Raw genomic sequence first — 226,810 nt, 5'->3', positions numbered from 1 at the left:
AGTAAGTCAGTGATTGGGGCAGCCGGTGTCTCCGTGCTCAGTTGGAAAGCCCTGGGTCTGGCTGGAACGGACTGAGTTTTGAGTTGATCCAAGGGCATCGGCGGGGGTCTGGCCTGACTCAGATGTGGCTAAGTTGAGGAACTGAAATCAAGGGCGGCGTCTCGGTTTTCCGACACGCTCCGGGCGACCCACTTCCTCGGCTAGTACTTGGGTTCTGGGCCTCTCAGCATCCCGGTGAGTCCCTCGGTCCCCTGTCCTTCCTCCTGCTTGCTCTCTTCCTCCTGCTCCTGCTCCTCCTCTTGCTCTTCTTGCTCTTCCTCCGCCGCGTGCTCCTGGCTCTCCTCCTTGTGCTCCTGGCTCTCCTCCTTGTGCTCCTGGGCCTCCTCCTGCTTGCGTTCCTGCCCTTGCTCCTGCTTGCGCTCCTGAGCTTCCTCCTGCTTGCGCTCCTGCCCTTGCTCCTGCTTGTGCTCCTGGGCCTCCTCCTGCTTGCGCTCCTGGCCTTGCTCCTGCTTGTGCTCCTGCTCTCGCCTCAGGCCTCCCTGGGACAGGAGGGACCGGACCAGCCCTTCCATGTTGCTGTTGATCCGCTCGGACCAGGACCGGAAGGACTGTTTCTCCGTGACTGGAACAGGGGCTGAGGAGGACGGAGGAAGAGAAGGGAGGGGGTGACACCGTCAGGCTTCTGGCCCTGATGGCTTTATTCGCCGAGGGAGGGACGGGGACACACACACACACACACACACACACACACACACACACACACACTGCTAGAAAAGCAGCTTCAATCCCACCATTCATACGGGCAAGTATGGGGGAAACACAAAGACAGTACCCAGATCACTATTACTCTGAGGTTAGGGAGGGGGCAGGACGTGACCCCCCCCTTGCCACCTCTCTCCGAACCTCCCTTCCCTATGTCCCACACCCCAGCCTTTGTCCCTCTCACATAGGAGAGAGCAAGTAGGGAAGAACAAATCTCAAGAGCTGCAGGGGGAGGAGGGGGGGACAGGCTGGAGTGATAACACAGCGGGGAGGGCGTTTGCCTTGCACGCGGCTGACCTGGGTTCGATCCCCGACATCCCATAGGGTTCCCTGAGCACCACCAGGAAGAATTCCTGATGCAGAGCCAGGAGTAGTCATCCCTGGGCACCGCCAGGTATGGCCCAAAAGCAAACCATAAAAACAAAGAGGTGGCCAGGGGTCCTTTTTCAAGTGAACAAGAGGAGCGGGGACTCATGAAAGTCCCAGAGGAACTTTTGATTGGGGAGCTGCATCAGGGAGCTTGGGGAACTGCATCTGGGAGCTTTGGGGAACTGCATCTGGGAGCTTTGGGGAACTGCATCTGGGAGCTTGGGGAACTGCATCTGGGAGATGGGGGAGGGACTCAGGGCCGAACCTTGGGTCAGGTCAGAGGGGATGAGGGACTGGTCCCTAACTTGGGCTTGGAGAAGGCCGGCTCCCCACTTCAGCTGGGCCTTGAAAAACATTGTTCCATTCCACATGCTCTTGAGCTCCAAAGTTCCTGAGATGAAAAGGATCAAATCCCCTCCAGGACCACTGTTCCTGCAGGCCCGACACTCTCCCCACGGCTGCCCGCGGGCCCCGGGGCTCCTCTCCCGACCCCCTCCATCCCTGACATGTGCAGAACAGGCTCAGGTGCCCTAGTGGAGATGGGGGTGAGTGTGGGGGTTAGTGTCGGGGTGGAGACGAGTGTGAGGAGTGTGTATGGGTGTGGGGGTGAGTGTGTGTGGGGGTGCCCAATTTGGAGGGGGTCAGCCTGACAGCAGCCTCTCGAGACCCGGCCCCCAGTAGGAGGAACGTGACTCAGTGCCATGTCCTACTCCAAGGAGCACTTGGCCTCCCTGGGAGCACGGCGGGTGGGGTGTGGGCCCTTGGCTCTTGTTTCCGCTGGAGTCCATGTTACCCCGTCCAGTCTCGGGCAGCTGAAGGCCCAGCTGTGGACCCCTTCATGAGGAGAGGCGACCCTCCCAGCTCCACACCTTTCCCGCCCCCCCCTCCACGGCTGCCGAAGTCTCGGCTCTGGGGCCGAGGAATGGGTTGCGGGTGGGCATCCCTGTGGGGGCGGGGCGGGGTTACCTGTGGCGTGGGAAGAAGCAGCCGGTGAGGTGACTTCCATTGCCGGGGCTTCAAAAGAAATTTCTTTGAGAGCGTTCGGCGAGAAGACCGAGATGGACTGGGTGCATTGCACCCTCTGCAAGCAGAGGAGAGTGGAAATCCCATCCCCAGGGGGCCAACTTCTCCTATCCTCCCGCCTCCCTCAGGCCCTGGACAGGGATGAAGGCCACCAGTGGAATATTCTGGACTGACACAGCACTTCCCTGCCAGTAAAGACTCTACTTGTCTGGAAACCCGGCCCTTTTTTTTTTCTTTCCTTTTTGGGTCACACCCAGCGATGCACAGGGGTTACTCCTGGCTCTGTACTCAGGAGTTACTCCTGGCGGTGCTCAGGGGACCATATAAAATGCTGGGAATCGAACCCGGGTCGGCCGCGTGCAAGGCAAACGCCCTACCCACTGTGCTATCTCTCCAGCCCTGGAAACCCAGCCTTATCCCCTGTTTGGACTTGGAAGGAAATCGAGCGGAAGCCTCTATCTGTTCAAGTCATTCTCCCCAACTTGGCCCCGGAGGCAGGATCGTTTGGACACCTCCAATGGGCCCAGTGAGCCTGTGTCTGTGTAGACTGTGGGTCCACGAGGGTCACATGGCTGTGAGGGAGGAGGCCTAAGTCTGGCCATTCTGGAAGCTTCTCCCATCTCTGCTGTCACCTGTTCTCCCTCAGCCCTGGGGCATCACTCTTTTTCCCGGGGCCTCACCTTGGCGTAGTAGACATGATTGGAGCAACGATACTGACAGAACTGGCAGAAGGACTCGAACCAGGAGGCGTAGGGAAGGTCAGAGCAGATTGGGCCTGGGAGAGGGGAGAAAAGGAGGCATGCCGAGAAGTTGAGGGAAGGAAGACTCGTCAAGATGGACTCAGGGCAAGGGCCACCCAACACCTGCCACCAATCTCGGAGGTTCAGGGCAGAGCCACTGTCCATCTCTCACCATTGGGCACCAAGCCGTGATTTTCATACTGGTCCAGCTGAATGATGCTGGGGTCCTGGCAGCCGTGGGTGGCTCGGATGCGACAGAGTGTCTCTGCCTTCCAGGTAGGGGTCATGAGGGCGAAGAAGCGTTCATACTCCATGTCAGACAGAGGGCTGCCTGGAATTTCGGAGTCCCTGGCAGGGGCCTGAGGCAGGAACAGCGCTGGCGGGGAGCGGGGAGCAATTCAGTGAATCCACAGGGTCCCCATCTGCCTTCCCAGGGTAACCCAGAGAGCCCCCCCACTCCATCCATGAGGAACTCGGGGTGTGCTGTGACCAGTGGTATCTCCCCGGGGCAGGGAGGGGGAATTCCAAGATCAGAGGCCAAGCAGGGTGAAGGGCAGCGGAGTGGGAGCAGATCTGGGGAGGGAGGGAGCATAGTGACCTGTGGGGGAGAAGTTTCTGGAAAACTCAAAGGAGGTTGGAGGAGTTTCGGGGCACGAAGCTGCTTGGGAACAAAGGGGTAGGACAGAATGAGGCGAGAGGCGAGAGAAGGGCAGAATGGGCAGAACACAGGACCCGGAAAGCCAGAAAGGGGGCCCAGATGTGGACGGTCCCTGAGGCCGGGCTCCTGTGACTGCTCTCCGAAGCATCCCTTGAGATAAACCCATATGTTTGTGCTGATAGACTGAGGCCCGCGTATCTGGAAGAGTAAGCTTGGTAGAGCAGGACAGGCAAAGTGACCAGAATCGGGCTCTCCCAACGATTCCTGACGCTTCACAGCAGAGACTACGAGGCGTGAAGGACTGTCAGGGTCCCCAGCACACGGGGCTGTGAGCGCCCTGACCCCCTTTCTCGTATTTCGGCCGTTTTCTTCATCCTCCCCAGCACCTCTGCCCTTCACCTGGGTGGGAGCTGCCAGGAAGCCTTGAGGGTGTCGTGGGAATCCACTCACCCGCCAGGAATGAGAGGAGGACGCCGGTAGCCCGGGTCCTCATGGTCTCAGGGGAGTTCTGACGTTTTCCCCGCCGACCTAAACGGCCTCAACGGGCCAAGCCCCAGCGAGCGGGGTGGTGGCTCGGGCTAGCGGGCAGGGGTGCAGCCAGGTGTGGGGGGCACGTCACAAAGGCCGGGGGCGGGGCATGGGGCCCGAGGGGCGGGGCCTCGCGGTGGGTGGGACTTAGGGTCAGGGCGGGGCTTAGTGCCAGGGGCGGGGCCTCGTGGAGGCGGGGCGGGGCCCCAGAAACTGCCGTGGGCTCCCCACCTGTCACAGCCAACCCAGCTCTCGGGGCACCCCCAGGCCGCCACCACGCGGGTCCCTGCCTCCCGTGGAGAGGCCCCTGTGAGCCTCACATGGACACCTCTCCTGCCCAAGAGGACCCCACCCACTCCCCACCCACCCAAGGGGCCACCTGCCTGTCCCTGTTTGACAGGTGAGGAAATTTCTAGGGCATCTGGGCAGGATGGGCTGCAGGGCCTCGGGGCAGGCTCTGGGCAGGCATGTGGTGTTCTGGGCCCCAAAGGTGCCAGCGGGCAGGAAGGTCCCGGGCTCAGACCCCCTCAGCCACAGGAAGTGATTTGCACGTGGGTGGGCTCTGGGGGAGAAAGCCCGAGAAGTCCAGCTGCTCTCTGGCAGGCCGGGGAGGGGAGGAAGCAAGTGCGTGTTTCTGGGCAAGACAGGGGATGCTCACGGGGTCCGACCCGGAACCCCTGGACTGAGACACCCTGAAGTCCGGGTACCCCACCCCCCCGGATTTGAGGAGTGGGGTGCAGAGAGCGCGCTCTGGCTCCACGTCTCCTCTCACCCTGAGGATCCCCCCCCCCGCCCCTCTCCGTACTGAGTCTTCACAATAAACACACCAGCCCACACGGACAGCTTTTATTCACCCCTGCAATTACCCACGTGAGCCCCGGCATCCCGCTCACAAGGCCGGAACTCTGCGCTACCCTGCGCCCCTGAATACAAAGTAATAGGTGTCCGTTTTGGGGGGGAGAGGGGGATGGGGGGGCAGATAGGAGGAACGCCTGTTCCTTCCTCCCCCTCCCCCACATCCCCGTGCCCGCGCAGTTGCCCATGAGTGATGCCGTGTAGGGGATGCTGCCGTGGGTGACTGCCCCTCCCGGCGGTGCTGAGCCCATTTGGGTCTCCAGGTTCTCCTCCCTGCCAAGGAGAAAAGTAGCATTTGTGCTTTTCGGGGCCAGCTGGTGTTTCTTTGCTTCCTGCATCCCCCCCCCCCACTGCCTAACCTCTTCCTTCAGGCAGGATTGGGGGGAGCAGGGCGCGCCCTGGGCCCCCTCCCCCACTCCTGGATTCCCTCCTTCCATTTCCTCTTCGCCTCCTCCTTGGCCGTTGTTCCCATCTTCGCCATCTGGCCTGGCACTGTGCCCGAGCAGCTCCAGTGATGGGGTGGGGTGGGGGGGGACAGGCAGATGGGGTGGGGGGAGCAGAGCAGGGGCCTGCAGCTCTGAGGCTCAGCCCGAGCCATTCTCAGGGACGCTGAGAGAGACGGGAGGCTGGGGGGACACTCGGGCTCTGGATTCAGGGGAGCCAGGATCCCGACACCACGACACCACCGCCAGCCGCTTTCCGAGATTTCTTGAGGCCTTGACCCCGGTTCAAATCCCAACACTACAGATGAGTCCCTGAGCACCTCCAGTGTGGCCAGAGCCTGAGCATAGCGTCACAGTTGTGACTCCAAAGCAAAAACAAAACCCGGGGCAGAACAATAGCAGAGCAGGTAGGGTGCTTGCCTTGCATACAGTGGCCCAGCTTATATCCCCAGCACTGCAAATGGTCCCCTGAGCCTCCCACAAGTGATCCCTGATCACAGAACCAGGAGTAAACCTTGAACACAGCCGGGTATAACCCCCAAATCAAATATCAAATATACGTATATTTATGGCTACACCCATATACATATATGTGTGTGTGTGTGTGTGTGTGTGTGTGTGTGTGTGTGTGTTGAGTCTTTATTGATACCAGGTGGGCTGTCCTCTGCTGGACCAGAGCAGCAGCCACAGAGCAGAAGGGCTGAAGACCCTCACTCTGGTGCTCCAAGCACTTTCATAAGCACTTGCAAAATTCCAGTCTCTCTCCCTCTGATTCACTTCACTCAGCATGATACTCTCCAGATCCATACCCACAGCATCAAATTGTGTAATTTTATCTTATGGCCAAGTAATATTCCATTGTGTACATGTCCCGTAGTTTCTGTATACTATTGGGGAGTCTTAAGAAAAAAAACAGAGTCATTTGAAAGAGATTTGGAGTTATTGATTCCTGTCAGAGAAGTGGTGAGTGAGGGAGAAGGTAGGGGAGAGAGAGAGAGAGAGAGAGGGAGGGAGAGAGAGAGCTATTGCCCTGTTTAACCCGCTTTGATCTCCTTGGGAAAGTGCCTGGGAGTGCTCAGGACAGGGGAAGTTTGCCATGAGCACCTGCACGGCATGAGCACCTCACATCCCACCAGTTCTACGAGTCAGTCTTCAAGCTACATCTGAGGTCCACTTCATCGGCACATGCTTGAACTGGTCCCTGCTGCCTGAGTTCTCAGGGAACCGTGGCCCCAAGCTGGCTCCATAATCGGGGGTCTGCAGCAAGGGAAATACAAAAGAAAAATAAAATGACACCCATAGAGCTTTTTAATTGGCCCCATGTAAGAATGAAAGTAGTTGCTTAAGGATAATTATCCAGGATCTTCGAATGACTACTCTCAAGAGTAGTTGAGAGGAGTTGGCAGGATCTAGGGGCTTGGGGATGTGACTCAGTGACACAGCACATGCCTGGCATATATGAGATCCTAGGGTTCCCTCCCAGTACCACCCCCCAAAATGGGTACCACATTTTTCAAGAGCTAAAATGTGGGATAACCAGGTAGCTTGACAGATGAACAGATAACCAATGTATGGATAACCATTGGATAGCCAAAATATATACCATGGAATATATTCATGGTATACAGAGACATGAATACAGAGACACTGGGAAAACTGAAAGGAGGGGATGTGTCTAACAGTGGCCTGCAACCTGGCCTGTATCCCAACGAACTGGAGGGGGCCAACAGAGAGGATCCTGGGAACTGACTGTCGCAATTGGCAGAAACTGGAGAGAGACGAGAGTGGAAGAATCAAACCATTAATTAGGCTAATCACAACAACATATAAGCAATTCCAATTTGTTTTAAAAACTTGGGACAGGGGCTGGAATGATAGCACAGCGGGCAGGGTGTTTGCCTTGCATGCGGCCAACCCAGGCTCAATTCCCAGCATCCCATAGGGTCCCCTGAGCACCGCCAGGAGTAACTCCTGAGTGCATGAGTCAGGAGTAACCCCTGAGCATTGCCGGGTGTGACTCAAAAAGCAAAATAAATAAATAAATAAATAAATAACACATAAAAACTTGGGACAGAGGCCAGAGCAATAATACAGTGCGTGCCTTGCACATGGCCAGCCCCAGTTTGATCCCCAGTATCCCATTTGGTTCCCCAAGGGACCACCAGGAGTGATCCCTGAGCACAGAGCCAGGAATATAAACCCTGAGCACAGCTGGGTGTGGTCCAAAGGGGGAAAAAAACACTTAGGAGGGGCTGGGGTCAAGATTGTTGGCTGAGACAGCACCTAGGCTGTCCCATGGCAACACCTATACCAAGGATGGGAGTGAATGCAGAGTTCCTATCTGAGTTCCAGAAGAGAAAAATCAATGGATTTCGGGAACCAGAGAGATAGGATAGCGGGAGTATGCTTGCCTTACACACAGCCAACCTGGGTTCCATCCCTGATCCCTCTTGCGCAGAGCCAGGAGTAAGCCCTGAGCACCACTGGGTGTGGCTAAAAAAAATCATGCCCCATCTCTTTCCCCCCCTCCCAAAAAAAAAGAAGAAAAATAAAATAGATTTGGGCACTGGCCCCCATCCGGGCAGCAGGGCTCCAAGTTATGATTACAGGCCAAAAGACACACAGGGTTTGCGTGAAGAAGTCCAGTGGCTTGGTCTGGACCTCTGGGAGGCCTGAAGACAGACCCCAGTAGCAGGCTTCTAAGGTTCTAGAAATGAAGTGGTGTTGAGCTGGGTGCCCAGACTCTCCCCATGGCCACTGTAGGGGGTAGCAAAAGACTGGAGCTGGGTAGAGACCGTGCCAGCATAGAGACCTCTGGCCAACAACAATCTGCCTGGGAACTGTCATTCCTAAGGCAAGCCCCATGCGTCCCAGGACAGCGACAGCAAGATATCTGTTGAGGGATGATACCTAGTTAGTCAAGCCAACAGGAAGGGTCATACCCAGACCCCTGTGTGAACAAACAAACAGATCGGGTCTTTTTTTTTTAAATATTTTTTTTATTAATGAATTACCGTGAGGTACAGTTACAGACTTACAAACTTTTGTGCTTGCGTTTCAGTCATACGATGATTGAGTACCCATCCCTCCACCAGTGCCCATTCTTCACCACCAATGATCCCAGTATCCCTCCCACCATCCGCACCTGTTGCCCCCACCCCACCCTGCCTCTGTGGCAGGCACATTCCCTTTTGCACTCTCTCTCCCTTTGGGTGTTTGTGATTTGCAATAGAAGTATCAAGTGGCCATCATGTTCAGTCTATAGTCTACTCTCAGCAAGCATCTCCCATCCCAAGTGGCCCTCCTAGCACCCTTTACTTGGTGGTCCCTTCTCTGTCAGAGCTGCCTTTTCCCCTGGCATGTGAGGCTGGCTTCCAAGCCATGGAGCAATCATCCTGGTGCTTTATCTCTACGATTCTTGGGTGTTAGTCTCCCATTCTGTTACTTTAGCATTGTAGCACTGTCTTCCTGTTGTTCATCGATTTGCTCGAGCAGGGTCCAGTAGCATCTCAACAAATTGTGAGACTTGTTACTGTTTTTGGCATATCGAATACGTCATGGGTAGCCTGCCAGGCTTTGCCATGTGGGCAAGATACTCTTGGTAGCTTTCTGGGCTCTCCAAGAGGTGTGGAGGAATCGAACCCAAGTCAACCATGTGCAAGGCAAATGCCTTATCCGCTGTGCTATAGCTCCAGACTTCTGTTACTTTATATTCCACAAATGAGTGCAATCTTTCTATGTCTTTCCCTCTCTTTCTGACTCATCTCACTTAACATGATACTTTCCATATTGATCCACCTATATGCAAATTTCATGACTTCATCTTTTCTAACAGCTGCATAGTAGTCCATTGTCTAGATATACCAAACTTTCCTTAACCAGTCATCTGTTCTCGGGCACTCAGGTTTTTTCCAGCTTCTGGCTATTGTAAACAGTACTGCAATGAACATACAAGTGCAGAGGTCGTTTCTACTATACTTTTTACATCTCCCAGAAGTGGTATTGCCGGGTCAAATGGGAGCTCAATTTCTAGTTTGTTTGTTTTTTTGCTTTTTTGGGGTCATACCCAGCTATGCACAGGGGTTACTCCTGGTTCATGCACTCAGGTATTACTCCTGGCGGTGCTCGGGGGACCATATGGGATGCTGGGAATCGAACCCGGGTCGGCCGCATGCAAGGCAAATGCCCTACCCCCTATGCTATCGCTCCAGCCCCTCAATTTCTAGTTTTTTTGACAAGAGTCCGTACTGTTTTCCAAAAGGGCTGAACCACTTGGCTTTCCCACCAGCAGCGAAGGAAAGTCCGTTTCTCCCCACATCCATGCCAATGCTGGTTGGTCTTTTGGATGTGGGCCAGTCTCCAAACAGATCGGGTCTTGGAAGGCAACAGGCAAAATGCCCATCACCCAGATATGGGGTATAAAAAGGACCAGATAGTCCAGGGCCAGGCACTAGTGAGATCGAGCCTGTAACTCCCAATAGAGTGCTCAGGAATCTGGGGGTACTTCTTTTTCTTTTCCTTTTTTCAGTTCTATAGATAGAGCCTGGAGTCTCACACAAACAGGGCAGGTGTTCCACCATGGAGTGACACCCCCAACCAGGGGCTTTCTCATCCGAAGCCCACTTCCCCAAAGTTGAACACATTTGGTTTTTCTTTTTCTTTTTTCGGGGGGGCACACCCTGCGATGCATAGGACTTACTCCTGAGTCTGTGCTCAGGAGTCACTCCTGCCGCTCAGGGGCCCACATGGGATTCCCGGGGATCCAACCTGTGTTGGCTACGCGCAAGGAAAGCGTCTTGTCACTCCAGCCCCTGATGGAACAAATCTGGTTCCCAGCTGTTCTCAGACACACACAAGTTCAAAAATTCTCTGCCCACCTCTGCTTATATCCTTTGTTTTTTATTTTTTTTTTGGGGGGGGGGGGCGTCGTCACACCTGGTGATGCACAGGGGTTATTCCTGGCTCTGCACTCAGGAGTTACTCCTGGTGCTGCTCAGGGGACCACATGGGATGCTGGGAATCCAACCGGGCTGGCCGCATTCAAGGCAAACGCCCTTCCTGCTGTGCTATCACTCCAGCCCCTGCTTATATCCTTTGAAACACATAAAACGGTTCACCTTGCTTCCAGGAATCCAGTACAGCAGGAAGCCCAGCAGGCCTGTACAAACTTAACACAGGCCTGCCACAAGATAGCGGTCACTGTACCCCGCATCATCCTTCAGGCTTGCTCATAGATAGAACTCAGCCTACAGAGACACACATCAGCTGTTTCATCCGGTACCAGCAAAGCCCACTCAAACTTCGGGTCACGGGTATGTCCGAACCACAACAGCTTCACACTACAGTCCACTGCAGACGAGTCCTGGCAAACCCCGCTGGAGCTGTGAAGACTCACTGAACATCTGATTGGATAGATGTGTCTAGCTTCTGCTTAGGCTGGGTGGACCTCGACTCCATATTTGCTGCAGCAACTGGGAATTCTGGAACAGCACTCAGGCCCCTCCATTTTTTGCGGCAGGGAGAGGTTGTACCTGGCATGGTCAGGGCTTGATTCTGGCTCTACGCTCAAGGATTACTCCTGGAGGGGCAGTATGTGTTTCTGGGGACCAAACCCAAGTTAGACACACCTGCAAGGCAAGCACCCTACTATCTCTCCAGCCCCCCCCCATTTAATATTTCTTCTTCTTTTCTTTTTTTTTTTTACTTTTTGGGTCACACCCGGTGATGCTCAGGGGTTCCTCCTGACTTTGCACTCAGGAATTACTCCTAGCGGTGCTCAGGGGACCATATGGGACGCTGGGAATCAAACCCGGGTTGGCTGCGTGCAAGGCAAACGTCCTACCCGCTGTGCTATCACTACAGCCCCAAATTCAGTATTTCTTGTAGAGTTGGTTTAGAAGCAATAAATGTCTGTAGTTGTTGTTTCAAAATGTCTTTATAACTTTGTATCGAGTAATAACCTTGTAGGATAAAGGATTCTTAGTTGGAGGTTGCTTTCATTCAAGACTTTGGGTACATTACAGACCATTCTCTCTGGTTTATAGGGTTTCTTTTGAGAAATTTGATGTGAGTCTTAGAGGAGAGTTTAAAAAAACACTTTTTTTTTAATTAAAAAAAAGTTTTAATTAAAAAAAAATTTAAAACCCCTTTTAAAAAATTTTTGTATTTTTTGCTTTTTGGGTCACACCCGGCGATGCACAGGGGTTACTCCTGGCTCTGAACTCAGGAGTTACTCGAGTTACTCCTAGCGGTGCTCAGGGGACCATATGGGATGCTGGGAATCGAACACGGGTCAGCCGTGTCCAAGGCAAACACCCTACCCGCTGTGCTATCACTCCAGCCACTAAAACCCCTTTTGTTTTTTTTTAAAAAATTCTTTTTAGCTTTTTGGGTCACATATGGCAATGCTCTGGAGTTACTACTGGCCCTGCACTCGGAAATTACTCCTTGTGGTGCTTGGGGGATCATATGAGATGCTGGGATCGAACCCAGGTAGGTTGTGTGCAAGACAAACGCCCTAACCGCTGTACTATCACTCTAACTTCCTCAAAATCTTTATATATCAACCTTTGCTCTTCTCTTGCAACTTTTAGGAGTCTTTTTCTCTCCTTGTTTCTTGCCATTTTAATCACATTATGTCTTGGTGTTCTCCTGTTTGGGTTTATGTTCTTTGTAACTCTTTGGGCTTTCTGAATTAGGCCTGTCTTCACAGATTGGGAAAATGCTCCACTATTATTTTTCCTACCATCAACTCCTCTGCTTTCGTTCCTCTTCTTCTGGAACTCCTATGGCGCAGAAAATGTTGTTCTTAATCCAATCCAATAGATCTCTAATATCACGATCATGATCATCCTGTTGTTCGTCGATTGCCTCAAGCAGGTACCAGTAACGTCTCCTTCACCCTAGCCCTGAAATTTTAAAAAGTGCCATATTCAAGGCTCTTTCAGGGTTAGGAGAATGAGACCCATCATTGTTACTGGTATTTGGCATATTGGGTACGCCACGTGGAGTTTGCCAGACTCTGCCGTGTGGGCAGGTTACATTCGGTAGCCTGCCAGGTTGTCCAAAGTAAGAATGAGATAATAAGATGTCTGAGAGCTGGGTTTTATAGTCTCTGGGTCTTGTCTGTTGATGGGATTACACGGTGCCATGGGGCAGTTGGTGGGTGTGACCCCTGCCTACTGGAAGATGGAGGATCTGGGTGGAGGATGCTCAGCCCCGATCTGAGCAGGCTTGGAGATCTCAGCCCCGGGACCCGCATGCCTTTGTTCCTATGCCGGTACCTTCTTGCGTGTGGAGAGTGGTCTCAGCATGGTTATGGCTGGTTCTGGAGGTATTCGGCTGCCAGGGCTCTGCTCAGGGCGGGGAGGAAAATTCAACCCTCCCCCCTCCAAGCGGCCCTGACGAGGATAGCCAGGCGGGGGGCCAGGAAATTCTCTAATATATTCTTCATTTTTGAAAACTTTCCCTCCCCTCATTCTTCTTTCTTTTTTTTCTTTTTGGGTCACACCCAGCGATGCTTTGGGGTTACTCCTGGCTCTGCATTCAGGAATTACTCCTGGCAGTGCTCGGGGGACCATATGGGATGCCGGGGATTGAACCTGGGTCAGTTGCGTGCAGGCAGATGCCCTACCTGCTGTACTATAACTCCGGCCCCTCCCCTCATTCTTTATTGATACTCTTTTTTTCCCCACTCTGTGGGGCACTGACTCAAGTTTTGGCGTTCTTCTATTCTGTTTCTAAGTCCACTAAGTTTTTTCTGAACTTAGCTATTGGGCTCTCTGGCACATTTCTTTCTACTTGCAGCTTTCCAGACTTTCTTTTAGGGGAGGGGCACACCCTGCAGTGCTCAGGTGCTACTGCTGGCATGGTGTTCAGGGATCACTCTCAGCTGTGTGTGTCCAGGGGCCCATGCAATGCTGGGACTTGAACCTGGGTGTTATGCAAGCAAACCATGTACTCAAGCCCATTAAGTCGTCTCTCAGGCCTTTTGTCATACTTTGACATGTTCTGCAACTTATTCATGCTATCGTCCACGGATTGCTTCATTTTATTGAGCGTCCATTGGATTGTTGCTTTGAAGTTGTCCTTGGGACATTTAGAAAGTCCTGGTGTGGGGCTGGAGCCATAACACAGCGGGTAGGGTGTTTGCCTTGCATGCAGCCAACCTGGGTTCGATTCCCAGCACCCCATATGGTCCCCAGAGCACCGTCAGAAGTAACTCCTGAGTGCAGAGTCAGGAGTAACCCCTGTGCGTCGCTGGTGTGACCCAAAAAGAAAAAAAAAATGGAAAGAAAAAAAGTTCTGGTGTATTTGAAGACCTGCATAGGCCTTTGTCCCGTTCATGAATGTGGATGAATTCCTTTGTTTTTTCCTTCACGTCTGAGCTAGGAGTCTGGCCTAAACAATGACAACGGATCGTGTGATCCATTCTCACATGATCCAGTGGTGTTTGTGACTCTGAGTTTATGTGTGCCTGACCTGTACTGTTCTGACAGAGGTACTTGTTCTAAGCTTACAGCAGCTTTCCAGCCACTGTTTAAGTGTGGAGATTGTTCGGTGATTGCTGGGTGGCTGGAGACCAAATTCATGGAGGGTCCAGGGAAAGTCTTGCTCGGTACTTGTTCCCCTTCGAGTCCCACCAAGTGCTCATTCGAGATCCACTTGATCGGTGCTGAAGCAATAGTCCAGTGGGGAGGGCGTTTGCCTTGCACACGGCTGACCCGGGTTTGATTCCCAGCATCCCATATGGTCCCCTGAGCACCACCAGGAGTAGTTCCCGAGTGTAGAGCCAGGAATAACCCCTGAGCATCGCTGGTTGTGACCCCCAAAAAGCAAAAAATTAAATTAAAAAGATCCACTTGAGGGAGCTGGAGTGATAGCACAGCGGGTAGGGCATTTGCCTTGCACGCAGCCAACCCGAGTTCAATTCCCAGCATCCCATATGGTGCCCTGAGCACCACCAGGAGTAACTCCTGAGTCCAGGAGTCAGGAGTAACCCCTATGCGTCACCGGGTGTGACCCAAAAAGAAAAAAAAAGATCCACTTGATCTGCTCATTCTGAAAATTTAAGTCCTGTCAACCTGAGTTTCAGAGGGAGCTAAGGATCCTAGGCTGGGATGGGATTGAACTCGTTCCTGTCCAACGAGAAACAGGAGCGGGACCTCTATTCAGAATTCAGGATGTCGCTAATGTCATTTGTGGAGAAGTTAGAAGCTGAGCAGGAGAGGAGGAGATTTAAGTGCTTGATGAATCACCACCAGTCCCACCCGGGCCCTTGTCAAAGTGGACCTGACTCCGACTGATCCGCACAGCCTGCGACCGAGTCCCTGGCCCCTGATGTTGGGGAGCCACAGATCTCACTGAGGGAGAGTTCTGCTGTTTGAAGGTGTAAGAAAGGAAAGTTAGGGGCTAGAGGAAGGGTTAACAGGCCAGAGCGCATGCTCTGCGTGTGGCGGCCAAGATTCAAGGCTGGGCACTGCTGGTCCCCTGAGCACTGCTGGAAGGGACTCAAGAGCGGCAAGCTGGGAGTATCCGTGAGCGCCCCTATGTGTAAAAAATACACATAAGAAAGGAAGGAAGGAAGGAAAGAAGGAAGGAAGGAAGGAAGGAAGGAAGGAAGGAAGGGAGGGAGGGAGGAAGGAGAGAAAAATAAAAAGTAGAGAATAAGAGAAAGAAGAAAGAAGGAAGAAAGAAGAGAGAAAGAGAGGAAGGAAGGAGAGAAAAAGAAAGAAAGAAATAAAAGGGAAGAAATAGAAAAAGAAAGAGGAAAGAGAAAAGAAGGAAGGAAGGAAGGAAGACGGAAAGAAAGAGAAAAAGAGGGGCTGGAGCAATAGCACAGCGGGTAGGGCGTTTTCCTTACACGCGGCCAACCCGGGTTCAATTCCCAGCATCCCATATGGTCCCCTGGGCACTGCCATGAGTAATTCCTGAGCACAGATCCAGGAGTAACTCCCGTGTATTGCCGGGTGTGACCCAAAAAGCAAAAAACAAAAGAGAGAGAAAGAAAGAAAGAAGGAGGAAAGAAGAAGGAAGGAAGGAGGAAGAGAAGAAAAGAAGGGAGGAAGGAAGAAGGAAAGAAACAAAAAGAGAAAGAAGGAAGGAGGAAAGAGAGGAAGGAAGAAAGGCATGGAGGGAGGAAGGAAAGAAGGAGGGAGGGAAGAAGGGAGAGAGGAAGGGAGGGAGGGAGGAGGGAAGGGAGGAGGGAAGGAGGGAAGAAGGGAGAGAGGAAGGGAGGGAGGGAGGAGGGAAGGGAGGAGGGAAGGAGGGAAGGGAGGAGGGAAGGAGGGAAGAAGGGAGAGAGGAAGGGAGGGAGGGAGGAGGGAAGGGAGGAGGGAAGGAGGGAAGAAGGGAGAGAGGAAGGGAGGGAGGGAGGAGGGAAGGGAGGAGGGAAGGAGGGAAGAAGGGAGAGAGGAAGGGAGGGAGGGAGGAGGGAAGGAGGGAAGAAGGGAGAGAGGAAGGGAGGGAGGGAGGAGGGAACGGAGGAGGGAAGGAGTGAAGAAGGGAGAGAGGAAAGGAGGGAGGGAGGGAGGAGGGAAGGGAGGAGGGAAGGAGGGAAGGAAGGAAGGAAGGAAGGAAGGAAGGAAGGAAGGAAGGAAGGAGGGAGGGAGGGAAGGAGGGAGGGAAGGAAGGGACACAACAAGGCAAGTAGCAAAGCCAGGACCTGGAGCAGGCAGCGGGCGGTCAAGACCGGGCGTCTCTGGCTTTCCCGCCGCCCTGCTCTATAACGCTGTTCTGCACAGACTGAGGCTGGGGAGAGGTTTGAGGCTGGGCAGACAAGCACCCCTGAGTCTCGGGGCTGGAGTGACAGTTCAGCGGCTAAGGTGCTTGCCTTGTACACAGCCAACCGGGGTCCCACTGCCTGCACCACATGTGGTCCCCTGAGCCCCACTAGGAATGATCCCTGTGCACAGTCAAGAGTAAACCCTGGGAGGGGCTGGAGCGATAGCACAGCAGGTTGGGCATTGCCTTCCATGCGGCCGACCAGGGTTCGATTCCCAGCATCCCATATGGTCCCCTGAGCACCGCCTGGAGTAATTCCTGAGTGCAGAGCCAGGAGGAACCCCTGAGCATCGCCGGGTGTGACCCTACCCAAACGAAACACCAAAAACCCTGCATATGGTGGTCCTTAAGGGGTGCTGGCTGCAGGGCTCCCCCTCAATGCGCTGGTGGTCTGGGTGTTCCTGCATGTGCCTGTGATGAGGGTGGACGGGTGCAGCTGGCTTCCCTATTACAGCGACACCCCCCCCCCCCCCGCCCTTCCCGGACTTCCTGAGTCAGGTGCTGGGCCATCTTCTGGGTGACCCACGTGGTCACTGCATTTCCCTCTCGTGGGCAGTTGTGCTTCGGCCACATCCGCTCCCTCCGCCTTGCCAGGGCGCCGGCATGTCATGTACAGGCTGGCTGGCCTATGGGCGTGGTGTGGAAATGCCGCAGCTGAGGAGGAAGTGGGGGCTTCTGGGTTTTGTTTTTTGCTTTTTGAGTCACACCCCGCGATGCACAGGGGTTCCTCCTGGCTCTGCATTCAGGAATCACTCCTGGCGGTGCTCGGGCGACCCTATGGGATCCTGGGAATCGAACCCGGGTTGGCCGCGTGCAAGGCCAACGCCCTCCCTGCTGTGGTATCGCTCCAGCCCCGAAGTGAGGGCTTCTGGGATAATCTACTGATGCAGGTAACAAAATTGCCCATCGGAAGAAGCACTGGTTTCTATCCAAACCCGAGCCAAGCCAAGCCAATCTGGTTTATAACAATGCAGATAAGCAGGGGTAAGGTGGGAGGGCAGGTTAGGGCGGCAAGAAATGATTGATCTGGCCGTGCCACCTTAATTAAACAGATGGTCCTCCCAAAGTCACCGTTCAGTTAAAAATTTAACTCCAGGGGCTGGAGCGATAGCACAGTGGGTAGGGCGTTTGCCTTGCATGCAGCCGACCTGGGTTCTATCCCCAGCGCCCCCTATGGTCCCCTGAGCACCGCCAGGAGTGATTCCTGAGTGCATGAGCCAGGAGTAACCCCTGAGCATTGCCGGGTGAGATGCAAAAAAAAAAAAAAAAAATTTAACTCCAGTTGTATCATCTAATTTAAAATTTTAGAATTCCTGAGGCAGTTTCAGCTCTCAGTAGCTAAAGAGTGGGGTGCCCGGGGCAGTGAAGTGTGCCCCCCAGAAATCACCAGCTCCTTCATGGAGGGACCTTAAAAGTCCTACCAACCCCACCCACTAAAGTAGCTCCTGGTGGGCGCGCAGTGGGACCTGATTCCTCCACGATCACTGCCTCAGCCTTGGGACAAGGGAGGTTATGCCGGCTGGAAAGAGAGTCAGACCCAAGTCGGGGAGGGGGAGAGAGCACACGACTTCAGGCACTTGCCCTGCACAGCCACAGCTGCCCTCATTCCATCCCCAGGACCACATTGGACCAACCAACTCGGGAGTGATCCCTTAGCCCTGCAGAGGGTCCCCCAAGCACCGAGCCTAAAGCAAGCCCGGAGCACAACTGGATGTGGAGAAAAAGAAAAAAAAAGGGGGGGGTAGAGCAATAGTATACAATAAGCACTTGTCTTACATGTGGCCAACCTGGGTTTGAACCCCAGCACCCCATATGGTCCCTGAACCAGGAGTGATCCCTGAGTGTAGAGCCAGAAGTAAGTCCTGAGCACCACAGGGTGTGGCCCAAAAACCTAAAAAAAAAAGAAAAGAAACATTAAAAAAGCAGTCCCCCAAGAGAAAGAAATTCATACCCCAAAAGACGCCACAGATGGGGCTGGAGCAATAGCACAGCGGGGAGGGCGTTTGCCTTGCACGCGGCCAACCCGGGTTCGATTCCCAGCATCCCATATGATTCGCTGAGCACCGCCAGGGGTAATTCCTGAGCGCAGAGCCAGGAGGAACCCCTGTGCATTGCCGGGTGTGACCCAAAAAGCAAAAAAAAAAAAAACAACCCACTACGCTACAGGTACCCCACAGTGGAGTCCCTAAAACGAAGCCAAGGACGGGACAGGAGCAGCAGCACAGCGGGGAGGGCATTTATTTGCTTTGCACGCGGCCAACCCGGGTTTGATCCCTGATATCCCATATGGTTCCCCGAGCACCGCCAGGAGTAATTCCTGAGTGCAGAGCCAGGCATAACCTGGTGCATCACTGGGAGTGGCCCGGCCAAAAACCAAACAATAAATAAGTGAAACAAAAGAACTACACACCCCACCTTGGGAAGTGTTGTGCTCAGAGTAGAGAGTGCAGGGGATGTTTTTGCTAAACTGATTATGGAGGTTCCCCCCCTCCCCCATGCCTCAGGTGAGCTGTGAACTGAGAACTTTGTCTTTTTTTTTTTTTTTTGCTTTTTGGGTCACACTCAGCGATGCACAGGGGTTACTCCTGGCTCTGCACTCAGGAATTATTCCTGGCAATGCTTGGAGGACCATATGGGATGCTGGGAATCGAACCCGGGTCAGCTGCATGCAAGGCAAACGCCCTCCCCGCAGTGCTATGGCTCCAGACCCGGGAGTCAGAACTTTTGAACCTAGAGGGGGATCCTTCTTCCTCTGCATCATATGAAGGTGTCATTTCAGGACATCGCTGATGTCCCCACACTTGGATTCTGGTTTTGTTTTATTTTTGCAGGAACACTCCTTTGAAGAGTCCCTTCAAACAACTCTTTGATTTTCTATGGCTTTTCATCTCTCTAAATGGATTCCCCCCCACCCCCAAGGGTTGGAGGCAGGGTTGGGCCACAAACCAGGGTTGGTGACCCTGCCAAGAGGACAAGAGGACACAAAATGGATAAAATGCCCTTGAGGGAGCTGGAAGGTGGAGTGGGAGTGCTTTCCTGGATCTAACTGATGACTCCTCCCCCGTGCCAGTAGGGCCTCCCCTGCCCTGCATGGAGGCTTGGGGCAAGAATGTGTTGGATACTAAAGTGTATGACTTGTTACATTTATTCCATGTACTGGTTTTATTGAGATACCTTGCTTTACAATAGCACCATCTTGGCTTGGAGCAATAGTACAGCGTGTAGGGCGTTTGCTTTGCACATGGCCGACCCAGGTTCAATCCCCAACATCCCATAAGGTCCCCTGAGCACCACCAGGAGTAATTCCTGAGTGCAAAGCCAGGAGTAACCCCTGTGCATTACTGGGTGTGACCCAAAAAACAAACAAACAAACAAACAAAAAATAGCACCATAGACAGCTTTAGACACACAATGTCTTTGCCCCCTTGGCAGCACCAGTGTCAATATCCATCCCTCCACCACTCACCCCTAGGTACACACACACACACACACACACACACACACACACACACCCCTCTTATCCCCTCACCCCTGCCACCATCACCTTCTAACTTTTTCAGCACCACCCTCTCCAGTTCCATCCAATTCGGCAGGATTTCCTCTATTTTTTTAAAATTTATTTTTATTTATTTTTTTGGGTCACACCTGGCAATGCACAGGGGTTATTTCCTGGCTCTGCACTCAGAAATTTCTCCTGTTGGTGCTTGGGGGACCCTAGGGGATGCCTGGGATTGAACATGGGTTGGCTGCTTATAAGACAAACACCCTCCCCACTCTACTATCTCTCCGACCCTCCTCTTTTCTTATAACTAAGTATTATTCCATGGTACATATAGGCCAGTTTCTTTTCTTTCTCTGGGGAGGCACATCCAGTACTGCTCAGGGTTTACTCCTGGCCCTGCACTCAAGAATTACTCCTGGCAGTGCTCAAGGGCCCATTTGGGATGCAGGGGATTGAACCTGGGTTGGCCACATGCAAGGCATGTGTTCTCCCCACTGTACTATGACTGTAGCCCTAAACCACAGTTTCTTTATCCACTCATCAGTTGTTGGATATTTGAGTTGTTTGGCCTTTATAAATAGTATTGCAATGAACAAAGGAGCACAAATAGCCTTTCAAATTAATCTTCTGTGCTCTTGGGGTTGATTACAAGAAGGGGATCATCAGATTATATAGACTTTTTTTTTCTTTCTGGGTCACACCTGGAAATGCACAGGGGTTCCTCCTGGCTCTGCACTCAGGATTCACTCCTGGCGGTGCTCTGGGGACCATATGGGATGCTGGGAATCGAACCCAGGTCGGCTGCATGCAAGGCAAATGCCCTACCCGCTGTGCTATCTCTCCAGCTCCTATATAGACGTTTTATTTATTTTTTTGCTTTTTGGGTCACACCCAGCGATGCTCAGGGGTTACTCCTGGCTCATGGACTCAGGAATTGCTCCTGGCGGTGCTCAGGGGACCATATGGGATGCTGGGAATCGAACCCAGGTCGGCTGCATGCAAGGCAAATGCCCTACCCGCTGTGCTATCTCTCCAGCCCCTATATAGACGTTTTATTTATTTATTTATTTTTTTGCTTTTTGGAGTCACACCCAGCGATGATCAGGGGTTACTCCTGACTCATGGACTCAGGAATTGCTCCTGGCGGTGCTCAGGGGACCATATGGGGTGCTGGGAATCGAACCTGTGTCGGTCATGTTGGCTGCGTGCAAGGCAAACGACCTACCCGCTGTGCTATCGCTCCAGCCCCTAGACGTTTTATTTAAAGTATTTTTTTGTTTTATTTTGTATGAGGCCGGTGCTCAGGGATTACTCTTGGCTCTGCACTCAGGGATCATTCCTCGCAATCTTGGGGGACCATATGGGATGCCAGGGATCAAATCCGGGTCAGCCATGTGCAAGGCAAATGCACTTCCTGCTATGCTATCCCTCTGGCCCCTGTACTTTTAAAATTTTTTTTTTTTTGAGCAGTCTCCATGCTGTTTGCGCTAGAGGCTGAACCAGATGATGACATTTTCACCACTGATCATGGTAGTTGGTACCTGCTGTACTGTCTCTCGGGTCCCATCTTTTTCTTTTTTCTCTGCCAATGACTTAAAATCACTGAACACTTTGTTATATTTAGTCGTAACACTCAGCATGGGGTGGGGAAGGGACAAGGCACAACATTCTCCTCTAAGATGCTGGTCCTTGCCACCTTTCTAGGTCATTCATCTATTTTCCCTTTTTAAATTTTTCCCGTTCTCTGTCCTAATATCTCTCTTCTTTTTTTCTCTCCCTCTCTGCTTGCTTTGTTCAAAATAACAAGAAAATTCTTGCTGCTAAGTCGCGGTTCTCAAGCATTTTCTTTCTTTTTATATTATTTTTTTTTTAAATGAGGGGCTGGAAAAATAGTACAGAGGTAAAATGATTGTCTTCACTAGCTGACCTTGGTCTGACACATCCAGTATCCCAGACGGTCCTCTGTCAGGAGTAATTCCTGAGGGCAGAGCCAGGAGTAACCCCTGAGCATCACCGGGTATGGCCCCCAAACAAAAACACAATCTGAAACAAAACCCCAAAACGGTTGAACCAGAGAGATAGTCCAGAGCAAACCACTTGCCTTGCATGTATCATTTCCGGTTTGATTCCTGGCACCACAGCCGGTCCCCACGAGGCACTGCCATAAATGACCCCTGAGCACAGAGCCAGGAATAACCCCTGAGCACCACAGGGTGTGATCCACCCCCCTCCAAAAAGTGTCTAGGCCATGGGTTGCTCCCCATCACTGCACCCTCTCTTCTCTGTCCCATTCTCTGGGATATGCATGTGTTTCCCACGGGCAATATACAAAAGGAAGTTAGGGCCAGAAACATAATAGAAGGTTTCGGGCACATGCTTTGCATCCCCCTGACCCTGGTTTGAATCCAGACACTCCCTAGGATCTCCTGAACACTGCCTGGGGTGCTCGTAAGCACAGAACCAGAAATAGTCATTGAGGGAGCTGGAGTGATAGCACAGCGGGTAGGGCATTTGCCTTGCACGCGGCCGACCCAGGTTCGATTCCCAGCATCCCATTTGGTCCCCTGAGCACGGCCAGGAGTGATTCCTGAGTGCAGAGCCAGGAGTAACCCCTGTGCATCGCGGGGCGTGAACCAAAAAGCAAAAAAAAAAAAAAAAAAAAAGAAATAGTCACTGAGCATCATTGGATGTGACCCTAACCCCTCCCCACCCACACACACGTACAAATCCAAAAAAAAATCAAGTTAAAACATTTTGAGAATTCCAAAACTTTTGCTAAAATTTGGGGGGGTTTTGATATTTCTTCCTTCATAATAGACAACCAGTATTTATTTATTTATTTATTTATTTATTCATTTGGGTTTAGGGCCATACTGAGTGTCTTACTCCTGTCTCTGTGCTCAGGGATCACTCCTCCCAACGTGGTCCAGGCACCCTGTGGGGTGGCAGGGATACAGACTAGGTCCACTGTGTGCAAAACAAGCATCCTAGCCCGTTGTTCTCTCTCTCCATCCCCAAACTCGGGTTTCAATTCCAAACGCAAGCATCCCTTTCATTAGCTGCCACAACCACGATGTCATCATCCTTTAGGAGGAAACTTCTGGAAAAGTCCAGTGGACACTTGTTGGGCAGGGAGAGTGAGAAGGACAAATCACAGTCTCGTGTGAAAAATCTTTGGCTCTGGGGGGGCTTCCTCCAAGGATGGGCTCCCTGCGTCACTCTTCGGGCCACAGCTGTGGTAAAGTGCTGAGAACTTCCCAGGGGCTTGTCTCACCGCCTTGCACCCAGGGTGGTGCTCAACCTTCTCACGCTGCTGAGGTCCTGGGGGCTGGGGCCGGAGGGGTCGGGCCGTGCGTGCGTGTGTGTGTGTGTGTGTGTGTGTGTGTGTGTGTGTGCGCGCGCGCGCGCAGAGCCCATGGGACAGGCTTTGGCTTTGGGGGTGGCAGAAGTCACACCCACACTCCGTGGAGGTGGGGTTGCCCTGGGAGAGAAAAGGGAAGCAGAAGAGTTTCCAGGGTGGGGGTGTCTGTGAGCACCGGAACCCGCTGTTCTTAGCAAGCTGGGGGCGAGGAGGAAGGGAAGGGGCGTGTCTGGGCCACCCGGGGGTCCCTGCCCTGTTTCCCAGAATCCGGGGCTGGGGTGGGGCTGAAGCAGCGGCTCCCCACGTCCTGAGGCCCTGACCTTGTAGGGGGCGCGGGTGCCTTTGTGTGCGCTTAATGCGTTTCTGCTCCCGTGTGTGTCTGTATTACGCTTCCCCCCACCCTCAAGATTTACAGGCATAAACTGACCCCTAGTGGCCAGTGCTCAGAACTGAACTTGCGCTAGTCCTCTGTCCTTAGGCTGCAGGTTGGCCCTCCAACTTCTGGAACTTACCTGTTTCTTCATCTTCATTCTATTTAGTTATTTATTGAGCATCAACTGGCAATGCTCAGGGCTTCCCACTGGCTCTGCACTCAGAGATCATTCCTAGCCGGCTCAGGGGACCATGGGTGGGGTCAGGAATTGAAGCCTTATGAGGGAGCAAACCCAGGTAGGTCACATTGGAGGGGAGCACTTTCCCTGAGGTACCATTATTCTGGTACTAGGGTCATGTCACTTTTTTTTTTTGCTTTTTGGGTCACACCCGGTGATGCACAGGAGTTACTTCTGGTTCATGCACTCAGGAATTACTCCTGACAGTGCTCGGGGGATCATATGGGATGCTGGGAATCGAACCTAGGTCAGCTGCGTGCAAGGCAAATGCCCTACCCACTGTGCTATTGCTCCAGCCTGGGTCATGTCACTTTTTAAAAACTTGTTTTAGGGACTGGAACGATAGAATAGCGGGTAGGGCATTTGCTTTGCACGCAACCAATCCACATTCGATTCCCAGCATCCCATAGGGTCCTAGAGCACCGCCAGGAGTAATTCCTGAGTGCAGAGCCAGGAGTCACCCCTTTGCATCACCGGGTGTGACCCAAAAAGCTAAGAAAAAAACCCCTTGGTTTAAGAGGCCTGGAGCAATAGTACAATGGATATAGTACTTTGCCGCTATCCTGGGTTCAGTCCCCAGCACCCCATATGGTCTTCTGAGCACTGCCAGGAGTTATCCCAATGTGCAAAGCCAGGAGTGAGCCCTGAGTAATTCCAGTAGTGGCCGCCCCCAAAATTTTGTTTTAAAATAAACTTTTATGATTTATGATAATTAATTGATTTGTATATTTTTTATTCTTCTAAAATGTTTATTTTATATTTTATATACCTGTATGTTTAAGAATACATACAGGTATATATGTGTGTATATATATATGCAGATGTGTATGTGTATCACTGGGGTCCCATAAAACTTCAGATGAAAGGATCACAAGTGGAAAACATTTAAAAATAATATTAAAAAAAAAACACTCCTCTAAAGGTCTGAGGGTTGGGGCTGGAGCAATAGCACAGCAGGTAGGGTGTTTGCCTTGCACGCAGCCAACCCAGGTTCGATTCCCAGCATCCCATGTGGTCCCCTGAGCACTGTCAGGGGTAATTCCTGAGTGGAGAGCCAGGAGTAACCCCTGTGTATCGCCAGGTGTGACCCAAAAAGCCAAAAATAAATAAATACATAAAGGTCTGAGGTTCAGCGTCTGCTCCTTCTTATTTCCTCTTTGGAGTTCTAGTCAGTTCAGTTTGAATGAGACAAAGTTCTGGGACCTTGGAATGAGCTGCTTGGTGCTCCCAGTTGGAAGGGCACTGGTGCTCCCAGCTGGAAGGGCATTGGTGCTCCCAACTGGAAGGGCATGCACCGTGAACAGCATCTGAAGATTTATTTGTGGGCTGAAGAGATAGAAGGTATTAAGGAACTTGTTTTGCACTTTCAAAAAAAAAATGGGCCACATCTGGCTCTGCTCGGGGCTTCCTCCTGGCTCTGTGCTTAGGGATCACTCCTGGCAGGTTCAGGGACCATTTGTGGTTCCGGGGATGGAACGTGGGTCAGCACTACCAGGAGTAATTCCTGAGTGCAGAGCCAGGAGGAAGCCCTGAGCATCACCAGGTTTGGCCCAAAAACATAAACAAGAAAACAGAGAACCTGAGTCATTGTGTGCAAGACAAGCACTTTACCTGCTGTACTATCTCTCCTGCCCTTGCTTGGCACTCATGCCAAACCTGGTTTGATGTAGCACTGCATTTGGTCCCCCATCCCATGCTACCACCTCCAAGAGTGACCCCTGCACCATTGGGTATGGCCCCAAAACCAAAACCAGCATCAACAACAAAATGTACTTGCATTGGGGCTGGAGCAATAGGGTGCTTTGTGCAGAGCCCACACTGGGTTGATTCCTGGAACCCCATACCGTCCTGGGAGTCATCCTAGAACTTAGAGCCACGAGTAATCCCTGAGCACCACTGGATGTGACCCCAAAACAAACCAAAACAACCACACACACACACACACACACACACACACACTCTGAGCTTCCCAGATAGTCCCCTGAGACCTGCCAGAAATGATCCCTGAGCACAGTCAGGAGTAAGCCCTGCGGTGCTGGAGCGATAGTATAAGAGGCAGGATGTTTCCCTTGCACGTGGCCCACCTGGGCTCAATCCCCAACACTCTCTATGGTCCCCTGACCCTGCCAGGAGTAATCCCTGAGTGCAGAGTCAGAATTTACCCCTGAGCATTGCTGGGTGTGTCCCAATCCCTCCGCCCTGCCCCCAGAAAAAGAAGTAAGCTCTGAGCACAACTAGGTGCGCCCCCCCCAAAAAAAATCCTTCAAAATCCTAGTTTGTATAGTTTATTGTTTTTCATTCCCCTTCCTCTGGTGAAAGGAAGTGCTCGCCCAAGAGCTGTGGGATGATGGAGAGGAGCCTGGTCCTGAAGCAGGTAACTGTCCAATGGGACCAGTCAACACTGATACCTTGAAGCCATCACGGGAAATGCAAGAATGGAGCACAAGACACTGGTGTGGGCAGGGAAGCTCCTGGAGTGTTTGACCTACTGACATACTCTGTGGTGGGGTAGTGACAGGAAGAGAGGCGCTTGGAGGAGGTGGGAGGGCTGGTGGGGGGACTCTTAGGCTAGCCCAGGGGACGCGTGACCGGTGCTGTGGAGGCAGAGCCCTGGGGGGTCCAGGCTGAAATCTCGGGTGAGCTGGTGTCAGCTCTGCTGGGCGGTTTGCCCAAGTCAGAGCCCCACGGTGGGCTCCAGTCTCAGGCCGAGAGGGAAGGAGAACTGGAGGGCAGGATGTAGGCAGAGGAGCACCGAGATTCACAGTTCCAGGCCGGGGAAGTTACTGAGCCGGAAGCTCTGCCATTCTCACAGGCGTCCCCAGTTCCCAAATGGGCAGGGGTGGGGACAGAACAGGAAATCCTGAGCCCCGAAATCCAGGTTCCCCCATCCGAGGGTTAGAAAAATCTAAAGGCAGACCAGAGTCATAGTACAGCAGGGAGGGCATTTGCCTTGCAGGTAACTGACACGGGTTTGATTCCCAGCATCTCATATGATCCCCCCAGCACTGCCAGGAGTGATTCCTAAGTGCAGAGCTGGGAATGATCCCTGAGCCTCACCGGGTGTGATCCAGAAAGCAAAAAAATGAAAGAGAGCTGGAATGAGAGTACAGCAATAGGGCATTTGCCTTGATGAGCTGACCCAGGTTTGATCCCCAGCATCTGATATGGTCCCTGGTGCACCGCCAGGAGTAATTCCTAAGTGTAGAGCCAGGAGGAACCCCTGAGCATCGATGGGTGTGGCCCATAAAGAAAAATAAAGAAAAAGAGAGGAAAGAAAGAAAGAAAGAAAGAAAGAAAGAAAGAAAGAAAGAAATCTAAAGAAGAGACAAAAGATATATAGCCAATAAGGCATTTATTTGCCTAACATGCTGCCAACCTGGGTTCGCTCCCCGGCAATCCATATGGTCCCCCAAGCATCACCAAGGAGTTATTCCTAAATGAAGAGCCATGAACATTGATAGGGTCTAAAAAATATTCTCTGAGGCCAGGGATGAAGCTCAGTAAATGCAGCACCTGCCTTGCTTGTGTGAAGCCCTCAGTTTGATCACTGGCACTGCAAAAAAAAAAGATGAATTAATTAAATAAGCAAAATATATTCTCTGCTGCGATTTCATTTCGGGTTCAGTGATAGTCTCTGTATGCTGTGATTTCATTTTACATTTGCTGTCCATGAAACTGTAGAATTCGTTCAAACATCCTCTTAGCGATGACATGAACTCCCCAAACGGGGCTGGCCGTGATCCCCATTTTAGAAAAAAGCGCCTTGGGGAAACAGATCTCTAGGCCCCACAAGCAGGAAGTGGCAGCGTCTCTGCGTGGCTGACAGACTCCAATTCTGCCCCCTCACCTCACTGCCCGTCCACTGGGACCCTTTCCTATCCTGCCCTCCTTACCTGGGTCCCTCTCTTTACTGCCTCTCAGTCCCTGAAGCCCTCTGCCACCTTCTCTCCTTTTCTTCCTCCGGTGCCTAACTGCTCACCACACCACCCCCTGCCACATTTGCCTCTGAATCAGCTGGGATGAGCCAGAGCGCTCAAACTGGGCTCCCGCTGGGCTCCAGGGATGGGGGTCCCTAAAACGCACCTCCTGAAAGACTGGTGGGTCACCCACAGGCACAGAGACTAAGGTTGATGGGACTCCCCTGCTCCACTTGGGAGTTATGCAACTCTCCAAGGCATCATTCTGGACACACACACACACACACACACACACACACACACACGAAGAGGTGACCTGCCCTGGGGTTTTGAGTTTGAATCTCCTCTGCCCGATGGTCCCCCCGCCAATTTTTGACAGAAGTAGGGGCCAGGAAGGGAGTTAATGTTCACTGGCCTCAAGTCAAAGAAATTCAGGAGAACGAGGCAAAGAAATTCAGCAGTTAGGGATGCCAGGCAGAGAAGATTCTGAAGCACTCTGAAGGAAATGCCAGCAGGGAGGGCCGCTCAGAAGCTGGGAGACACAGGGAGGGGTCTCCGGTCCCACCAGGCCTTCTGCCCTTTCTTCCGGGAGACCCTGGAAGCTGGTAGATGTCACCCTGCTGTCCTTTCCAGAGGCGGTAACAGAGAACTTTCTCCCAGAGGGATTGGGGGATGCCAACGGCTCTCAGAACTTTGGAATGAAAGACCTGGGTACTGATTTCCACTGTCGCTTCTCTGCAATGTGACTTGTTCAGGTCACCCCTCTGAGCCTCTGTTCCTACTTTAGGAAAGGGGCATCCCAGTAGTTCCTTTGGGGGTCAGCTGAGGGCCCTTGAGAGCACCTTGGAAAGGCAGCTAAAGGCCCTCTTCAGTGGGATCATCTGTTCCCCAAGCCTCCAGGGGACAGATGCCACAGACCAAGTGCATTTGAGATGCCCAGTGGGTGGTAATTCTGGACCAGAGCAAGGGCTCCAGGGAACAGAAGGGTGACTGCAGGCAGAGGATGGATCAAGACTATGGGGAGCAAGTCAGGCTGGGCACGTTCGCAGGCCCCAGGTCCAGCAGACAGAGGCAGGGCAGCCGCTGGCCCGTGGCCCCAGGGGACACTGTCTCCCGACCGTGCCCGCTGCTGCTGCTGCTGCCCAGGACACAGAGACAGCACAGGGTGGGCAGGAGCCTGGAGGCAGAGGACAGGGGCCTGGAGGAAGCGGCCAGCGAGGACGCTGGGGGGCCAGGGTGGGGCTGGAGAGGGGCCCAGGCCAGCAGGGCGGGGGGGCGGCCCAGGGGCGGGGCGCGGCGCGGGAGGGGGCCAGGAGGGAGCCTGGCGCTGACACAGCCTGGATGCGTGTGCAGGGCTGGGCTTTGGCCCACAGGTCAGGCGGCTGGCAGTATTATGGGATGCAGAGGCCTTAGGAGACAGGGAGACTATTATGGGCTGCCACAGCCTTGGGAGACCGGGGAGTATTATGGGCTGCTCAGGCCCGGCTCCAAGTGGAGGCGGGAGGAAGGGGTGCTGGGCGGGAAGGGGGGCGGTGGTGGGAGGGAGTATTATGGGCTGGAGGCCTCCTGCGACCAGAGGCAAGACTATTATGGGCTGGCAGGGCCTTTGGTGGCCAGAGGGGGGAGCAGCGGGGGATGGCACCGGCTGCATGTGACTGGGGGGGCCCACTTGGGGGGGTGGCGGTGGGGGTGGGGCGCTTATTATGGGATAGCTCTTTGTACCTACTGCGGGGACGGCTTCTCGGCACATATTATGGGATGGCGCGTGTGGGAGGGGGGCTGGGGCTGGGGGATTATTATGGGATGCTGCTGGGGGGGAGGGGGCGGCCAGCAGCTCTCCCCAGCCCCCCAGCCCGCATCTCTGCTCCTCTTCCCTGACCGCTGCCCGGGTCCCCCAGAGCCGGGGACAAGCCCTGAGACCCACCCGAGGGCACACGCTGGGCGCCCGGGCCCCTCCTAGGCAGGTCCCCTACCCAGCAGCCACCTGGGGGCTCCGGGGGACAGGTGGTCCCCGGGTCCCGCAGAGGGTCCCCGGGCCCAGAGCCGGGTGGTGTGGGCCCGAGGGCCCCGCCTTCCACCTGCCGGGCGTCCTGGGGCCCAGTCCCCGGAGATGGCCACTCTCCTCCGGGTCCTGCCCCACGCTGGGGCCCTCTGGCGCCTCCATTTCCTCCGGCTCCCCCACGGCCTCACCCAGGGAAATGGGCGGCCGGCTATTATGGGATGTCTGCTCAGGCAGCTCTGCAGGGAGGGGGCGGTCACCGCGGAATGTCTCCTGTGGGTGGCTATTATGGGATGGCCTCCATCCTGGAGGGGGTGGGGGCCAAGGAGGAGACTTAGTATTATGGGCTGTGCCCTGCCCAGCTGGGTGGGGCTGTCCTGGCTAGGTGAAGCTCTCCCCAGGAGGCAAGATGGGGCAGGGAGGGAAGGAGCTGGGGACAGGGGGGCCCTGAGCCAGCCAGATCCTGACCCTGGACATCCGGGTCCTTCCGGAGCTTGGGAACATGGGCCCGTTGGGCTGACATGGAGCATGTCTGGGGGCTGTGTGCAGTGTCCTGGGAGGACCCTTGCAGGCTGTCACACCCACCCACATGGTCTGGGTGGCCTGGCCTGTCCCCTCCACAACCCAGCCCTGCAGGACAGGGGTGGTGAGGCCTCAGGGCGCATCCCTGGGGCTATCCCCCATGTCTGTTCTTGGGAGCACACGGGTCCCTTCCACCTTCTCTGAGCAGATCCTGGGGCTGATTCTGCCCGGATATGGAGACAGCAGATATGGCCTCTCACCCCAGGTACTGTCCAGAGCCTCTGCTGAAAACGCCACAGACACCCCAAGCTGACTGTTATTCTCTGTTCTCCTGCACCGTGGGATGGAAATCGAACTCTCAGCTTGCTGGAGAGGCGGTCCCCTGGGGGCATTAATCAGGAGATTATCCCACCCTGATCTCTGGGGGCCAATCATGCTAGTGGTTTACTTATTATTTATCTGGGAGGGGAGCATGGGGCCAGGGTAGTGATGGGGAGCAGGGAAGCCCCAAGATCACAAAAGCCACACAGGCATACATGCCACACATACACCTCGGCCCTCTTAAGAAGCTCCGAGAAGCTTCTCGTTGGGTTGGTAGCAGGGAGAGCGGGAAGTGAGGGGGTTTTAGGCAATTGGCGGGGCCAAGAAGATAGGGATGGGGACAGAGGGATATGGTGGACACAAGGCCTCGGGTGTGATGGCAGCAGGGTGCTGTGACCACCAACGTGTCCATCTCTTTCTGTCCTGAGTCCTGGAGTCACGCTTTAGGAGCAGAAAAGTGCAAACAGCTGGTGGAGTTATCCCAGGAAGGTGTTTTAAAGGCTTGGAGGCAGGCCTGGTCCCTAGCAATTGGGAGCGAGAGGGGGGGCATCATGGGTAGCTGGCGACTGTCTGTAACAGAAGCCCCCCTAGAAAGAGGGAGATTTCATGATGGCACTGAGTCTGCTCAGCACCAAGAGACAAGCCCAAGGTTCTCCGTAGTCCTCAGTAGAAACATACATACGTACACATGTATCTCGGACCTCTTAAGGAGAGCCAAGAATGGAACCTTCAGGGTTGGAGCAATAGCACAGAGGGTAGGGCATTTGCCTTGCATGCGGCCGAACCGGGTTCAATTCCCAGCATCCTATATGGTTCGCTGAGCACCGCCAGGAAGCAGCAGGTGGCAGAGCAGATCCAGTGAGAGAGGTTAGTAGCAGGAAGAATAGAGTTTAGGTCTGGAGCCATAGCACAGCAGAGAGGGCATTTGCCTTGCATGCGGCAGACCCGGGTTCGATTCCCCAGCATCCCATAGGGTCCCCTAGGCACCGCCAGGAATGATTCCTGAGTGCAGAGCCAGGAGTAACCCTTGAGTAACCCTTGAGCATCGCCAGGTGTTCCCCAAAAAACAGAAAAAAAAAAAGAATGGGTGGTAGCAGGGAGAGGGGGAAGCGTTTGGACACATCAGTGGGCCCAAATTTTCCTATATAAGAATTTTGTGCAGAAAACCTTGCAGCCCTGCTGAGTACGGATGTGGCCTGCTTGGTTTCCACGGACCTGGCACAAGAATATTCCAGTTCGTACGTAGGCTGGGTCGGTTGGCGAGTCTCTCTGTGTCTCTGGTGCTCTGCCTGGAAGCAAACGCTTGCCTAGTTTCTGGAGTAAGCTCCCGCCTCACTTAGCTCATTTCTCCAGATTTCTCTGATTCTCCCGACCTGTGTGATTCCCCCCCACCCCCACCCCCCATAGGGGAAGAGTCAGTTGTCTAACTGAGCCCTGACTTGGGGGGGGAGGGGGAAGTGAATTGAGAGGTGGATGCATTGATGGAGAGTTCTATCTGCTTAGTTCTAGCCAGGAGGAAGTGAGGAACTTCACCCCTAAGAGGAAGTTCCGGTTTCTCTGGGGGTCAGAGAGAGAAACCGGTGTCAAATGTTCAGACTCAGGAGCTCTGAGGGTCAAATGGTTTTGAAGCCTGGTGGTTCCAACTTTCTTTTTCTTTTTTTGCTTTTTGGGTCACACCCGGCAAGGCACAGGGGTTACTCTTGGCTCTGCACTCAGGAATTACTCCTGGTGGTGCTCGGGGTACCATATGGGATGCTGGGAATCGAACCCGGGTCGGCCGCGTGCTAGGCAAACATCCTACCTGCTGCGCTATCACTCCAACCACGGTTCTGACTTTCTAGGCCTGGGTCCTGGGGTGCTAAGGGGGGCTGCTTTGCAGTTCCATTGAAGAAGGGATGTTGGCTGTACACAGGTGGAAGAAGATGGTGAAGAATAAACCAAGAAGGGTTTTTTGTGGGGCAGAGAATGAGGCCTTTAAAAGACTTTGATGAGGGTAGGTGGAAGTTAGGAACTTTTAGGATCTAAAATGAGAAGTGACTGAAATCACAGGGTCATTGAGAGTAAGGTAAGCAGCACCTGGTGTTCAAGACTGAGTTAACAATTCTAGCATGTTGATGAGTTTCTCAGGAAGAAAATGCATGAGGACCTTACAGGATTTTAGTATCAGAGAGACTGGATAATGTTTATTGCTTTCTGATCATGGTTACTTTAGCATGTAGGGGGCAGGTAGAAGAATACCTTGACCATCCGGAAATATGGTAGCACTGTAGCACTGTCCTCCCGTTGTTCATCGATTTGCTCGAGTGGGCCTAGTAACGTCTCCATTGTGAGACTTGTTACTGTGTTTGGCATATTGAATACTTCACAGGTAGCTTGCCAGGCTTTGCCGTGCGGGTGAGATACTCTTCTGAAATACTTTGCAACCTCTAAGAGGACCAACCAGAACTCTACTATAGGATATGATTTCTCCTGAAACCAGAGGGATTTGCTGTATTCTCTGCTACAGGAATAACTATTGCCCTAGGTAGTCCTCTCTCGCCCCAGACACTCTGTCTCATTTCTTTGGTTATGTAGATTTCTTGAAAGTCCTTGCAGTTCCCATGGTGCTCAGCTCTATGCCTGGCTAGGTACTCTTGTGGCCTCTGTTGAATGTAGTGAGTAGAGGGATGCTCAGTTTAGATCATGAGTGAATGTCCATTCAGGGCCTGCTTCCTGTCCTGGAGAGATGGGCTGGGCTGGGCTGGGAAAAGAACCGAGGAGAAAGTCCTTAGGCTAGACTTTATCTTGATTTTTGGGATGCCCTGGAGTGAAGCAAAGTTTACATAAATGGCTTATGTAGCCAACGTGGTATTTGGTCTTGCTCTAGGCAAGAGCTGGACAGAATTGGTCTGGAGACTATCTGGATTTTAGTGGGACACGATGGGGCCCTGGACTGATTCTGTTTCTGAGAGTCTGGAAAAGATGGGGTGAGGGAAGCTAGGGTCGGTCTCCAAGACATCATCCTCATGCTAGGATGATGGTTGGCCCAGAAAAGAAAGGGGGAAGGCGTGTGCGGGTTGGGGCAGGGACAGGACTGTGTGGAGAGCTGGCTTTACCCTGGTTGCTCTGGGTGTCAGAATAGATTGACAGCTCTGGAGATGGAGGAGGGATGATCTGAATATTATGGGATGCCTGCTGGAAAGGTAGAGGGGCGGCGTAGGCATTATGGGATGTGGCCCTGGGTTGCTCAGGAGTATTATGGGATGCCTGGTTGACCATGGCTCCTTACAGCTATTATGGGATGTCAGGGCGTGGACAGGTGGGGCGTAAAATTATGGGATATCTTTCCGCTGCTAGAGAAAAGGAGATTAGATGTCCATCTGTGGGGTGACAGAAGAGCGGCTGATCATTATGGGATAGTTTTTCAACCGGGGAGGAGTGCTTATTATGGGCTGTGGAGTGAGGATGCATGTGTGTGTGTGTGTGTGTCTGTGTGTGTGTGTGTGTGTGTGTGTGAAGGCTGGGGGTGCTGGAGTAAGGATCCTAGACCCTAGACTGCAGAGGCTGAGGGCAGCTCCTGGGGTTAGTTATTATGGGATGTCAGTGTAGAAAGTGGGAGACTGATTATTACGGGATGTGTGTGGGAGGAGGCCGAAGTGTCCGTTGTTGTAGTGTGTGTGTGTGTGTGGGGGGGGGTTGAGTTTCTGACTATTATGGGATGTCAAAGTGGGGGTGGCTGAGGGTGGATATTATGGGATGCCTGTGGGGGATGGGGGTGAGTATTATGGGCTGTGAGGCTGAAGTGCAGGGAGGGGTGCTTATTATGGGATGGCCATGGGAGGGAGAGGTGAGGACTTATTATGGGATGTCAGCATTAAGGCCAAGAGTGAAGAAGTTGGCAGAGGATAGCTATTATGGGATGTCTGGGGGAAGGGTGAGTTGCGAAAGGTCTGCAGTAGGATGAGATGTCAACTGGCCTGGCATCTTCGAGTGTGGAGTCCGTGTGTGCGTTGGGTGTGTGTGTGTGTGTGTAAGGGGGGGGGGTGTCCGTGCGTATTATGGGATGGCCAGGAGGTGGGCGGTTGCCCGGGTGACGCGCGCGCGCTCGGAGGGGGCGTGGCCAGTGGTTGCCGGAGCGACGAGGGGGCGGGGGTTGCCCGGGAGACCTGGGAGGAGGGTGGCGGGAGCGGAGGGGGGGGTTGGAGTCGGTGGAGGTTATTATGGGCTGTCCGCGGGGGGCGGGGCCTGTGCGGTGGGATTTCCCGGCCGGTGTTTCGGGCCCTTTAAGAGGCGACGCCGGAGCCGGAGCCATTTTCCCCCCTTCGGCCGCGGCGAGGAGGAGCCGGAGCGGGAGTGACACCGGGCCGGAGCCAGCGCGACCCGCGGCGGCTCTGGGGTGAGGAGGGCGCGGGGTCGGCGGGGGGACCCCTGCCCGCGGCCGCCCCGCGCCCGCGGCCCGCCCCCTGCCCGCCGGGCCGGCCCTGCCCGCCGCCCTGCCCCGCGCCCACCGGGCCGCGGCGCCCACAATGCCCGGCGCGCCGGGGCCCCCCGGGACACGTGGGCCGGCGCCGGACCCCCGGGCGCCCGCGCCTCCACGCCCCCTCGGGCCCCGGTGACCTTGCGGCCCCGGCCCCCGGGGTGTGTGAGTGTGTGTGTGTGTGTGTGTGTGTGTGTGTGTGTGTGTGTGTGAGTGTGTGTGTGTGAGGGGGGTCCGAGCGGGCCGGGCCGCGGCTTCCGGGCGGGCGGGCGGGCGGGCGGCCCCCCGGAGCGCGCAGCGAAGTTGGGCCCGGGCGGTGGGGGAGGGGGCGGCGCGGCGCTGACCCTGCCCCCTCCCCCGCGCAGCGACTCGGGCCAGCGCCGAGGGCCCCGGGCCTGCGGCCGGAGCAGCTGGGCCGATTCCCGGGCCGGCAGCGGAAGGGGATGGCGTCGGGCCTGGGCTCCCCGTCGCCCTGCTCGGCGGGCAGCGAGGAGGAGGACATGGAGGCACTTTTGAACAACAGCCTGCCCCCGCCCCACCCAGGTGAGCGCCGGGGGTCTCGGGGGTCCCGGGGGCGAGCGGGCGGGCGAGCGCGCGGCGCGGGCCGGCTCCGGGGACGCTCCCGGCACGGGGGGCGCGCGGCCCCTCGTGCGGGTCCGGGGAGGGACGGCGCGGGGCGGGGGAGGTGCGGGACCCCCCCTCCTCCCCCTCCCCCTGCGGACCGTCCGGGGTCGCGGGGCTGCAGCGCGGGAGGAGACGGGGGTGATGGGGTTGGGGGGCGCCGAGCCTGCTCTGCGTCCCGGGAGACCCGGTCGCCCGCCGGGGCTCTCCGTCTGGGCAGGGTCCCCTCCTCCCCCCACCCCCCCACCCGGGGTGGCCGCCGGCGGGCTGGAGAGGAAGAAGCGAGCGAAGGGAGCGAGTGCGGGTGACCGGGATTATTTTTAGCCGCTGAGCAGTTACCGGTTTTCGGGGCTGTTTGAACTGTGTGAAGTTTGAATTGGCGCTCCGGCTCCGGCGGCGGCGGCGGCGGAGCGGCGAGCGGGCGGGGAGCTGGGAGCGCTCGGCGCTGGGGAGCCCCCCGGGGTGGGCTGGACGGGGAGGAGGGCGACCGAAGGGAGGTGACCCCCCTGGGCGCCTCTCCGTCCCCGCAGGCTGGACTTCAGCCTCCTTCCCCCCCCCCCCAGACTGGAGCCTGGGACTCGGTGGCGTGCAGTGTTGGTGGAGGGCGTTGGGGGTTGCACGGCTTGGTGGTTTTTTTGGGGGGGGTGGTTTGAACCCCGGTGGCCAGAAGCACCCTCCTTGCTTTGAGGAGGGTGGCTGTCACTCCTCCGGCTGGTGATGGATGTCCCGAGTGGCTGTCTCTCTCTCGCCCTCCCGTCCCCCTGGCTAAGTCACCTACTTTGCTTCCTTGACCTTCTGGGAGCTGCTTCGCCCCCGCCCCCCACTGCCCTTTCTTCCTTCTCTCCGCTTCTGTTTGGCTTTTCACTCCCAGGCCGGGGAATTGCACCTCCTTCCCTGCTCCGGCAGCAAGTTGCGGTGGGCTGGGGGTGGGGGAGGTGGCTCTCTCTGCTCAGGGCACTTGATGCCTCGGACCTGGACCGCATCTCCCCCACCGGAGAGGAGCGGGGGTCCCCTTAGCCGCTGTGTCTTTCGCGGCGGGGTTGAAACTTAGCCCTGAGTCTTGCTCCCGTGGGTCTGCATGTCTGTGCGGTTCCCTGAGGTGGCGCGGGTGGCAGGGAGGGTTAAGGTGACCCTGGCCTTGGAGGGGCCTGGGAAGTGGTTTCGGGGCTGGCCCCCTTGCTGGGTTGGAGCCTCTGGGCACCCAGGGTGAACTCTGCCCTGAGCTGTAGCATGACCCAGTTTTTCCACTTGCCACACCCCGTTCCTGCCCCTTTCCCAAATCTTTCTCTCCGTCAGTTTTGCCTCCTGCCCTGTCAGCACAGTCTCTGCCTGAGAAGTTGGGGGGGGGTCCCCGTTGCCCCCATGGCATTGGCTGGGTCTTCACTCCAGCTTTCAAGGAGATGAATGAGAAGGAAGAGCTGAGAGGGTTTTTTTTGGGGGGGTGGGGTGGGGGTGGGGATGACTGGAGGATTGTGGGGGAGAAGCTTTGAAGTGACTAGTTTTTTTTTGGCGGGGGCAGTTCCAGACTGGTGTCCCCTTCCCCAGGGAACGGGAGGGCCTTACCCCAGCCGGGCCTGATCCGGGCTGAGTGGCAAGGGGTGGGGGGTGGCCGAGGGCGCTTTGTCCAGCCCAGTGGCTCATGTTGCCGGGGGATCTGCTCAGGAAGGGCGGAGCCAGAGGGTTTGAGGGCTTGCCGCTGGGGTCTGGTGTTGAGCGTGTGGGCCAGTCCCGGAAGCCCGGTGGCCAGCACGGTGGAGGTGCCGCTGCTTCCCTTGGTGGGGATGGCACTCCCGGGGCAGGCTCCCAGGCCCCCTCTCGGGGCTGGAGTGGGAGTGAGACGGGGAGGGGTGTCGGGGTCCACCAGGTGCATCTTCGGGGAGCATGCCGCGTGCTCTGCACTGCACCCCTGTCGGGTCTCTTCACTCCTCTGATGCCTGAGAAAATCGCGAGGAGCGCGGGGTAACCCAGTCCCTCCTGCAGTATCGCCCTTCACCTGGGTCTTAGGTTTCCCTGCCAGACTGGGGCTGTGGGGCTGGGGACAGCTGTGTCCTCCTGGGCTTGGGGGTGGGGGGGCTCGGGACCCTGTCGGGGTTGGGGAGCGCCCCGGGCGCGCCGGCTTGGCTGCCTTTGCTCCGCCGCTCGCTCACCTCGCTCCGCCCGGCGCCCCCCTCCCCTGCCACTTCCTGTCTGTCCTATGTTGGCAGCTGGGTGCCCTGGGCCGGTTCTGCGGTCAGGAGCCATTTTCCCTCTCCTCCCTCCGTGGGTGAAGATCCCTCCTTCTCTCCCTTCTCCACTCCCCCCTCCCAGGGCGGGGGTGGCTGGAGGGAGGGAGGAGGAAGCTGGGGCGCTGGTGTGACTGTCTGTGACAAAGGGAGCTGCCTCCTGCCCCCCCTTCCCACCTATCCCTGCCCCGAGCTCCCAGGGTTACCCCAGGCTTTGTGTGTGCTCCCAGCCAGGGGGGAGGTGGAGCCATATGGAAGGAGGATGGGGGGGGTGGTGACAGCTGGGCTGATTCGGGCCCCTGGGGAGAGCAGGCGACTGACCCTGGAGGAGCCTGGGAGGAAGCAGAGCTGGAGGCCGGGAAACCCTGGTGGGGGGTGGGGGCGAGACCCCCGGGAGGCTTGGAGCAGCGCTGAGATGAGCCCGAGGGGCTTGTGAAGGGGGTGTGGTACCCCAGAACCGAGAGAGGCCGTTTGGGCCGGCTGCCTCCGGGTGGACCTCAGCCTCACATCCCGGGCCTGGCCTGATGTCTCTCGTCGGGGTACGGTCCCTCGCCACTGTCGGGCGGGCCCCCGCGAGGGCCGAGGGCCAGGAGCCAGGGGTCTGGACAGCTGCCCGCGGGGGGCCTATTTCGGGGATGTACAGCTCGCTCTTTGTCTGGGTTTGGTCCGGGGTATCGGCTTCCTTCCGCACAGAGTAGAGCAGTTCTCTTCAGTGGAATCTGGGACAAGAGGTGGTGGGGTGGGGTGGGGGGAGATAAAGTTCGAAGTTTCTGGATCCGCCGCTAACCACTCGCTCTTGATCTTTTTTCCCCGGCCCCCTCCCCCCCTGTGCCAACTGTCCGTAGAAAACGAAGAGGACGCCGAAGAGGATTTGTCGGAAGCAGAGACTCCCAAGCTCAAGAAGAAGAAGAAGCCCAAGAAACCTCGGGACCCGAAGATCCCCAAGAGCAAGCGCCAAAAGAAGGAGGTGAGTGGGCGCCCCGGGCGCGGGAGGGGCGGGGGCGTGGCCCAGGTCCGCATGGCACGAGCGAGCCGCATGCGTGTCTGTCTCCCTCTCCCCCTCCCCGCTCCAGCGTGTGCTCTTGTGCCGGCAGCTGGGGGACAGCTCTGGGGAGGGGCCCGAGTTTGTGGAGGAGGAGGAGGAGGTGGTTCTGCGCTCAGACAGTGAGGGCAGCGACTACACCCCCGGCAAGAAGAAGAAGAAGAAGCTCGGACCCAAGAAGGAGAAGAAGAGCAAGTCCAAGCGGAAGGAGGAGGAGGAGGAGGACGATGACGACGATGACTCCAAGGTGCCTGTCCCCGCAGCCCTGCTGCCCTCGCGCCCCCTAGTCCCGGGACGGGGTCAGAAGGGAGCCTGGGTGCAGCCCCCGACCTCGGCCGGCTGGGCGGAGCTGACCGGGCTCTGGCCCGTGCTCTTGGCAGGAGCCTAAGTCGTCGGCGCAGCTCCTGGAAGACTGGGGCATGGAGGACATCGACCACATGTTCTCCGAGGAGGATTACCGCACCCTCACCAACTACAAGGCCTTCAGCCAGTTTGTCCGGTAAACAAACGGGGGCCCGGGGAGGGGAGCCCAGCTGCCGCCTTGCCTTGGCTGCCTGTGCCGCAGGGTCGTGCAGGCCTGGAACTGACGCCTCTTCCCTGCTCTTGTCCGGTCCTCCCCCAGGCCCCTCATTGCTGCCAAAAACCCCAAGATCGCGGTCTCCAAGATGATGATGGTTCTGGGCGCGAAGTGGCGGGAGTTCAGTACCAACAATCCCTTCAAGGGCAGTTCGGGGGCGTCCGTGGCCGCAGCGGCCGCGGCCGCGGTGGCCGTGGTGGAGAGCATGGTGACGGCCACGGAAGTCGTGCCCCCTCCGCCCCCCGTGGAGGTGCCTATCCGCAAGGCCAAGACCAAGGAGGGCAAAGGTGACGAGGGGGGCAGGGTCGGGTGGGTGGGGGAGGCGGTGCCTGCCCTCCGGAAGACGGGAAGTGGCGCGGGGGGGCTGGCGGGAGGCATCTTTGGGGTCATGGCTTTTGCCCTGTGGGGTTCCCTCCCCTGTTCCGGGGTTCACCTTGCTCTCCTGGTTTTAGGACCCAATGCCCGGAGGAAGCCCAAGGGCAGCCCCCGTGTTCCAGACGCGAAGAAGCCGAAGCCCAAGAAAGTTGCGCCGCTGAAGATCAAACTGGGTGGCTTTGGCTCCAAGCGAAAGCGATCCTCGGTGAGCGCCCTACAGGGCCCTTTGGTGGGGCTGGGGGTGGGGGGGCGCGCCGCCTCAAGGGAGGAAGGAGAGGTGACCTTGGGGTCAGGCAGATGAGATGGTGGGGACCGGTGTTGGTGGGGCTTCCTGGGGACTGGTTCTAGGTAGTCCGAGTCCAGGAGGGGTCTCCTCCTTGCTGTCCCTCCCCCCCGTGGTGTGACCCTCCCGCCTCATCCCTCGCCAGAGCGAGGACGATGACTTAGACGTGGAGTCGGACTTCGACGACGCCAGCATCAACAGCTACTCGGTCTCCGACGGTTCCACCAGCCGCAGCAGCCGCAGCCGCAAGAAGCTCCGGACCACGAAGAAGAAGAAGAAAGGTGTGTTTCTCCACCGCGGCTCGCGGGGGGATGGGACAGGGCGGGGTAGGGGCATCTCCCCATGGAGATCACGGGTGGGTGGTGTCAGTTTTAAGGGGTGGGGGGAGGTGGTCTTGTTCGAATAACTGGGCTCTCCCTCTTCCTTGCCCAGGCGAGGAGGAGGTGACTGCTGTGGATGGTTATGAGACAGACCACCAGGACTATTGCGAGGTGTGCCAGCAAGGCGGGGAGATCATCCTGTGTGACACCTGTCCGCGCGCGTACCACATGGTCTGCCTGGACCCCGACATGGAGAAGGCCCCCGAGGGCAAGTGGAGCTGTCCGCACTGCGTGAGTACCCGGCCACGGCGCCGGCGGGCACCCCACGGGGGATGGGGGGTGGGGGATGGATACCCCATGGGGAACGGGCAGGCGGGCATCCCAGAGGGGGGTGGGGGGATGGGCACCCCGCGGGGAACAGGGCGGGCGGGCACCCCCCGGGGGCGGGGCGGGCCTAACCGGGCTCTCTCTGCACACGCAGGAGAAGGAAGGCATCCAGTGGGAGGCCAAGGAGGACAACTCGGAGGGCGAGGAGGCCCTGGAGGAGGGGGCCGGCGACCCCGAGGAGGAGGACGACCACCACATGGAGTTCTGCCGCGTGTGCAAGGACGGCGGCGAGCTGCTGTGCTGCGACACCTGCCCCTCGTCCTACCACATCCACTGCCTCAACCCGCCGCTGCCCGAGATCCCCAACGGCGAGTGGCTCTGCCCGCGCTGCACGGTGAGCGCCCCACCGGCGGGACCCGCTGTCCCTCGCCCGGCGTCTGGGTGCCTGCGGCCCGAGACGGGCTTGGCGTGGAGACACCAGTCAGCCCTTTGGGCCCCCGCGGCGTGCTGGGGAGTGAGGTGGCTGACGAGGACCCGCTCCTGTGACCTGAGCCCTGCTCAAGCGAGTTCTGGGCTTCCCTGTGCCCATGTTTGGGGGTTTTGCAGACTGAGATGGGGTCCCAGATGCGTGGGGTGGCCGGGGGCGGAGGGAGCGGCCTGTGAGCCGCCTTTGAAGGGCTCCGCAGGGAGAACCTCCCGGTCTGGGCAGGTTGGGGCCGTGGACCAGAGCAGCTGGCGGGAACGTGTTGCGTCATCTCTTCCGCTCAGTGTCCAGCTCTGAAGGGCAAAGTCCAGAAGATCCTCATCTGGAAGTGGGGTCAGCCACCGTCTCCCACCCCAGTGCCTCGGCCTCCAGACGCTGACCCCAACACCCCTTCCCCCAAGCCCTTGGAGGGACGACCGGAGCGACAGTTCTTTGTGAAGTGGCAGGGCATGTCCTACTGGCACTGCTCCTGGGTGTCGGAGCTGCAGGTGAACCGGGGGCCCAGGAAGGGGGGGTGGGGGGCAGGGGGCGCGAACAGAGCCTCGGAGCACCGTCGTGGCTCGCCGCCGCCCAGGGCCTGACACGCCCTCCCGCCCGCAGCTGGAGCTGCACTGTCAGGTGATGTTCCGGAACTATCAGCGGAAGAACGACATGGATGAGCCGCCTTCTGGGGACTTCGGGGGTGACGAGGAGAAGAGTCGGAAGCGCAAGAACAAGGACCCTAAGTTTGCAGAGATGGAGGAACGCTTCTATCGCTACGGGATTAAACCCGAGTGGATGATGATCCACCGGATTCTCAACCACAGGTACCGTGGGCCTGGGCCGCGTCTGGGGAGCCACCTGCCCGGGGCTGGGCGCAGTATTGCCCTGAAACTCCCTGGGCTCTGAGCCTGCAAGCAGTGGTGTGGAGGGGAGTTTTTTGTTTGTTTGTTTTATTTGTTTTGCTTTTTGAATTACACCCAGTGATGCACAGGGGTTACTCGGCTTTGAACTCAGGAATCATTCCTGGAGGGGCTCGGGGGACCATACGGGATGCCGGGGATCAAACCGGGGTCGGCGGCGTGCATGGCAAACACCCTCCTAGCTAGTCTTATTGCTCCGGCCCTGGAGGGGAGTTTTGGTTCCGATATGGCAAGAGCGGCCGCCTTGGAGCCCTGCCAGCGAGCGGCGCTGACTCTGGGGGGCAGGAGGGCGGCCTTCCGGCTCTGACCATTGTCTCGCCCTGCCTGGCCTTGCAGTGTGGACAAGAAAGGCCACGTCCACTACTTGATCAAGTGGCGGGACCTGCCCTATGACCAGGCGTCCTGGGAGAGTGAGGATGTGGAGATCCAGGACTACGACCTGTTCAAGCAGAGCTACTGGAACCACAGGTGAGGGCTGCAAGGCGGCCGCTGCTTGACTTCGTTTGATTATTACCAATTTTTTAAATAAATTTTGGATGACACCAAATAGTGCTCCCTGGAGTGTTCAGGGGACCCTGCGGTGCCCTTTTGAGCTCGTCTGGGCTCTGCAGTGGCTTCTTAGGGAGAAGGACCCGGGACAGCTGTGCCATGTGTCTGTCTTCCTTAGGGAGCTGATGAGGGGCGAGGAAGGACGTCCCGGCAAGAAGCTGAAGAAGGTGAAGCTGAGGAAGTTGGAGAGGCCGCCCGAGACGCCCACAGTCGATGTGAGTGGGACCCTGGTCTGGTGTGGCGCTGAGGCCCCTGACAGCGAAGGCTTCCCTGTACTTGCTACCCGGCATCCGCTGGGAGTTTAGCCTTTTCTTTGGTTTTTGCTTTTTGGGTCGCACCCGGCAATGCTCAGGGGTCACTCCTGGCTCTGCACTCAGGAATTACGCCTGGCGGTGCTCAGGGGACCCTATGGGATGCTGGGAATCAAACCCAGGTTGGTCGTGTGCAAGGCAAATGCCCCACCTGCTGTTCTATTGCTCCAGCCTCGAGTTCAGCTTTGGGCACAGGTTTTTCTAGGATCAATGAGGTGGAGGTGGAGCAGTGAGACAGGCAGCCCTTTACAAGCCTACTAGAACCTGGGTCTTCCCCCCCCCCCGGCTTTTGGGTCACACCCAGTGGTGCTCAGGGCTTACTACTAGTCCTGTGCTCAGGGATCACTCCTGGAACTGCTCAGGGGACCATGTAGGGTACTGGGGGTCGAGCTCTGATTGGCTGTGTGGAAGGCAAACACCCTACCTGCTGTACTATTGTCCTGGCCCTGAACCTGGGTCTTCTGACCCTTGAATCGTGACTACGCTTCTCTGGGTTTTATTTGTGAGGATGAAATGTTAGAAGGTTAAAAGATGAATGCAGGTTAGGGCTTACTTTTTTGGGGTGTGGGGTGGGGTGTGTGGAACGGGCACGCCTGGCTGTGCTCAGTACTTAACACTCCTGGTTCTGCACTGAGACGCTGGTGGGGCTTATGGGACCAAATGTGGTACCAGGAACCAAACCTGGGTTGTTTGTGTGCAAGGCAAAATGCCCTCCCTGCTACACTGACTCCAGCCCCCTGAACACACGGTGTTGTGGTGGACATTTTGTCATATACATTAGTGGAGTTTTCTTGTGTACTTGAAACTAGCATGTTAAATGTCTGTTTCTATATTTTGGGGACTGTGCATGGGGTAGTTTCCTGACAATCCTGGGACTTGAACCAAGGTTGGTGGCATGCAAGGCAAGTGCCTTAATCTTACCACCTTTACTATCTCTCTGACTTATTCGTTATACTTTTTTTAAAAATTTAAGGAATAGATGAATCTAGGGGGACAGAGAAATAGTGGGTAGCGCACGGCCAATCTCGGTTTCATTCCTCAGCACCCCAAGTGGTCCCCTGAGCCTACCTGGAGTGATCGACCCCCAAGAGCACAGCTAGGAGCAAACCCTGAGCATCAGTCAGTGTGGCTCAGAAACCAAACCAAGAGAGAAAAATCAATATAGAAAGGGACATAAGGTCACCTGGCGGATCTGGCCGGCAGAATACCGTTGGTCACCTGGCGGCCATGGTGTCTTCTGGAGACCTGCAGCACCAAGGCCTTCTGGAGGATTTTGAAACTCAGGGTTTGGTTTTGGTTTTGCTGTTTTTGGCTATACCTGGCGGTGCTTAGGGCTTACTCCTGTGTCTGCGCTCAGCAATCTCTCCTGGCGGGCCTCAGTGGACCATATGTGATGTCGGGGGTCAGACCCAGGTTGATCGCGTGCAAGACAAATGCCCTGCCCGCCGTCCTGTCGCTCTGACTTTGCACTGAGGGTTTTGTTTGGGGGCTGCTCGGCGGTATTCAGGGGACCACACAGAGCCAGGGATTGAACCGGGGCTTCCTGCAGGCAAACAGGTGTTGCGACCAGTGAGCCATCTCTTAGGTCCCCTTGGCGTTCGTTTCCCCCACTACTTCTGGGTTTGTCTGTGTCTCGCCTCTCTGAGGAGCCCTGAGAATGGGTGAGGCGGCCGCCGCTGCTGCCCCGACAGGATGTGAGTCCTCGCCGGAGACTGACTTCTGTGTTTTCCTCCTTCAGCCCACGGTGAAGTATGAGCGACAACCTGAGTACCTGGACGCCACGGGCGGGACCCTGCACCCCTACCAGATGGAGGGCTTGAACTGGCTGCGCTTCTCCTGGGCGCAGGGCACCGACACCATCCTGGCTGACGAGATGGGGCTGGGCAAGACCGTGCAGACGGCGGTCTTCCTCTACTCGCTCTACAAGGAGGTAGGCGAACCGGGCGGGGAGCTCGCGGGCCCTGTCCTTCGTCCTTCCTGCTCTGGCCGGCCATGGCGGGGGTAACTGCACCCAGACCGGCAGAGAAGCAGGGCTGGAACTGGCGGGGCCGAGCAGTGAGACGTGACGGGGGAACTCTGCGTGGGCAGGGACGCCCCCGGCCCTCACCGCTGGTTCTCTGCTGCCTCCCAGGGTCATTCCAAAGGTCCCTTCCTCGTGAGCGCCCCGCTTTCTACCATCATCAACTGGGAGCGGGAGTTTGAAATGTGGGCTCCGGATATGTACGTGGTGACCTACGTGGGTGACAAGGACAGCCGGGCCATCATCCGCGAGAACGAGTTCTCCTTTGAAGACAACGCCATTCGCGGGGGCAAGAAGGCCTCCCGCATGAAGGTATCCTGTGGGGGGATGCGGGCCACCCTTGGGAGCTGGGCCGAGGGGAGGCGGGGGGCCCATGTGTGACCCGGTGCGACGTGTCGTGTAGAAAGAGGCCTCCGTGAAGTTCCACGTGCTGCTGACGTCCTACGAGCTGATCACCATTGACATGGCCATCCTGGGCTCCATCGACTGGGCCTGCCTCATCGTGGACGAAGCGCATCGGCTCAAGAACAACCAGTCCAAGGTGAGGGCCTTGGAGGGACGGCGTTTCCCGGGACGGTGGCCTCCTGCCGCACCTGCTCGTTCAGGGACGGGGAAGGGAAGGGGGTGTGGGGTCTCTGCCCGCCTCTCTGCCGTGCTGACGTCGGGGGCCTGAGCCGTGTGGCCGTGGGCTGGGGTGCGCGCACCCCGAGCCTGTCCATCTGACTCCCTGTGTTGCGCTCCGCCTTACAGTTCTTCCGGGTCCTCAACGGCTACTCGCTGCAGCACAAGCTCTTGCTGACGGGCACGCCTTTGCAGAACAATCTGGAAGAGTTGTTCCACCTGCTCAACTTCCTCACCCCCGAGAGGTTCCAGTAAGTGTCTGTTCCTCCACGCGACGTGGCGGCTCTCCTGCCCTCCGAGACCTCGGCCCTCCCCACCAACTGCTGCTCGCCTTGTCCCTCCCCAGCAACCTGGAGGGCTTCTTGGAGGAGTTCGCCGACATCGCCAAGGAGGACCAGATCAAGAAGCTGCACGACATGCTGGGCCCTCACATGCTGCGGCGGCTCAAGGCCGACGTGTTCAAGAACATGCCCTCCAAGACGGAGCTGATCGTGCGCGTGGAGCTGAGCCCCATGCAGAAGTGAGTCGGGGCCTGGGGATCGTCTTGACACCGGCTGGTTCCTGCGCCCGATTTCCTGCCGCCTTCCCTTCCCGCGTTTGACAGGGTGGTGGCCGCGCGTGGGGAGGCGTCCTTGGTCCCGGCTGTGATGTGGCAGGAAGGAGGCCTCGGGCTCTGGGGCCGGGGGGGGGGGGTCACTGGCTCTGACCCCTCTCTCCCCCCTCCTCCTCCCCGACGCCTAGGAAATACTACAAGTACATCCTCACTCGGAATTTCGAGGCGCTCAACGCCCGCGGCGGCGGCAACCAGGTCTCCCTGCTCAACGTGGTCATGGACCTGAAGAAGTGCTGCAACCACCCCTACCTCTTCCCCGTGGCCGCCATGGTGCGTGCGCGCGGCCCTCTCGGGTGGGCGGGGGCGGGGCGCTCGCTCCCGGGGCTCACCCTGTGCCGCTCCCCTCAGGAAGCCCCGAAGATGCCCAACGGCATGTACGACGGCAGCGCCCTGATCCGGGCGTCGGGCAAGCTGCTGCTGCTGCAGAAGATGCTGAAGAACCTGAAGGAGGGCGGGCACCGCGTGCTCATCTTCTCCCAGGTACCGCGTGTGCCGCCGCGCGCCCCCCGCCGACCCCTCTTCCCCCCCTGCACCGGCACCCCCTCACCGTGCTGCCCCCGCCGCAGATGACCAAGATGCTGGACCTGCTGGAAGACTTCTTAGAGCACGAAGGCTACAAGTACGAGCGCATCGACGGCGGCATCACGGGCAACATGCGGCAGGAGGCCATCGACCGCTTCAATGGTGAGCGGGCCCGGGCGCCCCTGCGATTCCGCCAGCTGCCGAGGGACAGCGGAGGTCTGCTCTCCGGGGGCCGGCTGCCTCGAGGCCGCCTTCATCCCGCTGCGGGCTCTGACCAAGGAGGGCTTCGGAAGGCGCCTCATCTCTGTTCTGATTACTGTTACTGGACTGGGGGGTTGGGGCACACGCTGCCGTGCCCGGGGGGTGCCATCGAGGCCACTTGGTGGGTGCCAGGAGCGGAACCCAGCCTCGCCCATGCACTGTTGGACCCAGCCTTGCTGGGAGACTGTTGGGCTCTTGGAGCTAGGGTGGTTTTTGTTTTGTTTTTAAATTTGAGGGGGGCCACACCCAGCAATGTTTTTTATTTTTTTTGGTAACTGGAGGTGGGCCATACCGGCAGTGTTCTGGGGTTATTCCTGGCTCTGTGATCGGGGGCTGCCCTTTGTGGAGTTTGGGGGACTGTGTGGGGTGCTGGGAATTGAACCAGGTTGGCCGTGTGCGTTGCAAGCATCCTGCTGCGGTCCTCTCTCTCTTTGGCCCGTTTTGGGGCCGTGAGCCACTCCAGCTGTGCTCGGGCTAGTCCTGGCTCGGGGCCCAGGGATCACTTTTGGTGGGCTCAGAGGACTGTGCTTGGTGTCAGGGATCAAGCTGGGCTTGGCTGAGTCCAAGGTGAGAGTCCTCATACTGCCTCACTGCCGCCCCCTCACTGTTTCTTCTTTGGGGGAGGGAGTCTGGGCCACGTTTGGTAGTACTCCTGGCTCGTTCTTAGAGGAGCTTATGCGGTGCCAGGATGGAACCAGGGTTGGCTGCATACGAGGCAAGTACCTCACTTGCTTTTTGTTTGTTTTCATTTTTTATTGTTTTGTCTGGGCTTTTCTGCTTTTTTTTTTCTTTCTCTTTTGGGTCACACCCAGTGATACTCCGGGATTACTCCTGGCTGTGAACTCAGGAATCCTGACAGTGCCAATTCCTGGCGATATGGGATGCTGGGGATTGATCCTGGGTCAGCCGCGTGCAAGGCAAACCGCCCTCCCTGCTGTGCTATCACTCCGGCCCCCTTCACTTCCTCTTGTGTTATCTCCTTGACCTTGCGACTGGATGAGACTTTCTTGCTTTGGGGTCACAGCTGCTGGTGCCAGGGGCCACTCCTGTCCTGGCTTTACGCTCCCAGGAGTCAGTCCCAGGCCGTGTTTGGGAGACCAGGTGGTGGCAGGGGCTGAACCAGAGCCAACTGCACTTGAGTCCCGTGCCGTCTCTGTCCGCTTCACGGGGTGGGAGTTCCTGGCGGGGCTTGAGGCTTCCCCCTGGCTCTGTTCAGGGATCATTTCTGGTCTTGGGGGGACCTTAGGTGGTACCTGGGATCGAACCGGGGTCAGCATGAGCCAGGCAAGCTTAACCCCTGTACTGACTTCTTGCCCTTCGCTCTCACTTAAAAAACAATTTTTTTTTTTTTTTTTGCTGTCAGGAGATTGAACCCAGGCCTCATGCAATGCCAGGCGTGAGCATTATAGTTAGTCCTCGCCTGACTTTGAGGACCAGAGGGAAATGAGAGCTTATTCCAGCTCAGATAGCAAGTTTGGGGTCTGGGGACACAGCTTAGCGGGCCAGAGAGCCTGCTCTGCCTGCAGGGGTGTGATCCTGGGGCTCACTCGACACCACGTGGTTACCCGACCACTGCCAGGAGTGACATCCGAGAGAGAACTGGGAACAAGCCCTGAGCTCCCTGTGGGGCCCAGGCACTCCCATGTGACCCTTCCCCCCCCCCCCAGCACCCCATGTGACCCACCCCTGAGCACCCCGTGTGACCCCACCGCCGGGCACCTTGTGTGACCCACCTTGGGGCACCCCATGTGACCCTACTGCTTGGCACTCCTTGTGACCTGAGCACCTCATGTGACCCACTCCTGGGCACCCTGTGTGGCTTGTGGACCCCATGTGGCCCTCCCACCCCAAAAATCGCTTTGTTTCAGTAGCTACTCTTATTTTTCTTATTTATTTTGGGTTTGGGGTCATACCTGGCGGTGCTCAGGGGTTACTTCTGGCTCTGCATTCAGGAATTACTCCAAGCTGTGCTCTGGGACCCTTTGGGATTCCGGGGATTGAACCCAGCAAATGCCCTACCCCTGTATTGTCTTACCAGCCCCTGCCTTTTTCCTTTTCTACTTTGAGCTGTTTCTGGACTTAAAAGTTGCAAAATATTATGGACTTTCACGCCTCCCCTTCATTCACCCAGTTTCTTCTATCTTTTCCCTTCCCTCCGACCTTTGGTTTTTCTCCTTGGGTCACCCCAGGGTGGACTCCTGGCTGTGCACTCAGAGGTCATCCTGGTGGGCTCGAGGACTATTCGGGCTGCTGGGCACTGACCCAGGTCGGCCACAGCCAGGCAAGCGCCTTCTCGTTGGACTATTCGGCCCCACCTCGTTTATTCTTAATAGCAGTAATTTATGCCCAGAATAATGCCCCAAAGTGGAATTTCACACAAATTAAAACTATGGAACTTTTAACTACTCAAACAGTTAACCATTAAAAAAAAACGTTGGGGCCGGGTTGATAGTTTATCCAGTAGGGTGCTTGCCTTTCAAGTCACTGAGGGGTTCGATCTTCAGCACCCCATATGGTTCCCGAGCGCAGAGCCAGGAGTTAGCCCTGAGTACCCCCTGGAGGTGGCCCTGGCCCCCCAAATAGAGAAAGCAGAAGCAGTTAAGAAGGGTTAATTACCGAGAACTGAACTGCACACCGAATGGAACGTCACCTCGGTTCTCCCTAGTGGCCTTTTCCTATTGCAGGATGCAGCCTCCACAGTGCGTAGAGTAACTGCCTCTTCCTGCTCTGATCGTCACTGTCCCCCCCCCCACCCCCCCGCCGGAGGGGGTCCACACCAGGCCTCATGCCTTGCCCTGAGGCTGTGTCTTGCCACAGAGCGGCCTCGCTCGGCCCACAGCTCCTTTGCTTCCCCCGACCTTGATCTTTTGGGCCGAGTCAGGTGGCGGTTACACGTGTGGGCTGAGAACCCTGCAGGGGCCCGTGAGGGAGCCTGTGCTGGCGGGTCCTGGTGTGGTGAGGTTGGTCTCTTGGTTCAGATGCTGCCGGCCACGTTCCTCCCCATCGTGAATTGACTTTTCTCCTTGTCAGGGATGTCTCTCTCTCTCTGGGGAGATGCCTGAGCCCAATAACGTCCTTTTCCTCCTCAAACTTTGATGCTGAATTTCCTTGCCAGTGGCGGACCTTGTGGACCGCGGATGTGACCGTGGCGTTGGCCTGGCGAGGTGTTTCCTTCTCTGCCGTTGTCCCTGCGTTGACTAAAGGGATTGCCAGAAGCGCGTCTAACGGGTTTTTGGTTCCTTTCTCAGCACCGGGTGCTCAGCAGTTCTGCTTCTTGCTTTCCACACGAGCTGGGGGGCTTGGAATCAATCTGGCCACCGCTGACACTGTTATCATCTATGACTCTGACTGGAACCCCCATAATGACATCCAGGTGAGCAGAGGGTAGCAATGTAGCACTGTAGCACTGTCCTCCCGTTGTTCATCGATTTGCTCAAGTGGGCACCAGTAACGTCTTCATTGTGAGACTTGTTGTTACTGTTTTTGACATATCAAATACGCCATGGGGAGCTTGCCAGGCTCTGCCGTGTGGGCGGGCTACTCTCAGTAGCTTGCCAGGCTCTCGGAGAGGGACGAAGAAATCAAACCCAGGTCGACCGCATGCAAGGCAAACACCCTGCCCCGCTGTGCTATCACTCCAGCCCGAGCAGAGGGTAACAGCTGGGAATATAGTAACTCGCCAGAAGTGCAGTGTGTCCCTGGCCCAAGAGAGAGAGTGTGTGTGGGAGATCGTGTGTTTGTGTAAGGGGTGAGGGGTGGCGGTCAGTACATTCTTCTAAGGCTTGTTGTGGGGCTGGAGCGATAGCACAGCGGGTAGGGTGTTTGCCTTGCACGCAGTCAACATGGCCGACCCAGGTTCGATTCCCAGCATCCCATATGGTCCCCCGAGCACCGCCAGGAGCGATTCCTGAGTGCATGAGCCAGGAGTAACCCCTGAGCATCGCCGGGTGTGACCCAAAAAAAAGCAAATAAAAAAAAAAAAAAAGTACAACAAGCCTTTTTTTTTTTCTTTTTGGGTCACACCCGACGATGCTCAGGGGTTACTCCTGGCTCATGCACTCAGGAATCGCTCCTGGCGGTGCTCGGGGGACCATATGGGATGCCGGGGATCGAACCCGGGTCGGCCGTGTGCAGGGAAAATGTCCTACCCTCGGTGCTATTGCTCTAGCTCCAAGGCTTGTTGCACCTTCCTGTACGAGTTTGAGTTAGGTGTGGTTTTCTTCGTGATGACGTCAATAAAGGTTCATGTCCGGGCCAGGGGAACCGAATTAAGTGGTGTCAGAGCCAGAGTCAGGCTGGTGCCTAGCTTGTGTGGCGGCTCTCAGGGCCGGAAATTAGGGGGACTTTAGCTTCTGCCTTTGTGTGTGCCCCGCTCCAGGCCTTCAGCCGAGCTCACCGGATTGGGCAGAACAAAAAGGTGATGATCTATCGGTTTGTGACCCGGGCGTCTGTGGAGGAGCGCATCACGCAGGTGGCCAAGAAGAAGATGATGCTGACGCATCTCGTGGTCCGCCCTGGGCTGGGCTCCAAGACGGGCTCCATGTCCAAGCAGGAGCTGGACGATATCCTCAAGTTCGGCACAGAGGAACTCTTCAAGGACGAGGCCACGGATGGAGGTGAGCTGGTTGCTCCGAGGACTTGGGTCCTGGGCCGTGGACCTCGGTCCGGTGGGACTTGCTCCCGTCACTCTCCTGCTGAAGCTGGACCCTCCTGATTTCTTTGTAGGTGGAGACAACAAAGAGGGTGAGGACAGCAGCGTTATCCACTATGACGATAAGGCCATCGAACGGCTGCTGGATCGGAACCAGGACGAGACGGAAGACACAGAGTTGCAGGGCATGAATGAATATTTGAGCTCATTTAAAGTGGCCCAGTATGTGGTACGGGAGGAAGAGATGGGGGTGAGTATGAATCCAATGCGTTTGTGCTTGGCGGTTGCTCTGAAAATTGGAATTGAAATCAAGATGGTATTTGAGACAGGAGGCAAACAACTCTAGACCAATTAGTAAGTATGCCGAAGATTTCCTTCTAAAATAAATGCGGTAACGTGCGACCAGTTACACTCTTTTGTTGTGGCTGTTGTAAGGAAACATAATTTGGGGGTGGGGAAGCCACACCCAGCAGTGCTCAGGAGTTCCTCCTGGCTCTTCACGCTGGACTTACTCCCGGCAGTGCTCAGCTCGGGGGACCACATGGGATGCTGGGGAGCAAACCTGGGTGAGCTGTCTGCAATGCAAGCCCCCTACCCACTGTGCCATTGCTCCAGCCCCAGGAAATGCCAACTTCAGTTACATGCCTTACGTAAGCCACATTTCAGCCTTGAGTTCTGTTGGTTCTTTTAAAAAGGTCTTTAGGGGCTAGAGAGGCCGTTTAGGGTTTGATCTCCACACCCCATTTCGTCTCCCGAGCACCCTCGGGAGTGATCTCTGAGTGCAGATCCAGGAGTAAACCCTGAGCGCTGCCGGGCTTGGCCCTCAAACCAAGCACAAACAGAAGTAAATGAAAAGCTTTTGGGCGGCACGTGGTGTTGGAGTACTTGGGGGTTCGGAGGGTCCCGTGGGATCAGCCCTGGGCCCTCACCCCAGCCCCGCCCGTCGCTTCCCTGCCGCTGTACTGGCCCTTTTTGTTCCTTTGACTTCATTCTTCCCGACGTGGTGCTAGATTATACTGGAACCAGAGATACAGTACAGCTGGCAAGGCACTTGCCTTGCATGCAGCGGACCCAGGTTTGATCCCAGCACCACATTTGGTTCCCTGAGCACAGAGTCAGGAGTCAGCCTCAAACGCCACTGGGTGTGGCTCACTAAACCAAACAAACAAAAAGACAGACAACCAAAAATTATTCTACTGTGTATGTTCTCCAAGTGTATGATGAATTTGGATAGGGCCAGATTGATGGTCCAATGGGTAAGGTGATTGTCTGGCGTGCAGCTGACCCAGGTTTGATTCCCCAGCACCCCAAAGGGTCCCCCAAACACCGCCAGAAGCCATGAACACAGCTGGATGTGGCCCAAAATGAAAACAAGCAAACATGAGCTTATAGCAAGCCTAGAGATGGAGCACCGAGGGGGAAGGGTTCTGCCTTGCATGCAGTCACCCCTGGTTTGATTCCTGGAACATACGCCCCCTCCCCCCAAGTACTGCCAGGAGTACAGACCCTGAGTACTGCCAAGTATGGTCCTAAGAAAACAACAACAAAAGTGGGACTGGGAACATAGCTCAGTAGGCTGAGCATGTTCTCTATATGCAGGAGACCCCGACTCCATTTCCTGCACCTCAGGGTCCCTCATGAAGTCCCTAAGCACCCACCAGGTGTGACCCCAAAACAAAACGACTGGATGTGACCTTGAAACAAAAATGAAATCAAATTAGCTTACTTGCACGTCAAAGCCCTGTGGGCACCATCCATCCTTGGCTGCTCTTGGCACGGGTGTGGATCCCGCACCCACGGGGCCGGCGTAGGCAGCGTTCGGACCTCCTGCCAGGTCTGCTCAGAATGCGGAGCTGGGCCTCCCTCGTGCAGGGCCTGTGCTCCCACCCATCATCTCCAGCCCCGAGCTGTGTATAGATTCATTTACATTTGGGGGCTCAGGCCTGAGCCCAGAGCTGCCAGGCCAGTGCCCTCCCGCTGGGCTATAGCCCAGGTCCCCTGCTTCATTTGTGCCACATCCAGTGATGCTCAGGGCTCATGCCTGGTGGGGCTCTGGTGCTGGAGATTAAAATCTGGGTTGGTCACATGCAAGGCAAGCACCCTAATCCATGTACCTGATTGCCGCCGCCCCTCCCTCTCTCCTCTTTTAAAGTCTTTTCATGATGACACTGTGACTTACCAAGATGTTGCTAATACAGTTGTTCCAGGCATTCAGTGTTCGGCACCTACCCGTCCACCAGCGCGACCTCTCCTCCACCCCGCCCCTGTTTCCATCCCACCACTCCAGCCTGCTCCCTTGCAGGCACAAATTTACTTCATACTGCTCGTGACAACACAAAGGCAAATGGAATTATCAAAAAAACAAAAGTTCAATAAAAGTCAGTGTGTGCTAATCGTTATTCTCACAGTGGCGCTGCTCGGGGCATCGAGGGTTGACTGGGCTGGCGGGTGCTGGTCGTGCCTTCTGTTTCCTCTCGTTGAGCTTGGTGGGCTGCTCCGCGATTTTCTTATCAGATTTGTTGTGGTCCTCCTGGGCGATCAGTGCTACGAAATTTGGAGGTGTCCTGCGGCTGTGTGCAGCCACGCACCCCGGAAACGGTGGAGCCAGAACAGTGTGGTAGCTTGGTGGCCTGAGGAGGTTCAGTTGGGGAGCTGCTGTGCCGACCCCCAGAGGGTGTGGCCCCGTGTTGCTGAGCCTGCAGGCAGGGAGGAGAATCAGTGTACCCCCATCCCCAGTCGGCCTGGGTGACGCCAGCGGCATCCTGTTCTTGGGGAGATGAGCTGTGAAGCTGGGCGGTTTTCTCCCAGGAGATGTCGTGTGTGGGTGCTTTGGAAACAGGCAGGGGGTAGGGCTCTTGCCGGCACACAGCTGACCGGCGTTCGAACCATATGGTCCCCTGAGCTCTCGCCTGAATCAGAGCTAGGAGTAACCCCGACTCATAGTGGGTGTGGCCCGAAAATCTTTAAATCAAAAAAGATGTCGGATGAGTGGGGCTGCTGGACTTTCCGGGGAGGATTCCCCACTTTTTTTGGAACTAACATAGTTTCATTGAGGGAAAATAATCTCTTTTTTTTTTTTTGACCTTTTAAAAAAGTTGAAGTACTGTGGTTTCCCGTGCACACAATTCCAACCCATGGCATCACCAGGAGGGGAGGGTAATAATTCAGAGAGTGATACCCTATTAGTAATGGAACTTCGCTGCCTGGAGAAAGGTTAGGCAGAGGTTGTGGCCCTTGCCTTGCGTGTGGCTGACCATGGCTTAATTTCTGTCCCCATATCCCTGAGCCCGCCAGAAGTGGTCTCTGAGCACGGAGCCTGGAGTAAGCCCTGAACGTGTCTCCCCCAAAACAAATTCTCTGCACCCTGAGCTGGAGTGCCACGTGACCCTGGCCCCAGAATGCAGGATAGTTTCTTTCTTTTGGCAGGGGGGCTCCGGACTTTTGCAGGCTTTGTGTTCAGGGATCACTCCTGGGGGTGCTCGGGGGACCGTGTGCGTTGCTGAGCTCGGCCTTGCCTGCCGTATTACCTCCCCGGCCCTTAACTGCTTTTCTCTTTGTGGGGGTGTTCTCCCAAGCAGTGCTCAGGTGGCCTGGAGCCACTTGGGCAATAACTTGTAAAGCCAGACTGGGCGGTTCAGTGATTGGGTGATAGGAGCTGTAGGGTCACATTTGGCGACACTTGGGCCGTGTGGTACCCATGAGGTTTGTATTTGTGGCCCCAGGGCATGCCAAGTTCTTGCCCGATGAGCGGTCTCACTCAGCCCTGGAGTGCACCTCTTATTTCATTCACCCTGCAAAATATTGGACCTCTCGGGTGAAAGGTAGCATTTTGTTTGGTTGGTTTTTGGGGGGCCATATTAGGCTGTGCTCAGGGCTTACTCGGCTCTGCACTCTGAAATTACTTCGGCAGTGCTCGGGGGTGTCAGGGGTAGAACCATCAAATGCAAGGCAAATACCCAGCTCATCTCTCCAGCCCTGAAGGCAGGATTTTGATAAGATCCAAGCAGCCTTTCTCTTGGGGGGGGGGGGGTGGCATACCTGGTGCTTAGGGCTGTACTCTGAGACCTCTGTTGGCAGTACTCGGGACTGGATGTGGACGGGGTCACACCAGCGAGCAACCTACCCGCCGTGATCTCGCCGCTCGTCCTCATGCTTTTAAAAAAGTATCAGAATCCACTGTTTTCTATTTGCTTTCTCTTCCCTTTTTTCCTTCAGAAACAAAAAACTCAAACTGTGATACACGTGTGGTAGTTGTGTGGTGTGGTGTGGTGTGGTGTGGTCTAACAGGACAGCAATTGCTTCCTTTTCCAGTACACTTGCTTGATGGGGCAGCAGGAGGGGAGTTATGGACCACAACTGTCAGTGCCCAAGGGCTACTTACTACTGGTTTGGTGCCCGGGGCTCACTTCTGGCTGTGCTTGGGGGAACCATGCCGTTCCAGGGATCGAACCTGGGATGCCTGCCTGTAAAGTGTGCGGTCCCAGCCAACCGAGATTCCAGCCTCTCTCTTTTTGTAACATGTCGACACTGTTTGCCTATCAGATTTGTTGTGGTCCTACTGGGCTACAGAATTTGGAGGTGTCCTGTGGCTGTGTGCAACCACGCACCCTGGAAAGAGTGGAGCCGGAACAGTGTGGTAGCTTGGTGGCCTGAGGAGGTTCAGTTGGGGAGCTGGTGTCCCGACCCCCAGTGCCTCATGCTCAGATGTGGCTTAATTAGAAATTGCAGTGCCAGCATCTGTGTAAACCACTGCGCCCGGGCTCTTTGAGTTGGCATGGGTTTCTGGGGATCCCAGATCCTTTGAGCTCAGGAATTGCCCATCTTGTAGTATTTCTGATGGAGACCCCTTGTCCTCGCCTTTGAAGGCGATGCGACTAATTGCAGTTACGTGTCGCTGGCTAGAAGTCAGCCCTTGATCTGTAGACCAGTAGGACTCAGTCATTCAGTGCTCCTGGAACTGAATGCTCTCCAAGGTGGCATTCTCTGGCCCGTGGGTGGGGCACTGCTGGCGCCTGCTCTGCAGGCAGATGGCCTTCGCGTCAGTGGCTACAGCTACTGTTCACAGTAATGTTTTTATTTTAAATTTGGGGCTCCATTGCTTTCAAAGCGGGTCTTGGGGGTCGTCACTCCTGGCGGTACTTGGCCAGTGGCTCAGTGATAAGGCCCAAGGCTTTGATGTCGCTTGGGTCCAACAGGGCCAGCCCAGCAGTCCTGGGCAGAAGTGGGCCTTCGGGCGTCTCTGACGATGCTCGGAGGCCGTGTGGCCAGAGACCACCCTAGGGGCGGGCACTTGCGTCCTGACCCCCTTGCTGTCTCCTGGTCCTCTAATTTCCATGGCTCCGAACTTAAGTAATCCAAAGGGTTATGGTTTCCGCCCTCTTGGCCATGGAGTTCCCTCCTTGGGGATCACTGATGTTGCCAGTTTCTTATAACGAGCCTTTCTCCTGTGCATACAAATTGCACCTTGGCACACGCGTAACTGCGTACAGGCTCACTTTGAAGACATTGCTAGTTTGGTTCCAGACCATTGCAATGGCGGTGGGAGAGGAGTCACAGAAACCTTCTGGTTTCCCAGTGCCTGTAAAATTGATGTTTGAGGGCCAGGAATGTAGCTCAGCAGCGATCTTGCCTTGCATGTGTGAGGCCCGGGGCATGATTCCCAGATCTGCCCCTAAAATCGTTCTGTGTATATTCACTCAGCTGGGGTCCGTTGAGTGTATATGGTGTGTAATGTGTGTAGCTTGAGAGCGGTTCAGACAAAATGCCACCTGCTGTTGGAAAATGGCACCGAGGGGCCTGCTGGGTGCCTGCTGGCCACAGGCTTCCGAACATCGTTAAACACCGCTCACTCGCTGTGACTCTAGAGAGAAGACGGCAGCAGGGACTGTGCCGAGACACCCGTGTTGTGCGCACCAGTCTTTCGTTCCTTTTCCTTTCAAACACAAAAGCCGTTTCCGAGCTCGAATCTTCTCTACCTTGCTCTTCTCCGCTAAGTGAATCGTGAAGCTAGGTAGAACTCCAGTCATTTCACAGAGGGGATCCCCCATCATTTTGAATGAACTCCACTATATGTCCTCGGTTTGGAAGCAGCGGAACTTTTAAATGTAGCTGCGTTTGGGGCCAGTGGGAGAATAAGACCGGCGAGGCACTTGCCTTAGAGCTGCCCACCCCGGGTTCCGTCCCCGGCACCCCAGATGGTCCTTCCTTTGGACACTGAAAGGAGCAATCCCTGTGCACAGAGCCAGGAGTAAATCCTGAGCACTGCCAGGTGTGACCACAAGACAAAATAAAAATGGAGAGTGACTTGGCATAATGTTACTTTGGGGTGTGGCTTGTGATGACAGAGTATCTGTCTGTCACCACAGCTAAAACATTTTTATACCTGATGAGAACACTTACCAACTTTCTAATACATAGATACAGTATCTTTAACTATAGTCACTATTTCTTTTCCTCTCCGACACTATTATTACTACAGTTACTGTTACTGAGCCCAGGCCCTCACATGCCAGGCCAGTCCTCTGCCTCTGAGCTGCTACGGCTCTGGCCTCATGAATACTTGTTGGGGATTATAGATGTAATTTTCATCTTTTCTCTTTGGAAGTGGGGACCACAGCACTGCTCAGGGACATTGTGATAACCAGGAATCGAACCCTGGCCCCTTAACATGCAAAACTCACTCCATCCCTTGGGACCATCTCCTGGACCCTGTTGTCATTGTTTTAAAATAGGGGCCACACCCCACACCCAGGTCTATATACCCAGGGTGCTCGAGACGCCATGTGGTACCAGGGATCACACTCCGGGTTCGTACATGCTACATGTGTGTGCCGCCCTTAAACTTTGGGTTTGTGCATGCTACACGTGTGCGCTGCCCTTCAACCAGTTCCCTGCCACCCACCCAGCATTTCCTTTGTAGCTGGGAGTTAGTGGCTTTTGTCAATTGTCATTTATTTCACCCATCCCCAGAATCGATACTGTTAGTTCCATTGTGAAGGACAAATTTCTTACTCATATCGTAAAGGAGATCAGTGATCCTGAAACCCGTGAAGTGTGAACTATCAGGAACATCTGGGCAGAAAAAAATGCCGCCTGCGTATGCACACAGGAAACTTACGAAGTTTGGGAAGGGCAGAAGGACCTCACGGGCCGCTGCCTTCCGTCATCTGAGACCCTCACAGTCCTCCGGAAGATTCTCATTCCGCCGTGTCTCAGGCCCTGGCCTCTCTCTCCTCCAGTTTTCCGCCCCCGTCCACCCGTGCACGCGCCCGTGGAAAGGGTTCCGAGAAAGCGTGCGCCTTCATCTTGGCTTCCGATGCCCGATTCTCTCCCGGTTCTCTTTAGCGGCCTGCCGATCTCACCGTCACGAGCAGGAGCCGGCGCCTGTCAATTAAACATCTTTTAAGTTCTTAGGTCCGCCCAGGCCCCCCGCACTCCCCAGCAAGCCTCTCAGAGTCCAAATCACCAGAAGGAGCGCGCTAGCAAGACTGGGAACCGTGAGGACCGGGGGAGCTGGTGGTGCCGACGTCAGCACCCCTGAGTCCTGGCCCTCCCTCTGTCCCAGGAGGAAGAGGAGGTAGAACGGGAAATCATAAAACAGGAAGAAAGTGTGGATCCTGACTACTGGGAGAAATTGCTGCGGCACCATTATGAGCAGCAGCAAGAAGATCTGGCCCGAAATCTGGGCAAAGGAAAAAGAATCCGTAAACAGGTCAACTACAATGATGGCTCCCAGGAGGACCGAGGTGTGTGTGGCCGGCCCCGCCCCCCGCCCATGGGCCGTTCTACTAGAGCAGTGGGCCCCGCTCATCTGCCCTCTCTCCCTCCAGATTGGCAGGACGACCAGTCCGACAACCAGTCCGATTATTCTGTGGCTTCAGAGGAAGGTGATGAAGACTTCGATGAGAGATCTGAAGGTGAGCGCGCCCGCGCGTTGCTCTCTGGCTTTCTCGGGGTCCTGCCCTCCCCGCCAGCCCGCGTGGCTCACGCTCGCTCTCTTCTCCCCGCAGCTCCCCGCAGGCCCAGTCGCAAGGGCCTGCGGAACGATAAAGATAAGCCATTGCCTCCTCTGTTGGCCCGCGTTGGGGGGAATATTGAAGTAAGTGCCATGGGCGCGGGTCTGCAGGGGGGTGGCGGGCGGGGGGTCGGGGCGGGGTGCTGGCCCCAGGAGGGGCCGCTCCCACTCACCGCCCTTCCTCCTTCCCCTCAGGTGCTTGGTTTTAATGCCCGACAGCGGAAAGCCTTTCTTAATGCCATTATGCGATACGGCATGCCCCCTCAGGATGCTTTTACCACCCAGTGGCTGGTGCGGGACCTGCGAGGCAAGTCGGAGAAGGAGTTCAAGTAAGCCGAGAGCGGGCGCAGCTGGCCAGCGGGGCCGTGGGCGGGCGCCACGGGGAAGTGGCTGTTCCCCACTGTCGGCCGGAGTTGGGCCGCTCAGCGGCTCTGGTGTTCTTGGGCCCCTGGACTGGACCATGGCAGGGCCGTGGGGTCCCGAGACCTGCTCTCGGGGCGATGGGGGACCGGACTGCCGCTGGGAACCACAGCCTTGATTTATTTACTCAATTTTAATAAAAGGGTGTGGGAGAGAATTTGATATTGGGCCCTGGAGGCAGCAGCCCGGGCCGGAGTGTGTGCTCCACCTAGGGGACCCCTGGACTTGATGGTCAGCACTGCTGGGAGGGACCCCTAAGCACTGTGCCTCAGGGTAGCCCCCAGCACTGAATGGGTGTGGCTTCAAACTAAAACTGAAGGGCTGGGCCGGAGTGATAGCACAGCGGGGAGGGCGTTTGCCTTGCACGCGGCCGACCCAGGTTCAATCCCCGGCATGCCATAGGGTCCCCCAAATGCCACCAGGGGTAATTCCTGAGCACAGAGCCAGGAGTAACTCCTGAGCATCACTGGGTGTGATCCAAAAAAGCAAAAAAAATAAAACTAAAGGGCCACGGGGCTGGGGAAGATAGTATACCAAGTAGAGCGCTTGCCTTGTTCAGTCCCTGGCACCCCATATGGCCCCCCGCAAACCCCACCAGAAGTGATCCCTGAGTGCAGCCAGGAATTTACCCCTACGCATCACTAGGGTCGGCCCAGAAGCAAAAACGAAAAAGCAGAACGGGGAGATACACGGGGGTTGAGGGACTTGCCTTCCATGTGGCCAACGTTGTTTCCGTCCCCTGCGCAGAAAGCCTAGACTGGCCCCCAGCAATGCCCGGTGTGGCCAGAAACCAACCAGCCAGCCAGACACCGGGCTGCAGCAATGGTCCCTGAGCAAAGAGCCAGGAGTGGCCCCTAGCCGGGCCAGGGGTGATTGAGAAACCAGCAGCAGCGGGAGGAGAGAGTCTGGGCGGGGCGGGTGGGGTGGGCAGGGCGTTGGCCTTGCTTGAGCCGACCTGGGTTCGTCCCTGGCACCATGCATACCCCCCACGGAGCACTACAGTGAGTGGTCCCTGAGTGCTGAGCCAGGAAGAACTTCTTACTGCTTAGTACTACCCGCGGGTGGGGGTGACTGCCCTGCAACTCACATCTCTGCTCCTCTTCTGCAGGGCTTACGTCTCTCTCTTCATGCGGCATTTGTGTGAGCCGGGAGCCGATGGGGCCGAAACCTTTGCTGATGGTGTCCCCCGAGAAGGCCTGTCTCGTCAGCACGTCCTCACGAGAATTGGTGTCATGTCCTTGATTCGGAAAAAGGTGAGCCCTGCGGCTGCCTTGCGTTTGTCCCTCCTGGGTTCGGTCTCGGGCAGCCCCGCCAGGAGTGACCCCGGAGCCACAGGTCCCAGGGGCAGAGGAGGACGCAGCCTCCAGCGGCAATTCGGTCTCCAACCTCTGTGCCTCTTGCTGCAGGTCCAAGAGTTTGAACACGTGAATGGGCGCTGGAGCATGCCTGAGCTCGCCGAAGTAGAGGAGAACAAAAAAATGTCCCAGCCAGGCTCGCCCTCCCCCAAGACGCCGACGCCATCCACCCCAGGGGACACGCAACCCAATACTCCTGCGCCCGTGCCGCCTGCTGGTAGGTCGGCCCGTGCCTGCTCACGGCCTTCTCTGTTCCTGGTCCTGGCCCGTCCCCGGCCTGTGGCCTTCTCCGGTCCCGGCCCATGGCTGGCTCATGGCACTCTCCGGTCCTGGCCTGTGCTTCGCCCTCCCGCTGTGGGCAGCTCAGCAGCGGCGTCAGGCGGGACACACAGCACCCCCTCTCCGAGTAGGAGGGCCGTCCTGAGTGTGGGACTGGCCCTCAAAGGCCCGAGAGGACAGTTCCCCGCCAGCCCCCCCAGCGGGTGCGGCCTGCTCTCTGCTCCAGAGACTCACGGTCTTCTCTCGTCCGCAGAGGACGGGGTGAAAGTCGAGGAAAACAGTCTCAAGGAAGAGGAGACCGCGGACGGAGACAAGGAGGTCAAGCCTGCGGCCCCCGAGACCGCAGCTGAGGTGAGGCACGGGCGCTGGGGGGACACACAGCTGCCGGCTCTTCTGTGGGGTCCTGGCCGCAACCTCTGGCTTTCTCTCTCTGCAGTGCACACAGCCCCCCGCCCCTGCTGCCGAGGACGACAAGGCCCTGGCCGAGCCCCCCGAGGGGGAGGAGAAAGCGGAGAAGGCGGAGGGGAAGGAGCGGCCCGAGGAACCCATGGAGACAGAGTCCAAAGGTAGCCCCCTCTCTCCACCTGCGCCCCTTGGGGAGTCCCCGGCGCGGCCTTCGTGGCAGTGATGGTGGCGACTCTGGTGTTGAACCGGCCCCATTGGCTTTGAAGGGAGGGAACGCCCGCTCTGTGGACAGAGGCCTGGTTTGGGCCCTGGCACTGCGGGGTTTTTACTGCTGAGCATGTGTGACCCCCAAGTGGCTGAGCTCTGCTGGGTGTGGCCCCCAAATTGGGGAGGAAGCCAACCGTGGGCTATTGTGTCCGTGGTGCAGGGGTGCGGTCTCACGGGGCGCAGGGGTATGGTCTCACGGGCGTCCTTTCTCCCAGGTGCTGCCGAGACGGAGAAGGCGGAGGAGAAGGCGGCCGCCACGGACCTGACCCCGATCGTGGTCGAGGATAAAGGTGGGTGTGGGGGGCGGGCAGACGGCCCAGGAGCGGGGACTCAACTCTGCCTCCCCCCCCCAGATTCGTTTCATTCCACGCTGTGGGTGTCCTCTGGGGCCCCATGTGCAGCTCTTAGTGACCCGGGGGCACTGTGGGCAGGGGCCCTGGGGCCACGCCCCGGCTGGAGCTGATGGTCCTCCCTGCCCCTCGTGCAGAAGAGAAGAAAGAAGAAGAGGAGAAGAAAGAGGTGATGCTCCAGAACGGGGAGACGCCCAAGGAGCTCAGCGACGAGAAGCAGAAGAAAAACATCAAACAGCGTTTCATGTTCAACATCGCCGATGGCGGCTTCACCGGTAGGAGGAGGAGGGCGGCCCCGGAGCGGAGTCAGGGTGGGGGTCGGACGCCAAGGCCACGGGGGTGCTGCTCGCCTCGGCGGAAACGGGGAGCCTGACTCTCACGGGCCTTTGCCTTTCTCTCCCCCGTCGCGCCTCAGAACTACACTCCCTTTGGCAGAACGAGGAGCGGGCAGCCACCGTCACCAAGAAAACTTATGAGATCTGGCATCGGCGGCACGACTACTGGCTGCTGGCTGGCATCATAAAGTATCCTTCGCCCGCGCTGGGGCCGGGATTCCGGGAGGTTCTGTGGGGGCCACGGGCGGAGGTTCTTGCTTGGCCTGTTGCGTTTTCCTGAGCGCTTCCCCCCAGCCATGGCTATGCCCGGTGGCAGGACATCCAGAACGACCCACGCTATGCCATCCTCAATGAGCCTTTCAAGGGCGAGATGAACCGGGGCAATTTCCTAGAGATCAAGAACAAGTTTCTAGCCCGGAGGTTCAAGGTGAGCTGGAAGGGGTGAGGGTCGGGGGTCGGCTTGATGCCAGGTGGTCACTGCAGCCATGTAGGGCAGAGTCTGGGACATGTGGGGGCCCACACTTGCTTTCGGTGCCCCAGATATCCTCCGCGCACTCTTCCCTGTGCCAGGGGTCTTGAATGACTTTAGGCCTTCAAGGCAGGTGCCACTGACCAGCTTGAGACTTCAATGGCTCTGTCATCTGTGACAGGGTTTGTTCCCAGGCACCTTTGTAGATTTTTTTTTTTAAACCAAGCTCTCCTCTACAGCTGAGCTACGTCCCCGGCTCCTGTAGTATATTTAAATATTAACGATTAAGGGACCGGATTGAGAGTACCGGAGGTAAAGCTCTTCTTGCCTTGCATGAGAATGACTCTGGCTCGAATCCCTTGGCACCATGTTACGGTCCCCAAAGGTCACTTCTGAGCACACAGCCAGGATAAGCCCCTGAGCCTGGCCAGAGAAGTGTCTCCAGCCCTCCATCACCCAGGAAAAAAGATACTGAGTGATCAGGACCGAGAGGCTGAAGGTGACTCTGCCTGATGAGTGACAGGAGACGCTGTGGGGGTGTCGGGGAACGAGCGCTGTGGGTTGGGGTGTTCAGGAAAGATGCCGAGGTGAGGCGGAATCGGATTACCGAGGAGGTGGGCCCTCGGGGGGCTGGTGCCACTGTGTGGGTAAGGGCGAGGAGATGCAGAGGTCAGGCTCCGCTTCCGGGGTTGCTAGCGCCAGGCAAGAGAGCGTTTCTCGGGACTGGAGAGAGAGGACAGTGGCTGAGGCTCTGGGCTTGCTCCCAGCACTGCATCGAGTCCCCCCCAGCACGGCCAGCAGTGATTCCCAAGTGCAGAGCCAGGAGAAGTCCTGAGCATCCACTGTGTGTGGCCCAAACCCCTCTCCCTGCCCCCCCCCCATTTTTTTCCCCCCCAGAAGTCAGGAAATGTCCATTGAGGGCACTTTGTGTTCAGATATGCTCCACATCCATGTGTGGTTCTTAAGCTGATGATAGGTGGGAGCGAGAAACACTCTCCTCTCCTAACAGAGCCGCCCAGTGTCGTGTACTGAGCAGGCAGGGGCCAGGGTGCAGAGAGGCAGAGTGTGTCTGGTGGAGGAGAGTGGATGGTTCCGTGAGCACCGTCTCCTGTATGAGATGGAAGCCCGCTAATTCACAGGAACGGTCTCCCGAGTTCAGACGGTAGGGAGGGCGCTCGCTGAGCCTTCGTGCACAGGTGTCACTGCAATTCAGTGCCCATGAGCGTGATGAGAAGTCATTGTCTAGAAACTGAAAGTTTCGGGGCTGGAGCGATAGTACAGCAGAGGACGGCACTTGCCTTGGACACAGCCAATGTGGGTTCGATCTCCGGCCTCCCATGTCATCCCCCGGGCATCGCCAGGAGTGATCTCTGAGTGCAGAGGCAGGAATCACTCACTCCTGTCCACAGTTGAGCGTGGACTGTTGTTTTAATTCAAGGACTGCTGGGTAGAGCACATCATAGGTGGCAGAGATTTGGGCATTTGGAAATAAACGAGAACCCAGTTGGACTGTGGAAGAAACAGCTTGTGTTGGGTGAGGGCGGGTGAGTTGGGTGTGAAGAGGATAGAGAAGAGGGAAAAGATGAGTAGGTGGATTTGGGCACCAGCTGGGAGAATTTGGACTAAACCTTGAGGGCAACCGTTGGGGGGGGGAGGGGAGACTTTTGAGGCAGCCTAGAGGAATTGGATGTGACTGATTCTAGAGCTTCTGGGCTGGAGAGGTGGACAGCACGTAGGGCATGTGTCTTGCTCCCTGCTGACCTGGCTTCAGTCCCTGGCACTATGTTGCTCCAAACAGCGCCAGGAGTAAGGCCTGAGCTGCGGGGTGTGGCCCCCAAAACCAGAGTCTGGGGCTGGAGTGAGAGTATCAGGGACAGGGTGCTGATACAAAGTTGATCCCTAGCACCCATAGGGTACCCCAAGCCTGACAGGAGTGATTTCCTCGCCCCCCAGAAAGAAAACAAAACCAAAACCAGCACAGGGGAAGTAAGGGCCCGAGCCCTGACGCTGGTGGTAGAAAGATAAGGGATTTTCAGGGTTCACTGATGGGTGCGGTCTGCAAACCTCTTTTCTGTTAAGGTTCAGTTGGCGCCTGGTTTAGATTCTGGGGGACATAGGATCTCTTGCAGCCCTCGGCCCTGTCACAGTGTGAAACCACCCAGAGGTGACAAACGGAAGGGGTCTGAGATGGACACAGACATCACTCGGCTCACGGGCTCTGTTCCTTGAACCAATTTAATTTTTGTGAAGTATCACCAAATAGTCTTGTTTAGACTCTTCCCTCCCCCCTTAAAAAACTGTTTGCTCTCAGTCCAGACAAGAAAGACCAGGCAGCCGGCCAGATGCCGTCGCCCGTCCCCAAACTTGCTGCCTTTGAGGTCCCGAAGAATGAGACTAAAAATAGCCAATGGAGAGCCTGAGTCATTGCAGGTTAGAAGATTATGGCAGATCAGGGAAGTGAGAAGGAGGAGTTGGCAGCAACGAACCAAGCCCCCTTGGAGGCACCAGAAGGTCCCCCTCCCACTTGGGTCAGCACCACGAACAAGTGGGATCAAAGGGCAGTCGGCCCTGGGTGGCTTCTGCAGGCCCCAGCATTAGCCCTGGGTGCTCCTGAGTAGGGCAGGGCTCTGGGGGAAGCTGGAGAAGAAGACCCAGAGGCTGATCCTGGTCACGCTCACCGTTCGGGGCCGGAACAGCCAGTGAGCGAATTCGGCTTGCAGATAAGACGCTTAGTCTGTAGGGGTTGTGCCGCCCTTGTTGGAAAGAACAACGGGCTGTTCTTGTACTGTCCTTATTTCCTTACCCTGCACTGATGGACTCTTTAAGAACCAGCGGGGGGGCTGGAGCGATAGCACAGCGGGGTAAGGCGTTGGCCTTGCACACGGCCAACCTGGGTTTGATTCCCAGCATCCCATATGGTCCCCTGAGCACTGCCCAAGTAATTCCCGAGTGCAGAGAGCCAGGAAGAACCCCTGTGCATCGCCAGGTGTGACCCAAAAAAGGAAAAAAAGCAAAAACCCAAAAAGCAAAGAACCAGTGGGGAGGGCGCTTGCCTTGCACACGGGCGACCCTGATTTGACCTCCAGCACCCTGTACGGTGGCCCGCTTGCAGTGGTGCTGAGCGCAGAGCCTGGGCCCCGAGCACTGCTGGGTGTGCCCCCTCCCCCCAAAACAAACAAAAAATAGTGGGGGTGAGGCTCAGCAGTGGAGCTCATACCCCAGGCTTGATATGAGGCATTGTGTCCCCCGTGCCCCCAAATAATAAGGTGGCACCCGAGCACATTAAGCTCTAGAACTTAGGAGCCAACTCTCTTTTCCCTTGGAGTAAGTTGCCGTGAACCTTGATAGAGTTCACTAGGTGGTGCCTGCAGGAGTGTTGGCTGCAGGGGCCAGAGCTGTAGCACAGCGGGCAGTCCCCTTGCCTGGCACCTGGCCAACTGGGGTTTGGTCCCGGGCACCGCATATGGTCCTCAGCACTGCAGGAGTGATCTGTGAACACAGAGGTAGGAGTAAGCCCTGGGCGTCGCCGGGTATGACCCCTTCCCCTGCTCCCCAAAGCCTGAAACAACAAAGGTATATTGGGGGAAAGGAAGTAGAAGCACCCCGTTCTATGCAGAACCTTCTAGAAATCAGCAGTGAGCCCAGATCAACCCCCACCAGAGCGCACACAGTAAGTATATTTGAATGTGTTGCTTACTTAGAGAGGGGAAGAAAAGGAAGAAAGGGGGTGAGGGAAAAAAAAAAACAATGGAAACAAGTTGAAAGAGCAAAATAGGGGCCGGAGCAATAGCACAGTGCGTAGGGCGCTTGCCTTGCACGTGACCTATCCAGGTTTGATCCCTGGCACCCACTCTGGTCCTGCATGCACCGCCAGGAGTCATGCCTGAGTGCAGTCGTCCAAGCAGCACCAGGCTGAGAACTGCAGCCTGCCGCCCCCACAGCCATCTCTCTAATGAGCAGTGAATAATGGAGCTGTGGGCCGGAGAGATGGGACGGACGGTGGGACACATCTGCTCCTGTTTGATCCCTTGCACTGATGGGTGTGATGATTCCCCCTCCCCCCTCCACACACGTACAAAAAGAAATATATATATATGGTCACGGTCCTCCCGTTGTTCATTGATTTGCTCAAGCGGGCCCAGTAACGTCTCCCTCGTGAGACTTGTTGTTACTGTGTCTGGCATATCGAATACATCATGGGTAGCTTGCCAGGCTCTGCCGTGCGGGCGAGATACTCTCGGTAGCTTGCCAGGCTCTCCGAGAGGCGGGGAGGAATCGAACTGGGGTCGGCCATGTTGGCCACTTGTAAGGCGAACGCCCTACTGCTGTGCTATCGCTCCATGTATATATTAATTTTTAATATTAAGCTGCTTACTGAGTAACTTGGTAGTGAAAGCAGTAGATGCGTGCATACACGTATATTTGAGTTCCGGGAGTTAGTTATACGCCAGTGGTTCTTAGCCACCTGTCTGCCAGGGTGGGCGGTCGGGACAGCTGCCTGCTGCCTTGTTTGTGCTTGTTGGCCTGTGACTGGTGTGCAGGAACATCACCCATCTACAGTTCTCCGGTAGATGCAAAGAAAAACCTTCAGGTGTTGACTCTTTTACCTCCGGAAGGTAGAACTTAATTCGTGGAATTGGAGCACAAGAGAATGAGGAGGGGAGACGCTCAGGACGGGCGCAGGGTCTGCAGGCTGGAGACCCGGGGCACTGCTGTGTGTGGCCGCCAAAACCAAGATGCGGAGAATTAAAAGGGTCAGGAGTTGGAAAGACACGATCCCTTAAGGGGGAATAAAGAAAAAGGCCGTGCAGGGGTCTGGGCTGTAACTCGGCAGAGCACCGGCTTTGTGAGCTGGAGACCCCCAGTGTGGCACCACACACATACAGCAGTGTGGGGACCCAGAGACGTGGGCCAGGTCAGGCATGGGGCTGTTAGCTCATGGTTCCCTGAGCTAACGGGGTACAGCCCCGAGGCCCCCAAGTACCACCACGCCACCCAGGTAATCCTGGCACCACAGGGCCCAGGCAGCACTGGTTCCTTGGTGTGTCGCATTTAACTCCCAGCCCGGGAATCACTGGAGCACTGTGTTAGGAGTCCACCTCCTCCAGTTAGAACAAAGCAGGCACTGGGGAGATGGCTCCTGGGTACATGCTTTGTGTGCACACGGACCGGAGTTTGGTCCCCAGTGTATGTGCCCCTTCCTGCACACCATGCATAACCCGAGTGGCCCCTGAACACCCCTAGTGTGACGGGTGCCCACACATCTCCTTACAACATTGGGCGCAGCCGGCTGAGTAGCAGCTGGGCCTGGTTCCCTACTAGTAGGAGCCCCCCAAAATGTGCTTACTGGGGAACCATACCCGGGTTCCATAAGAGACTGAGAGGGCCGTGAAAACAAAGCAGAAGGGGGCTGGAGAAAGAGGACAGCGGGCAGGCATTTGCCTGGCTCGGTCCTCCAGCACCGGTGTGGGCCCCCAAGCCAAAAAGAAAGAAAAGAAGCCAAAAGTGAGTGTGGGAGATGGTTGGAGTGAGCAGAGCACGGGCCAGCCCTCATGCCCCTTGGGGGGTGCCCCAGAGCACCAGGCCGTTGAGGGAAGGGACAGGGGTGTGGGTCTGACGCCCGTCTCTCCCTTAGCTCCTGGAGCAAGCCCTGGTGATAGAGGAGCAGCTGCGCCGGGCAGCGTACCTGAACATGTCCGAGGACCCGTCCCACCCCTCCATGGCCCTCAACACCCGCTTTGCCGAGGTGGAGTGTCTGGCGGAGAGCCATCAGCACCTGTCCAAGGAGTCCATGGCTGGGAACAAGCCAGCCAACGCGGTCCTGCACAAAGGTAGCCAGTGGCCCCCCTGCCTCGTGCCGAATTCCGCTCCCCCGCCCCAGACGCGCTGCCTCGGGGGTTCCAGCCCTTGGCCAGCGCCCCTCTGTCGGGGAACCTGTGAGCTGCTGGTTGTCTCAGAGGCAACTGAGGACAGTCGTTCTTTGCTTCTCTCCATGCTTAATATATTCAAACTCTCGGAGGTGGAAGAAGCCGAAAAAGATAGTGGCAGCTGGGATCCCTGAGGGGTGACTTCAGGTGATCCAAGAGCCCGGCGAATCCTCAACCCCTTTCGTTGTGGGAGTGGGGGGGGGGGGGGGGCCGAGGAAGGAGAGAGAACGGTTGGAAAGGGACGGGGGAGACCCGGCTTTGATGCGCGGCATCTTGTGTGGCCCCCTCTCAGCCCGCCCGGGGTGATGATTCCTGAGCAGTCAGAAGTAAGCCCCAGCATCACGGGGTGTGGCTCCAAAGCGAAACCGAAAGATCAGGATATTGGGGGCCAAGGAATGGTACAGTAGATAAGGGCCAACTGGGGTTCAGTCCCAGCACCCTGTGTGGGCCCCTGAGCTGCCAGAAGTACGTGCTGAGCACCGCTGGGTGTGGCACAAAAACCAAAGACCCGGGACATGTGGAGGCAGAGAAATGGTGCAGTGGGTAACCTTACCCACTTGTGCCCACGTGGCTGACCAGGTTCAGTCTCCAGCACCTGTATGGTTCCCTGAGCCACCAGGAATAAGCCCTGAGCACCGCCCCCCCCCCCCCAAAAAAAAACGCCCAAACCCAGTGGGAACCATTTGGAATTGGAGGCGTGTGTGGCCAGGGCACTCATGCCCACGGTGGCCAGTGATGCCCAGACCCTTGCGAGGAAGCCAGGGGCCGCTGTTCTGCTTGGGAGTCACAGCTTACCCCCTCTTCCCCGCGCGCGTGCAGTTCTCAAGCAGCTGGAAGAACTGCTAAGTGATATGAAAGCCGACGTGACGCGGCTCCCCGCCACCATCGCCCGAATCCCCCCAGTCGCCGTGCGGCTACAGATGTCCGAGCGCAATATTCTCAGCCGCCTGGCCAACCGCGCCCCCGAGCCGACTCCACAGCAGGTAGGACCCGCGGCCCGGGCGGCCGGGCGGGGCTGGGCGCCCCTCCCGCTGGCTCAGCACCCCTGACCCTGGGCTCCTCCCCCCGCAGGTAGCCCAGCAGCAGTGAAGACCCAGACCCCCGAGACCACCGCCACCGCTGAGCAGTGACCGTCCTCACCTTCCCCGGCCCGGCTTCTCCTCCTGCCCCATCTTCCACGTCGCAAAGGAACAGCCCCCTGCGCACGGGGCGGGGGCGCGGGCGGGGCGCCCGCCCGGAGAGACGCGCGGGCCGTGCGGGAGCTGGCAGGCCGCGCCTCCCGCCGGAACTCCTGTTACGCACAGACTGTGGTGGGCTCCCGCCAGGCTTGAAGAAAACCATCTGAACTTCTTCCTCCTTTGGGTTTTATTTTATTTTGTGTTTTCTTTTCTCTCTCTCTCTTTCTCACGCTCTTTTTATTTTGTTTGGGGGAGGGGTATTCAGAGTGGGCCGGGCCCCTGGGCGAGACACAGCTACCTCTGTTGGCATCTTTTTAATACCAGGAACCCAGCGGCCCCAGCCACTGAGCGGCTCGAACGGAATAAAGTGGAAAAACAAAAACTTAAAAAAAAAAAAAAGAAAAAAAAAGGAAAAGAACCAAAAGCATAAAAAACCACAGCAAATTTCTTGATGAAAACTGAAAATAAAAGTTTCCTTGTATTTTAGTGCTCTGGCTGAGTGGGTGTAGGCGCAGGTGAAGGCGTGGGCGCGCGCGCAGGCGTCCCTGCGGGAGGGCAGGCTCGCTGCGGGGCGCGCACGCCCTGGGGCAGGACGGACTGGAGATGAAAGCGAGAGCTCGCGGCGGACTGGACGGCTCCACCGGCTGGCTGGAGGCGGGCGCGGGAGGTTAGCGCAGGGTGGACCGCGCCCACCCGAGGGACAGGGCTGGGCTGGCGGGCCCGAAGTAGACCTCCGGAGAGAGGCGGGGCGGGGGGGGGAAGGCAGGCTGCCGCCGGGAGGAAAGTGGACGCGAGGGCGTGGGTGTCCGGAGAGTCCCGCCGTTCCGCTCAGGGGCGGGGGCGGAGGTGGCTGGCGGGGACCGGTTTCCGGCTCGAACCGGCCGCGTGGCGACGAGCCAGAGCCCTCCGGGGAGCAGCCGCAGGGGGGGCGGGGCGGGCGCCTTCCCCCGGTCTCCCCAGGCGCGCCCCGCCCCGCCCCGCCCCGCCCCGCGCGCCTTCCCCCGCCTTCCCCAGGCGCGCCCCGCCCGGCGAGCTTTGCCCCGCCCCGCGCGTCTTGCTCCGCCCCGCCCCTCGCGCTTTGCCTCGCTCCGCCCCGCGCGCCTGTCCTCGCCCCGCCCCGTGAGACTTGCTCCGCCCCGCGCGCGCCTGCCCCGCCCCGCCCCGATTTGCCCCGCCCCACGCACCTTGCCTCGCTCCGCCCCGCGCGCCTTCCGGGTTCGCTCGCCGACCGGAAGGAGGGCGGGGCCGCGCCGTGTGCGCCTGCGCGGGCCGCCCGGCCGAGAGTGACGCTCGAACCCTCCCTCCCGTGCACGTGGAGCGCGGCACCCGCACCCAGGGAACCCCCCCCATCCCCCGGCGGCTTGGACCCGCTCCCAGGTGAGCCGCGGCCGCAGGTGCGCATGGACGGAGTCGGACACCGGGGTGGTCGCCCCGGCCGGGCCTGGCGCTGGGGGGCGCGGGATCCCGGGTCCCCACGCGGGGTGAGGGTCAGCCCGGGCCGCGGGGCCTGGAGGGGCAGCAGGCTCGAGGCCGTGGTGGAGGCGATGCTCCCCCAACTGCGCCAAGGCATCGGCGTCTGCGCGCGCCCCCCGCCCCGACTCACGGCTTTCTCCCCCCACCCAGGACCATGGGGCGCAAGCTGGACCCCACGAAGAAGGAGAAGCGCGGCCCGGGCCGGAAGGCCAGGAAGCAGAAGGGCGCCGAGACCGAGCTGGCCAGGTTCCTGCCCGCAGGTGAGCCGCCCCCCGCCCGCGCCGGTCCCGCCTCCCGTGCCCTCAGTTTCCCCAAGCTTCACCCCCTGTCTGTGCCGGCGAGCTCTTCGGGTTGTTAGGGGGGCGCGAGACACCGGGCGGCGTGTCCACGGGCCCGTGGCGAGGCACCGATGCGTTCCCACCAGCGCAGGGTTGGCAGTTTAAGAGTTTGCTAAGGAGATTTTATTTTTCTTGTTTCTTTGCTTGGTTAGGGTCTTCGCGCCACACCCGGTAGAGCCCCGTGCTGGCTCCTGACTCTGCACTAGGGGCTACTCATGGTGGTGCTTGAGGGACCATAGCCGGTTGTGGGGGGGAGAACCCAGGTGGGATGCACCTGTCCTGCTCTACCATTCCTCTAGCCCCTAAGCAGAGTTCTTTTTTTTTTTTTTTTTTAAATTTTTATTAGTGACACACCATGAGGTACAGTTGTAGACTTACAAATATTTGTGCTTGGGTTTCAGTTATACAATGATCGAGTACCCATCCCTCCACCGGTGCCCATTCCCCACCTCCAGTGCTCCCAGCGTCCCTCCCATCCCCCACCCCCACCCCACCCCCGGCATGGAGACAGATTTGTCTCTGCGAGGATGGAGAGGATGCAGGTCTTGGCTCCCGTAGGTTGAGGAGTTTGCAGGGATGGCGGAGGAGAGCAGGGCAGGGTATTTGCTAATAATTCAACCTCAGATTGTGGCCCCTTGTGATGAGTTATTAGATGCTGAACCCTTCCAGCATTCTCTGTGAATTTGTTCTCTTTGCATCCTGTCAGAGAAGCACTTTTTTTCTTTTAAAAATGGTTATTGTTTAGTAAGGTTATTTGTAAGGATGTTAGAACACAGGCCAGAGGGATAGTACAGCGGTTAGGGCATTTGCCTTGCACGCAGCTTACTGGGGTTCAATCCCGGCATCCCGTGTGTCCCTTGAGCATCTCTGGGTGTTTGACTGAATAAGCCAAAAAAAAAAAAAAGGGACAAAAAAGAACATAGACCGGAGAGAGAGTACAGTGGGTGAGGTTCTTGCCTTGTGCCTTGCTGGCCCAGGTTCGATCCCCACTACTACCCCATATGGTCCCACAAGCCCTGCTGGGAGTGATTTCCAAGTGCAGAGCCAGGAGTAAGTCCTGAGCATATCCAGGTATGCGTCTGCCCCCAACATCATCCCAAAAAGAAGGAACACTTTTTGGTTCACACTAGTATGTGATAGTGGGGTCCATTTGCAAACTCAGGGAGCTTAGGGGTTGAGAAATAGGATCTGGGCAGATTGCGTGAGTCCACAGGTGAACATGAGCGAGGCCCTTCTAATTTACCTGCATAGAGCTTCCAGTGACGGGCCTGAGACTTCAGTTCTTTTGTTTCCTGGAGAGTGAACAGCAGCAAGTTATAAATGAGTATCTGCTTAAGTCGGTAGCCTAAAGAAAGGGGAGGGGGGCTGGAGCGATAGCACAGTGGGTAGGGTGTTTGCCTTGCACGCGGCCAACCTGGGTTCGATTCCCAGCATCCCATAGGGTTCCCCGAGCACTGCCAGGAGTAACGCCTGAGCATCGCCGGGTGTGACCCAAAAAGCAAAAAAAAAAAAAAGAAAAAAGAAAGGGGAGAGTTAGTACAGTGGGCAGAGTGATTGCCTGGTACGCGTCCAACCCTGATTCCATCCCCAGCACCCCATAGGATCCCCTCAGCTTGGCCAGAAGTGGTCCCTGAGCCCAGAGCCCGCAATAAGCCCTGACCATCACGAGATGTGGCCCAAAGATTAAACCAACAGCAACAAAACGCAAGAAAAGAAATTCAGGGATAAGGATGGCATTTTGAATCTTTGGTATCAGAGCGTTTGGGAAGTTGGGGCTGCAGTGATGGTACAGCGGGGTGGGTACTTGCCTTGCACTGACTGAGCAGGCTTTGATCCCATACGGTCCCCCTCCCCGGGCACCGTCAAGAGTAATTTCCTGAGTGTGGAGCCAGGAGTTAATCTTGAGCATCACCGGGTGTGGCACAATAACAAAACAGAAGATTGGTGAGGATGTTGTTGGTTGGACTCAGGAGTCTGGGGAGGCCTGGTTTGGGTTGAAGGAGGAGGATCTCTTCTGTGACTCTGGGAGAAGCTCCGGGGTGTCTCTCTCTGCTCCCTTTTCTTATTCTCCCCACTTTGATTTCTTTGACTTTGCCCTTACCCCATCTTGCTTCTTCTCTTTACAGATGGTGATGAAAATGCCAAGCGGCTGTCCAGCCGCGCCCGGAAGCGGTGAGTGTCGATGTCCAGGCTTTGGTGAGCCAACTTGGGTTGTTCTCAACCTGATTGGGACCAAGCCCCTGCGACTGCGCATTTTGTGTCATCTCCCCAGGCCTCCTCTCTGTGGCCACATAATCCTGGTGTGGTCATGCTGATGAAAATGGGTGGGGGTGGGGAGGGGGGTAGGTCCACATGTTTTCCTGCGATGGACATGGTAGGGCCTGGGGCTATGTTCTACGTCTTCATTCCTAATGTCTCTGCAGGGCGGCCAAGAGGAGGTTGGGGTCAGCTGAAGCCCCTGCAACAAATAAGCCCCTTGGGGCCAAACCGATGCTTGGAAAGCTCTCGAAAGGTCCGTGGAAGTAGTGACTGGGTGATCTGGGAGGAGGAATCTGGAGGTGGATGCTTTTTAGTTACTTGGTTTTGGGGGGCACACGTGGCTGTGCTCAGGGCTCACTCCTGCCTTTGTTTGCACTTGGGGATTACTTGGGGACACATCTGGGGTGCCGGGAATTGAATCTGGGCGGCCACATGCAAGGCAGGCGCCTTACCCGTTGCGCTGTCTCTGGCCCGAGGAGGAGTCTGGGTACTGGGGTGGGAAGGGCTCTGGGGGGTGGGGACCAGCCTCAGCAGGAGGGATGAGACAGGATTCCTCAGAGCTTTGGGAACTCCCCGCAGGAGCTGTCCAGCAGCCCAGTCCGAAGGGAGCCCAGGCTTTGTTCCCTGCTGCTCGGGCCAAGAAGCGCCCAGCACCAGCTCACAGCAGCGAGGATGAGGAGGAGGAGGAAGAAGAGGAGGAAGAGGAAGAGGAGGGTGTGGTGACCCAGGGGGACCTGTGGGGCTCTGACGACAGTGATGCTGATATGATCGATGACTACGGCCTCGACTCGGAGTCAGAGGATGAAGATGATGAAGAGGTGAGGTTTCTCTCTGGGCTGCCCCAGAAGGGATCCTTGCCCTTGAGTCTCCTTCTGGGGCCTTGTGGCTGACCCTGCCTAGTGCCAGAAGCCTGGGTAGAGGGGAAGGAAGAGACTTTCTGCGTCCCATCGACGCGCCCTGCCGTGTCTCCTCTGGTACCCGTGGGCTTCAGAGAGCTGTGGGATGGGTTTGAGTGGGGGTTATTTTGTTTGGGGGCCACACCTGGCATTGCTCTGGGGTTCCTCCTGGTTTTGCGCTCAAGAATCACTCCAGAATTACTCCTGGCAGTGCTCAGGGGACCTTTTGGGCTGCTGGGAATCAGACCCAAGTCGGCCACGTGCACGGCAAGCGCCCTCCCCGCCGTGCCGTCTCTCCAGCCCCTGCAGGATAGAGATTTTTACCCAGTTTCAGTTGTCTTTCGTCTTGGGGCCCCTCCTGACAGTGCTCAGGGGACCAGAAGTTGCCAGCCCAGCCCTACCCAAACTTGATGGTTTAACTTGATGTATGGTGCTTTGAGGGCTGGAGCAATAGCACAGTGGTAGGGCATTTGCCTTGCGTGCGGCCAGCCCGGCCGAGCCGGGTTCGATTCCTCCGCCCCTCTTGGAGAGCCTGGCAAGCTACCGAGAGTATCTCGCCCGCACGGCAAAGTCTGGCAAGCTACCCGTAACGTATTCAATATGCCAAACACAGTAAAAAGAGTCTCAAAATGGAGACGTTACTGGGCCTGCTCGAGCAAAATTGATGAACAACGGGAGGACAGTGTTGACATACTCTTATAACTACCACCTTGGTTGTTTTCAAACTATCTCCATGGTGTTTCTAGGCTCTTCCTGGCTGTGCTCTGGAACGCCCCCTGGTGGTGGCCCCTGGCGATGCTTGGAGATCACGTGGTGCCCGGGATCTCACTGGGGTCACCTGAGTGGGCGAGGCGAGCACCTCCACGCCTCTGCCCTGGGCTGTTTTAGAAGTTTCCAATGGAGAGCGAGGCCCAAACCTAGAGGAGCAGTCACACAAACCCATTCTGCCTGTCCCTTAGTCGCCACCAGGACTACTGTGCCTGTCCTGAGCAGGGAACAAGTGTTAGGACCCATCTCTCTCTCTTTCTCTCTCTCTCCTTTAGCTGCTGCCCATTGAAAAGGCTGCTCGGAAGCAGAAGTCCCAGGAGGCTGCTGCCGGGTGAGTTTGCTCTCGTTTGTTTTATTGGTGATTTTCGGGTCACGTCCGGTGGGCTCAGGGGCCACGCCTGGCCCGGTGCTTGGGGCGGGAAGCCTTGCGGTGCTGGGGAGGTTAACTGGACCTCCGGCGTGCAAAGCCTTTTTGGTGCACGTGCTTTGCCCGTTGAGACCTGCTGGACGAGTTCCAGAAACTATGGAAGGAGCTGGTGGACGACGGTGGGGGGGAGGGGCACCCAGGGGTGCTCAGGGCTGGCTCCTGGCTCTGCACGCTTCGCAGTGTCTGGGGGCCCATAGGGGTGTCAAGGACTCGACCCAGGGTCAGCCACTTGTGAGGCAAGCGCCCTGCCTACTGCCCCCTCTCTCTCTCTCGCTCTCTCGGACTGATGTCCTTTTTGATGACCGTGCCTAGTGACTGGACTGAGGAGTCCTCTGACGAAGAGGAGGAGCCGTCCCCTGAGACGAGGCCCCCGAAGGATGCCGGGGACTCTGCCGGGGACCTCCAGATCAACGTGGAGGAGGATGCGTTTGTGCTGCCCCCTGCTGGAGAGGCAGTGCAGGATATCCTTCTGGCCCAGGAGGATGGGGCAGGGAGGGCCGGGCCCCTGGCTGTGGCCTGTGGCTGGGCTGTCTTGGTCCTTAACCGGCCCACATACCCAGGCGCCCGACCTGCAGCGGGTTCACCAGCGCATCCAGGACATCGTGGGGGTGCTGCGGGATTTTTCCAGCCAGCGCGAGGAGGGGCGGTCTCGGGCCGAGTACCTGAGCCGCCTGCAGAAGGACCTGGCCATCTACTACTCGTACGGCGACTTCCTGCTCGGCAAGCTCATGGACCTCTTCCCCCTGTCCGAGGTGCGGCCCTTCGGCCTCCGCCTCTCGCGTCTTTGGTCTTGGTTTCGGGACCACCCCGGGCTGTGCTCAGGGACCACGTCTCACAGGATTGGGGGTTGGACGGGTGCCGGGAATCGACCTGGCTCACTTGCCTTGGGTACAGTGCCTGCTGTACTAGCTCTGGCAGCCTCACGATCATGATCACTGTCATCCTGTTGTTCATTGATTGCCTCGAGCAGTCACCAGTAACGTCTCCTTCGTCCTAGCCCTGAGATTATAAAGTGCCATATTCAAGGCTCTTTCAGGGTTAGGAGAATGAGACCCATCATTGTTACTGGTATTTGGCATATTGGGTATGACACAGGAAGTTTGCCAGACTCTGCTGTGTGGGCAGGTTACATTTGGTAGCCTGCCAGGTTTCCAAAGTAAGCATGGGATAATAAGATGTCACGCAGCCACATTTGCGGCCGTGCGCTTCCGGGAGCTGGGTTTTGTAGTCTCTGGGTCTTGGCCGTTGATGGGATTATACAGCACCAGGGGGTCAGTTGGTGGGTGTGACCCCTGCCTACTGGAAGATGGAGGATCTGGGTGGAGGACGCTCAGCCCTGATCCGAGCAGGCTTGGAGATCTCAGTCCCAGGACCCGCATGCCTTTGTTCCTCTGCCGGTACCTTCATGGTGTGGAGAGTGGTCTCAGCATGGTGGTGGCTGGTTCTGGAGGTCTTCGGCTGCCCGAGCTTTGCTCAGGGCGGGGAGGAACACTCGACCCGCCCCCCTCTCTCCCGCCCTCCCTGGCCAACCTGACTTTTCCGGCTGTCACCCGCTTTGGCAGCTGGTGGAGTTCTTAGAAGCCAACGAGGTTCCGCGACCCATCACGCTCAGGACCAACACTCTGAAGACCCGGCGCCGAGACCTGGCCCAGGTGAGGGCTGGGCTAGAAACTCAGGGAGTTGGGGGGGTTGCCGGGGACCCCTCTGTGCTGTCCTGGGTCTCGGCCAGGCCGCGGCCTCTGGGTCAGGCAGGAGGGGGCTGGGGGTGCCCGTTGGCTGCCCCTAGAGGAGGAGTGCAGCCAATCCTGCCCACAGACAAGGACTCGGGACCCGGGTGCGAGGGATTGTTTTCCAGTTTGGGGGCCGTTTCCCGCTCAGGAATGGACTCCCCCCCCCCCCCCCAGAGGTGCTCGGGACCATGTGGGGTGCCAGGGCCCGAGTGGGATCTGCTGCCCTCAGGGCGGGCGCCTTAACCCCTCCTGTACCCTCTCCGCCCAACAAGTGCGCCTTCTCAAAGCCCGTTATTTGCACGGCTTCTGGCTCCGGTGACCCCCAGGGACCCGCCTGGTGCTCAGAAGTGCCCCCACTTTGACGCAAGGCTCCTTCCCCGTTGTCCAGCACCCCCCGGGGACAGTACCCTAGCTAGCCCCCACTTTGGGAGCTAAAGCCAGGGGGCAGAGGGAAGAGACCCCCGAGGAGGGGCGGGTGGGAGTGGCTGGTCTGTGTGGGTTTTGCTGTGGTTCTTGGTTCCAGGCGCTGCTAGCTTGCTGCTGTGGCCTTTTTTTTTTTTCACTTTTTTTCTTTTTTATTGTATTGAATCACCGCGAGATACAGTTACGAAGCTTTCACGTTTGAGATTCAGCCATGCAATGATCAAACACCCATTCCTCTACCAGTGCACATTTTCCACCACCAATGTCCCCAGTATCCTTCCCCCCCGCCCCCCCATATCCTACCCCCATTACCCTCCCCTATCCCAATCCTCCCCCTGCCTCTATGGCAGACAATTTCCCCAAGACTATCTCGATTTGGGGGGGGCGTTATGTTTTGCCCGAATTTTTCTGCCACCGTTCAAGCCTGCCTGCCAGGGACAGACTCTAGATAACTTGGACTGGAGCCATAGCACAGCGGATAGGGCGTTTGCCTTGCATGTGGCCAGCCCGACCGAGCCGGGTTCGATTTCTCTGCCCCTCTCGGAGAGCCCGGTGAGCTACCGAGAGTATCTCGCCCACACGGCAAAGCCTGGCAAGCTACCTGTGACGTATTCAATTTGCCAAACACAGTAACAACAAGTCTTTAAAAAAAAAATGGAGACGTTACTGGGCCCGCTTGAGCAAAATCGATGAACAACAGGAGGTCAGACAGACAGACATTTTGAGTGTCATGAGAGTTGGCGCGAAGCAGACCTGCGACCTTCTCTGCTGCCCTCACCTAGGGGCCTGGCCGTGGGTCGAGGCTGAGCCCAGGGCTGCGCGTCTCCCTCTGAGCTTCCTCCCTGGCCCCAGGACTGGGCTTTTGTATCTTGTATCTCTGTCTTTTTTCTGGGTCTAGCAGCCTAGGGGGGTTTTTAGGTTGTTTTTTTTTTTTGCTTTTTGGGTCACACCTGACGATGCACAGCAAGTCACTCCTGGTTCATGCACTCAGGAATCACTCCTGGCAGTGCTCGGGGGACCCTATGGGATGCTGGGAATCGAACCCGGGTCGGCCGCGTGCAAGGCAAACATCCTACCCGCTGTGCTATTGCTCCACCCCGGTTTTTAGGTTTTCATTCCTTTTTTTTTCTTTTAAGTGTTTTTTTTTGGGGGGGGGAGTGTGGGGGGAGGCACACCTGCCGTGCTCAGGACTTAATCCTGACTCTACTCAGGGATCACTCAGGGTGGGACTCGAGGGACCCCGTTGTGGTGCTGGGGTTGAGCTGAGCTCGGCCACATGAGAGAGAAGTGTCCTACCCGCTGTCCTGTGGCTCCTATAGTCGAAGTTTGGGGTTTGGGCTTTTTTGTTTGTTTTCAGGTAACACCCGGCAGGGCTCAGGGCTCACCCAGGCGCCCTGAGCCCAAGGATGGGGCTGGGGGGGGCCCTTGGTGGGGCTGGCTGGCTCCGCTCTCCCCACAGCCCCTGCTCATCTCCCCGGCTTCCACCTTCAGGCACTCATCAACCGCGGCGTTAACCTGGATCCCTTGGGCAAGTGGTCCAAGACGGGCCTGGTGGTCTACGACTCCTCCGTGCCCATCGGTGAGTGTGTCCCGCCCGGCAGCCCTGCCGCCCTCGCCTGTGTGCCTGCGTGGGCCCGTGTGTCCCAGCCTGCTCCTCCTCTCCAGGCGCGACCCCCGAGTACCTGGCCGGCCACTACATGCTGCAGGGGGCCTCCAGCATGCTGCCCGTCATGGCCCTGGCGCCCCAGGAACACGAGCGCATCCTCGACATGTGCTGTGCCCCCGGGGGCAAGACCAGCTACATTGGTACGGGGTCAGGGGGGCGGGCGGTGCGCGTGGCTCGTAGTGGTTCCTGGGCTCTAGGGTCTGCGGGGGTCCCGGCCCTGAATGTACCTGTAGGTGTCCCTGGGGCCCTTGGCGGACCCTGGTTTTCCCGCCGTCCTCTGAAACGGGGCCGGGATCGTGCCAGGTTTGAGGCTGAGCGAAGGTGCTCAGGGCCTGGCGGGGTTAAGTCTTGAGCACGGGGACGTTGTAACTGTTTTTATGAAGTTCTTCTGGTGGGGGGCGGGGTTGAGCCGCACCTGCCTATGCTCAGGGCTTCCTCCTGGCTCTGCACTCGGGAATTATTCCTGGTGATGCTTTGGGGGCCCTGTGGGATGCCGGGGATGGAACTGGGTCAGCTGCACGCAAGGCAAACACCCTCCCGGCTTCAGGGTCTTGTCACTCATAGGTGCGAGGGGCCGGAGAGATGAGGACAGTGAAGGCACTTAGACGGTGCACATGGCTGACCCGGGTTTAATCTCTGGCACCCCATCGGGTACCCCGAGCCCTGCCAGGAATAATCCCAAAAGAAGGTGTGGGGCTGGGGAGAGAGAGCGCAGAGCTCGGGGCCCCCAGCAAATCCCCGAGCACTGAGAGGGAAGGGCCTTTTAGCACGCCTGGGTCCAGGCCTCCAAACCCAGGAACAACTGAAAAGAAGTCAGATGTTGGGGCTGGGGTGATAGCACAGCGGGGAGGGCATTTGTCTTGCACGTGGCCAACCTGGGTTCGATTCCCAGCATCCCATATGGTCCCCCCGAGCACCAGGGAGTAATTCCTGAGTGCAGAGCCAGGAGTAACCCCTGCGCATCGCTGGGTGTGACCCAAAAAGCAAAAAAGAAAAAAGAAAAGGAGTGAGATGTGCAGTAAGAACTGGAAGAGCTGGAGTGGGGGTACAGCAGGGTGGCACTTACCTTGTGTGTGGCTGAATCCTGGGAACCACATGGCGTTCACCAGACACCCCCACGGGTGATCCCTGAACACAGCCCCGGTGGCCCTCTGGGTGGCCAGTGCAGAGCGGGGAGTGGCAGGCCTCCCCTGCCGTCCCCTGGGCTGGGCTGGGCTGGGGGCTGCCCCGTGAAGCCGGTGCCCACCTTCCCCTCAGCCCAGCTGATGAAGAACACGGGCGTGATCCTCGCCAACGACGCCAACGCGGAGCGCCTGAAGAGTGTGGTGGGCAACCTGCACCGCCTGGGGGTCACCAATGCCATCGTCAGCCAGTACGACGGGCGCCAGTTCCCCAAGGTGGGTGTCCACGGGGGCCCTGCTCGGGACACAGAGACTTGCCCCAGGGACATCACGACATTAGGGTGGGGTGGGGTCCAGTTCGCTCACGCCAGGGTTCCCCGCCCACACGCCCTTTCCCAGGTGGCTGGGGGCTTCGACCGTGTCCTGCTGGACGCCCCCTGCAGTGGCACCGGTGTCATCTCCAAGGACCCGGCGGTGAAGACCAACAAGGTGAGGAGTTGGGCGGGGCCGGCCGTGGGGGGTGAGGGTGGGGATGGCGAGGGGGCTCCTTAGGCTGGCGGTCGCTGACCGCTTGTCCCCAGGCTGCCTTTTGAATAGCCACCCGGCGTCTGTCCCCGAACAGGATGAGAAGGACGTGCTGCGGTGTGCCCACCTGCAGAAGGAGCTGCTCCTGAGCGCCATCGACTCGGTCAGCGCCACCTCCAAGACGGGCGGCTACGTGGTCTACTGCACCTGCTCCATCATGGTGAGCTGTCGGCCCCAGGCCGGGGGGCGCGGGGGCACGGGGTCCCCCGGGCCAGCGCCGACCTCCCACCCCTCTCCCGCCGGCAGGTGGAGGAGAACGAGTGGGTGGTGGACTACGCCCTGAAGAAGCGGAACGTGCGCCTGGTGCCCACGGGGCTGGACTTCGGCCAGGAGGGCTTCACCCGCTTCCGGGAGCGGCGCTTCCACCCGACGCTGCGCTCCACCCGCCGTTTCTACCCGCACACCCACAACATGGACGGGTTCTTCATCGCCAAGTTCAAGAAGTTCGCCAACTCGCTGCCCCAGCCCCAGAAGGGTGAGCGGGGGGATGCCTGGGACCCTGTCGAGCCCACTGGCCCCGCCAGGAGTAAGCCCTGAGCACCACTGGGTCACGATCACGATCATCCTGTTGTTCGTCGATTGCCTTGAGCAGGCACCAGTAATGTCTCCTTTGTCCTAGCCCTGAGATTCTAAAAAGTGCCACATTCAAGGTTCTTTCAAGCTTAGGAGAATGAGACCCAGCATTGTTACTGGTATTTGGCATATTGGGTACGCCATGGGGAGTTTGCCAGACTCTGCCGTGTGGGCAGGTTATATTCAGTAGCCTGCCAGGTTGTCCAAAGTAAGAATGAGATAGTAAGATGTCGCGCGGCCACACGCTTCTGGGAGCTGGGTTTTATAGTCTCTGGGTCATGGCCATTGATGGGATTACCCGGCACCAGGGGGCCAGTTGGTGGGTGTGACTCCTGCCTACTGGAAGATGGAGGATCTGGGTGGAGGATGCTCAGCCCCGATCCGAACAGGCTTAGAGATCTCAGCCCCGGGACCCGCATGCCTTTGTTCCTCTGCACCACTGGATGTGGCCTCCAAACCCAAAAGAATAAGAAAAAAAAAAGAATGAACTTTATTTTTTTCCTTTTTGGGTCACACCCAGTGATGCTCAGGGGTTCCTCCTGGCTCTGCACTCAGGAATTACTCCTGGCAGTGCTCAGGGGACCATATGAATTGCTGGGAATTGAACCCGGCTCGGCCGCATGCGAGGCAAAAACCCTACCCGCTGTGCTATCGCTCCAGCCCCTGGGTTAACTTTAAAAGCATGTGTTAAGGGGCTGGAGCCACGATGCAGGGCAGGGCACAAGGCGCTGGCCATGCACTCAGCTGACCCCAATTTCATCCCCAACACCCCATAGGTCCCGCCAGCCCTCCAAAAGTTAGTAATCCCTAAGCACTGCTGGGTGGGGCCCTCCACCCCACCACTCCAAAGAAAAAAAGCAGGAACACATATTTAGGGCCAGAGAGAGCTTGGCATGAGGGGTGGCCCAAGAAAACATAAAAAGCCAAAGAGTCTTACTGTGTCGGTCACTGTCTTCAGAGTTTGGTTCGGCTCACCTGCATGCCTTATTGCTGGGCGTTTCCTCAGAGCCCACCTGGGAGACTGTGGCTCCAATTTGGAGACTCTTCTAGCTTTCAGGCTAGATGCCACCAGCATCCCATATGGTCCCCCGAGCAACGCCAGGAGTAACCCCTGTGCATCGCCGGGTGTGACCCAAAAGGGGGGGGGGGAATGCTGCCGCCATTCCCTTGGCATCTCCTTAGCTGGACATATGTGAACGCAGCCTCCTGTAAACCATTTTAACCAAGACTGGGAGACTGAGAAGGAATCTTTTGTTGGTTGGTTTTGGGGCCACACCTGGTAGTTCTCAGAGGTTACTCCTGGCTCTGTTCTTGGGGGTCACTTCTGGCGGTGTTTGGGGGACCATATGGAATACTGATTGGCTGCATGCAAGGCAAACACCTACCCACTGTGCTCTCGCTCCCCATGGTTTTTTTTTTTTTGCTTTTATGGGGTCACACCCGGTGATGCACAGGGGTTACTCCTTGCTCTGCACTCAGGAGTTACTCCATCTCGGGGATTATATGGGATGCTGGGAATCGAACCTGGGTCGGCTGCATGCAAGGCAAACGCCCTCCCCACCGTGCTATTGCTCCAGCCCCCGTCCTCTCTCTGATGCACATTTCAAATGCAGCCCGGAGAGCCCAGGCCAGCTCCATCCTGGGGGCAGTACTAGATGTTTCCCAGTACCAGGTGTTCATGCATTTAGCAGCCTCCCCAGTAGTACTCCCGGCAAGATGGTGTTCTCAGACCCTCTTTCATTTCGACCCCAGGAGATTCCGCCACGGCCACCCCGGAGTCGTCTGCTGTGAACGGTCAGGTGACCCCCACGCCCGAGAGCCACGGCCAGCCTGCCAAGAAGGCTCGAGGGGCCCAGAAGGGAAAGCAGCAGGTGCGGGCAGGCCAGCGTCCCCAGAAGGCCAGCTTCCAGAAGCAGAGCGGCGCGTCCCAGGGGACAGGCTCCAGCTTGGCGGCCGAAGCGCCCGACTCAAACGGCCAGCTGCCCGGCCAGCCGCAGGTGCCCAAGAAAGGCAAGCGGCAGCGCCCCAAACCGCGGGCCTCCCCGAAGCCGGCGGCCTCGCCCCAGGGCCCGCACCAAGGCGAGCTAGCCCCGCTCCCCCTCGCCGAGGAGACCCAGGCCCCTCGCAAACCAGACCAGGATGGGCCTGCTGGAAAGATCCAGGGGAAGAAAGCGGCAAAGCAACGGTGGCCCAAGAAGGCCAAGAAAACCGCCTTCCAGAAACAGAACGGCACCCCCAAGGCAGCAAAGACTCCACACACATCCCCCCATGCTTTCAAACGGCCCCCCGCAAAGAGAAGGAAAACCTCCGTCCCCGGGCAGTAGGCAGCCCCAGCGGCCCTGGCCGGATGTGGAACTCTACTCCCCGCCACCCCCTGCCCCTCAAATGAATCTGTATTTTCTCAACCCACCCCCCTGGCTGTTGTGTGTTTCTGTGATCCTAACCCAGTCATCCCCAGCGGCTGGGTTTCTTGGATGGGGTGGGGGTGACAGGACAGACTGGTTTTGCCGTGGTCCTCTGGGCGGAGGTCGTGCACGGTAGCACTGCTGAGATAGAGAAACCAGAGGATGCTTTTTTTTTTTTTTTTTTTTTTGTCACACCTGGCGATGCATAGGGGTTCCTCCTGGCTCTGCATTCAGAATTACTCCTGGTGGTGCTCGGGGGACCCTATGGGATGCTGGGAATCGAACCCCGGCCGCGTGCAAGGCAAACGCCCTACCTGCTGTGCTATCACTGCAGCCCCCAGGATGCTTTCCAGGGGCTCACTCAGGCCCGAAGCTAAGAGTTTCGGGTCGATAGTTTGGACTCTGGCGGAGAGGAGGGGAGGATGCGCGCCCCACCGCCAGCACCAGTGGCCAAGCGGAGGCCCTGGGCCGTCCGTCCTCCTGGCAAAGCTCCCACCCAGGACCCTTCGGAACGGGGCTAGGGGCGCCCCTCCGGGCCCCAGGCCCACCCAGGGGGGTCCGGGCGGCCGGCCCCAGCGAGGCCGCTGATTGGCCCCCTGGCCGCGTCGCCCCGCCTCCCCGCCCCCTGCCCTCCGCGCCGTGCCGCGCGATTGGCCGGCCCGCCCGCCCGGGCCCCCGATTGGCCGGCGCCCGCGCCCCGCATCCCTGCTCCTGCGCCGGGCTCCCGGCAGAAGGCGCAGCCATGAACCCGTTATTCGGGCCCAACCTCTTCCTCCTGCAGCAGGAGCAGCAGGGCCTGGCCGGGTCGCCGGGGGACCCGCTGGGCGGCGACCACTTCGCGGGCGCCGGGGACGCGCCCCCGGCCGGCCTGGGCGCGGCCGGCGCGGCCGCCTACTCGCCCCCCGGGCCGGGCCGGGCGCCCCCCGCCGCCATGGCGCTCCGCAACGACCTGGGCTCCAACATCAACGTGCTCAAGACCCTGAACCTGCGCTTCCGCTGCTTCCTGGCCAAGGTGCACGAGCTGGAGCGCCGCAACCGGCTGCTGGAGAAGCAGCTGCAGCAGGCGCTGGAGGAGGGCAAGCAGGGCCGGCGGGGCGCGGGCCGGCGCGACCAGGCGGTGCAGACGGGCTTCGTGGGCCCCATCCGGCCGCTGGGGCTGGCCCTGGGCGCGCGGCCCGCCGCCGTGTGCGCCCCGTCGGCGCGGCCGCTCGGCTCGCCCGCCAGCCCCGCGCCCGCGCCCGCGCCCGGCCCGGCCGCCGCGCGCCTCGCGCCCGGCACCATCTGGTCCTTCTCGCACGCGCGCCGCCTGGGCCCGGGGCTGGAGCCCACGCTGGTGCAAGGGCCCGGCCTGTCCTGGGTGCACCCCGACGGGGTGGGCGTCCAGATCGACACCATCACCCCCGAGATCCGCGCGCTCTACAACGTCCTGGCCAAAGTGAAGCGCGAGCGGGACGAGTACAAGCGGAGGTGGGTGCGCAGGGACCCCGGGAGAGGGACCCCGGGGGGGGGGCGGGGTGGGGGGGGACAGAAACGGGGACGCCGGTTCCTGCGGTGGAAGGAGGAGCTGGGTAGTGGAAGGACGGGCTGGAAGCCGGAAGACCAGACTCCCCGAAAATGGGGAAGTGGCGCTCAGGACGGGGAGCAGGACCGGACGGTGACCCATTCACTCCCGTGGGGCAGCTGTGTGTGTCCACGAGGGGGGTTCCGTGACAGGGTCGCGCGCGGGGGGAGACTCAAGCCTCCCAGGGTGATCAAAGCTAAGAGGGTCAAGGAGAGGCCTGGGGGGCTGCTGGGGATGCCCAGGAGGGGCAGCGACAGGCAGGAGGCGCCTCGGGCCTGGGTTTGGCTGTGTTGTTGGAAATGGGCCTGATCTGGGCCTTGCTGTCGCTGCAGGCCCCGGGTTGGTTTGGGGTGGGGTTACAATGCTTGGGATGTCCCAAATCCGAGGGGACGGGGAAGACAGGCCGGGCACTGGCCGCCAGGAAAATGTGAGTGTGTGGAGTTGAAGGCGGAGCACAGGAAACTGAGTAAGAAGCAGCTGGGAAGGACCCGCCCCGGGCGTGGGGGAGGGGCTGGGCATTCTCCAGGAACCTGGGGCAGGGGCCACACGGGGGACCCTGGGGACTGGCTGCTGGCCACTGGACCCTGGAGAGGGTGCATGAGCAGGTTTTTATTTGTTTATTTTTTTTTTCTTTTCATTTTGGGCTGCTCGCGGTGGTGCTGGGGGCGGGCGGGGGACCATCTAGGATGCTGGGGATCGAACCCCGGCCGGCTGCACACAGTTCAAGTCAAGCACCCAACCCGCTGTGCTAGCGCTCTGGCCTCTGCTGCATGAGCCGTTTTCACGGGCTGTAGTTTGTGGAAGCTGTGAAAGTCGCCCCCCTCGGGCTTGAGGAGGGTCGGGCGGTGACAGGTGGGACGGGAACTGGACTGGGTACCTTCAGGCTCAGCCGCCGAACCAGCTGCCGCGCCCCCTGGTGGACAGCCTGGGAACGACCGTTGCATCCATCCCCCCCCATCCCACCCCCAACCCCGCAGCGCCCCCCTCCCCCATCCCCACCCCTCGTGGCTGACACCGGCGTGGGGTTCAGTAGTGGGTTTAGGGATTGACTGTTCTGGAAACTGCCACTGGGCTTGGGGGCGAGGGCGGGACCCTCAGGGCTGTCTCCTGCTGGGCACTTATTGTGCCCCTAGGGGGTCCCCCATCGTGACCCCCTGCTGTCTTCATGGGCCACAGGGTGGGTCAGAGACGGCTCTGGGCTCTCAGTTACCCTCACGCCATCCTTCGGAGGTGGCCCCGCCCCCGTGGGCGGGCGCGGATGGTTCTGGAAGACCTCCACGACCACAGGAGCCACTCCTGTTTTCAGGGGATTTTTTTTTCCTTCTTTTTATAACTGAAAGAGCTCGTCTGTCCTTGGTCCAGCTGTCTGGGGCGCGGAGTTATTCCTGGGGGAGGGATGAGCTCATCCCGCTGCGGCATGACGCCTGGCAAAGCCCGCTCCGGTGCCAGGACGTGCCTCGAGCTGCGCCTCATTCTTGCCCCCCCCCTCCCCCGAGACCCCCGGGGCCTCCTTCTCTTCCGTTTTTAGCAGCACTTCAGCTCCGGGTGCCAGGAAGCTTGAGCCCCACTTGGGGCACTGAGGGGTGACAGCTGCGACTCAGTCGCCTGTTCCCAGCCTTGAGTGACCTTGGATGGTGGGGGGGCTCTTTATCCCGGTCTCTCCTCTGAGATAGAAGGAGACCCCGTCACAGAAACACACACACACAGACATAGACACACACACACACACACATGGCCCCAGTTCCTCCCTCCCCCCACAGATGCGTTTCTCCGGGAGACAGGCGCGTGGAGCCTGCTCAGACCTTGCCGTCACCCTCCCGTCTTTCTTCTTCTTGGGGGGACTGGGTGCTGCTCCCAGCTCTTTGCTCGCTCGGGGGTCGATCCTGGCAGTGCTTAGGGGACCTTTCTGGAATCCACCGCACGCAAGACAGATGTCTCACATGCCAAACAAGTCTCCCAGCTTAAGGAAAACAAGAGGTTTTTTTTTGGGGGGGGGGTTTGGGGCCACACCCCGGGCTGTTTCCCAGCTCTGTGCTCAGGCATCAGCCCTGGCCGGGCTCAGGGGACCACACAGTGTGCCAGGAACTGCATCCAGGTCAGCCTCTTGCCAGGCCAGCGCCCCACCTGCTGCCGCCGCAGCATCCCTTTCCGGCCCGTCAGGGGAGCCCAGGGTGCTGGGATGTGAATCAGCAGGAAAGCACCTGACTTGCATGTGGGAGCCCTGGGTTCCGACCCCGGCACCAGCCCACCCCCCCCAACATTGCCAAGCCCCGTGGGACCCTAGGTGTCAGCTGCAGAGCAAATAGGCGGGGCGTGTGGGTGCTCCTCCCACTGGGTCATTCTATGGGGGCATGTGGGTGCAGCCTCCCCTGCACTGGGCCTCTCTGTGAGTGGACCCGAACCCTTCTCAAGCCCCCTTTGGGTTCCGGCCAAACTCCCCGAGGTCCCTCCCCTGCAGGCTTCCCCACTTCTGGGGGGCATATCCTCCTGGCTGATGGTGTCCTTGCTCTCTGGGCACCTGCCTGAGAGGACATGGTACCAGCAGGAGGGCGGGGGGGGAGGGGCCCGCGGCTGCAGCCAGGTTATTATTAGGAATGGTGCAGTGCGGATGTGGGGAGCAAGTGAGCCCAGGGCAGCCGGCCAGGGGGGAGGGACTCCCTGAGCCCTGCCTCCCTCCGATTCCGGTTTGCCTGTTTCCTTGGGCTCCAGACCCGGGAGGAGGCCCCTGCCAGCTTCATGCCCAGGGCCGACCCTGGGGGGCCCCCAGATCCCTAGCACTGCCCCCACTCTCCTGCCGTGCACCCAGCAGACCTGACTGCTGTGGGGGGGCCGCACATCCTGACCCCCACGCTCTGCCTCTCACCCACAGGGTCTCTAACCCCTCGGGTGTGGGGCTTAGACTCCAGGGTGCCTGCTTCCCTAGTGCTCCCCTGTGGAGGGAGGGGCACCAGGTGGGTGGTTTTTGGGGTTCCTCCTCCCCCCCGGGATGGGGGGGATACAGGGGGCGGCCCTTGAGCATCCCACGAGGCCCCCGACCAACTCCCACCTCTGCTGACCTGGCCTGTGCCCGCGGCTGCCTTTCCAGGCTTAAGTGGAAATGGCCCCCCAGGAGAGATCCCCCCAGGAGAGGGCGGAGGCTAGCGGAGCGCGAGACCCCGGATCTGGGCTCTGAAGGTGGGCGCCTGGGCTGGGCAGGTGGGCGGGGGCCGGGAGAGAGAGAAAGGCCGGCAGCTGCTGCCTGGCAGCTGTGAGTGGCGCCTGTGGCCACCAGACCGCCCCCGTGCAGGGGGAGGGTCGCCTGGCCGCGCGCCCACCGCTCCTCCTGTGTCCCCAGGTGGGAAGAGGAGTACACGGTGCGGGTGCAGCTGCAGGAGCGCGTGGCCGAGCTGCAGGAGGTGAGCCCCCTCCCGCCCTGCCCCTGCGCCGTGACCCCCCAGCCGCCCTGACCGCTGCCCCCGCCCACAGGAGGCCCAGGAGGCCGACGCCTGCCAGGAGGAGCTGGCCATGAAGGTGGAGCAGCTGAAAGCCGAGCTCGTGGTGTTCAAGGGGCTCATGAGCAATGTGAGTGCACACGCACCCCACATGCACACACACGCACGCACACGCACGCACACACGTGTGCACACAGAACCCTGAGCCCCGCCTCTCTGTGATTTGGGGTTCGCCTGTTTCCTTGGGCTCCAGACCCGGGAGGAGGCACTTGCCAGCTCCATGCCCAGGGCCAACTGTGGGGGGACCCCGGTTCTGTGTGTTCACGCATACACGGCACATACATGCGCATGCGCACACAGGCACATACAGAACACACACATGCACACAAACACACACACACATGCGCACACAAGCACATGCATGCACGTGTACATGTAACACACACACACAGAATACACACTTGCATGTGCACACGTGCACAGAATAAACACACACATGCACACAAACACGCACACACATGCGCACACAAGCACATGCATGCACGTGTACATGTAACACACACGCACACAGAACACACACTTGCACACGCACGCACACAAACGTGCACATGCACACACAACACAAAAGCACAACACGAATACACACACACACACACACACACACACCCTTTCACCTGGGGGCTTGGCCATCCACCCATGCAGACATCTCGTGTCTGTCCCTCCGTCCACCGTCCGCCAGCCCATCATCACCCACTCACCCACCCACCCACCCAGCCTCGCACCTGTTTGCCCATCTGTCCATCTGTTCCACCCATCCTTCCGTCCATCTGTTCACCCGCCCACCTGCCTCCCCACCCACTCTTCCTCCCGTCCATCTGTCCACCCCCTGTCCCGTCCTTCCTTCTGTCCGTCACTCTAGCTGCCTCAAACCAGTCCGCACCAGCCCTGGTGGCTTGAGCTTCCCGGTCTCCGCCCCCTCCCTCCACACTCGGCTTCCGGCCCCCCACCCGGTCGTGGGCATCGTGTCCCCGGCTGGCCTTCCCCCCCCCGCCCCCTGGCCGCTGTGTCCTCGGGGGTGGGCAGCAGAGTGGGCCCGGGGCAGACGCGCTCCTCACGGCCCCCTCCCTCAGAACCTGTCGGAGCTGGACACGAAGATCCAGGAGAAGGCCATGAAGGTGGACATGGACATCTGCCGCCGCATCGACATCACGGCCCGGCTCTGCGACGTGGCACAGCAGCGCAACTGTGAGGACGTGATCAGGATGTTCCAGGTGAGGCCCGGCGGGGCTGCGGGCGGCCTCCAGGCGCCCCGGCCTCCAACCCCGGCCTCTAACCGCTCTCCCCTCTCTCCCCCCGCCGCTTCCGCAGAAGCAGCTGGTCAGTCCCGGCCCCTTCCTCCCTCTCTCGGCCCCGCCAGCCCTGACCCGCGGGCCTCTCCGCCTGCTCGCTCCCTCTCCCTCTCCCTCTCCCGCTCCTCCTTTCTCCCCTCCTCTCCTCTCCCCATCTCGCCTCTCCTCGCTCTCCCTCTCCTGTCTCTCACTCTCTCGCTCTCTCTTTCTCTATCTCTCTCATCTCTGTCTCTCTCTGTCCGTCTCTGCTTCCCCCCAGGGCGGTGTCTCTTGCCCCACGGCCCCTCCCCGCTTCCACGGGCTCCTACCTGTTCTGGGCTCCAGGCCCCGCTTCACCCCTCAACCCCCCTCCCCTGCCCAATCTTCTCCTCTCCGCACCTTTTCGTTCTTCTGCAGCCCGACCCTGTCCACCACCCCACCCCACCCCACCCCCGCCGTGTCCGTCTGTCCGTGTGTCCGTGACTCGGCCGTCTCCGTCCCTGTCGTGGTCCCCGCGGTCCCCGTGCCCCCGGCTTGGTCTCTGTAGTCTCTGCCCTTCTCTCCCCCCAAGGTCCCGCCCATGGGGGGGCGGAGGCGGGAGCGCAAGGCCACGGCCACGGCGGCGGCGGAGGAGGACGCGCCGCCGGTGGGGGACAGCGCCGGGCCGCGGCCCCCCGCGGGGGAGGAGGAGGAGAGCGCGGCCCTGAGCATCAACGAGGAGATGCAGCGCATGCTGAACCAGCTGTGAGTGCGGTGCGGGGGTCCCCGGGCCGCCCCCCTGCCCGCCGCCCCCCTCAGACGCCTCCCTCCCCAGGCGGGAGTACGACTTCGAGGACGACTGCGACAGCCTGACCTGGGAGGAGACCGAGGAGACGCTGCTGCTCTGGGAGGATTTCTCGGGCTATGCCATGGCAGCCGCCGAGGCCCAGGGCGAGGTAAAGGCCCGGCCGGCGCCACCCCCCAGACCCAGAGCGCCTCCCCCCGCTGCCGCCCGGCCCCGCCCTCCTGTCCCCCCAGTCCCCTCTGCCCCCCTCTGTCTCCCGCCCGTCTCTGTCTCTGTCTCTGTCTCTCGCTGTCTCTCTGTCTCTCTCTATCTCTCCCTATCTCCCTGTCCCTCTCTGTCTCCCTGTCTCTCTGTCCCCCTCTGTCCCCCTGTTCCCTTGTCCCCTTGTCCCCCTCTGTCCCCCTCCTGCATCCCTTGGCCCGGGCGTGCACCCTTGACCGTGCACGTCTCTCTCCCACAGCAGGAGGACAGCCTGGAGCAGGTGATCAAAGACACGGAGTCGCTGTTCAAGTCCCGGGAGAAGGAGTACCAGGAGACGATCGGCCAGATCGAGGTGAGGGGTGGGCACCAGGCGACCCTGGCCAAGCGATGGCCCAGACGCAGGTTCCCTTTTTTCTTTAATATATATATATATATATATATATTTTTTTTTTTTTTTTTTGCTTTTTGGGTCACACCCGGCGATGCACAGGGGTTACTCCTGGCTCTGCACTCAGGAATTACCCCTGGCGGTGCTCAGAGGACCATATGGGATGCTGGGAATTGAACCCGGGTCTGCTGCGTGCAAGGCAAACGTCCTACCCACTGTGCTATTGCTCCAGCCCCTTCCTTAATATTTTTGATGGTTTTTTTTTTTGAGGGGGTGGGCCACATCTAGCAGTGCTCAGGGGTTCCTCCTGGCTCTGCACTCAGGAATCATCCCTGACGGGGCTCGGAGGACCCTCTGGGGTGCCGGGGATCGAACCCGGGTCGGCCATGTGCCAGTCAAACGCCCTCCCCACTGTGCATCTCTCCGGCCCCGAGGTCCCCCTTCCCTGCAGGGCGAGTCGCCTCCCAGCCCTGGTGCCTCTGCCGTGCCCCGGAGGATGAGGCTAGGCGGCGTTCAGGACCGAGGGACCTGGCACAGGCTCTCCGAGGCTGTGGCCTTATCCGTGAGCGGGCCTCAGTGGCCCCAAGAGAGGACAGCGCAGACCAGAGCCGGCTGCCATCCGTGGCACCGCGTAGGGTTGCCTGAGCCCCTCCTATGCCAGTGTCCCAGCATGCAGGGCCGGGAGTCAGGCCTGAGCACTGTGGAAAGAGCCAGGAGTCAGGCCTGAGCACTGCGGGCAGAGCCAGGAGTCAGGCCTGAGCACTGCGGGCAGGGCTGGGAGTCAGGCCTGAGCACTGCGGGCAGAGCCGGGAGTCAGGCCTGAGCACTGTGGGCAGGGCTGGGAGTCTTCCCTGAGCACTGCAGGCAGGGCCGGGAGTCAGCCCTGAGCACTGCTGGGTATGGCCCTGAAACTACTGTCACTGGAAACAAAGTCTCGAATGGCCTGGCTGTTGCAGGATGTGTTTCTGTTCTTCTGTTGGTGGTTTCTTTGTTTCATGTTGTTCTGTTTTCTCAGGCTTGGGCCCCCTCAACGGCTCCGGGCTCAGGCATTGCCCCTAGTGATGCTCTGGGGACCTTATGGGATGCCAGGAAGGAACCCCGTGCCCTGCCCATGGTCCTTTCTCGCTGGCCCCTCCCAGATGTGCTTAGGGGCTGTTTCCCGCCGTGCCAGGTTTAGGGGGACCCTGTGCAGCCGAGGCCCGTGCTCTCCCGGGGGTGTCCTGAAGTTCTAGGGGAAGCACTAGGCAGTGTGGCCCAGTGAGCAGCTTGTGCGGCCATCAGTGCCGTCCCCTCCTCAGGGCGGAGAGCCCCGTGCTCATGGGGTGCCAAGGCACTGAACCTGGGTCCTCAGGGCAAGCGCCCTGCCCACTGCACTGTCACTGGAAGTCCCTTTCTTAGTCCGTAGACTGGAGGAACCTTCTAGAAAAGAGAAGTGGAGCCTTCCCTGAAACTCTCAACCTTGCAGGGCTGCCGGAGAAGGGCACCAGGGTCCGACGCGGCTCCCCGCACCTCCCCCAGCGCTCAGATCTGGATGAGGTCACGGGGCCCTTCCCCTCACCTGCTGAGTGCTCCCTCACCTTGTGCTCCTGCCTCTTGTTCCCAGCCCGGTCCAGGCTCAAGGCTCACAGACACCCCCTAGACTCGTGCCGCTGCCCTCTGGGATGATTTTGGCATTGCTGCGGTGTTGCCTCTTCTCTGGGGTGGTCCACACTGCCTCTTCACTGTGTTCTTTGGGGCTGGGGGTCCACGCTGCCTCTTCACTGTGTTCTTTAGAGGGGGATCAGAGTCTTTGTTTTTGTGTTTTTTTGGAGATCATACCCAGTGATGCTCAGGGGTTCCTCCTGTCTCATGCACTCAGGAATGACTCCTGGCAGTGCTCCGAGGACCCTATGGATGTCGGGATTCGAACCTGGGTTGGCCGCGTGCAAGGCAAATGACCTTCCCTGCCGTGCTGTTGCTCTGGCCCAGGCCCCAACATCTTGGCTGCAGCTCAGCCTTAGCCGTTTTCTGGGTCACCCTCGGCGTCTCGGGGCCTGGAGCCAAGGGGTGCAGGGAGGCTTCGGGTGCCTCCTCTCCTCTCTCTGCCCTTCCCCTGCCTCTTGCCTCAGCCGGATTGAAGCTGGGGGTGTGTCTCGGTCTCTGGTGGCCTGTGGTGGGGTCCCCCCTGCTCTCGCCATGGGAATGAGGGGCCAGAGCCGTAGCACAGCGGGGAAGGTGCTTGTTTTGCACACGGGTTCGATCCCCGGCATTCCATAGGGTCCCCCAAGCACCACCAGGAGTGGTCCCTGAGTGCAGAGCCAGGAGTCACCCAGCCCTGACCACTTCCGGGTGTGACCTAAAAACCAAAACCAAATCAATAAATAAATGCCGCAGTGAAGGGTCGCTGGCATTGGGGGTGGCTTGCAGACCTGTGGCCCCAGGTTTCCCCAGTACCTCAAAATAAAAAACGAGGGGCTGGAGTAATAGCACAGCGGGTAGGGCGTCTGCCTTGCACGCGGCTGACCCGGGTTCAGTTCCCAGCATCCCATATGGTCCCCTGAGCACCGCCAGGGATAGTTCCGGAGTGCAGAGCCAGGAGGAACCCCTGTGCACCTCCAGGTGTGACCCAAAAAGCAAAAAAAAAAAAAAAAAAAGGAGAAATACGCAGACACAGAGAGGGCCGCCGGCTGGCCCAGTCTTGGCTTTTCTTTTTCTTTTTCTTTTTTTAAACATTTATTTACTTCTTTTTTGGGGGGGGTGGGGTCACACCCAGCTATGCTCAGGAGTTACTCCTGGCTCTGCACTCAGGAATGATTTCTGGTGGTGGACCATATGGGATGCTGGGGATTGAACCCAGGTTGGCCGTGTGCAAGGCAGATGCCCTCCCCGCTGTGCTGTTTTGGCACCTGGCAGTGCTCAGAGGGCTTCCTCTCGGCTCCGTGTTCTGGAGTCACTCCTGGTGGGGTTCGGGGGGGGGGGGGCCTCGGGGAGAGCTTGGATCTGAGACGTGCCAGGCCAGCACTTCTCCTGCCTTGTTTGGCGGCCACGCCTGGCAGTGCTCAGGGGCTGCTCCTTGGCCAGTGCTTGGCGGTCCGTGTGGTGCCGGGGCTGGGAGCAGGCCCTGCCTGTAGAGCGCATGCTCTAGTTCCTTGACTGTCTGCTGCGTCCAGGGGGCCGTGCCCCGTGGTGCTCAGACCCGACTCCCGGCTCTGTGCCCAGATCGTCCCTCGCACGTGTGGGGGGATTCTGCGGGACAGCGGGGATTGAACCCGGGTTGGCTGCAAGTCCCCTCCCCGCCATCCTGGCACTGAGGCCACTCCCTGCTGGGCCATCCATTGAGTGCTCGGGCCCAGGCTTGGGGTGCCGTTCAGGCCCTGGGGCCCAGGGGTGGAACTCAGGGGGGCCACGAGCACCCCAGGCCTGTGCTCTCACCCTTTGCGGTGACTTCCGGCTTAGCCTTGGGAAGGATCCGTGTGCCAAACAAGGGGGACCCAGAACCCTGCCCCCCACGCCACGCTCCTGAGGTGAGGCCTTGGGGTGTGTGTAGGAGTCCGTCTGTCTGCAGGGAGCTGGGGACACCGGCTGTCTGCCCCGAGCATGACCTGCCCCCCCAAGAGCCCTGGCTCAACCGGAGGCTGCCTCTGGCGCCCCTAGACAGCTGTCCCCAGCCTCGCTGTCCTGCTGCCCGCTTTGTCACCCAGTGACCCTCTCCTTCTCTTCCCCGCGGCCCCTTCTCTGTCCTCTGGGTTATTCATGGCTGGTTCCTGTCTTTCCGTTGCCTCTCCAAGAGGCTTCATTCCACCTCCCCGCATGGACCTTTGTCCCCAGAGTGAGCTGCCCTCCCACCCCCACCCGGCTTTGCCCCTTTGTCCACCTCTCTCTGCTGATCTCGAAGCCTGTGGGCAGCAGGGAGGGGCTCTGGGGAGTGGGAGGTGGTCTTCCTCTGATGCCCAGTCCCACCGTTTTCCACCCGTCCCTACCTAAACAGGGACCCTCCTGGGCGCGAGATAGTCCAGCCCACCCCTTAACGCCACATAGCCCCGCCAGGAGGGATCCCCGAGCATGGCCGGCCATTGCCCCCAAGCTGAGTAAAGTTGATTTAAAACAACACTGAAGGGGGCTGGAGCGATAGCACCGCGGGTAGGGCATTTTGCCTTGCACGCGGCCGGGTTCGATTCCCAGCATCCCATAGGGTCCCGGTCCCTTGAGCACTGCCAGGAGTGATTCCTGAGTGCAGAGCCAAGAGTCAGCCGTGAGCATCGCTGAATGTGACCCAAAAAGCAAAAAAAAAACACACCGAAGTGGGGACCGTGCTGGGGGGGCACTTGCCTTGCACACACTAACCTCGGTTTCATCCCTGGCACCCCCATATGGTCCCCCAAGCCTGCCAAGAGTGACTCCTGAGCACAGAACCAGGAGTCAGCCCTGAGCAGTGCTTGGTGTGACCCAAACCCCCCACCCCAAGCCACCCCGCAAAAAAAAATTTAGTCGGTCTTAGGGATATTCGGGGAGACAGTCACCTGTGAGTCTCTGGGGACAGCTCCTGAGGGGGAGATAGTGACAGGGACACTGGGGGGAGGGGCAGTGGGTATCACCTGTGACGGGTGGGGAGGACTTCTGGCTGCCGTGATGTGCTCCTGCGCTCCAGGCAGGACCCCTGGGCTCACCCTAGCACCTTGGGATCTACTGTGTGGCCCTGAGCAGGAGTGACCCCGAGCACCACCAACCCCCAGCTGCGGGTGAGGCCGGATGGGTGCAGGGAGACGTGGGGGCCAAGGCCAAGGCAGGAAACCCCATGAGGAGGGCCCAGCCTGGCCCACATGAGAAGGCCAGCACAGCCCACTGGGGTTTGCCATGCGAGTGCTCACCATGCTGTCCCCAGGGCCCCCCGACCTGGCAGTGCCCCTCCCGAGCCCCCCTTCACTGACCACCCTGCCCTGTCCCGCCCAGCTGGAACTGGCCACGGCCAAGAATGACATGAACCGGCACCTGCACGAGTACATGGAGATGTGCAGCATGAAGCGGGGCCTGGACGTGCAGATGGAGACGTGCCGCCGGCTCATCACGCAGTCCGGAGACCGGTAAGCAGGAGGGTTGGGGAGGGTGAGTGGGCAGGGGTGAGTGGGGAGGGCGAGCTGGAGAGGTGTGGGAGGCTGAGTGGATAGGGGTGAGTGGGGAGGGTAAGCAATAGGGGTAGGTGAAAGTAAGTGGGCAGGGGTGAGTGGAGAGGGTGAGCTGAAGGGGTGGTTGAGTGGGCAGGGGTGAGTGGGGAGGGTGAGCTGGAGGGGTAGAGAGGATGAGTGGGCAGAGATGAGTGGGGAGGGTGAGCTGGAGGGGTGGGTGAAAGTGGGCAGGGGTGAGTGGGGAGGGTGAGCTGAAGGGTTGGGTGAGTGGGCAAGGGTAGAGAGGTTGAGTGGGCAGGGGTGAGTGGGGAGGGTGAGCAGGAGGGGTGGGTGAAAGTAAGTGGGCAGGGGTGAGTGGAGAGGGTGAGCTGAAGGGGTGGTTGAGTGGGCAGGGGTGAGTGGGGAGGGTGAGCTGGAGGGGTGGGTGAAAGTAAGTGGGCAGGGGTGAGTGGGGAGGGTGAGCTGAAGGGGTGGGTGAGTGGGCAAGGGTAGAGAGGTTGGGCAGGGGTGAGTGGGGAGGGTGAGCAGGAGGGGTAGAGAGGATGAGTGGGCAGAGGTGAGTGGGGAGGTAAGCAAGAGGAGTAGGGAGAAAGAGTGGGCAGAGGTGAGTGGGGAGGGTGAGCTGGAGGGGTGGGTGAGAGTAAGTGGGCCAGGATGGTGAGGTTGAGTGGGCAGGGGTGAGTGGGGAGGGGATAAGCAGAAGGGCTGTGGGGAGGGTGAGCTGGAGGGGTAGGGAAGGTGAGCCGGAGAGCTGTGCAGAGGGTGAGTGGGCAGGGGTGAGCTGGGAAGGGTGTATGGGGCAGGAGGGAGGGGGCTCTTGGGAGGGGATGAGCGCAGAGGAGGGAACACCTGGGGGGTTGTGAGCAGAGCCGGGTGAGAAGGGGTGAGTGTGCAGGGGTGTGTGAAGGAGGGCAGGTGCCCACTGGTAGAGACTCTCATCTCCCCATCCCACCTCAACTCTGCTGCCGCCTCCCGCCCCGCTCCGCCCCCAACCTCGCAGGCCTGGGGTGTAGATACAAGTTTCCTTCTGCCCCTTCCCGCTTCCGGGACCTCCGTAGCCCCCCGCGGGCCCGGTGCCTCCGCCCCCACCGCCCGCAGGTGACCACCCGTATTTCTTTCTAGAAAGTCTCCTGCTTTCCCTCCGGTCCCGCCCAGTGACCCGCCGCCTCCGGGCGAGGCTGAGGACTCCGATCGAGACGTCTCATCTGACAGCTCCATGAGATAGGGGCCCGCTGCCCCCCACGCTGCCCTGGGGGGGCCCCGAGGGACCAGGCCTCGGCCCGCAGGGAGTGGGGTGTCTGCCACGCCGCCGCCCCTTCCTGGGTGCTCCTGCCTTCAGGCACGGGTGGGGGTCAGCACCCCGATGCTGGAGCACAGATGGTGGTGGGGGCCCCGGCGCACCCCTTCCCACCCACCCTCGCTCCCAGCTGGTGCTACGGGCCACATTGTGGGGGCCCCGGGGACCCGTCCCTGGTGAAGTGCCACGTGCGAGGGACCTCAGTGCCGTGTGTGGCTCAGGTGGGCTGGGCGCAGCTGCTTGGGGTTGTGTGTGTGTGTGTGTGTGTGTGTGTGTGTGTGTGTGCGTGCGTGCAGCTGCTTGGTGTGTGTGTGTGCGCGCGCGCGTGTGCATGGGGCATGCGTGTGCATGAGCTCAGGGTCTTGATTTCACGTGTCGGCCCACCCAGGGCTGCCTCTGGGTATCAGGCTGTGCCCGGCACGGACTGGGGGACAGGACGAAGTGGCCCCGGAATGACACGGAGTGGAATCTTGAATAATAACGAAACCGCAAGCACGGCATTGCCCGCGTGTTACTGTCTCAAGCACTGGGTGGCGCGGAGAGCTGCTGGGGGTGGGGGGCGCGTGCTTTGCCTGTGTCCGCGCCTGGCTTTGCCTGCAGTGCCAGGCACGACCCCCCAGCAGAGCTGGGAGACCCCTCCCCCCCGCCTCAGCCTCGCTGGAGAGAGTGCATACCCCAGACTGCTGACGGTTTTCGAGCACAGCGTCCTGAGCATTCCTGGGTGTGGCCCCCAGACCCCCAAATAAAATTAGGGCTGGAGTGAGAGCACAGTGGGGAGGGCGTTTGCCGCGCACGCGACCGACCTGGGTTTGATTCCCAGCATCCCATATGGTCCCCCAAAGCACTGCCACGAGTAATTCCTGAGTGCAGTAACCCCTGAGCATCGCCGGGTGTGACCCAAAAAGCAAAAAATAGTAAGGGCTAGAGTCGGGGCCTCCATGCTCACCTCACCCCAAGCAGGGCGCGAGGGCAGCAGTTCCCCTGGCCCAGATGGACAGTGGCAGCAGCAGAGGCAGCTTGGGGTGCTGGTGCCAAGGCTCTGGCCCTTCCCTGAGTCTCCTGGGCTCCCCTTCAGTCCCGATACGCCCCTCAACATAGGCCAATCACGTCACACTTCCTGGGCCCTGGCAAGGTGGGAGGCAGCCAACAGCACCCAGAAAGCCTCCCCAAGGTCTGATGGCTACTTCCCAAGCATCCTGGAAGTACCCCTGCTGGGACGGGATTCTAAGCAGACCCCCAGGATCCAGAGCAGAGCCAGGAGGGGGCCCTCAGCACAGACCAGGAAGAGCTGGGGCAGGGGGAAGGCCAGGGGCAGGGAGGGACTCTCAGGGGGTCCCTGGCCCTCACAACCAAGCTGCCCTCTGCATCTTGGCGGACCAGGACACACCCGGGCACTCAGCCCAAGCACCAACTTGTGTGCTGGGGCCAGAGCCGTAATAGGTTCAGGCATTTGCCTGGCACCCGGCTGACCAGTTTGGTGCCCCAGCATCCCATCTAGTCCTGAGTTAATTCTTGAGTGCAGAGGCAGGAGTAAGTCCCGGGCATCGCCAGATGCGGTCCCCAGACATAAAGACTGATGTCCCTTGCCACTGGTGTTACCCTCACCCTCCATCAGTCCCAGCAGGAAGCTGCGAATAGCTTCCAGGTTCTTGGGCGCCTTAAGGGGCTCAGTCTCACCAGCAGGGGGCGGCAGAGCAGCACAGCTGCTGTGTGGTCGGGTCTTGGCAGCCCCCCCCCCCCCCCCACACACACACCAAAGCAGCAGGGGTGGGGTGCAGTGTAGCTTTATTGATGTTACATGACAAGGTGGGGCTCCCTACGCCCCTCCCCTTCTTCAGGGGTCGGGATGGAAACTCGAGGTCGGGAGGTTCTCAGTGTGTTGGGTGCGAGGGGGAAGGACTCCCCAGCGGCGAGGGCCTCGTGCTTCCTCTTGGTGCTCTGGCTGGGGCGGCTGGTCCGGCTGGTGGGGGGCGCCTACTCCTTGGAGGCCATGTGGACCATGAGGTCCACCACCCGGTTGCTGTAGCCGAACTCATTGTCGTACCTGGGAGGGGAGTGAGTGGTGAAGGGCCCCGCCGACAGATGGCGCCCGAGCCCGCCTCCTGCCTCCCGCCCAACCCCCCTCGCCCCAGCCCTGCACGCACCAAGAAATGAGCTTGACAAAGTGGTCGTTGAGGGCGATGCCAGCCCCAGCGTCGAAGGTGGAGGAGTGGGTGTCGCTGTTAAAGTCGCAGGAGACAACCTGGTCCTCGGTGTAGCCCAGGATGCCCTTGAGGGGGCCCTGTGAGGCCTGTTTCACCACTTTCTTGATGTCGTCGTATTTGGCCTGCCAACACCAAGGATGTTATTAGCACAGTCCCACGGTGCCCACGCCCCTCCCAGACCCTGCCCAGCCCCACCCCAGCCACGTACAGCTTTCTCCAGGCGGCAGGTCAGATCCACGACGGACACGTTGGGGGTGGGGACACGGAAGGCCATGCCGGTCAGCTTCCTGAGGACAAGACAGGAGGCGCAGGGTTGAGCCCGGCCTCAGGGTTCCCTTGGGCACCCCGGGCGGAACCAGCCCAGAAAGGCCTCTCACCCGTTCAGCTCCGGGATGACCTTGCCCACGGCCTTGGCGGCGCCGGTGGCGGCGGGGATGATGTTCTGGGCGGCCCCTCGGCCGTCACGCCAGAGCTTCCCGGAGGGGCCGTCCACGGTCTTCTGGGTGGCAGTGATGGCGTGGACGGTGGTCATGAGCCCCTCCACGATGCCGAAGTTGTCGTTGATGACCTTGGCCAGGGGCGCCAAGCAGTTGGTGGTGCAGGAGGCGTTGCTGACGATCTTGAGGGAGTTGTCGTACTTCTCGTGGTTGACGCCCATCACAAACATGGGGGCGTCGGCAGAGGGGGCCGAGATGATGACCCTTTTGGCACCGCCCTTCAGGTGGGCCTGTGGGGAGAGAGAATTCCAGATAGATCCAGGCCAACCACCCCCGCCCCAATCTCGTTAGCACCCCCGGGGGCCGCTCACTCACCCCAGCCTTGTCCATGGTGGTGAAGACCCCAGTGGACTCCACGACGTACTCGGCACCGGCCTCACCCCATTTGATGTTGGCGGGATCTCGCCTATAACAGAGACGGGTCCATGCTTTGAGGGGAGGTGGGGGCTACACAGGGTATGCCCTGCACCCGAGGCAGCTGGAGACCACCTTCTAGAAGCGTCTCCCAAAGCACCTTTCTTCCCGTGCCCTTCTCCTCACTTACTCCTGGAAGATGGTGATGGGCTTCCCGTTGATGACGAGCTTTCCGTTCTCGGCCTTGACGGTGCCGTTGAACTTGCCATGGGTGGAATCATACTGGAACATGTACACCTGCAGGCGCAATCCAGGGCTCAGGGGTGGTCGCTCTTTCAGGCCGATGCTACCCCCTCACCTGTTGTGTTGTTGTGTGTCTCTGTGTGTGGGTGGGGGGAGGGGGGACATGGACCACGGCACACTCACCATGTAGTTGAGGTCAATGAAAGGGTCATTGATGGCCACAATTTCCACTTTGCCAGTGGTGAGGGCAGCCCTGGTCACCAGGCGGCCAATACGGCCAAATCTGCAGGTAACAACAGGTGAGGGGAAGTTAGAGAAATTCTCCCCGAGGACGGGTTGTTTGTAGCCTGATAAAAAACGGGTGCTCAGCCCCCTGAGGCTGATTGGGGCTCAGCCCAGCCTCGCCCATGGGAAATGCCTTTCCTCCAAAAGAAAGGCAGCGTGGGCCCTGGGCTGCCACCCCCACCAGCTGGGCGCCTGGGCACGTCCCTTTCTTTCGGCCTGGCAAGGCCTCAGGCCACACCCTCTGGGAGCCCAGCCTTGTACACTCAGCATCACCAGGCTCAAAGGGCGAGAGTAAAGGTCGGAAATTCGGCTGACGGCTGGCTGACGAGCCCACCCCCTTCAGCAAGGCCTCCCGGCAGGAGCCACGCCCCCGCCCCCCATGGGCCAAACCCAGCTGTTCTAGGGCTTCCCCCCAAAAGCAGGAGCGGAAGCAGCAGATGTGTTGGGGTGGCCAGGGCCCCCCTCCTGAGAAAGGTCAGGCGCTATATTTAACCCCAGGCTGGGGGGGATCTGGTTTCTGGGAGCCTAGTGGCCAGCGCGGCTGGATCCCAGCGTCTAGACACCCAATCTCGCCAATGACCTTTAGACTGAGAGCGGCTGGGGGACTCGCCCAGGTAAGGGGGTGCTGCCAAAGGAGCCATTTTGGGGTGCAAATGTTTCTGGAACTATCCATGACTCAGCTCCCTGGCAGCCCAGGAGGGAGGAGTGCGTATGAGAGGCGGGGGCCCGCCACTGGGACCCCCCCTCAACTCCCAGAGGCCCAGTTTCGGGTCAGCAGAGAATCTTCGAGGAAAGGCGCGGGTGCTCCTCCTCCTTCCCCCAGGGGTCATTGCGCAGCGGATGCAGGGATGCCCCGGGGGTCGGGCTCTTTCCCGGGTTTCACCTGGTTCACAGGCGCGGGGTGGCCGCACCCCAGCCCGCGGCGGAAGCGCGCGGGTGAGTCACGGGGCCGGGGCAGCCGAGCCCAGCAGGAGGAAGAAGCCGGGGCGCTAAGGAGGTTTCCTAACGGGGCTTCATTCATTTCCTGCCTGCTTGCGCCACGGGGGCAGCGTGCGGCCAGGCCCCCCGGAATCCCGCACCCCGGGCTGGAGGGGTGAGGGGGGGTGGGGGAGAGCAGGTGGGGGAGGGGCGCCTCCCGGCACGTGACCCCGCAGGGCGCGAAAGGCGGCGCGTGCAGTGCAGCCCGGAGGGGGCAAGCCAAGCCGGGGACCGCACCCCTGCAAGAAGCGGGGGTCGGGGGGGGCCGCCCCTCCTGCATCCCTGCCACGGAAGGTTCTCGGCCACTCGTGCCCGCGGGGGGGCGGAGCCACGGCAGGCGCCAGGACGAGGAGGGTGGGGGGACACGAAGGCCTCTGCGCGCTGACCTTGAGCTCTCCTTGAGGGGGGCACGGACACCACCCTCCACTCCCCTCCCCACTCCTCCCCTCCCACACACGCACGGGGAGCGCGTGCAGAGCCCCAGCTGGGGCCGGGGTCTCCCGGCAGGCGGACTCACCCGTTCACTCCGACCTTGACCATCGTGTCTCGGGATGCGGCTGCGGGGACAGCGGGCACAGCGGGCGGGCATCAGCGCGGGCTCCCCCGTCCTCCCTCCCTCCCGTCCGTCCTCCCTCCCCTCCCCCCCTCCCCCCAAGCCTCCATTCTCCACCCGCGCGCCTGCACGTCCAGCTCGGGCCCCTGCATTGCGGAGGCGCCCACCCCCGCGCCCCGCGCCCGGCCCGCGGGACCCGCGCCGCAGCGGTGCCAAGTCCAGCCTGGCATCCTGGCATTCCTGTTTTTTTATTTTTTCCCCCTTTTACCTGGCGCTGCGCGAGAAGAGGCGGCTTCTGTCCGACTGGGAGGAGCAGAGAACACGGGCGGAGGCTGCAGCCCCAATTTATAGACGCGGGGCGGGGCGGGGCGGCGCGGGGTGACGCGGGCCCGCCCCCCGCCCGCTCGCCCAGTCCCGGCCCGCGGGCGCGGAGGCCTGAGCTACGTGCGCCCGTAAACTCGCGAATAGCGGCGCCTCCGCTCCGAGGGGCTGGGGGGGCACCGCCCGCCTCCTCCCGCTGTGCACGCACCGGGCCTGTGGGCCCGGGTGGACCGAGGGAGCTCGGGGACCGAGACTAGCCCCCAGGGACAGGCCGGCAGGCACGCAGGAGGCTCGGGCCCGGGGGGAGCCGAGCGCATCCTGGAGCCCCGCCAGGAAAGTTGCTCTTTAGGATGCTACAAGTGGACTTGGGCGCCTGTGGAATGGGGGTGGGGTAGGGGGTGTGTTGGAGCCGGGTCCCCGGGGCGGCTCGCCGCCGCACGTGGCCACCCCGCCCCCCTCCCCGTTCTTTTCTTTCAGCCTGAGTGGCGGGAAGGCTGAGGAACTTCTCCAGGCTCCTTGGTAACGACGCGGGGACAGCAGAGAAGGCCCGGGAGTGGGGTGGGGGCCTTCTCGCCCCGGGTTCTCCTCCCCACTCGCTGGCTCCCGGCCTTTGCGGGCAGGGGGCCCGGGCCTGGGCAGCGGGGGCGCGCAGGAAGGAGGCCGGGGAGTGTTCTGTGCTGAAGGTCACAGCGTCCGGCAGCGGCCGAGATAACTGGGGCGGAGGGAGCGGCCCTGGGCACACCAGTTGCGCCCCCCACCTCGCAGACACCCGACCGGGCATTCTGGAGGCGGGCACTCATCGCTCTTGGGGACCCGGGGGCCCGGAGGCTGCGGGCCTCCCCGCCGAAGGCGCCCAGGAGGGAAACAATGCCCCTTTCACCTCCTCCAGCCCTGGGCGAGCTGGACGTGAGGGCGGAAGTCCCTCCTCCTCCTGGACGCCCAGCCGCCGTGGCCGGAGATGCTGGGGCAGAGTCTCCAAGAGCAAAAAGGAGGCCTGGCTGAGTCCCCGGTGGAGCTGGCCCCAGCCCCTCCCCACGGGGAGAGGATGGAGATGCAGATGGCTTCCCGGTACGAGCTTGAGAGTCCGGGATAAGGGCTGGGCATGGAGCCCTGGAAAGCGGAGAAGTGGGGGTGTGGGGGTGCTGTGGCCATCAACAGGTGCAGGGGGCCCGGGACCCAGATCTTGGGGCCTCTGCGGGCCCAGGGGTAACCTGACACCAGCCCCCTTTTCCCTGGGAAAGAGCGTGTCTAAGTTTAGCAGCTGTACCCTTTGCTGAAAAGGCAGCGGGCACTCCAGGCCCCGAGGCCAAGGCTCTCTTCTGAGTGTCTGGCGGCCTCATGGCGTGGCCAGCGCCAGGCCCTGGGCCTCTCACCAACGGCAGAAACTGGACAAGTGCCCCCACTGGAGGAGGGAGCCGGGGCGGGGAGGGAGGTGCCCATGGGCAGCCACCGGCTTGAAGTTAGGGGGTCTCAGCTGCAGCCGTGTAGCCCCCCAAGACTATTGGCTTTCCCCTCCCAGCCCCTGGCTCTGCAAGACCCTTGCAGGACTGTCTGCCCATTGGAGGAAACTCGGTGCTCGGGGAACACGCGTGATGCAGCCTGTGTTGTCATGGCAGCAGGCTCTTGCCTCTGGCTCAGGTGACTCAGCACACACACTGGGGGAGTCGGAGGGGGCGTGCAGGACGTGATGGCAGCGGGGCCCCAGCAGAGCCTACTCCAGTGGGCTTCGGAGGACCCCCTTCCCCACCCCCGGGAGTCCCCTGCAGCTGTTGTCTAAGCCTGACCTTGCTTCCTTTCTCCCGTGGCAGCCAGGTCGGTCACTTGGCTGCAAACTGGGATTAGGGAGCCCGGGAAGGGGAGGGGCAGGGCTCAGAGGGAACCAGTCCCGGGTCTCTGGGGGTTTCTCAACCTCTGCCTTGGCACTGGGTTGAGGGAGCTGTCCCCAGAACGGTGGGGATTTTGTAACATCTCTGCCCAGATAGATGCTGGGCGCACACTCCCCCGGGCTGTGAGAACAAAGTCTCCAGGTCTTGCCAAATGTCCTTGGAGGGCCAGACTCGCCCTCTCCCCAGAGAGGGACCTGGCGTGCTCTCGGCCCTGGCCCCAAACCTCCTAGACACATTTTCCTGGGTGGGTACGCACGGGGAGACCAAAACGCTGCAGAGAAACATTTCTGACTATCAAAAACCCTCAAGTCAAAGGGCCCAGGGGAGAGAACAGCGGTAAGGTTGCCGGCCGGATGCTCCAAGCCAGGAGTGATTCCTGCCTCTGCACATCTTCAGGTACAGCCCTGACACACTGCTGGGGACCCGGACATCCCCGTACTGAACTGACAGTCCAGTTAGCTAAGAATTGCTGGTGGGGCCCCCCCCAACCCCCGTGAGCATTGTTTAGGAAGTTTCTCCGCCCCCATAAATAAAATGAAAAGCCAAGGGTCATGGTACTGGACAAGGCTCAGTGGCTTAAGCGCCCGCTTTGCAGGCCGAGGCCAGTCTGGTGCCTGTCCTCCCCTGGCAGGGGCGAGGGAGATCCTGGCGCCGCTGGCGTCTAACATTCCTGGCACCGGAAGTGACTTCTGGCCGGGCATGTGCAAGCTCGTCCGCTAAAGGAAGTGTGCCCTGGTGAAGGTATATGTTGTGTACCCTGCAGCAGCCCCTGCAGAGCACTGCTAGGGTGTGACCAGGGCCCGAGTGATAGCAGAGCTGTAAGGGGCTTGCCTTGCAGCACGCGATCCATGTGGGCTCGATCCCCGGCATCCCATATGGTTCCCCCAAGCACCACTCGGAGTAATTCCTGAGCAGAGCCAGGAGTTAACCCCTGAGCATCATTGGGTGTGGCCCAAAACACCCCCCCCCCAAAAAAAAGTGTGACAGCATGATCTGTGTGTGACCTTGTCTTCCCCATGATGACACAAAGGGAAGGGGAGACCAGCAGGGAGGTGGGTGGGCAGCGCACTGGACACAGCTCTGCTCAGCTCAGTGGCTTGGTTGGAAAGAAATGCCTCATACTGAGAGACAGAGACAGAAATGTACACCGGTGGAGGGATGGGTGTTGGTGCACTGTACGACCGAAACCCAATCACAAGCAGCTTCGTCAGGGTCTATCTCACAGTGACTCAATAAAAAAAAAAAGAAAGAAACGCTTCATATTATAAAGATCGTTATGCCTTAAAAATCCGAAGACAAAAACACAAAGACAGACAAACAAGTATTTTACAAGGGGCTGCGTCCGGGCTGTCCCACCAGGGCCCTGCCCAGCAGGGAGGGGGACGAGGCCAGTGGCGCTAGGGTCTGGGCCTGCGGCGGGAGGACGTGCGGCGGATGGGCGTGGTCTTCTTGGGCGTCTCATCCTCTGTCATCTCTGCGGAGAGCTCTGGTGAGAGAGGAGCAGTCAGAAAAGGCTGAGTCACGGGGATGTGCAAAAACAGCCCTCGGGGAGAAACGGGCCCGCGGCGAGCCCCCTACCTTCCTCGCTGGACTCATCGCTCGAGAAGACCACTGGGGGTTTCTTCTTCTTCCCAGTGACCCGCTGCTGGGAGTGCTGGCGGGTGGTGCGGCGAGGCTCAGGGGTGACAAAGTCGCCGTTGGCGACGGTCGAGGCCTGACGTGGGTGCCTGGAGACTAGGAGAGAAACGGGAGGGGAGTCCCGAGTCCACAGCGGACACCCCCGCTTCCCCAGGGCTGCCTCCACCTACCAGCCGGCTGTCTCTTGGCTGACGGGGTTTTCTGGCTGTCCCCTTGGCCAATGTTGCACTCCTCCATGGCCTCCAGGCCCCGGGTGTGGCAAGCCTGCAGCTTCTGCTCGAATTCCTCTATCAGCACCTGGAGGAGGACAGGCTGTGAGCCGGCCTGGGAGAGCAGTTCCCTCCCGGGAAGGGCAGGACACGGCAAGGTGAGCGAGAAGGGCACGTGCTGGGACTCCGGGCGGAGTGAATGACCGTGGATGACACGGTGCTCGCGGCTCGAGCCAAGCCTCCAGGAGCAAAGCCTCCTGTCAACTGGACTTTGGGTGGTAGCGTGTCAACAGAGGCTCATGGATTGCAGCTTCCCTGCAGGGGGATGTTGACAATGGGGACACGCGCGTGCGTGCGTGTGTGTGTGTATGTGTGAGAGATATGGTCAACTCGACTTTACTCTGATTTGCTCTAAGCAATGACATTGACCTCAAAACAGGAAAGAAGAGCCACAGTGCTAGTGCCGGGGGTTGAGGCACTTCCCCTGCCGAGGCCCAACTGGGTTTTGGTTCCCAAGCCCCACTAAGGGATGAGGCTGGAAGGAGCAAGGGGCAAGCCCTGAGCACTGCCAGACGTGCCCCCTCAAAACAGAAAAGTAAAAGGGGACCAGAGCAATAGTACAGGAAGGCGTTTGCCTTGCACGCAGACTACCCGGATTTGATCCCCAGCATCCCACAGGGTCCCCTGAGCACCACCAGGAGCGATTTCTGAGTGCAGAGCCAGGAGGAACCCATGAGCTTTGCTGGGTTTGGCCCACCTCCCCCCTCAAAAAATAAAGGAAAAAGAGAGAAGAGAAACAAAAATAGGGGGCTGGAGTGATAGCACAGTGGGTAGGGTATTTGCCTTGCATGCGGCCGACCTGGGTTCGATTCCCAGCATCCCATAAGGTCCCCCAAGTAATTCCTGAGTGCATGAGCCAGGAGTAACCCCTCGCGTTGCCGGGTGTGACCCCCCCCAAAAAAGAAAGAAAGAGAAAGAAATGAAATGGCGGAATGAGCTTCAGACAGCAGCCTGGGATGCGGTCGCCGTGGGTACTGGGGGCTACGGGGTGGTGCCTCGTACCTTGGCCTCAGGCTTGGCGCCGCGCCGCAGTTTGCCCACAATGGACTGGAAGGCACCAAAGACAGACTCATCCGTCAGCTTGTCGCCGAAGCAATTGAAGTGGTCCAACATCTTGCGGAGGCATCGCTCGGTCAGCGGCAGCTGGGACACACAGTAGGCCAAGTCCCGGTACTGCCGCTCGGTTCTGTGGAGACGGCAAAGGCCCCATGAGGCGCACAGGGCCAGGCCTGGCCCCTCCATGCGCCACCCCCCCATCCCCCTGGAACAGGCACATACCGGGCTGTGCGGAAGCGCTGACACAGTTTCTCCACCAGACTCTCCGTTTGCTTGTCCTTGGTGATGTAGGAGAGCAGTTGCCTGTGTGAGGGATGGACGAGGGGCTGTGGCACCGCCTGCGGCCACCCTGTGCTCTGACCCCACTGGCCGCAGCAGAACGTTCTCGGCCCTGGTCCCTGCCTGCCCTGTCTCCTGCCCGTTCCTCTGTTGTGGGAAGGGCTGGGCCCGGCCCCATGAGGAGCGGTCGCCGTGGATGGACTCTAGTGACTACAGGCCAGCGGGAACTGCCACAAGCCACTTCATTTTTCCGAACCTTCCAGACTGCTGGTCTGGAATTGACCGGGTGGGGGGGAAAGTGGTTGTGAAAATGCAGCAGAACCAGAATTCAGAGACAGGTTTGTCCTGATTGTAAAAACGGTCCCCGAGGCCACCATACTTCATGATGGTGTGGAAAGGGTCTTCCTCCACGCCGCACTCGGGGGCTGACAGGCGGCTGATGATGTCGGGAAGCAGGTTGTAGATGGCGTTGCCCTGGGAGACGAGGAGAGCGGCACAGGTGAGCGGGAGCCAGCCGGGTGCGCCTTCCCAGGCAGCCGCCTCGCCTCACGGTGCCCACCTTGTGCGACAGCTCGTTGAAGAAGTTCTTGGCCAGCGCGGCGATCTGCGGAACGGGGTCGATGAGCAGCACGGCCATCTCGCTCACTTGCCCCTTCACCTTCACCATGTCCTTGAGGATCAGGTGCGTCATCACCAGCACCGCTGTCTTCCGGACCTGCTGCGCGGGGTCCCGGAGGCTGGGAACGACACCCCGAATCCCGAGATGCAGGTGCGGGCTCTGCCCTGGCCTCGGAGGAACAGGCCTCCCCGCTCTTCGCCCTGGCCTTCTGGAAGCAGCGAGAAAGCGGTTCTCGGGCCAGAGAGACAGTGCTGGGGTGAAGGACGGATCTCCCAGCTCCTCACTGGGTCTCTCGAGCACCGCCAGGAGCAGCGCCTGAACACTGCTGAGTGGGGCCCAGAAACAAGAACAAGAGGCTGGAGCAATAGCACAGCAGGTAGGGCATTTGCCTGGCACACAGCGGACCCGGGTTCGTTTCCCAGCATCCTATATGGTCCCCCAAGCATCACCAGGAGTAATTTCTGAGTGCAGAGCCAGGAGTGACCCCTGAGCATCACTGGGTGTGACCCAAAAAGCAAAAAAAAAAAAAAAAAAAAAAAAAAAAAATCCCAAACAAATTAAGACAAAGAAACCTTTCTCGAGCTGGTATGGAGGAAAGCGGCCACGCTTATAGGCAGGCTCAGAACTCAAGTGCCAACCCCTCTGGGCCGTTCCTAGCCAGGCACTGCACGTGCCAAGTATCACCCCAGGTCAGTGTCCCTCGCCCCGCCCTAAGCACAGCCTCCCCCACGGCCTCCCCCCGGGGGCCTCTTACCGCGCATACAGGTGAGGGGTCCAGGGGTCCACCAGGTTGGGGAAGCGGATGGCCAGGTCCCCAGCGGCAATCATGAGGTTGGAGCGGACGGTGGGGAGCGAGGACTTCTCGAGCATGGTGAACAGAAGGCGGAGCTGCGAGTCACAGAAAGTGGCGCTAGGGGCGAGGGAGAGGCCGGTCAGAGTGACACAGGGCCAGCCGGTGCTCGGGCAGGCTCCTGCCCCCACAGCCTACCTGATCATGCAGAACTTGCCCAGGGCGAGCACCGAGGCCGCACAGAGCTCGGGGCTGCTGTACAGGCCCGGGTTGTTGCAGACTTTGAGCAGGAGCGGAACGAAGGCAGCCAAGATCTGCTTCCCTGGGGGAACAGCCACTCTGGGTCTGGAAAGGTCATCTCCAGCGGGGTGGCCACCCCACGAGTCTTCACTCCCGGTGGGGCTCAGGGGACCATGTGGGGGGGGTGCCAGGGACCAGCTACGTGCACGGCTCGCGCCCTCCCCACGGTTCTGTCACTCCACCCCTCCCCCACCTTACCATCTAACAGTTCCATCTCACAGATGCCCCGGATGAGTTCGGCCTCGGTGTCGTCGGCGGTGGCCCCGACCAGCCCCATCTCCTCCTCCATGGTGGTCTCAGAGCTTGTGTTCTAAGGGGAAGGAAGCCGGGGATGCAGGGGGAATCGGAGAAAAAGGGATCCGGGGAAAGGAGATACTGCAAAACCATTCACAGAACTACCCCAGGCATCTGCAGAGGAGTCGGGATCTGTCCGCCAGGGGCCGGAAAGGGGCCCCTCACAGACGCAGATGGAACATGCCAGCTGGGGCTCAAGGTCACAAGCAGCCCAACCCCTGCCCATGGCTGCAAGGCGCTAGGAGCTGTCTGCCTGCAGAACATCCTGCCTGCCTACCGTCAGGCAACAGGCTGGAGGGAATGGAACAAAGGGTGGGAGGGGCGGGCGCACTGGGTGGGGTGAGGGCGTGGGGTGCGCCCTTTGGGACGGAAGCTGCTGCTTGGGGGTGCACAATCGGACCAGCCCATCTGCTCCTGTTCCTCTATCCCAGGGCGGGGCAGCAGGACCAGGAGCCGCCCCCCCCCCCCCGCCCATGGGCTGGCCGCTCACCTTGTCCTTGGGCTCTTTGGTCTTGTTCTCCTGCTCCTCCCGGAGCACGCGGCGCCGGCATAGCTCGCCGCTCACGGCCTGCTCCAGGTGGACCACCTGCTGCAGGGCCACGTCCCCGGCCAGCGACAGTAGGTTCATCAGCAGGAAGGTGGGGAGCTTGGGGGGCTCCTCTGGAGGGGCGGCAGGGGGAAGGTGGTGAGCGTGTCCTGCCCCTCAGAGACTCCCGAGGGGCGAGGGGGCTACGGGTGGTGAGCAGCCTCACGGAGGGGCAAACGTGGGACCGAGGGGCCAGAGAGCGTGCGCAGCGGGGAGGGCGCTGGCCGGGCACATGGGTGACCCGGGCTCCACCCCTGCATTCCATATGTTCCCAAGCCCCACCAGGAGGGATCCCTGAGCATCACTGGCTACGGCCTTCCCACAATGGAGGGCGCAAGATTTGTGGTAGGAAGGGGTGAGGCTTCCGACCTGGCAGGGAAGGAGCAGGCGGCAGCTGTTGCCTGACTCGCCTCCCCCGACACTGCATTCCCCTTGGGCGGGCCCCCCTGACACTAGGGTCTCCCTGGATGGGACCCCGGGGACTCACCGGAGTCCCTCTGGGAAGGCCCCTCAATATTCACTGGGGTCCCCTTGGCGGGTCCCCTGAGCAGTACCACTGACACTCACTGGGGTACCCCAGGGTGGGCCACTGGGGTCCCCTTGGTGCGTTCCCTGACACTCACTGGGATATCCCGCGCACTATCCCTGACACTCTCTGGGGTAACCCTCGGCAGCCAACACTCACTGGGGTCCCCTTGGGCAGCCCCGACACTCACTGGTGTCCCCCTGGGCGGGGGTCTCCCGCTCCAGCTCTGCCAGCGCCTGCTTTGCACAGTCCTGCAGCATCTGGGCACAGATGACCTCGGGGCCCTCTGCCAGCTGGTACACGAGGCTCACCGCCACCTCTTTGAATGGGATCCAGAAGGGGTCTGGGATTGTGAAGCCTGGTGGGAGAGGAGCAAGGTCAGCTGCCTGCGCTGCCCCAATGAGCCTGGGGCTGCCCCGGCCGGGAGAGCTCACCTCTGCCGACCGTCTCCCGCAGCCGCTGGAATAGCAGGTGCTCCTGGGGCAGCCGGAAGGGGGGCTGGCGGATGCCCTGGGAAGGCTGTGGAGGACGGGAAAGACGAATGTGGGTGCGCTGGTGGCGGGGAGCCGCTTTCCTGAGCTGGGGAGGAAGCATGCCACCGACCTTTCTCCTGTCGGAGATGTTGGTGATGGCCTGGCACACCTGCTGTGCCAGCCTGTAGTCCGGTGAGGTCTTTCCCTCCAGACCGATGCTCACCAGCGTATCCAAGTTGCTTCCCACGATTTCCGGTTTTCCTCTGGGGGAAGGAAGCCATGGGCTTGTGGGCAGTCCTGGATGGGGCGCTGGGGGCAGGGTGGGGCAGGGGAACGGGAGACAGACGATGCCAGGGAGTAGGCACCAGCAACCGGGGCAGGGTGTATCCTCCTTGGAGTTCCGGTTCTACTGAACCCCATGTTTCTGCATGGCTGGAGGCAGCTGCTTCCTGCGTTCACCTCCCATCCCAGGCGAGTACAAAGTACAAAGGAGGGGGGTCCTCACTGTGCCAGCATCCTGAGGAGGTGTGTGTGGGGGTCCTCACCGTGCCAGCATCCCGAGCAGCGTGACGGAGCAGCAGCGCTCCAGGGCGGAGCAGGGCACCTTCTCCGTGGCCCGCTCCCACAGCAGGTGGGTCACTGCGGGTTTCAGCTCCTCCTTCTGCACGAACTCACACAGCTGTGGGGGAAGGCAGACGAAGGCTCAGCGGGAAAGGGTTCTGGAAACCGGAACAGCCCACCAGCTCAGCCGACTCCCCGAGTGTGGGGAAGGGAAAGCAGGGGGCTGGGGGAGGGGGGGCGACACTCTGTCATCACCGGGGTGACTTCCCGCCTCTCCTCCTTCAACGTGACCCTGATGAAGATGAAACACGGCCGGCTTTGGGGGGGTGGGGGGGGAGGGCGGGGGCAGATCCCTCACTGCCCTCGGGAGGTTGAGTGGGTTTTGCTGATGGTACCAACAATCTCCACATTCACAGCGATGAAAACTCCTCAGTCCCGTGTTTTAGAAATTGGCCACACAGTTCTGTTTCTTCCAGGGCCGGAGCATTAGCCCGGCGGGGAGGCGTTTGCCTTCACAAGGCTGACCAGGCTTGATCGCCAATGCCAATTACGGTCCCGAGCCCCACCAGGAATGATCCCTGAGCACAGAGCCAGGAGAAAGCCCTGAGCACTCTGGGTATGGCCCCAAAACAAAACAGAAAGTAAATTTCCAGGGAGCAGGAAACCGAGTTTTTTGTTTGGTTTCGTTTTTTCTGAAAAGGAGCTGCAGACCTTTGGGAACCACTGGACTGGACGGATGGAGGCCAGGTGTGGCTTGGGCTGTGGCCAGCTGCCTGCTCAGGGGTGACTCTCTCCCCGCCCGTCCTCAAGAAGCGTCCCCCAACCTACGCACTCTCGTTGCTCCTGCCCGCTCCATGCGCCCAAGTCCGGAGCCACGGAAAGAGGTTGTTTCTGGGAGCCTCTGAGACCTGGGCCTGATCTCCCAACTCTGCCACCAACTTGCCAGAACGAGCCTGGCTCTCACTCTCCCTGGGGGCCAGGCTTCTCAGGCACCGTACAGGGTGGGTAAGAGGACTGAACCAATGAATGGGAGAAAGGGACAGCGCCTGGTGTAACTCCCTGAAGGGTTATGACACTGCTACAATATTGCACGGTGTTGCTACCTTCACTTCCTAGGCTGCTTCCTCAAGTACCTCACTGTCCACCTGCTGTGCCACTGTTGCGGTCAAGTACCTGGCTACGAGGTTCCAACTGGGCTCTGCCATTTGCCCTCTGGGGGCTGCACGTGCCAGTGTCCATACACTGTTGTGGCAATGCTTACACTCTCTCCCGCTCCTCCTGGCCTCACGTACACGGCACACAGACACACACAGACACACAGACACACAGACACACATGAGGCTGTGGCATGTGGCAAGAAATGGCACTCTTTTGTTTTGGTGGGACGGCTGGTTCCAGAACAACACACGGCCAGTGTCCGAAATCAAAAGCAAAGCCTTAGGCTTGGCGGTCGGCCACCCTGTCACCAGTCAGCTGCCATTGTCTTAGAAATGGTTTACGTTCTTGGCCAGAAACCAAACTGCAGGTTCCTTTGCCCTTGGGAACGTGAAAGCACGTCACCTTACAGTGCCATGTGGAGTAGGCAACATCACTCATCACTACTGGCCGAAGGAGAAAAGGTCAGATAGGCCGACTTACGATTTCCTCGAGACACTGAACAGTCCCAACTGAGGCATCCACTAGCAGCAGCGAGAGGTTCTGAATCAAAGTCTGGGCCTTGGCTCTGTGGGGACAGCAAAGGTCAGGGGTCATTCATGGACTAAGCAGAACCTGGCAAACTGGCTCACAGGGCAAACCCGGTGAGCTGACCTCACAGGAAATACTCCAGGGACACTTCTGCCCCTACTGCCTGTGGAGGCAAAGTCTTCTCGAAGGATCCCCTCTGGCCCAACCCTGTTCCTTCAGGAGACCAGAAAAACTCTTTGAGGCGCCAACCCCTGAAGAGCAAGCCAGACGCCCCGTTACCTGGCCGAATCCCCCTGGGGGCTGAGGTACAGCTGGCGGTAAGCGTTGAGCACAGCTTCCCGGACACCGGGCTCCTTGGACCAGATCAGGGGCAGCATGCGACGGACCCCCAACAGGGCCTGGGGCAACCCAAACTGGGACACCGTCACGAAGAATTCAATCACCTCCTGGACCACTGAGAGGATAGACACGAACATCAAGTATCTGGTTTTGCTTGGCAAAGGGTCGCCCCGCCCCACCCCCACCCCGCACTTCCAGAGAGCCCCTTTCCTCTATGTACTCCGTGCAAGCGGAGGCTTTCTCCTTCTGAGAACAAGAGCTCCTCCAAGGCTGATGTAAAAAATGCACAGGCAGAGAAAATAGAGTAAGAGCCTCCCCCCATGGCTATTTTAAAGGGGGTGGTGAGATGACAACCAACCAGTTTTCAGTTTTCTGCTTGTTTGTTGTGTGTGTATGTGTGTGTGTGTGTGCGTGTGTGTGTGTGTGTGTGTGCGCGTGCGCGCGCGCAATAGTGCGTGTCCCACACCCGGTGATTCTAGTTTACTCCTTGCTCTGCTCTCACGGATCACTCCTGACAGGCTTGGGGGACCATAGTGGGTGTTGGGGATCGAACCCAGGTCAACAGCGGTGCAAGGCAAGCATCGCACCCGTTGTACTATCTCTCTGGAAACCCGAGGCTGGTTTATCTTTTTCTTTTTTCTTTTGCTCTCTGGGTCACACCCAGCAATGCTAAAGGGTTACTCCTGGCTCTGCACTCAGGGTTGACTCCTGGCGGTGCTTGGGGGACCCTATGGGATGCCGAGATGGAGCCCAGGTCAGCCGTGTGCAAGGCAAAAGCCCTACTCCCTGTACTATCACTCCGGCCCTGAGGTTGGCTGTCTAAGCCCGGGGCGCGGTCCCTGGAGAAAGGTGCATTGCCCACCTGTGGCTGTGTTCTCATACATCATCTTACTGATGATGTCGATGGCCTGGGTGATCTTCAGGGAGAAGCTGTAGGCGTCCTGCAGGTACTGCACCAGCAGCTCCTGCTTCACCAATTCATTGTCTTCCTCGGATTTCTCAGGCTCCGACACAGGGGCCTTGTCGGCACTGTCGGTTTGTCCAGGGCTCCCGGTCCTGGCAGACTCCTGGGCACTCTTCTCCGGCGAGGACGCTGCCGGGCCTAGTAGTGAGAGAATTACAGAATGGTTTTTGCTCACAGGTGTATGGAGAAAAGCAAATAGCCATCCCTGGGGATTTCTTTCCTCGAAGGGAAGGTCAAAAATATCTCGGTTCGTTCCTCAGAAGATGCCAAAGTCCTTTATAGTCTGAAAACAGCCTTTTACTCTCTGGGACTTAATTTTTCGTGGTTTTGTTCTGAGGCCACACCCAGAGGTGCCAAGAGCATATTCCTGGATCTGCATTCAAGGATCACTCCTGGCAGGGCTCAAGGGACCATATGGGATGCTGGGAATCGAACCCAAGTCAGCCACATGCTGGACAAGTGCCCTCCGTGATCCAGCCTACTTCCCCTTACTCTTTTTCTTATTTTTTTGCTTTTTGGGTCACACCCGGTGATGCCCAGGGGTTACTCCTGGCTCGGCACTCAGGAATTACTCCTGGTGGTGCTCAAGGGACCATAGGGGACGCTGGGAATCGAACCCGGCTTGGCTGCGTGCAAGGCAAACGCCTACCCGCTGTACTATGGCTCCAGCCTCAAACAGATGACTTGTAACCCTCAGTGAGTATGTTTTAGATTGGGGCTCAGTAGACAATATCAAAGACAATCTGCAGCTTGATTGTTTGGGGGCCACACTCGATGGTGCTCAGGGGTTACTCCTGGCTCTGCACTCAGGGATCACTCCTGGCAGGGTTTGGGGGACCCTGTGGGGTGCAGGGGGATGGAACCTGGACTGACTGTGTGCAAGGCAAGTGCCCTACCCGCTGTAACACCACTTTGGCCCCAGCAGCCTCCTTCTGTTGGGGGTACTCGGGGGACCATATGGGATGCTAGGAGTCGAACCCAGGTCGGCCGCCTGCAAGGCAAACGCCCTCCCCGCTGTGCTACTCCCCAGCCCCTTCCCTTTACTCTTAATCCATGGGCTGCCGCCCTTCTGAGCAGCAGCAGTGCCAGCTGCCTTCCAGCCTCGTACCGCATCAGGCGGTTAGTCAGGCCTGTGCCCGGCGTTAGGAATCTGGTCCCAGGCTAGAGACACCAGACAGGCTTACGGCCCAGCACTGAGTGCGACACACCCACCTTCCATCCCCAGTGCCACATGGTCCTTACCAGCCCTGTCGGGCCTGGCCCCAGCATGACACAAGCCCTGAGGGACATGTCCTTGGGTCCTGCCAGCCCAGAGGCAATGGGAGGGGTCTTCTGGGCTTACAGAAAACTATCGGGGAGCCGCCACCCCCACCAAAGCAAACAGCCCAAGAATATTCGGAGAAAGGTCAGACTGCAGGCTGGAGAAGGAGAGGAATCACCTTTGAAGATAGTCTCCAGGAGAGTCAGGAGCTGGGTCTCCTCTGTGGCCTCCGGGTCCATGAGACTGAAGGGCGCCGACTTCCGGAAGTGGCTCGAGGCGTCTCGGCTGAGCGCGATGGCCTGCCTGAACAAGTGTCAACCTGTCACCACCATGGAGTCCAAAGCGCTGGGCACATGCCTGGCACGAGGAGGCCCCAAAGGTGATACCTAGCACCATATGCTCCCTGGAGCTGCTGGGTGCAGCCCTAGTGACCCTAGCATCAACGAACTCTCTGGTAAGCACAGCCTGATAGTGGCCACGACCCCCTCCCCGGGATGCATGAGCAGTTTGGGGGGGGTGGGAGGGCAGGAAAAGAACTGAGTGAGGGCTGGAGACAGTAGTGCTGGGAAGGCCTTGCATGCAGTTTACCCAAAAGTGCCTTGAGCCCCACCAGGAGCAAGCCCTGTGTACCGCCAGATGTCATCTAACCCCCTCCCGCCAAAAACCAACCAAACCAAAAACTGAGTGAGAAGAGACTTCGTGACTGTGTCAAGAATTCAGAAGGACTGGCCAGAAAAACAGGCACGTTTCCTTGTGAGCAGAAAATCGAGACGTAGTTGCTAAGGGGAGTGTGTGACAGTTTCCTACTTTGGAAGGAAATCTTCAAGCACCTCAAAGGCCTATGGTCAAGGCACTTGCTGTGCACGCGTCTGACCAGATTCGGTCCCTGAGCCCTAGCAGGAGTGATCCCTGAGCACAGAGCCAGGAGCAGCAAAGTCAGGTGAGCCTCCAGCCTCCCTCCAACCCTCCCAAACCACAGTTAGCACCATACAGCCGTCTTCCTTAAACAATGGAGAAGTTTTGTCATATTTAGTTCTAATACTTTCTATAAGTAGCCATGGAGGTGACTGGTACAATGAAAGCACCTGTCATTATTCTTTTTTTTTTTTTTTTTTTTTTTTTGTGTGTGTGTCTGTGGTTACCCTATGTGCAGTTCATTTCTTTTTTCTTAATTTCTTTTTGGGTCACACCTGGCGATGCTCAGGGCTTACTCCTGGCTCTGAACTCGGGAATCACTCCTGGCGGAGCTCGGGGGACCCTATGGGATGCTGGAGAATCAAACCTAGACAGCTGCATCCCAGGTAAGTGTCCTCCCCATTGTACCATTGCCCCATGCAGTTCATTTTCAAGGAATCTTGCTTCGCAGAGGTGGCCTCTAACCCCGCACCGGCCATCTGAGCAGAGCCCGTCTGTCACATACTTGTAACTGGCTCTGGCAAGCAAGTGCCGGATGCGTCCCTCCACCTCCTCCGCGGTCTCTGTGCTGGCCATTTCCCTGGGTGCCTGGTCCTCCTGGAGCTGCTGCTGCAGAGTGGACCTCAGCTCGGGCAGCATGGCCTCCCACTCCTCCTCGGGATCCAGCGCTGCGGCTGCGGGAGGACTCTCACTTAGAATCTCCAAGTGCACCGGCGGGCGCAGGCTGGCGGGCGGGGAGACCGTGCGGGAACTACTCACTGGGAGCTGCGGCTCGCCGCCGGGCCCTGAGCTCCTGTAACTTCTGGGTTTCCTTCTGCAGGGGGCCGGCAAGGTCGGCATCACTAAGCTGGCAAGAGCAAAGGGGCGTCAAGGGCACTAAGGCCAAACTATTGCACCCATGGCCCCCCCGAACTCCTTCGCCTTTGCGGCTGGAGCCAGTCTACTTACCTTGCAAGAGAAGGGGTTATTGGCGAGGAACGTGGCCAGCAGCTGGATGGCATTCTTGCAGACCAGCACGGATTTGTCTGACAGACGTCCCACAGCCAAGGCCACGACTGTCTGGAAGCGTGTCAGGGGGAGAGCCTACGCGGGGCAGGAGGGACATGGCCACTTTATTTTTTTTTAATTAATGTATTTATTGCTTTTTGGGGTCACACCCGGCCATGCACAGGGGTTACTCCTGGCTCATGCACTAGGAATTATGGTGCTTGGGGGATCATATGGGATGCTGGGAATCAAACCTGGGTCGGCCGCTTGCAAGGCAAACGCCCTCCCCGCTGTGCTATCATTCCAGCCCTGCCAAGGCCACTTTACACCCTGACACCTCCTTTCTGCTCACGATGGTCATTAGATCAGCTAGCTGCACTCTGAATGAACTGCCTGCTTATTCTACAGGGGTGTGTGACCAAACCAGGATATTCTCCAGGTGAGGCACTTGCTAAACCTCCGAGCGGTATCCCCAGCCCTTACCCACTCTGAAGAAACATGATCCACAGAGTTTTACCTATGTAAAACTTTTCTATTGATATGAAGCAATTAAAGACGACTCTTTGGGGGCTGGAGAGATAGTACAGCGGGTAGGGCGTCTGCCTTACAAGCGGCAGACCCAGGTTCGAACCCCAGGATTCCATATGGTCCCCTGTGCCTCACCACCCGAGTAAATCCTGAGTGCAGAGCCAGGAGGAACCCGAGCATTGTTGGGTGTGGCCCAACTTCTTTCCCCGTACCCAATACTACTCTTCACAGTGGTTAAGAGTGTTTATTGTTTTGTCTTTGGGCTATACCTGCCTGTGTCAGGATTTACTCTGGCTCTGTGCTCAAAGATCACTTCTGGTGGGCTCAGGGGACCAAAAGGGGTACTAAGGATCAAATCTGTGTCGGTTACTGCAAACCAAGCACCCTCCCCACTATATTACTGTTCTGGGCCCAAGCTAGGAGACTTCTCAAACTGAGGCAGGTACATTGGTACTTGGTAGAAGATTTCATGACAGGTAGTAAAACTCTGAGATGTATTTAATTATTTGGTTTCGAGGCCATGCTTGGCAGTGCTCAGGACTTACTTCTGGCTCTGCCTTCCGGGATCATTCCTGATGGGCTCAGGGGACTGTCTGGGCGTGGCAAGAATCAAACCCAGGTCGGCTGCATGCAAGACTAGAGCCTTCCCCGCTGTACTATTGGACTGTTTTTCTGGCCCCAAAGCCTGAGATTTAGATTCTCCTCTCGAACCCTTTCCTTTCACACCGGACTCCCGTTTCCCGCGTCTGTACACAGAGCAGTGCTGGGGTCTCTAAGGTGAGCCTGCTTACCTTCTGCTGGACTATTCGGGTGAAGAGCTGCAACACTTTGCTTCGCACAAAGGAGTAGACGTCGTGGATATGTGCCTGCAAGGTGTCCAAGAACTGGTCTCTGGTGTTGCGGGCTGCTTCCTCCAGCTGGTCACCGTTCAGGACCTGCAGCACCATCTCTGCCATGCCAGCCAGCACAGCGTTGCGCATCATGTAATTCTGAGAGAGAGAGAAAATCGGCGTGAGCCTCCGCACTCCGATACTCATTCATTCTCCTTTCTCTACACTGTACCAGGCTAGGCCCATAGGCAAGGCAAAGAATTCAGTCAGGGGCAGGCTTGCTAGTCTTAGCTAGGATTTTATTTTCCCCCCTGGCCAACAGCTTAGGTTGCTGGACCCAGTGGTCACTGAAAAAAATACTGTATCCCAGAGGGGCCCACTTTGCTCATAGGAGAACTTATTTTTTTTTTCTTTTTGGGTAACACTCAGCGATGCTCAGGGGTTACTCCTGGCTCTGCACTCAGGAATTACTCCTGGCAGTGCTAGAAGACCATATGGGATGGGATGCCGGGGATCAAACCCAGGTCGGCCGCGTGCAAGGCAAACGCCCTACCCGCTGCACTATCGCTCTGGCCCCAAATGTAGGAGAATGTTAGTAAGAGCCCAGGTATATTACCCAGGTAACCACAGTGGTTACTGAACAGGAAGCCTCATCTGCTTAGCACATGCACACATTCACACTATCTTTCATCTGAGGTCCTGAGCCTTTGATCTTTGCTAATAAATACCCACTTCTCCCATTACCATTAGGGTCAGGACTAGGAAAACAAGCCAAATGCCCAATGACAGATGTCTGGATAAAGAGCTATGGTATATATGCATATATATATGCACAATGAAATGTTACTCGACTTTAGGAAGAGATGAAATTAGTGGGTGGACTGGGTCAGATGACGGTACAGTGGGTAAGGTGTTTGCCTTGCACAGAGCTGACCTGGGTTTGATCTGGGACCCCATATGGTCCCCTGAGCCCGCCAGGAGTGATCGATCCCTGAGAGCAGAGCCAGGAGTGAGCCCTGAGCAAAGCTGGGTATGGCCCAAATCCTCATCCTCCCTCCCACCAGAAGAAAAAAGAAAAGATGTAATCTGACTTTTGCTACAACTTGGATTAAACTAAGAGAGGTCAGGTTAAAAGAAAAAAAGCTGAAGGGAGATTAAGTCAGAATAATAGATATCTCACTTAAAGAAATTAACAGGGCTAGAGTGATAAAACAGAGGGTAGTAAGGTGCTTGCCTTTCACGCTGGTTCGATCCCCGGCATCCCATAAGGTCCCCCAAGCACCACCAGGAGTAATTCCTGAGTGCAGAGCCAGGAGTAACCCCTGAGCATCGCTGGATGTGACCCAAAATAACAAAAAAAGGGAAGTATGGGAAGGAAGGAAGGAAGGAAGGAAGGGAGGGAGGGAGGGAGGGAGGGAGGGAGGGAACGGAAGGACGGACTCTGATCTCCTTAAAGAGGCCAGCTACCTCTCCATCCAGATGATCTAGCAAAACACACATGCTGGACATCAGGATAGCGGGGACGCGTTCTGCTAATTCCGTCAGGAAAGCTGCGAAGCCCTTGGCCCCAGAAGGGTCCCGACTCAGCTCCTGGGGACTCTTCTGTCCAATCTCTCTACACAGGAAAAAAGAACAGCCACAGCAGTGACGTCACAATTCAGTGCCAGGGATCTCAAGTCCCCATCTTTCCGGTGGGGTGGACGGGAGTCGGAACCTGAAGAGTTGGAAGCGTCACCTTATAATCTCTCCCACTATGCTCTTCATTCCGAAGTCCTCCACCCAGAGACTCACAGCTGCCACCAGCACGGGGGCCAGATGTTCATAGTGCTGCAGCATCTGGATGATCTTCACGGTGGCACCTAGAGAAGTTGTCCCCGTGAGAGATCTCTCATCTCTCGACAACCTGCAAAGAGGCGGCGCCCGGCGGAAGAGCACTTACTGAGCATGTGGTTATAGCGAGTCAGCGCCACGCCCAGCAGGTGGGCGATGGCCTCCCGCGTGGGGCGGTTCTTCTGGTGGCCGATGGTGGGGTTCTCCAGGAGGCGGTAGCAGCAGCCGGTCACCAAGCTGGGAAAGGAGACTGAGGTGGGCAAACAGCCGGGGACACCCGGTCCTAGTGGGGTCCTGCCTCATTTAGTCTTTTTTTTGCCTGGGCAGCAGCCACATCCATAAATGCTCGGGGGACCCTTCAGGGTGCTGGGGATTAAACCGGGATCAGCCACATGCAAGGCAAGCGCCTTCACCCCTGTACTGTTCTCCCCGGCCCCTCATTTAGTCTCCACTGCCTCCAAAGTCAGAATCTTCCAGCTTCTTCATGCTAGTGCTGTCTATACAGCGAGCCGCTTGACTGACCCCGAGAGCCCTGTTATTGTAGGTTTATGATGCCAATACAGACACTGGGTGGATAATCAGAGACAGGAGAATGTCACCACCGACTGAGTCACTTCAGTTGCAGCTGAGCCCGAATCATTCCTCTCCCTCTGAGCTTCAATGGGCTCCCAGGGTGACTCCTCTCAATTACCTCTGACGTTTTATTTTGGGGGTGGGGGTGCAGGGATAGGAGCACAACCAGCAGGGCTTATTTCAGGCACTGTGCTCAGGGATTCAGGGATCATTCCTGGCGGGATGATTGGAGGGCCATATAGGGTGCTGGGAGTGGAACCCAGGTCGGTCGTGTGCAATATACACCCACTGTATCATTACTCCGGTCCCAGTTCCGTAGCATCTTTGGGTGATTCCTCATCTCCTCAGCCTTTATACGCTGGAATGTTCCAGGACACAGTCCCTGTGTCTGTTCGGAGCGTTTACGCGGTGCCCCGTGCTCAGAGATCTGCACTGAGGGCATACGGCGAGATGCACCATCTGGCCCCTCAGTCCCCCTTTCCTCAGCTGCTGGCCTCCCTCTTAGGGTCGTGAACTTGCTACTCCTTTGCCTTCTTCTCCCCCCAGATCTCCTTGCGCCTCTCGCTACTTCCGCTGGGAACGTCACTCTCTCAAGGCGGTCTTGCTAGAAACAGTAGATTTACAGTCACAGCCCTGCTGTGCAAGCACACGGTCATGGGTTCAAATCTGACCAACCCACATGTGCAGGGTGCAGCTCTGCTCCCAGCATGCCCTCAAACTCAGACAGAAACAAGTTCTGGCCACACCGCAGTCAGGTGTGCAAAAGCACCACAAAGTGGGGGAGGGGGCACCACGCCCAGCAAACCCTGCAACTGAAAAGATGTGTAGGCGAGCACACATGGGAGCACCACAGTGACTCCTGCAAGCACAACCGTAGCCTGAGCACTGTGACTATGAGTGCAGCCCTCTGTGAACACATTTGCAATACAACAACCAAAGGAGCGCAAACCCCCGGTCAGAGCAACACCATTCTCACCAGCAGCAACAAAGGGGCGGTGGGGGGGGGGGGGGGGGGCAAGAAAACAAAACTAAAATCACAAGCGTGCTCCAGCAAGTTTCCCGTTTACTTACTCTATTTCCCCCCGATTGTACCAAAATCTATCACTGTCACTGTCCTCCCGTTGTTCATCAATTTGCTTGAGTGGGCACCAGTAGGTCTCCATTGTGAGACCTGTTGTTACTGTTTTTGGCATATCGAATACGCCACGGGAGCTTGTCAGGCTCTGCCGTGCGGGCGGGATACTCTCGGTAGCTTGCCGGGCTCTCCGAAAGGAACGGAGGAACCAAACCTCGATTGGCGGCGTGCAAAGCAAATGACCTACCCGCTGTGCTATCACTCCAGCCCGCCAAAATCTATATTTTTAAAATTTTATTTATTGATTTAGCCTCTGGGTCACTCCCGGCGATGCTCAAGGTAACTCCTGGCTCAGTACTCAGGAGCTATTCCTGGCAGTTCTCAGGGGACCCTATGGGATGCCGGGGATCAAACCTGGGTCGGCTGTATGCGAGGAACACGCCCTCCCCACTGTACTATTGCTGTGGGCAGGTAGATAGGGAAAGGCCCTGGACAATAAAACTGGTCAGCGAAATTTCTGGGAGGAAAATTCCAAAGCTGATCACTTGTGGATACGGATAAAACCTGGAGCAGCAGACCTTGAGGAGACTGGACCCCTCCCGAGGAAGGAAATTCCTTGAATTCCCTCAGACCTCTCCCTCAATCGGATTCACTTTAGTGATTCGGCCCAAAGGACACCATCACCACTCCCAGCCTCCCTGGTAACCTCTTTAGCAACGGACTTTTACCTAGGAAGAAGCCCCACGTGGGGGCAGGTTGGAGAAACCCTATAAAGGTCACCTTGAACAAAGGAAGTGCGCAGATGCTGCCCGAGCCCATGTGCTTTTTGCGTCCACGTGGCTGAGCACCTCTCGCTAAGTGGTGCCTGAGAACATGTGTCGCCCGCATCTCCCCTCTTGAGATGTGGACTGTCATGCTTTCGTGTCCAATGCTAGGAATGTGTGTAGGGGCTCTCCGCCCTTGGAGAAGCCCGAGTTCTCTCTTGAGTGTGTTCTCTCTCTCACTCTCCCTCCACACCTTAAAAACCCTCCAAATAAAATCTATTCACTTTATTACTTGTCTACTCCTGAAATTCCTTTCTGCGAGGCGAGACAAGAACCCAGCAACCCTGGGTCCCAGGTGGCAGAGGCGGGTGGGGAGAAAGTGGCCGTCTTTCTCCTCCCCGCTTCCCATAAGTCACCCGTGGAGCCCACCGTCATCACTATCACTCCAGCCCTTCCAAATTTTCAAAAAAAATAACATATATTTAACTAATTACAAAAACTATCTTCTGCTCTTAATATAATCTGGGGGCCGGAGATGGCTCAGAGGGCTGATCGCCTGCTTTATTGAGGTCTAGGCTCAATCCCTGACGGAGCAGGGTGCCCTGAGCACCGCCGGAAATGACGACTGGGCTCAGAGCCAGAGTAGTTCCGGCCCCCACACCTACACTCCTCCTTCTACCCTCCTCCCTGCAAAGAAATCCCCAAACAACCCAAGGGGCTGGGGATATGGCTTAAAAGTTTAGCACACGGGGCTGGAGCAATAGCACAGCGGGTAGGGCGTTTGCCTTGCACGCGGCCAACCCGGGTTCGATTCCCAGCATCCCATATGGTCCCCTGAGCACCACCAGGGGTAAATCCTGAGCGCAGAGCCAGGAGGAACCCCTGTGCATCGCCGGGTGTGACCCAAAAAGCAAAAAAAAAAAAAAAGTTTAGCACATGCCTAACATGCAGGAGACCTGGGTTCGATCTTTAGTCGATCTTAATATAATCTGGGGGCCGGATCTTTAGCTGTGATCAGTGTCCACAATGATATCAGCTTATGCGCCCGGGTGAGTCTCAATAAATATTGCTTCGTGGATGAATGGGCATCAAGAGTTGAGAAATTCACATTTGCTTCTAACATTCCACTCCATACTTCTGACAATTTAATGCTATGGGTGCATGTCAGTTAGACCTGAGGCATGAATTGAAGGATTTCAAAGATACATACAGCAACACGGAACTCAATCCTCATGGCCCTGCATGATCCATAGCCACCATTTTTATTTATTAAAAAAAATTGGGGGGCTGGAGTGATAGCACAGAGGGTAGGGCATTTGCCTTGCATGCAGCCAACATGACCGACACAGGTTCGATTCCCAGCACCCCATATGGTCCCCTGAGCACCGCCAGAAGCAATTCCTGAGTGCATGAGCCAGGAGTAACCCCTGAGCATCGCCGGGTGTGACCCAAAAAGAAAAAAAAAATTGGTGGCCACACCCAGTGATGCTCAGGGGTTAGTCCTGGCTCTGTGCTCCTGTGGCCCCTTGCAAGACAAGCACCCTATGCACTATGCTATCGGTCTGACTCGTGGTCCAACCATCCTAACTACGCACCTGACAAATTCCTCCTCGACTATCGAATGGTTCCATAGGTGACGAATGTCCAGTTGGAGCAGCTGGGTTAAAAGCTGAAGAATTGGCTGCCTCTCTTCTTCCCAGTCAAAGCCCTGGGCCGCCTTGGCCCTGCCTTTCTTACCCTGAAAATGGATGGTGGATATATTTAGGAATAAAGAAAAAAAAAAAGCAAATGAAGAGTCTCAAGATCCTCTAGTATGCCTCAATTATCCAGTACTGAGACCAGATAGAGTGAATACAACGTACTCTAAGTTACAGAGTATTAAAGACCCACAAGTCAAGGAAGGATACAATGTGATACTTTTGAATACTTCCTCCTGAATCATACCTACATTAGGGCAGGCCTCTAAAAAAGCAGAATCACTGCATTCCTCATTATTACTTTCTCTTATAAGGCCCCTATTCGTTTCCCAGCTCCTCTCCTGAGTGAGTTCCGGACACTAATTACCTTCCCCACGTCTAGGTCGATGAGCTTGTTCTGGCTGGCCATGGTCTCAAAGGATTCCAAGAGGCGGATCAGGGCATAGCAGTTCATTTTGAGGGCGTTGAGGTGGGCACTTCTATCTGACGCACTCAAAGTGGCATCGTCCAGGATAGTTGGGAGTTGCTGGGAGTGGCAGTTCACCACTGCAAGGGGCAGGATCGAGAGGCGGTTTCACTCACTTCCCGCACAGACCACAAGGTCACGGCGGCCCCCTCGCGCCGCCATCAGATTACCAAAGATCTGTGTTCATCTCCAGCGGCTACAACACAAGCCAAGTCCGGCAAGAGCCCTGACCCTGATTCCCGGAAAAACGCCCTGTCCCTACTCCTTGACACCAGTCACCAGTTTCTCCCTGGCCACTGGCAGGGCCACCTCTATGAAAAAGAGGTCGCTCACAAGTAGGAAGATTACCTGTTGGTCTGCCCTTACAGCGAACACACAGAGCTCTGTATTGTCCACCAAGATTACAGACCTGAGTCAAAGGTCCCCAGACTTAGCCAAGCCAGCTGAATCACCACAGCCTTGATATCATCACATGGCAAACAGAACGGAAGCGAACGGCAGCCAGTTCCCAACCCCTGACCCACAAACACCTTTGATCAGGAACTCCAGCGCATCTTCCTTGAGGTCAGGATCTAGACTTCGAAAGTGACTATGAGGAGAGAAAGTACAAGTAGGGTGAGGCAGGAAGTGGTAGAACTCATTTTTTTTTCCTTCTTGGGTCACACCCAGCGATGCACAGGGGTTACTCCTAGCTCATGCACTCAGCAATTACTCCTGGTGGCGCTCAGGGGACCATGGGATGCTGGGAATCAAACCCGGGTTGGCCGCATGCAGGGGAAACACCCTACCCGCTGTGCGATCGCTCCAGCCTCCTCATTATTTCTTAAAGTACCGCCAGCCCAGGGCTTTACTTACTGTAGAATGCTGTAGATGGTATCAAAATGCTCCAGCATAGCCAGGGGTCCCTGAGCTCGGAAAGCAGCCTGAAATGCTGTAAAGATAAACTCCTTCATGCAAAGGGAAGAGGAATCGTGGGGTAAATTCTATTCATGGCACAACATCAAATTAATTAATTATTAATTACTTTTGTACTTTTGTTAGTAAAATCATGAAAGGGGACAGTTTGTGGCAATGTAACCTACTATTTGGGGGCGGGGGGTTGGTAGGGGGAAAAGAGAACCACAACCAGTGATGCTCAGGAGTTATTACTGGCTCTGCACTCAGGAATTAATCCTGGCAGGCTCAGGGTAATTATGAGATGCTGGGGATCGAACCTGGGTCGGCCGCATGCGAGACAAGCACCCACTGTACTACCTCTCCAGCCCCCAATGTAACCTGCAATAATGATCTGTCCTGTGTTTGGGGGTCCACAGCTGGTGGTGCGGGGTAGGGCTCTGGGGGGTGGAGGGGAGGAAACCAGGGAATGAAATCAGGCTCCTGCAATGTGTTCCGGCCGTCTGAGGCGACTTCCTGGCCCAACAATGAGTCCCGTTTTAGGGGCTAAGTGACTGTCGGTAGTTTGTAAACAAACTCCGGCTATTACTTTTGATTTTGAAATTATGAAAGCGACAAAACCAGAACAGAGCACCTGGACTTCTCACCAGATGTTAATCATACGTGAATTTTTTTAAACCAAAATGTGAGTTCAGTACTACCTTATCCATGTTCCTCAGCTTGTTTTAGGGCCATGGACCCCCTCCAACTTTCTTCCAATCTATCTTATCTTACTGGTTGGTATCCTAAGTATGTAATTTTCACCTGTGGTCTTTCTGAAAAATCCTGGGACTTCGCATATGCCGCCCCTTGGCCAAGAAACACTGCTCTCAACTAACTGAACCTTACTTGAGTTTTTCCAACTCAAGTCGGAAAACTCAACCCTTGTCCTGTCTCGGATTGCATCCCAGAGCCATGCATTTCTTTGCTGCGTCTCCTTACTTTCCTCCAATCTCTGTCTTTCACGATCCTAACATTCTGAAGTATATTACCTGGCTCTTCTGTGGACGCCTGCCCCCACCCCCCCAGTTTGGGACTGCCTACTATTTCCCCATGATCAGACTGAGTAGAGATAACTTGGGGCTATTCAATGGAAGGCTCCATCACCCTGATATGTCATCCCAAGGAAGTACGTCAGTGCCGGTGTCTGAGTATTAACAGCAGCGGCCTTCATCACATGTTAGTGTTTGCCTGGTTCCTCCACTGAAGAATCAGTGTTTGCCCCTTGGCAACTCAACTCCTCTTAAGGGCAGATGCTTGGTCTTGGGTTATTATTTGGGGGCAGGGGGAGCAGAGGCATACCCAGTGGTGCTCTGAGTTTACTCCTGGCTCTGCGCTCAGGAATTCCTCCTGGTGGGGCTTGAGGGACCACACGGGATGCTGGGGACTGAACCTGGGTCGGCCATGTGCACGGCAAGTGCTCTGGCCGCTGTACTATCGCTCTGGCACTAAGAGAAGATGCTTCAAAACTACCAATACAGAGATAGGACAGGTGTGCTATTTCTTATCACATTTGCTCATTAAGTGAAGCACTTAATGACGGCTCGTCTGCCTCAAGTGTGGCGATTTCCCCCACTCCATCCTTCCTCCCAGGTTCACTAGCGGACCGTCACTGAAAGGATGAGCCTTATGACCACATGGTGCTCAGGACCCCACCCAGGCCCCCTCCCTGCAAAACACACGCTTTACTCTGCCATGTTACCTCTCAGCCCAATGCTGTATCTCTGCTTCGGGGAGGTTTGGTTTTGTTTTGGGGACACACTCAGCAGTGCCCAGGCCTTATTTTAGGCTCTGAGCACAGGGATGACTCGTGGCGGGGTTCAGGGGACCCCATGAGGTGCCGGCCATCAAATCCAGGCTGGCTGCGTACAAGGCAAGTCCCCAGATGCTGTACTGCTCAGGCACCCCCATGTCAGAATCCTGTTGTGTTTTAATCCATCTCTATTTCCTTTGTTGTTCAAATGGCTTTATGCCTTTTTTTTTTTTCGGCCATACCTGGCTGTGTTCAGGGTTTACTCCTGACTGTGCTCAGGGATCACTCCTGGAGGGGCTTGGGGTTATCACATGTGGTGCTAGGGATCAAACCCAGGTCGGCTATGTGCAAGGCAAGTGCCCTCCCCGCTGTACTATCGCTCCAGCCCAAACGGCTTTAGCCTGGACCATCAGAAGCTCCGTTAACATAAGTCCGTGTCCCTGACATTTGTCCTTTATTTCTGTTCTCTCTGCGGTGGAGAGACGGGGAAGGGAAAGGGCCTAAGATTACAGCAGCAGGAGAAAGGCACAGAACTGTCTTTCTGTCCCACCGAGTGACAACTGCCGCCGGCACAGTGCCAGGACAAGGGCGCACTCCAGGGGTTTTTTCTCTCAGCACCAGCTACCAAATCCTGGCCCCACTGTGTGGGCCGGGACCTGTGAAAGTGCTTGCCTCAGATCTGCCTGGGCCACCTGCACTTTTCCTGGCTCTCTCAGTCCTGGCCTCGCCATCCCAAAGGAGTCCCGGCTTCTTTCATGGGACAACGGTTGGGAGAAACCAAGTTGGAGGTACTCAGTAGGCTCGGTACTACCTGAGCGTCATTGTCCTTTAAGCCCTCTCAGTAAAGTAAGCCAGATATATGGACACAGACCCTCTCCCCACCCCCCTTTTTTGGGTCATACCTGGTGATGCTCAGGGTTCTTCCTGGCTCTGCACTCAGGAATCACTCCTGGCACAATGCTCAAGAGACTATATGGGATGCCAAGGATTGAACCCAGGTTAGCCGCATGCAAGGCAAATGCCCAACCTGCTATGCTATCGCTCCGGCCCCCCACATCTATTTGTATCTGTGTATACATTAAAAATGAGTTCAGGGAGCTGTAGCCATAGTACAGCGGCTGCCTTGCATGTGGCTGACCCAGATTTAAGCAGCACCCGCTGTGGTCCCCGGAGCCTGCTAGGAGTGATCCTTGAGCGCAGAGCCAGAAGTCCTGAGTACTACCAGGTGTGGTCCCAAAACAAAACAAAAACCTCAACAAACCAGCATTCCACTCTCCCCACCCGAAACAGGACCAGAAGCTTCCAACAAGCCCTCAGCTATTTCCTAGTAAAGCCTATTACATATTTCCAGGTGTATTCACTCGATTTTTTGTGTGTGTGTTTGGGGGGGGAGGGGGTATCTCTGTGCTTAGAAGTGATCCCTGGCAGTGCCCGGGGCGGGGGGGGGGGAGTGGATGGTAAATGATTTGGGGCATCTAAAGCAGAGTCGGCGAGATGCAAGGCAAGTGCATTATCTATCTCCCATACCATCTCTTCGGCCTCCTTCTGAGCAATTATTTCACACCTCTTCTCTGCTCTAACTAAAGGCTTCCTTCCTACCTGAGCAAACAGAATCAAACAGAAGAAAAGAGCCAAGTGCTCCAGCCCTTCCCCCCGAGCCCCGTGATGGCACACCTACTGGACTGCATTTCACAGAGAACTGTCAAGTTTTGGTTTTGGTTTTGGAGACATATCCGGAGGTGCCCAGGGGCTGTTCCTGGGTCTGTGCTCAGGAGTGAACCCAGGCGGTGCTCAGGGGATGGGAACACATACTCGGATGGTTTCTAGGAATCCTGCATCAAGCAAGTTCTTTTCTCTTTCTCTCTTTCTTTCTTTTTCTGGGGTATACCTGGTAGGACTCAGGGCTTACTCCTGGCTCTAACTCACTGCTGGTGGCTCAGGGAACCATATTCGGTTCTGGGGATTGAAGGCGGGTTGGCCACATGCAAGGCGACATCCTACCCACTGTACTATCTCTCTGGCCCCTTCTCAAAATATTTCACCCTTTCACCGTTATATTTGTTCCATTAATCTGTGATCAGCAACCTCTGGTGTTAATACTCTAATTGTCTGGAGTATACCAAGAATCGCACCCGTGTAAGACTGTATTCTAATCATACCACTGCACCACCGACACAACGATTCCCTCTTCCCTCACTTTTCTTTCTTATTTGAGGGCCTTCGTGGATCAGGGTCACAGATGCGATGTCAGAGACTGAGCCTGGACCTCCTAGATGCAAAGTACGTGGCCCCGCCTATTGAGCCGACTCTCCAGCCCTTCCTTGGTCCTAGATTTCCCTAGTCTCTGAGACTCAGCAATATGGAAGTTAGGCAATTCAGAAACCCTGTTGGCCTCTCAATATTTAAGTGGAAGAAAAAGTCACTTCAAATCAAAAACCAGAAACGATGCTCAGCAAGGAAGTCAAACTAGGCCTCCAGCAATGAACAGCTCACCAAGGCATGAATGCAAAAAAGAAGTTCCTGAACAAAGTGAAAAGTGCTATCACAGTGGACACATGAATGATAAGAAAATGAAACAGGGCCAAGAGATAGTACAGAGATTAAGGTGCTTGCTTGCATTCAGCTGACTCCGGTTTTATTCCCGGCACTACATATGGTCCTCTGGGCACCATCAGGAGTGACCCCTGAGCACAGCTGGGTACAGGCCCCAAAACAGACGTATTGAGACAGAGGCCATAACTCCAGGATAGAATACTTGCCTTTGCCTTTTTTTTTTTCTTTTTGGGTCACACCCAGCAATGCACAGGGGTCACTCCTGGGTCTGCACTCAGGAGTCACTCCTGGCGGTGCTCAGGGGACCCTATGGGATGCTGGGAATCAAACCCGGGTCAGCTGCATGCAAGGCAAATGCCCTACCGACTGTGCTATGGCTCCAGTCCCTAGAGTACTTGCCTTTTATACACATAAAGACCGGATTCAATCCTCTGGAGAGCCAAAGGAAAAGAACAAAGTATCAAAACTTGCTAGCTACTGTGTACAACAGGTGATACATAGTACACTCATAGGAACCATGGCTGTCCACCCATTGTTATCATTATGACTTTCTGGCCACATCCATGTGTTGCTCAAGGTGCCATATGTGGTGCCAAGGATCAAACCCAGGTTTGCCACGTGGTAGGCAAATGCCCCACCTGCTGGACTCTCTCTCCAGCCCGTGCTTGGTCACCCACTAGATGGCCACATTCCAACTTTCCTTCCTTGCTGACCAAACAGTGATTCCTTTCGTTTTAAAGGCAGTCTGTTAGGTATCAACCTTTATCAATATCGTCAATCACAGAAATTCTATGTCTCTTACCAGAAAGTAAATAGACACATGATCTAATTTTGGTTAAGTTTGCTGGCAGGCTCCTGGTAGCTTTAAAAAGAGGGGGGATAAAAGCAAAAACACAAGCTAGAAACTCCCTGAACAGAAAACCTCTGGACATCAGAGCAAGGAGTTACCCTCTGACACCCAGGATGAGGAGGTCAAGAGAACACGTTGGCATTCCAGTAAGAAGCTGCTACACTCATTAGTCCTTCCTGTTGTAAGATATAATAAAGCAAGTGTTATCACTACCCTTACAGATAAAGAAACCAAGGCACAGACAGATTAAGTAATTTGTCAGGGAGGATGAGTCAGCATTCAAACTCAGGGAGTTTAACTCCAGAGTTCAATTTCTATGACCTTATCCAGAGCAACTTAAAAGGATATAGGGCACTTGTAACAAGTAGTGATTTTTTGGGTTGTTTTGGGGGTCACACTCAGCTCTGCTCAGGGCTTACTCCTGCTTAAGCTGGGGAGTCACTGCTGGCAGGGTTAGGGGGAACCACATGGGGTCCTAGAGACTGAACCCAAGTCAGCCACGTACAAGGTAAGCGCCTTACTCACTGTACTGTGTCTCCAGCCCCACAAATCCATGGATTGTTAGTATTTATTTATTTATTGCCACACCTGGCTTTAAAAAAAGCCAAACTTGGGGCTGGAGAGATATTACAGTGGGTAGGGCAGGTAGGGCATTTGCCTTGCATCCCATATGGTCCCCTGAGTATTGTCATCAAGAGTCATTCCCGAGTGCAGAGCCAGAAGCAAGCTCTGAACGTTGCTGGGTATGATCCAACAACAACAAAAAGAGACAAAGATGCCTGACTTACTCCTGAAAGGCTCGGGACCATATGAGGTGTCAGACTGAACCTGGGGTAGCCGTGTGCAAGGTAAGTGCCCTGCTGCCTGTACTACTGATCCCGTCCCAGCAGTCTTCCTGATGATGTCTAAATTGCTTTGACACATCTCTAGATATTTGGGGGGTGACAGCGAGAGGAAGGAAGTGGTACTAAAATAATCTAAAATAATCCTCCCCAGGACTGGGGAAGCCACTTGCCTTGCACGCAGTCAAACCTGGGTTCAATCCCCAGCATCCCATATGTTCTCCTGGGAACCATCAGGAGTGATCCCTCAGGAATAATTACTGTGTGCTACTGGGGTTTTGGTGTGGCTCAAGCCCTGTGGTGGTGAGGATCGCCTGGACCATGCAGGCAGTGTTTGGGGGCCTCCAGGACTACATATAGTGGGGCTTCAGGGACCATGTGTGCCAGGAATTAAACCCAGGTCTGGCAGAGATGAGGCATGCCCTAACCACTGACCTACCTCCTGGCCCCATGAGTAGATTTCAGTGAGTCATGGCATTGTTCACAGCTTGCCCAGAGGTGGGGCTGGACATACATATGCCTTTTTTTTTTTTCTATTACTGCACAGAAAAAAAGAGACCGAGCCAAGCCTCAGACAATCTAATGAAGCAAAATAGATTCAGAACGAAACTGAGAGATGTGAGGGGAGAGAAAGAGGAATATGTGTTTAAGAGCGAACACAGGCTTCTCCAGAATGGAAAAAAAGGCTGCTCCTAAAATTTTTAAGTCTACCAGGACTAAAATTTGGCACAATGGCAAGAGGTAAAGATCTAAAATAATTCTCCCCAGGGCCGGGGCAATAGTACAGCGGGAAGGGCACTTGCCTTGCACGCAGTTAACGTGGGTTCGATCCCCAGCATCCCATATGTGCCCCTGGGCACCACCATGAGCGATCCCTCAGGAAGAATCACCATGCATCACTGGGGTTTTGGTGTGGCAAAAAACTTTTTTAAATTTTATTTTTTGGGGCACACTGGTGGTTCTCAGGGATTATACCTAGCTCCATGTTCAGGAATCATTCCTGGTGGTGCTTGGGATTGAACTTGGGTCCATCCGTGCAAGGCAAACGACTTACCCGCTGTACTATTGCTATGCCCTCTCCCCTGCCAAATGCTTTAAAAGTAAAATAATTCTCCCCACATAGTGATAGCACAGCGGTAGGGCGTTTGCCTTACAAGCGGCCAACATGGCCAACCCGAGTTCGATTCCTCCGCCCCTCTCGGAGAGCCTGGCAAGCTGCCGAGAGTATCTCACCCGCACGGCAGAGCCTGGCAAGCTACCCGTGGCATATTCGATATGCCAAACACAGTAACAACAAGTCTCATGATGGAGATGTTACTGGGCCCGCTTGAGCAAATTGATGAACAACGGGAGGATCGTGACCGGACCGTGACATAAAGAATAACCATATCCACCATCCTGTTTACTGATGGACCAAGAAGTGGTCCATGATAAAAAAAAAAGAAGCGGTTCATGAGAGGCCTCTTTTTTGTGCAATGAAGGAGTAAACAGCAGAACGAGAAGACTTTTTCTTTTCTTTTCTTTTTTTTGCTTTTTGGATCACACCTAGCGTTCCTCTTGGCTCTGCACTCAGGAATTACTCCTGGTGGTGCTCAGGGGACCATAGGGGATGCTGGGAATCGAACCCGGGTCGGTCGTGTGCAAGGCAAACGCCCTACCCGCTGTGCTATCACTCCAGCCCAAAGAAAGACATTTTCTTGGCTCTCATGAAGCACTGGGGTGTTGTAGAACAGACAGATACCGTGGCCTGGTCGAAGTGCTTGGCACAGGCATCTTACCTCTAAGTTCTTCGCGAAGATGTTTGACGGACAGGACTTCCTGCACAACATACTGATTCGCCCCGCCATTTTTCAACAGTTCCTCTGGGGACAAGGGTAGATGGAACTCGAACTGCTGCGGAGACATCTTTCTCCTACTGTCTCACAGGCTGGAACCAAAAGAGAAAACAGGTCAGGGTCTGTACCTCAGGCCTTGCCTTCTCTTATCTGGTCCTAATCTCTCCTCACCCCTACATAAGGCTTTGCCAAGGCTACTTACACCCTCATGATGACATTTGTAAACCGGGGATACCAAGGATCACAGTTACCTGCCGCTTAATGAAGTCTAGGGTTTCAAGAACTGCAAAGTGGAGCGACCATGCATGAAGTTAGCATTATCATGATGTTTTCTGGCAAAGCTTCTTATGCAAGAAGAGTGTAAACAAAGTCAGTTACCCGGAATGGGAAGGCATTAACATTCCACGTCTTTTTTTTTTTTTTGGCTCTTTGGGTCACACCCTGTGATGCTCAGGGGTTACTTCTGGCTCTGCACTAAGGAATCATTCCTTGGGGGTGCTCGGGGGACCCTAATGGGATGCTGGGAATCGAACCCTGGTTGGCGGCGTGCAAGGAAAACGCCCTATCCGCTGTGCTATCGCTCCAGCCCCAACATTCCACATTTTGCATAGCACTCCTCCTTTGAGCCAGGTTGCTGGGCTCAAAAAAATGGAATGCATCGTGTCTGATCCGAATTCTCCAAACACCCACCTCATGGAAACCCATTTACAACATCCAGATGACAGAACTGTCGCTAAGCACGGTTCAGCGATTTGCCCCATGCCCCTCGGAGCATCTGTCAGAATTACGGTTCCCACCGCACCGTACTCCGAGCATACGCCTGGCGAGACCTCCCCGGCCGCGCCATCTGGACCCCGTTTCCGAACTGGGTTTCCCAGCCTTTCATTCCCCCAGAGCCCACTAGCCAGCTCACCCGGGGGGGAAATCTCACGCCGCCGTTCCTCCGCGGCTGCGGGGAGAAGAAGGGTTACAAACAGTGTTGCGGGACGCTCCAATCCGCTACGCAGCGGCCCGGCGGGCAGAGAAACCAGCCAATCCCGTGCAGGCCGAGGCAAGAAAAACGCCTCGCAAACACGCCGCGCGGGGAAAGCGGCAAAAGGGAAGTTCAAATCTCAACGGCCGCAGGGGGGGCCAATGGCGTCGCTCGCTGCCCAGCCTGGCCAATCACAGTGCAGGAACCGCGGCGGGAGGGGCGGGGCTAAAGGAGAAGGCGGAGGCGGCGGCCCGGCGCTCCCCGGCGCTGCTGCCGTCCCGGTCCCCGTCGGGCGGGGGTGGCGGCTCGAGGACCGTCGGCCTTGGAGGTTCAGCCGTCCCAGCTGGACGGTGGCCCTCTCGGGGACCCCCAGGACGGGAGGAAAGCCTGAAACCCGAATCCAGGCCCCCATTTCCCTACGCTGTGACGCCCGGAGGGAGGGGGCGGGGTCACTCGGAACCTCAGCTTTGCTCCGCGGAGAGGCGAGGAAAGAAGGAATCTCGGGGGTGGGGGCCTCCAGGCTCGGGGCCTTCATCTCCCTCACACTTGAGGGACGCCCAAGGAAGCAGGAAAGGATTTTTTTTTTCTTAAAATATCCGTTTGAGAGAGTCCCAGGCAAGTTTCTCTCAGCTCCTCGGACGCCCCAAAACTTCCGAGGTCAGGCCGGAAGCGCACCCAGCGCACCCGGAAGCGAACGAGACCGAGCGGCGGAACCCGGTGGGCGGGGTTTGATCGTGGGGGCGGGGCCTACGCCCGGAGATACCTGGGTAAGGCTCAATATGGCTGCGCCCGTGTAGTACGCTTGTGAGTCCTCTGCGGAAGGGGCCGGAAGGAGATTCTGGTTGAAGACCGCTTCTGGCCTGCTGGTGGTCTCCCGCGGAGTGCCGTCGGGGTGGGGGGGTGGGGAGCTATGGCAGGGCCCCTCCTTTGCGGGGCAGGCCGGGTAGCCCTAGCCTGGGTGCCCATAGCCTGCAGAAGCTTCTCTCTGGGTAAGTGGCTGTTCTGGAAATCGCCCGAGAACTGCTTCTCGGTGAGCGGCTCGGATTCATTCCCTCTCTCCACTATGCTTAGGAATTCCTGGATTATCCCGCGTGAGACTCACACTCCCTCCCCCCAAAGTGGTTGATCGTTGGAATGAGAAGAGGGCTCTGTTTGGGGTGTATGACAACATCGGGATCCTAGGTAAGATTTGACCCTCTCCTTGGAGGAGCACTTCGGCATGGCAGATCCCCAGTGTTAGGAATGGTAGGTACCCTGTCCGAGGGTAAGAGCTAACACGTGACTTGTTAACATGCTGGGCACTGTTCTGAGAGCCCTGTGTTTATGAAGTCGTTCAATAGCCTATTCACGTTTACATTTGTGCATAAGAACACCGAGGCACAGAGAGCCTAAGTAATTTTTCCAGAAGAAGGGCTGGAGCAATAGCACAGCGGGGAGGGCGTTTGCCTTGCACGCCGCCGACCCGGGTTCAATTCCCAGCATCCCATAGGGTCCCCCAAGCACTGCCAGGGGTGATTCCTGAGCGCAGAGCCAGGAGTAACCCCTGAGCATCGGCTGGGTGTGACCCAGAAAACCAAAAAAAAAAAAAAAAGGAGCAAATGGCAGTGTCTGAACTGGAATCCCAAGAGTCGGGCTTGATAAAGTCAGTTAGTGTGTCTTGTCTATAGGTGCTGGCTTGATAAAGTCGGATAGTGCGTCATGTCTATAGGTGCTGCTAAGGAAGATGCAATTGTGTCTTGTAGACTTTGGTTTCTCTCTTCTTGCAACTCACTTGGTCTCTTACATCACACAGGAAACTTTGAAAAACACCCCAAAGACCTGATTAAGGGTCCCAGATGGCTTAGAGGTTGGAAGGGGAATGAGTTGCAGCGTTGTATTCGAAAGAAGAGAATGGTCGGAAATCGGATGTTCATTGATGACCTGCACAACCTGACCAAACGCATCAATTACCTCTACAAACACTTTAACCGCCATGGAAAGTACCGGTAGAAGAGAAAGCCCAGAACTGTGGAAGTGGCACCTCTGTTGCCTCAAAGGGGCTAAGGACTTTTCCTTGGAAATGGATTTGTCTGCTTTATGCAATAAAGTGGAGCAACTTTGAAATCTGTTCGTGACATCCTTCGTTTTTGTCTCCATGTGGTTCCCACTCATTCATTGTAGTTTCAGAAGTCTGGTTCACCTGCACCTCTTAAGTCTGCAGTCACCACTGTCCCTTTGTTTTGTTGATACCTTTGCATTTTGGCTTTTTTTTTTTCTTTTTGGGTCATACCTGGTGATGCTCACGGGTTACTCCTGGCTCTGCACTCAGAAATTACTCTTGGCAGTGCTTGGGGGACCATATAGGATACTGAGGATTGAACTTGGGTCAGCTGCGTGCAAGGCAAACAGCCTCCCTGCTGTACTAACGCTCCGGCCCTTGGTCCAATATTTTGATTTTGTTGTTGTTTGAGGGCCACACCAAACAATGCTCAGGGCTTCTGACTCTATGCTCAAGGATCATTCCTAGCTCTGCTTGGGAGTCCATATGTGGTGCCGGGGATTGAACTCGGGTTGACTGTGTGTAAGGCAAACACCGTATTCACTGTACTATCTCTCTGGCCCTGAAAGTTATTATTTTTTTTGCAATTTCTAAACTATTGAGAGATATGTCAAATTAGTGCTTCAAATCAGTTTTTCATTCTTTTTTTAAAAAAATTATTTTTAAAAAATTTATTAAAGCATCCCATATGGTCCTCTGAGTATGCTAAGGAGTCTTCCCTGAGCACCACAGGGTGTGGCCACCTGCAATGCTCAGGTGTTAATCCTAACTCTGCACTCAGAAATTACTCCTGGAAGTGCTTGGGGGACTATGTGGTATACTGGGATTGAACCTGGGTCAACAGTGTGCAAGACAAGCACCCTACCTGTGTACTATTGGGAGGGGGGCACACCCATATGCTTAGGGGTTATTCCTCGCTCTGTACTCAGGAATCACTTCTAGTAGTTCTCAGAGGACCATATGCAATACTGAGGATTGAACCTGGGTTGCCAGCATGCAAGGCAAATGCCCTACCTATTGTGCTATCTCTCTGGTAAAAAATTTAAATTCAAAAACTGACATTGGCACAATCCAGAGAGCCGCACAGATTTTACCTATTTTACATGCACGTGTGTATATGTGTGTGTGTGTGTGTGTGTGTGTGTGTGTCCGTGTGCATTTGGCAAAATGTGTGTATATTCTTGTAGTCACCACCACAATCAGGTTACAGAACAATCACAAGAAGATTTTCTTATGCTATGACTACAAAATCCCCCATTCCTAATACTGTTCTCCATCTCTATTAATTTATTTTAAGAATGCGCTGTTAAGGAATCATACAGCATCACGATCACAATCACGATCACGACCATCTTGTTATTCGTCGATTGCCTCGAGCAGGCCCCAGTAACATCTCCTTTGTCCTAGCCCTGAGATTTTTAAGAAAGTGCCCTATTCAAGGCTCTTTCAGAGTTAGGAGAATGAGACCCTTCATTGTTACTGGTATTTGGCATATTGGGTACGCCACAGGGAGTTTGCCAGACTCTGCCGTGTGCGCAGGTTACATTTGGTATCCTGCCAGTTTGTCCAAAGTAGGAATAAGATGATAAGATGTTGCGCGGCTGCATTTGGGGTCGCGCGCTTCCAGGAGCTGGGTTTTATAGTCTCTGAGTCTTGGCCGTTGATGGGATTACACAGCGCCAGGGGGCGAGTTGGTGGGTGTGACCCCTGCCTACTGGAATTTGGAGGATCTGGGTGGAGGATGCTCAGCCCCGATCCGAGTAGGCTTGGAGATCTCAGCCCCGGGACCCGCGTGCCTTTGTTTCCCTGCCGGTACCTTCATGCGTGAGGAGAGTGGTCTCAGCATGGTAGTGGCTGGTTCTGGAGGTCTTCGGCTGCCGGAGCCCTGGTCGGGGTGGGGAGGAAAATTCAACCCGCTCCCCTCCAAGGGGCCCTGGTGAGGACAACCAGGCGCGGGGGTTAGGAGACTCTGCACTGTTCTCTTCCAGGAGCTGGGTTTTATAGTCTCTGAGTCTTGGCCGTTGATGGGATTACACAGTGCCGGGGGCCAGTTGGTGGGTGTGACCCCCACCTACTTCATGCGTGTGGAGAGTGGCCTCAGCATGGTGGTGGCTGGTTCTGGAGGTCTTCGGCTGCCGGAGTCCTGGTCGGGGCGGGGAGGAAAACTCAACGCGCTCCCCTCCAAGGGGCCCCAGCGAGGACAGCCAGGCGCGGGGGCAGGAGACTCTATACAGCATACAACTTTCAATTTTTTTTTTTTTGCTTTTTTTGGGGGGGTTTACACGGCGATGCATAGGGGTTACTCCTGGTTCTATACTCAAGAATTACTCCTAGCAGTGCTCAGGGGACCGTATGGGATGCTGGGGATCGAACCTGGATTGGCCACGTGCAAGACAAAAACCCTACCCATTGTACTATAGCTCCAGCCCCAACTTTCTATTTTTTGGTTGTTTATTTTTGGGACGGGCTAAAGCAATAGCACAGTGGTAGGTCGTTTGCCTTGCACACTGCTGGCCCAGCCAAGCTGGGTTCGATTCTTCCATCCCTCTCGGAGAGCCTGGCAAGCTACCGAGAGTATCTCGCCCGCACGGCAAAGCCTGGCAAGCTACCCGTGACGTATTCGATATGCCAAACACAGTAACAACAAGTCTCACAATGGAGATGTTACTGGGCCAGCTCGAGCAAATGGATGAGCAACGGGAGAACAGTGTGACTGTGTGATTTTTGGGACATACCCAGCTATGCTCATGGCTAACTCTAGCCTTCCTCCCTTACCAATTTAACATCTAAATAAGATGAACATTTGGAGGGGTTGGCAGGTGGTGGGGAGGCCACAGGCAGTGGTGCTCAGGGCTTACTCCTGGCTTTGTGCTCAAGGATCATTCCAGGTGGTTCTCTGGGGACCATACAAATACCAACCTGAGGTTGGTTTGTGCAAGACAAGTGCCTTAACCCCTATACTATCTTTCAAACTCCTAGAGAGGAACACTTTTTAATTTATTTTTATTTTTTGGGGGGGGGTCACACCCAGCGATGCGTTACTCCTGGCTCATGCACTCAGGAATTACCCCTGGTGGTGCTCAGGGGACCATATGGGATGCTGGGAACCCAGGTTGGCTGCATGCAAGGCAAACGCCCTACCCACTGTGTTATTGCTCCAGCCCCCTAAAGAGAACACTTTTTAAAGAATTATTGGTACATTGGGCTGGAGCGATAGCACAGCGGTAGGGCGTTTGCCTTGCACGCAGCCAACATGGCTGACCCGAGTTCGATTCCTCCGCCCCTCTCGGAGAGCCCGGCAAGCTACCGAGAGTATCTCGCCCGCACAGCAGAGCCTGGCAAGCTCCCCGTGACGTATTCGATATGCCAAACACAGTAACAACAAAATCTCCAATGGAGACGTTACTGGGCCCGCTCAAGCAAATCGATGATCAATGGGAGGAAAAAATTGGTACATATGCTGCCCAAGCCCATGTGCTGCTTGTGCCACATGGCATCTCCCCTCTTGAGATGTGGACTTTTCATGCTTTCATGTCTAATGCTGGGATGTGTATAAGGGATCTCTCCAACCTTGAAGAAGCCCGCCTACTCTCTTGAGTGTTTCTCTCTCTCTTTTTCTCTCTCTGTCTGTCTTTTCCACTCCCCCTCTTCCCCTCCACACCTTCAAAATCCTCCAAATAAAATCTGTTTTACTTAAAAAAAAATTACTGCATCACCAAAATCCTTGATGGCAGGCACAGAGGGTTATACTGTGTGAAAAATCACGGACACGTGTAAGACAAAACAAAAAGAAACGCAAGGATCAGTCTCTGAGTGTGAAGTTTCAGGAATTCTGTTACCATGTCACTCCTGTGTCATAGTTTGGTATCCTTTTTTCTCAGCATAGAATAATGGCGAGATTGGCAACTGAGTCCCAGGCAAAGAATAATAAATAGGATGAAGCAGCGAAATGAGAGGAGAGAAAATGCTTGAATTATTAAGAAGAGACGGTCTATTCAACTCGATGACTTATTGGAGTGTTAAAAATGAACTGGAAGGGGGCCTGACCTATAGTACAACCGGTAGGGAGCTTGATTTGCACGTGGCAAATCAGGGTTCGATCCTCGGCATCCCATATGGTCCCCCGAGACCCTCCAGGAGTAATAATGCTTGAGTGCAAAATGCCAGGAGTAACCCCTGAACATTGTCGGGTACGGTATCAAAACAAAAAAACAAACAAAAAAATGAACTGGAAGATTTTCAAGTTTCTGAGTCGATGTGTTCACCTATCGAGGAGGACCTTCTGTCAAGAGCTCTCTCTGGATGCATTCTGCCTCCTGGGCGCTGTCGGTCAGAAGGACCAGCAGCGGGGAGGAGCAGCAGTGCAGACAACTCAACCACAGCACGACTTGGTCCAGCAACCAGGAGCCAAGCCTCACCCACGGCCGCCGGCGGCAGCAGCGGCCGTGAGTGATTGGCTGCCGAGGACTGTGGGCGGGCCCGGACTGCAGGAACTTCGCGGCCATTGGCTGGAAACACCCAGCGGGCCTAATTCCAACTGCGGGAGCCGCTTTCCCAGGGGGCTGGCGCAGAGTTCCACCCCGCCCCGCCCGCCGATTTTGGCCCCGCCTACTACGGGTGTCGGGCCCGTGAGTGACGCGCGCGGCCACCACTGCCTGCGGGAGTCGGGGTGAGGGAACGCGCTGTCATTGGACACCTGGCAGAGACGGGGCGGGCCCGCGCTCGGCTTCCCCGCGGGGGCCCGTCCTGGACGCTGATTGGACCGTTGGGTCGTCGGCGTCGAGCGAGAGGCGTGGCCAGCGTTAATAAAGAGCGGCCCCGGCGCGGCGGCTGCGGTAACTTGCACCGCAGCTCGAGTTCCCGCCAGGGGTCGGCTGGAGGCGGAGCTCGGCCCCTCCGTCCGCTTGCACCGCAGCGTCGACCCTGCCCGGTGCAGCCTCGCGGCCGCCCTCGATAGAAGACTCGGACCCTGGTTCCCTTCTTGTCAGAGACATGTGAGTTAACTCCGGGGTGGACACCCGGCGCCTCTTGGCCAACTCTCACCCCTCCACCCCCCTCCCTGCACCGGACTCTGCGGGACGGAAAATGGCGCATTGCAGCAGCTGCGGCGACGCGGGGATGCACCGCCGCGCGCCGCCCCCAGACCTGGCCACCCCCGGGGAGGTGGGAGGGTAGCACCCCACTGCCTTGCACCGGCTGCGGCCGCGGGCGGGGCGGGGGCGCGGGGGTCCCACGATCGCTGCATCCTTTCGTCTGGCCTGCGGGGTTCCTCCTTCGGGCACAGTGGAGTTCGGGACAGGGCAGAGGCGGAGCCGGGAGCCCCCCGGAGAGGACCCCCCAGCCAGCCCCTCGCTTGTCTGATCGAGTCTGGGCTTAGACTCGCGGGTACACCTGCTAGTCGCTTGGGTTGCTCTGCAATCCCGGGTTTTTGCCGGTGCGCCCCACTCCCAGCTGGGATGTCCCCCTCCGCCCTCCCCACCTGGGCAAATGAGCCAAACTCCGAAAACTCACCTGTCCGTTCCCCGGTGCCAGGTGAGCGAGTTCGAAATGCAAGGGGTGGAAATGTGAATTCAAGCAGATCTGCATCCCCGGATAAGAGGTCTTTTCCTGTCCAGGAGTCTCCGAGAACTTCCCCGCTTTCCAAAACGTTCAATTTAGTTTCGAACCATCTTCAGCATCACTCCCCTGCAGCCTGGCTCCCCGGGGAAGGGGGGAAAACTATGGGGAGATGAGATGCACTTCCCGGCAGGACCTCAGTATGTTCAGGGACTGAAAGGGACTCCCCATGCCTTTCCTGTTATTGCCTGGGGTTCTGGGGCTGGTCCTAGATGAATTTGTGTTGCCCTGAGTGATAAGAGCGGGAAGGGATTTACTCCTGTTATATAAGGTGTGTCACTCGCCCTGGGTTTTCTTGCTGAGTAGTTCCAACTGGCAGAAGCAGTGGGTAAAATGGTCTCCCCGAATGTTTTGAGCTTTGAGGCCACTTAACTCTTTTTTCTCTTTTCCCCCCCCCTTCTCATCCCGCACACCCTGCATTTGGACCAAGAGCTCAGATTGCATTTTGGGGAGGGGGGTGCATTTCTCAGGGGGTCTGGTTCTCATTAGCACCCATGTGGGAGGAAGAGGAGACTGGAGAAAGCGTGGTGGCCGGTTGGGCATCACGCGGGCTCTGACCTTAGTCTTGTCATTGGTGCCACCAGCCTGGCTGGCTTCCAAAACCAAGCACCAGCCACCTCTCAATGAATGTGCTACCTTTGCGGGAGCATGAGATTGCTTAGCTCAGTAGCAGGGCTTGAGTCTCGTGGCTTCCACACTGTGTCTTTTTCTTTCACGTGCTTCCTTCAATGCCTTTGGGGGAGAAAGCGATTCCTTAACTCTGGAAGGCGCCTGGGATGATCTGCCAGTATCAACTCTCTGAGGGGAAGGTTCTCTTTCTCCAAGGGAAGAAATTCACTTTTTAAGGCAGAGAAACTCCCTGGTAATTCATTAGGTGTGAGGAGTCAAAGGATTTCCTTTTTGATGACTGTTGCAAAGATGCTCTCATGATGATTCATTCGTGGGCTGCTCCAAGGGGGTATGCTTGGGGAGATTCTGCTTCCGATTGATACATTCCATAATTTCTATTTCCTCCCAAAATTGTTTTTTTTTTTTTTTTTTGCTTTTTTGGGTTATACCTGGCGATGCTCAGGGGTTCCTCCTGGCTCTGCACTCAGGAGACCATATGGGATGCTGGGAATCGAACCCGGGCCGGCCGCATGCAAGGCAAACGCCCTACCCGCTGTGCTCTCTCTCCAGCCCCTCCTCCCAAATTTTAAGAGCTCCCCTGCCCTGCCCCACCCCCCGCCTGTGGATTCTTCCTGGGCAGCAAAAACCTCATGGGAATTCTTTAAAAAGGGAGGTTAGCCTGTGTGTTTTACAGCATAGAGAGGAATCTTCTCTTGAAAACATCCCGCTTTCTCCTGGTGGGATTATTCCCTTTTAAGACTCTGTGGGGTGGGATGGGGTGGGGCGGGGTAACACAAGATTTCTCTTTGGGTCATCAGGAACTGGGAGAAATTCTGGAGACTGGATGTCCAGTCTCCAAAAGAGAAGGACAGAATGCTTCTGATGCGTGAACATAGAGGACTTTTGCCAGTGTTTTATTTATTTATTTATTTTTTGGTCTATGTTCTTGGAACAGTTTCATCGCTAAAAACAATGGCTTTAGGCCCCAGTTCTGTCTCCGTGAAACCCCAGCTTCTCTGCCTAAAGCACAGCCAGCAGACCTGAGTCACACCACCTCCAGAAGCCTTGTGATCCCCCAGACTGTCCTTACAGCCACCCTCCTGGCCTCATCTTGGGTACCACAAACCACTAAATGGATTCCCTTCAGCCCAGCCTGCCAGCTTTCCCTTGCTGCTTTTATCTGGGCTTTGTAAAAATAAATAAATAAGGTCTTCAACCCATAGGCTTGTTCTGATGGGTTGGTTTTTTTTTTTTTTTTTCCCCAACTGAAGGTTCTTTTTTTGAATTTGTCCTTACCTGAGTTTTGGAGTTTTCCAGTTTGACTTCATGCTTAAGGTTTCTGCCCGCTAGAGACGTGCTAGTGAGTGAGACCCAGGCCTGTCACGTTTGTCCTTGAAGCCACTGCCGCAGAGGGTGTGTTTTGAGTGGGGGGTTGAGGGTTGAGGATAGATCCCATCTCTGAACACCTCTGAGCTCCCTCTTCGTGTCCCCACCGATGAGCTCCCCTGTGACTTTTTCCCCCATGCGTCCGTTTATCCTGGGAGCTCTATCTCCTTCCGTCTGCATAAATGTAAACCGGTGCTCATTGCTTTGGCCGACTTGGGGAGAGGTGGAGTGATGCCTGTGATTTTTATTTTTTTATTTTTTTGCTTTTTGGATCACACCCAGTGATGCTCAGGGCTGACTCCTGGCTCTGCACTCGGGAATCACTCCAGGCGGTGCTCAGGGAACCACATGGGATGCTGGGAATCGAACCCGGGTCGGCCGCGTGCAAGGCAAACGCCCTACCCGCCATGCTATCGTTCCAGCCGCTGTGATTCTTTCTGCATCTCTTTCTTTAATGCCCTCCGCCCACCTCTCTCCACAGGTCTGCTCCAGCTCAGCCACCCGCCGAAGGGGCGGAGGGGGCTGCCCCCGGCGGGGGTCCTCCTGGCCCCCCTCCGAATCTCACCAGTAACCGGCGACTACAGCAAACCCAGGCACAGGTGGAAGAGGTGAGTGATGCAAGAATTCTCTGAGACATTCCAGATCATCGACGAGGAGAAGTTCATTGGCAAGGGCGGTTGGCTCAAGCCTCGGGGAGGCAAAGTTGATCTCAGCCAGGGCCCGAGGGGGAGGGGGTTTCCCTGCGTCCAGCAGCCGGCAGCTCTATTCCAATGCCCACCCCCACCCCCAGGTGGTGGACATCATGCGCGTCAACGTAGACAAGGTCCTGGAGAGAGACCAGAAACTGTCAGAGCTGGATGACCGGGCCGACGCTTTGCAGGCGGGAGCATCACAATTCGAGAGCAGCGCCGCCAAGCTAAAGAGGAAGTATTGGTGGAAAAACTGCAAGGTGAGTTTCCTTCCCGAGAAAACTCTCTAGGTGCTTCGTTCCCACCCTGCTAATGATTGGCGCAGCATCCCTGCCCTGCAGAGCGCTTGGGAGGAAATCTAGGCAGCCGCCTCCTTGAGGTGCAGTACTGGAGTTGGCCACCAGGGTGAGCTAGCGTCTACAGAGCCACACTAACTGGGAGCCCCAGATAGGACATCCTGCAAATTGGGACTGGAATAGGTCCAGCTGCTTTCCCCACAGGGATTCCCAATAAAAATTCTTTTTTTTTTCTTTTTTATTAGTGAAACACCATGAGGTACAGTTGTAGATTTACAAATTTTTGTGCTTGGATCTCGGTCATACCACGATCAAATACCCATCCCTCCACCAGTGCCCATTTTCCACCACCAGGATAATATCCCTCCCCCCCCCCCCCATCCTCCCATCCCCCCATCCCCCCCTGCCACTGTGGCAGGGCATTCCCCCCTGTTCTCTCTCTCCTCCTGGGCGCTGTGATCAGCCAAAGAGGCATTGAGTGGCGAACATAAAAATTCTTACCTGGCCCTCAATGGCTTGGGTAGAGAACTTTGTAAAAACCTGAAACTCTGGGGCTGGAGCGATTAGGCATTTTCCTGGGTTCCATCCTTGGCATCTCATATGGTCCCCCAAGCACCATCAGGAGTCATTCCTGAGTGAAGAGCCAGGAGTCACCCCTGAGCATCGCCAGGTGTGGCCCAAGACCAAACAAACAAACACAAACCCTTGCAACTCTGAGGGAGGAATAAAGCCCTTAATGATGAGACATGAAACAGGGATAGTAACAGAGGAGAAGTCTCATGTTGGCTGTGTTCAGTGGAGGAGGGTCGAGGTCCCGCACCCCAGAAACCAAAGGGAGTGGGGGAATGAGCTGCCAGACTGAAGATTCAGCTGGTTCCTTCTTTTTTTTTTTTTTTTTGCTTTTTGGGTCACACCCAGCAATGCTCAGGGGTTACTCCTGGCTAATGCACTCAGTAATTACTCCTGGCGGTGCTCAGGGGACCCTATGGGATGCTGGGAATCGAACCTGGGTCGGCTGCATGCAAGACAAATGCCCTACCCGCTGTATTATCGCTCCAGCCCATGGTTCCTCCTTTTGAGGCCTCCAGGCAGCCGGAGAAAGCCAGCAGGCATGAGCTGGCAGCTTCAGGTGGTTTCTGAGATGCTTTAACTGTGGTGCTAGGATTTAAAAAAGTATTTTTTTTTTTTGGAGGGGGGAGATGGGCTTGCATTGGAGACGTATACGAATTTTTTCCCCCAAAGTTGAAAGACTCTTCCCTGTTTTTTTTTTTTTTTTTTTTCCTTTTTGGGTCATACCAGCAATGCTCAGGGGTTATTCCTGGCTCATGCACTCAGGAATTACTCCTGGCACTGCTTGGGGGAACTCTATGGGATGCTGGGAATCGATCCTGGGTCGGCCGCGTGCAAGGCAAACGCCCTCCCCGCTGTGCTATCGCTCCTGCCCTTCTCTTCCTTTCTCTCTCGCCCTGGGCCCTCTCTTCCTTCCCCGCAGCCAATGCCTCACCTTTTCTCTGTTTCCTCAGATGATGATCATGCTGGGGGCCATCTGTGCCATCATCGTGGTAGTTATTGTAAGTAAGTATCGCTGAGGTGGCTGGTGGGGTGAAGAGGTGGGACGGTCCCCGCCTTCTCCCGGCCCTGCCTGCTGCCTGCCTGCCTGGGGATGGGTCTGCTCTGAACGAGGTACGGACATCGCTGCCGCTGGGCTGGGAGGGAGGAAGGGCCGAGACCAGGCGCTGCCTCCAGGGACGGGATTTCCCCTGCAAGGGACCGAGGGAAGCTGCCCGTTCCAAGGAAGTGGGGGCTGTGCTGATGGCCACTGGCTTGGGTCCGAGGGAGACCAGGGGGATGGGATGTTAGAACGACCGAAAACCTGGGTCGTTTAATAACTCCATGTAACCTGCCCTCTTGTTCTCTCCTGTCTCTCTCTCTCTCTCTCTCCCTGTCGCTCCTTTTCCTTCGGGGACTTGCTGATTCCTGTGTCCAGTCTACTTTTTTACTTGAGAATGTGCCCTCGTCCACCCCTCCCCGTGCTGTCCAGACTCCCGTCCCTCTGTCTCTCTGTCTCTCTGTCTCTCTCTCTGCTCTCACCGCCGCCTCCATCCCAGCCCAGGCTTCTCCACGGCCCTTCCTCTCTCTCCCTTTTCTGTTGCTTCCATTTGCCATACGTGAACGCCCCCGATACCAGAAATGCTGCTCGTGGCACCGTTTGAGGTCACTCCCGGGAGGCCAGCCGCGGGGGCCTCCCCCCGCCCTTCGGAGGCCAAGGGACAGGGCAGAGTGGTGGTGATGTGCCAAAAAGAGGCGCCGAGGCCAGGGGATGCCATGGGGACAGGTGCTCATGAGTTCCAAGGAAGCTGCTGACGGCTCCCTCCAGGCTCTTGATGCTTCAGTTCCGAGACAGTCGTGGGGTGGGGCCCAGGCCCTGGCGTGCCACGCTTTTCTAGAAGGTCAAGCCTACTTTGGTCGGGGGTGAGGGCGAGGGGCCTCATTTCTTTCCTTTTCTTCTTTTTTTTGCTTTTTGGGTCACACCCGGTGATGCTCAGGGGTTCCTCCAGACTCTGCACTCAGGAATGACTCCTGGCGGTGCTTGGGGGACCCAATGGGATGCCAGGGATTGAACTTGGGTCAAACATCCTCCCTACTGGACTATCGCTCCAGCCCGAGTTTGGGGGGTGGGGTGAGCCTTATTTCTAAACTGTGAGCCCAGGCGCTTTCCCTTCAGGGCTCTCAGGGTCTTACGCTTTGTCCTCCAGAGATCTGTTTCTGACGTCCGGTTCCTAGCGTCCCCACAGCTAGGAAGAGGCAAGAACTCTCTTTCCTATCCGTGAGGTGGTCCCACGGGCCCAGCCCCTAGAAGCGGCTCACCCGTGTCCATCTTTTCTTTTCTTTTTTTTTGGGGGGGGGGAGTAAAACAGATTTTATTTGGAGGTTTTTGGAGGGGAGGAGGAAGAGAAAGTGGGAGGGAGTAGAGAAACGTGCTCAAGAGAGAACCCGGGCTTCTCTGAGGGCGGAGAGAGCCCCCCTACACACACCCCAGCATTAGATAGGAAAGTGCACCTCTCAAGAGGGGAGATGTGGGCGACACAGTGACACATGTGCTCGGCCACGTGGGCACCATCAGCACAGGGGCTCAGGCAGCACATGCTCCCGTGTCCACCTTTTCTGCGATTCTGGATTATCTGTGATGATGCCCCCCCCCGCCCCCCCATAGTTCGGCCTGCCCAAGGGTGGGGAGCTCTGTGTTCCTGTCAGCCCAGAGAGTGCGAGAGTGAGGTAGCCAGAGTCACGGTGCCCTTCAGAACTGCACGCCCCGAGGGAACTGCACACCCCAGGGGAACTGCATGCCCTGAGGGAACTGCATCCTCTCAGGGAGGGACTTGTTGCTTCCTCCTGAGGTAAGAGGGCGAGGGGCTTTGAAGCCAGGGGCCCGGGGTCCTCAGAGATTCCTTCCCTCTACCCCACCCCTGGGCGCTTACCAAAGGCAGGGAAGAGGCAGAGGGCCCTTCCTGAGTGTTGGGGGAAGTTGGGTGTCTGCACCCCCGTGCCGTGCTGTGTGTTGCTATCCTGTTCCCTCTGTGCCCCCTGTTCTCCACACACTACTTCCCTTTCAGACACCCACCCCCAGCCCACTTCTCCCCTCCCCGCCTCCCTCTCTGTCTCCTTCCTTTCCTTGTCTTTGCCCTTGATGGTGCAACCCAAGGATGTGAGGTGCCCAGCCCATGTGGTGTGGTGGGCCACGACTGGGGTACGGGAGAAGGATGTGGGGCGGGACGGACCAGGAGTAGGAGATGGTGCAGAGGGGGGAGAGGGCTGGTGGGGGGGGCAGCTCCCTTCCCCACCTCCCCTCCTCCCCTCCATCCTCTGGGGTCTCCGTGTGGGAAGCGGTTGCAGCGGGGCGGGGTCCGGAGAGCCTCTTTCCACGCAGCAGCATTTCATGGCTCAGATCCCATCGTCCCCTCCCCCCCACTCCCCGACCCCGGCCCCCCTCCTTCCCTTCCTCCTGCCCCAGGGAGGGCGCCCGAAGAGCTGGAAGCGGTCGGTCAGTGTGTCCACTCTCCTCTCGGCTCCTCCCTGCCCTAGTGCTGTGGGGAGGGTCACCGCTGGAGAAGAACTTCCTCTGTCCTCGATGCCGCCCAGGCCTGGAGTATGACCCCCACACCCCACCCCAGGGGGGGGATGCCCAGCCCAGCTCCCCGGAACTGCTTCCTGGGGGGGTCAGTCCCCCACCAAGGCTCCCGGGCTATCGTTGGGCTTTATTTTCTTGGTGGGGAGGTGGGAACGTGGACCCATCTAGTCTTTTCTGGCTCACCCCATGCCCCCTTCCATGTGCGGCCTCACTCTCCACCCCTGGACCCCACGCGCATGAGCAAATATGCAACTAACCCCCCTACCCTACCCCACCCCACCCCGGGACTGCGCAGGCAAATGAAGCCGAGCTTCCCCCGTCCCCCCCCACCCCGTTTCTTCAGTTCCCGTGAGATGATGTGGGGTTTCCACTGGGGGTCTCTCATCGCCTCCTTGTCTTTTGTCCTCCCGCCCCCCCCCCCCTGCCCCCTGTCCTATCTCTCCCGAGGATAGAACAGAACACTTGTACCTCCACCAAAGGCATGTGGCATATTTACCAATCTCATGCATTCTGAACGAAGGCCAAACAAGAAAAAGAAAAAGAAAAAAAAATTACAGATTCCTGCCACTCAACCAAACAGACTCGCTGCTGCTTTGTGGGGCGTGAGTGCGGGCCAGGGGGGCCCGGGAACTACGGGCAGGCGGGTGGGCCGGGGCGCTGTGGAGAGGAAGTGGTCTCTGCCCCGGGCACTCAGGCCTCGGGTGCTCGGCTCGGCGGGAAGTTGAGTGGGTGGCGCACGTCCCCACACAGCACAGCTGCTTGTCCCCGCCTCCTTCCGGGGACCTGGATGCCAGCTGGGCCCCCACACACGCACCCACTCACCCACCCCAGGGCCCGCGATACTGCTCCCCGTGACTCACTGGGGGCTTCTCATGCCCAGCTCAGCTCCCCCGGCTCCCCGGCCACCACCGTCCCATCAGGGCAGAACCTTCCAGAATGTTCCGGCGCCGAGGAGCGGGCACAGGGCTGCATCTGACGGCCTGGCTTGGCGGGTGGGGGGGGTGGCAGTTGGAGGCAGAGATGGGACAGGCTGGCTCCCAGGACCCAGGGGGCGTTTATTGGGGCCGAGTCCTTGGGGTGGGGGTTCTGGTGCCCTCAGAGCTGCTCCCGTCGCCTCCTCATCCTCCAGGATGCAGAGCAAGATGGACTCAGTGCCGAGAACTGCGCCTTCCTGCTACCATCTCAAGGGCCAGGGGGATGGGGGCGCTCGAAGGGGCGTCGGGGCCCTTCCGTGATGCCTCCATCCCACGCCACGGCAGGAGACGGGTTACCCGGAGGCCCTCAGCGTCTTGGCAGACCTCGGGGAGGTCGCTAGGAGAAAAGCGAAGAGAGAGGCTGCTTTCAACGGGGGTAACCCCCAAACCGAGGGCTGGGGCGGGTCCCATCCTGGGAGGGGGGCGCTCACCTTGCCGCCTCTGAAGCACCAGGAGCCACAGGGTGAGGACGAAGAGGCAGCTGGCGAAGAGGGCGCCGAAGATGGTTCTCTGCTCTGGGGGGTGAGAGAGCCGGCGTGGGCAGGAGGCAGGGGGCAGAGTGCAGGGAGCAGCCTGCGCACACGTCACCCGGGGCTGACGTGGAGTGAGGAGGGTGACACGGGAGTGTGTGTGAGAGTGGCACTAGGGTCTCTGTGTGAGAGAAGAGTGACATGGGAGAGAGTGTGAGAGAACTGACAGGACAGTGTGTGTGAGAGAGTAACGGGGAGTGTTTGTGTGAGAGGAGTGACACGGGCATGTGTGTGAGAGAAGTGGCACAGGAGAGCGTCAGGAGTGACGGAGTGTGTGAGAGAGGGGTGACATGGAGTGTGTGCATGAGAGGAGTGACATGGGAGAGCGTCAGAGAAGAGTGACACAGTGTGTGTGAGGAGTGTGTGTGAGAGGAGTGATGAGTGAGAGAGGAGTGACACAGGAGTAGTGTGTGAGAGGAGTGACATGGGAGAGAGTGTGAGAGAACTGACAGGACAGTGTGTATGAGAGTGACGAGGAGTGTGTGTGGGGAGTGTGTGTGTGTGTGTGTGTGTGAGGGAGGGGTGACATGGGAATGTGTAAGAGGAGTGACACATGGGCATGTTTGTGAGAGGCAAGTGGCATGGGAGAGTGTCATGAGTGACGGAGTGTGTGTGTGTGAGGAGTGACACAGGAGTGTGTGCATGAGAGGAGTGACATGGGAGAGAGTCAGAGAAGCGTGACACTGTGTGTGAGGAGTGACAGGAGTGTGTGTGAGAGAAGTGACACTAGGGTCTCTGTGAGAGAGGAGTGACATGGGCGTGTGTGCGTGAGGAGTGACGAGTGAGAGGAGTGACATGGGAGAGACTGTAAGAGAACTGACAGGACAGTGAGAGTGATGAGTGTGTGAGAGGAGTGTGTGTGTGTGTGTGTGTGTGTGTGTGTGAGGAGGGGTGACATGGGAATGTGTGAGGAGTGACACAGGCATATGTGTGAGAGGCAAGTGGCACGGGAGAGTGTCAGGAGTGACAGAGTATGTGAGAGAGGGGGTGACATGGAGTGTGTGTGTGTGTGCGAGGAGTGACACAGGAGAGTGTGTGAATGAGAGGAGTGACATGGAAGAGTTTGAGAGAGGAGTGACAAGGTGTGTGAGAGGAATGACAAGTGTGTGTGAGGAGTGACGCAGGAGTGTATGTGAGAGAGGAGTGACATGGGAGAGTTTGCGTGAGAAGAGTGACTAGAACAGTGTGAGAAAAGTGACATGGGCGTTTGAGAGTGAGAGCGTGTGATATAGGACTGTGTGTCTATGTAGTAACATAAAAGAGAGTATGTGTGTGTGTGAACCGTTTCAGGAGTGTGTCTGTGTGGGTGAGGAAGGAGACAAACATCCTACACGTAGGAGGTCCGGCACAGCCTTGTCCCCTGGACTCACTCAGGAATAGCCCCTAAACGTGACCCGAAAACAAAGAACAACAAACCCACAAGGTTGCCGGATGTTCGTTGGTCAGCCCACACCAGTTCCCCTCTCTATCTTGTCCCAGTTCAGCGCGTCTCATTGCTTGGCAAGAGACTGAGGTTAGATCAGTCGCTGACATTCACCTGGACCTCTGCCAACGGCCAGGGAAGAGTGCGAACTGAGATAGCCCTCAGGGGCTGGTGGTAATCGGCTGAGCTCCCTGACAGCTGAGCTCCGCGACACTGCCCAGCGCTCCCCAGGTCTGCATGTCCAGGTGCCCGTTCGGTCCCGGCTCAAACCTTCCCACGCTATTCTGTGGCTCCAGAGGCGGCGGGGCTGGCAGCCCTCAGGATCCGTGGGCTAACAGCAGTCGGGGCAATTGGCCATCAGCTGTGTTGGCTCTTACTACCTACCCTGCAGGTGTCTCAGGCAAACTAGCGCCCGCGAGCCCAATTTCCGCATCAGGCGAGGCAGGATAGTGCCCATCACTGAGGGGGAAAGCCTCTTCCTGGCAAGTCCCCTTCTGCCCTTGGGCTACTGTAAAGGCGGGACTTTCCAGAGCTTTCTATCCCCCTCACACCGGGCTGGCAGCTCCCCCTACCCCCCCGCCAGCATCTTTGCAGATTGCCTGCTTATGTATTGGGAGGGGTGGGGCTGGGGGGCTGAGTTCCTCAAGGGAAGAGTTAGGGATGACTTAAAATATGTGGGTTTTTGTGGCCAGAGCGATAATACAGAGGAGAGGGCGTTTGCCTTGCACGTGGCCGACCCAGGTTCGATTTCCGGCATCCCATAGGGTTCCCCAAGCACCGCCAGGAGCAATTCCTCAGTGCAGAGCCAGGAGTAACCCCTGAGCATCACCAGATATGACCCAAAAATTTAAAAAAAAATTGTGGGGTTTTGAGCCAGAGCGATAGTACAGCAGGTAGGGCATTTGCCTTGCATGCAGCTGACCTGGGTTCAATCCCCAGCATCCCACAGTATCGCTAGGAATGATCCCTGAGTGCAGAGCCAGGTGACACCCCTGAACATTGCCGCTGGGTGTGGCCCATAAAAATATGGTTTTGTTTGTTTTTTTGTTCTCTTTGGGGGGAACTACTCCTAACTTGGTGCTTGGGAGTTTCTCTGGACTATGTTTGGGGGATCATGTGTACTGGGGAATCGAACCTGGGTCCCCCAGAGGTGATACCTGGGTTGCAGTCCTCAGAGCTATCTCCATCAGCCTTGCCTGCTGCCTCTCAGCATAGGGCCTGGGCTGAGGAAGAGTTTGTGTTTGTGTGTGTGTGTGTGTGTGTGTGTGTGTGTGTGTGTGTGTAGGGAACAGGTTGGTAGCTGGTGGCCTGGGCTGAGAGGAAGTAGGTGTATGTGTGTGTGGGGGGGGGAGGGGAACAGGTTGGTGGCTGTCCCTTTGGGGAAGACAGAAGACAAGGTCAAGGCTGCCAACAGTTGCAGGAGGCGCTGAGGCAGGTGAGCAAGCAGGGTACTCCCCGTACCTGGTGGGGCAACCCAGGTGCTGGCTCGCAGAGGCTCCTCCAAGGACACGTGGGTGACCTGGCAGGTGTACATGGCACCCGCTGGCCCGGGGTCAGCAGTGAGGGAGGAGGAGATGCTGTAGGTCCCGGCCGCACTTTGCCGTAGACTGGAGAAGGAGGCCTCAGGGACAGGGGCCGGGGGGCTGCCCGGCTCCTCTCGCGTCCAGGTGATGGCCACGTCCAGAGGGTAGTAGCCAGTGACGTGGCAGGTGAGAGTGGGAGGCAGGCTTTTAGTTTCTTGGTTCAGTCGGACTTTGGGGGATGCTGGAAGACAGGAGGTGAGGGGGGCGGGTGAGATAGTACAGCATGCAAAGCGTCCGATCCCTGCTGTCCCAGACGGTCCCCAGAGCCAGGAGTGATTCCTGAGCACAGAGTCAGGAGTAAGCCTTGATGGGGCCAGAGCGATAGCATAGCAGGGAGGGCATTTGCCTTGCATGCGGCAGACCTGGGTTCAATCCCCAGCATCCCATAGGGTCTCCTGAGCACTGCCAGGAGTTGTTCCTGAGTGCAGAGCCACCCATGAGCATCGCTGGGTGTGACCCAAAAAGCAAAAAAAAAAAAAAAAAGAGTAAGCCCTGACCATCGCAGGATGTAACCCCCAAACTCTCCACACACACCCCTCCTCCCAAAAAAAAAGAGGAGGCTGGGAATTCCAGAGGGATCTTATGACCCTCAGAAATACCCCAAGCTGCTTTTTCCTGCTGTGAGGTTGAACAGTGGGGTTTTCTCCCTACGGCCAAGGGGGACCCTCAAATACAAGCCAGAAAGGGCACCTCACTTCCCCGTCATGTGGAAAGCACTAGAGTTTTCCAGCCTCCACGGGCTACTTGCTGTTCATCATCAGGATGAGCAAGTGAGGAAAGGCTGTGGGGTGGTGAGATGCGGGGGGTGGGGGCCCCCCATACCCTCTCTTCAGCTCCCTGCTGCTGGCTAGGAAGTGGTCTGAAAGCACGGGGGCAATGGGGCTGGAGCGATAGCACAGCGGGGAGGGCGTTTGCCTTGTACGTAGCTGACCCAGGTTCGATTCCCAGCATCCCATAGGGTCCCCCAAGCACTGCTGGGTGTGAGCAACCCCTGAGCATCGCCGGGTGTGACCCCCCAAAGAAAACATGGGGGCAAGTGGGGGGCTTGCCCGCGAGGTGTCACCCCCAGGCTGATCCCCGATGAGAAAGCTCAGCTCGGTGCCATCGAGGCTTTGGGACGGGCATGGAGGCAACGTGCAGGCCATCTGCCTCTCCAGAGGTGGCCCTAGTATCCAGGTCCCGTTCTGGGGTACCCACCCCACTCATCCCCCAGCGGACCCCGCTCTGATTCTACCTCGGATGTGCAGCTGGGCGATCTGCTGGGCTTGATACTGGGAGGTGGTGACCTGGCAGATGTAGGTGCCCTCGTCCCCCACGACGAGGTCGGGGAGGCTGAGGGAGGCGTCGCCCGCTTCCAGCAGTGGCTCCGGCTCCAGGGTAGCACCCGGCCGCTCTACCCGCCTCTGTCCCCGGATCCAGCGGTACACCAGCCGCCCGTGGCCCTGATGCTGCAGCCGCCACTCTACGCTGAGCAGGGCCTGGTCTGGTGCCTTGGAGAAGCCGCAGTGCAGGGAGACCGAGGACCCCAGCGGAGAAGTCAGGGTGGGGGTCTGGGTGGTTATCTGGAATTGCACTGGGGCGAGAGAGAGAGAGAGAGTAAGCGGAGGATAACAAGCCGCTTCCTCCTTGGTGTTTGCTCCCGGGGTTGTGGGTACATCACTGCCTGCCTCTTCTCTGGCCTGCGACGGAACTCACATGCTGCTCATCTGAGCTCCAGTAAGCATTTCTTTTCTTTTCTTTTTCTTTTTTTTTCTTTTTTGCTCTTTGGGTCACACCCGGAGATGCTCAGGGGTGACTCCTGACTCTGCACTCAGGAATGACTCCTGGCGGTGCTCGGGGGACCCTATGGGATGCTGGGGATTGAACCTGGGTCACTGCATGCAAGGCAGACGCCCTACCTGCTGCACTATCGCTCTGGCCCTACTTTATTTTTTTTTTTTAAGTGTCTTTAATTTCTTTTTTTTTCTTCTTTTTTTTTTTTTTTGCTTTTTGGGTCACACCCGGCTATGCTCATGGGTGACTCCTGGATCTGCACTCAGGAACCATTCCTGACGATGCTCAGGGGACCATATAGAATGCCAGGGATCAAACCTGGGTTGGCAGCATGCAAGGCAAATGCCCTACCCACTGTACTATCATTCCAGCCCCAGCTCTGACATTTACATAGAACATCAGTGAAGAAGTTTGGATTTTGACATTTTATTTGATAGTGTTACTGGATCAATTTGAAAACTACCTTAGGTGGGCCAGAGAGCTAGTACAGCACCCCAAACGCTTACTTTGCATGCGGCCAACCCAAGTTTGATCCCTGGCACACGTATAGTTCCCAGAGCACCACCAGGAGTGATGCTCTGGGAACTATATTTTACACCTTGAGCACAACCAGGTGTAAGCCCTGAGTGTGTGTGTGTGTGTGTGTGTGTGATTACCAAACAGCCTGGTGTGACCTCAAAACAAACAAAAAAAACACCTTAAGCTACTCAGTGATCACTCACAATGATGGCACACAGAGAAACTAAACAATGGACCAGATGATATTGAATGTCAAACCCCTGCTCTTTAAATGATGGCGGAACTGGGATAATCAAGCTGTTGGGGAAAGATATGGGGTGTTGGAAGAGGGAGACTGGAAGTGACACAAGGACAGAGGTAGAGGGTATGGGGCACTTTGAGGGTGGGGAGGGCGGGGGGGGTAGGAGAGGGAGAGAGGCATGCCATAGAGGCAGGTGGTGGGAGAGGGTGGGAGACAGGAAGGAGACTGGGGACATTGGTGGTGGGAAATATACCCTGGTGAAGAGATGGGTGTTGGGGCATTATATGACTGAAATTCAATCATGACCAATTTGGTAACTATCTCACGGTGATTCAAATAAAATATATATATATTTTTTAATAAAGATGAAGCCCAATGGAATCTACTCTCAAGCTTCAGAATCCCTTTCCCCATTGTATCTTTCTCTCTCTCTTTTTCTTTTTGGGTCACACCCAGCGATGCATAGGGGTTCCTCCTGGCTCTGCACTCAGGAATTACTCCTGGAAGTGCTCAAGGGACCATATGGGATGCTGGGAAATGAACCCGGTCAGCTGCATTCGAGGCAGACGCCCTACGCACTGTACTATCGATTCAGTCCCCCCCGCCCCCCCATGCACACTCCATTGTATCTCTTTAATGCCCACCAAAGTCTAGGCCACTGCCCTAGATTTTTGCCAAGGGGATGGCTTGGTGGTTATGCAGGGAAATATCCTTGTCTTGTATTGTAAGCCGGTGGCAGCATTTGGCAGCATTTGACTGTGGCATTATCTGTAGCTTTGGTGAGTAGAAGTGAGTCAAAGAGACTGTGGCCACATGTGAAGGGCACACAGACATTCCTTCTCTTCCTTGCCCTTTGTTGTATGTGTGAGAATAGTCCAGACTTAAAAGAAAAAAAAGGAAAAAGACTAGCCCTGCCAGAAATGTGATCGGCACTGGACAGATGTCAGCAGAAAGCTCCTGGTGTTCTACGACTTTTGGTTTTGGTTTTTGGACCACACCTGGCAAGTGCTCAAGGTTACTCCTGGCTCTGGGTTCAAGGATCACTCCTGGTGGTGCACAGGGGACCAGGGACTGAACCCGGCTGGGTTGCATGCAAGTCAAATGCCCTACTCACTCTGGCCCCTTCTGGAATGTTCTTAGCCTAGAAGGACAGCTCTGGAAACATCTCTTGACATCTCAGGAGCCAAATAACTGCATGGGACAGACTCTCGAGAACCTCCCACTGTGTCCTAAATTTCTCAGCCTTCTAGAATATGCTGAGTCGGAAAGAGCAAGGGCCATGCTTTATTCATAAGCGTGAATGAGCAGGGGCTGGAGCAATAGCACAGCGGGTAGGCCAACCCAGGTTCGATTCCCAGCATCCCATATGGTCCCCCAGCACTGCCAGGAGTAATTCCTGAGTGAAGAGCCAGGTGTAACCCCTGTGCATCACTGGGTGTGACCCAAAAAGAAAAAAAAAGTGAATGAGCAGGGTTGGACCAATAGTACAGCAGGGAGAGCCTTTGCCTTGCATGTGGCAGACCATTTCAATCCCCAGCATCTCATATAGTCCCCTGAGCCCCGCTGGGGGTAATTCCTGAGTGCAGAGCCAGGAGTAACCCCAGAGTACTTGTCAGGTGTGGTCCAAAAACCAAAAAGCTTTGTCAAAAATTTTGAAAAAGTGAATGAACAGATTCTGGGAGACCCTGTGCTTTATAGCACAGTGGTAGGGCGTTTGCCTTGCGCGAAGCTGGCCCGGCTGAGCTGGGTTCGATTCCTCCGCCCCTCTTGGAGAGTCCGGCAAGCTACCGAGAGTATCTCACCCGCACAGCAAAGCCTGGCAAGCTACCCGTGATGTATTCAGTACGCCAAACACAGTAACAAGTCTCACGATGGAGACGTTACTGGGCCCGCTCGAGCAAATCGATGAACAACAGGAGGACCGTGACCATGACTGTGATCCCGGAGCAGCAGATCGGCCTGGCATTCAGTGGGAGAAAATGGTGCCTACCCTTTCATGAGGTGAAAATGATCCCCACTTGGGATCTGTGGGGGCCACTCCAGCAGTGTTCAGGGGTCACTCCTAGAAATGTGATCCCAGGGATGAAACCCAGGCCTCCTGCATGTGCTTCCGCCCTCTGAGTTGTCTTCCTATGCCTTACCCCGTCCGAGTTCTTTTCTTTTTGTTCTTGTTTCTGAGACACATGGAGCTGAGTTCAGGGTCTATTCCTGACTCTGCTCAGGGGACCTGATGCCATGCCAGGGATCAAACCTGGGTTGGCTGCATGCAATGCAATCACCTTACCTATTGTACTAGCTCTCGGGCCCCATTTGGGGCCTTCTGTGGGGACCCCGGGATGACCAGTATGATAGAGATTCAAAACTCTTTGTTCTTTCGGGGCTGGAGAGATAGCACAGCGGGTAGGGCATTTGCCTTACATGCGGCCAACCCGGGTTCGATTCCCAGCATCCCATATGGTCCCCTGAGCACCGCCAGGAGTAATTCCTGAGTGCAGAGCCAGGAGTAACCCCTGAGCATCGCCGGGTGTGACCAAAAAGAAAAAAAAACTCTTTGTCCTTTCTCTTCCATGCCCTCATCCCCACCTCTGGCTACTTAAGGGGAGTAAAAAAACAAAACAAAACCCAAACAGAACAGAACTTTCTGCCCCCTTTTTTTGGGGGGGGGGGTCTCACCTGCAGTCTTCACAGTACCCTGAGGACTCAGGGGCAGGTTTAGCGTGGGATGCCAGGCGTTCCCTTTGTCCACCTCCCCGAGCGTCCTCATCACCATGGAGATGCTTGGACCGCCCTCGGACACCTGCACGCTGGCCAGGAAGTAGGCTGCTGTGTCCACTGCGGTCTCCGGCCCCGCCTGGAGAAAGTAGCGCGAGAACTCACAGGTCACCTGCTTCTCGTTGCACTCTGCGTGGAGGAGGTCCCCGGCCTGGGGGATTTGGACGAGGTCCACTGGGAGAGAAGGACAGAGGAAGGTGAGCTGGGGGCAGACACAAAGTCTAGGGGGTTGGGGAGGCACAGGAGGTGTTCTTGGCACTGGGCCATCCCCGGGGGAGCCCCAAGACTAGGCCCGGGGCGGAGGACTCTTACCTGAGGCCTCAAAGGTGACAGGTGGGTCATCCTTGGATAGTTGGTCCCCCTGGAAGTCGGTGAAGCCCTCCAGGGAGCCATCGTCCAGCACGGGCACCTGTCTGAGCACCAGCACGGCCTTCGCCCTGTCCTCACTGCTAGTGAAACCTGCTCTCGGCCCGCCTTCCTTGGCCAGGAGACAATCGAAGATCACATCCACCGGGCGCCACAGCCTGTCTGCTGGGGGAAAAGCGTGGGGGGGGGGGCTGAGCTTTTTTTTTTTGCTGCCTTTTGGGTCACACCTGGCGATGTTCAGGGGTTCCTCCTGGCTCTGCACTCAGGAATTACTCCTGGCGGTGCTCAGGGGACCCTATGGGATGCTGGGAATCGAACCCAGGTCGCCTGCGTGCAAGGCAAACGCTGTGCTATTGCTCCAGCCCCTGGGCTGAGCTCTGTGACCCAGAAAATTCCTTCTAGACTCCCCACCTCGCAAACTGCGGAGTCCTCAAGGGGACTCTTCTGGAATCTTAGCTGTCTCTGCATCCCCTCTCTCCTACCCGCCCTTCCAGCCCTCAGCTTTCCGAGAAACACCCCTAATTCTGGGAGGAATCATTTATAGGATGATCGGAAGGGGCTTTAGAAAGCCCGGTGCTGACCAACTGTAATCTGAGGACTTTGAACTTCTCAGAAGAATAAATGTGCCCGGCTCATGTTGGGGACAGATATTTGTGCCGCACAGCGGGGACCCACCTGTGCATGGGGTTCGCTTTGCCCTACCCCACCCCCTTAGAACCTCCTCTTCCTCTGTGGCACAGCGAGCCCCTCCCCCTCCAGCCTCAGGAGGACGTTCCCCCTCCCCCCTTTCTTCACTGGCCTCGGCCAGGCTTGGCAGCTTCCTCGCTTTTGCCAGTCGCTGCCATCCACCAGTGGAGCTCAGAAGACCCCCCTGTCGCCCCGGATTCTCCTTTCCCACCTGGCGTCTGGGGGGGGTGGCGACGGCCTGGACTTCCTCAGCCCAGCACCTCCCTCCAGGGGTTCCCCCACTTACTGGGCACCGCCTCTCCCCAGAGAGCCAGGCAGAGCAGCAGGCACCACCCGGCCTCCGTGCCCATGGGGGCGGTTGGCACGCAGGGGCCCCTCCACTGCGCTCCCCGGGCGCGCAGAAGAATCGGGTGGAGGTGGGGGTTCGCCCCCAACCCCCCCAGGCGCTCCAATCGCCCGGTCGCCTGCTGGTGTTTCAGCCCTCGACCGTCTCCGCTCCACTTCTCTTTCGCTTTCACTTCCGGAAAGCGGCGCCGGGGCTACCTGGGGCCTCGGGGTGAAGCCATCTGCTTGCTGCAGGTGCCGCCGCTGCAGAGTCCTGGGGGCGCCTCCCTCCACTTCCCGCCCTGCCCGACCCCCCAAAAATCAGCCCCCGGTGATCTCAGCACCTAGCACTGCTGCCCGTCGCGCAACGTGGAGCTGCAGGGACACAGACATATAAGTCAGCGTAAGAGGGCGGGAGACTGGAGGAGGGAGAGATCTGAGCCCGCTGCGGGCGTCCGGGCGCCCCGGGGACCGCGCCCGCGCCCTCAGGGCGCGCCCCGGGATGGGGCCACGCCCCTTGCCACGCCCCCGGCGGGCAGGGCCTATCAGCACGTGCGCCGCGCGCAAGCTCCGCCCCCAGGCCGGCCGCGGGACTGGACCCGAGTCTAGCGGAGACGCGCGTTCACGGCGGGAAAGGGGGCCGGCGCTTTTATTTGCCTGAGATTGTAGGTCAGTGATAACAGAGACTCGGGGAGATCTCGGCTGCAAGTGGGTGTCGCCCCCCTGGGCCCAGCGTTCCCGCGGGCCGGGGTCGGGGGAAGCCTGGAGGAGGGAACCGGTTTCCCATGCCCCGTCTCCTGCCCGGTGTCCAGCTCTCCGCGCACCCCAGGGAAAAGGGGTGCTTTCTCGTCTGTCCACAGCAACGGGGCCCGAGAGAGAATGGAGGGGGGGCATCCTGAAGTGGTGGTGGTGGTGGGTTCCAGGTCTCGTTCCCGCCGCGCTGGGCTGGATCTGCGGACGGCGGGGGTCCCGGGGCAGGGCGCGGGGCTCAGGTTTCGGACGCGGGCTCGGGTTTGCGGTAATCCTCCTGGATAGGGAGGAAGGCGCTGCCCTCCTCTTCCCGGGGGCAGCAGTGAGGACCCGGCTCCGCAGGCCCCTCGGGATGCCCTTCTTTGCCTGCGGGGAGGACCAGCCGTGAGTTGGAGGCGCCCCGCGGAGAGCCTGGGCACAGGATTGGAACTGAGCCAAGACGAGGCGTGGGGGAGGGCGAGGAGGAGGTGATGAGGATGAGGAGGGGAGGGGGAGGGGTGGGGGGCTGTCCGGGTCCCAGGATGGGGTGCAGGGCTGAGATGGTGCGGGATCGAGCGGAAGCGCTGGGTTTGGGTCTCTTACTTCGCCCAGATTGTCTTCGTTGATGGCAGAACAGGGCGCCGACCAGGGTGCAAGCCAGGAACATTCCAGAGAAGACCACAAAGATGCGGATACAGTCGGAGCTGCACAGCGACCTGGGGGCTGAGACAGGCCCACGCGGGGGGTGTTAAGAGACACTCAGACCTGCTCTCAGTCAGCCTCTGCCTCTCTCTCCTCACCCCCCCCCAACTTCCTGAGACCCCATTTTCTGTCTTCATCTCGGGACCCTGCTTACCCATCTCCTCACCCCTAATCTCAGGAGCCGCTCTGATGACATCCAGCCAGGGTCCCCCGGATTCCTGCTGTCTGGCGTTGGCGGGACTCTGCACCATCTCCAGGGGCATCCTGGCCTCTGGTGTGTCTGGAAGGACAAGGCAGGAGCCTGGAGGTGCTTGCGGCGAGGCGGGTGGGCAGTGGAGAAAGGGAGGACAGAGACGGGGGGTGGGGGTGGGGGGGAACCAGGAGACTTCAGTGGGGGTGGGCTCAGAAGGGGGCTGAGGGAGCTGGCTGGAGGTGGTGACGTAGGGCAGAGATTGCTCAGATGGCTCGAACTCACTTTTGGCCTCGGGCCAGCGGTGGGTTTGTAGGTTCTGGGCTGGAGTCTGAGATGGTCGGGTGGGCAGCAGGGGTGGGGGAGGAGGGTCACACTCCGAACATGTCTCATCCCTGCACTGCAGCCCGTGGGGGCAGGCACACTCTGTGTTGGCTGTGAGGGTGCAGTTGCGAAGGAGAAGCCCTGGGCAGAGAGGAGAGAACGAGAACATGAGACAGAAGCCTCAGAGACCAGCCAGGTCCTGAGCTTGTTTTTAATTTTTATTTATTTATTTATTTGGGCTGGAGCAATAGCACAGTGAGTATGGCATTTGCCTTGCACGCCGCCGACCTGGGTTCGATTCCTCCGTCTCTCTCGGAGAGCCTGGCAAGCTACCGAGAGTATTCTGCCCGCATGGCAGAGCCTGGCAAGCTCCCCGTGGCGTATTCAATATGCCAAACACAGTAACAAGTCTCACAATGGAGATGTTACTGGTGCCCACTCGAGCAAATCAATGAACAATGGGAGGACAGTGCTACAGTGCTATTTATTTTTCTTTCTGGAACACATCCAGCAATGCTCAGGGATGACTCCTGGCTCTGCACTCAGGAATTACTCCTGGCGGTGCTTGGGGGACCCTATGGGATGCTGGGGATTGAACCCAGGTCGGCCACGTGCAAAGGCAAATGCCCTACCCCGCTGTGCTATTACTCCAGTCCCTATTTTTAATTTCTTCATAACTGTTTCTTATCCTGAACTCTCACTTCTGCATGTTCAGATACACTCGCTTATCTCTGTGTTTCTTTGCTGGCCTAGTTCCACTCTGGAGAAGCCCGCGTTCTCTCTTCAACACACACTTCTGCCTTACTTTCCCCTCACATCTTTCTAAATAAGTTTCAATGAAAGCTATTCTGCTTCACAAAAGAAAGAGTTGCTTGATGTTCACATCCTTTGGCTTTAAGATACAAGCTTCGGGCCAGAGCATTAGCACAGCGGATAGGGCATTCGCCTTACACGCGGCTGACCCGGGTTCGATCCCCAGCATCCCATATGGTCCTCTGATCACTGCCAGGAGTAACCCCTGAGCATTGCTGGGTGTGACCCAAAAGGGGGGGGGGGAAGATACAAGCTTCACTACCTTGGTGCCAGAATCTAGGGATGGGAAGAGAAGAAAGAGTGGAGGGGGGTGGGGGGGTGCGGAATGATAGCTCAGCGGGGAGGGCATTTATTTGCCTTGCACGCGGCTGACCTGGGTTCAATTCCCAGCATCCCATATGGTCCCCCAAGCACCACCAGGAGTAATTCCTGAGTACAGAGTCAGGAGTAAATCCTGAGCATCACTGGGTGTGACTCAAAAAGAAAAAAAAAGAGAGAGAGAGAGTGGAGGGGAGGGGGCGGAGACAGATGATCAATCCTAGCCTTCCCGGCAGGTCCAGCGGGGGCAGAGGTGCATGGGGAGAAAGTCTCTCCTTCCGACATGACTCGCATAATCTGCCTGTCTTCAAGATGAGAAGCAACAGAGGGTCGGGTCAGGGGAGTCAGAGTCAGGCACAAAGGGGGTGTAAGGAGTGACACAGCCAGATATCTACCCCACGGGGTCAACAATGCTGAAATCAAGAGACCCAAACTTGAAGAACTGAACTTAGAAAGCGGCCCGTCAGGAGGGCAGGCTGGAGCGTGGGGGATATGGAAGGAATATGGGCACCTTAATGGAGCGATTTGTGATGCAGTATTGTTTATACTGACGTCACACCCACCAGCTGCCGCCGGCGCCAGGTTGGTCCCATCAACGGCCAAGATGCAGAGACTATAAAACCCAGCTCCCGGAATATGACATCTTATTATCTTGTTTTTCCTTTGGAGAACCCGGCAGGCTATGGAAAGTATCCGGCCCGCACGGCAGAGTCTGGCAAACTTCCCGCATCATACCCAATATGCCAAATACCAGTAACAATGACGGGTCTCATTCTCCTAACCCTGAAAGAGCGTTGAATATGGTTCTTCTAAAATCTCAGGGCTGGGAAGAAGGAGGCATTACTGGTGCCTGCTCGAGGCAATCGACGAACAATAGGATGATCATGATCGTGATTGTCTATCTAAAACTCAACTGTGAATAACTTTGGAAATCACGGTGCCTTAATAAAAAATAAATAAAATAGAATTTGGAGCGATAGTCCAGCAGGTAAGGTTTGCTTTGTACGGGGCCAACCCAGGTTCGATCTCCAACATCCCATTTGGTTCCCCAAGCGCTGCTAGGAGTAATTCCTGAGCACAGAGCCAGGAATAACTTCCAAACATTTCCAGGTATGGCCCGCAAACCCCAAAATAAATGAAAATAAAATGTAACTTTGGACAAACTTGCAGGCTACGAATGTAGCCTGCCCACAGGGCAGAGTCTGGCAAACTCCCCGTGGCGCACCAAATATGCCAAATACCAGTAACAATGATGGGTCTCATTCTCCTAAAGAGCCTTGAATATAATCTCAGGGTTAGGATGAAAGAGACGTTACTGGGGCCTGCTCGAGGCAATCGACGAATAACAGGATGATGAAATGAAATGAAATGAAAAATGTAAGAGGGGCCGGAGCGATAGCACAGTGGGTAGGGCCTTGCAAGCCACTGACCCGAGCTCGATCCCTGGCATCCCATATGGTCCCCTGAGCACCACCAGGAGTAACCCCTGAGCATCGCTGGGTGTAACCAAAAAGCAAAACTTCAAAAAAGAATAAAATGTGAGAAATCGAGATTCATTCAAAGATGGAGGTGGTACTGGGTGGCTGCACAGTGTTTTACTGATTGGGGGGATGGGAGTGAAGAGGTGCAAGACTGGGTTAGGGGCCCCAAGAAGGAGAGGAAGAAGGGGATTCTCTCAAACGGGCAAAAACACAGGATGTGGGCCAGGCCACAGCCAGCTGCGGTGGCCTCCTGGGGACCCCGGGAGAGGCGGCCGGGTAGTAGGGGTATGGGCTGGAGACCACGAGAATGAGGGGGGGTTGAGGGGGGGACCATCAATTTCCAGTGCCTCCTGCGGGGCAGGGGAGGGGTACAGATTCTTTTTTCTCTTTCTTACCCCCCCCAAGCCCCACCCCCTTTTACTTTAGAAAATCAGGAACAAGTTTTACTTAAGATTCCTAAAATTCTCCCCAGGGGCTGAAGCGATAGCACAGCGGGTAGAGCGTTTGCCTTGCATGCGGCCGACCCTGGTTCGTTCCCCAGCATCCCATATGGTCCCTTGAACACCGCCAGGAGTAATTCCTGAGTGCAGAGCCAGGAGGAACCCCTGTGCATCGCCAGGTGTGACCCAAAAAGCCAAAAAAAAAAAAAACCCTTCTCCCCAGACCTCCACTTCACCAGGAAGTCATGGCTGCAGAGCAATGAACTGTGTCATTCACGTTAGAACAGGAGCTAGACACAGACACGAAGCCATCAGCTGGACCCGCCGTCTTCAGCACCTGGAGCAAAGGTAGACCGCCCAAGGACAAGAAGGATGGATTTGCAGAGGGCTTGGCTGTACTGTACTTAAAAAAAACACTCATAAAATGTGGCGCCAGAGCTATAGTCCACAAGTGGGTAGTGCTTGGAGGATCATATAGGATGCCGGGGATTGAATCGTGGTCGGCTGCGTGCAAGGCAAGCACCCTACCTGCTGTACTATCTCTCAACCCTGATTTTCTTTTTTGGAAGGAACGTTAATACGGTGTTTAGGGAGACCATGTGGGACTAAGGCTCGAACCCAGGGCTCCTGCCAACAAAGTATGTGCTCCAGCCCTTTGCACCATCTCCTTGGCCCCAGAACTGAGTATCCAGAGAGCCCAATTCTCTCCACCATGGAGTCCCTCTGCCCCGCACTCCAGGCGGACTTCAGCCACTTCTCCATCTTACAGATGGGAATACTGAGGCCAAGTGCAGGTCCGATCATTCCACTGCCCTCCGGCATTTTACCGGTGCCTAAGTCCTGGGCATGAGGTGGGGGATGGGGGAGCTGTGGGCAAGCCCCCTAGAGAAGGGTCGTAGATTGGAGGGGTCTGGGACTTGGTGAGGGGGTTACTGTTCAGTGTTGGGCGCAGGAGGGAGCGGAAGAGATCTGACACAACCCCTCCAACCGTGGGCTTGCTGCCAGGAAGAGGGAGACAGATGAGAAGAGTCTTTTTATTTTTTTTGTAGAGGGGCCTCCCCAGATACTTGGGGGCCCACCGGGGCCACATCCTGCTGAGCTCAACTGAGGGCCTCACATGTGCACACACAGACTTCATCATTTAAGCAGCCTCAGCGGTCATTCTGAAGTTAAGTGGAAAGTTAGTGGACGTTTTATCTACATAGAAATTCCTCCTCCTTCCCTCCTTCTCCTCCTCCTTCTTCTTTTTCTTCTTTCTTCTTCTCTCCTTCTCTTCCTCCTTCTCTTCCTCCTTCTCTTCCTCCTTCTCCTCCTCTTCTTCCTCCTCCTCCTCCTCCTCTTCTTCTTCTTCTTCTTCTTCTTCTTCTTCTTCTTCTTCTTCTTCTTCTTCTTCTTCTTCTTCCTCTTCTTCTTCTTCTTCTTCTTCTTCTTCTTCTTCTTCTTCTTCTTCTTCTTCTACTACTTCTTTCTTCTTCTCTCCTTCTCCTCCTTTTCCTCTTCCTCCTTTTCCTCTTCCTCCTCCTCCTCCTCCTCCTCCTCCTTCTTCTTCTTCTTCTTCTTCTACTTCTTTCTTCTTCTCCTCCTCCTCCTCCTTCTTCTTCTTCTCCTCCTCCTCCTCCTTCTTCTTCTTCTTCTTCTTCTTCTTCTTCTTCTTCTTCTTCTTCTTCTTCTTCTACTACTACTACTTCTTTCTTCTTCTCTCCTTCTCCTCCTTCTCCTCCTCTTCCTCCTCCTCTTCCTCCTCCTCCTTCTTCTCCTTCTTCTTCTACTTCTTTCTCCTCCTCCTCCTCCTCCTTCTTCTTCTACTACTTCTTCCTCCTCCTCCTCCTCCTCCTTCTTCTTTTTCTTCTTCTCCTCCTCCTCCACCTTTCTCTCTCTCTCCTTCTTTTCTCCTCCTTCTCTTCCTCTTCCTCTTCATCCTCCTCTTTTTCTTATCCCTCCCACTGCCCCACCCACATTTTTTAAAGGAATATAGCATTAAGGAGACTAGAGTGATAGTACAGTGGATATGTCACTTGTCTTGTCTTTCATGTGACCAACCCAGGTTCCATACCTGGCATCTCATATAGTTCTGCCAGGAGTGATCCCTGAGCACAGAGCCAGAAATTACTGGGTGCGCCCCCCAAAAGGAATATAGCATTATCTGTCTATCCAGTATGACCAGACATATTTTGTATTCTGTGGGCAGGTAGTGTGGGGTTCAGTTAAACAGTCCTGTGGAAAAACTTGCTCTCAACTTTACCATCTTGCTACTCTCTAGCTTCTGAAACTGGGGTGTGACTGCATATGAGTAACAGAATGTGGAGGGTTGTTTTAATAGTAGTAATTAATTCCTTTATAATTTATTATCAGTACATGTTTAATTTGTATGCCTCTCTTTTGGGAATGTCCATGGGTTACTCCTGGCTCTGCACTCAGGAATTACTCCTGGTGGTACACTGGAGACCCTATGAGATGCTGGGGATCGAACCCGGGTCAGACATGTGCAAGGCAAGCTGTACTATCGCTCCGACTCTTGTATGCCTTTCTTTCTTTCTTTTTTTTTTAAGTTTCTTTTTTTTTTTGTTTTTTGGGTCACACCTGGCGATGCACAGGGGTCACTCCTGGCTCTGCACTCAGGAGTCACTCCTGGCAGTGCTCAGGGGACCATATGGGATGCTGGGAATCGAACCCAGGTCGGCCGCGTGCAAGGCAAACGCCCTACCTGCTGTGCTATCACTCCAGCCCCAATTGTGAACCAATTTTACAAAAATAAAATGTATATAAAAATTAAAAAAGAAATTCAGGAGAACAAGGCAAAGAAATTCAGCAGTTAGGGATGCCAGCCAGAGAAGGTTCTGAAGCACTCTGAAGGAAATGCCAGCAGGGAGGGCCGCTCAGAAGCTGGGAGACACGGGGAGGGGTCTCCAGTCCCTCTTTCTTTTTTTTTTTATGAGACCTTATAGACCTGGAATTATGTAAACATTTTCCAGCACCAAGGGGGTCAGGAGTGTAAAAAGATGAAGAATCCCTGGAGCTTTTTTTTTTTTTTTTTTGCATTTTGGGTCACATCCGGTGATGCACAGGGGTTTCTCCTAGCTCTGCACTCAGGAATTACTCCTGGCAGTGCTCAAGGGACCCTATGGGATGCTGGGAGTCGAACCGGGGTCTGCCACATGCAAGGCAAACGCCCTCCCCGCTGTGCTACCGCTCCAGCCGCCCCCCCCCCCCGGCTTTTTTTTTTTTTTTTGCCTTTTGGGTCACACCCAGTGATGCTCAGAGGTTACTCCTGGCTCTGCACTCAGGAATTACTCCTGGCGGTGGTGCTTGGGGGACCATATGGGATCCCGGGGATCGAACCCTGGTCAACTGCGTGCAAGGCAAACAAAAGCCCTACCCCGCTGTGCTCTCGCTCCAGCCCCCCTCCTAGGGTTTTTTAATTGCCTCGATCCTGGCCATGGAGCCCCCAATAGCCCCTCCAGCTCAGCTCACCCTTCCCGAACCCCAAACACCCAAGCTCTCCCCCGCCCGGGAAGCCCCCTTTGCCCCTTTGAGGGGTCTTGAGCTGCCGGGGGGGGTGGGCTTCTGCCGCCTGCGTTCGACCCCTCACCCCGGCTCGCCCAGCCTCGCTCACCCGAGTGGCAGAGCCGGCAGCTCTCGCAGTGTGGCCTGTGGTGGTGACGCGGGTTGAAGGAGCGCCCGGGCACGCAGGGGCTGCATTTCGGGGTCCTCCCAGGCCCGACACAATCCTTCACCAGGAACGTGCCTGCGAGCAGAGGGTCTCGGTCAAAGGCCCGGGGGCCGGGGGCTCCCCGCTTCCTTGGGGTGCTGCCTCCCGGCCCTTCCCCTGGACACCTCCCCCCACCGCCCTTACCTGGCTCACACATGGGACAGCACAAGCTGTCCCCAGCCCAGTAGTGCTTCTCGGGACAGCGCCCGGGCACGGGGGTGGCAGGGAGCCCCGCCAGCACCCCGAGAAGCCACAGACAGCAGAGAAGGCGCCGGCCCATGGCACCTGCCCGCGCCCCGGGGCGCCGGCTGCAGCCTCTCGGGCTCCGCGGCGGCGGGTACCTGGCACCGCTTTTATGCCCCGCGAGGCGGAGCTGGTCGGGGACGCCCCTCGGCTGGGGGCACGGCGAGCTCTGAGGGCAGCGGCTGCGGAGGTGGGTGAACTTGGCTCCTCGCTGCACCCTCCCGCTTTCCGCAGGCTGGGTGCCACCACGGGGCGGGCGGGCGCCTCTCTCTACAGGGGGACTTCAGAGCTCAGGAGGTGGGGGGGATGGAGGTCTTCCGACGTGCTCTGGGAGGAGTTAGCCCAGTGGGGCCCCCTCTGCACGCTCCCTCCCCTGCTTCCCCTGTGTGCCACTCCTCCACCATCCCCCCCTCACAGTTTGCAAACCAGCCCCCCTCTTGCACGCCCTCTTTCCCCTTCCGGAGAGAAGAAAGAAAAAAAAAAAGGGCTTAGAGGGCGCCCAGCCCGGCTCAGAATGGGGCTTTCTCCCCTGCAACGCTTCGGCTGGGAGAAGTTTTAGAAATGATCAGATCTGGAAGAATCTGCATACAGACCCCCGCCAGACACACACCCCCCACATACCCACGCCCACCCCCTCCCAAGCAAGCATCTTTCTGCAGGGCGTAGGTCTGGGAGGACTCACCCTGCAGCCGCTGAGCCCTCCTCTGATGGCGCCAAGACCCCTACAGAATGGTGGGAAGATAGCAAGCCCTGTGTGAGGGGCTCCGGAGACCCCTCCTCTGCCTCCTCTCAGCCCCGGATAGGGCCACGGACCATCCTATCATCTCTACCTACTCCCATTGCCTCCTCCTCCTCCTCCTCCTCCTCCTCCTCCTCCTCCTCCTCCTCCCTGCCTCCTCTCCAGGGTAAGGGGGCAAGGCTCTGAAAATGCACCCCCATGTGATCTCCCTCCTTCTCTCCTCATCCTCTCCTTCTCCTCCTTCTCTCTCTTTTCTCCTCCTCTTCCTCCTGTCCTATTCCTTCTCCTTCTCTTTTTCTTCCTTCTCCTTTCCTCCTCTTCTTCCTCCTCCTCCTCTCCTTCCTTGCGCTCTTCCTCCTCCGCCGCCTTCCCCTCCTCCTCCTCCTCTTCGTCCTCCTCCTCCTCCTCCTCCTCCTCCTCCTCCTCCTCTTTCTTCTTCTCCTGGCCCATCATTGCACTTGCTATGTCCTGGGGTCTCACACTTGTGCCAGGGGTCTCACTGGGAGAGGTCCCGGCACTGCATGAGATGTCAGAGTCAGGGTGGAACTCACCCTCTCATACCTACAGGGCAGGTGCGGGTCACTGAGCCCCATGCCCAACCCTGCCCTGACCCGTCCAGCCCTCTCCCTCCCTCTCCTCCTGTGGCTCTGGAGTCAGGGTCACTTCTCCAGTCTTGTCACTTGGGAGGGAAGATGGATTTCCACGGTGCACTCCCAGCCTTGCCCTGATTCCTAGGATTTGGGGGTGTCGGAAGGACCTGAGAACCCAGGGGTCCGACCCCTTCCCCTAACCCTTCCCCCTGGTTCCAGTGGGGGGGGGGCGGGGCTCTGAAAACATCAGCCCCCTCCTCCATGTGATCTCACATTCTCTACCAGCGCTACGATTTCCTCCCTCGCTTCATTTTTTCCATCCTCCCACCTTTCCCCCAGTGCCCTCTACAGCTCTTGGGGGGGTGTCTCTCAAGGTGGGGGAGCCCCCCAGAGTGTGATTGACAGAAGCATGCTTTGCGTGGCCTGTTGTGGGGACCCAGCAATTTGCTGTCCATCCCCCCCGCCCCATCTTGCCCCTTCCCTGCCTGTATCAGTCACATGTGCTTCATCTTTAAGCTCCAGGAGGACCTGGGAGTGAGGTCCTGGGGTGGGGGTGAGGGAGAGGAGACCTTAAGGGAATGGTGAGGAGTTGGGGATCCCTAGGGAGAACTTGCAGAAGGGGTGCAGAGAGACCCAAGTCTTCCCCCCCGCCCCAAGCCCAGGGATTCTCTGTTCCCTGGAGACCACCCCTTTCCACCCCATGCCCTCTCTGTAGGCAGCAGGGGGGAGCAGGCACTGAACCCCTTCCTGGAGTACCCCACTCCTCTCTGGGCCAGCCGTGGGGGGCTTCCCATCCTGCCTCCACCATCCTACTAGGCTTAGCCTTATTCTGGGATTTTTTTTTTCTTTCTGTTTTTGGATCACACCTGGCAGTGCTCAAGACTTACTCCTGGCTCTGTGCTCAGGGATCACTCCTGGCGGGGCCTGGGGGACCCACTGAGGTGCCGGGGATCAAAGCAGGTCAGCCACGTGCAAGGGAAACGCTCTATCCGTTGTTCTGTCTCTCCGGCCCTGGCTGGGCCTTATTCTTGGCTGCTCCCCTGCAAAGTTCTTCCTCTCACCCTTGTCTTGCTGGGCTAGAGCGATAGCACAGCGGTAGGGCATTTGCCTTGCACGCAGCCAACATGGCCGACCCGAGTTCGATTCCTCCACCCCTCTCGGAGAGCCCGGCAAGCTACCGAGAGTATCTCGCCCGCACGGCAGAGCCTGGCAAGCTCCCCGTGACGTATTCGATATGCCAGACACAGTAACAACAAAGTCTCCAATGGAGACGTTACTGGGCCCGCTCGAGCAAATCGATGAACAACGGGAGGGCCTTTACCTTTACCTTTACCCTTGTCTTTCACATCTTCCACCACCCACTTCCTCTGGGGGGGGGGTATTCAGCTTGCCCCCATGTCTGGCAGGTGCTGAGATTTCCAGGCTCTTCTCAAGAGCTCCCCATTGTTTTTGCATTTCTAGAGAAAGGCCCCTAGAAGCCAGAGCACCCTCATCCACAAGGCCTCCGTATATCTGGGCATTTCTGTTTCTTCTGGATATGTCTGGGACCAAGCCCCACTCCAACCTCTAGCTAAGAGACGCCCCCTGCCTTCCTTTTTTTTTTTTTTTTTTACTTTCGGACATGGTGTCTTGGCCTCGAATCCTTCTCTAGGTTGGTCTACATGCCATGACCACCCTTTTTTTAATATGTTCTCGTCATTCTACAGGTGGGAAGATGGAAGGCGAGGTTCAATTGGTAGGAGAGTATAAATTCGATCCCAAAGCTGCCTGATTTGAAACACTATTGTTTTTAAACAAAATATTTATTTATGTATTAGTTTTTGGGTCACATCCGGCAATGCTCAGGTGTTATTCCTGCCTCTGCACTTAGGAATTACTCCTGGCAGTGCTCGGGGGACCATATGGGATGCTGGGACTCGAACCTGGGTCGGCCTCATACAAGGCAAACACCCTACCTGCTGTGCTATCGCTCCAGCCACCACCATGTTGCCTGCCGCCCCTCGACACCCCCCCACGCCCCTGCCTTCTAATTGGGACTTTGAAGAGTTAGAGGGCAGTGTTGCTGGTCTAGTTGACCAGGGACTTTTCTGCCCAGCCTCTGGCTTGCTGGGCACCTGCTGCAGTTATATCATTGGACTTTCCAAGGCCACCTTGACTGCCTGAATCCCACACACATCCCTCTGGCCAGAACTCTTTCACACATTCCTTTTGTGCCAGCTAAGTAACAGGACACAGAGATAAAAAAAAAAAAAGAAGCAATAAATAAATGTGTGGTTTCTGGTCTCCTGGGCCAACGCAGAGTGAATTGAATTTGATGGGGTGACCTTAGAGTGCTTAGTAACGGCTGTTGCTGCAGGCCCAGGAAGGGGGACTCAGGGTACTGTAGCGGGGACCCCCTGATTGTGGGGGTGGAGAAGTATAGGGAGAACTTTACCAGGAAGCCAAGTTTATTGGGGTACGGGGAGCTGACACTCTCCACGTTCCTGAGGACTTTTTCCTTCCTTCCTTCCTTCCTTCCTTCCTTCCTTCCTTCCTTCCTTCCTTTTCTTTCCTTCCTTCCTTTTCTTTCCTTCCCCTTCCTTCCTTCTTTCCTTCCTTCTTTCCTTCCTTCTTTCCTTCCTTCCTTCCTTCTTTCCTTCCTTCTTTCCTTCCTTCCTTCCTTCCTTCCTTCCTTCCTTCCTTCCTTCCTTCCTTCCTTTCTCTTTCTCTTTCCCTCTTTCTTTCCTTTCTTTTCTTTTTTTTTGTGATGCACTGAGGTGGGGGTGCACACCTGCCTGGAAACGGTGCTTACCCCCGGATCTGCACTCAGGAATCACTCCTGAAGGACTCAAGGGGATTGAACCTGGGTCAGCCGCATGCAAGGCAAACAGCCTCCCCACCACACTATCGCTCTGGCCTGAGGTTTCCTTTGTTTTTTGTCCTATCACCTATTTTCGCTTTGACTACTTCTCTTCCCTGACTGCTGGTTGTTGTTCCCTTTTGTACAGACGCACAGACCTCTCTGATGAGGCCCTGTGCCCATCCGTGAGCAGATTTTTTTTTTTTTGCAGGAGCGATAGCACAGTGGGTAGGGTGTTTGCCTTGCACGCGGCCCGTGTGGCCGATGACCCGAGTTTGATTTCTCTGCCTCTCTCAGAGAGCCCGGCAAGCTACCAAGAGTATCTCGCCCTCACGGCAAAGCCTGGCAAGCTACCGGTGATATATTTAACATGCTAAACACAGTAACGACAAGTCTCACGATGGAGACGTTACTGGGCCGGCTAGAGCAAATCCATGAACAAGGGGAGGACAGTGCTACAGTGCTTTTTGGGTTACACCCCGACGATGCACAGGGGTTCCTCCTGGCTCTGCACTCAGGAATTACCTCTGGCGGTGCTAAGGGGATCATATGGGATGCTGGGAATGGAACTTAGGTCGGCCGCGTGCAAGGCAAAACGCTCTACCCGCTGTGCTATTGATCCAGCCCCCCCACCCCCACCCCTTGAGCAGATTTTTACAGACGTTCCTTCAACGTTGGAAGGGATCTTTCCGATTTCTGGTCTGGTGGAGCCCAAGGGCTTGTCTTCTCATTCTCTTTGGGCATAAGAATATTAGGGCTAGGGAAGGGGAGCTCACAGACCCCCCCCCCCCGGCTGCTCCTGCTCGCACCCTGGCAATGCCAGTGTGGTGACCGGCTTCTCTGTCACCTGGCCTCATTCTCATTTGGTTGAGAGCTTAACTCGCCTGCGAAAGAGTAGCATGTCCCCAAGGCCAGAGATGAGAGGTACTGCAAGTACCCCTTTCAGCTCACTCCCAGCATCCCATATGGCCCCCCGAGCACCGCCAGGAGTGATTCCTGAGTGCAGAGCCAGGAGGAACCCCTGTGCATCGCCAGGTGTGACCCAAAAAGAAAAAAAAAACCTAACTAATCCAGGTGACCCCTGGTGGAGATACTATGGCCAACAATCTGAAATCCCACAGCCATGCTTTCTCCCATCGTCCTCCAGTTCTGGCAGGCTCAGGGGGCCAAGACACTCACCTGTCGCCTTGTCTGCTATCTGTGCTCAGAGGTCACTCCTGGTGGTACCCGAGGGACTCCATGTAGTGCTGGGGGATGGAAACTGAGTCAGCTGTGGACAGGGTAAATAAGTTCCCAATCTGCTGTACTTTCTCTCCAGCCTGGTAGTCTTTATTTTGTGTGTGCGGGCGGGGGGGTGGGGGGGGAAGGAGGGTAGGGAGTCACAGTCAGCAACACCCAGGACTTACTCCTGCCTCTGAACTCAGGGATCACTCCTGGAGGGGCTAGGCAACCTTGGGGGTGCCAGGGACCGAACCTGGGTGGGCCATGCACAAGGCAAGTGCCCTTCTCTCTGAACTATCATTCTGCACGTCCCCCCACCAACCCAAGCCCTGTACTCTTACTCTTTTTTTTTTCATTTTTGGGTCACACCTGGTGATGCACAGGGGTTACTCCTGGCTCTGCACTCCTGGCAGTGCTCAGGGGACCATATGGGATGCTGGGAATCGAACCCAGGTCGGTTGCGTGCAAGGCAAATGCCCTACTCTCTGTGCTATCTCTCCAGCCCCTGTACTCTAGTCTTAAGAGTTTGTCCACTCACATGATGTTTTCTGCTCTATGGTTCTAAGAATTCATCTGGGTTGAAGGCAAAGTTCATTTCCAAAATCAGATAGTATGCAAATCAGCATGCCCGGCATGCACTGGCTTTGAGAGGTTTGTGCTTCTGAGGTCAGTCGCAAGTGTTTAGTGAGAGGGGAATTCTCAGAGATAGCAGACAAGGCGACAGGTGAGTGTCTTGGCCCCCTGAGCCTGCCAGAACTGGAAGACAACGGGAGAAAGCATGACTGTGGATTTCAGATTGTTGGTAGCATCTCCGCCAGGGGTCACCTGGATTAGTTAGGTTTTTTTTTTTCTTTCTGGGTCTGGGTCACACATGGTGATGTACAGGGGTTAGTCCTGGCTCTGCACTCAGGAATTACTCCTGGCGGTGGTACTCAGGGGACCCTATGGGATGCTGGGAATCAAACCCAGGTCAGCCGCATGCAAGACAAACGCCCTACCCGCTGTGCTATTGCTCCAGTCCCCACCTGGATTATTTAGGACGAGTCCCAGCACCCCTCTGAACCAGCCTGATCTTCATGCAGACAGAGTCACCCCCAGCAGTATGGGGGCAGGGGGGCTGGAGGGAGAGCACAGGGGTTGGAACACCTGCCTCGTTAACCTGTCACGATGTCCCATGTACAGTGGGAGCATTCCTGTTATCTGTGACCCCCAGGGCCACAAGAGATTTCCGGCAGGTATGCGTATACCTCACTGAGAGGGCTGTGAGCACTGCAAGTCTGAAGAAATGTGAGCACTGTGACTGAGGAGTGTGACCCTGGGTGAGTGCTCGTGAGAGCACTGTAGCACCCCATGGCGAGCACCACAGTCGTATTTTCGCCAGCCCCAACTGAGAGTGTGCGCCCCGGCGAGTGACTCGGCAAGCACTGAAGTGAGAGCAGTGAAAAATCAGGGAGCACTGCAGCTGGGTGTGTGAGTACCACAACCTGGTGTGCGTCCCCGGCCCGCACCACAGCTCAACCTGTGTGAGCACATCACCAGGGGTTTGGTGCGTGTGTGTGTGCGTGTGTGTGAGAGAGGCAGACAGACAGACAGAGACAGAGAGACAGAGAGGCAGAGGGGGGGAAATCCCTGGTCACTGCAACAGTGTCATCACTAAGAACAGCAAAGGGAAGGGAAATCGGGGCGTTGCGCTGGCCTTGGGTGTAGCTGCTTTGATCCTCACCCCATCCAGTCCTCTGAGCACTACCAGGGGTAACTCCTAAACACAGACCCAGGAATAGCCCCTGAACCCTACTTTGTGTGTCCCCCAAGTCCAAATAACAATAAAATAATATAATTCTAATAATGATGTTTAAAAAAACCTTTGTCATTTCACCTTTCAAAATGTATCTGTGAAATGACAATGATAGTTGGAAATGATCCTTCTAGACAAAAACTGCAAGTTGAAAGAAGGTATGGGGGGCTGGAGCGATAGCATAGTGGGGAAGCATTTGCCTTGCACGCGGCTGACCCGGGTTCGATTCCCAGCATCCCATATGGTCCCCTGAGCACTGCCAGGAGTAATTCCTGAGTGCAGAGCCAGGAGTAACCCCTGTGCATCGCTGGGGTTAATAAAGTAAGCACTGTAGCACTGTCCTCCTATTGCTCATCGATTCTCTTGAGTGGGCACCAGTAACATCTCCATTGTGAGACTTGTTACTGTGTTTGGCACATCTAATACATCATGGGTAGTAAAGTAAAAAAGAAAAAAAAAAGTAAAAAAAGTAAAGTTAGTAAAGTTAAAAAAAAAGGAGGTATGGCGATATATTTGATACATGATAACCTTAGTACCTGTATGGCAAACCATAACTCCCAGAAGGAGAGAGAGAGAGAGACAGAGAGAGAGACAGAGACAGAGACAGAGACAGAGAGAGACACAGAAATAGAGACAGAGAGAGACACAGAAACAGAGACAGAGAGACAGAGACAGAGACAGAGAGAGAAGGAAAGTGTCTACCATAGAGAAAGGCTGAGGAGAGGGGTGGCCGAAGGAACCTAGGGACATTGGTGATTGGTGCTGGGAAACATCCACTGGTGAAGGGACAGATGAGTGTCAAAACACTGGATGACTGAAACCCAGTCACAAGCAACTTTGTAACTGTGTCTCCAGTGATTCAATAAAAAATAGAAATAAAAACTCAGGGCCATGTCTTGCTGGTTTAGGTGGATAATAAGTGGTCGCTCCTCCCCTCCCGTTCTAGTGTTTGCTCCTGAATCCCAAGAGGAGGGCTTGAAGGAAATGAAATTAGCCTGGAGCTGAACCGAAGGAGCTGGGGGAGCCCTGCGGGTGGGTGTGTCTGCTCCGTGTGGGACATCGCTGCTCTGGGCCTTGTTCCCACAAATCAAAGGCTTCTCCATGTGAGGTGCGGCTGTGCCATGCACCATGGCTCATACTCAGAGGTGTCACCATGGTTTATGGTGGTGGTGTTTGGGGGGAGCCTCAGGGCACACCCAGTGGTTCTCAGGAGTCCCTGTGAGTGGTGCTGCAGTATTAGGGCTGCAGATTGGGAATTCACTCCCTGGGCACGCAAGTCAAACCCCCTTGAATCTTTTTGTCCCTTTGTTTGTTTTTGGCCCATACTTGACAATGGCCAGGGGTTACTCCTGGCTATGTCCTCAGGAATCACTCCTGGAGGGGAATCAGGGGACCAAATAGGATGCCGGTAATTGAACCCGAATTAGCTGTGTGCCAGGCAAGCACCCTCCCCACTGTGCTATCGCTCTGTCTGCCGCCCCCCCTGCCTCCTGCCCACTTCTGCTTTTGCTCCATTTTCTAGTCTATCCTTTTCTGAGGTCAAACCCAGTATTAACACTATTATTCTCTTAAGATCTAACCTGCTTGGGACTGGAGCTATTGCAGGTAGGGGGTTTGCCTTGCACGCGGCCGACCCGGGTTCGATTCCCAGCATCCCATAGGGTCCCCTGAGCACCGGCAAGGGTAATTCCTGAGTGTAGAGCCAGGAGTAACCCTTGTGCATGGCCGGGTGTGACCCTCCCCCTCAAAAAAAAAAAAGACCTAACTGTTGCCCACCCAGGGTCCTACCGGGACCTGGGAGTTTTTCTTTAGGGGGATGATCTCCTACATTTTCAAACGGGGTCACGGGAGCACTGTGAAATCGCTGAGTCATAGGCCATGGACCGGTTCACCTTCATACACGCTGACACATTGCCCTCCCGGAGAGGCTCTCCCGGGCTCCACACCCACAGTGCAGGATGGAGCGTGGCTTTCTCCACAGCGCCTGGCCCAGCTGCCAGCTCTTCTCAGTGACCTGATGGGGGGAAATGCTGTGTCACTGTCCTCTCAGTGTCCAGGCCCCGGGCTCATTTCTCACTTACCTGTAGGGACTGGCTTGGCCCTGGGAACCAGCTTCTACACTGCTTTCTGGCCTGTAAGGAACGAAATGATGCAATGTTTCTTTTTCGGGGGGGGGGGGGGGGGGGGGATTAGGCAGGGTTCATCCCTGCCTGGTGATGCTCTTGGTGCTGTGCTTAGGCATCTCTCCTGGCAGTACTGGGGAGACCACATGTGGTGCCAGGTATTGTGCGTGGGGGTGGGGGAAGGGGTCGGCCCTGTGCAAGGCAAGCCCCTTAGCCCCTGTGCTATCTCTCCAGACTCCTACTTTTTTTTTTTTTTTTTTGCTTTTTTGGGTCACACCCAGCGATGCACAGGGGTTACTCCTGGTTCATGCACTCAGAAATTACTCCTGGCCGTGCTCAGGGGACCATATGGGATGCTGGGAATCGAACCCGGGTCGGTCGCGTGCAAGGCGAACGCCCTACCCGCTGTGCTATCACTCCAGTCCCCATTATTTTTCTTTCTTTTTTCTTTTCTTTTTTCTTTTTTCTCTTTCTTTCTTTCTTTCTTTCTTTCTTTCTTTCTTTCTTTCTTTTCCTTTTTGGGTCACACCTAGCGATGCTCAGGGATTGCTCCTGGCTCTGCACTCAGGAATGACTCCTGGCGGTGCTCGGGGGACCGTATGGGATGCCAGGTATCGAACCCGAGTTGGCCACATGCAAGGCAAATGCCCTTCCCGCTGTACTATCGCTCTGGCCCCATTTCATGACTGAATCATATTCATGATATGGATATACCAACTTGCGTTTATGACATTAGTTTATGGCATCAATTCACAGATGGTTGGGTGGCTTCTCCTTTGGTGTTTTTATGAATAATACTACTGACAATGAAGGTTCGTGTGCAAGTTTTTGAGTAAACCAGTGTTTGTTTGTTTTGTTTTGTTTTGGGTCACACCTGGCGATGCTCAGGGGTTATTCCTGGCTCTGCACTGAGGAATTACTCCTGGCAGTGCTCAGGGGATCATACGAAATATGGGGGATTGATCAGGTCAGTCGTGTGCAAGGCAAAAGATCTACCCTCTGTACCATCACTCTAGCCATGGTGTGAACCAATGTTTTGATTTCTCTTGGGCATCTGCTTAGTAGTGGAATTGCGAGGTCACAAAGTTTTTGTTTTTTTAATTTTTATTAGTGAGACACCATGAGGTACAGTTGTAGACTAACAAATTTTGTGCTTGGGTTTCAATTATACAATGATCAAGTACCCATCCCTCCACCAGTGCCCATTTCCCACCACCTTGGATCCCAGTATCCCGCCCACCCCCCATCCCCCCTCTCACCCTGCCTCTGTGGCAGGGCATTCCCCTTTGTTCTCTCTCTCCTTTTGGATGTTGTGGTTTGCAAAAGAGGCAATGGGTGACAATCATGTTTGGTCTATAGTCTACTTTCAGCATGCTTCTCCCATCCTGGGAGGATCCTCCCAACACCCTTTATTTGGTGATCCCTTCTCTATCTGAGCTCCCTTTTCCCCTAGCATGTGTGGCTGGCCTCCAAGCCATGGAGCAAAATCCCTGGTGCTAATCTCGGCCATTCTTGGGTGTTAGTCTCCTACTTTGTTCAAAGTAAGTTTTTTAGCTACTGGTTTCCCCAGCAGTGGAACCAGTTTAGGTTCCTATTAGGAGTGTGCAAGAGTTCCAGTTTCTTTACAACAAATGTATTTCCACTTAATACAATTGTACATACCCTATATGATGTGAGGTGGAGTCTCAAACAATCAATCACAACCATCCTGTTGTTCGTCGATTGCCTCGAGCAGGCCCCAGTAACGTCTCCTTCGTCCTAGCCCTGAGATTTTTTTTTTTAAGTGCCATATTCAAGGCTCTTTCAGAGTTAGGAGAATGAGACCCTTCATTGTTACTGGTATTTGGCATACTGGGCACGCCATGGGGAGTTTGCCAGACTCTGCCATGTGGGCAGGTTACATTCGGTAGCCTGCCAGTTTGTCCAAAGTAGGAATGAGATGATAAGATGTCATAATAAGATGTCTGCACTGTTCTCTTCCGGGAGCTGGGTTTTATAGTCTCTGAGTCTTGGCCGCTGATGGGATTACACGGCGCCAGGGGGCCAGTTGGTGGGTGTGACCCCCGCCTACTGGAATTTGGAGGATCTGGGTGGAGGATGCCCAGCCCCAATCCGAGTAGGCTTGGAGATCTCGGCCCCGGAACCCGCGTGGCTTTGTCCCTCTGCCGGTACCTTCATGTGTGTGGAGAGTGGTCTCAGCATGGTGGTGGCTGGTTATGGAGGTCTTCGGCTGCCTGAGCCCTGGTCGGGGTGGGGAGGTGGAGTCTCATTATAGCTTTAATTTGCATTTTCCAAAGACTAATGATGCTGGACCTCTCTTCGTGTGCTATTTGGCTATCTCCTTTGAGAAGCATCTATTCATATTTGTAGGCTGTGTTTAAATGAGATATATTTTTAATGTGTGTGTTTGTGTGTGTGTGTATGTGTGTGCATTGAGTTGTAAGAGTTCTTTATTTATTTGGAGGGCTAGATCCTTAACAGATCCACGATTTTCAAATACTTTCTCCTATTCTGTGAGGTGTTTTCTACTTCTTCCATACTGTTCTTTGATATACAACATTTTACATTTTGATAAAGTCCAGCTTAGCTACTTTTCTATTTTTGTTTCTGTCGTTGTTACTGTGTTTGGCATGTCGATTATGCCACGCGGAGCCAAAAACAGTAACAACAACAATAACAACAAGTCTCACTATGGAGACGTTACTGGAGCCCACTTGAGCAACTTGACGAACATTGGGAGGACAGTGTTACAGTGCAGTGCTACAGTTTATATTGCATCACATAAAAGATGTTGTTCCCTAAGCCAAAGTCACAGAAGTTTATAACTGCATATTTCTTCGTCTGGGGCTGGGGTAGATGGCGAGGGTTGGGCCCTACACAGCTGTGTTTGGGCCACTCTCTGCTCAGGGAATCATGAGGTCTTGGGAATCAAACCAGGGCAGGTCACATGTAACTTAAGTGCCTTTAGCTATACTAACTCTCAGGTCTCTATTATTTTTCTTTAATTTGATTTATTTTATTTTTTGCTTTTTGGGTCACACTTGGTGATGTACAGGGGTTACTCCTGGTTTATGCGCTCAGGTATTACTCCTGGCAGTGCTTGGGGGACCATATGGGATGCTGGGAATCGAACCCGGGTTGGCTTCATGTAAGGCAAACGCCCTACCCGCTGTGCTATCACTCCACCCTCTATTATTTCTTGTTTGGGGGAAGAAGCCATACCCAGCAATGCTCAGGGGTTATTCTTGGCTCTCCACTCAGGAATCACTCTTAAGTGGTGCTTGGTGGACCATATGGGATGCTGGGGATTGAACCCAGGTCCTCCAGGAACAAGACAAATGCTTTACCTGCTGTACTGTAGCTCTGGTCCCTATTATTTGTTTGCTGCTTGTTTGTTTTTTTGGCCATGCCCAGCAGTGTTCAGGGCCATTCCTGACTCTGCGTTCAGGAATTACTCCTGGCCATGCTCAGGGAACCGTTTGGGATGCTGAGGATTGAACCCAGTGCCATTCACATGCAAAGCAAATGACCTAACCCTTTGAATTTCTAAGAGTTTTATTGCTTGGGCCCTTACATTTAAAAAATTATTTCATGTGGTTTAAATTACCTTTTATGTATACGACTTGCTAATTTTGTGTATGATTTTCATATACAATTTCATCCTTTTGCTCCAACATTATTTGTTGAAAAAAAAATCTATTCATTTGATCTCTGGATTATTGTCACTCAAACACTGCCAGGATCAACTCCTGAGTAGAGAACCAGGGTAAGCTCTGAGCACTGTTGGGTGTGACCCAAACTACCCTTACCCACCTCCTATCATAAATAATCTTTTCACACTGAGTAGTCTTGCTATGCTTAACAAAATCAATTTACTGTAGATTTATTTATTTATTTATGCTTTTTGGGTCACACCCGGCGATGCACAGGGGTTACTTCTGGCTCATGCACTCAGGAATGACTCCTGGCGGTGCTCGGGAAACCCTATGGGATGCTGGGAATCGAACCCGGGTCGGCTGCGTGCAAGGCAAACGCACTCCCCGCTGTGCTATCACTCCAGCCCCTGTAGATTTATTTATTATAAAATAGATTTATTATATAAAATAGATTTATTTCTGGAGTTGAGTTTATTCCTTTGATCTGTAAGTATGTCTGTCTTTATGCTAAAATCATTGTTGTTTTGGTTACAGTAACTTTGTAGTGTGTTTTGAAATCAGGAAGTCTGAACTTCCAACTTTACTTTTCCTTTTCAGGATGACTTCGGCAATTGTGTCTTTTGCATTTCCTTATGATTTCTATAATTAGAAGTGTCTCTATAAAAGAAGTTAGTCAGAATTTTGAGAGGGTTTGTATTGGGTCTGCCAATGAATTTGGGAAGAGCTATTTTCTTATCAATAGTTGGTCTTGGGGTGGAAAGATAGTACAGCAGATGGGGCACTTGCCTTGCACTTGGCCAACCCAGATGCCATCTCTGTCTTCAAACATGGTCCCTGAGATTTCTAGGAGTGACTCCTGAGCATCACGGGGGTGTGACCCCCAAAAGGAAAAACCAAGGGGCTGGAGCAATAGCACATCGGGGAGGGCGTCTGCCTTGCATGCGTCCCCCAAGCACAGTCAGGAATAATTCCTGAGTGCAAAATGAGGAGTAACCCCCGTGCATTGCCGGTGTGACCCAAAAAGAAAAAAAAATCCTAAAATAAAAACTAAAAAAAAAAAAAACCCAAAAAAACAAAAGGCAAAACCAAAACTGAAGAAATCAATGGTAGATCCTCCAATCCATAAACAAGGTATCTTTCCACTTGTGTAGGTTTTTGCTAATATTTCTAAAAGATGTAGTTTTCTTTCTTTTTTTTTCTTTTTGGGTCACACCCGGCAATGCACAGGGGTTACTCCTGGCTCCTGCACTCAGGAATTACTCCTGGTGGTGCTCGGGGGACCAGATGGGATGCTGGGAACCGAACCGGGTTGGCCATGTGCAAGGCAAACGCCCTACCCGCTGTGCTCCAGCTCCTAAAAGATGTAGTTTTCAATGTACAAGTTTATTATACTTTCTCCATTAAATTCTTATTCCTCAGAATTTTATTCTTTTTGATGCTAATGCAGCCCACTGACATCTTAAGGAACCAGTTATTTTCCCCAGGTGATGCCTTAGGGTGTAACGCATTGCGCTGATCTTGGGCTTGTCATGACTGGTGAGTCTGGTTCAGTGACGCAAAGGAAATGTATCTGACTCATCTTTCCCACACTCTTGTTTTTGACAGGTTTTGCTGAGGAAGGAAGATAGGGTTGGCCGTGGGAACCTCCTGTTCTCTCACAACTGCTTCCCTCCTGTCCTTAAGGGGTGATCCTTCTGGTCATTGGGTTTGGTTGGTTGGTGCTTAGGGCTTCCTCCTGGCTCTGCATTCAGGGATCACTTTCTCAGACCATTCAGAAATCACTCTGTCAGGCTCGGGGGACTAGATGGGATGCCGGGGATCGAACCCAGATCTGCGGCATGCAAGGTAAATGCCCTACCCACTGTCCTATCACTCCAGCCCCTGGTGAGGATCTTCTGAAGGGGAGGCATTCCTGAAGGGCAGGAAAAGTGACAGCCTGCATTTTCTACTGTTGGCAAACGGAAACTTTCTCCTTTCAGGAGCTGAGGGTGGTGTGGGTCAGACCCAGAGGTGCTTAGGAGCTATTCCTGGCTCTGTGCTCAGGGTGGGACCATATACAGTTCCAGGGATCCAACTAGGATCAGCTGCATGCAAGCACGTACCTCACCCCTGCACTAGCTCCCCGGCTCAATAGCCCCATCTCTCCTTTGCAGAGAACTGTGTTGGCTAATAGACATAGGCCGGCAGGTCGGAGTCTCTGAAGAAGGATCAACCAGATGGATCAACCACTCAAGGGAAATCTATGCCAACTGGACCATACACAGGGCATCTTCTGCTCAACCACTTGCTAAGTGAACCCATGACTCAGACTGTGAGTCCGTGGCATCGCCCGGATCATGGGGTGTCCACAGGGAGTCTGTGGGCAAGGTTGGCATAAGCAGAACTGTGCCAGCCAGCTTTCATGCCACCAGTGAATTACGCTGCCCCAAGCTTCATACCGGAAGGACCTGACCATTTCCCCAGAGAATGAGTGAATCATGGCACCAGAAGGACATAAGACGTGTTCCCTGGAGAATGAGCTGATCATGAAGTTCTTTCCCTTCGGGGGGTTGGCACATCGTGAAAGCTCAGGATCCCTGAAGCTATGCAGGGCTCATGATAGAAAGGAGAGGGTGGTGTCATACCTCAGGAGATGGTGCAGGTGGCACATCTGGACACATGTCACAGATCTCACCTTTGCCAGATTAATCTCGCATTACCATTGGAAGCTCTAGAATGGGTGCTGTGGGGAGGGTGATCCGGGTTGGCCTCGCACAGGACTGGAGGTCTAATCACTGTGTTATCTCCCTGCCCCTATCCAGTTGGGCTTTAAAAACAAACAACAGGGTAGGAGTGATAGCACAGCGGGGAGGGCGTTTGCCTTGCACGCTGCCGACCTGGGTTCGATCCCCCACATCCCATATGGTCCCCCAAGAACCGCCAGGAGTAATTCCCGAGTGCAGAGCCAGGAATAACCCCTGAGCATCGCTGGGTGTGACCCAAAAAGCAAAAATAAAATAAAATAAAAACAACAGTAACACAGTTACAAAGTTGTTCATGATTGGGTGGTGATTCAATTAGAGTAAATAAATGAATAAAATACAAAAAGTTCCTCAGCAATTTCTAGCCTGTAAGAGAATTACTGGTTATTGGGTTATTGCATTTCTTATATTTAGCTAAAAACTTGTTTGCCTGTTGTATTTGACCTAGAATAATGAAAAAAATGAATTTAAAGTAATAAAGAAAAAAAATCCTAATAGGTGTGAGGTGGTATCTTCTTTCCCTAGTCTCAGTATGTAGAATATCATTTGTTGCTCTTATTGGCCGTTTATTTATCTTTGGGGGGAAAAGTCCATTCAGAAAAGTCTATTTAATCATTTTCCCATTTTCGTTTTTGCTTTTAAGTCACATTGGCTGTTTGTTACTGAGTTCTTGGAATACTCTATATAGTCTCGATATACGATTTGCAAACATTTCCCTTGTTCTGTGGGTTTCCTTTTATTCTGTGGAAAATGTCTTTTGAAACTAACTCTGTGTATTTATTTATTTATTTATTTTTGCTTTTTGGGTCACACCCAGCGATGCACAGGGATTACTCCTGGCTCTGTGCTCAGGAATTACCCCTGGTGGTGCTCAGGGGACCATATGGGATGCTGGGAATCGAACCCGGGTCGGCCGCGTGCAAGGCAAATGCTCTACCCGCTGTGCTATCGCTCCAGCCCCCTGTGTATTTATTTTTAATTTTATTATTATTGTTATTTTGGTTTGGTGGCTACACCTGCTGGTGCTACATCCTGGTGGGCTTGGGGGACCATATGGGCTGCCGGGGATCGAACCCAAGGCTGTTGTGTGCATGGCAAGTGCTTTTCTTTCTGCACTACTGCTTCCCCCACACCCAAATTTGGTATTTGTATCAATTATATTTTATAAAATCTACCAGTGAAGTCATTCGAGCTTTGCTTTTCCGGAAATTTTTATCATTGCTGAGTCAATGTCTCTTCTAGTCATAGATCTGTTCAGATTTTCTATTTCTTTGTGATTTCATCTTGGTAGGTGTAATGTTTCTAGGAATTTATTCTTCTCATTTAGGTGATCCAATTTGTTGGCATGCACTTATTCATAGTAATCTCTATCTTTTTTTTTTACTACTGTAAAATAGGTAGTAATGTTCCCACTTTCATTTCTGATTTTAGTAGTTTGAGTCTTTTCTCTTCTTCCCTTAGTTCATTAGCTAACGATTTGTCAATTTTGTTCATCTTCTCAAAGACACTTTTGGTTTCATTGATTTTCTCTATTTTTTTTTCCTGTTCTCTTTCGTTTATCTCTGTTCTGATCTTTATGATTTCCTTCCTTCTGCCAGGTTTGTGTTCACATTGCTTTCCAGGGAGGCAACAAGTAATTTTTTTCTGAAAAGGAGCAGAAGATCAAATAAATTTGGGAGCTTCTGATATTCAGTTCCCTGCCTCCTGTAACTATTATTTTATTTTCTTTTTGCACCCTTGCCCGCTGTGCTCAGGAGGCCCAAGGGTTATACTTAGTCTGGCTGTATGGACCACAATGGTCCATCTTTTTTTTTTTTTTTTGATTTTTGGGTTACACCCGGTGATGCTCAGGGGTTACTCCTGGCTCTGCACTCAGGAATTACTCCTGGTGGTGCTTGGGAGATCTTATGGGATGCCGAGGATCGAACCTGGGTGAGCCAGCCGTTTGCAAGGCAAACACCCTCCCCACTGTGCTATCGCTCCGGCCCCATGGTCCATCTCTTTGGTCTATCTCTACTGCGTGGGCTCAGTGATGCTGGAAGCCAATAAGGTCACACCCACTGTTGCTCAAGGGGATCATATCCAGTGCTGCAGGGAGGGGCCAGGTAATGACTAGGATTGAACCTGAGCCCTCGCACATGCCAGACCTTTGAGCTAGATCCTGGGTAAAGAGCTTTTCAGTCTCTTTGTTTATTTGTTTATTGAGGTTTGAGAAACTCCTGTCCCCGCACCAGGCTGTCTTCACGGGGGAAGGGGGTAGGAGGAGGGCTCTCGGGGGGGGGGGCAGGTTGAGTCTCCCTCCCCTCCCCAAGCAGAGCCCCAGCAGCTGAAAACCTCCAGAACCCAGCCACAACCATGCTCAAGGCCACTTTTCACACGCTCGGATGAGCCACACATGAAGGAACTGGCAGAGGAACCCAGGTGTGCAGGACCCAGCGCTGAGATCTCCAAGCCTGCTCGGATCGAGACTGGACCTCCACCACCCAGATCCCCAGTTTTCTAGCAGCTTGGCAGTCACACCCACAAACTGACCCTGGTGCCATGTAATCTCATCAACAGCCAAAATCCAGAGACTATAAAACAAAGCTCCCAGAAGAGAGTGACAGTGATACTGTATACCCTGGCAAGCTATCGAGGATATTCTGCCTGCATGGCAGAGCCTCACAAGCTACCTGTGATGTATCTGATATGCCCAGAACAATAACAGTAACAACAACATGCTCTTCCTGTTTCTGGAGCCAGTAGACACCATTGGGCTACACTAGCGGGCAACAGGGATGAATGAAGACGTTACTAGTGCCCCCTCGAGCAATCTATGAACAACGGGATGACAGTGACAGTTGTTTATTTTGATTTGAAATGATGAAGGTGAAGCTGGCCCAAAGAGCCCAAATAGAAACCCTAAAAAATCAACCAAGGCAAGATCTAGACAACTATCTTGACCTTCCCCTTCTCCCACACCCAAAGATGAGGGTCCTGTTACCCTCTTCCCCAAAGCTAAATCAACTCTTACTTGTTTAGGTTGGCAGAGAAGATGGAATATTTCCTCAGGAGACCAGCCCAGGAAGAAATTAATTCTGGGATTCACTAGTCTGCAAACCACCCTTCCCCTTCTTTAAGACTATTTCCCCGTTCCCTTCCCCTATGGAAAGGTCTTGTTAGAGAATAAACTAAAGGGTGAACCGACATCAGGGCTTCAGTTATACCACTGATACGCGTGAGGGGTATCACTGTATCACTGTCATCCCGTTGTTCATCAATTTACTCAAGCGGGTGCCAGTACCATCTCTATTCATCCCAGCCCTGAGATTTTTTTTTAATGTAGGAGTATTGCTATTTATTCCAGCCCTGAGATTTTAGCAGCCTCTCCTTACTTGTCTTTCCCAACGCTGTTGTATTGAAGGCTCTTTCAGGGTCAGGAAGAGAGACCCGTTATTGTTACTGTTTTTGGCATATTGAATACGCCACGGGTAGCTTGCCAGGCTCTGCTGTGTGGGAGGGATACTCTTGGTAGCTTGCTGGGATCTCCAAGAGGCATATATATATATATATATATATATATATATGTATATATATAATATTATATATACGTGGGCTGGAGTGATAGCACAGTGGTAGGGCATTTGCCTTGCACACAGCCAACATGGCTGACCCAAGTTCGATTCCTCCACCCCTCTTGGAGAGCCTGGCAAGCTACCAAGAGTATCTCACCCGCACAGCAGAGCCTGGCAAGCTACCCATGACGTATTCAATATGCCAAACACAGTAACAACAAGTCTCATGATGGAGACGTTACTGGGCCCGCTCAAGCAAATCGACAAACAACGGGAGGACCATGACCGTGACCATATATACATATATTATATGTATTTCCCTCTATGATTTGTTGCCTACTGTCTGAACCCCATCAACTATGGTGTGGTAATTATGGAAAATGAGTAGGGAGTGTCTTATGATGTGTCCAGGAATATGTTCACTCATATGTGAGCGTGTGGAAAGCGGCCTGAAGTGTGGCGGCGGTTGGGTAGTGGAGGCCGGCTGCTGGGTTAGAGCCCTATATACCAACACAGACTCAACAGAACTGAAAATGTGAGATCTAAATAGAACCACTGAAACTTTGTAATGTGCCTGTCAACGTGACAGGTGGGGCTGGAGCGGGGCTTGGGGGGCAGAGGGAATCTGGGAACACTGGTGGGGGGATGGTGACACTGGAGGAAGTATAGGTGTTGAATTATTGTATGACTATCAGTGACTTTGTACACCATGGCTCTTTAGTAAAAATCAGAGAAAAAAAGACATAAACATCTTTCTTTCCTTCTTTCTTTTTATTTATTTATTTATTTATTGCTTTTTGGGTCACACCCGGTGATGCACAGGGGTTACTCCTGGCTCATGCACTCAAGAATTACTCCTGGCAGTGCTCAGGGGACCATATGGGATGCTGGGAATCGAACCTGGGTCGGCCGCCTGCAAGGCAAACGCCCTACCCTCTGTGCTATCGCTCCAGCCCCTTTCTTTCTTTTTGCTTTTTTGGGTCACACCCAGCGATGCTCAGGGATTACTCCTGGCTCATGCACTCAGGAATTACTCCTGGTGGTGCTCCAGGGACCATAAGGGATGCTAAGAATTGAACCCGGGTCGGCCACGTGCAAGGCACATGCCCTACCTGCTGTGCTATCACTCCAGCCCCTATAAACATCTTCTTATGGCTATAACAGCAAGTTTGCTACTTGCCATCTGCCATCCTGCCTGCTCGTGGCCAACAGATCTCTTTCTCCACCTGCCACTGTGTCTCTGGATAGACTGGTCCAGGGCAGGCAGAGGATCTGGATCTTTATCCTTAAAATTGGTATCTCCATGGTCAGTGCTTTCCATTTTTATAGAACTTGGACCTTTCGTCTGGCTGCTTCCTGTTGAGCACAGTAACACTGGAATAGCATTGATGGAACAGGTATAATGACCCTTTGCCTCTTTTCCTGCAGATTTTTAAAAAAATTTTTTGGATCACACCTGGCAATGCACAGGGGTTACTCCTGGCTCTGCACTCAGGAATTACTCCTGGCGGTGCTCAGGGGACTGTATGGGATGCTGGGAATTGAACCAGGGTCGGCCGCATGCAAGTCAAACACCCTCCCCACTGTGCTATTGCTCCAACCCCTTTCCTTGGAATTTGAGCATAAGGAAAAGCTGTTTTTCCAGTTGCCTCTTTTCCCATCCCTACTACATAAGACAAGCTAGACCTAGCCAGAGACACATGAAGAGGGCTTCCGTCTCCCTGAGAAGCCGGAGTGGGGATAGAATTCACTGGTAGAGCGTTTGACTGCAAGATGATGAGATCAGTTTCAAGGGGTCAGACCCACTGGAAAATTGTTATACTTTTGCAACCATGTGGTTTAAGTTCACTGAACAGTCTGTATCCAGTGCGGTTTTGCATTTCAATTCAAAATCATCCCCTCTATATTTATTTATTTTTGAGGAAAGGCACACCTGGTGATGCTCAGGGGTTACTCCTGGCTCTGCACTCAGGAACCACTCCTGGTGGTGCTTGGGGGACCATATGAAATGCCGGGGATCGAACCTGGGTCAGCTGTGTCCAAGACAAGTACCTATCTAATTTTTTTTTTTTTTTTGCCTTTTGGGTCACACCCAGCGATGCTCAGGGGTTACTCCTGGCTCTGCACTCAGGAATTACCCCTCATGGTGCTTGAGGGACCATATGGGATGCCGGGGATTGAACCGGGTTGGCCGCATGCAAGGCAAATGCCCTACCCACTGTACTATCACTCTGGCCCCTCTAGATTTTTTTTTTAAATATAAATTTAACTCCATTGCGACCTTTTCATTTTATAATTAATATTGAATTATTGTTGTTTTTATTGTTTGAGGCAACACCTGGCAGGGCTTATTCCTCGCTTGATGCTCTGGATCACTCCTGGTAGAGCTTGGGAGACCATATACAGGGCCTGGGGTCAGTAGTTGACTGAATTCAAGATCTCTGCCATCTCCCCAGCCCCTGTGAGTTGTTCATTATAGAAATGCGGTAATGATTCTGATGCAGCTATTTCCTCCTGAATGGGGTCATCATTTGGGGGAAAGCTGAGATGGACTGTTCATGGTGGGCACATGGGGAGTGGGGTGGGAATATCTCTTCAAAGGTCAACAACTTCCTACCTTCACACCCTCCTGCCCCCAGGAAAGTGAACTTTTACCCATATAGCAACCTTCAATACTTGGGTTGGCACATTTTTGCTTCTTTGAAATATTGTTAAATTTAGGGAGGGGGCTGCATCCGGTGATGCTCAGGGTTTATCCCTGGTTCTAAACACCCTCCCCGCTGGAGTATGATTCTAGCCCCATCTTTATTATAATCTTAGAGCTGTCTTTGGAACTTATTGGGTACTTCTAATTCAGAAATTGCTTTGTCCAGGTATTTCCTAGAACTAGCCTCTCAACCCAGAGAATCTATCAGTCCAGGAAAAGTCTTGTCTAAATCCTGGGTACAGACAAACCGAGGCACAAGAGGTTAGAATGGAAGTAATTGTAAAACTCAGAAAGAGGGGCTGGAGTGATAGCACAGTAGGTAGCTATCACTATCATAGTGGGTAGCACAGTGGATAGCACAGTGGATAGCACAGTAGGTAGTGCCTTGCACACGGCCGACCCAGGTTCGATTCCCAGCATCCCATATGGTCCCCTGAGCACCACCAGGTGTAATTCCTGAGTGAGAGCCAGGAGTAACCCCTGAGGATTGCCAGGTGTGACCCAAAAAGCAAAAAAAAAGAAAGAAAGAAAAAAGAAAAAGAAAACCAACTCAGAAAGAGCTCTGGGAGCTGCTGGTTCTATTTTTCAAAGTCTCTTCTGCTGACAGGTTTGCCTGGTTTGAGTGTCCTGAGGTTTCCAGACATTTGTTTAAAAGAAAAACAAAAAAAAAACCACAGTTGCTGTGATAATCTCTCTGTCATCCGTATCAAGTGCTCAATCATCCTTCTCCAGTTTGCATAGTCTAAGAAGTTCTCAATAGGTCAGCTGGAAAAAAAAACTGGAAATGCTAGTTCAGAAAGTCACAGACAGATAATAGGACAATTCAGAATTCACTCTAATTGACAAGCAAACAAAAAAAAAAACCTTCTAAAACTTCTAAAATAAACAAGCACCAAATATCAATGACAGTTCAGGTCATTTCTAATCAATATGATCGATGATTTTGTGCACACATTTTTTTTTGCTTTTTGGGTCATACCCGGCGATGCACAGGGGTTCCTCCTGGCTCTGCACTCAGGAATCACTCCTGGCGGTGCTCAGGGGACCCTATGGGATGCTAGAAATCGAACCCGGGTCAGCCGCGTGCAAGGCAAACGCTATCTCTCCAGCCCCTAGAGTCAACATTTTTATTTTGGGTGCCTCCCCCTTTGTTTTTTTATTTTGCTTTTTTGGGTCACACCCGGCAATGCACAGGGGTTACTCCTGCTTCTGGCTCTGCACTCAGGAATTACTCCTGGTGATGCTTGGGGAACCATATGGGATGCTGGGAATCGAACCTGGGTCGACTGCGTGCAAGGCAAGCGCTCTCCCCACTTGTGCTATCACTCCAGTGGGTGCCCGTTTGACCCCATGATTCAGCTGAGCGAAGACCTGGAGGAGATTGGCTAAGGACTGAGTGGGTAGTGGTTTCCATATCAGTTAAGAAACCATTGTTACTGGACTATACCTACTGCGGTCAAGGTTACCCAAGGCTCGGCTCGCTGAGGCAGATCAGGTCAGTGTGACCAGCTGGCCTCGGGCCTCTGCAAGGTCCTTGACCTGGTATATGGGAATCTGTCCCCCACCCCTCCATCACTAGGGAACATCCAACTATTTATTTATTTGTTTATTTTTGCTTTTTAGGTCACACCTGGGCATACTCAGGGGTTCTTCCTGGCTCTGCCCTCAAGAATCACTCCTGGTGTTGCTCAGGGACCATATGGGATGTGGGATGCTGGGGATTGAACCAGGGTCAACCATGTGTGAGGCAAACGTTCTCCACGTTGTCCTATCACTCTGCCCCAGAGCATCCAATTTTTTACACGACTTTTCTTTTAATACTGAGAGCCTGGCTCTCGGAGGTGGTTTCAGATTTCAGTGTTTCTTGGATAGTACAATATTCCCAGTTTCTGATGGGACCAACAGGGTCCCCTGAAGTTGCAGGAGATGGATGATGGCCTCTGTTGTCATGGGAGGCTGTCCTGGTCATTTAAATCCATCCATCCGAGGGCTGGAGCGATAGCACAGTGGGTAGGGCATTTGCCTTGCACGCGGCCGACCCGGGTTCGATTCCCAGCATCCCATATGGTACCTCGAGCACTGCCAGGAGTAATTCCTGAGTGCATGAGCCAGGAGTGACCTCTGTGCAAAGCCGGGTAAGACCCAAAAAGCAAAAATAAATAAATAAATCCATCCAGCCCCTGAATATCAATAGGCATTAATTCATGAGTGCAGAGCCAGAAGTAATCCCTGAGCGTTGCCCCGGTGTGTCCCCAAAACAAACAAACAAAAATTTACCCTCTTGGATGGGGCTGGAGTGATAGCACAGAGGGTAGGGCGTTTTCCTTGCACGCGGCTGACCCGGGTTCGATTCCTCCGCTCCTCTTGAAGAGCCCAGCAAGCTACCGAGAGTATCCCGCCCACACGGCAGAGCCTGGCAAGCTCCCCGGGCGTATTCGATTTGCCAAAAACAGTAACAAGTCTCACGGTGGAGATGTTACTGGTGCCCGCTCGAGCAAATTGATGAACAACAGGAGGACAGTGCTACAGTGCTACAGAAAAATCATGTGATAGGTGTCAAGAAGAGACGAGTGCGGGGTTCGAGAGCAAGTACAGCAGGCAGGGAGATTACCCTGCATGTGGCCAACACAGCACCCCACTTACACACACAGAGAAGTGGTTGATACATGGTTGATGGACTTACCCACACTCATTTCTCGGAACTGGCAGCCCCCTGAGGGCTGGGAGAGGCCCCATCCAGCCTAGGGACTGACCCAAAAGTTCCCCTCCGAATTTCATTTACCATAGCCAGGGCCATAGCGACAGGTGGACAAAGAGCCTTGCTGGCCACAGATTGGCAGATGTTGGACTCAGGTCCTTATCTTGCTGTCACAGTCATGAGAAGAGGTTTCAGGAGGGAACAAGAGGGAAACACAGTTTTAGTATGGGGGTGGGGGGCATTGCCCACCACTGGGCTGGTCTCCTGAGTCATCTTATCTGCCAGCCTAAGCTGAGAAGCATTTGGCTCTTAGGGAAAGGGCAAAATGAAGCCTTACTTTTTAGGTTTGGGGAAAGACAGACATCCTTGTCTAGACAAGTTTCCTGATTTCTAATATTGATCTTTGGGATGGTTTCAAAGGAAATGCTTTTTTTTTTTTGTTTTGGGGGGGCACACTTGGTCATGCTCTGAGGTTACTCCTGACTCTGCACCCAGGGATATCTCCTGGCAGTGCTCGAGGGACCATACAGGGTGCTGGGAATTGAACACTGGGGCAGCTGCATGCAGAGCAAATGCTATCCTCCTCCTCTTCCTCCTCTTCCTCCTCCTCCTCCTCCTCCTCCTCCTCCTTCTCCTCCTCCTCCTCCTCCTCATCCTCATCCTCCTCCACTTCACACCTGGAAGTGCTCTGGTATTACTCCTAGCTCTTCATTCAGGAATTACTCTTGGCAGTGCTCGGGAGCCCATATTTGATGCTGGGGATTCAACGCAGGTCGGCCACATGCAAGGCAAACACCCTACCCAGTGTACCATCGCTCCAGCCCCACATTTAGTGAGGTATGAGCTCCCACAAGCCTCTCAGACTCTATTCACTTTCCTCGGCCCTTTGTTGATATTTCTCAAAACTGCACCATTTCCATTGCCCTATCATCAAGTTTGCTGACTTCTGCCTCCTCAGCTATACATACCTTTACATCTCTTGAATGAAGTTTTCATTTTGGTTATTGAAATTTTTAGTTCCAACATTGACTTTTGGTTCCTTTCTAGGTTTTCGATCTCTTTATTTTCATTTTTAAATCATGCATTGCTTATTTGGCTTTATCCTCATTTTCCTTTAGTTCTCTGTTATTTTTGGTGGGGGCACATCAGAACTGTTTGGGGTCTACTTCCAATTCTTCAGTGCTCACGGATCACTTTGTAAATTTTTACCACACCTGGCAATACTTAGGCGTTTCCCTCCCCGCCCCGAGGAGAGCCTTGGCAGCCCAAGACCTCCAGAACCAGCCACAACCATGCTGAGACCACTCTCCACACGCATGAAGGTACCGGCAGAGGAACAAAGGCATGCGGGTCCCAGGGCTGAGATCTCCAAGCCTGCTGGGATCGGGGCTGAGCATCCTCCACTCAGATCCTCCTTCTTCCAGTAGGCAGGGATCACACCCACCAACTGCCCGCCAGCACCGTATAATCCTATCAATGGCCAAGACCCAGAGACTATAAAACCCAGCTCCCGGAAGACATCTTATTATCTCATTCTTACTTTGGACAACCTGGCAGGCTACCAAATGTAACCTGTCCACATGGCAGAGTCTGGCAAACTCCCCGTGGTGTACCCAATATGCCAAATACCAGTAACAATGATGGGTCTCATTCTCCTAACCCTGAAAGAGCCTTGAATATGGCACTTTTTAAAAAATCTCAGGGCTAGAATGAAGGAGACGTTACTGGGGCCTGCTCGAGGCAATCGACGAACAACAGGATCGTGACCACACCTGGCAATACTTAGGGGTTATTCCTGCCGCTGTGCTCAAGAATCACTCCTGGTGGCGCTCGGGGGACCATATGGGATGCCAGGGGTCAAACCTAGGTTGGCCACATACAAGCAAGTGCTATTGTACTATCACACTAGCTATTGCAAGTGCTGTTGTACTATTACTCTGGCCCAGGGTTCACGTTTATTGGTGCTTCTGAGTCCATGTGGTCTGGAGTTCAAATCCAGGGTTTACCACATGCAAAACATGTGTCCTAGCCCTTTAAACTATTTTCTGGGCCTGTCCTTTAGTTCTTCGAAATTCTTCGATAGTGATTTTAAAGATCTTGTCTGCTAGCTCTGCCATTAAGTCTTTTTTTTCAATAATAGTTTCTGTGGCATTATTTTTATTTACTTTGCTTTCTCACTTTTTCATTTTCTTTTCTTTTTTAGGGGTGGCATGTATGTGTGTGTGTGTGTGGGGGGGCACATCCATCAGTGCTCAGAGCTGACTCCTGGCTCTGTGTTTAGTAATCACTCTGGCCAGGCTCAGGGGACCATATGGGATGCCAGGATGGGGCTTGGCACATGTCATGACATGGGGATTTGAACTCACAGCCTTAGGCTTGCAGACAAATCTCTCAGCCCCTGAGTGATTGTCCTCAAAACAAGGCATCCCTTGGCATCTGTGGGGCTGTTCGAAGTCCTGAAATCACGCTGATGTTTGTATACTGGCCCCTGGGGACAACAGAAATAAATCCGGGGCTGGACAGAACTCTGTGCTCCCTTCCTGCAGTCAAAGGTCACAATTAAGAGCAGACCTGGGGATATATAGAGTTGACATTATTATTATTATTATTATTTGCTTTTGGGGTCACAACAGGCAATGCACAGCTGGCTCTGCACTCAGGAATCATTCCTGGGGCTGGAGCAATACCACAATGGGTAGGGCGTTTGCCTCGCATGCAGCCAACTGGGGTTCGATTCCTCCGCCCTTCTCGGAGAGCCTGGCAAGCTACCGAGAGTATCTCGCCCACACGGCAAAGCCTGGCAAGCTACCCGTGGCATGTTCGATATGCCAAATACAGTAACAACGAGTCTCACAATGGGGATGTTACTGGTGCCCGCTCAAACAAATCGATGAACAATGGGATGACAGCGGTGCTCGGCGGACCATATGGGATGCTGGGAGTCGAACCCGGGTGGGCTGCGTGCAAGGCAAAAGCCCTACCCGCTGTGCTAACGCTCCAGCCCCTCACATCACCTCTAGGGGAAAGGACCTTATCCCAGCAAGAACCATCCTTTCACTGGACTTCCAAGAGAGATCAGGCTCCCACCCGGAGACCCCAGGGTAGCTCTCTAGCATCCGGCTTGATTTGAGCAAAGGCTGGACGCTCATTATCCCGTCTGCCTGGGCTTCTAGTGCCCCCTGGTGGCAGAATGGTGGTGGTTCAGCCCTGCACAGGGCCCGTCCCTCTGGAGAGCCCAGTCTTGTTTGGAGGCCACACCCAGCCGTGCTGTGGGCTTACTCCTGGCTCTACACTCAAGCATCACTCGTGGGGGGACTGGAGGGACCGTCTGTGGTGCCAGGGAAGGAAAACCCACTCTTTTGATTGCCGTTATAAAAGCGCCACGTGTCTGACATCCTCCCACCCCTTAAGCTCCTGTGTCTGTAAGGCGTGAACAAGGGTTGGGAGAGGGACCCTCACTCCAATTCTGCCCTGCGCCAAGGGTGGACCTCTGAGGGAGGACAGAAGGAGCCTGTCCCGTGGATTATGTGTCATTTTGTTTTGTTTTGGAGACACACCTGGTATGTTCAGGGGTTATCCTGGCTCTGCACTCAGGAATTACTCCTGGCGTTGCTCAGGGGACCATATGGGACGCTGGGAGTTGAACCCGTGTTGCCCACATGCAAGGTAAATGCCCTACCCGCTGTGCTATCGCTCCAGCCCTGGTTCAGGGGATCTTATGGGGTGCCAAGGACTAAACCCAGCTTGAACGCATGCACAGCAAGCACCCTACTCGCCATACTATTTCTTCAGCCCCTGTCCCAAAGATTCTTGTCTGGCAGGTGGGGAAGCTGCATTTTTATGAACCCAAAGGATGATGCCAAAACATCAGCAGATTTTGGGGAGTAGGGAAGAATATTGAAGACACACCGAGGGGTGCTCAAGGCTTACGTCAGGGCTCTGTCCTCTGGGACTCCTGGTGGTGCTTGGGGGACCCTCTGTGATGCTGGATACTGAACCACTGTTGGCAGCTACATGCAGGACAAGTGCCTTAACCCCAGCCCCCATCAGATAATCTTAAAAATAGATTCGTGATTCTGTCTAAGCTTTAAAATTTTTTAAATTTATTTATTTATTTTGTCCTTTGGGTCACACCCGGCGATGCACAGGGGTTACTCTTGGCTCTGCGCTCAGGAGTTACTCCTGGCACTGCTCAGGGGATCCTATGGGATGCTGGGAATCGAACCCAGTTGGCCATGTGCAAGGCAAACGCCCTACCCGCTGTGCTATCTCTCCAGTGCTGAGGAGACCCTGGCATGTGGGAGTCAAACTCGGGCCTTATGTACACAAGAGATGAAATCCAGCCTTTTATTTTTTATTTTTTTACTTTTTGGGTCGCACTTGGTGATGCACAGGGGTTACACCTGGCTCTGCACTCAGTAATCACTCCTGGCGGTGCTCAGGGAACCATATGGGATGCTGGGAATCGAACCTGGGTTGGCCGCGTGCAAGGCAAATGCCCTACCTGCTGTGCTACTGCTCCAGCCCCAAGACCCCAGCCCTTTAAGCTAGGTCCCTAGCCCACTTCTCCTTTAATTTTGAGGAATCAAGGGAACTCCTCTGAGAACCTGAAGGAAAGTTTTGATTTTCCTTTAGAAAATACACATACCGGGGCTGGAGTGATAGCACAGCGGGTAGGATGTCTGCCTTCTGAGGGGATCGGAAATGTCTACACAAGGACAGATTCCCCGGAAATAGGCCCAGAGAGGGTTGGCCTCCATGCGGAAGGCCTGGTTTCTATTCCTGGTACCACCTCCTGCAGCCCCCTGAACACTGAGCCAAGAATAATCCCTGAGCATTGCTGGGTTTGGCCCCAGACAACCACAAAAATATCTCTGGAGAAGGAGAAAGGAAATGGGGTGAAATTCCTTCCCATGGAATGTGCCTGCCACAGAGGCGGAAGTAGGGGGTGGGAGGGACACTGGGAACATTGGTGGTGGAGAATGGACACTAGTGGAGGGATGGGTATTTGATCACTGTATGACTGAAACGTGAGCACGAAAGTTTGTAAGTCTGTAACTGTACTTCATGGTGATTCATTAAAAAGAAAGAAAAATTTGAGAAAAAAAAGAAGCAAAATCTCAGAGAAATTATATGTCCGTTAAAATGGATTAATGATATAAATTATTAATTAAATTTCTTTCAAATATGGCAATCAAGAAACATGCTTACTGTATAGCAGTGTATTTATACTTATGAAAATAATTTAAATTATTGGGCTATTGAGGATAAAAATAAAAGTGTAAAATGTATTATTTTTACATATTAATTGATTATCTTTAGAAGTATTTTTAAATTTTAATGCATGAAATAATATGTAAATGCACAATAAAGATAAAATTGTATTAGCAAATTTAATGGTAATCTCCTGCCCCCACACCAGGCTGTCTTCACCGGGACCCCTCAGACGGGGGAGTGGGGGGGTTGAATCTCCCTCCCCGCCCCAAGCAGAATCCTGGCAGCTGAAAACCTCCAGAACCCAGCCACAGTCATGTTTAAGGCCACTCTCCACACACTCAGACGAACCTCATGCATGCATTCCGAACCAGCAGAGGAATTCAGGTATGTGGAACCCGGTGCTGAGATCTCCAAGACTGCTCGGATTGGGACTGGGCCTCCTCTACCCAGATTCCCAGTTTTCCAGCAGCTTGGCAGTCACACCCACAAACTGCCCCGCCCCCTGCCCCGGCGCCATGAAATCCCATCAATGGCCAAGATCCAGAGAATATAAAATAAAGCTTCTGGAAGAGAGTGATGCAGTTTCTTCCTTTCGGAGAGCCTGGCAAGCTACCGAGAGTATCCCGCCCGCACAGCAGAGCCTGGCAAGCTACTGTGACGTATTCAATATGCCAAAAACAGTAACAATAATGAGTCTCATTCCCCTGGCCCCGAAAGAGCCCCCAGTATGCCATTGGGCTATGCTAGCATGCGACAGGAACGAATGGAGACATTACTGGAGCCCGCTCGAGCAAATCAATGAACAACAGGACAACAAATGATACAAGTGAAGAATATTAAACTTTAAACTGCTAAGATACATTTTATTTACTATTGTGGATTCTACAAATAGGTTAATATACAATTAAATCGAACCCAGAGATAAAAAAAAATTTCCTCCCATGAAGGAAGTATCACTCACCTCAGATATGGGTTAAGCGCTGCTTGTTGTCAAGAAACAGCTTCATTCTGTGAAAACTGGGGAGAAAGAGAATCCCACGGCAGCTGGGGAGAGAGTTGGGCAGTAGGGTACCAGCCTCGCATGTGTGTGAGGCCCTGGTGTCTCCCCGGGCACTGCAAAATCAAAAAGAAAGAAAATAGCAGAGGTGATAAGCTGTTTGGCATCAGAAGACAGGAACACAAAGAATAATGCTATTGTAAATCGTGGTACCTTGTTAAAGGTTTTTTCTTTTTTCTTTTTTCTTTTTGGGTCACACCCGGAGTTGCAAAGGGTTTCCTCCTGGCTCATGCACTCAGGAATTACTCCTGGCAGTGCTCGGAGGACCACATGGGATGTTGGGAATCGAACCCGGGTGAGCCGCGTGCAAGGCAAATGCCCTACCCGCTGTGCTATCGCTCCAACCCCAAGGGTTTTTTTTTTTCATTGTAAATCAAAGTCACATTATAGTTTTTCTTTGTGTGTGTGTGTGTGTGTGTATGTGTGTGTGTGTGTGTATGTGTGTGTGTGAAGGGCAACACCTAGCAGTGCTCAGGGATTACTCCTCATGGGGTTCGGGGGACCATATGGGGTGCTGGGGATCGAGTCAGGCCGGAACTACATCCTAGGCAAATGCCTTAACCTTTCTAATACCTCTCCCGCCCCTTCTTTCATATTCATTTTGAAAATGCTATTCTAGGCGTTGTGGTTCCTAATACTGTGACTGATAGAATTTCATTCATGACCCGTTCTAGTGTCACACCCTCTGCCAGAGTGTCCACTTCCCCCCACCATTGTCCTAGTATCCTCCCGGGGCCCCGGCCTATCCCATTCTTTCCCCTGCGGTAAGTTTCCTACTAAAGATGAATTCTGATCAGCTTCTTGTTCCTGTTGAAGCTTTCCCGTTGCTGAGAGGTTCCAGCCTTCTCTGGTCTGGAACTGGCCAGTTAGAACCCTTTTTATACAGTTTGTGTGTTTGTGGCGCTGCTTGGGCTTACTCCTGACTCTGCACTGAGGAATCACTCCTGGCCATGATTGGGGGACACTATGGGATGCCAGGGGTCGAACCCGCGTTGACTGCATGCAAGGCAAATGCTCTCCCTGCTGTACTATGATTCTGGCCTCATCGGTTAGAATTTTAGTAGCTTCAGCTCCTATGTCTCCAAAGGGGTCCGATGTTTAGGCTTTTGGACCACTTTAGGACAGATGAACTTTAAAAAATCACATCTGGGGCTGGAGCGATAGCACAGCGGGTAGGGCGTTTGCCTTGCACGCGGCCGACCCGGGTTCGATTCCCAGCATCCCATATGGTCCCCTGAGTTACCGCCAGGAGTAATTCCTGAGTGCATGAGTCAGGGGTAACTCCTGTGCATCACCAGCTGTGTCCCAAAAAGAAAAAAAAATCACATCTGCGGCTGGAGTGATAGCACAGCGGGTAGGGCGTTTGTTTGCTTTGCACGCAGGCGACATGGGTTCGATTCCCAGCATCCCATATGGTCCCCTGAGCACTGCCAGGAGTAACTCCTGAGTGCATGAGTCAGGGGTAACCCCTGTGCAATGCCGGGTGTGACCCAAAAAGCAAAAAAAAAAAAATTACATCTGCTGCGTGCTGAAAGTAGACTATAGACCAAACATGATGGCCACTTACTACCTGCATTGCAAACCATAATAAATGAAGATGCGTGCAAAGATTCAGCTGTAAGGATGGCGTGTGGAAGAATAGTTCTGCAGACTAGAAAGATAGTGCAGAGGGTATGGCTCTTGCCTTGCATGCGATCCATCTGGGTTCAAAAAACAGTACCTGGTGGCCAGCCGCAAACGCTGGGGGAAAAGGCAGCTCAGATAGAGAAGGGAGCACCAAATAAAGGGTGTTGGGAGGATCCTCCCAGGATCGGAGAAGCATGCTGAAAGTAGACTATAGACCGAACATGATTGCCACTCAATGCCTCTTTTGCAAACCACAACACCCAATAGGAGAGAGAGAACAAAAGGGAATGCCCTGCCACAGAGGCAGGGGGGGATGGGGGGTGGGAGGGATACTGGGATCAGTGGTGGTGGAGAATGTATACTGGTGGAGGGGTGGGTACTTGATCATTATATAACTGAAACCCAAGCACAAAAGTTTGTAAGTCTACAACTGTACCTCATGGTGTCTCACTAATAAAAATTAAATTTAAAAAAAGTACCTAATATTATAGTTCTCTGAGCCCTGCCAGGAGTGATCACTGGAGGCAGAGCCAGGGAATAAGCCCTGAGCACTGCTGAGTATGGCCCCAAACCAAATAAAACTAACTTAAATAAAAATTTAAAAAAGGGGCCGAAGTGGTAGCACAGCGGGTAGGGCATTGGCCTTGCACGCAGCCGACCCGGGTTCGATTCCCAGCATCCCATATGGTCCCCCGAGCACCGCCAGGAGTAACTCCTGAGTGCAGAGCCAGGAGTAAACCCTGAGCATCGCTGGTGTGACCCAAAAAGAAGAAGTAAAGTAAAAGTAAAGGCAGTAACACAGCGGTAGGGCGTTTGCCTTGCACGCAGCCAACATGGCCGACCTGAGTTCGATTCCTCCACCCCTCTCGGAGAGCCCGGCAAGCTACCGAGAGTATCTCGCCCGCACGGCAGAGCCTGGCAAGCTCCCTGTGACGTATTCGATATGCCAGACACAGTAACAACAAAGTCTCCAATGGAGACTTTACTGGGCCCGCTCGAGCAAAAAGAAGAAAAATTTTTAAAAAGTTAATTTTTGGGTGGAGGCATTGGGGCCACACCCAGCAGTGCTCAGGGCTTACTCTGGGCTCAGGGATCACTCCTGGCATATTTCAGTGGGCCGTACATGGTGCCAGGGCTCAAACCTGGGTTGGCGGCATGCAAGACAAACACCTTAAACCTGTTACTATCTCTTGGACCCTGAAAAAAAATTATAACAGCAAATTTTAGAAAAAGAAAACAGGGGCCAGAGAGAGAAGAGGAGGTAAGTGGCCTTGCATATGGTCACTTCTCCAACTCTGGTTCTAATCGTGTATATTTCCTGACCACCACCAGGGGTCACTCCTGAGCAAAGAGCCAGGACAAGCCCCTGAGCACTGTCAGTGTGGCCCAATATCCAATATCCCACAACACGCAACCCCCGCACACACATATCCACAGGCATCAAATAAGTAAAATAATGAAATATAAATATTCAATATAAATATTCAACAGTGAACAGATTGAGGGTGAGTTGTATGTTTTATACATCTGAAATCCATTTAATGTTATTATCCAATGCAATATATATATATATATACATATATATACATATATATATATATATATATCACTGTCCCGTTGTTCATCAATTTGCTCGAGCGGGCCCAGTAATGTGTTTGGGTTACAATCACACAATGATTAAACAACCATATATATATATATATCTCACTGTCACTGTCCTCCCGTTGTTCATCGATTTTCTCAAGCAGGCCCAGTAATGTCTCCATTGTGAGACTTTGTTGTTACTGTGTTTGGCATTTCGAATACATCACGGGTAGCTTGCCAGGCTCTGCCGTGCAGGTGAGATACTCTCGGTAGCTTGCCGGGCTCTCCGGGAGGGGTGGAGGAATCGAACTCGGGTCGGCCATGTTGCCTGCATGCAAGGCAAACACCCTACCGCTGTGCTATCGCTCCAGTGATATCACTTAATCACTTAATCACTTAACTTCCCGTTAGTCGTCGATTTGCTCGAGCGGGCGCCAGTAACGTCTCCATTTGTCCCTGTCGCGTGCTAGTGTAGCCCAATGGCATCTGTTCGCTCTGGGAACATGAAGAGCCTCAAACCGATCGTTCATGATCTTGACGAAGAAGTCTGACCATCTGGTAGGTGGGCGGCCACGCGGTCTTTTGACATCCCGTGGAATCCAGTCGGTAACAGCTCTAGTCCAGCGGTCGTCTTTAAATCTCATTACGTGACCAGGGTGGAGCGATAGCACAGCGGGTAGGGCGTTCGCCTTACAAGCGGCCAACATGGCCAACCCGAGTTCGATTCCTCCGCCCCTCTCGGAGAGCCCGGCAAGCTACCAAGAGTATTCGATATGCCAGACACAGTAACAACAAAGTCTCCAAATGGAGACGTTACTGGGCCCGCTCGAGCAAATCGACGATCAACGGGAGGGCCTTTACCTTTACCTTACGTGACCAGCCCATCTGATTTTTGACACCTTGGCAAATGAGACAGCGTCCCTGATTCTTGATCGTCGACGGATGTCGGAACTCCGGGTTTTTTCTCTCATTTGAGTGAAATGTGATATTCCAAGCATAGCTCTTTCAATTCTTCTTTGGGAGACCTGAATAGCATTCTCATCCTGTTTGCGTAGGGCCCAGGTCTCTGAGGCATATGTTAATGCAGGAAGAACAGTGGAATCAAAGAGACGTGCCTGGAGCCGGAGGTTCTTCGTCCTCTTAGCTATTTCTTCGACGTTCTTGAAGGCGTTCCAAGCCGCTCTCTTCCTCCTGCGCAGCTCGGGTGCCAGGTCATTTGTCATGTTGACTTCTCGACCTAGGTACACATAGCTGTTGCATTTGGAGATGGTCGTTCCGTTGAGAGCGAATGGGGCGTCAGGAACGAGGCTGTTTCTCATAAACATTGTCTTCGTAAGATTCAGTTGTAGTCCTACCTTTCCACACTCACGGTCAAAGTCGGCCAGCATTTGTGCTGCTTGGCTGATGTTTGGTGTTATTAAAACAATGTCATCAGCAAAGCGGAGGTGGTGTAATTGCCGACCATCTATCTTCACTCCCATTCCTTCCCATTCCAGTCGTCGCATGATGTTCTCGAGGGTGGCACTGAAGAGTTTCGGTGAAATGGTATCACCCTGCCGCACCCCTCTCTTGACATCAACGATCACTTCTTTGTAGAATGGTGAGATCCTGGTAGTGAATCCGCAATACAGCTCACGGAGGATCCTGATGTATTGGGCTTGAATGCCCTGATTGGCTAGGGCTTCAATGACCGCTTCCGTCTCAACAGAATCAAAGGCCTTCTTTAAATCAATAAACGTTAAGCAGAGCGGCATCTTGAACTCCCGAGAAACCTCAGTGAGCTTGGTTATCGTGTGGATATGGTCGATGGTGCTGAATCCTTTGTGGAACCTGGCTTGCTCGCATGGTTGTCCTTCATCTAGTGTTCTGCCAATCCTATTCAGGATGACTCGAGTGAGCAGCTTGTAAATGACAGACAACAGGCAGATCGGGCAATAGTTGCCAATGTCATGGTTGTCTCTCTTCTTGAACAGTAGTACGGTCCTGCTGGTTTTCCATTGGGACGGAACCTTGCATTCAGACAGGTAGCGAGTGAAGAGCCGAGCCAGTGTATTGATGAGTACTGACGGCAGGTTCTTCAGGTGTTCAGGTCTGACCTTGTCTGGGCCGGGTGCTGTTTGTTTCTTTACCGACGAAATGGCATGTTGGATTTCGGAAGGGAGAACGTTGGGAACGACATATCCATCCTGTGGAATTTGGTATGTCGGCAAGTGGACATGGCTATCGAAGAGGTTTGAGTAGAAGTCATGGATAATCTTCTCCATTGCCGTTCTGGAGGATGTGATGGATCCATCAGGACGTCGGAGGGCAGTCATCTTGGTCTTGTAGTTGGCGAAGGACAGGCGGGCGTTACGAATACTTTTCCCGGCTTCTGCCGCATCTACCAGTACTTCTGCTCTTCTCTCTTTGAGGTCTTCCTTGATCGCATCTCTGCACTGCTTTGCGAGCTCGGACGTTAGCTTGCGGTTGCCTGAGGCATGCGCCAAACCACGCTGGCGAATTAGCTCAAGAGTTTTCGAAGATAGGCGACTTTTTGTGGCTATCTCTCTCTTGGCGTTCCTCGCACATTCATGGAGGTGCTGAACCAGTCGATCGTATTCCTCGTCAATGTTGTCAACAATGGCATCTTCCCACGTTGCCACAATAGTGCCAAAGAGTTCCCAGTTGGTGGTCATTCTGGGAGTTCTCTTTTTGAACTTTGCAGCCCTTTCTCCCCGCTCTGTGAAGTAGAATTTTGCACGAAGGAGACAGTGGTCCAATCCCGTTAGAAATTTTGAGACAACAGTGACATCGGTCAGGCAAAACCGTCGATTGAATATGATGTGGTCTATTTCGTTGTGAAATCGTCCACTGGGAGACGCCCATGTCCAATGTTTAGATTCTGCCTTCTGGAACTGTGAGTTACCATGGATGGTCTTGGTCGACGTGATGAACTCAGACAGTCTCTCACCCTGTTCGTTCCATTCTAGGCCATGGGTCCCGATGTGAAGTTCTTCAGCTGATCTTCTCGGTACTATCTTGGCATTAAAATCACCCACAATGATCTTGTAGAAGGTGTGGTTATCTTTATAGAACTTCTCCAGCTCCATGTAGAACTTCTCGATTTCTCTTTCATCATAATGAGATGTTGGTGTGTAGACAACGAAGATAGAACCTGCAGGCAGTGAGCCACATCTATTCAAATGTAAACGTCCAATTCGGGTTGTTAGGCATTCGAATGAATCAATGCTCTTGGCCAAGTTTGTGTTGACAAGGACACCAACGCCTCTAACACCTCTTTTATCGCATGTTCCGAGGAACAATTCTTCTCCAGTGTCGAAAACGGCATGGTGAGATTCGTGCCTTCTTGTGTCAGTCAGACCAATGATGTCGTACTTGATCATTCGCGCTTGTACCATCAGGTCCTCGATGGATGCATCTGATGCTAGCGTACGTGCATTGAAAGTACAGACGATCATTTTTTTCTTCCTTCGTTGTGGCAGCCTAGTTCGGCCTTGAGATTTTGTCAGAACTCTCTGAGACCTCGGACTCCAGCTCCAGTGATATATATATATATCTGAGAGGGGCGGAGGAATCGAACCTGGCTCAGCCGGGCTGGCTGCATGCAAGGCAAACGCCCTACCCCCTGTGCTATCGAATCACCGTGAGATAGTTACAAGCTTTCTTGTTTGGGTTACAATCACACAATGATTAAACACGCATCCCTCCACCAGTGCACATTCCCCACCACCAATATCCCTGGTATACCCCCCTTTCCCACCCTCTCCCTGCCTCCATGGCAGACATGATTCCCCATAATCTCTCTCTACTTTTGAGCATTATGGTTTGCAATACAGACCCTGAGAGGTTATCATGTTTGTTCCTTTATCTACTTTCAGCACACATCTCCCATCCCGACCGATTCCTCCAGCCATCTTATTCTCAGTGATCCCTTCTCTATTCCAGCTGCCTTCTCCCCTTTGCTCATGAGGCAGGCTTCCAGCTATGGAGCAATCTACCTGTTCCGTGTATCTGCTATCCTTAAGTGTCAGTCTCATGTTATATTGTTTTATACTCCACAAATGAACGCGGTCCTTCTATGTCTGTCCCTCTCTTTCTGACTCATTTCACTTAGCATGATACTCTCCATGTCTTTCCATTTATAAGCAAAGTTCATGATTTCATCTCTCCTGACAGCTGCATAGTATTCCATTGTGTAGATGTACCAAAGTTTAACCAGTCATCTGTTCTAGGGCACCTGGGTTGTTTCCAGATTTTGGCTATTGTGAACAGCGCTGCAGTGAACATATAGGTACAGATGTCATTTCAACTGTGCTTTTTTGCATCCTCGGGGTATATTCCCAGAAGTGGTACTACAGGGTCATATGGAAGCTCTATTTCTAGTTTTTGAAGGACTGTCCATATTGTTTTCCAGAAAGGCTGGACTAGTGGGCATTCCCACCAACAGTGAAAGAGTGTTCCTTTTTCCCCACATCCATGCCAGCACTGGTGGCTTTTGTTCTTTTGAATGTGTGCCAGTCTCTGTGGGCAACACAATATTTTAAAAATACATTAGATGATGTATGCTTGTTTCGTTTGGGGCCATACCTGTGATGCTCAGTGCTCTCTGGCCTCATTCATTTATGTTTTAAAAGTATATTGAGGGGCTGGAGTGATAGCACAGCGGGTAGGACATTCGCCTTGCAAACGGCCAACCTGGATTCAATTCCCAGCATCTCATATGGTCCCCTGAGCACCGTCAGGAGTAATTCCTGAGTGAAGAGCCAGGAGTAACCTCTATGCATCGCCAGGTATGACCCCCCACAAAAAAAGGCAAAAAAATTTAAAAAAATAAAAGTATATTGATTGGGAGACCGGAGAGATAGTACAACAGGTAGGGTGTTTGCCTTGCACGTGGCCAACCCAAGTTTGATTCCTGACATCCCATATGGTCCTCCAAGCACCACAAGGAGTAATTCCTGAGCAGAGAGCCAGGTGTGGCCAACAAAACAAAACAAAACAAAACAGAACAAAGTATATTAATTGGGTCTAGAAAGAGAGTACAAGAGATAGATAGGTCTTTTGTCCTTAACCAGGAGTGATCTCTGAGTGTAAAGTCAGGAGTCAGCCCTGAGCACTGCTTAGTGTGGTCCTCAACCAACAAAATAACAATAAATACATCGTCTGGGGATGGGACTCAGTGGTAGTGTACCTGTCTTGCAAACATGAGATCTAGGTTCAATACCCAGAACCACGGTCACTGTCACTGTCCTTCCATTGTTCATTGATTTGCTCGAGCGGGCCCAGAAACGTCTCCATTGGAGACTTTGTTGTTACTGTGTTTGGCATATCGAATATGTCATGGGGAGCTTGCCAGGCTCTGCCGTGCGGGCGAGATACTCTCGGTAGCTTGCCGGGCTCTCCGAGAGGGGCGGAGGAATCGAACTTGGGTCGGCCATGTTGGCTGCGTGCAAGGCAAACGCCCTACCACTGTGCTATCGCTCCAGCCCACCCAGAACCACAAAGGGGAAAAAAGTATATTAATAAGGAAATAGGGGTTGGAGCAATAGTGTAGCAGGTAGGATGCTTGCCTTGCACATGGTATCCCAGGTTTTATCCCTGGCATCCCTTTTGGTCCTTCGAGAGCTGCCAGAAGAGATTCCTGAGTGCAGAGTCAGGAGTACCCTGAGCCCTGCTCGATGTTTCCACCCTCCCAAACAAAATAAAAAACAATAAATAAATAAATAGGTTCATGACAAATTATTGGATGTAAGAGAAAGTAAACTAAACCACATGTCGCACAAAAATACTTTTATGAATGCAGAGAAGAATTTACACCCAGCAGGGCAGAGCATCGATTCATCTGAAGAGGTGTGCTACAGGAGAGGTTTGTGCTTTTGCTGTCTGGATCTCCTCATTGTCCCTCTACAATGATACACTCAGGCAACAACAATAAATGCAAAAGCTTTAACAAAATATTGACAAATAGAGCCTGGAGAGATAGTACAGTGGGTAAGGCATTTGTCTTGAACATGGCCAACCCAGGTTTGACCCCCAGCATCCCATAGGGTCCCCTGAGGACGAGGACAGCCAGGAGTAATTCCTAAGTGCAGAGCCAGGAGTAACCCCTGAGCATTGCTGGGTGTGTTGTGCTCCTCTGTCAAGAAAAGAAAAAAAGGACAGGGGCTAGAGTGATAGCACAGCGGGGAGGGCATTTGCCTTGCACGAGGCCGACCCAGGTTCAATTCCCAGCATCCCATATGGTCCCCCGAGCACCTCCAGGAGTAATTCCTGAGTGCACGTGCCAGGAGTAATCCCTATGCATTGCCAGGTGTGACCCAAAAAGAAAAAAAAAATAGGGCAGACTTTCTCCTCTGTGAGATGGAGGTCTTTGTCAGGATTAAATAAAACAAAGTACTGGGGCCTGGGAACTGGCAGGATAGTACAGCAGGTTGGGCACCTGCTTTGCATGCTGCTGACTCCCTGGCTTGTCATATGATCCCAGAGCCCGCCATGAGTGATCTTTGTTGTTGTTGTTGTTGTTTTTGATCACACCAGGTGATGCCCAGGGGTTACTCCTGGCTCTGCACTCAGGAATTACTCCTGGCGGTTTGGGGGACCATATGGGATGCTGGGAATCGAACCCGGGTTGACCGCGTGCAAGGCAAGCGCCCTACCCACTGTGCTATCACTCCAGTCCCCAGGAGTGATCTTTGAATGCAGAACCAGGAGTAAGACCTGAACACCACCAAGTTTGTCCCAAACAAGCTATATAGTTTGTATAGAGTTGTATATTTATACGTATCTATAATATATGTAATATATATATATATATATATATATATATATATATATATATATAAACGGAAACACTCAATACAGTACAGGGGCTAAGAAGAGATTGTCCAAGGGTTGAGGCCCTTTGCCTGTCACTCAACCAACCCCAGTTTCAACCCCAACTCCATACACAGGGTCCCCCAAGCACTGCCAGGAGCGACCCCTGGCGTCCCATGGTCCCGTGTGCAGAAATGGCCCCTGAGCACCGTCGGAATTAATCCCCAAAAGAAAGGCCCCAAGAATCCCAAGAGCCGTCAAGCGCTGCCCTCACATCCGAGAGCTTCCGAAGCTCACGCTCCGCCCTGTCTCATCCTGATTACGCCTCAATTATCCCCCTTCACAGATGGAGAAACTCCGACCGCAACCTCCAGCTCTTGCTCAACCGTTTTCACTGCCTCTTCTTCCCGCCGCACCCCCAGCGGCCCGGCCACCGCCTCCACCGCGGCCTGTGGCGCCTTTCATTTTCACTTCCCCTTCTGTCTGCCTCGGAGCCCTTCCCCTGCCACTCTGCCTGTCCCGCGCTCCTTCATGCTCTCAGCCGGCTTGCCTTGCTGACCTTTATTTTATGGACTCACTGGAGATGGGGGTGAGGTTGGGGGTCTCCCTCCTGCCAGGCCTGTGGCTCTTGACTGTCCTTGTCCTTCTCTCTTGCCATCCGGCCCTGCCTGTAAAGTTACTGTGAGGTGAGGGAGAAAGGGATCTCTTTCTTTCTTTTTTTTTTTTTTTGCAGCTTTTTGGGTCACACCCGGCGGTGCTCAGGGGTTACTCCTGGCCCTGCACTCAGGAATTACTCCTGGCGGTGCTCGGGGGGCCCTATGGGATGCTGGGAATCGAACCCGGGTCGGCCGCGTGCAAGGACCTCCCCGCTGTGCTATCGCTCCAGCCCCAAGAAAGGGGTCTCTTGCCTTTCACGCCCAGCCTTAGCGTCTCAGTGCAGACCGGAATTAGCTGTCAAGAGCTGTCATTAGCTAATGTCATCAACTGAGCCCTTGGTGTGTCTGGCGATCCTTCCCTCCCTGCAATCACTCTCCGCTTTTCCATTCTTCAGATCCTGGTTCCAATCTCCAGACCCCACTGCGAGCCTGCACTGGCCCCTAGAATCACTCCCTTCCCTTCATTGTCAACAGCCCTCTCCTCCTGTTTACCATTCTATTTTCTTTCTTCCTTCCTTCCTTCCTTCCTTCCTTCCTTCCTTCCTTCTTTCTTTCTTTCTTTCTTTCTTTCTCTTTTGGTCACAACTGGTGATGCACAGGGGTTACTCCTGGCTTTACACTCAGGAATTACTCCTAGCAGTGCTCAGGGAACCATATGGGATGCTGGGAATCAAACCCGGGTTGGCCGCGTGCAAGGCAAACACCCTACCTGCTGTGCTATCACTCCAGCCCCAACCGTCAATTCTTGCTTATTTTATTTGACTTCCTGAGCCAGACCCAGGGTCCCTTCCTGTGGTTCAAGGCAAGGACCGAAAGACACAGCTTGTTGGGGTCAGCTGTGCTGGTTGTGAGGCCACATCTGGCAGTGATCTAGGGTTACTCCCTGCTTTGTAGTCGCAAATTACTTCTGGTGGTGCTCAGCGGGACCCTATGGGATGCCAGGGACTCAAGCCTGGTTGGTGTTATGCAAGGCAAAGGCCCTACCTGCTATACTATCACTCTGGCCTAATGCTGGGGTTTAACTCTGGTTATCCTGGAGCTGCTTGGGGGTCTCCAGGGCTGCTATACTCAGAAGTTCTTGGGGGACCATGTGGTGCTGGAGATCCAATGGGGTCAGCCAGGGATGGACCAGCTCAGCTATACGCAGGGCTGTGCTGTGACCGCTGCAGCCTCTCTCTCTCTCTCTCTCTCTCTCTACTAAATCTGATTTTCTTTCTTTCTTTTCTTTTGTAATTTTTTTATTATTTTTGTTTTTTTTTAAATTTTTATTAGTGAGATACCATGAGGTACAGTTGTAGATTTCTTTCTTTTTTTTTTTTGTTTTTTATTTTGCTTTTTGGGTCACACCTGGCAATGCTCAGGGGTTACTCCTGGCTCTGCACTCAGGAATTATGCCTGGCGGTGCTCAGGCGACTCTATGGGATGCTGGGAATTGAACCCGGTTGGCCACGTGCAAGGCAAACGCCCTACCTGCTGTGCTATCCCTTCAGCCCCTCTTTTTTTTTTCTTTTTGGGTCACACCTGGCAATGTTCAGGAGTTACTCCTGGCTCTGCACTCAGGAATTACTCCCAGCAGTGCTCAGAGTAATACTCTTGGTGGGAGACCATATGGGATGCTGGGAATTGAACCCGGGTCAGCCGTGTGCAAGGCAAATACCCTACCCACTATGCTATCACTCCAGCCCTCTAAGGCCGATTTTCACACAGGTCTTCTGAACTCTGTTCCTTGTGGCTGCTCAGAAATCTCATACTATTGATGGTTCCAGTATGCTGAGGCTTCATCTCGTTTACTTGACTCGCTCTTTTCACCATCAAAAAGTGTTAAATACAAGGCTTAAGCCATAGTACAGTGGGGAGGGTGCTTGCCCTGCAAGTGGATGACCTGGGTTCGATCCCCAGCACCCCCTGTGTACCCTGAACACCACTAGGAGTGATTCATGACTGCAGAGACAGGAGTAGTCCCTGAGCATTATTGGATGTGGCCCCCAAACAAACAAGCAAACAAACAAGAATTTTAAATAGAAATTAGTACAGGGTTAAGGTGATTGCCTTGCAAGCAGCCAACCTGGGTTTGATCCCTGACCCTGCATAGGATTCCCCAAGTCAGCCAGGAATGATCCCTGAGCACAGAGCCAGGAGGAAGTCTTGAGCACCACTGGGTATGACCCAGAAACAAATGAAAATAACTTAAAAAATATCACTTCAAGTTGCCCTCTTCTTAAAGAGTAAACCTGGCACTCAGCATTGTTAAAACATTAGCTCTTTCTGACTTCACCACAACTACAGCAAAATCCCAGTCAACACCAGCGTTTGTGATAATCAACCAATGAATTCTTTTTTGGGGGGGGGGTCACACCTGGCAATACACAAGGGTTACTCCTGGCTCTGCACTCGGGAATTACTCCTGGTGATGCTCAGGGGACCATATGGGATGCTAAGAATCAACTGGGTTAGTTGCATGTAAGGCAAACACCCTACCTGCTGTGCTATCACTCCAGCCCCGACCAGTGGATTCTATAGTTTACACAAGAGGGCCAGAGTGATAGCACAGCAGATAGGGCATTTGCCTTGCATGCAGCTGACCCAGGTTCGATTCCTAGCATCCCATATGGTCCCCTGAGCACCACCAGGGGTAATTCCTGAGTGCAGAGCCAGGAGTAACCCCTGTGCATCGCTGGGTGTGACCCCAAAAAGCAATAAGTAAATAAATAAACAAAAATAAAGTTTACACAAGAACTAGTAGAGCGGGCAGGACATTTGCCTTGCACACGACCAACCTGGGTTCCATCCCTGGCATCCCACAGGGTTCCCTGAACCTGCCAGGAATGACTCCTAGAGCCTCGAGCCAGGAGTAAGCTCTGAGCACAGCCGGAAGTAGCCCAAAAACCAACCAAACGAAAAGGTGGACATGAAAAGGGTAAAACAAAAACCAAGATTATCGACCCAAGAGTGAAAAAGAACAAAAATAAGGGATGGACATTCCTGACTTCAGGCATGGTCAGGGGGTCACTCCTGAGCAGAACCAGGAAGAGGTGTGGTTCATAACACTCCCTCCCCCCAAAATGAAAGACTTAATAAGGCAAAAATCAGAGCAATAAAAAAAACACAAAAAAATCAATTAAACCCAAACCTGGCTCTGTGAAAAGCCCAATTAATTTGATAAACCCCTGGCCACACTGATCAAGGAGTGCGGGGTACAGAGAAGATACAGAAAACCATTGGCATCAAAGAAAGAGAAATTATCAGGGCTCACACCACAGGTGTAAGAAAAAGAAGACCAAGGAGGGGCTGGAGTGATAACACAGCGGGTAGGGCATTTGCCTTGCATGCAGATGACCCGGGTTTGATTCCCAGCATCCCATATGGTCCCCCGAGCACTGTCAGGAGTGATTCCTGAGTACAGAGGCAGGAGTAACCCCTGAGCATCACCAGGTTGACCCAAAAAGCAGAAAACAAACAAACATACAGTAACAACAACAACAACAAAAATCAAAGAAGACCAAGGACAGCTTCATGGCCACAAACATGATCCTTTTAGTGAAATGGATTCATTTGTCAAAAGCTATAAACTACTAAAACTTACTCAAGGGGAAGTAGGTAAATGGAAGGAAATTGAATTCATAATTTAAACTCTTTAAGGACTGGAGAGATAGTACAGTGGGTTGCCTTGTACCCATCCGAATCACGTTCAACCTCTGGCCCCCCTTTGGGGTCCCTGAACCCCACCAGGAGAGAGCATAGAACTAGGAGTCAACCCTGAGCACAGCCTGGTGTGTCCTCAAAACATAAAACAAAATCAAAACAAGTATATGTGTGTGTATTTTAAACCCTCCCAATAATAGAACACTAAGATTATTTTTCTGACAAATCTCACCAAACTCTAATAAAAGAAGCAGTGTTCATCCTACACAATCTTTTCTAGAAAAGAGAAGAAGAAACATTTTTTAGATAATTGTATAGGACAGCATTGCTGTAATATTCACACCAGACAAGGAATTATTACATAATAAAGAAAATGTTCAGAGGCCATAGATATAGGCCATTATTGTGAGTGTTGATAGAAAATTCCTTAATAGGGTGTCACCAAGTGAAACGAATATATTAATATATTAAATATATTAAAAGACATTATAAAATTAATTATTACAAGTATAATTACTAATTTTGAATAAAATAGTAATTAAAAAAAAGACAATATACCCTGACCAAATTTGTCCCAGGATGGAGAGTTGTGGATCATTTTAGTATTGTGTTGAAAGGTATACCCGGTGATGCTCAGGGCTCACTCCTGGCTCCTCATTCAGGGGTCACTCCTGAGGGCTCTTGAGGGGTCATAAGGATGCCAGGGATTGACCCAGGTCATCTGTGTGCAAGACAAGTGCTTAACCCACAATACTATCTCTCCAGAGTTAAACATTTTAAAAAGCAATCAGTGAAATACAGCATAACAGAATTGTAAAATCTCATCATCATCTTAATAGTCAAAAAGCATTTGATAATATTCCACATTCCTTCATAATATAAGCTCACAGCAAGTTCAAATAAAAGCGGAGATAAACTTCAAAGAGTATCTAACGAAGAGTATCTAGGGACAGTTTGCAGACATCAGAATGAATGAAAACCTGGAGTCAGACAAGGATATCTTCTCTCACCACTCTTGAGACTTAATAATGAACAATATTTTTATTATAAATTACCCGAGTTCCTGACACAAAGCTCCTAAAACACTTGCAATTTCCTGAAGGATAAGGATGCAAGGAATATCTTTTGTTCTTTGTCTGGGGTTCCTGTAATTCCTGAGTGGCAGAGGAGATAAGGGCATTTTCACACAGAGCCCTTTAAATCCTCTTGGAATTTCCTGGGTGATTGCGGTGTCTTTTGTTTTCATTCTAGTTTCATGGTTTTAACTTCATGAATTAATCCTTCTAACTCGGGATTAGAAAGACTAAATCAGAATGAAACACTTGGCACTTCCAGCTCTATCCACCCATTCTTCAGGGAGGCGAGAAAAACAGGAGACTCAATTGATAGCCGATCATTCATGAGAGACAGCACAGAGACCCCCAAACCTTCCTCCCCCCGCCCAAAATGATCATATTCCTTGATGAAGCTTTCTTAAAAATCCCTGACCTGGTCCCGAGAGACAATATAGCAGATCAGCCTGCCTTGTGGCTGGGTACTACTAGCCTGGCACCCAGGCAACTGAGGTTCCATCTCTAGTACCACATATAGTGCCCTCCCCCAGCAATGCCAGGAGTGATCGCTGAACACAGAGTTTGTAGCCTAGAGAGGAGTAAGCCCTGAGCACTGCCAGGTGTATCTCCAAAACAAAAATCAAAATTCCTAACCTACAAACTAGCGAAATAAACTGGGCCAGAGAGATAGCTCTGCCGACTAATCATCTGTTTTGCAGGCGAATGACCCGTGTTCAATCCCCAGGACTGCATCTGGCCCTCAGAGGATTACCAGTAGCACTGTAGCACTGTCCTCCCATTGTTCTTCGATTTGTTCGAGCGGACACCAGTCACGTCTCCATTGTGAGACTTGTTGTTACTGTTTTTGGCATATCAAATATGCCATGGGGAACTTGCCAGGCTCTGCCGTGCGGGTGGGATACTCTTGGTAGCTTGTGGGCTCTCCAAGAGGGATGGAGGAATCGAACCTGGGTCAGCCGTGTGCAAGGCAAACGCCCTACCCGCTGTGCTGTCACTCCGGCTCATTATACTCAGGACTTTTCCAGGCTATGCACCTCTTTATCTGCCTCTTACCTATCCTATAAAACTTCTAATAGTGAGTTGAGTTCTATAAGTCATTATAGATGATCAATAAGCAAATTACTGAAATCAGGAAGGAGCTGTGGGAACCACTGCTTTGTAGCCGAGTAGGGCAGAAGTGTGAGTAAACTAGTAACTCTGGGTAGTTTATGTCAAGAGTGATTTCGAGGTGGTGATGTGCCACCCAGCAGGTCAATCCGTACCTGTGGGGCGAGTGCATCAACAGGCTGATGGTGCCTTCAGGCTTCCTGATACCCCAAAATTGCCATTGTGCCTCTGGTCGAACCCCAAGAACTTCAGACCAAGTTTCCCGAGAAATTAAATGGCCAAAAGTTAGGTATGTGGGAGTCACACCCACAAACCACCACTGGCTCAGCTAGACAAGCTCATTCATTGGCCTTGTTTCAGAGACCCATAAATAAATCTCGAAAGATATCAAAATTCAGTCATTTAAGCACATGAACAGCCATGATTCAGAGACACACAAATGAATCTCGGGAGAGAACAGCATGCTGCAGAGATGTCTCTGGACTCCAAATATTTAAAAAAGTTTAGAATTCCAAGAGTGCATGGTCACTTTCGTGGCTGCACGACATCTCATACTCTTCATAACAAGCAATGCAAAATAAAGTATTTAGCATCGTCCTGGGCTGGAGCGATAGCACAGCGGTAGTGCATTTGCCTTGTGTGCAGACAGCCCAGCCGAGCCGGGTTCAATTCCTCCGCCCCTCTCCGAGAGCCCAGCAAGCTACCGAGAGTATCTCGCCCACATGGCAAAGCCTGGCAAGCTACCCGTGACATATTCCATATGCCAAACACAGTAACAACAAGTCTCACTATGGAGACGTTACTGGGCCCGCTCGAGCAAATCGATGAACAACGGGAGGACAGTGACTCAGTGACTCAGCATCGTCCTATGGGGCAGGTTTGGGTGCTGGTGGGAAAATTCTAAATAATGATGGCGGGAAGGTATAATGGTGGTGGGATTGGTGTTGAAATGTTGAATGTAAACAATTATTGTGAACAACTTTATGAAAATAAAGTTTAAAAATTCAAAAAAAAAAAGAGAGTGATTTCCATCACAGGACACCCAGTTGGTGTCTGCCAAGAAGTAGAAAGTCTCAGGTTTGAGAGATAGTACAGCACGGAGGGCACTTGTCTTGCACAAGATTGACGTGGGTTCAAGCCCCAACACCCCATAGGGTCCCCTGAGCCCACCAGGAGTGACTCCTGATTGCAGAGCCAGAGTAAATCCTTGAGCAGTGCCGGGTGTGGCCCCCAAACAAAACTAAAATAATTAAAAAGTTTCCCATTTGGGGCTGGAGTGATAGTCCAGAGGGGAGGGCATTTGCCTTGCATGCGGCTGACCTGGGTTCGATCCCCGGCATCCCATATGGTCCCCCAAGCACCACCAGGTGTAAATCCTGAGTACAGGGTCAGGAGTAACCCTTGAGGGGTTGGAGTGATAGCACAGCGGGTAGGGCGTTTGTCTTGCCTGCAGCAAACATGGCCAACACAGGTTCGATTCCCACCATCCCATATGGTCACCTGAGCACCGCCAGGAGCAATTCCTGAGTGCAAGAGCCAGGAGTAACCCCTGAGCATCGCACACTGTGACCCAAAAAGCAAAAAATAAAATAAAATAAAATAAAAATAAAAAAAGGAGTAACCCTTGAGCGTCGCTGGGTGTTACCACCCCCCCCAAAAAAGTTTCCTTTTGTGGGAAGCTCATAATTTTGGGGGGCAGAATCTCGTGACTAGAAATAGGTCCTAGCAGTCTCAGAGAAGTGGAATTTGTTGAAACTGCCCTTCGTTCATGGAAATATGTCACCTGGGAAGAGAAAATATGGAAGGAGAGAGGCAAGCATCTGGGGATGGTGACAGACTCACCCAACCATCTAAAATGGGAGTTGCGACTTGAAAGGTTGCCAGCGGAATCCAGGATGGTGATAAACCTCTTCTTGGGAAGCTGGCGTATTCAACACGCAAGGAAACGCGAAACAATAAGAAGCATGTGAAATATGTAGTTCCATGGTCACTGTTCTCCAGAAGAGCTAAAGTGAAAATGAAAGAAGATGTTGGTTCAGACCTTCAGGCAGAACTCAGATCAGATATACGTTGGCCCGAGCTTTGGCCTCTAACTAGCCTTAAATCCATCCACAGAAGGAAAAATTGTGCCAGGACAACAGAGGTACCTTTAAGGCCGTTGGCCACGAAGTAGTCCAATGCAGGGGGAGGATGTAACCAAGAAACCCCTGAAACCAGGGGGGACAGTCTAAATTGGCACCCTCGTTTTGTACACTGGAATCAGCTTCCTGCATGGCCGTTCCCAGGATGGGTTGTGGGAGGCAGTAATTGAGTGCCTGCATCTCAGGTTTGGAATGCTCCAGAACAGAGCACGTATGGCTTAACCCAGGCCTGTAGTTCACATTAGAACAATTCCAGATGGCTGCATAGGAGCCAGTAAAACAGAAGACACTTCAGACCTGGCCTATGGCCAACCATGGTTTGATTCCTGAAAACCTCAGACTGTCTCCTGAGCCCCATCAGAAGAGATGCCTGAACACAGAGCCAGGAGGAAGCCTCGAGCACTGCTGGGTGTGGCCCCAAACCCAAATAAATAACAACAACAAAAAGACAATCTGTGGGTTACTGGAAATGACTTTGGATGGCAATCAGATTCAATCTGCTGGACTTTGGAGATCCACAGAGTCAGTCTAGCCAGAATTATTTAATTTTCAGCGGAGAGGCATGAAAATCACAGATCCGGGGCTGGAGAGATAGCACAGCGGATAGGGCGTTTGCCTTGCACACAGCCAACCCGGGTTTGAGTCCCAGCAACCCATATGGTCCCCTGAGCACCGCCAGGAGTGACTCCTGAGTGCAGAGCCAGGAGGAACCCCTGTGCATCGCTGGGTGTGACCCAAAAAGCAGAAAAAAAAAAATCACAGATCATTAGGGAAGGAGAGAAATCCTCTTGAAGCTCGCAAAAAATGCCCATGGGGGATTTTATTTTAACCTATTTTGGGCTTGGGGGCCACACCCAGGGGTGCTCAGGAGCTATTCCTGGTTGTGTTCTGGAGTGCCCCACCCATGGTGCTTGGGGTATCCTATGTGATGTTGGGGATTTGAACCAGAGCCGGTTGAGTGCAATGGTACCTGCTGAACCATTCTTCTGGCCCCTCAAAAACAGATTTTAGACTCAAATCACTGAAATTTGGCATCCACCAGAGAATCACTCTGGTAAGAAAACCTCAATTTTTGGTGACAAGATATAAAAATCTACCAACCCTAAAAACATCTACCAAATCTAAAAGGAAAGGGTAGGGAGAAAAAAATCTACCAATTCTTTTTTTGAAGATAAATACTTTTATTTTTATTATTTATTTATTTATTTTTTACTTTTTGGGTCACACCCGGTGATGCACAGGGGTTATTCCTGGCTCTGCACTCAGGAATTACTCCTAGTAATTACTCCTATCAGCATCCTTGGATTGGTTCTGCTGGTATCTGGCATTTCAGGGCTGGGTACCATATTCCTCATACACAGAGCTGAATTGTGGCTGGTTGGCTGATATTGCCAGGGGTGGTTTCTGGACCCCCCCTGAGCACCACTGGGAGGTCAAAACCCCCAAAACAGAGTTTCCCTCAATCGAAACAGCAACAAAAAACCCTAAAAAAAATATGACATTGACCCAAAAAAGCTAGACATGAAAGGGTTCATGTTACGATTCCATTTATAGAGTTGAGTGTAAGCAACACTGATGGATAGGGAGAAGCTGTAAGTTAAACAGCGGATTTCTCCAGGAGCGAGACTTCCCATAATATAAACTGGGACCCAAGCAGTAAGGATTATTGAGTGGCAAGGGTTGTGAAGTATTCTAGAAATTTCTCTAACAATATTCTATGGGGCTGGAGCGATAGCACAGCGAGTAGGGTGTTTGCCTTGCACACAGCTGAACTGGGTTGATTCCCAGCATTGAATATGGTCCCTTAAGCACCTCCGGGAGTAATTCCTGAGTGCATAAGCCAGGAGTAACCCCTGTGCATTGCCAGGTGTAACCCAAAAAGAAAAAAAAACAAATCCCAATATTCTATGTCTTCTGGGACAGGAGAAATAATACAGAAGTTTAGGCACTTGCCTAGGGCTGGAGCGATAGCACAGCAGGTAGGGCGTCTGCCTTGCACACAGCCAACATGGCCAACCCGAGTTCGATTCCTCCGCCCTTCTCGGAGAGCCCGGCAAGCTACCGAGAGTATCTCGCCCACACGGCAGAGCCTGGCAAGCTCCCCGTGACGTATTCGATATGCCAAACACAGTAACAACAAAGTCTCCAATGGAGATGTTACTGGGCCCGCTCGAGCAAATCGATGAACAACGGGCGGACAGACAGACAGGCACTTGCCTTGCATGTAGCCAATCCTGGCATCACATAGGGTCTCCTCAGAACCACAAGACTCACTCCAGAGCACAGAGCCAGGAACAGCAACTGAGCACAATGGGTATGGCCCTCCCCATCCCCATGTTCTATAGCTTGGGCCGGAGTGACAGTACAGCAGGTAGGGCACTTGCCTTGCAAATGTCCAACTCAAGTTCCACTCCTGGCATCCCATATGGTGAGCCCACCTGGAGTGATTCCTGTGAGGACCACGAGTAACCCCTGAGCACCTTTGAGTGTCCCCCCCCCAAAAAAAAACTATGTTCTACATCTTCTGGAATAGTAACACAGATCTGTATATATATTACTGTACTTCAGACAGCGTCCTTAAGATCAGTACACTTTATACACTTTACTACTTAGTACTGTAGTACTGTCCTGTAGTACTGTCCTCCCGTTGTTCATCGATTTGTTCGAGCAGGCCCAGTAACTTCTCAATTGTGAGACTTGTTGTTACTGTGTTTGGCATATTGACTAAGTCATGGGTAGCTTGGCAGGCTTTGCCATACAGGCGAGATACTCTCCGAGAGGGGCGGAGGAATCAAACCCGGCTCCACCGGGCTGGCTGCATGCAAGGCAAACGCCCTACCCCTGGGCTATTGCTCCAGCCCACTTAACTAGGTTTATGTATGTTAATTTTTTTTTTCTTTTTGGGTCACATCCGGCAATGCACAGGGGTTATTCCTGGCTCCTCCTAGTGGTGCTTGGGAGACCACATGGGATGCTGGGAATCGAACCCCGGTTGGCTGTGTGCAAGGCAAATGCCCTACTCGCTGTACTATCGCTCCAGCCCCCTATGTATGTTAAAAAATTTTTTGTATCTGTTTTAGCCTACTGGTAATGCTGATGGCTAAGGACTGGGATACTCTACCTGGGTCCCAGTAAGTTCTCACAGATACTTCCCTTTTTAAATTAATATTATGACTAGACTTGCCCTTTCTTATTATGATTGCAAGGTCCCTTTCAGCAATTATATCTAACCAATAGGAAACTGGGTGGAGCGTGTGTGTGTGTGTGTGTGTGTGTGTGTGTGTGTGTGTGTGTGATGAGAGAGAGAGACAGAGACAGAGACAGGAGACAGAGAGACAGAGAGAGCGCATGCCAGCTAAGGATGTTGGAGTCTTGCTTTTATTGGCTCTGAGGTTTTATGGTTTAGGGTTTCATAAGCTTCCTCTTTATGGGTGAATTTAAATGATAAGAACAGGAAATTCAACTACAGGAAGAAGAAAAGACAAGTCAGCTCCAACGGGTCAGTGGAATGCATCAACCCAGCTCTGTCAGGCACAAGAGACTCACTTGGGGACTTGTCTGATCCTTTATCTGTCCCCTGGCTGTAGAGTGTTGGTTGGACACAGCCATCTGGGAGGGGAACACCTCTTCAGTGTGGATAGCTCTACCATTAAAGCTTAGGTCAGGAGCTTACGTTACACAAAAGAACAGTCATATTTTTGGAACATGCAATAGTATGACTTCCTATAACGTGAATTGAAAAAGAATAAGAACTGTAACAGAGGGGCGAAAAAACATTGCTCTTTGGGTAAAATCGAGAACCCTAATTGTCATTTGCAGTGTGTTGTCTATGTCTTCAGCTACCTCTGTACCGGCAAGCCCCAGCCAACATATCCCACTGTAAATCACAGGGCCTTTGCACATGCTGTCCCTGCCAAGAGAGCTCTTTCTCTGCTCCCAGCTCACTTAAATAAACTTTGCACCTTGAATTTCCTATATATTTTTGATCTATAGAACAGTGATTAGTATAAAGTAGGTTCCCAGTAGAATTAATATTTGGCACTGAGTGAATGAATGAATGTCTTCGTTCCTGAGTTCAATCTAAGGTCACAGTTACCTTCTTAGATTTTGGCAACTGTAGATTCGTTGAATCTGGTTTCTCAATAGACCATTAAGAGGCTTGCTGTCCAATATGTAGCTATTCTTTTGTTTGTTTGTTTTGGGGCCATGCCTGGCAGTGCTCAGGGCTTATTCCTGACTCTCTGCCCAGGGATCACTCCTGGCAGGCTCAGGGAACTATATGGGGTGCCAGGGGTCAAACCCAGGTCAGTCATATGCAAACTTAATGCCCTACCTTCCATACTATGGCTGTGAGCTATTTAAATATAAAATAAAGTAATAAATCCAATGTTCATTAATTACACATGGCTGGCAGTCTATATATTAGACAGCATAGATCATAATTTTTTTTTCCTTTTTGGGTCACACCTGGCAATGCACAGGGGTTACTCCTGGCTCTGCATTCAGGAATTACCCCTGGTGGTGCTCAGGGGACCATATGGGATGCTGGGAATCAAACCAGGGTCAGTCATGTGCAAGGCAAACGCCCTACCCGCTGTGCTATTGCTCCAGCCCCGATCATAATTTTGATCATTGCCCAAAGTGTTTTTGGACAAT

General features: G+C 55.1%; 10 protein-coding genes and 3 non-coding genes across 21 annotated transcripts; 6 read left to right on the top strand and 7 right to left on the bottom strand.

The window, feature by feature from the left end:
* Window positions 1-200: 200 nt before the first annotated feature.
* On the bottom strand, window positions 201-4,045 carry LOC130016194 (acrosin-binding protein-like). Its single transcript, XM_056106867.1, has 5 exons — window positions 4,003-4,045; window positions 3,067-3,270; window positions 2,835-2,929; window positions 2,098-2,212; window positions 201-622 (listed from the first exon to the last, which is right to left on the bottom strand). Exons 1-5 carry the CDS (start codon window positions 4,043-4,045, stop codon window positions 201-203), a joined length of 879 nt encoding a protein of 292 aa, XP_055962842.1.
* Window positions 4,046-34,593: 30,548 nt separating this feature from the next.
* Window positions 34,594-71,030, top strand: CHD4 (chromodomain helicase DNA binding protein 4). Of its 5 annotated transcripts, none has more exons than XM_056106847.1 (40): window positions 34,595-34,768; window positions 35,215-35,392; window positions 38,538-38,659; window positions 38,787-38,981; window positions 39,115-39,233; window positions 39,357-39,598; window positions 39,764-39,891; window positions 40,115-40,250; window positions 40,402-40,580; window positions 40,771-41,010; window positions 41,385-41,588; window positions 41,701-41,906; window positions 42,339-42,470; window positions 42,670-42,766; window positions 44,601-44,792; window positions 44,994-45,194; window positions 45,286-45,423; window positions 45,633-45,754; window positions 45,850-46,023; window positions 46,245-46,386; window positions 46,465-46,596; window positions 46,683-46,800; window positions 50,148-50,272; window positions 51,278-51,515; window positions 51,625-51,800; window positions 59,115-59,295; window positions 59,380-59,466; window positions 59,560-59,648; window positions 59,760-59,893; window positions 61,093-61,237; window positions 61,391-61,556; window positions 61,872-61,969; window positions 62,055-62,184; window positions 62,506-62,580; window positions 62,778-62,915; window positions 63,056-63,164; window positions 63,270-63,402; window positions 69,080-69,275; window positions 70,191-70,354; window positions 70,443-71,030. In XM_056106847.1, the coding sequence occupies exons 2-40, from the start codon at window positions 35,293-35,295 to the stop codon at window positions 70,458-70,460; spliced, it is 5,721 nt and encodes a 1,906-aa protein (XP_055962822.1). In that variant the 5' UTR covers window positions 34,595-34,768; window positions 35,215-35,292; the 3' UTR covers window positions 70,461-71,030. The 5 variants fall into 5 exon arrangements, with proteins under 5 accessions (XP_055962819.1, XP_055962822.1, XP_055962823.1 ...); XM_056106848.1 differs by having other exon boundaries at window positions 38,766-38,981; window positions 40,441-40,580; XM_056106846.1 differs by having other exon boundaries at window positions 38,766-38,981; window positions 59,118-59,295.
* On the top strand, window positions 61,664-61,799 carry LOC130016205 (small Cajal body-specific RNA 11). Its single transcript, XR_008791211.1, has one exon. It is a non-coding gene; the product is annotated as a small Cajal body-specific RNA 11 (non-coding RNA).
* An 826-nt stretch (window positions 71,031-71,856) lies between the features above and the next one.
* Window positions 71,857-85,173, top strand: NOP2 (NOP2 nucleolar protein). Its single transcript, XM_056106861.1, has 16 exons — window positions 71,857-71,926; window positions 72,173-72,282; window positions 74,487-74,532; window positions 74,784-74,872; window positions 75,199-75,437; window positions 76,559-76,614; window positions 77,023-77,171; window positions 77,263-77,462; window positions 78,273-78,362; window positions 80,355-80,442; window positions 80,529-80,669; window positions 81,787-81,926; window positions 82,050-82,139; window positions 82,273-82,395; window positions 82,482-82,710; window positions 84,561-85,173. Exons 2-16 carry the CDS (start codon window positions 72,177-72,179, stop codon window positions 85,130-85,132), a joined length of 2,358 nt encoding a protein of 785 aa, XP_055962836.1. The 5' UTR covers window positions 71,857-71,926; window positions 72,173-72,176; the 3' UTR covers window positions 85,133-85,173.
* A 760-nt stretch (window positions 85,174-85,933) lies between these two features.
* IFFO1 (intermediate filament family orphan 1) lies at window positions 85,934-99,258 on the top strand. Of its 4 annotated transcripts, none has more exons than XM_056106852.1 (9): window positions 85,934-86,680; window positions 90,109-90,169; window positions 90,240-90,335; window positions 91,336-91,476; window positions 92,105-92,277; window positions 92,381-92,468; window positions 92,778-92,870; window positions 97,836-97,966; window positions 99,131-99,258. In XM_056106852.1, the coding sequence occupies exons 1-9, from the start codon at window positions 85,956-85,958 to the stop codon at window positions 99,231-99,233; spliced, it is 1,611 nt and encodes a 536-aa protein (XP_055962827.1). In that variant the 5' UTR covers window positions 85,934-85,955; the 3' UTR covers window positions 99,234-99,258. The 4 variants fall into 4 exon arrangements, with proteins under 4 accessions (XP_055962827.1, XP_055962825.1, XP_055962826.1 ...); XM_056106850.1 differs by having other exon boundaries at window positions 92,348-92,468; XM_056106851.1 differs by having other exon boundaries at window positions 92,348-92,468; window positions 99,135-99,253.
* A 1,815-nt stretch (window positions 99,259-101,073) lies between these two features.
* GAPDH (glyceraldehyde-3-phosphate dehydrogenase) lies at window positions 101,074-104,729 on the bottom strand. Its single transcript, XM_056106857.1, has 9 exons — window positions 104,688-104,729; window positions 104,384-104,423; window positions 102,787-102,886; window positions 102,551-102,657; window positions 102,322-102,412; window positions 101,887-102,236; window positions 101,718-101,796; window positions 101,450-101,631; window positions 101,074-101,349 (listed from the first exon to the last, which is right to left on the bottom strand). Exons 2-9 carry the CDS (start codon window positions 104,404-104,406, stop codon window positions 101,280-101,282), a joined length of 1,002 nt encoding a protein of 333 aa, XP_055962832.1. The 5' UTR covers window positions 104,407-104,423; window positions 104,688-104,729; the 3' UTR covers window positions 101,074-101,279.
* A 3,150-nt stretch (window positions 104,730-107,879) lies between these two features.
* NCAPD2 (non-SMC condensin I complex subunit D2) lies at window positions 107,880-136,786 on the bottom strand. The gene is made up of 31 exons (XM_056106849.1): window positions 136,642-136,786; window positions 128,788-128,863; window positions 128,463-128,521; window positions 127,834-128,012; window positions 127,365-127,507; window positions 123,467-123,594; window positions 123,263-123,386; window positions 122,995-123,142; window positions 121,489-121,686; window positions 120,131-120,265; window positions 119,942-120,029; window positions 119,688-119,856; window positions 118,446-118,570; window positions 116,905-117,144; window positions 115,983-116,157; window positions 115,656-115,740; window positions 114,002-114,135; window positions 113,587-113,719; window positions 113,418-113,502; window positions 113,174-113,341; window positions 112,362-112,531; window positions 111,776-111,887; window positions 111,476-111,599; window positions 111,242-111,397; window positions 110,428-110,605; window positions 110,248-110,342; window positions 109,812-109,892; window positions 109,536-109,719; window positions 108,435-108,561; window positions 108,205-108,360; window positions 107,880-108,112 (listed from the first exon to the last, which is right to left on the bottom strand). The coding sequence occupies exons 1-31, from the start codon at window positions 136,766-136,768 to the stop codon at window positions 108,024-108,026; spliced, it is 4,191 nt and encodes a 1,396-aa protein (XP_055962824.1). The 5' UTR covers window positions 136,769-136,786; the 3' UTR covers window positions 107,880-108,023.
* LOC130016207 (small nucleolar RNA U85) lies at window positions 128,089-128,409 on the bottom strand. Its single transcript, XR_008791213.1, has one exon. It is a non-coding gene; the product is annotated as a small nucleolar RNA U85 (small nucleolar RNA).
* LOC130016204 (small nucleolar RNA SNORA30/SNORA37 family) lies at window positions 131,158-131,289 on the bottom strand. The gene has a single exon (XR_008791210.1). It is a non-coding gene; the product is annotated as a small nucleolar RNA SNORA30/SNORA37 family (small nucleolar RNA).
* Window positions 136,787-138,499: 1,713 nt separating the features above from the next.
* MRPL51 (mitochondrial ribosomal protein L51) lies at window positions 138,500-139,778 on the top strand. The gene is made up of 3 exons (XM_056106859.1): window positions 138,500-138,660; window positions 138,743-138,853; window positions 139,464-139,778. The coding sequence occupies exons 1-3, from the start codon at window positions 138,582-138,584 to the stop codon at window positions 139,658-139,660; spliced, it is 387 nt and encodes a 128-aa protein (XP_055962834.1). The 5' UTR covers window positions 138,500-138,581; the 3' UTR covers window positions 139,661-139,778.
* A 4,752-nt stretch (window positions 139,779-144,530) lies between these two features.
* VAMP1 (vesicle associated membrane protein 1) lies at window positions 144,531-150,362 on the top strand. The gene is made up of 5 exons (XM_056106860.1): window positions 144,531-144,703; window positions 147,802-147,928; window positions 148,111-148,269; window positions 149,829-149,880; window positions 150,293-150,362. Coding segments are annotated over exons 1-5 (357 nt in total). The 5' UTR covers window positions 144,531-144,701; the 3' UTR covers window positions 150,310-150,362.
* Window positions 150,363-153,553: 3,191 nt separating this feature from the next.
* Window positions 153,554-163,814, bottom strand: TAPBPL (TAP binding protein like). Of its 2 annotated transcripts, none has more exons than XM_056106855.1 (7): window positions 163,589-163,814; window positions 162,562-162,780; window positions 162,151-162,423; window positions 158,179-158,517; window positions 156,823-157,125; window positions 153,840-153,923; window positions 153,554-153,745 (listed from the first exon to the last, which is right to left on the bottom strand). In XM_056106855.1, the coding sequence occupies exons 1-7, from the start codon at window positions 163,650-163,652 to the stop codon at window positions 153,702-153,704; spliced, it is 1,326 nt and encodes a 441-aa protein (XP_055962830.1). In that variant the 5' UTR covers window positions 163,653-163,814; the 3' UTR covers window positions 153,554-153,701. The 2 variants fall into 2 exon arrangements, with proteins under 2 accessions (XP_055962830.1, XP_055962831.1); XM_056106856.1 differs by having other exon boundaries at window positions 162,562-162,777.
* An 800-nt stretch (window positions 163,815-164,614) lies between these two features.
* On the bottom strand, window positions 164,615-172,612 carry CD27 (CD27 molecule). The gene is made up of 6 exons (XM_056106866.1): window positions 172,477-172,612; window positions 172,237-172,368; window positions 165,533-165,712; window positions 165,224-165,337; window positions 164,959-165,078; window positions 164,615-164,742 (listed from the first exon to the last, which is right to left on the bottom strand). The coding sequence occupies exons 1-6, from the start codon at window positions 172,610-172,612 to the stop codon at window positions 164,615-164,617; spliced, it is 810 nt and encodes a 269-aa protein (XP_055962841.1).
* Window positions 172,613-226,810: the final 54,198 nt, after the last annotated feature.

Source organism: Sorex fumeus, unplaced genomic scaffold, assembly GCF_029834395.1.
Source record: "Sorex fumeus unplaced genomic scaffold, SorFum_2.1 ptg000148l, whole genome shotgun sequence".
Taxonomy (NCBI): domain Eukaryota; kingdom Metazoa; phylum Chordata; class Mammalia; order Eulipotyphla; family Soricidae; genus Sorex; species Sorex fumeus.
The sequence above is the reverse complement of the archived record's forward strand: the minus strand, read 5'-3'. Positions and strand labels throughout refer to the sequence as shown.

Excerpts from the sequence above, each read along its gene's own strand:
- LOC130016194 (XM_056106867.1), bottom strand. The coding sequence starts at position 4,045 with ATGAGGACCCGGGCTACCGGCGTCCTCCTCTCATTCCTGGCGG. Across the intron at positions 2,930-3,066 it reads TCACGGCTTGGTGCCCAATG|GCCCAATCTGCTCTGACCTT; the intron begins GTGAGAGATGGA and ends CCCCTCTCCCAG. Across the intron at positions 2,213-2,834 it reads ATCATGTCTACTACGCCAAG|AGGGTGCAATGCACCCAGTC; the intron begins GTGAGGCCCCGG and ends CTCTGCTTGCAG.
- CHD4 (XM_056106844.1), top strand. The coding sequence starts at position 35,293 with ATGGCGTCGGGCCTGGGCTCCCCGTCGCCCTGCTCGGCGGGCAGCGAG. Across the intron at positions 50,273-51,277 it reads ACCCCCATAATGACATCCAG|GCCTTCAGCCGAGCTCACCG; the intron begins GTGAGCAGAGGG and ends GCCCCGCTCCAG. Across the intron at positions 62,581-62,777 it reads GATCGTGGTCGAGGATAAAG|AAGAGAAGAAAGAAGAAGAG; the intron begins GTGGGTGTGGGG and ends CCCCTCGTGCAG.
- NOP2 (XM_056106861.1), top strand. The coding sequence starts at position 72,177 with ATGGGGCGCAAGCTGGACCCCACGAAGAAGGAGAAGCGCGGCCCGGGC. Across the intron at positions 80,443-80,528 it reads CGACTCCTCCGTGCCCATCG|GCGCGACCCCCGAGTACCTG; the intron begins GTGAGTGTGTCC and ends CCTCCTCTCCAG. Across the intron at positions 82,396-82,481 it reads ACTGCACCTGCTCCATCATG|GTGGAGGAGAACGAGTGGGT; the intron begins GTGAGCTGTCGG and ends TCCCGCCGGCAG.
- IFFO1 (XM_056106850.1), top strand. The coding sequence starts at position 85,956 with ATGAACCCGTTATTCGGGCCCAACCTCTTCCTCCTGCAGCAGGAGCAG. Across the intron at positions 91,477-92,104 it reads ACGTGATCAGGATGTTCCAG|GTCCCGCCCATGGGGGGGCG; the intron begins GTGAGGCCCGGC and ends TCTCCCCCCAAG. Across the intron at positions 92,469-92,777 it reads CCGCCGAGGCCCAGGGCGAG|CAGGAGGACAGCCTGGAGCA; the intron begins GTAAAGGCCCGG and ends TCTCTCCCACAG.
- GAPDH (XM_056106857.1), bottom strand. The coding sequence starts at position 104,406 with ATGGTCAAGGTCGGAGTGAACGG. Across the intron at positions 102,887-104,383 it reads GTCAAGGTCGGAGTGAACGG|ATTTGGCCGTATTGGCCGCC; the intron begins GTGAGTCCGCCT and ends TGTTACCTGCAG. Across the intron at positions 102,237-102,321 it reads CCACCATGGACAAGGCTGGG|GCCCACCTGAAGGGCGGTGC; the intron begins GTGAGTGAGCGG and ends CTCTCCCCACAG.
- NCAPD2 (XM_056106849.1), bottom strand. The coding sequence starts at position 136,768 with ATGTCTCCGCAGCAGTTCGAGTTCCATCTACCCTTGTCCCCAGAGGAA. Across the intron at positions 121,687-122,994 it reads TAGATCATCTGGATGGAGAG|AATTACATGATGCGCAACGC; the intron begins GTAGCTGGCCTC and ends TCTCTCTCTCAG. Across the intron at positions 109,720-109,811 it reads CAGCGCTTCCGCACAGCCCG|AACCGAGCGGCAGTACCGGG; the intron begins GTATGTGCCTGT and ends CCGTCTCCACAG.
- MRPL51 (XM_056106859.1), top strand. The coding sequence starts at position 138,582 with ATGGCAGGGCCCCTCCTTTGCGGGGCAGGCCGGGTAGCCCTAGCCTGG. Across the intron at positions 138,661-138,742 it reads CTGCAGAAGCTTCTCTCTGG|GAATTCCTGGATTATCCCGC; the intron begins GTAAGTGGCTGT and ends CACTATGCTTAG. Across the intron at positions 138,854-139,463 it reads TGACAACATCGGGATCCTAG|GAAACTTTGAAAAACACCCC; the intron begins GTAAGATTTGAC and ends TACATCACACAG.
- VAMP1 (XM_056106860.1), top strand. Across the intron at positions 147,929-148,110 it reads CCCAGGCACAGGTGGAAGAG|GTGGTGGACATCATGCGCGT; the intron begins GTGAGTGATGCA and ends CCCCACCCCCAG. Across the intron at positions 148,270-149,828 it reads ATTGGTGGAAAAACTGCAAG|ATGATGATCATGCTGGGGGC; the intron begins GTGAGTTTCCTT and ends CTGTTTCCTCAG.
- TAPBPL (XM_056106855.1), bottom strand. The coding sequence starts at position 163,652 with ATGGGCACGGAGGCCGGGTGGTGCCTGCTGCTCTGCCTGGCTCTCTGG. Across the intron at positions 157,126-158,178 it reads CGCCCAGCTGCACATCCGAG|CATCCCCCAAAGTCCGACTG; the intron begins GTAGAATCAGAG and ends CCTGTCTTCCAG. Across the intron at positions 153,924-156,822 it reads CACCTGGGTTGCCCCACCAG|AGCAGAGAACCATCTTCGGC; the intron begins GTACGGGGAGTA and ends CTCACCCCCCAG.
- CD27 (XM_056106866.1), bottom strand. The coding sequence starts at position 172,612 with ATGGGCCGGCGCCTTCTCTGCTGTCTGTGGCTTCTCGGGGTGCTGGCG. Across the intron at positions 165,713-172,236 it reads CTGCCGGCTCTGCCACTCGG|GGCTTCTCCTTCGCAACTGC; the intron begins GTGAGCGAGGCT and ends CTCTCTGCCCAG. Across the intron at positions 165,338-165,532 it reads CCGCTGGCCCGAGGCCAAAA|ACACACCAGAGGCCAGGATG; the intron begins GTGAGTTCGAGC and ends TTGTCCTTCCAG.